General features: G+C 38.3%; 6 protein-coding genes across 20 annotated transcripts; 3 read left to right on the top strand and 3 right to left on the bottom strand.

The window, feature by feature from the left end:
- Positions 1-6331: 6331 nt before the first annotated feature.
- galnt16 (UDP-N-acetyl-alpha-D-galactosamine:polypeptide N-acetylgalactosaminyltransferase 16) lies at positions 6332-83751 on the top strand. The gene is made up of 15 exons (XM_067367351.1): positions 6332-6559; positions 19576-19757; positions 22288-22386; positions 25166-25233; positions 40329-40394; positions 41516-41637; positions 57012-57099; positions 58047-58131; positions 59795-59898; positions 72355-72481; positions 72569-72661; positions 73340-73423; positions 73550-73673; positions 74055-74171; positions 82539-83751. The coding sequence occupies exons 1-15, from the start codon at positions 6368-6370 to the stop codon at positions 82680-82682; spliced, it is 1695 nt and encodes a 564-aa protein (XP_067223452.1). The 5' UTR covers positions 6332-6367; the 3' UTR covers positions 82683-83751.
- Positions 83752-88187: 4436 nt separating this feature from the next.
- Positions 88188-161532, top strand: numb (NUMB endocytic adaptor protein). Of its 8 annotated transcripts, none has more exons than XM_067367745.1 (11): positions 88188-88390; positions 122744-122883; positions 130934-131008; positions 143391-143423; positions 146191-146265; positions 150340-150480; positions 151465-151669; positions 152600-152905; positions 153888-154031; positions 155497-155643; positions 159192-161528. In XM_067367745.1, the coding sequence occupies exons 2-11, from the start codon at positions 122758-122760 to the stop codon at positions 159968-159970; spliced, it is 2031 nt and encodes a 676-aa protein (XP_067223846.1). In that variant the 5' UTR covers positions 88188-88390; positions 122744-122757; the 3' UTR covers positions 159971-161528. The 8 variants fall into 8 exon arrangements, with proteins under 8 accessions (XP_067223846.1, XP_067223850.1, XP_067223852.1 ...); XM_067367747.1 differs by lacking the exon at positions 88188-88390 and adding an exon at positions 121540-121665 and having other exon boundaries at positions 159192-161532; XM_067367746.1 differs by lacking the exon at positions 88188-88390 and adding an exon at positions 121540-121651 and having other exon boundaries at positions 159192-161532.
- A 395-nt stretch (positions 161533-161927) lies between these two features.
- On the top strand, positions 161928-176872 carry exd2 (exonuclease 3'-5' domain containing 2). 5 transcript variants are annotated; one of them, XM_067367754.1, is made up of 9 exons: positions 161928-162430; positions 166680-167057; positions 167145-167401; positions 169346-169472; positions 171652-171950; positions 172191-172297; positions 174299-174434; positions 174515-174880; positions 175493-176872. In XM_067367754.1, exons 2-9 carry the CDS (start codon positions 166710-166712, stop codon positions 175707-175709), a joined length of 1857 nt encoding a protein of 618 aa, XP_067223855.1. In that variant the 5' UTR covers positions 161928-162430; positions 166680-166709; the 3' UTR covers positions 175710-176872. The 5 variants fall into 5 exon arrangements, with proteins under 5 accessions (XP_067223855.1, XP_067223858.1, XP_067223857.1 ...); XM_067367757.1 differs by having other exon boundaries at positions 166680-167042; XM_067367756.1 differs by having other exon boundaries at positions 166686-167057.
- Positions 176873-176989: 117 nt separating this feature from the next.
- si:ch211-168d23.3 (BRD4-interacting chromatin-remodeling complex-associated protein) lies at positions 176990-195381 on the bottom strand. 3 transcript variants are annotated; one of them, XM_067367572.1, is made up of 15 exons: positions 194351-195381; positions 188878-189044; positions 187167-187304; positions 186819-186864; positions 186625-186667; positions 186285-186350; positions 184636-186084; positions 184205-184441; positions 183720-184065; positions 182889-183022; positions 182698-182756; positions 180183-180331; positions 179979-180073; positions 179786-179885; positions 176990-179454 (listed from the first exon to the last, which is right to left on the bottom strand). In XM_067367572.1, the coding sequence occupies exons 4-15, from the start codon at positions 186857-186859 to the stop codon at positions 178742-178744; spliced, it is 3432 nt and encodes a 1143-aa protein (XP_067223673.1). In that variant the 5' UTR covers positions 186860-186864; positions 187167-187304; positions 188878-189044; positions 194351-195381; the 3' UTR covers positions 176990-178741. The 3 variants fall into 3 exon arrangements, with proteins under 3 accessions (XP_067223673.1, XP_067223672.1, XP_067223671.1); XM_067367571.1 differs by having other exon boundaries at positions 176990-179451; positions 179786-179888; XM_067367570.1 differs by having other exon boundaries at positions 179786-179888.
- A 2360-nt stretch (positions 195382-197741) lies between these two features.
- odc1 (ornithine decarboxylase 1) lies at positions 197742-203798 on the bottom strand. Its single transcript, XM_067367227.1, has 11 exons — positions 203670-203798; positions 202684-202818; positions 201727-201860; positions 200794-200967; positions 200465-200637; positions 199966-200182; positions 199788-199871; positions 199530-199692; positions 199135-199250; positions 198834-199048; positions 197742-198614 (listed from the first exon to the last, which is right to left on the bottom strand). Exons 3-11 carry the CDS (start codon positions 201826-201828, stop codon positions 198476-198478), a joined length of 1383 nt encoding a protein of 460 aa, XP_067223328.1. The 5' UTR covers positions 201829-201860; positions 202684-202818; positions 203670-203798; the 3' UTR covers positions 197742-198475.
- Positions 203799-245055: 41257 nt separating this feature from the next.
- LOC137006238 (nucleolar protein 10-like) lies at positions 245056-256772 on the bottom strand. 2 transcript variants are annotated; one of them, XM_067366863.1, is made up of 4 exons: positions 256641-256772; positions 250900-250988; positions 245888-245986; positions 245056-245535 (listed from the first exon to the last, which is right to left on the bottom strand). In XM_067366863.1, exons 1-3 carry the CDS (start codon positions 256717-256719, stop codon positions 245927-245929), a joined length of 228 nt encoding a protein of 75 aa, XP_067222964.1. In that variant the 5' UTR covers positions 256720-256772; the 3' UTR covers positions 245056-245535; positions 245888-245926. The 2 variants fall into 2 exon arrangements, with proteins under 2 accessions (XP_067222964.1, XP_067222963.1); XM_067366862.1 differs by having other exon boundaries at positions 245418-245435.
- Between the last annotated feature and the right edge of the window lie 31586 nt (positions 256773-288358).

Raw genomic sequence — 288358 nt, forward strand, 5'->3', positions numbered from 1 at the left:
TCTTTGGGTTCTTCTTTACCTCTCTCACCAAGGCTCTTCTCCCCCGATAGCTCAGTTTGGCCGGACGGCCAGCTCTAGGAAGGGTTCTGGTCGTCCCAAACATCTTCCATTTAAGGTTAATTGAGGCAACTGTGTTCTTAGGAACCTTAAGTGCAGCAGAATTTTTTTTGTAACCTTGGCCAGATCTGTGCCTTGCCACAATTCTGTCTCTGAGCTCTTCAGGCAGTTCCTTTGACCTCATGATTCTCATTTGCTCTGACATGCACTGTGAGCTGTAAGGTCTTATATAGACAGGTGTGTGGCTTTCCTAATCAAGTCCAATCAGTATAATCAAACACAGCTGGACTCAAATGAAGGTGTAGAACCATCTCAAGGATGATCAGAAGAAATGGACAGCACCTGTCTGAATACTTAATCAGTTTTTCTTTTTTAATAAATCTGCAAAAATGTCAACAATTCTGTGTTTTTCTGTCAATATGGGGTGCTGTGTGTACATTAAAGAGGAAAAAAAATGAACATAAATGATTTTAGCAAATGGCTGCAATATAACAAAGAGTGAAAAAAGGGGGTCTGAATACTTTCCGTACCCACTGTACAATAGGCTACTCTTGATACTGAAAAAAAGTGTACAAAGCCAGTACAAATACTAGAAATCACTTTTCATTCATCTATTAGAACTTCTATGTCATTTTGCATGCTTGGCTATTTACTTTTTTTAATTAGGCTATATGATGTCATTACATTGCTGTCTTGATGCTGGCCAATCGCTGCATTGCTGATCATGGTTTTGAGTATTGATATATCTGCCCTTTCCAATGAACACAACACAAGAACAACTTAACTTAATTCAGATATTTTAATCAAACCTGGAAATTAGTTATAAGAACCAAATTATGTTGGCCACGCACACTTGAAGATATTAAGCCAGATTTTGGGCCCGATTTGCAACCCCCCCCCCTCAAAATTTGTTTCATATCAGTGGTTCAGAGCAAGTATGAAACTGCTAAAGTTGCATGATTTCAGTAGACGAGGCTTCATTACGTCATGTGTTTCGACCACTGGGGGGACCACTACTCCAAACCACTGATTTGAAACAAAAGATTCGAAAAGCTTCAAAGCTTCATGAAGCAGTGTTTTGAAATCACTAGACATTGTTGAATAAAGTTATTTTGTTTGTTTTGCTACACAAAAAGTATTCATCGCTTCATAACATTAAGGTTGAACCACTGTAATGAATGTTTTAAATATGTCTTTAGTAGCTTTCTGGACATTGAAAGTGTTAATTATCTTGCTGACAATGGAGGCCTCACTGTGCCATCAGATTTCATCAAAAAAATCTTAATTTGTGTTCCAAAGATGAACGAAGGTCTTTCAGGTGTGGAACGAATAGAGATTGATAATGGCAGTCAGAAAAGAGAAAGATGTCCATTTTACATCCTCTCCCACAGCTGATGTATTAGAAACACCCTAACAGCAGTATTAAGTGTTTTGTAATTTGATGCAAATGTAGTATAATACTAAGTATAGTGTTATAAATGTACATATATTTATTAAAAAATGAAAATATAAAAAAACCTTGCAGGATTTACAAATCTGATGACCGTTAAAACACATCATCACAGTCAGTGAAAAGGGTCCATCGGTTGAAGCTGTCCTTATGTCTGTGGTATCCCATGGTTTTAAAATCGGTTAAGATTTGAAAATCATCTTGTGTGTCCCAGGCATTAGCCAGAGATCAATTCTCATGATTAGTAGAAGATCTGGCATCTGTTAAATCATCTCAGATGTATTAAGTGATCTAAGAAAAACAGACACTCTAAGCCAACAAGCTAATGAAACAAAACGTCAGCTTGAGCAGCAGAACCAGCACGTGCTACAAAATGTCTCTGGTGCTTCAAAGATCCCTCTAAACCCACAACATTCTGCTACATTATGAGTCACGCTGAGGAGGAGCCAATGATCTCAGGCCAAACCTCTTAAATTCAACCTCTGCAGTTGCTTATTTAAACTACTAAAAGTGAATTCCAACAAATTCTCACTGTTTATTGTGTTTGGAAGCTACAAGTGCAGAGCAGCATCAAGAGAGTCCATTGCCAGCAGGTATAATAATACTGCTAGTTAGCTTTATTCCAAAACTGTAAATGCACTGTAGACAGTCAAAGGCGACTTTTTGTTCATCACAGTGCTGAAGTACTCCAGGATAAATGTTGTTTCTTTGTGTTCTCTGTATGGTGATTTAAAGGAGACCTATTGTACCCTTTTACAAAGTCTTGATTTTGTTTTTTGGGCTCTACTAGAATAGGTTTTCATGCTTGAATGTTCAAATAATACCTTATTTTCCCATATTTATCACTGTTGCAGCTCCTCTCTTCCCAGTCTGTCAGTAACGCTCTGTTTAGTTACCGTCTCTATGAAGCCCCTCCTTCTGAAAACACAATGTGCTCTGATTGGTCAACTGGACCAGTGTGTTGTGATTGGTCAAGTGCTTCGATCGTGTTAGGGAAATGTCCCGCCCCTTACCATAACCAAGAGTTTCAACACACTACTAACTAACTCAAGCAGGCCCCACCTCTTTATTCTGCGGATGCCTTGGGCAGGAATTATTTAAATGAGGAATATTGTGACGTGTTCGTTCTTAGAAGAAAACGCAAGACATTTCAGGGAGTTCAGAAACAGTGACGCTGATATAGAGAATAACTCCCACTGGAGGACTTTGTGCTTTGGAACTTTGCAGAGATTTTTCATACTCAAACAGCAACATTACACACTACAGAAAGTTAAAAATGTACAAAAAGCATAACAGGTCTTCTTTAAAGCTGCAGTCTGCAAGTTTTGCCTCTTTGTCACCATCTTTGGTTATTTAATCTAATGTAATATTAGTTTACATTATTTAATATCACGTTAAATCATTTTTTACACACTAAGTGTAAATAAGAAAGTAAGTGGTGCTTGCCTTGCAAATTTCATTGTCTTGATGCTAAGTTCTTCTGAGTTGTTTTCAGCACATTGCTATGTGGTTGCTAGGTGATCGCTTGGCTGACTTCTTCTCAAAAAAAAAAAAAAAAAAACTAAACAAAACAAAACAAAAAAAAAAACACATGAATTTTCAGCAAGAGAAACCAAGAAAGAAATGGAGATCTTTGTGGGCTGAAACAAGGACTTTGGCAGCAGGGTTGTAAATGCCAGCTGTGGCACTGAGAGGATTAGGAGGTTCACGTGGTTCATTTTGGAGCCTGTTCCAGAATCAGGTGGGTGTTGTTGATCCTTTTAGAGAAAATCACAGATGTTACACTCGTCAATACATTTCAAATGCCTTTCTGCACAGACCTAATCTATAGAGCTGAGCGACATCACATAAATAATCACAATAATAATCTGCTCTGAAATAATATTACGTCTCATTCAGCAAATACTAAAACATTTAAAAGGGATAATTCACCCACAACTGAAAATTTGATGTTTATCTGCTTGCATCCAGGATGTAGGTGACTTTGTTTCTTCAGTAGAACACAAATGATGATTTTTAACTCCAACCATTGCGGTCTGTCAGTCGTATAATGCACGTCAATGGGAACTCCATCTATAAAAGTAAAAAAAACATGCACAGACAAATCCAAATTAAACCCTGTGGCTCGTGACGGCACATTGATGTCCTAAGACACGAAACGATCAATTTGTGTGAGAAACCAAACCATATTTATTTCATTTTTTACCTCTAATTCACCACTATGTCCAACTGCCTTGAGCATCCGGTCTGAACGCGCTCTTCCGTATAGTTTAAATGATTAGTCCACTTTCAGATAAAATTCTCCTGATAATTTACTCACCCCCATGTCATCCAAGATGTTCATCTCTTTCTTTCTTCAGTCGAAAAGAAATGAAGGTTTTTGATGAAAACATTCCAGGATTATTCTCCTTTATAGTGGACTTCAATGGAGCCCAAACTGTTGAAGGTCAAAATGACAGTTTCAGTGCAGCTTCAAATGGCTTTAAACGATACCAGATGAGGAATAAGCGTCTTATCTAGCAAAACAATCGGTCATTTTCTAAAAAAATACAACTGTATATGCGCATCTGAGCTGAACGAGTGTAAAGCTCAAGAAAGTGCCTCCATCCATCATAAAAATAATCCATATGGCTCCAGGTGATTAATAAAGGCCAAAAATTATGTCGATACAATTTGGCGTTTTTCATTGCGTTAATACAAATAAAACAATTGACTCCATCTATGCAATATGCTTACAAAATCTTAAGCAAATTTATATTCAAATTTTGAATAAATTGAATAAAGATTGAATAATAAAGGTTGAAAGTTTTCAATTTTCCTATAGGCCAGACATCACTTTTGCCATTACTGTCTGTATCTATAAAAGGCAGTTTTCTCTCAGATATCACTGAATTAGATTAGGCAATTTTAGTGCGCATCAGCTATTCTTTTGTATTATACAATGTTAATTTAACAGTCTGGAAAACATTGATGCTGTGATTTGAACAGCTGTGGCTCATTATTAGAGCTGTTGATGGGCTGGAATGATCTCATATGAGAACAAGCCGAACAGAACAGCAGAAGAAACCCCTCTCTGACTGCCAGAGCAGCTGTTTGGAGGTTCTGCTGATGTGCAACAGCCTGTAACCTGCACTGCCACCCTGCAGAGGTGAAACCATCAGGATTTTAGAGGACCGACTGCTGCGTTCTGTCTGGAGGAAAAATACTAATGAGCTGATGGTGGAAAGAACTTTGAAATATGTTCAGTTGGAATAGAATAGAATAGAATAGAATAGAATACCTGTATTGTCACATGATGGAAGTAGTGGATTTAGTTGTAAACATAAGAAGGGATTATTTGCTTTTAGCAGTTTCAGTTCAATGAAGTTTAGTCTGCAAACTGTCCAATACAAGAAAACATCTTGTTAACATTTTAGAAGAACTGTAACTAACGTTCTCTTAAAGGATTAGATCACTTCAGAATTCAAATTTCCTGATAATTTACTCACCCCCGTGTCATCCAAGATGTCTTTCTTTCTTCAGTCGAAAAGAAATGAAGGTTTTTGAGGAAAACATTCCAGGATTATTTTCCATATAGTGGACTTCACTGGGGTTCAACAGGTTGAAGGTCCAAATGTCAGTTTCAGTCCAGCTTCAGAGTGCGCTACAAGATCCCAGACGAGGAATAAGGGTCTTGTCTAGTGAAACAATCAGTCATTTTCTTAAAAAAAAATTAAAATGTATATACTTTTTAACCACAAATGCTCATCTTGCACTGCTCTGTGATGCGCCACACATTACGTAATCACGTTGGAAAGGAAAACTCCTTCTCATTTTCTTCTCCAGCTTCAAAATCGTCCGGCATCGTTGTTTTACATTTTTTTGTAAAGGACGTTTGACGTAGTCTTTGCACGTTCACTTTGTAAACACTTGCTCGGTACTTCCGCCTACGTCATGTGTGACCTTTCCGACGTGATTACGTAATGTGTGGAAGACCTATATTTATATATTTAGACCAACATTCATTTTTTTTTTTTTTTTAAGAAATGACTTATTTTATTTAGAAAGAATGTGTTAAATTGATCAAAACTTTCTATTCATCAAAGAATCCTGAAACAAATCAGTTTCACTTTCCACAAATATATAGATTTTTCAGCATTGATACAAATCATAAATGTTTATTGAGCAGCAAATCAGCATATTAGAATGATTTCTGAAGGATCATGTGACACTGAAGACTGCAGTAATGATGCTGAAAATTCAAAGCTCTTTAAAATTGTCAAATATATTTCACTATATTACTGTTTTTCTGTATTTGTTATCAAATAAAGCTTTGGTCAGCAGAAGAGACTTCTTTCAAAAACATTACAAATTTTACAGACACCAAACGTTTGAACAGTATTGCTATATCTGAATGAACGTAAACAGTTGATCTACTGAGCTTTATATAGTTTCTTCTTGTCATTAATATGCATTTGTACAGAAGGGATCACATATTCATATTATTAAGTTAGCTGTTCTTGCATTACAAAACACTACATTTTCACTACATTTCATTTTACTGTTTAAAAGTTTAAATGATGGCCACTTTATTATAAGTCTATACTTACATATTACAAAAAACTTTTTTTTTTTTTAAATAAATGATTTTAAATAACTATGATCTATAGAATCATGTGAAAGTCGCTGCATATTTGGCCCACGTGATGAGATGTGTGAGGCGAGGCGGGCTCTAGGACCTGCGCGAAAGAGATCCGCTCGATCAGCGCAGCTCTAGTCTGGAGAGGCTGTTCACTGCGCACGGCTTCATCATCATCCTCATCATCACCGACAGCACATCACACACACACGGAGCGGGTCGCCAAGCGCTCGGAGCCGCTCATGATGCGCAGGATTCGGGCCAATGCCATTCTCATCCTCACCGTGGCCTGGATCCTCGGCACCTTCTATTACCTGTGGCAGGACAGCAAACCATCCTCTTCGTCCTCCTCCTCCTCCTCGGGATCCCAGCTGAAGAACCACGGGCAGAAATCCTCCTCCGGGAGGCTGGAGGAGCGCACTCTTCCTCTGATCGTGAGTAATGATGATGATGATGATGATGTGGGCTGTATGCTGATCACTGCTGCTCGTGACTGATGATGTTTACTGCACATTTCACATCTCTGCTGTAATGCACGCGCTTATGTATGTTGACATGCAGCCAGTGTGTGTGTGTGTGTGTGTGTGGATCTCAGCGTGATGTCAGGTGCATGTAAGAGGCTTTTCCTTAAGCCAGTTGCAGGTGTGTATGTGTGTGTGTGTTTTGCAGATCCATGTGCTGCCTTTGTTAGGATTTAACCTACTATGCAGGCTATCAATAACACCGTGTAATTTCTCAGTAATCCAATAGGAATGTAATTAGACATTTGTTCTGGATTCATATTTGGATTTGGATTATAATTTGGAACTAGCTCTAGCCCTAATTAGAATTTTATTATACGCTCTTAAAAATAAAGGTTCTTTATGGGCATCGATGGTTCCATGAAGAACCTTTAAGATCCATGGAAACTCTCAAATGCACAAATGGTTCTTTATAATGGAAAAGGTTATTAAAATGTTCCTCGCACTAAGGGATCCTCTTTTAAGGGATTAGTTCACTTTCAAATTAAAATTTCCTGATAATTTACTCACCCCCATGTCATCCAAGATGTTCATGTCTTTCTTTCTTCAGTCGAAAAGAAATGAAGGTTTTTGATGAAAATATTCCAGGATTATTCTCCATATATTGGACTTCAATTGAGCCCAAATGGTTGAAGGTCAAAATTACAGTTTACAGCGATCCCAGGCGACAAATAATGGTCTTATCTAGAGAAACCATCGCTCATTTTCTAAAAAAAAACAATAAAATTTTTTATACGTTTTAACCATAAATGCTTGTCTTGCAGTAGCTCTCTTCTTCTTCTTCTTCTTCTTCTTCTCTATTTGAATTCCAGCAGTGTAGACACTGCTAAGTGTATTACTGCCCTCTACAGGTCAAAGTTTGAACTAAATTGTCATATACAATATGCTAGTGCAAGTATATAACAATTAGTTCAAACTTTGACATTTATGGTTAAAACTTATGTAATTTTTTTTTTTTTTTTAGAAAATGAGCGATGGTTTCTCTAGATAAGACCCTTATTTCTCGTCTGGGATCGTGTAGAACACTTTGAAGCTGCATTGAAACTGTAATTTTGACCTTCAACCGTTTGGGCTTCATTAAAGTCCACTATAAGGAGAATAATCCTGGAATGTTTTCATCAAAAACCTTAATTACTTTTCGACTGAAGAAAGAAAGACATGAACATCTTGGATGGCATGGGTGAGTAAATTATCAGGAACATTTAATTTGAAAGTGAACTAATCCTTTAAGAAGTGTTCTCTGAAAGGTTCTTCTATGGCAACTTTTTGGAACTTTTATTTTTAAAGCGTGATTCCGACATTCCAAATATGTGATATTTTAGAATAGATAATAGCACTGTAATAGTAGTCCCAATAATATTGGGGGGAAATGTTAAAACTTTGTTAAATGTTACAGTTTTATAGAAAATATAGGATTTTAAAACATGTTTTTTTTTATACTACTAAACCTGACTGATCAAACAAGCGGCGACGATATTGTTGTGAAAGCTTCTGCTTCTGATATATTCATTTTCAATCTCAGATTCATACTGACATGAAGTGAGAATGACAAAACAGTGATGATTCAGTCAAATGATGTGGGGTTTTAGATATTGACAGGCGATCTGAGTCATCTGTACTCCAGGACAGCTGTTTGCTGTTTGTTTTGCTCTTCTCACAGTTTGATGCCACATTCATCAGCTCGAGGGCAAATGCTCACATTTGACTCCTCAGTATCTGCTGTCTTCCAGAAAGAATGCTTGATTTGATTAGAATGATCACTGAATCAAGGATTTAATCACATCTTATGTTTAAATTGTTTAATGAACAATCATTTGCATGCATGTGAAAAATGCAGATGCTTTAAACAAGATCAGAGAATCCTGCATCCGTGAACTGTGTCCTGTAGCTCCATGGCAACAGAGCATCACATGTGTGACGCCGGCCATGAATGTTGAGTGTCATGAAAAACAGATATATATGTGTTTACCTGCACAAATACCTGGAAATGCTGATGGAAAAATGAGTTCTGAATGATCTCTGTTAAAACCTTTCATCCGGGGCCTTGGCGATTATGATCTTCTGTGGAAAATATGATACATTTATCTTAACATTTATAATAGTTACAGATAATTCTTCCATAATATTCAGTTTAATTGCTCTATGCTCTCTATATATTAAAGATCATTATAGAAAACTATTCAGCGGGTGGGATGGCCAATATAGTGCTGATATACAGTAATTACAGCAAATTGTCTGAATAATTTTTGGTTCCAGATTGTTATCAGTTTAACTGGTAGTCCACTGTATGAAGAATTTTTGGGTATAATTTGTCTCAGTTTACTTTATTTTACTATCCTCACTTACATAAATGAACTATAGTGTCCTGCACCCACTAAAAATATATCAAAAATATCCGAATAATTTCTGGTTTGTCTAATATATATATATATATATATATATATATATATATATATATATATATATATATATATATATATATATATATTAGGGGTGTAACGGTACAAGTATTTGTACCGAACCGTTTCGGTACAGGGCTTTCGGTACGGTGCACGTGTGTACCGAAGCATTACATTGCAACCAATATTCACCACCAATAACCGCAATAAGCTCTGCATTTTGTTACTTTCGATAAGAAACAAAGTGTCATCCTTCAAATTCTGTCCATGAAATCAGTTTAAACAGAAAATGCCATTTTGACGTGCTTTGATGTGGGGTGACAGATCACTGTACAGGCGCCTCAGTTCAACCGGCAGCGCGAGCGCGGAGCGCAAGTGAATGTGTTCATCTCTTCCTCCTTAATACTGGTTACAGAATAAACATGAAAGAACATCTGAAGGTATGTTGCAAGACTCAGTACAACTTACTGAAACGGTCATATCTCATGTAATCGCTCATTCAGTGTTTCAACGGTGGAAAGACATCAATGAAAGCGTCCGTATTCAACAATATGTCATGATGCATTTACCTCAGAAAAGCCATTCAGTGTTCACAGCTTGTTAGTTCGCTAGAGAAATGAACTCTTTCGCTTAATATATGCACTGTATTAGCCAATATATTCATTATTTTACTTAACCTTTCAGTGATATCCTGATTAGGCTATTTAATGTATGTTTAAATAAATCTGATGTTAAAATAACAGCCACTGTGTAGAAATGATTATATTTCAACAACGAATTGGAGTAAAAACATTTAGAAGTTAATGCAAAAACTGCCTTAGGTGCAGCTTACAGGTTTGCATACAATTTTTTATTTGAGTGTTGATTATTTTATCTAAAAATAAAAAGCAATTGAATTTAGGCTAATAGTTTGGGCTTCTTTCAAGTTAGGGCTCCCTACATAGTTTATAGCATTAGCAGAGATCATTTTCTTTATCCTTAAGAAACTTTTAGTTTTAATTTTAATTTAATATATTTAAAGACAAAAACACAATTTGTTCAGTAAACCTCTGTTTAATAATAAAAAAAAAGCAATTTTATGTTTAGTTTTCTCTCCACCTGCTGTACCGAAAACTGTACCGAACCGTGACTTCAAAACCGAGGTACGTACCGAACCGTGAGTTTTGTGTACCGTTACACCCCTATATATATATATATATATATATATATATATATATATATATATATATATATATATATATATATATATATATAAACTATTCACTTATCACAAGTGAATTAGAGAAAAACATTTATTTCATAATGAGCTTTCCCACCCATTTTCAGTTATTTTACTTCAATGAAAGGTTAGAATTTTGTGAATTTTTTTGAATGAAAGGGTAAACAATGCAGATTTATTTTCACAGCCGCCTTTGCCCACATTTACTAAGGGTACCAATATTTGTGGAGGGCCTTTTCGATACATAACGATAATGAAATATCTGAAACACAGAATAGACACATGATACCAGCTGCTCTTTCTCTCTCTCTCATCTCTCCGACAGTGAGTTGACACACAAACCCGCCTCCCCTCACTCACTCGTTTCATTATGCAGATGAATGTTGTTGGTGTTACAGGGCTTGAATTTCAGCTGGCTTTGCATGGATTGCGTATTATTTTTCTCATTCCCGCAGATTTTGTGTGCGCAGTGCACACCCAAAATGCGTGCACATAAAGTCGCCTCTCAGTACTAAATTGAGTTGAGTTATTGCACTTAAACAGTCAAACACATACAAATGAATGTCAAAATGCCTGTCCTGGGCAGCGTTTCCCAAAAGCATCGTAAGCCTAAGTTGATCGTAAAAACGATCGTACGAGTGATCTTAATATTAAGGTCTGTTTCCCAAAAGCATCGTAACTTAAGTTGCACTTGAAAATTATCGTAGATCTACGAGTGCTCAGGAGTAATCGTTAAGCCCTAAGTGCATCGTAAGAAGATAGAGTTATGAGGTCACCTACAGGACAACCGGCAGATTACACCTTTATTCAAGTGCAATGTGTATAACATAGCTAAGGTTTTGACTGTATTCCTCTTAAATCCTCTTTGTTGTTTAATATGAAAAGAAAACGGAAGAAAATAAAAAAATAAAAATACACATGATGTCATAAATAGTGCTGATAAAACATGTCTGCAATAAAAAAATTGTCTGTACACCTGTAGAAATTGGCTAGATGAAGTACATAATTTGTACTACTGTCACCCTATATACCCTTTATATAGGCTTTATATAGGCCTACCACCCATGGCCTAAAGCTCTATGAAATACTATAGGAGTTCTTCCAAGTGTTTCTGAAGTGACTGACTTTTTTCAACTATAAACTAAATTTTAAAACATAAACAAGTTTAGATATTAACTTCAAAAACACTGAATCACAGTTTGATTGATTTCACACACACACACACACACACACACACACACACACACACACACACACACACACACACACACACACACACACACACACACACACACACACACAAAAAAATATATATATATATATATATATATATATATATATATATATATATATATATATATATATATATATATATATATATAAACTATAATTAATTTAAGTTAAATATAGACACTATAGTTAATTTATGTAAGTGAGAATGACAAAATAAAGTAAACTGTGACATATTATGCCCAAAAATTCTTCATACAGTGGACTACCAGTAAAATTGATACAAATTTGGAACCAAAAATTATTCAGACACTTTGACCTGACCATGTTTTGCTAAAGTGTTATTTGAGATCTTGTCATATTTTACTACCATTAAAAAAAAAAAACTATAGTGAATAATCTGTAATAATGAATGAAATGTTCAAGGTGTCTGAATAAATTGTGGTTTGACTGTGTGTGTGTATATATATGAAGACTTCAGATGCAAAAGCCTCTAAGTGCCATCTGAAATTTTCTTATAAAATGAACAGTTTTATCAAGCTTGTAGGCCTATGTTTATTTTCAGTTATTTCACATTAATGGAAAATAAAATGACCTATTAATTGCCATTAAAGTGAAATTACTGAACCTAAACATACAAGCTTGATAAAAATGCTAATTTTAGAAGAACATTTCAGACGGCACTTATAGGCTTTTGCATCTGAAGTCTTCACATATTATATATATATATATATATATATATATATATATATATATATATATATATATATATATATATATATAGCTTAAAGAAATGGTCTGAAAATTACATCTTTGTTTAGCTCTACCTCCTCCAGAAGAACATTAATTTAATCTTTTTGAAAGGTATCTTTATTTATTTATTTATTTTAAACCACATCAGGTGACGATTATTAGGTTAAACGTTAAAGGATACGATTTTATAAGGTAATATTCAGCACTTGAGAAACGGACAGCGACTCTTAAGTAGCACGTAGAGCGCGTTCTCACGCGTTCATGTTAAGGGCATTTTTGGGAAACGCACGTGGAATTGCAGCGAGCGTTCGTAACCTCGCACTTAGAAAGCGCTCTTAAGAGCTAAGATACATCGTTATTGGGAAACCCAGCCCTGGCCAGTATTCATGTAAACACAGTCAGTTATGTTTTAAGTGAACATAAAGAGTTGAGAATGAAAATGCATGTGTAACAGTATAATGGATGTTCTTAAAGTGACAGCAGCCTAATAAACCTGCTGACAAAGATAATAGATAATATTAAAAATATCTATATGGCAGTTTGGATACATATAATCGACATTTTTAAATGAGTAATTTTATTTTTCTCCATCGTTTTTAATTCAACTATGCTGTTCCCAGTGCTTCGTGGGATTGTAGTTCTTTCCCTCACTAAAGCCGTTAAGCGCACAGTCTTGTGCCTTTGCCTTTTTGTCTGATTTTTTGCTTAAAATCAAAGTTTGTAATGTTGTGATTTTCCTCATAGTTTGGTTCATGGCTTATAACACCTTAACAAAGACTTTTCTGAAATCCCTATGGGAGAAATTAATGAAAAACAAACTTCTGGAACCAGCGGCGCTAATGCACTCTATATAGTGTGTTCTTTGTAATTGTCTGTGGAATTCACTAGCAATTATTTCTACACCAATTATTTTTTCAGTCTATACTGTTAGTATATTTTATAAACAGACTCTAGTGCAGATCATTTTAAAAAGATTTATCAGCCTGGCTATTATTACTCGACTCATAATACAGATATGAGTCCGTTACTAATAACAATTCACCAGCAGTGGCCTTGTCCTCATAATACCCCATTAGCTGAGCGCTATGAAGTGACAGTAATTCTCTACTTTACCTAGAGTAATCCCGCTCTCCATTAGCCTGCTTTGATATCTGATCTACCCTATTTTTGTGCCTCTGCCTATAAAATAAGATGAAATGATTCTGCCTTTTCACTCTATTAATGACAGAAGTGCATTCACAAGTCCTGAAAGTAAAGGATAGCCTATATGCGTGGAGATCAATTTATCACAGTTATAAGCAGTAATTCAAGCTGATTTTATATGGACAGTGTCTCCAGAGCATTGTTGCACAATGCATTTATTTATTTGTCCTGAGCCAATAGCAGATCCTCCCTTTGCTGAGGCCTTTTTGCAGTGCATCAGTCTCAGCTGATATTTCTTTATGAGGGGAACAAATACTGAAGTATCAGTGCTGGCATCTGTCTCATGTTCACTTTAGGAAGAGTAACAGATGCACTTCCCATTCCACAGTCAATTTATTAGATGTGCCTTTTATGCAAAGCGGATCATTTGTTGCAGTGAGCAATATTTGCTTTTGCAAACTTTTCCCAGCATCATTTGCATGTTACTCCCAAGCACAAACTGATTATATTAGTGCAGTTCTGCTAATAGCCTGGTTTGATTTTGTTGTACTTGTCCATTTGATGCATCATGTAAACAGCCAAACAGCTTGGACACGCACAACACAAACCAGATGTCTCATATCAGGGCTGTTACTCGACTAAAGGGGTTGATCAGTGATGCAATAAAGCAAATTAGGGAGCATATTAACTCCTCTGTACAAAAGACCTACAAAGTTAAGCTTTCAGTAACACCGCTAGATGCTCTTTTGGACAGTTCTAAAAAGAAAAAACAAAAAGCTGAAAAACAAAAGCAAATATTATATAATAAATATTATAATATTTATTTATATTTATATTTATAATAATAATAATACATTGTGCATTTAAAAGTTTCACTCAAATGTTATAATAATATAATTTGTCATTTAAAAAAACGTAATGAATAGATATCACCATACTTCCCCTGTTGATTACATTAAGAGTTGCATTTGTTTAAACGTTTTCTGAAATGTAATGTTTAAATATGCAAAAGATACATTATCTAATTAAATATGCACCAGTTTGCACAAATTTCCAGAGCATTGGATAAAGCCAGGTTCAGAATTCTTGTTTCATATTGTTGACATATTAAAGTTTGAGGGAATTTTTGGATATCTCTATTTACCACTTCATAAATGTTCATGTTTTTAGGAATAAAATGTGTATGCAAGTGCTACTTAAAAGAGATTTCTGACTGAAAAAAAAAATCATTTTGTGAAAACAGCCTTTGAACATAAGTATTGTAACTGAAATCTACATATGTAAATAGATAAAGTGCGATAAAATAAACACTTAAAGGGGACCTATCATGCTCCTTTTCACAAGATCTAATAGAAGTCTCTGGTGTCACCAGAATGTGTCTGTGAAGTTTCAGCTCAAAATACCCCACAGATCATTTATTATAGCTTGACAAATTTCCCACTATTTAGGTGTGAGCAAAAACTGTTTTTGTGTCCCTTTAAATGCAAATGAGCTGCTGCTCCCTGCCGCTTTCCATAAGAGGGCGGAGCTTTAACAGCTCTTGCTTCGGTTGCTCAACAACAACAAAGCTGGAGAATCTCACGCAGCCAAAATGAGGATTGTCAGTAACGGTGTTGAGCCTTACATTGTTCAGAGTCAGACACTGATGAAGAGACTCAGGAAGAAGTTACAACTTTTAGAGTGAAACTGGACATTTCTAAATGGTTAGTGGATAAATTTCTTCGAACAGAAACACACCTTTTTTAGCAATCAAGCTTGCCAGGGACAACTTGCAGGCTATCCAAGCTAACGAGACTTTAAATATAGCACTTAAATGCGGAAACAACACATTATAAAAAGCCCAAATAGCTCAAAAAGTCCAGAATCTCCAAATTGACCAGGGCATGAAAAACAAGAATTTTGCCTGTAGTGTCTTGGCTGTTTTTACTAGTGATCTTGGACCCTTTTAATTATTATGTTACTGAATGATTACCATGGTATTTAAACTATACTTCAAGGTACTTCAAAGAAAGTTATTTATCTGATATATCACCTCTGAACTCCACGCACAAAAAACAGACTGTCAGGGGTTTATCTGTGTTTTCTTTGGTTTTGTTCATGTTTTAGTTTAGTTTCCTTGGTTTTCATGTTTCTATGGTTATTCATTGTGTGTTAATTGGTTTGGTTCTGAGTATTTAAGCCCTGTGTTTTGTTCTGTTCATGTTCTTTGCCTAGAGTGTTTTGTTTTGAGTTTTGTTAAAGGTGACCTAGAACCCTTTTTCACAAACTATTATAAGTCTAAGGTATCCCCTGAATGTGTCTGTGAAGTTTCAGCTCAAAATACCCCATAGATTTTTTTTTAATTCATTTTTGTAACTGCCTATTTTGGGACATCATTAAATATGCGCCGATTCAGGCTGCTTCCCCTTTAAATGCTCGCGCTCCCCGCCTCCCGAGCTCGCAACTCTATAATACATTTGCATAAACAAAGTTCACACAGCTAATATAACCCTCAAAATTGATCTTTACAAAGTGTTCGTCATGCGGCTTACCCGATTATGTAAGTATGGTATTTATTTGGATGTTTACATTTGGTTCTGAATGAGTTTCATAGTGCTCTGTGGCTAACGGGGCTAAAGCTAACATTACACACTGTTGGAGAGATTTATAAAGAATGAAGTTGTGTTTATGAATTATACAGACTGCACGTGTTTAAAAATGAAAATAGCGACGGCTCTTGTCTCCGTGAATACAGTAAGAAACGATGGTAACTTTAATCACATTTAACAGTACATTAGCAACATGCTAACGAAACATTTAGAAAGACAATTTACAAATATCACTAAAAATATCATGATATCATGGATCATGTCAGTTATTATTGCCCCATCTGCCATTTTTTTGCTATTGTCCTTGCTTGCTTACCTGCATAACTTCTGTTGACTCGGCTGTGCTGCTCCAGATGTTAATACTGGCTTGTCTAATGCCTTGAACATGGGCTGGCATATGCAAATATTGGGGGCGTACATATTAATGATCCCGACTGTCTAACACAGTCAGTGTTATGTTGAGATTTGCCTGTTCTTCAGAGGTCTTTTGCACAAATCAAATTTACATAAGAAGGAGGAAACAATGGTGTTTGAGATTCACTGTATGTCATTTCCATGTACAGAACTCTAATTATTTAACTATGCTGAGGTAAATTCAATTTTCAATTCTAGGGCACCTTTAAATTAATCTTTGCACTTTAATTCCATTCTCATCACCGACTGTGACACAGTAGACCAAATGTTCCAGTAAAATGTTCTGCTGTAGTTCCTGTGAATCTTACCTGAATAACAGTGAAGGTGCCTTCCTTCAAGCTGTGGTGATATGGCTGTTACACTGCAGATGCGTTCTGTCATAGCCAGTGGCATATGCATCTCATTAGCTCTGATCAGGCCTTCTGATGAGAATGAGGACACATTTACAGCAACCTGCAGTTTTATAGCAGAGGATATCTGTAAGATGATGTTGTTTCACTTGACTTTCACACCTGAGGCCTATGAACAACTTCAGTAAAGGAAAACAAGCACACGTGACCCAACAAAAATGAAATTCTACACAATAACATCGTATGTCTGCAGCATGTATGGCTCATCGGCATGTGACTTCATTGTATCTGTTGTTGGGATGCATGATTTAGGGGAAAAAATCTAATTAGTATTTTTTCTGATACAAATTATGATTGCATTGTAAAATGTGATTAAAAGTTTGCTGTTCCAATATTTTGTGATTATATATCATTATTGATATTGTACAAATATAGTATTAATAATAAAATGATTATTATTTATTGCTAAATAAAAAAAAAACTAAATAAAAAATAATATAACAATAATAATAATTCTATTTAATATTACTTCATATTACAATACTAATATTTATTAATTTCCTAATTTTCAAACATTAAACCATCAAAACTTATATTTGGATGGAAGACCACAGATAGGCCAAAATCCTGCAATTATATATCAATATGGCTATAAAATAATAATAATTAATCTGTGGTAAAAAATAAATAAAATTGCATCTTAAGTGGAAACACTATTAAAGACAAAACTGTCGCTTCTACCTAGACAAATTATGCAACAGCCAGTGCCAAATCTCACACAACACACACACACATGATCCATCCATCAAACTGCAATAAATACTGTCTAAAGTCTGCAATAAATCTGTGCAAGATGCTAAAATATGATACAAAATGTGATTCTGTATAGAGGACATTTGGCAGATCTAAGCTAACAGTGCCTGTTCAAGGTGATTACAGTAGAGTCACAGCAGATTTATGAACAGGTTTGAACAAATCAGGTCTTTGGATGTCTGAGTGCATCCGTAAGTGTCTGCTGCTCTTTCTGAAAGTGTTTATGGAACGTAGATAAAGGGATTGTCACCTCTATTTTCACTTTCTTCAGAAATAGAAGGTGAGGTCGCTCTGGGCTAAGCCTCTCTCGACAGCGCATGAACGCTTCCACACCATATCTCAGTCTCACAGCTTGATTCTGTTCTTCTTTTAGCTCCATTTTTCTGCATTTCTAAGTGTCAAACATGGTTGATCTTAAGGCAAGTCACTAAAGGCAAACACATTGGTTTTCATGCACTGGTCAATTTTGAGCTATTTTGCTTCCATATCTTGTCTTCTTTCAGGCTAGTGGAAAAAAATACTTTTTTTTTTCCAGCACTAGTTACTTGATCTAAGATTTTTTTTTTTACAGTGCACTGAAAAAATGGTTTTGTGGTTAAGGTTCATTTCGCCTCTTCCCTGCATGAATAATGAATATGGTTGCATGTTTGGCAGTTTTCTAGTTTTATTTACATTTTTTGCTCTTGATTTTGTTGTCACATTCAGTAACTTATTGTGCTGTAATGTCTTGATGTGTTCGCTCCTCTACTCAAAATAATCTGTTCTTCTGCTCAGTTGATTGTTACCCTTGTCATGTTTCACGTATCCAGTGTTGAGGTCTGTGTGTGGAATTTTAATCTATTTTGTTTTGTCTCATGAGTATCATGTGATGAATACCCATGTGATTTGCCTCTTTAGTTTAAACAGCAAGCATAAATCATAGAACATAAGTTATGTAAGCACTATTAGACTGAGAAAATATTGAACTGTGAAACTCGTTTTTCAGGAAAAATACCCTAACCTTCCTTAATCAAGATAGATTTACTAGAGATTACATTAGATATTTGTTACTTTGGTTTAGGCAGACAGAGATGAAGGAGCAGGGAAAAGTAGATCTTCATATCAGCTGTTTAACTTTATTAATAAATAAAATAAAGAAGATAATACAAAAAACAGGAATCACAGAAGAACAAAAACACAAACAGAACTAAACTCAGGGCTTAAATACACAAAACAACAACAAACTCAACCAGAAACAGGTGTGCAACATAATTGGTAACCATGGCAACAAATGAAGAGCAGGAACATGGGGAACAAAACAGGCACCGAGCACAGAAAAACAAGATGATACAAAGTGATACAAATTGTACATTTACATGACAATAATGTATTAAAAAGTTTTTCCTTTTGCGTTTTTCACGAACAGACAACAATGTTGTCAAAACGATCCCCATTTACACGGAAAACAACAAAGAATGCTGCATTATCATGCCAGGCCAGTAGTTGGTGATGTCACTTTGTAAAGAATCACTACGCTTCTTTAGACTGATTTTTTTTTTTTTTTACAGTGCACTGTAGTTAAGGTCCATTTTGCCTCTTCCCTGCATGAATAATGAATATGGTTGCATGTTTGGCAATTTTCTAGTTTTATTTATATTTTGCTCTTGATTTTGTTCTCACATTCAGTAACTTATTGTGCTGTAATGTCATGATGTAACATTACACACAATAGTGTCAAGTGAGGAAATATTTGTGTTTTTTTTTTTTGTTCTCCATGTAAATGTTTTTACTTGGTCAAAATAGGCCATTGTTACCATGATGGCAACCTGAGATTTTCAATTCAGTCAAGACATTTACTTACAATAATTCAACTCAAAAAAGCCTTGTAAACCGTTGACTTCATTTTTACAGTGTAGGGTTTTTTGGGGTTGGTTCAAATCCCTAACACTAAGTTTGAGCTATGGCAACAGTGATGCTTGCCTAATAAAACACTAATAACACTAAGCTAGCATGTGTAATTGTCTGTCTGTCTGTCTGTCAGGTGACTCATGTACCAAAGGTCGAGCAGCAGGGTCAGCTCTTGGGCTTGTTTGATGAAAAGGCTTTTCTATCCAGTAAGCAGCTGAAAGCAGGTGAGGATCCTTACAGAGAGCATGCGTTCAACCTGCAGGAGAGCGACCGACTGGGGAGCGAACGCGCCATCAGAGACACACGCCACTATCGGTAATATGTTCTTTTGTTAAATATTTTGGCTATTTTAACCCTTTTGTTATATTCAAAGACTGGGTAAAACTTTTGTGATGGTCAAATAGACCCACTTTTGTTTTTATGTTTTTATGTGCTAAAAATCGACACTATGAAAAACACTAAATATTCATGTAAAAACAGAAAAACTCTGCTGTAGCTTGTCAGAGACTAAAAATATAAGATGTGTAGGAAATGTAATAATTCCCACCAATTTCTATTGTTTTATTTCTATTGTTTAGTGGTCTATATATATATTTATAGTGCCCTCCACTAATATTGGCACCCTTGTTAAATATGAGCAAAGGTGGCTATGAAAATAAATCTGCATTGTTTATCCTTTTAATCTTTTATAAAATAAAAAAAATCACAAAATTCTAACCTTTCATTGAAGTAAAACAATTGAAAATGGGTGGGAAAGCTCATTATGAAATAAATGTTTTTCTCTAATTCACGTTGGCCACAATTATTGGCACCCAATTATGCAACCTCCTTTTGCCAAGATAACAGCTCTGAGTCTTCTTCTATAATGCCTGATGAGTTTGAAGAACACCTGAGAAGAGATCAGAGACCATTCCTTCATACAGAATCTCTCCAGATCCTTCAGATTCCAGCTCCATGTTGGTGCTTCTTCTCTTCAGTTCACTTCACTCATTTTCGTTAGGGTTCAGGTCAGGGGACTGAGATGGCCATGGCAGAAGCTTCATTTTGTGCTCAGTGACACATTTTTGTGTTGGTTTTGATCAAATCACGGCCCAGATTTTTAGCAGTAGCAGTTTTTTTTATCTGTTGGTATTTGATAGAATCCATGATACCATGTATCTGAACAAGATGTCCAGGACCTCCAGCAGAAAAATAGGCCCACAACATTAAAGATCAAGCTGTTTTAACCATGGGCATGGGGTGCTTTTTATCCATGTGTGCACCAAACCCATCTGGTGAGTTTGCTGCCAAAAAGCTCTTTTTTTAGTTTCATCTGACCATAGAAGCCCGTCCCGTTTGAAGTTCCATTAATGTCTGACAACTGAATATGCTGGAGATCTCTGGATGAGAGCAGAGGATTTTTCTTGAAACCCTCCTAAACAACTTGTGGGGATGTAGCTGCTGTTTGATCATTTTTTTTAGGCTTTCTGAGACTCAAGACTCAACTAATCTCTGCAGTTTTCCAGCTGCGATCCTTGGAGAGTCTTTGGCCACTCAAACTTTCCTCCTCACCGTGCATAAGGATGATTTAGACACATGTCCTCTTCCAGGCAGATTTGTAACATCTTTAGTTGATTGGAACTTCTTAATTATTGCCCTGATGGTGGAAATGGGGATTTTCAATGCTTAAGATTTTTTCTTACAGCCACTTTCTATTTTGTGAAGCTCAACAATCTTTTGCTGCACATCAGAACTATATACTTTGGTTTTTCTCATTTATACTCCTGTAGAATAGTCATGGCTGGACAATTTCATGTTCATGATCACCCTGGTGTGCTAAAAAAAATTGTAAATATGAATGGGAATATACTTCAGAGATATTTTATTCATAAGAATTTCTAGGGGTGCCAATAATTGTGGCCAACATGTTTTGGAGAAAAACATTTATTTCATAATGTGAATTTCCCCCACTTTCAATCCTTTTCCGTCCATGAAAGGTTAGAATTTTGTGAATTTTTTGTATGAAAGATCAAAAGTACAAACAATGCAGATTTATTTTCACAGCCACCTTTGCTCATATTTACTAAGGGTGGCAATATTTGATATATTCAATAATCACATCACTAAAACTGTTTTATGGAGTTTTTGTGTACTGTACTTTTTTTTTTCTTCTGGAAAGATGTTTCATCAGCTGAACAACACTAAATCGACAGCCTTGTTTTCATTCCAGTCAAAAATTAAATATGGCGCTACCCTAAGGCAAAGTCTGTTCACTCGGCGGCCATATTTGCCTCCAGCCAGGCAGCTATTTCAGGCATCTAAGACCAAGTTCTATCTATTTGATTGAGGTAATCCTGAAATCTCAATAACTGCTTGGTGAACTCTCAATTAAATAACATATTTCAAATCAGCAACAAAATCTGACATGACCTATCCCATGAATGTTGTTTCTTATGCTCAAATAGTGTTAAAAAAGCGTATTTTTCAGGCTAGATGAGCCTCAGTTTTCTATTGGAACCCGAGCTTCTAACGGCAGCTGCAGTGACGCAATGACTTTACCAATCAGCGATTGGCTCTTTTACTTAGAAGGCAGGATGTATTCCCCCATATTGTGTGTTGCAGTTTCTCCCATTCATAAGTAATAGGAATGAACAGTCTTTCTATATCTATAGTCTTTGTCTAAGGTCTATAGGAGTGCAGTACTCTCAGCTGTTTAACATATTTGACCATGTTTAAATCCATTCCTTATGGCAATGCAATTTTCTTTGTGGTGATCTATTACATTTGGCATTGTTCTAACATAGTGCGCACAGCCGTGACAATGAAACCCTGATCCTCCCCCTGTGTGTGTTTTCTGCATTCACAGATGTGCCTCTATGACCTTTGACCCTGACCTGCCGCCCACCAGCATCATCATCACTTTTCACAATGAGGCGCGCTCCACCCTGCTGCGCACTATTAAAAGGTAACAGCCTACACTGCATTGAACACACACAGAGTTTCTAGAGCTGTACCAGACAGCTTTACAGCAGCGCTTCCATACACGAAGAGAAAAATCCAGCGTTAATCCTTCTGTTACCACTGAAGAACCTGCACTTGTTACCTTAAAGAGCTAGTTCTACCCAATTTAACCCAGTTTTTGTTGGTATGAATTAATGTATTTAGGTACATTCAGTGATGTTAAATAATATCTTTAACTTAAATTAAACCAGTTAACATAGATGTTACTATTTTTAAGTTGACATTTTTTTCAGTGTGGCTCAAAATGACTATACGGTACATCAGAAATCACAGTTCTGTTTGTGAGTGTGGTGAGAGTGAAAGTTCGGTAAATCTGTTTAATTCTAAAACAGGTCAAGCAAAGGTATAGAAGGGTTAAATCATTTTCTGTAGAAAATTGCCACAGTGCTGAGGTGTTGTGTAGAGGATGGTTTGCTATGCGAAGTGCACTAAATTGTATTGAATGTGCACCTGTAGTGTACTTAAAATCTTAAAAGTATATTTAAAAAAATGTACTTGCATATAATATAATAATGAAATAAAAAGGCCACTTAAGTGTACTTAAAGAGAGCACACTTTAATGACTTTCTTAACTTTTAAAAAGTGCTCTTTGTAATAATGTCAAGTCAAAAGTTTTACTTTAAAGTTAACTTAATTTGATGTACTGACTAATATACTAAAGTACATTTAAAGTACTTGACTATAATTTTAAATGCAGTATGTTATTTGATATTACATTTTAAGTTAAAGAGGACCTATTATGCTTTTTTACATGTTCATACATTTAGTGTGTAATGTTGCTGTTTGAGTATGAAAAATCTCTGCAGTCACAAAGCACAAAGTCCCTCCAGCGAGAGTTATTCTCTATATCAGTGTCACTGCTTCTGAACTCCCTGAACGCCTCCATTGTAGCATTGACATTCCTCACATATGCAAAATAAAGGGGCGGGGCCTGCTTGAGTTAGTTAGTAGTGTGTTAAACTCGCAGTTTAAGGTAAGAGGTGGGACATTTCTTAAACACGCTCGAAACGGTTGACCAATCACAACACACCAGCTGGGTCCAGCTGACCAATCAGAGCACATTGTGTTTTCAGAAGGAGGGGCTTCATAGAGACCGGAACTAAACAGAGCATTACTGACAGACTGGGAAGAGAGGAGCTGCAACAGTGATAAATATGGGAAAATAAGGTGTTTTTGAACATTCTAGCATGAAAACCTATTCTAGTAGAAGCCAAAACCAAAATCAAGACTTTGTAAAAGGGCACAATAGGTTTTTTATACAACTTAAATGTTTTATATAAATTAAAGTTTTATATAACTTTAATATAACTTAAATGTACCATATTAAAATGTATTCATTACAAATGTATAATTATGAATATATTTGAATACATGACATACACGTTTCAATAGAAATGGCATTAAAGTCTTCTAGATTACAACAAATGCTTGTCCTATATTCGGCAGTAAACTTGAACCATATTTTAAAGATAATAGAAGTAATTATGAAAGTACTTATAAAGATGTACTACTTAAGTGGGTCAAAAAAACACACTCTATAGTTCAACTGATTGCCTTTGAAATAAATTTAAACTATAATACATTTTCATTTAATCGCAATTAACATGCAGTTAATTGCCTGAAAACATTACATTCAGTTCACACTTAAGTATATTCTAGCAAGTAGTCTTTTTAAAATATATGCTAAAGTGCACTTTTTCTTCACAAGTGGTGGTCTAAGGCATGTTGCTATGCGATCACCATGGTTTTATAGGCAGCTGTTAGGGTGTTTAGGGCAGTTACTAGGTGGCTGCTTTTTGGCTCAAGTAAAAAGTGTAATTTAGTTGCTTTAAGAATGAAGGGTTACTTCACCCAAAAATGAAAATTATCCCATAATTTACTCACCCTCAAGACATCCTAGGTGTACTGTATATGACTTTCTTCTTTTAGCCAAATACATTCAGAGTTATATTAAAAAATATCCTGGCTCTTCCAAGCTTTATAATGGGAGTGAATAGTAACTGAGATTTTAAAGCCCAAAAAGCGCATTAAACCATCCAGGGGGTTAATAAAGACCTTCTGAAGTGAAGCGATGCATTTTTATTTGAAAAATATCCATATTTATAACTTTATAAACTATAATCACTGGCTTTTCTTGTAACTTTGACCCGACACACAACATATTGACGAATGAGGAAGCACAGAGGATAGAGCAAAACAAAACAAAACACTGGTCACAAGTTAGATGTCTGAAAGGAGATGTTTTAAAGAGAAATGCCAGAGGAGCTTGAGTCTTCTGCCAGAACTCGACTCGCGTACAGCCGGGAAGCCAGTGATTATAGTTTATAAAATTATAAATATGGATATTTTTCTTTAAAAAAACGTTATTAAGCCCCTGAAGCCGTATGGATTACTTCTATGATGGATGGATGCCCTTTTTTGGGTTTCAAAATCTTGGGTACCATTCACTCCCATTATAAAGCTTGGAAGAGCCAGGATATTTTTAAATATAACTAAACTATTTGTGTTTGACTGAAAGAAGATCATATACACCCAGGATGAGTAAATGATGGGATTATTTTCATTTTTGGGTGAACTATCCCTTTAAGGAATCATTAATGTCTGTAGAAACCATGCAGGCAATTTACACACTGAAGTTTAATATTTAGGATTAGGTACAACACATTATCCTTTTTATATGGTATTTATCTTGTGCATTTATTATATTGTTTCTTTTGTTTCAGTGTACTAACGAGAAGCCCACCTCATTTGATACAGGAGATTATTCTCGTGGACGACTTTAGCTCCGACCGTAAGTAGAGCTTCATTTCATTGCAACACAATCACACACACACACACACACACACAAGCACATATGAAAGCTCTGAATAATGACAAAGTGTTTCCTGTGTTTGTGTGTGCTCATATTTGACCTTTGAGGACACATTAGCTGTGGATTTCTTTATAAATATTGCTCATTCTCTATACATCAGTGAGCCAAGACTGAACCCTGCCCTGCTGTTGTCATGGTGAGGAAACAAACGGCACAATCAGAATTGTGGCTCTGCTGTGATTAATGTTGTGGAGCGTTAAAGAGAGACATGATTTTGGCAAATGTGATTTTTCCCTTTACAGAGATCATGTGTTGAGCTTATGCAGTGCTTTATGCTCTCTTGTCCTTGGCACGGGAACTGCATGCACCTCACACAACACACACACACACATGTAGACTTGCAAGCTGATCAGATAAGACTGCACTACTGATTGCTTCAAGAGTTCATGTCTGATGAATTACAGGTTAAATTCTGCTTAGATTTGCCTATCTAGAGCAGTCTTTACACTGCGAATGCAGCCGCATCTAAAGTTGAATGTAGTGAAGAGGTGGGCTTTAGGAATATGGACAAGTAAAGTCCCAATAAGGCAGAATCCATTCATGATTGTAATAAATCTAATCATATACAGTAAATACACTGCAAAAAATTACTGGTCATACTTTATATTACATATAAGTATATAAGTATTATAATAAGTACAGTGTACTTAGTGTACAATGTAATTCAATGTACTAGAAGTTGTGTGTTTATTTCAAAGCATGTTAAACTAACACTGGAAATTTGTTTAGAAGTTCATGGCATTGTATCTATTTTTTTTGAGTTTTGCAAGAACCACATGTAGTCAGGCTCAAATATGGTCAAGTATCTAGAATTGTATATTTGACTTTTTGTTATCAGAGTCTGTGAAATATTTGGTGCTCCGTACATCTGGATGGACAAGCGCAGCTCTGAGTTTGTCAGGGGTTGTTGGCAGAACAGAAAGCTCCGCAATAATTTAAATGAGCTTTCAGTTTGTTGCTGAATAAACTACAATATACACCAGGATTTATGAGTGATAATTTTTAATTTTCAGACCAGATTGTAGATCTGAATGATTTAGTTACTGATGAAAAAAATTACCTGGAACAAAAGAAAAGGTCATAAAAACATGTGAATTACCCTTGTTCATTTTTGTCATAAAACATTGTTTGTTGTTTTATACAACTTGAAATTTTAACATTGGTAGTTTATGATATTTAATGGGATTTTTTTGTCAGCTGAACCCCTTTGATCTTAAATAAATACTTGAAGTACCTATTAAGATTAAATAATTGAAGTAAATATTTCAATAATTTACACAATCACATATTCACTTTACTATACACTCTAAATTTTGGGTCATTTTGACAACCCAGTGCTGGATCAAAAAAGGACGAATGTTGGTTTGGGTTAAATATTTGACCTAACATGCTGGGCTGTTTTATTTAACTCAGTTATTGTTTAAAAATGACCATACTGCTGGGTTCGAATTAACCCAAAATGGGTTGGAAATTAAAATAACAAACAGAATGACTACAGTAACAACACAGGCAACAGTAATAATCAAAAGGTGAAAATTTATTAAGCAAGAACACCCAGAAATTGACAAACACAGGCAAACATGAAATCATAAATGTGTATGAGAAAAAGTTCAGAAAAGAATGGCAACTCAATAGTTATACAGCTTGGACTGTTCAATAATATTGCTCAATTTCATTAAACTAATGTTTAAGAACAAATTTGACCAGTTATTTTGTTTTTCTCCTGCCAGTGAACACACTACTAACTACGTGCGTTTCTCAGGTTGAGTGCTGCCAAGAAACACAGACAAACTCAAAGCCTATAATAAATATTGAAAGTAGGGAATAAACTCAGTTTTATAGTGAATCAACAGGATTTTACCCTCTCCATTTAAAGCATTTTTATTCACTCCTCTCAAGCACCATTCCTTCTTGTTCAGTTCTCGGTCACTGCTCGAGTGAGCTGGTTGTGAGAGAAAACACTCAAAACCTCCAGTTTTAAAAGAACAAGCTCCTCACTGCAGGGATATCCTTTTTGCTTAAAGGTGCTCTAAGCGATGTCACGCGTTTTAAGGGCCAAAACATTTTTTGTCACATACAGCAAACATCTCCTCACTATCCGCTAGCTGCCTGTCCCCTGAACACACTGTAAAAACGAGGTCTCTGTAGTCGCCACAAGCTCCGAAAACAGCAATAAAAACAAACTGGTGCAGCCTGGACCACGAATCATAATAAACACGCTCCAGCCAATAACCAACAAGAATGATTTTAAATGCGCGTTCATGACTGTTTCAGGAAGCACGGAGGGGAGGGGAGGAGGAGGAGGAGGGAGGGTCTAGCTAGCCTCTGTTTTGTTTGACAACACTTTGAACGTCAACAGAAAGTTACTCCACCCAGGATCTCTTAGAGCACCTTTAACTTTGTTTTCTTCTATTTTCCACAAAATATTCCTGTAATAAGTGCTGCGAGCACAGATAAACAAAGCGATATCAGCAGACAGAGAACAGTTGCTGATTGAACTTGTGACGTGCAATGCTCTCTCTTTGACGCATTCCCAACCCTGCACTATTGGGTTACTGATTATGAATGATTATCAACTGAAATTGGGTCAAATTAACCCAGCTTCCTTACCCAACAGTCTCAACACATTTTAAGTTTGATAAAATTCCAAACCGTCAGGCTGCTTGTCAGTATATTTAGCAGTACACTTTAACCATTTTTATTTCTGGTTGAACTATCCCTTTAAGTCCTATTTAAGTGGGTCAAAAAACACTCTTAAGTTCAACTAATTAAACTATAATACATTTTCATTTAGTTGCTATTAACATAAGTGTCCGAAAACATTACGTTCGGTTTGCACTTAAGTCTATTCTTTTCACAGTTCTCTGTTATAGATTAATAGTCACATTTCAAGTAGCTAAACAAATAAAATATTTAATCTTTTTTAACAGTGTTTTATTTTGATTATTTTTGATGAGTTTGTTTTTAAAAAGTGTAATTTTAATTTTGCATTTTTATAATTTAATTATCTACACGCTACATCGACTCACAAACCAGTTCCTGGTGTTCTCTCACAAACCTCAGTTTAGGAAACACTGCATTAACTAATAATAAAGTATAAAGTGTTGTCAAAATACTTGTGATGTACATGAAAGAAATGTACATGCAAAGGCCACTGATGAATAAAGTTTTTAAAAACATTATAGAGAGATAATTAATTTTGAAGTTTTATTAAGTGTTAACAATGAGATTATGTGGTTTTTATAATCAATTAACACTGCTTTTGTCATTTTTTACAAGATGGACAAAATTTGTCACTAAAAAAGTAATTTGGTTTAACCAAAAATTTCGGTTTTACTGAATGACACTTTTGGTTATACCGAATGACGATATTTTCAAACAGTGCTAACAGACTGATATCTAGCTAGCTAGCTAACAAAGGGACAATCAAACATTTTATATTTAGTACAAGTTTTTAAAATATTACAACATTTTCTGTGTTTTATATCAGTCACCGAATGACCTGATGTTTCAGGAAATGCGTATGAGCAAGTGAAAACATTAATTTTTCAAATAGTTAAAAAAGAGTTAGTTACTTTGCTTGTCTGAATGATGTCACATCCTGTCACATGATATTGACTGCATGTCTTGATCCAAAATGGTCTTTTTTTATTGGTTACTCCAAATGACATAAAAAAAAATGACTTCTACATATAATTTTAATACCATTTTGCACTATGTTGATATATGATGTTGTAAAATCATGCCAGAATAAAAAAATGTACATTTATTACATTTTAAGATATTATAATCACAAATGAAATGGCTGTATTGGCCTTAAGACGGTTAAACCGAATGAGCTTTTGACACTTCAAGATCTTTAAAATACCTTTATATGTAGCAAAATATAATTAAAAGCTTTTGGATTCAATAAAAGAGATCTAGTTGCACTACCTTACATACTTTTGATGTCATATCTTTGTTTTTTATTATTATTAAGGCCGAAAAATATATATATTATTATTTTTTTTTTAATTATTATTAAGGGACAAAAAATGACCCGTCAAGTCATTGACCCACAAAGCAACTTTTGATTGCTATCAATAGAGTAAGATGCTCTTTCCCCACATAATATCGTTACAGCATCTACCAAATGAAGCTACTCAGCCAAACCATGACTGCCCTGCCAATAACAGATCCATGTACATGTAGATGGGAGGTGTTAATAATGGTGGCGAGAAGCTTGGAGGTTTAGTTTTAGCCAGCCATTCTGGTCAGGTTATTATGTGTATTTGCAAATGGCCATGTTTATTCATTGTAATTACCTCTAACAAATTAGCCTCAGATGTGCCAGCTCGCAGCTGTCCTGACAGGGTTCAATGCACCAGTTTGAAATGCTGCCAGGCTGCATGCTGTAGCAGCAACGTTTCCTGACAGCTTCCATTCTGTCCGCGCTGCCGGCTGGAGAATCTGCTTGCACAGTCAGACATGTAAACCTTCAAATGAACTTCAGTGTTCTGAAGGGTAAAGCAGGATTTTCACAGCACCTTTAAATCCTGTTAACGCTATAGTCTTAATACGCCTGATCTCTGCTTTCATCAGAAGGACCATGTGACAGGCAGATCTTCACATCTCAGTGTTTGGACACATGCAGATAATCACAATCACTTAGCAGATTTCTTGTTTTATCACTCTGTATATCTCATTGCCTTTTAGTGCTGTTTGTTAAAGCAAGTATTACTATTGCTGCTGTTTATACCTAGGGTTAGTGATTTAAATGTCTAAATTTAAGAGTATTAAACTCAGGCGTGCAACTCATTCAGGGTAGCCAAGTCAGTGGGCTACAATTGAGCTACATTTATTAAACTATTGCCACAGTTTGACATATTATGGCATAAATTGTATTTGACTGAAATGCTTGCATTGAAATATTTTATATTCTACCATTGATTAAACTGTGCTGCGAAGGAGGGCCACTGGTAGGGAGCCTTTGAGCTGTGTTAATGATCACAATGATATAGTACTTTCCAATTTGCGTAACAGTGACTGTAAAATATGTATTTTAGGTATGGAAAGGGCATATTTTGAGTTTTGATGTTTGGAATATGATTATTGGACTATTTTTGATTACCCTAAACTCTTTTCTCACTGCTGGGTCAGTCCATCTCAAGCAGTTCAATGAGGATTACTTGACCATTTTACATTTTTTTTTGCATGATCACCTCTGTGTATTGCTATTGTAAAACCACCATTTTATTTTGTTTTTATTGGACTTGTTTTAACCACAACAGCCATCTTTGTGCAATGGCACACATCATTTTGTTTAAGCTGGCATTTTGGTTAAGCGGACAATTATGAAAACCTCAAAAACTTGGATGGACTGAGCTCCTTAAAATTACCCAGGACTGGTCATTTTTAAGTATTCTTTTGAGTATATCATCATATCATATATACACAGATTCAAAGGTCTTCACTACAACCCATCAAAATAAATGTTCCCTTTCGAGTGGAACTCAACGCTAAATTCCATCCAGATAATATGACGGTAGCTGCTCATATCTTGGCCTTCCTGACAAACATTTCTTGTTGGATGAAGGACCACCACCTTCAACTAAACCTTGCGTAAACAGAGCTTCTTGTGATCCCGTCCAACCCAACATTCCATCACAACTTCTCCGTTCAGCTTGGTTTGTCAACCACAACTCCATTCAGGACAGCCAGGAACCTTGGAGGTGTGATTGATGATCAGTTGAACTTCACAGGCCACATTGCTACTACTGCCAGGACCTGATTTGCCTTATACAACATTAGGAGGATTAAGCCCTTTCTATCAGAGCATGCTACACAACTCCTTGTCCAAGATCTTGTTTTATCCAGACTGGACTATTGTAATGCTTTCTTGGCAGGCCTTCTAGCATGCACTGTCAAACCTCTGCAACTGATCCATAATGCTGCAGCAGGAGTGGTCTTTAACGAGCTGAAGAGAGCGAACGTCACACCTCTCCTCATAAAATTGTATTGGTTGCCAATTACCGCTCAAATTGAATTCAAAGCACTGATGTTTGCCTACAGAACAACCACTGGCTTGGCACCCCTATACCTGAACTCATTACTTCAGACCTACATGCCATCCAGATGCTTGCATTCTGCTGCCTTGTGGTGCCATCACAACGAGGCACAAAATCACTTACACAGACGTGGACTGTTTCCTGCTGGTGGAATGACCTGCCTAACTAAATCAGAGCTGCTGAGTCTTTAGCCATTTTCAAGAAACTGCAACACCCATTAATATTAACAGTTACTATTCTATCCCCCTGTTTCAAAGACAAGGCTGAAGCTAGTCCTAGACTAAAATGCATGTTTGAACTGTTTTATCTGAAAGCAACTTGTACTGACATATCTTAAAATATGTCAGTGTCATTGTTTTGTCTCAAGATGCACACCAGTATTGATTTTTTCTAGTGTACATTTATAAAAGATACTTAAATATCTTAATTGAACTAAGGACTAATCCTGGCTTAGGCTAAGCCCTGTCTGTGAAACCGGGCCAATATCTTTTTTAAAAAACCTTGCTACGTGTACTGTGCTGGACTGACTGGGACTGGTCACAGCAAATTGTGGACCTATTGTTACTTTGATTGCTTCTATTGCTTTCCTCATTTGTAAGTTGCTTTGGATAAAAGCGTCTGCTAAATTACTAAATGTAAATGTAAAGCATGTGTCTATTCACCAATTTGGAATTGGCCGAATTGGCCGAATGTATGGACTGCTACGCTACATCAGGAAGTCCATAAATAGATGCCAACTTGCCAACAGCTTCTTCAAAAGTTCAAAAGCTGTTGAGTCAAATCAGTCAGGAGTAAGTCTATACAATGGCAGGGTTGAGTTACTGGAAATGTGTGACACCATGCTGACTTGAGCCTTACGATCATTTTACATGCCACAAGCTCTGATCTTGGTTGCAGAAAGAGCATTCTCACTCATCTCAAACTCAGCCTGTGCAAACTGCCTCAGCAACAGTGGGACTCATGGGCTTGACCCTCTTCCCTCGAAAAAAGTGGCAAGCCCATGAGTCCCACTGTTGCTGAGGCAGTTTGCACAGGCTGAGTTTGAGATGAGTGAGAATGCTCTTTCTCTCACGCTCTGCTTACTCAAAGGTCCCCCATTTTGGATCTCAGGCTGAAACTAGGAACCCACGCTTTCTACATCTGATCCTGAGGGATTGGATGTAGAAAAGGAGGCGAGTGCTTTGGTAGAGCAGCTTCCTCAGTCTGCCACTTTCGAGGAGCTGCTTGAGGTTATTACTCGCTCGGTGGCTAAATTAAATCTGGGATGGCCAGATGGGAGTACAGACTCCTTGTCGCCATCTCCCATTCTTTCCCTTGCTCAACACTTGAGGTGTCGAGATCGTGGAAGAATCCATACTCTGTCTTGTTGATACACAGGCATCATCAACATATTCTTGGTATATGAGAGCAGGGGCATGGGACGATGCCGAAGATGGCAGGGATGGTTGTGGGCTATCTCTCCCCTTCATCAGTGTCGTCGTGGTGGAGGAAACCTACTTTGCCCACTAAGCCGTGTAGAGTGACATCTGCATATGCGACAGCAGGTCAGGCTGGTACTTCCCTGCACACCATGGCGGTTCTGCAGGTGTACCAGGCAGACCTGCTAAGAATTTTGGATCATGGTAAGGGATTAGGGCCTGACAAGGTTCAAGAACTCTGCCAAAATTTAACTGGCATCAAGCAAAAGGACAAGGCCTTTTCCTCTACGCTCCAATTTCACCTTCTGGTCTGTTCGGTGACACAGTTAACACCATCGTCAACAGATACCAGGAGGCCAAATGACAGTCAGCAGCATTCAAGGAGATCCCTCACTATGTCCCAGAGCCGGCTGCCTCTACCAACCATGCTCGACTGGCGCAGCTCTCTTAGAGAAGAGCAGAAGATGAGCGTGGCCTCTCAAGCCGAGGGGACAGAGGGCAGGGAGATCCACTCAGTCCAGAATGCCTAAGGGGAGATCCGACCTAAAAGAAGTTAACTCTGTGAGTACTGACGCCTTCAGGCCTCAGTCCCTGAGGGGCCCCCCTCGAGGGAGGTCAGTGTACACCACGATATCATGTGCCCAACTTTCCCCTGGGCTTTCAGCGGGCGCTTCTACTTCTACCACCGGTGATTTGAGAGGTGGGGTATCCAACAGGTCATTTGCCCCACGAAGGGATTCTTCCCTTCAGTCAGTTTGGGTGTTTCCTGCCAGTACACTGCTTCAGGGCACTAAACAGATCAATTCTATCGATAAAATGATTCCTCTGTCTGACTTTGTGTCAGTGTGGCAACTTCTGTCCGATGTCTCTCAGTGGGCTTTGAATACTGTAATAAAACCTTGTCCACCTTGTTTCCAAAGCATGGTGGTAACAAAAGTCCGTCAAGTAGGAGACAAAGTATTTCTCAAACACAAACTGTTCCACAGAATTAGTGGAAAATAACGGATTTCATAGGGCCCTATGTAAGCAATCACCTAGCAATGTCCTAGCAACCACCCAGAAGATGCTTGCAACCTTAAAAGCAACATGCTAAAATGCTCAGAACACCTTAGCAATCACATAGCAAAATCTTGGCATCTACCACAGTGCCTAGCATTATAACGAATTGGAACAATTTAAGCACAAAATCTATTGTGATGCTGTACATTCCTCACACTGAATATAAATTCCAAACATCCCATTTCCTCCTCGGAAACAAATAACGACAGTAATCCACACACATGTTTCTGAGACACATGCTATCTTACAACCACAGTGTGAATGTGGCTGTGAGATCATGATGACATCTGGTGTTAGAGTGAATGTGACTTGACTTTTGTCCTCACAGTAATCTGTGATTTATCCTCCCCCATCACCATCTGCCACTCTTCCTCTTCACCTTCTTTCTCTAACACATGCAACACACACACACACACACACACACACACACACACACACACACACACACACACACACACACACACACACACACACACACACACACACACACACACACACACACACACACACACACACACACAGACACACACACAAACACACACACACACACAGACACACACACACACACACACACACACACACACACACACACACACACACACACACACACACACACACACAAAAACACTGTCAGTAGGGATGCAGTTCTAATTGAGTAGGGTTTTCTGGTTCTGATTCCTCTTAAAAATTATTTCCTTATTGATACACTAAATGTCATTTTGCACCACCACAACCCCTTGAATTGGTCCTGTACTAGAGCTTACTAAAACAAAAAACAAAAAAATGCTACCACCATAAAATATATTACAGTTTTTTCCAATTGCTAACACACAATTTTTCAAACTAGTCTGGTTTTATCAAAACACTTAACACAATTCACAAAACCACACACCCAAACTGCAAAATACCTCATATATCCTGCAAAATGAAGCACTGCAACCGAAACTACACAGAGCATTATCAAAATCAAACTTTTGCATGAAATGGCACACACTTCATTCATATTACCAGATTTTTGCCTAACCACCTACACACTGTTGGGCATAATGAAAAGCACCCCCATCTTTAGTATGCTTTGCCATAATACTACAGTTTTTTCCAATTGCTAACACACAATTTTTCAAACTAGTCTGGTTTTATCAAAACACTTAACACAATTCACAAAACCACACACCCAAACTGCAAAATACCTCATATATCCTGCAAAATGAAGCACTGCAACCGAAACTACACAGAGCATTATCAAAATCAAACTTTTGCATGAAATGGCACACACTTCATTCATATTACCAGATTTTTGCCTAACCACCTACACACTGTTGGGCATAATGAAAAGCACCCCCATCTTTAGTATGCTTTGCCATAATACTAAAATATGTATCAGATTGTTCACATGCACAGAAATATTTGCAGATACACACACATGCTGTTGCAACATTTTTATTTTTTTTCCTTCACTACAGTAAACAAGTCAGTACAACATAAGCACAGCAGATATATTTACATAGGACTGAACAAAAATATTCTTACAAAAAAAGTAAACTGAAAAAGAAAATTTCTGAAAAAAATATATTACAGTAAAAAAAACAAAACAAAAAAAAAGGCAAGAAAAATAATTAGGCAGCATCTTGCCGCACAGCCGGGTCTGGCCACAACGCCTCGTCAACATCACAGGCAATATCTTCCCTTGCCAGACATCGAGGGAAGAAGCGCCTTGAGTGCCTTATCCATCCCTGAATTGCACCCACATCAATCTCATCACATGCCTCTTCCATGGCCTGCACAAGAGGCATGCGCACAAAGGGCTGCCGGTCGTATACCTTCCACCGCCATGCCGAAAAAAATTCTTCTATGGGGTTCAGAAATGGTGAGTATGGTGGTAGGTATTGCACAAGAAATGTTGGGTGGTCAGCAAACCAGTTTTGGACTGGGGCTGCACGATGAAAGCTCACATTGTCCCATACTACAACGTACCGGTTTCTTTGATGGTCTGCATCATTCATACGCTCTGGTGGTATGAGAATGTTGTGAAGTCTGTCCAGAAATGTGAGAATATGGGCTGTGTTGTATGGTCCAAGTTTGGCATGACGGTGGAGGACACCATGCATATTGGAGATGGCAGCGCACATTGTGATGTTCCCACCACGTTGGCCAGGAACATCTATAATGGCTCTGTGGCCAATGAGGTTTCTCCCTCTTATTCTGGTCTTTGCTAGGTTGAACCCAGCCTCATCTATAAAGATGAACTCATGTGGGATTGCATGAGCATCCATTTCCAGTACTCCCTGAAAACAAAGAACAAAAATCACTCAATATGGTGTTATCCAGTACACTGGGAAACAATGTTGTGTGTAGTGTACTGCAGTCAATATAGTACTTACATCCACATATGCTCGTCTGAACTCTTTGTTTCTTTGAGAGTTTCTCTCAAACGGCACCTTATAAAGTTGTTTCATTCTGATTTGGTTTCGCTTGAGAATGCGAGCCAATGTGGACAGACTAACTCGTTGAATGTTGTTGAATAAGGTGTTGTCTTGGATGATGTGGCTTTGAATTTCTCGTAATCTGATTTCATTATTTTCCAAAACCAAGTTTACAATGGCAGCTTCCTGTACCCCGGTGAACATTTGGCCCCCTCCTCCACCATGGTGTCGTCTCTCAGTCCTTTAGAAAAAATAAAATAAAAATATATATAGGGCTTGGACAATGCAGCCTAAATATTTTCCCCCACAGTAGAGTACATTGTACAGGAAACTTGTACAGTTCATGAATGGCTGATGTCATACACTAAGTAAACAGGTGTCACCCAACTGATACACTATGACATGGGGTATACTACATGTGTACTACATGAAATTTTGGTTACATACCTGTTCTCCAGTCTAAAGGTCCGGATGACAGAGGCGACAGTAAAACGGCTCAAGTTTGGCTGCACTCTCTGTCCAGCCTCACGCATTGTCAACCCATGGTTGATGACATGATCTACTAAGGTTGCTCTGATTTCATTTGAAAGTGTTTGTCTTCTTTGGCCATGAACTCCTCTACCTGCTCTACCCCTACCTCTCACTCTTCCTCCCCCTCTTATTCTCAACCTCCCTCTTCCTCTTCCTCTTCCTCTTCCTCTCTCTGCAATGTCTTCCATTGTTGTTGTAAAAAAAAAAAAGTTTCTCACCTGTGGTCTTTTCATAGTGCTTACATCCTGATTGAAGTGTTAACAATTAACCACTGAGGTGTTTGGCCAGGTGGCACATGTAATTGGCCAATTAGCTCATGTAGTGTCATTTTGAATGGCAGTGTTTTGAAATGGCAAACATGTGACTTTATGTCAGATTGTTGTGTCTTATGCAGAGAACTGTATTTAGTGAATTTAAAAAGTGCTATTTTGAAATGCAAAATGTGTGTAAAACAGAAAAGGTGTTTAGACTTTTGGAGACTTGAGAAGAAGTTTTGCTCTCTGTGTGTCAGTTTAAATAATTGTGCTGTGCATGTCATTTTAGTGTGTTAGCAATTGGAAAAAACTGTAAAATATGTATCAGATTGTTCACATGCACAGAAATATTTGCAGATGCACACACATGCTGTTGCAACATTTTTATTTTTTTTCCTTCACTACAGTAAACAAGTCAGTACAACATAAGCACAGCAGATATATTTACATGGGACTGAACAAAAATATTCTTACAAAAAAAGTAAACTGAAAAAGAAAATTTCTGAAAAAAAAAAATATTACAGTAAAAAAAACAAAACAAAAAAAAAAGAAAAATAATTAGGCAGCATCTTGCCGCACAGCCGGGTCTGGCCACAACGCCTCGTCAACATCACAGGCAATATCTTCCCTTGCCAGACATCGAGGGAAGAAGCGCCTTGAGTGCCTTATCCATCCCTGAATTGCACCCACATCAATCTCATCACATGCCTCTTCCATGGCCTGCACAAGAGGCATGCGCACAAAGGGCTGCCGGTCGTATACCTTCCACCGCCATGCCGAAAAGAATTCTTCTATGGGGTTCAGAAATGGTGAGTATGGTGGGAGGTATTGCACGAGAAATGTTGGGTGGTCAGCAAACCAGTTTTGGACTGGGGCTGCACGATGAAAGCTCACGTTGTCCCATACTACAACGTACCGGTTTCTTTGATGGTCTGCATCATTCATACGCTCTGGTGGTATGAGAATGTTGTGAAGTCTGTCCAGAAATATGAGTTGTGTTGTATGGTCCAAGTTTGGCATGACGGTGGAGGACACCATGCATATTGGAGATGGCAGCGCACATTGTGATGTTCCCACCACGTTGGCCAGGAACATCTATAATGGCTCTGTGGCCAATGAGGTTTCTCCCCCTTCTTCTGGTCTTTGCTAGGTTGAACCCAGCCTCATCTATAAAGATGAACTCATGTGGGATTGCATGAGCATCCATTTCCAGTACTCCCTGAAAACAAAGAACAAAAATCACTCAATATGGTGTTATCCAGTACACTGGGAAACAATGTTGTGTGTAGTGTACTGCAGTCAATATAGTACTTACATCCACATATGCTCGTCTGAACTCTTTGTTTCTTTGAGAGTTTCTCTCAAACGGCACCTTATAAAGTTGTTTCATTCTGATTTGGTTTCGCTTGAGAATGCGAGCCAATGTGGACAGACTAACTCGTTGAATGTTGTTGAATAAGGTGTTGTCTTGGATGATGTGGCTTTGAATTTCTCGTAATCTGATTTCATTATTTTCCAAAACCAAGTTTACAATGGCAGCTTCCTGTACCCCGGTGAACATTTGGCCCCTTCCTCCACCATGGTGTCGTCTCTCAGTCCTTTAGAAAAAATAAAATAAAAATATATATAGGGCTTGGACAATGCAGCCTAAATATTTTCCCCCACAGTAGAGTACATTGTACAGGAAACTTGTACAGTTCATGAATGGCTGATGTCATACACTAAGTAAACAGGTGTCACCCAACTGATACACTATGACATGGGGTATACTACATGTGTACTACATGAAATTTTGGTTACATACCTGTTCTCCAGTCTAAAGGTCCGGATGACAGAGGCTACAGTAAAACGGCTCAAGTTTGGCTGCACTCTCTGTCCAGCCTCACGCATTGTCAACCCATGGTTGATGACATGATCTACTAAGGTTGCTCTGATTTCATTTGAAAGTGTTTGTCTTCTTTGGCCATGAACTCCTCTACCTGCTCTACCATTACCTTTCACTCTTCCTCCCCCTCTTATTCTCAACCTCCCTCTTCCTCTTCCTCTTCCTCTCTCTGCAATGTCTTCCATTGTTGTTGTAAAAAAAAAAGGTTCTCACCTGTGGTCTTTCCATAGTGCTTACATCCTGATTGAAGTGTTAACAATTAACCACTGAAGTGTTTGGCCAGGTGGCACATGTAATTGGCCAATTAGCTCATGTAGTGTCATTTTGAATGGCAGTGTTTTGAAATGGCAAACATGTGACTTTATGTCAGATTGTTGTGTCTTATGCAGAGAACTGTATTTAGTGAATTTAAAAAGTGCTATTTTAAAATGCAAAATGTGTGTAAAACAGAAAAGGTGTTTAGACTTTTGGAGACTTGAGAAGAAGTTTTGCTCTCTGTGTGTCAGTTTAAATAATTGTGCTGTGCATGTCATTTTAGTGTGTTAACAATTGGAAAAAACTGTAAGCAGCACATCGGTTTGTATATTGTTTACATTACATTTTTATTTGTATTTTTGATCAAATAATCGCAGCTTTGATGAATATACAAGACTTCTTTCAAAAATATCTTACTTACCCCTACCTTCTGAATAGCAGTGTATCACAGTTTCCTGAAAAATATAAAGCAGAACAACTGTGTTACAACATTCATAATAAGAAATGTTTCATGATTGAATGATTTCTAAAGGATCATGTGACACTGAAGATTGGAGTAATGATGCTGAATATTCAGCTTTGACGTCACAGAAATGAGTTCATTCTTACAACGGTTATTTTCAACTGTAAAAAAAATTCACAATATTAATATTTTTACTGTATTTTATACACAAAATATATCACTGCAAACTCAGCAAAAACATAATTCATTGTGCCCTGCTGTACATTTTCTAGGTATTTTTATCACTGTGTTTTGTCCATATCAGTAAAGGAATGCAGATGTTCAATAACCATTAACACACCGAACACAATGAAAATCATTTAATTAACATTGAATCAGTTCAGCTTCTCGGTTCCTGGATCTCACTGCAGTTCCTCTAGAGGTCTAGATTTACCTGATTTGTGATCAAGCTGTAATTAATCCTTCCTCTCCAAAGTCAGCCGCGGACACGGCTTAGGTTGTGTTTGTGTGTGTGTACGTTTATGTACATTGTTTACGTGTATCTTGTCTGCTACATTCTTAACTGTCCATTAAAATGATCATGTTGAAATGTTAATATGCACGTGTGCTGCACACTCCCTTGGGATGTTTGCTGGTGCATTCTGGGAAATCTGATGTCCCTCTTTCTCTCTCTCTGTAGCTGAAGACTGCCGACTGCTCTCTCAAATCCCAAAGGTGCGCTGCCTGAGAAATGAACGCCGGGAAGGTACATGTGAAATGAGTGGAATGGAGATATGCTCATATACTGAGATAAAACATGTTGAATGTTATGTCATAAATGCATAAATCCTGTACAATTATTGAAGAGATATTTAATTAATTCAGGATTCAGATCTCTTTTGCACATATTTATTTTTTATTCATATACTGTAAAAGGTTATCTGCAATTGTTACCTTAAAGTACTATTTCTACCTGATTTCACCATAAAAATTTGTTTTGTTCGTACAAATTAAAAGAAATATATAACAATATTTTTCACTAGAATAAAACCAGTTCATTTTACCATTTTTTTTTTTCAGTGTATAGTGCTTAACTAACAAACATAAAAATTACAGCTTTCAACAGGAATAATTCACATAAAAATGTAAAAATAAATAAATAATAATAATAAAATCCAGTACCTTTAGTTTAGGAAAAAAACTGCATGTTTTGCTAAATTGTATATGCACATTTGAAGAAAACATACACTACTGTTCAAAAGCCGGGGTCATTTTATAAAAACAAATTAATTCTTTTATTCAGCAAGGATGCATTAAATTGATCAAAAGTGACAATAAAGATTTTTACAAAAATTGTCTATTTCAAATAAATGCAGTTGCTTTGAACTTTTTATTAATCAAAGAATCATTAAAACATATATCACAGTTTCCAAAAAATATATGATAATGATAATTAAATGTATTAAATATATAAAAAAATAGAAAACATTTACTTTGAATTGAAATAATATTTCACAATATTACTGTATTTTTTTATCAAATAAGTACAACCTTGGTGAGCAGAAGAGACTTCTTTTAAAATCATTAAAAGATCTCACCGACCTCAGACTTTTGAACTGTAGTGTATATCTGCTTAATGTTTAAGCTTAATCAGCTTTAAGGAGTACATATAGATGAGCTTAAAGTTGACAGACATGGACTAAATGCCACAAATCTCCCATTTAGATTTCACGTGATCTTTAACATGGGAAACAGCCCAGTAATTTACTGAGTGAACTGATGAGCTTCATTCGCGCACTTGTTTGTTATGGGAAAATTGTGATGTTGCTATGAATGTGTTATAAATTGGGCCATTGCCTATAATGAAAATGTGTTGGTGTTGATCAGGTCTGATCAGGTCTCGTGTCAGAGGGGCGTCTGCAGCTTCGGCCTCCATCCTCACCTTCCTGGACAGTCACTGTGAGGTCAACACAGATTGGCTGCAGCCCATGATCCAGAGAGTCAAAGAGGTGTGTTTGCTTGCATCTCTGCTATACACGCTTACATAACACATGGTATCACTAATAATGCCTCTGTTTTTTGTTTTTGATGTGAAAAACCTATTGCTATCGGTCAGTCCACTCAGCCACCTGAGCACAACCACCCCAAAGAACGTCACTGTGCCGTTATTTACAAAGAAATTCTATATAAAGGAAATTCTGCATTTTCTAATGCATAACAGTTTATTTCTTTATAAGGTCAAATATGATAAATGCCTTCCCTTATTTATGTACAATAACTCAAACCACGCAAATACATATAAAATTACAAAGTATTTAAAAAATATGATACTATAACTGTTCCAGAGTGATAGTTATTTAATAAAAATGGCGGGTAGCAACCCAGTTTCGAGTCACAGATATGTTACACTGATTGTGTAAACAGGGATAAAACAGTGCTAAATAACAATTAAATGTTAGGATCTTTTAAAAAGGAGAAAACACTTCCCATATACACTACTGGACAAAAAGCTGGATTACGTAGGCCTACTATTTTTAAATGTTAACATTTCTTATTGTCACAAACTGCCTGTTTTAGTTTCGTTTTCATGGACTTTCTATTTGTTTCTATCAGTTTTCATTTGTCCCAGTTTCCTGCTCCTCGTTTGTTATCATGGTTTTTGATTAATGAGTTTGATCACCTTGTGTATTTAAGTTCCTCCTTTACATTCAGTTGGTTTCTGGTATTGATCTCTGTAACACACATTTTTTCACATTGCAGCAAAACAGACTTAAAATACTCCGTCATTTTTTGTCATAGAGACATAAGTAATATATCAATTGAAACTATAGAATGTCTTCTTTTATTTGTGTACACTCAGAGTAAAAACAAAATGTTGTGCTTTTTGTAAAATAAAGAAAACTAACATGATGCGTGATCTCTCATCTCCTTCTGAACGAAGTCCAATCTGATAGTTCTCAGAAAATCAACTGTAACTTAGTGAATACTAATCATAAAAAAATTATACTTGTGTCTGAAAAAACGTTGAAATGTCAGGTTTTAAATCGTGTAAGTCAAATCGAAAACAAACATTCTGTGTTTATGTAATCTGTATGAAAAGAGAGCTATGTCAGAAGTCTGTGATTCAGCTCATTATCTGCTAATGCGGCCACGCCCACGGAGGGAGAGCTATTCAGACGCAAATTCAGTCAATACATGCATTCATCGTCTCAATCGTGTATTTATTGTCTTGAAAAGTGTTTTGAATAGCCATAGTTAGCGATCTCTGGCCTCTGTTAGTCCAGTCAGTTCCTAGATTGCCTATTCTTCTTTAACAGGCTTCTCATGTGAGAAAATGTCATTTCATGATTATAGTGACCAAAACAGAATCCTGTTCAAAAAGTCAATTCACCAAGTTTCATGTGGAAAACCAGCAAATAACAAATAAAATTAGCATCAATATGTACTTTTTCTTTACATAAACATTAAAATAATAACATTAAAAATGATGGGCAGATTTTAAAGGAGTGTCTTACAACAATCTACAATGCACAAGTTCAAATAGAGTTTTGACAAAAAAAGTCACATATTTCAGCCCTCTAAATCATTTTTATAAAAGTCAAAAAAGATCAATTACTGACATTTATAATGCACATTAACCTTTATTATTAATAGTATGCGGTCCGTGCAGCTTTACAGGGGGTATGGCTTATCTAAATGAGATGTAAATGAGCCCTATTGTCACTCCCAGCAGGTGAGAACAGGTGAGAACTGCAACTTTTGATGCGTTTTTCTCCCTATAGAGCTTTCTTGAGTGACTACCTTCAAATGGCCACAACTTCTCCAAACATTATCAGATTTCCATGTGTCACACATCGTTGGAAAGCTTGGAGACTACACTTTCAGAATCTGTGAATAACTCAAAATGCCCCAGAACCGACTTGTGTCCCTACTTTCCGTGACTGGTCACATATAGGCGCATCCACTACTGTGGAGATGACGAGTCAGCATCATCAACTTAATCATTGCAGCCGTAAATACAGAAAACACTAGTTTATCAATTAATTATTAAAATGTTAAATGAATTGCAGTTTATATAATAAACTTTTTGACCGGCAGTGTAGATTATTGTTGACATAAAACATGTCAAAGTTACTCCATTTAGTGGCAGATGTTTGATTTTTTACCATGAACTGGTGAAATCTCTAGCTATTTTCCAGACATCTTAAAGTCTGTGTTTTGTGCATAGGGGGAACATCAGAAGTGCACAGATGTGTATGCAGCTTATGAGGAGCTCTGATCAGGTCTGATATAGAGCAGTGCTTGCTTCAGGACTCTTATTTTACATTGAACATCAAGTGGTAACGCAAACTGTAATACCGTTGTTTATTGTACAAAATTCAACACAAACGTCCTAAATCTGAAACACTGGAACAGGCAATAAACTATGCAAAATGAAATTTGACTATAAATGTCATTTAAATTTTGATGGTCTCAGCACAAAACAGTCTAGATCAAAATGTTTTTTAATCTTCTTTAGTTTTGTGGATGATTTTTTAGTGGACAATGTCATGCAACCTGTCCATGTCGCATCGACCTAATTTGTCTAGCTTCTACCTAGTGACACGTGAGTTTGCACCAAATTACTGTAGTATAATCAGATTTTTTACTTGGGTCCGTGACCATTTCGTAAACGGAGAGCATTAAAGGGCTTGGGAAAAAAAATAGTGTTGGTTGTGGATAGTTGTGTGTCATGTTACGTTTTAATGTCTGCGTGACCTCTGCAGCAAATGACGGTGCTTCAACATTGTGAGTGCTGAGAGGCAGTAGTGAGTCATAAATGGCCTGAATCCAGTCTGGTTCTTCAGAGGGACATTTTCCCAGAATAAGAGCGAGAGAAAGGCAGTTTGTCTTCTCACAGCTGCACCATGTAGCCTCTCTTGTCCTAAATCATCAAGAGTGATTATCATCATCATCATCATCATCATCTACTCAGCTGCTTTTCTCCAGCATAAGAGCTGTAACTGATCTTACACTGTTTGTGCTACAGCGATACAGAATGATTCTTCAGATGTAAATATAAACATTTTGTCATATCAAAATATTTTAATATATTTTATTCGACTAGAATCTGTTTAATACAGTCAATGAATGCTCCTATTTATTTTCCATTTTTGACTCGAGCGTCATTATTTTTTATACAAATTGATCTCTTCATTAAGCAGCCAAACATCTTTGTGGTTTTCCCATTCAAACATTATGAGCTGGCAATGGCATACTGACACTTGTCTGAATAATTGGAGTGCTGTAAGATGAACAACCAGAGAACTAATGATACGTACTGAAAGAAACACACACTGTCTGTTCTCTTCAAACAACACTTTGAAAAAGAATCAGTGTCTGAAGCCTTGAGCGGCACTGTCAGACTGTTCAGCTTTAAACACATAAACAGCTTGAAATATATGGAGCTAGAAAAATGGCAAAACAATTTGCATTTGAATTTTAGAATATTTTTTGTGGCATATATTTATTGAGCTGTATTTATAAACAACAGATTTGGTTAAATTAGTTAGCAAGTATTCAGATTATAAATCTATTGAATATGCCTCAAAAACAATTTAGAATACAATACAATATAGAAACTTTAATTCTATATAGTTCAGATTTTATGTCCCCTTGAAATCAAAATTTAAGTTCCCTTTCATGGGAACTGTCGACGCTGCGTGGTAACGCATTGGGAACCTTCGGCGTGATGTCGTCACTGAAGTACTCATGTATCTAACCGATCGCGTAGCGAGACGTCACAGACGGGTGACGTCACGGACCAGGAAACTATAAAGCATACCCGGATGCAGAGCATGCTAGCTTCTGTGTCTTCAACAAAGCGCTCTATGTTATCTTGTCTGTCTTATTTGGTGTTGTCTGTCTCCTTATTACTGACAAAATATCTCTTCGTCTGAGGACAAGAGTTGCACTACACCACATATATATATATATATATATATATATATATATATATATATATATATATATATATATATATAAAAGACAGCTATAATGGCGGAAGAGAAACGATTCAGGAAGTGTGTACATCCCTGTCCCAGATATATTCATGATGGGGACACAAACAATATGTGTGTCGTTTGTCTGGGGGTTGAGCATGCCCGGGCAGCTCTCGAGGGAGCTGTCTGCATGCATTGCGAGAAACTAACCCTCAGAGTGTTGAGATCTCGCCGGGCACTCTTCGAGGAGGGTGCCTTGGCGAGGCGCAGCGCCGGCTGTCGTTGTGGGGTTCGCAGATGGACCTGGCGGAGGGGGTTGAGATGGGCCCAGCCTTATCTCGCCCTTTACCCGCCAGCCCCAGTGTCTCTTCTCAGGCGGTGGAAGCACGCGTTGCGGTTTCTTCCCCCCGGAGAGAGGCACCGGCGCTTCACCTCTCTTCCTCCGAGGAGGTTGATGTGGTGAGCGTCGAGACTGGGGAAGAGGACCCGCCATCCTCTTCCCCAGCATGTGAGGAGCTCCTGGAGGTAGTGACCAGGGCTGTTGCCAAGTTAAAAATCGATTGGCCAGCAGAGCGGCTCGGTCGCTACCCCAGCGTCGGGGTTTGCCGTTTTTCACTGACCTCCATACTGAGGTGTCGAGGTCGTGGAAAAGGCCCGTGCAACATCGCGTGTTCAGCCCCAAACATCTGTATATAGCAATATAGTGGGGTTGAAATGGCACGGTTATGCGGCGATGCCCCGGGTTGAAGAGACGCTCGCCGGCTATCTCTCGTCCGAGTCGGCATCGTCGCTAAAAGCCCCGACGTTGCCCACCAAGCCCTTAACAACTACATCAAGCTTGGTGGGCAAAGCATATACGGCAGCAGGTCAGGCAGCGACATGTCTACATACCATGTCGCTGCTTCAAGCCTATCAAGCAGACCTGCTGGGGGAGATCGATGAGAGCGGGGAGGCCACATATGATTGCATCTAAGAGATCAGGATGGCAACTGATCTCGCTCTCCGTGCCACCAAAGAGACGGCCAAAGAAATCGGCCGGTCTACGGCAGCCTTGGTGGCCACGGAGAAACATTTGTGGCTGAACCTCTCGGACATAAGGGAGCGAGACAAAGCTGCCCTTATGGACGCGCCGCTGTCCCCTGCGGGCCTCTTCAGCGAAGCTGTAAATACAGTCGTCGAGAGGTTCCAGGAGGCGAAAAAACAGTCAGCGGCATTCCAGAGGTTCATCTGAGCGGGAGCAGCCTCAGCCGTCCACGAGCTCCTCAGCGCACCACAGAGCGCAACAGAAAGTGAGCGTGGCCACTCGAGTTCCCCCGCAAACAGCTTGGGGATCGGGTCGGTCCGCTCACAAGAAGCCTTCCAAGGGCAAAACCTGACCTGCGGGCCATTATTATCGCCAGGAAGGCTTCGAAGCGGTCCTGACATCTGTGGGTCAGGACCCAATGAGGGTGGTCCCCTCCGGAGGAAGCCGGGAAAAAGTACATCTAATCCCCTCTCCCCTTCGGCACCCTCAGGGGATCAGTCGTCAACCCTGCCACCCAGTGTGCGTCAGGGCACGGCGGTCCCCGCCGGTCCTTCGAGGAGGGCCGGCCACTTGATTCGGATGTCATCTGCCGGCGCACCACGTCAGAGCACCGAGCCAAGTGCTCAAAAAACACCAGAGACCAGTCTCGAGAGACTGGTTCCCTTAGTAGATTTTTTGGCAGAGTGGAAACTACTTCCAAATATATCAAATTGGGTGCTGCTCATGATAGAAAAGGGTTACAGAATACAGTTCGGGTCTCACCCGCCCATATTCAACGGGGTCCTTCCCACAGTGGTGACCCCCGAGCAGTCTCTGGTGATGGAACAAGAGGTTATGGCACTCTTGCAAAAAGGAGCTATAGAAAGGTTCCCTCCTCCCAGCAAGCTGTCAGGCTTTTACAGCCGTTATTTCATTGTTCCGAAGAAGGATGGAGGACTACGTTCTATCATAGATTTACGCGTGTTAAATCGCTCAATCCAGAAACTCAAGTTCAAGATGCTCAAACAGATTATCCCACAGATCAGGTCCGAGGACTGGTTTGTGGCGATAGACCTGAAAGATGCATACTTTCATGTGTCCATCCATCCTTCTCACAGGAAGTTCCTCAGGTTTGCTTTCGGGGGCAAAGCTTACCAGTACAAGGTTCTTCCGTTTGGCCTATCGTTATCACCCCACACATTCACGAAGTGCGTGGATGCGGCTCTGGCCCTGCTGAGGCTTCAGGGCATCCGCGTACTGAATTACATCGATGATTGGTTGATTCTAGCTCAGTCAGAGCAACTGGCAGTCCAGCATCGAGATGTTGTTCTGCGTCACATGGAGAGGCTTGGGTTGAGGCTCAACGCCAAAAAGAGTGTGCTAGTTCCGGTTCAAACTATCACTTATCTGGGTGTAGTTTGGGACTCCACCACGATGCAGGCACATCTGTCTCCCGCTTGTGTGCGTGCCATTTTAGCAGCCGTGAAAGGGGTGAAACTAGGTCAGTCACTCACTGTAAAACATTTCCAGAGACGGTTGGGTCTGATGGCAGCTGCGTCCAACGTGATACCTTTTGGCCTTCTGCACATGAGACCCTTACAGTGGTGGCTCAGGACCAGGGGATTTTCCCCGAGGGGAAATCCTTTTCGCATGATCAAAGTCTCACGACGATGCCTTCGTGCTCTGGTCATGTGGAAAGATCCCTGGTTCCTGCCCCAGGGACCCGTGCTGGGGACTTCTGGTCGTCGCGTAATGCTTACAACAGATGTTTCCCTCACGGGCTGGGGGGCGATCATGAGTGGCTGTCCAGCTCAGGGCTCATGGGAGGTCCATCAGCTCTCCTGGCACATAAATCGGCTGGAGATGATGGCGGTGTTTCTGGCATTAAAACACTTTCTCCCAGACCTGAGAGGCCATCATGTATTGGTCCGCACAGACAACACTGCTGTGGTCGCCTATATAAATCATCAGGGGGGTTTGCGGTCTCGCCAACTTTATTACTTGGCCCGTCAGATCCTCCTGTGGGCCCAAGGGAAGCTGCTCTCCCTGAGAGCAGTTTACATCCCGTTCTGGAGAAAGTACGCCGGGAGGGGGTCAGCCTAATAATGGTGGCCCCCTTTTGGCCAACCAGAATATGGTTCTCGGACCTAGTTGTCCCTATTAGACGGCTCCCCAATGGAGCTTCCCCTCAGACAGGACTTCCTGTCACAAGCGGGCGGCCTGATAATACATCCCCGCCCAGAATTATGGAAACTATGGGCCTGGCCTCTGAGGGGGCCAGGTTCGTAGATGCTGGTCTCGCAACCAAGGTTGTGGAAACCATATTAAACTCCAGAGCTCCCGCCACGAGGAAGCTTTATTCATACAAGTGGAATCTGTTTTCTGCCTGGTGCGGACGCATTAATGTGGACCCTGTCCACGCCTCTGTTAGCCACGTGCTTACATTTCTCCAAGAAAAGTTCTCGGAGGGCTTATCACCTTCAACATTGAAGGTTTACGTTGCGGCTATATCTGCCTTTCATATTCCCCTTGTAGGTGGCCTGTCGGTGGGTCGAGACCCCCTGGTCACTCGCTTCCTCCGTGGCACACTGAGGTTGAGGCCTCCAGTGCGCACAAGGGTTCCGGCCTGGGACCTGGCCGTGGTTTTACAAGGGTTGGCTGAGGCGCCCTTTGAACCACTAGAGGAGGTCCCTGAGAGGTTCCTCACTCTAAAGACTATCTTTTTACTTGCTATCACTTCTTTGAAAAGGATAGAAGATTTACAAGCACTGTCAGTTGCTCCTTCATACCTCGAATTTGCCCCAGGAATGGTGAAAGCATTCCTGCATCCTAGACCGGGCTATGTCCCTAAGGTCCCTACCCACGTTCCAGGTCCCATTGTGCTCCAGGCTTTCTATCCTCCTCCCTTTAAATCCTTGGATCAGGAAAGACTGAATCTGCTCTGCCCTGTAAGGGCTTTGGATACTTACGTCCACAGAGCTGCCCTGTGGCGTAAGTCTGATCCGCTTTTTGTCTGTTATGGGTACCCTAAGAAAGGGGGCCCTGCATCTAAGTAGAGGATGAACAAGTGGGTGGTCAAGGCCATCACACTTGCATATAATGTGGCCGGACAGCCTTCTCCTTTAAATGTTTGTGCCCATTCTACGCGGGGTATGGCGGCATCAAAAGCTCTGATGTCAGGTGTCTCCATCGGTGACATCTGTGACGTGGCTGGCTGGTCATGCCAGCACACGTTTGTAAGGTTTTATAACCTTGATGTCGGCTCCACTCCGGGGTCATCAGTTCTGTCAAGATAACTTGGCAAGTATTTGCCGCTACGGCACAGTTAGGATAGCGTTCCCAATGCGTTACCACTTAACGTCGACAGTTCCCACGAAAGGGAACATCTCAGGTTACAGATGTAACCCTGGTTCCCTGAGTAGGGAACGAGACGCTGCGTCTCCTGCCGTACCCCCTGCATACTTGCGAGCATTTGTCTCAGACTTACCCAGAAGCTAGCGTGCTCTGCATCCGGGTATGCTTTATAGTTTCCTGGTCCATGACCTCACCCGTCTCTGATGTCTCGCTACGCGATTGGTTAGATGCATGAGTGCTTCAGTGATGACATCACGCAGAAGGTTCCCAATGCGTTACCACGCAGCGTCTCATTCCCTACTCAGGGAACCAGGGTTACATCTGTAACCTGAGACGTTTTTTAGCTTTTAGTATGAATATGTTAGCCTTAAGGTTATGAATAAGCTGGTGTGTTCCAAAACAATGACAAAATTCACATTTAGGAGATATACAGTGGCATGAAAAAGTATGTGAACCCCTTGCAGAATCTGTGAAAATGAGAATTATTTTAATAAAATAAGAAGGATAATAAAAAATGCATGTTACTTTTTATTTAGTACTGTCTTGAGTAAGATATTTTACATAAAAGATGTTTGCATTTAGTTCACAAGACAAAACAATAGCTGAATTTATTAAAATAACCACATTCATAAGTATGTGAACCATTGATTCTCAATACTGTGTGTGGTTACCTGATGATCCACGACTGTTTTTATGTTTTGTGATGGTTGTTCATGAGTCTCTTGTTTGTCTTGAGCAGTTAAACTGAATGGGGTTATTTTAATAAATTCAGCTATTGTTTTGTCTTGTGAACTAAATGCAAACATCTTTTATGTAAAATATCTTATTCAGGACAGTACTAAACAAAAAATAACATGCATGTTTTATTATCCCTCTTATTTTATTAAAATAATTTTCATTTTCATAGATTCTGCAAGGGGTTCACATACTTTTTCATGCCACTGTAAGCATTCTAAACTTACAGTCTCTTACTTCCGCTAAAATGGATAACGGATTTTCATGATATCACATTGCACTTCAGTTTCTCATCAAATCTTCTGTCCAATCAAATGCTCTCTAGAATCTGAAGTCCCGCCTCCTCCTGCACTATCAACCGATACTGAAGCTGGCTGAAATCAGTCATTTGTTCACACATTTACTAGTTTCTGTATGGTGAATAGTGCACTATGTAGAGACTAGGGAACGGTTCAGACAGTGTAAATATGCTTTCCATTGACGCAAATGAAGTCCATTTTCGCGTTAGTATAATGTGAATCACCGCAGCGCGAGCACAGTCTGCTCTGGCCCAGGGACACGAGAGCACCGCGAGTCGGCTCAGACCACGAAAGGTATCGGACACATTTAAATTCTGCATAGAATGCTATATTTTAAAGTGATATAGAGGAGATTAGGAGGATAAACCGTTAGATATTAGAAGGAAACACAGGTTTTACTGAGTTTAATGGCTCTGGCCGAGATGTAATGTAAACGAAACGCTATTGGCTATTTTAAAAAAGGTTCGATATATCGCATTGTCTTCCTGTTTCAGTTGAAATTACGAAATTACGTGTTCCAAGACACTTCAATGGGCCTTTAAGAACAAATTCAGTTATTTTTGCCTTTTTTCTGTCTCCATGAGGTTAAGGACAGTAAATGGCCATTTGATATTGAAAGGGGAAAAATATTATCATTATTATTGAGTAAAACATCATTTAAACATACTTTTAATGAGATTCACTCACCTTGTTTGGACACTGTACCATGGTAATACCATGTTTTTTATATGCATTATGATATTCTCTGAAGTACCATGTAAACACTAAAGTTCAAGAACAGAGTAGTCATTCAGTACCGGTACCATTTCATGCCATTACAGTAACATGGTAACCCCACAATACACTCAAGGTATACAATTTCAATCCATTTGGATTACATAGTTTTAATAAACTAATAAACTTAACGTGATGCATATTTGTCAGTCTTGCATGAACGAAACAGCTCAGATTTCTGTAATAGTACTAATAAACTGAATGGGTTTTAAATACACAATAACCAGTTATCTGTTTATTATCAAGAAATCCAATGTTTGAATCTCATATGTTGAAACTAATTGAACATGTTCCACAGCTAGCTACATTTTAACCATGTTCATATTTTTTAACTAAATACATGTAATTTTTTATCTACGAACAGATTTAAGCTAATTCTAATCTAAACCTTTTGAATAATTGCATTTTAAAAAATTATTTAAATAAAATCAAAAAGATGCATAAAAACACCATGATTTTTATTTTTTATTTTTTTTTGGAGCATAGAATTCTTGCCCGACAAATATGCATTAAGTTTATTATTTTGTTTATGTTAAAACTGTGCAATCCAAATGGATGGAAAAATTGACAAGCCATGGACGACTTCTAAGTGGAGTGTCCTGATGTTCTTTATGATTGTCGAATGCTGTATGAATCTATGAAACTACTGTACATGGGATGTTGCAGATGGATTTCTGGGGTTCCCCCCGCACATACTGAAGCTCTGAGCACCACAGCTTAGAGCGCCAGCTCTAATTGAAAACACTTGATTTTCTTATGCAGTTGTAATATGAACTTCCCAGCACAAGTTTTTTTTATGTGACACACGCTTACATGCTCGTAAATAGTGTTATGTATGCACGAGTGTACTCGCACAGCAGCAAGCAACGTTTCAAAGAAGCAAGCCTTGCAAATAACACACATTAATGCAATAATTAGCATTGTAAATCTAGCAACATTTTATATATTTTTTCATTTTGAAAAAATTGTATGTGCATTTATAAAACTTACGTCATATATGTGTTATTTACTAGTTCACACTGCTGTGAGGGGGTTTCTAATACAGCTGCTGAAGGAGGGAGTGACTATAAATTTGACATCTTTCTCTCCGCTGACTGCCACGATCCATCTCTCTATATTTTTTTCCTCTTTTGGACAGTTGTGAAAAACACAATAGAAAGTTGCTGTTGGAGAAAATGGAGAAATAATATTTGCTATGGTCTCCTGTTTAAGTTTACCCTGCTATACTCTAAAAAGTGTGCATTGTTTCCAATGGGAGTGGTGCAGCTCCAACCAGCCTTAAAGGGTTCACCCAAAAATGAAAATTCTGTCATTAATTACTCACCCTCATGTCGTTCCACACCCGTAAGACCTTCGTTCATCTTCGCAAATTAAGATATTTTTTGATGAAATCTGAGAGGTATATGACTCCTCCATAGACAGCAATTTAACCACCACTTTCGAGTTCCAGAAAGGTTCTTGTCACAATCCCTCTGGTGGCAATTACAGGCACTCCACCCCGGACTGTAGAGGGTATGCATAGACGTCACTTTTCCGCCATAGACGTCACTTTTCCAGCTGGACTGAGTGGCAAAAGAACCTGCTGCATGACTGGATTTAATGGGAGAAACTGTGAAAACATGTGTAAAACAAACAAACGTTGGACTTGAAAGTGTTCCTTATAACATGTCAAAGAAACCCATGGATACTGACATGCAGCCAGGAATCGTGTTTCCTGACATTTATATGTGCCTGATTTCGACGCCAGGGAAATACATAAAGCAAATCGGCCTGTGTATACTATAATAAACAGTGGCATGAAAAAGTATGTGAACCCCTTGCAGAATTTGTGAAAATGAAAATTATTTTAATAAAATAAGAGGGATAATAAAAAAATGCATGTTATTTTTGTTTAGTACTGTCCTGAGTAAGATATTTTACATAAAAGATGTTTACATTTAGTTCATAAGACAAAACAATAGCTGAATTTATTAAAATAACCCCATTCATAAGTATGTGAAGCACTGATTCTCAATACCGTGTGTGGTTACCTGATGATCCACGACTGTTTTTATGTTTTGTGATGGTTGTTCTTGAGTTTCTTGTTTGTTCTGAACAGTTAAACTGAGCTCTGTTCTTCAGAAAAATCCTCCAGCTCCTGCAGATTCATCAGTTTTCAAGCATTTTTGCATATTTAAACCCTTTCCAGCAGTGACTGAATGATTTTGAGATTCATCTTTTCACACTGAGGACAACTGAGGGACTCAAACTCAACTATTAAAAAAGGTTCAAACATTCACTGATGCTCCAGAAGGAAACACGATGCATTAAGAGCCGAGGGGTGAAAACATTTGAATTTAAATATCAAGGTAAATTGTACTTAATTTTTCTGCCGGGAAACATGCAAGTATCTTCTGTTGCTTGTACTAAATGAAAAACAATGATATTAAAACAAAATAAGAAAAATTGTGACATCCTGTTCAAAAGTTTTCACCCCTCGGCTCTTAATGCATCGTGTTTCCTTCTGGAGCATCAGTGAATGTTTGAACCTTTTTTAATAGTTGAGTTTGAGTCCCTCAATTGTCCTCAGTGTGAAAAGATGAATCTCAAAATCCTACAGTCACTGCTGGAAAGAGTTCAAATATGCAAAAATGCTTGAAAACTGATGAATCTGCAGGAGCTGGAGGATTTTTCTGAAGAACAGAGCTCAGTTTAACTGCTCAGAACAAACAAGAGACTCATGAACAACCATCACAAAACATAAAAACAGTCGTGGATCATCAGGTAACCACACACAGTATTGAGAATCAGTGCTTCACATACTTATGAATGGGGTTATTTTAATAAATTCAGCTATTGTTTTGTCTTGTGAACTAAATGCAAACATCTTTTATGTAAAATATCTTACTCAGGACAGTACTAAACAAAAAATAACATGCATTTTTTATTATCCCTCTTATTTTATTAAAATAATTTTCATTTTCACAGATTCTGCAAGGGGTTCACATACTTTTTCATGCCACTGTAGGTAGGTCTAAATCGCTTATATCAAAGTTATATATGCTGTCATATCGTCCAGCCCTAAAACTTGTGTAGTTTTTGTCAGTGTGTATTTTAAAACACCCAATTATGCAGAATATGAGATGGAAAATATTTAATTGATGAGTTGTCAACACAATATATAACAGTACAATATATAGGGTATGATTTTACCCCAAAATCCAACATTTTGACACAAAATGATAACTGCAAAACATTTTTCTTTGCCTGGAGTCCAGCTCTTTCTGTGAATTGCAGCAACCTATTTGCTTCTTTTTTCTGTAGCTTTCAGCAGTCTGTAAAAATATACCTCAGGTTTTGTGTCAAAGCTATTTGTACAGTCAATCTCAAAACTCTTTCCCATTTTGGATGTGTTTTGAGTGTTTTTTGCAGCATTCACTTTGAAAACCACTTTTGCCACTCTGTGGGTGTAACCGCAGTGATAACGGTGATGTAATGTGCATCCCCTCTATTGCCACACCATCAAGGACTTCATTTCCCATAGGTCATTGCTCGGTCTAATCATCATGATTGTTTACAGCTGTATCTCGTTAGCTCATTACCTCACCCTATATAATCCTGGTTCACTCACTTTTTCAGTGTGAAGTCATCTACGTGTAACACTGCATTTCTGAGCGCTCATTGTTTATCTGTTTTATAGTCTTGACCCTCTTGCCTGTTTTTTTGATTATCCCCATTCGCTTGTCTCTTGGATTACCCTGTCTGTTCCTGTGCCCTGTTATTGGTTGGATAGTTTAACTGGTGTATGACCTTTTGCCTGTTTTTGACTACGATTGTAGATTACCCTTTCAATAAAACTGCATTTGGATCCTCAGCCTTTGAGTCTTGGAGCAGTATGTTACAGTACTAAAGACATTGTTAAATGTCTTTAAGCCTTAATTTTATGAAGTGTCGAGAATACTTTTTGTTCACAAAAACAAAACACAAATGAGCAAACGTAGACCCTTGAAGCACTAAATGTAAACAGCATTTGAGAATGACACAGAAGAGAAGGTATCGTTGAATAAAGTCGTTATTTTTGTTTTGTTTTTGCGCACAAAATATATTCTTGTCACTTCATAAAATTAAGGTTTAACCACTGCAGTCACGTCGACTGTTTTAATGATGTCTTTGGTACCTTTCTGAACCTTTGCTGTCTATGGATGAGTCATATACCGCTCGGATTTCATCAAAAATATCTTAATTAGTTTTCTGAAAATGAACAAAGGTCTTACAGGTTTGGATCAGCATGAGAGTAATTAATGATAGAATTTTCATTTTTGGGTGAACTTACCCTTTAAGGTGGCAGTTGGTCTCCTAGTCTGGCCATACTGGTTAGGCTGGTCTGTTTTGATGATTTTAGTGGGGGTTTAATCTACTTCTCAGTTGGTCAGGCTAGAAGACTAGCAAATTGAGTATCGACAGATCTTTTCTTCCATATTGTTGTGACATGAGTGTGACAGATTATCAGAAAAGAAAAAATGTAGGGTGGAGACTCGGTTCTATGCATTGGGTGTTGATTGGATGTTAATATGTGGGCGTGGTTGGCAAAAATGAAGGCAGATTAAGGTAAGATTGCAGGGGTGGAGTTTAAGTGCACTAAATGATATGTCATACGTCACCACAGAGGAGTCTGTCATTTTCACTGGAAGATCCAAGTATGACATTTTGATTAAAAATCGATAAAAAGTCAAACATTAAAAAAAACTAACAATATATACATGGAAAAAATCAATCATTATAAGATCTATAACATGCATTTAGAAAATAGATTATTTTTCATTTCATGCACTGTAAAAAAAAAAAAATCACCTGATTCAACTTAAAAACTTCAACTTAAAAGCTCGGTTTTGCTGTGTTAAATCTTTAAGAATAATCAAATGTCATTTCAATGTCATTGTCAGTGCAAGTCATTTTAAAATCTTGGTTAGTTGAATCTCATATAACTTAAAAAATAAAGTTGAAATTGGTTCAATTATTTTAAGTTCAAGTAATGGAAAAAACATATGGTGCCATGACTTATTGATCATATCACTTTTACAGTGTGCTGACTTTAAACTGGGTATCATGGAGTCACACATTGCACACAAATGGCTTGCATCCTTTATGTTGTATTTAGCTGGCCTGAAATGAAACGATGACTGAATAAATTCTTTAACAATAACGCTTGGAAAGATGTTTACGCATTAATGAAATGAGTCATTTGTGTTCTCTTGTAGGATCACTCCCGTGTGGTCAGTCCCATCATTGATGTTATCAGTCTGGATAACTTTGCCTATCTGGCCGCCTCTGCAGACCTGAGAGGAGGTGAGAGAACCGTACACCATGTATGTGTGTAATGTGTTCATCAGAGCTTTACCACAGAAAACATCTCTTTAATATGTCAATTAATTCTCTTTAATATTTGTTTCTGCCAGAAAGCAATGAGAGTAAATGGAGAGGTTCCTAGATGTTTCTCCTGAGAATAATCCCAATAATCTCACATGTGTCTCCTCTATAGAGTCATAGAAATCTGTGCTCAGATTTGCCAATATACCAAAGTCTGCAATCAAAAGTCAAAGATCTCAGTATGAACCTGTTATTATTGGTATTATTTATTTACTATTATAGCATTTATGAATATTTTGCATTAGCTTTTTTTTTATATTTTCAGTTTTCATTGTAATCTTTATATGTTATTTGATTTACTTTAAGTTTGATTTTTTAACAGTTTTAATTTTAAGTTAACAGTAACAACACCCAAACATTTCACCAAATTCTTCTAAAATCAAATGATCCGAGCTTCTATCCACATTCATTTTATAGCTCTATAATCTATTTTATGATTATACTATTTTTTATTTTTTTTTGTCAGAATTTGATTTGTCTATTTTTATTTTTCTCAAGGAATATTAGGAGACAAACGTTTGAGACAGAGGTGATACTTAAAGCATAAGTGAGAACATTAAGTCTCCTGAGCTGTGAAAGAGCAACCTCTGAGAAATGCAGAGCTCTGAATAATCTGCTTAACTCAAAAATATCAGTACATGTCTGATTTAGTGGTGGACAGATATATCTCAAAGGCCAATATAGGCCCCATTTTACTGCCCAAAAGCATAAAATTTTGCCCCAGCATGGTGCCACCCTTCATCGGCCACCAGAAAATATATATTGGTCAATCACTGGTCGGATTGCTGACAGATTAAAAATACTTGCATATGTTTATTCAAGTGATTCAAAAATAACTGCCTTACTTTTTCCCCCTCTGACATCAGGTTTCGACTGGAGTTTACACTTCAAATGGGAGCAGATTCCTATTGAACAGAAAATGGCAAGAAATGACCCCACACAACCAATCAGGTCTCTCTCTATCTCTCTCTCTCTAGAATATTTTTTTTCACCTGAGAAATAAACAAAGTTTTAGAAATTTGAAGATTTGACATTATAAAAATATGATGTGTAAAACACTAAGTTACTAATCAAATTGGAAGCAAATTTGTAACAAAAGATCTACAAGCTTTTGAAAAACTAGAAGCTTTTTTTATTACTGTAGTAGTCTCAGACCTTTCAACCCCACTTTGTGTGTAAATAGTATGTACAGTATATATACCAACCAAGGGCATAGGTTTGATTTTGACATTGGTGGGGACATAAAAGCAGCAAAAAAAAAAAAACTTTATTCAGGAATTTGTCAGATGAAAATGATGAGAAGGAAGCAGCTTAATTTTACTTTAACTCTATCCATTGTACATTTGTCAACGTCTCTCATAAGCATCAGAGTACATATAGTGTATATGTAATACTTTATATAATACATAGAGCACTTACTGTGAATTACAGTGTTTTGGTGTGTCAGAGCATTCTTGATGACTCTGCACATCAGTTTATTTTAATAAAAAAAGAACTGAACCAATGTTGATTTGAACTTTCTTTTTTCTTTTTTTTTCTTTTTTTCAACTTTTATGTGCTTCTGATTGACAGACAAAACACACGCTCTTATTTCACTGTTGTTGTTTTGTGGATATTTGAGCTAACAGTGAGCTAACATACATTCAGTTTAACAACATTAAGTTAAAGAGGGTAAACTTTATCATTGCACACATAGACTTTGATTCAAACTTTTACCTCACTCTGTCCTCTTAATGCACATCCTTGAAAGAGTGCAGTTTTCTTACTTATTTACTTTGGATTCTCAGTTAAAGGGTTAGTTCACCCAAAGATGAAAATAATGTCATTTATTAATCACCCTCATGTCGTTCTACACCCGTAAGACCTTCATTCATCTTCGCAACACAAATTAAGATATTTTGATTAATTCTGATGACTCAGTGAGGCCTGCATCGCCAGTAATGACATTTCCTCTCTCAAGGTCCAGAAAGCAACTAAAAATATATTTAAAACAGTTCATGTGAATACAGTGATTTTATGTTAATATTATAAAGCGACGAGAATTCAGAGCTTTACGAATCGAATCAGTGATTCGGATCTCCTATCAAACGGCTAAACTACTGAAATCACGTGACTTTGGCGCTCCGAGTCACTGATTCGATTCGTAAAGCTCCAAAGCAGTGTTTTGAAATCGCCCATCACTATATTATTTTTTTTTTTTTGGCACACAAAAAGTATTCTCGTTGCTTTATAATATTAATATTGAACCACTGTACTCATGAACTGTTTTAAATATGTTTTTAGTTGCTTTCTGGATCTTGAGAGAAGAAATGTCATTACTGGCTATGCAGGCCTCACTGAGTCATCGGATTTAATCAAAATATCTTAATTTGTGTTCTGAAGATGGGTGAACTAACCCTTTAATGTCAGTGGTATGACCCATTTGAGATACGTCCAAAATTAAAACAACAGTTGCTACACACACATATATATATATATATACTTTTTTTTATTATTAAAATTATTTTTTAAATTATTGCTAGTGGCAATTCAGTATCACTGAATATCGGTAAGGATATGTCCCTAGCATCCCTACTAAATTCTATGCCCTTGATACCAACTGCTGTTCATGCAGGACCCCTGTAATTGCTGGAGGAATCTTCGTAATGGATAAAGGCTGGTTTAATCACCTGGGCCAGTATGACACTCACATGGATATTTGGGGTGGTGAGAACTTTGGTAAGTAATGATCAAATGTATGACATTATCCTGAAAAAATGTTTCACTCCTCTGCTGTGTCAAACATCCTGTGAACAGTTTAGCAAGACAAACTGCAAGGATGAAATGAAAAGTGTGTGGTAAAGATGTCCTCACTAATATAGTCAAACAAACCTCAGGGATATTATTGTTAACAGTTAAATGAAACAAAATAAAATATAAAAAACTTAAACTTATTTTATTTCAGCTAGTAGCTAAGGCAACATTTTAAATTTTTTAGATGTACTAAAAAAACTAAAACTGAAATAAAATAATAAAACTATATAGACATAATAAAACTATATAGACACATTAAAATAAGATAATAATAATAATGACAAAAGCACAAAAAAAACTTTAACTTTAATTAAATTTATTTTAAATTAAAAATATTAAAATAACTAATTCAAAATATGAATAAATCAATATGTGTGTATGTGTGTGTTTGTGTGTGGGTGTGTGTGTGTGTGTGTGTGTGTGTGTGTGTGTGTGTGTGTGTGTGTGTGTGTGTGTGTGTGTGTGTGTGTGTGTGTGTGTGTGTGTGTGTGTGTGTGGTTCGGCTATACCCTACTATGTTATGGAGGGATGGCAATACCAGAAATCTTTGACATTTTTTGGTCCCCATGAGGAAAACATAAAGGATTATTTCACTTTCAAATTAAAATTTCCTGATAATTTACTCACCACCATGTCATCCAAGATGTTCATGTCTTTCTTTCTTCAATCGAGAAAAAATTAGGGTTCCCTTTCGTGGGAACTATCGACGCTACGTCAGTGACGTGATGGGAATCCTCTGCATTTTTGTGTTCGTGAAGCACTATTGTATCTAACCAATGAGAGAACGCGACGTCAGAGGCGGGTGACGTCACGAACCGGAACCTATAAAGCATGCCCGGAAACAAAGAACGCTAGCTTCTGTTGTCTTCAGTAAGCGCTATTTGTATCTTGTCTGTCTTATTTACTGTTGTCTGTCTACCATCTCGCCAGAAAGTGATCTCTTTGTCTGAGGACAAGAGTTTCTAAACAAGTGAAATAAGACACATAATAGACATATATATATATATATATATATATATATATATATATATATATATATATAAAATGACGGAGAAAAGCCAGCGTTTCACTAAGTGTGCACCTCCTTGCCCGCGATTCATCGTGGAGGGAGATACACATGAGATGTGTGTGAAATGCCTGGGAGTTGAGCACGCACAGGCAGCTCTTGAGGGGGCTGTCTGTGTGCACTGTGAGCGGCTCACTCTCAGGGCGCTGCGCTCACGCCGGGCGCTCTTGAGGAGGGCGCCGCGGCGAGTGTTCCCCGCGGGTCTGGTCCCGCTGCTGCCGAGGCACAGCGAAGGCTGCACTCGTGGGGTTCACAAATGGATCTAGCAGAGGGGGGAGAGACGGGCTCTGCCTTATCGCTTCCCTTACCTGCTAGATCTAGTGTCTCTCCTTTGGTGGTGGAAGCACGCGCTGCGGTTTCTTCCCCGCAAAGGGAGGCACCGACACTGAATATATCTTCCTCCGAGGAGGTTGATGTTGAAGGTGTCGAGGGTGGTGATGAGGGACCGTCATCCTCATCTCCAGCCCATGAGGAAGTATGCACTAGCGGGAGTTTTGTAGCTCCACTCCTGTTGGCTTTATTCTCAAGGGAATAAAAGTCTAAGCTCGGATCTCGCGCTTGCCGAGGCAGCGCGTGGATTGGGTTTTCATTAAAGAATATATGGCTCGGATCTCGCATTGCCGAGGCAGCGCGTAGATTAAGTCTGCAAGAATGAATATACGGCTCGGGTCTTGCGTTTGCCGAGGCTGCGCATGTATCACGTGTCCGTAATTATGCATGTGTGTGTATGTATATGTGTATATATATTTATATATTAAGGGATCTGAGCAGACGGGAGTTTCCCTTTCTCTCTTTCCCTAAATACCTTGCGAATTATTACGAGCTATAATTCTTTTTTGTATTCTAAATATATTCAGTCTGTTCAAAAATATATATATTTATATAAGAACTGGCTGCATTTAATTTGAGGATTAAATGAAATATTGAATACATTAAATTCTGAGGAATTTAAAAGAAAGTGTCGCCACCCTTGGTCCCCCGCAGAAAGCTTGGGGACAGGGACAGGCGACACAGCCGAAGTCTTTGTGGGGTAACACAGATCTGCGGACTGTAATTACTTCCAAGAAGGCTTCGAAGAAGTCCTGATGCCAGTGGCGCGGGACATTGGAGGGCAGTCCCCTCCAGAGAGGGTTGGGTATTAAAATACTTGGTACTCATCCCTCTTTGGCGCCCTCAGGGGGCCGTTCTGCTAACCCTGCCACCCAGTGTGTTTCAGGGCGCAGCGGTCTCCACCGATCCTCCGAGGAGGGCCGGTCATCATTTGATTCGGCTGTTCCTTGCCGGTTCGCCGCTTCAGGGTGCCGAGTCAAGTGTTAAAAAAACACCAGAGGCCAGTCTCGAGAGACTGGTTCCCTTTGTAAATAAGGCAGAATGAAAACTTCTCCCAAATATTTCAAAATGGGTGCTGCTCACAATAGAAAAGGGTTACAAATTCGGGTCTCGCCCGCCCCAGTTTAATGGGGTCCTTCCCACAGTGGTGGCCCCGAGCAGTCTCTGGTAATGGAACAGGAGGTTATGACGCTCTTGCAAAAAGGAGCTATAGAAGGGGTTCTCCTCCCAGCAAGCTGTCAGGGTTTCACAACCTATACTTCATTGTTCCAAAGAAGGGACAGATCAGGTCCGAGGAGCTGGTTTGTTGTGATAGACCTGAAAGATGCTAACTTTCATGTATCCATCCATCCTTCTCATAGGAAGTTCCTCAGGTTTGCTTTCGGGGACAAAGCTTACCAATACAGGGTTCTTCCTTTCAGCCTATCATTATCACCCTGCACGTTCATGAAGTGCGTGGATGCAGCGCTGGCTCCATTGAGACTCCAGGGCATCTGCGTGCTGAACTATATCGACGATTGGTTGATATTAGCTCAAACAGAACAGTTGGCAGTTCAACATCGAGATGTTGTTCTGTCGCACATGAAAAAGCTTGGGCTGAGGCTCAATGCCAAAAAGAGTGTGCTGGTTCCGAGTCAGATTGCAAACTATCTAGGAGTAATCTGGGATTCTACCACGATGCAGGCGCAGCTGTCTCCTGCTCGTGTGAATTCCATTCTCGGAGCCGTGAATGTGGTGAAGTTAGGCCAGTCACTCACTGTAAAACAGTTTCAGAGACTGTTGGGTCTGATGGCAGCTGCGTCCAACGTTATTACTATTGGCCTTCTGCACATGATACCCTTACAGTGGTGGCTCAGGACCAAGGGGTTTTCCCTGAGGGGAGATCCTTTTCACATGATCAAAGTCACGCGGCGATGCCTTCGTGCTCTGGTCATGTGGAAAAAGCCTTGGTTCCTGTCCCAGGGACCCATGCTGGGAACTCCTCGTCGTCGCGTAATGCTTACGACAGATGCTTCCCTCACGGTCTGGGGGGGCGATCATGAGTGGTCGCTCGGCTCAGGGTCTAAGGGAGGACCATCAGCTCTCCTGGCACATAAATCGGCTGGAGATGATGGCGGTGTCTCTAGAACTGAAACACTTCCTCCCAGACCTGAGGGGCCACCACGTGTTGGTCCGTACGGACAACACGACGGTGGTCTCTCTTGACCAGTCATTCACTGTAAAAGTTTCAGAGACTGTTGGGTCTTATGGCGGCTGCGTCCAACGTGATAACTTTTGGCCTTCTGCACATGAGACTCTTACAGTGGTGGCTCAGGACCAAGGGGTTTTCTCCGAGGGGAAATCCTTTTCGCAAGATCAAAAGTCACGCGGCGATGCCTTCGTGCTCTGGTCATGTGGAAAAAGCCTTGGTTCCTGTCCCAGAACCCATGTGAGGGACTTCTCGTCGTCGCGTAATGCTTACGACGGATGTTTCTCTCATGGGCTGGGGGGCGATCAGGAGTGGTCGCTCAGCTCAGGGTCTCTGGGAGGACCATCAGTTCCTGGCACTTAAATCGGCTGGAAATGATGGCGGTATTTCTTGCAGTAAAATACTTCTTCCCAGACCTGAGGGCATTAAAATGTGGGAGCAGACGCCCTGTCGAGGCAGGGGCCGAGGCCCGGGGAATGGAGTCTCCATACTGAGGTGTGGAGCTCACTTTGGAAAACTTTGGTCGAGCTGAAATCGACCTATTTGCTTCAGGGGAATCGACCCAGTGTCCACTGTGGTTCTCCCTATCTCATTCAGCACCACTGGGTCTGGATGCCATGGTACAGACGTGGCCGAGGCTGCGTCTGTATGCATTTCCCCGTTCGCTCTGCTCCCGGGAGTTCTGGAGTAAATACGCCAGGAAGGGGTCAGTCTAATATTGATAGCCCTGTACTGGCCAACCAAAATATGGTTCTCAGACCTAGTGCCACTTCTAGATGGCTCCCTGATGGAGCTTCCTCTCAGGCAGGACCTCCTGTCTCAAGCGGGCAGCATGATAATTCATCCATGCCCAGAGCTATGGAGACTGTGGGCCTGGCCTCTGAGGGGGCCAGGCTCATACATGCTGCTCTCCCAACTGAGGTTGTGGAGACCATACTCCACTCCAGGGACAGGCGACACAGCCGAAGTCTTTGTGGGGTAACACAGATCTGCGGACTGTAATTACTTCCAAGAAGGCTTCGAAGAAGTCCTGATGCCAGTGGCGCGGGACATTGGAGGGCAGTCCCCTCCAGAGAGGGTTGGGTATTAAAATACTTGGTACTCATCCCTCTTTGGCGCCCTCAGGGGGCCGTTCTGCTAACCCTGCCACCCAGTGTGTTTCAGGGCGCAGCGGTCTCCACCGATCCTCCGAGGAGGGCCGGTCATCATTTGATTCGGCTGTTCCTTGCCGGTTCGCCGCTTCAGGGTGCCGAGTCAAGTGTTAAAAAAACACCAGAGGCCAGTCTCGAGAGACTGGTTCCCTTTGTAAATAAGGCAGAATGAAAACTTCTCCCAAATATTTCAAAATGGGTGCTGCTCACAATAGAAAAGGGTTACAAATTCGGGTCTCGCCCGCCCCAGTTTAATGGGGTCCTTCCCACAGTGGTGGCCCCGAGCAGTCTCTGGTAATGGAACAGGAGGTTATGACGCTCTTGCAAAAAGGAGCTATAGAAGGGGTTCTCCTCCCAGCAAGCTGTCAGGGTTTCACAACCTATACTTCATTGTTCCAAAGAAGGGACAGATCAGGTCCGAGGAGCTGGTTTGTTGTGATAGACCTGAAAGATGCTAACTTTCATGTATCCATCCATCCTTCTCATAGGAAGTTCCTCAGGTTTGCTTTCGGGGACAAAGCTTACCAATACAGGGTTCTTCCTTTCAGCCTATCATTATCACCCTGCACGTTCATGAAGTGCGTGGATGCAGCGCTGGCTCCATTGAGACTCCAGGGCATCTGCGTGCTGAACTATATCGACGATTGGTTGATATAGTTGGGAGAGCTCCCTCCACGAGGAAGTGTATGCGGCCATTTTTGGCCATAGTCCTCTGGGGGATTCCTCGGTAGGTCGAGACCCCCTTTTTTATACGCTTCCTCCGTGGTACTCTGAGGCTGGGGCCTTCAGTACCTACAAGGACGTTGGCCTGGGACTCGGCCGTGGTATTAGAAGGGTTAGCCGAGGCTCCCTTCGAACCACTAGAGGAAGTTTCAGAGAAATTCCTCACCTTTAAAGACCATATTTCTACTGGCTATTTCATCTCTTAAAAGAATAGGAGATCTTCAAGCACTTTCAGCTGCTTCTTTGTGTTTGGAATTTGCACCTGGAATGGTCAAAGCGTTCCTGCACACTAGACCAGGCTATATGTCTAAGGTCCCCACCAAAGTCCCAGGTTCCATCGTACTTTAGGCCTTCCATCTTCCTCCATTTACAACTTCGGATCAGGAGAAACTCAATCTGCTCTGTCCAGTGAGGGCTTTAGATGCATATGTCCACAGAGCTGCCCTGTGGGGAAAAACAGATAAATTGTTTGTGTGTTTTATGGGTCTCATTAGAAAGGAGGTCCAGCATCTAAGCAGAGAATGAGCAAGTGGGTGGTCGAGGCTATCACACTTGCTTATGAGGGGGCCGGACAGCCATCTCCATTAGCTGTCCGTGTTCACCCGACTAGGGGTATGGCGGCCTCAAAGGCCTTAATGTCAGGAGTATCCATTAATGACATATGTGGTTCTGCTGGATGGTCATCCCAGCACACCTTCATCAGATTTTATAATCTTAATGTGAGTAGAACTCCGGGTGCTTTGGTTTTACAAGATAGTAGCCAGGCACTCGGAGGCACGGCGTAGTTGGGACAGCGTTCCCATCACGTCACTGACGTAGCGTCGATAGTTCCCACGAAAGGGAACGTCTTGGGTTACGAGTGTAACCCTTGTTCCCTGAGTAAGGGAACGAAACGCTACGTCATTTTGCCGTACCTCCAGCATGCCTGGAGCGCTTACTTCAGACATGTCACAGAAGCTAGCGTTCTTTGTTTCCGGGCATGCTTTATAGGTTCCGGTTCGTGACGTCACCCGCCTCTGACGTCGCGTTCTCTCATTGGTTAGATACAATAGTGCTTCACGAACACAAAAATGCAGAGGATTCCCATCACGTCACTGACGTAGCGTCTCGTTCCCTTACTCAGGGAACAAGGGTTACACTCGTAACCCAAGACGTTTTTGATGAAAACATTCCAGGATTTTTCTCCATATATTGGACTTCAATGGACATCAAAGCTCCGCGAGAACAATCCAAAAGCAGAAGGAGTCGTATGCTCTACAAATGGGAATCGGTCCGCGCTGCTCCGATGCATCTCAAACAAGCCTTCTATCAACAATCGCAGATGTTTCACTACTGTTGATGCTCATGGCTTTGCGAACCTACATCGGCATCCAAACACGGCTCGCTGTAATTTGTATATAGACGGAAATTACAATCGAGCTGCTATTAGCTCGATTAGCTGCTATTTCAAAAATGGCGGTCACAAGTTTCTTGTTGGTCACGGTAACCCAGCCCCTCACGCAAACGGTTCTTACTTCTAGCCCAGCAATGTTTTGGTGCTACTTACGAACCACTTTTCCTGGTTCGGAGCTGGTGCTTTGTGTGTCGAAAGACAAAGAACTGATTTGAAACTAGGCTCTGGCTCCGAACCAGCACTCAAACGGCCTTGGTGGAAAAGGGGTATATATGAAAACATCAAAAACCTTAATTTCTTTTCGACTGAAGAAAGAAAGACATGAACATCTTGGATGACATGGGGGTGAGTAAATTATCAGGAAATTTTAATTTCAAAGTGAACTAATCCTTTAATCTGGTTCCCTGAGAGGGAACGAGACACTGCTTCATGACGCTATGGGAACACCCCTGCGTGAACCGGGGTCTGAAGCATGTGTGGAAAAACGGAAATCTTTGATTGGCTGACAGCGTGGTCAGGTGACGTAATGAAATATACACAAGAACAAACCCTTTGGTCTATGGAACAGATTAACCCATAGGAGTCAAAGCCTGGGGTCAATCCAATTCAACAATAAACATCCATGAATGTTTGTAGAAAGGGCCAGACTGCCACAGCACAAACATATAAAGGTGTATTTAATCAGAAAAAGCCCCAAGACACATACACTCCAAGTGGAGTGGGCCCTGTTACCCAAGGATGAAGTCTACCACGCATCCCACAGGTACCTGAAATTGTCAAGACTGACAGGGTACAATCTTATACTTCTCAAAGAAGGTAGCCCACCCAGTGCATGGAGGTGAAGCATACTGAACACCTCATAGGCCTAAAAAGGAACTTATCCTAATGTAAAACTTAAACTTCTCTACAGAGAATGCCTTTTAAATCATGAAGGCTAGAATATATTAAGGCAGTTAGGTTGTGAAGTACGGATTTGCACAGACCTGTTAGCCTCCACTAGATTCCTGAGAATCATTCCTGTTTTAAGTTCAATATAAAAGAAATCCATGAATGTGCACGGAAAGGGACAGCTGCCACAGCACCTCTGCCAAATCAACTCTATCGTCTCCAATCCCCAGGCCTCTGTCACTGCCTTGACAGGGTGTCTGGATCTGTTGCGCCAACCTGAATAGGGGCACGAACAAAGCCCACCCGGGAGACCACCGATGTGTCATTCATTACCTGAACAACACCTAATAGACCCTCAGATATGGGTGAAAGTATTTCCATCTCAGACCACACCCCAGCACATGAAGGAGGCATCTGTCATTATAGTCCTGCGACGGCAACCTCCCCCAAGAATGGGACCCTAGGCAATGCCGGAGTCTTCCACAGAGAAAGGGTATGAATGCATCTGCACGTAACCCTTATGTCTTGCCGAGGGTAACATAGTTGATACCCTGCTCCTGAACCACCATTAAAACGGTCTCATATATGAAATCAAGAATATACAGGAGATAGGGATGTGCAACAGCGATCGAGTACTCGACTGTGACAGCGACGATCGATCATGTAAACAGGTTTTTTTTCTTCTCCTGATTGGTTAGCAGCACTTTGGGCGGCGCCCTGAGCTCTGATTTAGCTGTTTAGCTTGCCACAGTATGCGTCAAAAGACGTGAGAGAGAATGGCCTCAAGAAGTCACGTAGTGATGTCTGGCTTCACTTTGACAAGATAGATGAAAATACAGTTCAATGCAAGATGTGCAGTGCCAAGCTTTTATCTTGTGCTGAAAATATCCTTCATATTCTATTCATAATTAATTAAGCAATAATCATCAGTGATTTGCATACTGTAAAATAAAATTTTGGTTGATCAGAAAGTGCAAATTGAATCTAAAATATTAGAATAAATAAAAAAATTACAATAGTGACAGTAATGTAGCCTAATAGATAGTGAATTTGTTGTGCTCTCATTTCATTGGCTGTTTTTTTAAATCAAAATCGGAGTTACACTTTCGTCAAGCTCACGTTTGCATTCGCGAACTTTTTGCAGATGAAAGTTGTAATAGCTTGATCTGATTAATCTAATACAGGATGCGTTAGGATATCAACATTTATTAACATGCTGAATGCGCTACATATCCGTGTTTAGTTTCATGCTCAAATGCAATGCCCGATATCGGAGTTATTTGAGATGTTCATATTGCTTTTAGATGTTTCTTTAAAATAAAATAAATACATAAATAAAAATAATGATTTTATAATAATGCAGCCGTGCTTTTTTCGTCATATTTACAATGGCACAGGCTAATTTGTATAATTCATATGGCTTTGGAAGCGCTCAGGTGATTTATGGAATCACCTAATAATGTAGATGAAAATATAGCACAAATCTGCCATAAACATAGAGTTATAATGAGAACTTTATAGAAATCTATAGTAAATTCAGCACGTTTCAGCAAACTGTCATGAAAGCACATCACGGCGGGAGCTTTCTCACTCTTAAATTTCACTGGCATTTGCATCCTTTTGTGCAGATACCAGTTGTAATGTTACGTCTAAGTTATGTATCCAACTTATCTTATTAATATCATATGAGGTGTCATAGAATGGGCTTCAGTTTATTGGCATAAAGTCACTCTTCATCACAGGCAGCTATTCCTCTTAGATAGTTCTTTATTAATAACATTGCTGCATCATAATCATAATCTAACAGTGTTCTAATCACGTGTTCATGATTTCATAGACAAGCTTTCATGTCATATTTTATTTTTAACATTCATTTTCATAACAATCTTCAGATATTTTTATTATCTGCATGACAGCCGTGCCCCACCCCCCGCCCCCTGCACACGCCCCGCCCCCCGAGTACTTGACTACTCGTTTTTGAAACCTCTCGATGATTGAAATGAAAAAATGCCCATCTCTAACAGGAGACCATCCCAGCCTTGGACCAACACGTGGTTGCCTCTTGGCAGCTATGAGTTAGACGGCCATTTAAGATCGCACCCCAGCCCATGAAGGACGGTCAGTCATGGTAATCTTGTGACGGCAACACGCCCCAAGAGTGGGACCCTAGGCAAATCCGGGGTCTTCCACAGAGAAAGGGTATGAATGTATCCATGCGTAACCCTTATGACTCGCTGAGAGTTGTCCAAAGGGAAGCCTCTGCTCTTGAGTCACCAAAGAAATGGCTGCATATGTCCTGGCCTAGCCTGGTAGAAGCAAGGATTGATTGACATGAGCAGGAAGTAACACGCCTGCATTGTGATTGAGTCCTCATACTACTCCCAGAAAAGTTTTCTCTTAATTGGAGAAAGGATACTTTCTGAAGTTTTAATGTTCAACCTAAACACCCCAATTGAGCAAGAATGGCATCTTGATGTTGACTCACAAACTGTTTGAAGGTGCAAGGTGATATGGTCAGGCTGAAAGGACTACTCCATACTGTATGCTTTGCCCCCAAAGCAAACCCACAGAAGTAAGTCCTGTAACCATTAACTACCGGGGGACTAGTTTCAAGGGGAGTGGCCAACACTATCTAATGGAGACGACTGCCTTGACAAACTATAATGTCCCAGTACCCCCCTGTAAGAGGGGGTGGGTGCCACACTCTGGCAGCATTGCTGAGACAGGGTGAAAACCTGCTGGAGACTACTGCTCTCCGAAACACAGAAATGGTGGAGTTGACAAGACAGTCCCCTAAGGGCATCAGGAGGAAATGGATACATGACTTGTGGTGTAAAACATTCCTGCTGAGAGGGCACGGCCTCAATGCCCTGATCCCAGTGGCATCAATGCTCTTGCAAATAACTCTTACAGGTTAACCACTAAAGCTTCTCCCCAGTGACTATATTAACATAAAACAGCCAAAAACACAGGCAATCTGCTTGGTGGCACGGAGGGGTTGCGAAATTTTTAATCTGAACCTCCCAGAGTTAAATATCATCCATATTCATATATTGAACATTAACTCCTCAAAGATAAATGCAGCCAGTAAATCAACTAGACAAGATATTCAGCCTATCATCCAGACCGTGTTATATATGCTTATTCTGGGCAAGCAATAATCAGACACACAAATTGTAAAACAATCTGGGTGACAGGCTGAATATCCCATTAAAATAATCAAACATCTAAAACTACTCCAAGCCAGATGCCTGTTTCACCATATAATTACTGTACACAGAATTAAATGCAGCCAATAAATCAACCAGATAAGTTATACCACGATATGGAAGATGGCTAGAAGTGTAGCAGTATATATAACTATTTTATTTTTTCGGATCTAGATACAGGCAGAAAAATGTCCCATGTAAAAGAATGATGAGATCACTGCATGAAAACACATAATTCGTTTGCTGTCTCGGCAAACATGAGACACAAGCTGTGCAATCTAGTGCGCCTTCTACACGTCGTGACATTTCGAACACAGATCACTCCTTTGCATTGTCTTGTAGTTGCCTTTGCATTATATTGCAGTGTTTCTTGTTTCGCATTGTGAGCATCATCCCTAATTTTCAGATGACGAGGACATGGCAACACACATCTTAATTTTTTTCCATTTATGGATGGTAGACAAACTTATCTCCTGCCTATTTTCTTCTAACTCCTAATGAACGCACAAGACTTTCCACACAAACACAAACAAACAGCTTCCTGAAAACAAAGAAGCTGGTGACATGCATTTTAGGTTTAGGGCATAGAATATACAGTTTGTACATCATGTCTATGGAATTATTCAAAATTCTCCCTTCTGGCTAATGTAATCAATCTCTCTATATTTCTCCCACTTTTGGAAAGTCGTGGAAACATTATCATGGAGTTTGTCTTTTGCTATTGGAGCAAATAGGAATACAAAAATTATATATGCTGTCATATTCCATACCGTGTTTAATATACAGTTATAAGGAGAGGAATTTTGGACAAATACAGAGTTCTGTCATGAAACTCTAGATGGCGTAGGCTGATACTCAGTCTGCTTACAATCACATCATTCTCTATAGGGCACAGCTGATTAATTCCTGCTGTATCAGTAGCCAATGAGCTTGCTGCTCAGCCTTCAAATACTTGGTCAGTATTTGCTGTAGCTGTTGCAGCGCGCTTTCAGAAACCCTCCACCTTCCCCAGCTCCACCTGCATAGATCTGCTTTGGGTTATTAATGTATGCTATATTGTGCAGCAGCAGCATTTCTTACTTGCTCACAGCAGTGTGTTGTGTATGTATAAGTAGTAGCAAGTGCCATACAGTGTAGCAGATCTATTCTGCCAAGACTAAATATATCAACACTGTCATGCCCATTACCATGTCAAACACTCCTGGAGTTGTCATGACAGAAATGAGATTTCACTGTGTGTGCGATGCTACAGAAATGACAAAATGTACTGTTGTTTGTAGATTTTAAGGGAAGCCTGTATTGCTTTTGATCACTCTATTGCATTGTTTTTCCTATTTCAAAATACTTACAACCATATTTTTGATGTTTCATTCTTGCATAAATTTAATTATTTCTATTTCCATAATCTTCCATTTCTTTTTCTGATGTTATAGAGCTCTCATTCAGAGTGTGGATGTGTGGTGGCAGTCTTGAGATCCTGCCCTGCAGTCGCGTGGGCCACGTCTTCAGGAAACGCCATCCCTATGAGTTCCCAGAGGGCAATGCACTCACCTACATCAAGTAAATTGGCCTTTATAAGCTGTAATCATATGCTTTACAATGAAGTGTATGAATGGAGTGCCATTACATTTTCTGTGTGTGTTGTAGGAACACGCGGAGAGCTGCTGAGGTCTGGATGGATGAATATAAACAGTATTACTATGCTGCAAGACCTTCTGCGCAAGGCAAGGCCTTTGGGAGGTCAGACATTTCTGATAACGTTTATACACTGTGTTTTTATATAGATCTTGTTATGGTGACCTGGTGAAAGGTCTTTTTATGAGATTGTCATTATTATATTTACCTCTGATTCTAAAGTAATAGTTACATTGCTTACTCACTCTCATGTCAGTCAGCCAAACCTATATCAATTTCTTTCCTCTGTGTAACACAGATGGTAACATCTTAATTAACTGGTTTTATTCAAGTGAAAAATTTTATTTAACATCACTGAATCAATACTGTTACGTAACAGTCGGGATCATTAATATGTACGCCCCAATATTTGCATATGCCAGCTCATGTTAAAACATTAGACAAGGGCAGGATGTCTGGATGTGCACAGCTGAATCATCAGACTAGGTAAGCAAGCAAGGACAATAGCGAAAAATGGCAGATGGAGCAATAATAATTGCTAATGTACTGTTAAATGTGGTTAAAGTTACCATCGTTTATTACTGTATTCACAGAGACAAGACTGAATAAATCATGGGATAATTTTCATTTTTGGGTGAACTAACCCTTTAAGTATATTATTTCCCTAATAATTACTCTTTTTAAAAGTATGCTTAAGTGTACTTCTTTTTCACAACTTTCTGGAGCAACATGAGGGTGAGTTAGATGACTATTCCTTTAACCCGCTTCTGTCTCTCTACACAGTATTGCAGATCGGCTTGCACTAAGACGGAAGTTGAACTGTAACTCTTTCCGCTGGTATCTTGAGAATGTGTACCCTGAACTCAAGTGAGTCGCGTTCACTGGACTGTGTCTGGGCTCTGATGGGCTCATTGTATTTGGAGTGAAATGCCATTTAACTCTCTCAGATCTCTATTCTGAGTATATTTTGTCTCTATTGCTTGTGTTTGTCAGAATCCCAGAGCAGGAAGTGGTGTACAGTCTTCTGAAACAGGATGGATTGTGTCTGGAAAGTCACGGCACAGACAGTCTGGGTTTGGCTGAGTGTAAGACCACACCGAGCATTCCTGCCTCACAGGTGAAGCTTTAACAGTGTGTAAAAGTAGCATTTACTAAACATTTTCAGTAACTAAACCACATCAGTAGCATGTCATTTTTTAGTTTTCAAAATGGTCTTCCTGTAACAATTTTAAGTGTTTTTCCAGCAAGTAAGAGTGTGAAGTGACAAAACTAAGGTTAGGCATTGGCACTGATATCCTGATTTAATTCTGATTCCCAAGATCTTTGTTTTCTTTGTTAGAATGTCAACAGACCTGTTTCATTTCTTACATAATTGCCTCATTGATATGTGCATAATGTGCATTGTAATTGCCACATGCTCCATGTTCACATTATTTTCCATTTTATAATATGTACACTTTACCTGCATTACTCAATCATTTGTCTGTCTCTTTTTTAGAAGTGGACCCTGATTGAACCACAGATCCGTCAGCATGACCAGTGTTTGGCCATCACAGCCTTCACTGCAGGGTCGAAGGTCAGACTGGAGCCCTGCAATGCCAAAGAGTCCAGACAGGTGGGTGTATGTGTAACTGACAAATGGGCAGTTAGAGTTTTGATGACCCTCTGAGAATGAATCGCATGTATGTTTGATGTCTGCGTGTTTTTCATGACTATTATGCTCTATTCCGACAGCACTCGTGTTCTCTCTGGAAGTTATGTAAATTTAAGTGATTTTCTGTTGCCATTTCAGGTTGAATGTTCAGCACTATTCATCTTTGTCATAGTATCTTCCTCTCTCATTCTCTGAGTCAAAATAGCTGCATTTTTTCTTTTGCTCTTTGTATATAAATCTTCTGCCGTCAATCTGAAACACAACAGACAGGCTTAGAGCCACAAGCAAATAACTTCCCATAAGCCCACGGCATATGGTTCCACTAAAAGCTTAGCTGGCTTAGCTGGTTTGGCTTTTATCTTTTTTCTTTTCCATCTTTCATCAGCCTGACCTCCGCTCCTGTCCACTCATTCATGCTCGGCTCATATGTGATGTCTCCTGAAGTCAGAACATCCCTCACAAACAGATCAAATTCCATATAGAGAAGATTTGCTGCTGTACTCTTTGCCTTTACTACTAGAAATATTTATGGAGATACAATATAAAAACCACCCTGTACAGCTATGATCAGCTGTTCGGCTGAGAATTTGATGTTTTGCTACAGAAAGGCCATAGCTGATTGGTTGGTTTTTGTCACAATATCTCAATGAACACAAAAACAATTTCCAAAATGTTGACAAGACCAAGTTTTATGTAACATCTGTTCAACTTATAACATGAAAGTAAAGTTAATAATATAACTTAGAGAACAAAATGTTCAGTTTTTTCTCAAATTAGGGTGATGCAAAAATGAGTACACCCCACTGAAAGTCTCTGGAGCAAAGCTAAATTTTAGACTACAAATGTCTAATTTAACAAGAATTCAACCACAGGTGAGTCTAATTATTCATTACACAGGTGTCCAGCAGACAGCTGACTATAAAAGGATGTTAAAACCCCATTTCATGCTGTCAGCAATGGCACCACATGGAAGAGAAATGTCACAAGAAAATAATTTCTTTACACCAGAAAGGTGAAGGCTACAAGAAGATTGGCAAAGATTTACTTATCAGTCAGAATACTGTAGCAAAAGTGGGATGAAAAATGAAAAAAGATGGAACTGCAACCATCTCACAGAGACGTCCAGGTGGTCCATGCTGACAAAGATAAAGACTACTGGGACTCTATACTCTGGAGTGATGAGACCAAGATAAATGTTTTTGGAACTGATGGCTTCAAAACTGTATGGCGTCGCAAAGGTGAGGAATACAAAGAAAAAAGCATGGTGCCTACAGTGAAACATGATGGTGTCAGTGTCCTTATGTGGGGCTGCATGAGTGCTGCTGGTGTCTGGAGCTGCATTTCATTGATGGCATCATGAATTCACACATGTTCTGCTCTATACTGAAAGAGAAGATGCTACCATCATTCTGTGCCCTTGGTCGTCATGCACTTTTCCAACATGACAATGATCCTAAACACACATCTAAGGCCACTGTTGGATTTCTGAAGAAGAACAGGGTGAAAGTGATTCAGTGGCTCCTGATCTGAACCCAATCGAACACCTATGGGGAATTCTGAAGAGACAAGTTGAGCATCACTCTCCATCCAGCATCCAGTCTCTAAAAGAGCTCATTCTTGAAGAATGGAAAAAGATAGATGTTGCAAAACTTGTTCATTCTATGCCTAGAAGACTTGGTGCTGTCATTACAAATCATGGAGGCCATACAAAGTACTAGATGTAGTAGTTTTTGTTGTGAGGTGTACTCATTTTTGCATCACCCTAATTTGAGTAAAACTGAAAAATGTGTAATCTAAGTTATATTATTAACCTTACTTTCATGTTCTAAGTTAAACAGATGTTACAGTATATTAAACTTAGTCTTGTCAACATTTTGGAAATTGAGATTAAAATGAGATTAAAATGTTACTTTTCAAAGGGGGTGTACTCATTTACGCTGAGTACTTTAAGTTTGCGACTGTTGATAGGAACTATGGTTTTGGGAAATGCTAACAACAGAACGTGCGACCATATTTGGCTAAAGATGCTTTTGGAAAGTGCACCTCAGGGCGTTACTGACAGACTAGGAAGAGAGGAGCTGCAACATTGTCAAATGTGTGAAAAAATAAGGTGTTTTTTGAAAATTCAAGCATGAAAAGCTATTCTAGTTGAGCCTAAAACAAAATCAAGACTTTGTAAAAAGGCATAATATGTCCTCTTTAATGTAATACAAAAAGGATTATACACAATGTTGCTAATGCCATAGTCTCATGTGTACTGAGTAAAGCAGGGATATTATTAACTAAATCACTATCAATATATATCAATATCAGTAGTATATCAATGATTCCAAAGTAACACTGACTCACAGTAGTGAGGACAATTGTTTATGTGGCTTGAAGTGGCTGAATATGTAGAGAGTCTACAATCAGCTATAGGACCCTATCATGCAGCCGGTGCAATGCGACGGCAAAGTGTTTTTTGCTAGTTTCAGCCAGACGCAGTTATCATTTTCATGTCCAGCGCCCACATTGTTTAAATAGCAAATGCACTCTCACCCATCTGCTTATTATACCCACAGGGACGTGCAGCAGCAAAATGCCTAAGTCATAATGGATATTCATTGCATGTATCAGAATTACCTATTTACAGTAATGATGAATGAAATTGTCTAATTATTTGACCAATCGTGGTAATACACACATGTATTTAAACCGACTCTTTAGGTTGAGGGTGTCTATATTCCTCCAGGTAAATACAAACCCGATTCCAAAAAAGTTGGGACACTGTACAAATTGTGAATAAAAAAGTAATGCAATAATTTACAAATCTCATAAACTTATATTTTATTCACAATAGAATATAGATAACATATCAAATGTTGAAAGTGAGACATTTTGAAATGTCATGCTAAATATTGGTGCATTTTGGATTTCATGAGAGCTACACATTCCAAAAAAGTTGGGACAGGTAGCAATAAGAGGCCGGAAAAGTTAAATGTACATATAAGGAACAGCTGGAGGACCAATTTGCAACTTATTAGGTCAATTGGCAACATGATTGAGTATAAAAAGAGCCTCTCAGAGTGGCAGTGTCTCTCAGAATTCAAGATGGGCAGAGGATCACCAATTCCCCCAATGCTGTGGCAAAAAAATAGTGGAGCAATATCAGAAGAGTTTTTTCTCAGAGAAAAATTGCAAAGAGTTTGAAGTTATCATCATCTACATGCATAATTTCATCCAAAGATTCAGAGAATCTGGAATAATCTCTGTGCATAAGGGTCAAGGCCGGAAAACCATACTGGAAGCCCTGTGATCTTCAGGCCCTTAGACGGCACTGCATCACATACAGGAATGCTACTGTAATGGAAATCACAACATGGGCTCAGGAATACTTCCAGTGAACACAATCCACCGTGCCGTTCGCCGTTGCCGGCTAAAACTCTATAGGTCAAAAAAGAAGCCATATCTAAACATGATCCAGAAGCGCAGGCGTTTTCTCTGTGCCAAGGCTCATTTAAAATGGACTGTGGCAAAATGGAAAACTGTTCTGTGGTCAGACGAATAAAAATGTGAAGTTCTTTTTGGAAAACTGGGACACCATGTCATCCGGACTAAAGAGGACAAGGACAACCCAAGTTGTTATCAGCGTTCAGTTCAGAAGCCTGCATCTCTGATGGTATGGGGTTGCATGAGTGCGAGTGACATGGGCAGATTACACATCTGGAAAGGCACCATCAATGCTGAAAGGTATATCCAAGTTCTAGAACAAGAAAACCATAGAAAACATTTGGCACATCATAAAGAGGAAGATGCAACAAAGAAGACTTAAGACAGTTGAGCAACTAGAAGCCTGTATTAGACAAGAATGGGACAACATTCCTATTCCTAAACTTGAGCAACTTGTCTCCTCAGTCCCCAGATGTTTGCAGACTGTTATAAAAAGAAGGGGGGATGCCACACAGTGATAAACATGGCCTTGTCCCAACTTTTTTGAGATGTGTTGATGCCATGAAATTTAAAATCAACTTATTATTCCCTTAAAATGGTACATTTTCTCAGTTTAAACATTTGATATGTCATCTATGTTGTATTCTGAATAAAATATTGAAATTTGAAACTTCCACATCATTGCATTCTGTTTTTATTCACAATTTGTACAGTGTCCCAACTTTTTTGGAATCGGGTTTGTAGCAAATTCGCCATGGCACGAGCACAACTGAATTTTAAGGGGAATGGGAGATGACACTCTGATTGGTTTATTGCATGTTACGCCCAAAACACACCCATGATTCATTAAGAGAATAGGGACAACCCTTTTGGACCATGCGCCTGGCACACCAACCATGTTTTTCGTCGTTAAACTAGCAAAAGTGGATTCGGACACGCCCTAACCTAACGCCACCTGTGCCATGCGCTTCAGACCATGTGCTTAGATCGTTAAAATAGGGCCCATAAAGTTAATTTCAGCGAGGATGCAGCCTATATAGGCAGTAGTCAGAAAGCTGGATCACTAGGGTTTGGAACAGAGCTACTCTGCACTAAGATCATTGCTCTCCTGAATGAAACCTGCCATGCTGCTAGCAAACACATACACACACAGGATATTACAGTATGCCTTCTGAATTCAAACTCTGACCTCACTCTAAACCAGTGACACGTAATGTGACATGCCCTTGGCTAAAACATTTTGCTGCTTTCATTTCATTGTAAGGTTGCTTTGCAGCATTGTTAGAAATATGTTTCATATTGTGTTTCTCTGTGTTTAGTTAAATGTGATATTTCACAGTCATGCTATTTCCTGTATTTTTTGTCACAGTTCAGACTGTAACATTTCTGCATATAATATACAGTATACCACGTAGTATTATATGAAAATAATATGTGAAATATTACACAAGGAGAATAATTTCAAACTGCTAAATTTATGTCATGTGGCCTGACTACAGACTTAATTTCTGAAAGAAATATAGTTATTTTGCATTTTCATGTGCTTTTTGATAAATATGGTAGGTTTTCCAGGTTATATCCTAAAAATCCACATAATGCTCAAAGCTTTGGAGCAAACCAAAATATGGTCCCAAAGTAGTTCACTTTGATGTTTGTCCAACGTTTAAAAATCACACAAATTAGGGTTTTAAACTCTATTCAGACATGTCACAAATTTTGGTAGCAGAGTTGCAAAAATTAGTTTGACCTTCTGAGGTAACAGTCAACCATTTCTGAAGAAATCTCCTTTCACTGATTATTTCATGAACAAGAAGAAAAAAATTATTCTTAGACGTTCAAAATGATTTATGATTTGTTGGAATCAGGCAAAAAATCACTGAGCTACACCTGTTTGAAGTCGATAAAGTCAATTTTGAGAAAAAATTTCAAAACAAAATCACCTAGCAACCATACCTTAAAATCCTGGTAATACCTACCAAATTTGGCACAAACTAAGTCAAAACCATACTGCTCAAAAAAATTAAAGGAACACTTTAAAAACACATCATATCTCAATGGGGAAAATTATCATGCTGGACATCTATACTGATATAGTCTGGATAATGTGTAAGGAATGAAAGGATGCCACATTGTTTGATGGAAATGAAAATTATCAACCTACAGAGGACTGAATTTAAAGACACCCCGAAAATCAAAGTGAAAAACTGATGCAGCAGGCTAGTCCATCTTGCTGAAATTTCATTGCAGCAACTCAAAATGGTACTCAGTAGTTTGTATGGCCCCCACGTGCTTGTATACATGGCTGACAATGTCGGGGCATGCTCTTAATGAGACGACGGATGGTGTCCTGGGGTATTTCCTCCCAGATCTGGACCAGGGTAGGGTTGCACCAGCCGTTCGTAAATTCTTTCTTAAATTGGAACGTAAAGTCCTCACTAGTTGCTTAGTAACTACTAGCTAGTTTGTAACTAAATCTGAACTTTATTCGGTTGCACCATTTGTTTTTAAGGCAGAACGTAGCTAATAGCTCGTAAGGTCTCCGTAAAGTAATGCGTAGTCGCATTATATGACGTTTATCCTCAGTGATCCTTCAAATACAGGAGCAGAAGTTGTTGAAATTATGTGAATTTTAGCTTATCCTTCATTCTGACTTATTTTGCCTCACGTAGCTAACAGTAAAAATAAGTTTCCATTAAATATAATAGCCTATTACTTAATCATAAACGTTTTTATATGTAAATAACATTGTATCAAAATGTATTTGAAACGAAATTAATAAGGATCAATAAACAAATACTCATACAAAAAAAAGATTGATTCTGACTGATTTTATTTGACATGCACAACACGGAGTGATAGGACCGATGCACACATCGCGGCGCGCTTAACGGGTTCGTATTGACGAGTGGCTAACAAAGTATTTTTTCACACAATGTTCTCTTTCTTAAAATGTAAGAGCGTGTAAATATCAGCAGCATCATATATGTGTAAGGAATGAAGTCTGTCAGGTAAAACAAGAGCTTATTGATGCAGTTCAGTTAGTCTACTATTTTATTTCAATCGTTACTCCTAATAGGAGGCTTCCGTAAATATTTAGTGTATACGTAGAGTTACGCTTCAACTAAGTTTAATGGTGCAATACAAATATATTTAGTAGTGCGTAAGTTGTAACTTAGTGCCCATTTACGTGAAAACTAGTCTACATTGTAATTTGCGCACAGTTGGTGCAACCGGCCCCAGGGCATCAGTGAGCTCCTGGACAGTCTGAGGTGCAACCTGGCGGCATCAGATGGACCGAAACATAATGTCTCAGAGGTGTTTTATTGGATTTAGGTCAGGTGAGTGTGGAGGCCATTCAATGGTATCAATTCCTTCATCCTTTGTTGTGCACCAGAAGGAACCCAGGACCCTCTGTACCAGTGTAGGGTCTGACAATGGATCCAAGGATTTCATCCCGATACCTAATGGCAGTCAGGGTGCCATTGTCTAGCCTGTAGAGGTCTGTGCGTCCCTAATGTTCTCCACGGCTTCTCCAGACCATTTCATGTCTGTCACATGTGCTCAGGGTGAACCTGCTCTCATCTGTGAAAAGCACAGGGTGCCAGTGGCGGACCTGTCCATTCTGGTGTTCATTGGTAAATGCCAATCGAGCTCCACGGTGCCGGGCAGTGAGCACAGGGCACACTAGAGGACGTTGGGCCCTCAGGCCACCCTCATGAAGTCTGTTTCTGATTGTTTGGTCAGAGACATTCACACCAGTGGCCTGCTGGAGGTCATTTTGTAGGGCTCTGGCAGTGCTCATCCTGTTCCTCCTTGCACAAAGGAGCAGATACCGGTCCTGCTGATGGGTTAAGGCCCTTCTACAGCCCTGTCCAGCTCTCCTGGAGTAACTGCCTGTCTCCTGGAATATCCTCCATGCGCTCGAGACTGTGCTGGGAGACACAGCAAACCTTCTGGCGATGGCACTTATTGATGTGCCATCCTGGAGGAGTTGGACTGCCTGTGCAACCTCTGTAGGGTCCAGGTATCACCTGATGCTACCTGTAGTGACACTGACCGTAGCCAAAGGCAGAACTAGTAAAAACAGTCAGAAAAGATGAGCAGGGAAAAATGTCAGTGGCCTCCACCTGTAAAACCATTCCTGTCTCATTGTTGCCCATCTAGTGCACCTGTTGTTAATTTCATTAACACCAAAGCTGCTGAAACTGATCAACAACCCCCTGAACTGAACTGAACCGATCAGATCAATATCCCAGGAGTTTAACTGATGCTATCATATGATTAAAAAGTGTTCCTTTCATTTTTTTGAGCAGTGAATATATATAAATATATGTAACATTTTTTCCATGATTCCACAATTGTCTGAATAACATTAATGAAACAGACAGCCATATTATTATTATACATTACCACATAAACATATGTTTTTCCACAACAGTTGATACTTTTATATGTTTAATTGCTATTTGGAGCATTGGGGTCACTACACAAGGTCTTAATGAACACCTTTTTGTGAAAACCTCAAATTCAACAAAAATTTTTCACTTTTGCCTGTCGCTCAAAATTAGCCTGTGCGCATTCTGACTCATTTTGCCAGCACGGGTCACATATTTTAATGAGCAACGTTTTGGTCAGTTGAACTTCCTCATGCTTACCAGTTCTTAAAAGAACCATTTTTTTCCCCGTTAGTGTGAAGAACATTTTAATAATCTAAAGAAGCTTTTGTGGAATGGAAAGATTCCATGGATGTTAAAGGTTCTTCATGGAACCATTGATGCCAATAATGAACTTTTATTTTTAAGAGTGTGTTCTGTACTTAATTTGTGGAAGGTGTCGTCTGTGGCATGTGTTTGTATGTGTTACTGGTTCAGTATAATAACAACAAACTTTCTTCTCTAGAAATGGAAGCCCCGAGGGCCGGCATTGCAGCATATGATCAGCGGCTTGTGTCTGGATAGCCAGCCCCCTTCAGGCCCACCAGTCATCACACAGTGCCGCCCCCAGGTGGCCAGCCAATCCTGGGAGCCGCAGCTGGTCACCTGACTTGGAGAGCTCACAGGGAAGGCGGGGAGAGGGGAGGAGTTTAGTGAGGTTGCTGAGCTCGAGGTGCTGTAGGAGCCAGAGGAAAACGTTTGCACACTGTTTTAGTTGAAGGTGCTGCTCTCAAACGAATCCAACATGACCATGTCCAAAACATCTGACCTCATATATTCATTGTGGAATAGCTGGAGAGGGAAAAGCAACATTTTGCCTGCCAAATCCAAGCCTGAATGGCTGCGCTCAGAGCTTTCACTGTCCAGTGTTCTGGTTTTCTCAGATACAGTCACTCTTTCAGACATGGCCATGAAGTTCACACAGCATGGTTTTTTGTCATTTGACAGGAGTGCGTGGTGACATCTTGGCTTATTTTTCTGAATGTTTTGTTAAGGTCTCAAACGCGAGAAAATAGATATGTATATAAATGCCTTTTACTACCTTTCAGACCCATGACCTGTATATTCCCTCATTCTCACAAAGACTGTGTTTTTTGCAGCATAGGCTTCAATAGCTGTACTCATGAAGGTCTGAATTGTTTTTCTTTTCCCTTATCACTGTGGAAGGTTATCCGGTTGATTTGTTCAGTATTAGTTTGGGATGAAGTGCAATGCCTTGAGATGAATCTGCATATACCATGGAAACTCGTTCAGTGACAGAAAGGCTTTAAGACTCGGAGAGGTTTATCCTAAACAACAGTCAAAGATTAGCAGTACCGCGCTGGCTTACTAGACCCGCGTTGAAGATGTTGGAAAAATAAAGACAGAAATGGCTCCAGAAAGATACACTAAACCCAAGGCTAACATTACAATGAAATAACCAAATGTTATATCAAACAAGCATCGAGATGTCAACTCAAATGAGGTGTAACGCGCTTTTAATGAGCTATTATTCTGCATGGTACTGTACATCAGCACAATGAAAAGGCATTTGCTAACATCTAAAGCCCAAAGACTGTTTTTCCTCTGTCGCATTTGTTTGCCTTTTGACACTTTGTATTTACTTGAAGCATTTTTCATTTTGAACATGTGCTAGAAAGCAGTTATGTTGTTTGAAAAATAAAGACTACCACCAAAAAACAAACAATCCAAAAAAAAAAAAAAAAAAAAAATCTTGAGTCTGTCTTTGTATGCTACAGTAGAAATAATCACACACACATACAAAACAACACACATACACAACACTGTTATTGCATATTGACATAAGCATAACACAGAGATAGACATTTAAAATGAAACCTCATTTTGTCAAATATACAATATGTAATTAAAATGTAACAAAAGTAGTACATGGATGTCAACAGTCAAGCAGTTTACTGAAGTTATACATACAGATATAGTAGTATTACACAAGATTTACATGTAGTGCTCAGAATATTTGTTGAAAATTATGGGGGATCGAGACCTTTGACCTCCCTAAATAAGCGCCCTGAATTTGCCACGTGGTTAAATGAAACTGGAACTTAATCTGAACCTGCTGAATTTATTACATCTTGTTTGATAACATAATTTATTGTTGTGTTATTTCACATAATATGTGTCTATTTCCTCAAGATCACATGGCTTTCCTTTTTGCTCTTAGATAAAAGAGCACATGAGCAGAATTTACATTTTCTAATTAAAAATATTTGTCATATTTGTTACACTATATCGCCAAAAGTATTGGGACACCCCTCTAAATCATTGAATTCAGGTGTTCCAATCACTTCCATGGCCACAGGTGCATAAAATCGAGCAGCTAGGCATTCAGACTGCTTCTACAAACATTTGTGAAAGAATGGGTCGCTCTCAGGAGCTCAGTGAATTCAAGTGTGGTACTGTGATAGGTTCCACCTGTGCAATAAGTCCATTCATGAAATTTCCTCACTACTAAATATTCCACGCTCAACTGTTAGTGGTATCATAACAAAGTGGAAGCAATTGGGAACAACAGCAACTCAGCCATGAAGTGGTAGGCCACGTAAAATCACCGAGCGGGGTCAGCGCATGCTGAAGTTGTCAACTTTCTGCAGTCAATATCTACAGACCTCCAAATTTTGTGTGGCCTTCAGATTAGCTCAAGAACAGTGTGTAGAGAGCTTCATGGAATGGGTTTCCATGGCCGAGCAGCTGCATCCAAGCCTTACATCACCATGTGCAATGCAAAGCATCGGATGCAGTGGTGTAAAGCACACCGTCACTGGACTCTAGAGCAGTGGAGACGTGTTCTCTGGAGTGACGAATCACGCTTTTCTGTCTGGCAATCCGATGGATGAGTCTGGGTTTGGCGGTTGCCAGGAGTACTTGCCTGACTGCATTGTGCCAAGTGTAAAGTTTGGTGGAGGGGGATTATGGTGTGGGGTTGCTTTTCAGGAATTGGGATTGACCCCTTAGTGCCAGTGAAAGGAACTCTTAATGCTTCAGCATACCAAGACAGTTTGGACAATTTCATGCTCCCAACTTTGTGGGAACAGTTTGGGGATGTTCCTGTTCCAACATGACTGTGCACTAGTGCACAAAGCAAGAACCATAAAGACATGGATGAGTGAGTTTGGTGTGGAGGAACTTGACTTGAGTCCTGAACTCAACCCGACAGAACACTTTTGGAATGAATTAGAGCGGAGACTGTGAGCCAGGCCTTCTCGCCAACATCAGTGCCTGACCTCACAAATGCACTTCTAGAAGAATGGTCAAAAATTCCCATTAACACACTCCTAAACCTTATGGAAAGCCTTCCCAGAAGAGTTGAGGCTGTTATAGCTGCAAAAGGTGTGCTAACTCTATATTGAACCCAACGGATAAAGAATGGGATGTCATTAAAGTTCATGTGCATGTAAAGGCAGGCGTCCCAAAACTTTTGGCAATGTAGTGTATTAAACTATGATTGAAAAACTCCTGGACATACTGTAAGATTAACAGCAATACTGGCATTTAAAATAAACCTTTTGCTAGGACCAAAATTTATGAAACACTCAAAACGACTTCTCTAAACAGAACTAAAATGAATGCATACATTTGCTTCACTTTGATTATATTACGATGTGAGATCGGAATGGGCGGGGTCTATATCCAACTCCTCCCACTTTACATATCCCTAAACCTACCTGTCTCCGCCCCTTGGATCTCGTGTGATCTGCAGTGAGTGAGGGGCTGCTGAAATAATTCAACTATTCTAATATGCTTCCCATTTTACTTGCCTGGCGCTAAATAGATTAACAAAAGTATGTTTTCAACAGCAGCATGTTCTGTTGACAAACTGCAGCTTAGGCCTATTTATTTAATACTAAAATACTAAAAATACTACTACTGTTAAGAAGGCAGTAGTGAACGTATTTTCGTAATATAGTTAAAAGATATAGGCTAAGTATGCGACCAAGTGATAGGCATCATAGGCTACCATGGTACACTTTCTGAACTTACAGGGTAGTCTGCGGTTCACTAAGCTGCCACAAGGTGTCAGGCCATCATCACAGATACGCATTTCACTTCGTCTCAAAGTCAAAACAGGCGTTAAATAAACAGATTCAACTTTCGTGTTCAGACATTTATAGAATAAATGACAAACACTTTAGGAAACCATTCTAAAAAAACAGACAGGAAACATTTTTAAAATATGAATAATCTTTAATAGTTGTACAAACCTGTTCTATTTCAAGGTAAACAGGCCTAGCAGCTAGCATGTTCACAAATATGTGAAAGGAATTTTTTTTCTAAAATACCAAAAACTTAACAACATCACTGTCAAAAAAATGTTTCATTCTCTCTTTGTATTAGTATATCTATGCTACTTATAGTCCAGTAAACAAACGGTAACCTTCCCAACAGTTATTCCAGTCAGTGACTCTTGGTTGTTGTTGGTTTGGTATTTAAAGGTCAACACTAAGGGCATGTGACCCATATGGATCAAATGTGCCTCACCAGCAGCTCATTTTTATGTAACTGAATGTATGTGCACACTTGCAAGATGTCATGGACAAATTAGCATTGTGTTCCTTCTACCTCGTCTTTTCATGAAAGATTCAAGGCAGTGAATGACCTCAGAACACACAATCAGGGCCTCGGGTGAGAGACAGGTGAGTGAAGTGAGATAACCGGGCCTAGACGGCACAACAGGCTTGACAACTCTGTCGAGCATTCCACACATTCCTCCGGGAGCTCCGGTGAATCCCATTCCTCACTCACAGCTATGCCTGCTGTCGGGTTGGTTGGGTTATGTTGCCACATTTTTTTTAAGAGCTTTGTCCAATCATTGTAATGGATTTTGGAAAACTTTGCATTATTGTTTTCACTAGACTCTACTTGAAAGTCCAGATGACTTGATTTGAATGCAGCTACTCATTTTCTATACCAGGATACCAAAGTATAAACTATCTGCCTGAACTCCTGTATATTGTTGTGTTGTGCTTGAGTTCAGAATATAATATTATAATAGAGTGGAGGGAAAAACAGAAAAAATATAGATTTATAATGTTAGCCAACATGTTAGCTATAGACCATACCAAAATACAATGAATGTTTCAAAATAAGTAAACAGTTTTAAAACCGAAAGAAGTGATAGTTGTGAAAAAAGACAAGTAATATTAATATATTAAAATAATATAAGTCTAATTTAAATTAAAATGCTAAAAAAGACACTAGATGTAAACCAAAATCATATTTTATTTTTCCTCAGTTATTGAAAAGCATTGGGTTCTGGAATACAGAACATAACTCTTGAAATAGCAAAATAAATAGTAAATTAATCTAATATATTAAATTAATTAACTATATGAATTAATTCAATCAGATGGTGATTTCGATTTAATTTATCCACTTTTTGCAATTTATCCCTATCAGTCAGTCAGTCTCTCTCTCTCTCTCTCTCTCTCTCTCTCTCTCTATATATATATATATATTGGAAAGCATATTATGAAGTATCGTATATAGAGTGAGACAATATTATATGTTTGATAGTGTGTTAGTTGTGTGTGTGTGTGTGTACATATATATATACACACACACAAACACACACACACACACACACACACACACACACACACACACACACACACACACACACACACATAACTTCTGAAATAGCAAAATAAATGGTAAATTAATCTAATATATTAAATTAATTAACCATATTAATTCAAAATATGAACAAAAAAGTTTGAAAACAAGCAACTTTATCATAATTATAGCAGAAACAGGGTATTGTAAATATACAGTATTGGTGGGGTTGTTGTTTGTTTTGTATGCGTGTGTATAGAGAAAGAGATGGTGATTTCGATTTAATTTAATTTTAATTTAACTTTCTGCCATTCTCTCTCTCTCTCTCTCTCTCTCTCTCTCTCTCTCTCTCTCTCTGTGTGTATATATATATATATATATATATATATATATATATATATATATATATATATATATATATATATATACTTCAGTGGTGTCATGAATGCTCCTCCCAGGCTGATTGTTTATGTTGTGAATAATTAATGAGCGCTCGTGTCAGACTGAGACCCCGCCCAGCACAGATCGGCGGCTGACGGCTGCCTGAACCCGGCGAACAGTCAGTCAGGGTCGAGAGAGAGAGAGAGAGGCAGACAGATAGGCAGGTGAAGACATACAGTAGGAACGATCCATAATTTGGGGAATATAATATTTTATTTCACTGGTCGTGTAAATCTCTAAATCCCTCTGATCGGGTTCACATACATCTGTGGATAGGAGCAGTTCATCTGACCCGCCGCTGAACAGGTGAGTCGATTCACCTTTACCTATTCATCTGAACTGAGACGCTGATGATCGGGTTTTATAATAATAATACTAATGGTTGTAATAACGGTTGATGATGTTGTTGTTAGCCAGCTAACGAGCTAACTGACTGTTTGTCTTTGAGTTCATAAGGTAGCATCCGGCTAAGTCAGCTGCTAACAAACCACTAGCGAGATAAAATGACTCAAACTGATTGTTTCTGTGTAAAAACAATGCGCTGACTGCCTTGTGTGTTTCGTGTCGAGGGTTTGGCTTTGGGTTAACCGGGTTATGGGTTTGGGCTGTGTGCTGAAGAGTTGCTAGCTCAGCTAGCCGGTTAGCAGCTCACCTGCCAATGATTCACAACACTTAAACACTAAATACACCATTACCGTGATCCCCTGTCATGTACTCCGTTATTATGAACACCAGAGTAGAGGAATATCTTATGTTAGGAGTTATTATTAGGCTATTGACCTGTACTAAACTGTAATTCATGACTGTAATTCCTTCACTGGTTGGACATGATTAGTACTGGTCATGTTAATGCTGGAGTTATTCGACATAGTTTGACATAAGTCAGGAACTTGACGTCTTTTTATCACTTTTTAATCATCAGTCTGCTGTTACTTCTAGTGACTCAAAACAACCTTTGTTTGTAGCTGTCACCCTGCAGAATGATGGTTTGGTGTAAGAGTGACTGGCCAGTAATGATTATATCCTAGGTCACATAACAATTAATAAGTATGAGTCACATATAATACAAAATGACATAATGGGTCTGTCAACTTGACTATGACATATGAAACATATCAGAAAAGTGGAACAGTTTGATCCTTTTGAAATATATTTGAAAATATATATAAAATATTTGAGTATCATATTTGATTGATCAGACTTGTATGGCTCATATAGTATGATATAGTGAGAATATGGAGGAAAAAACATCTCTGTTTATCCAGAGGCCCAAAACTGAGCAAAAATATGCAATTTGTGCAGAAGCTGATATTTATATGGCCTAAATGTAAGATGAAATTCTGATGCTTGTAATGTAAATCAATGAGATCTTTATAACTGCATAGCAGATACTAACATAAAATGCATATAAATATTAGCTATCACTCTATATCTGCCAATAATATGTCTTAGTAAGATGATATTTAAATGCTTAGTTTTATGATCAAAGCTCTGTAGTTTTAAAACAATGCAATACATTGATGATTGTGAGTTGAACAAATAAACCTTCCTCAAAAGCCTGCGATGAAAGGGCCCTCGCACCTGTGCTCACCGCCACCCTTTGGACTTAGGAAAACAGTGAACAGTGGGTGAAATGCATGTAGGCAAGTAAATACCAGAGAATTATGGCAAAGTCATTTCGAAGTGCCACACAGGTGGCACTATGACTAACTAAATATTAGCATATAGATGGCTTTAGACCAGGACTCTTATCACACATGTGAAGTTTGGGGCAGATTGGACACTGTATGCCTGAGTTACAACAGCTTCATCGTTCATGGAGAAACATCAGATTTTATCAGGCCGCCACAGACACGCCCTTCAACAAAAACTCAAGATCTTTGATATTTATCATGGCTGTGGTCTTAAGATTAGACTGACAACATATATTGTTGATCTGGTTAAATCTCTAGGAGAAGTTCGTTAAAGTACAACGTGTGGAAATGGCAAAAATTGCACAAATTTTGCAGAGAAAATTCGGAATATCTCGATTCCTGTTGGTTTTCAGATTTTTCTCCACTTTTTTGTAGGTATTGGGCTGTTACATGTGTGTACCGAATTTCATAGGAGGAGTTAATCACAGTCTAAAACATGACATTTCCTCTTTCCTATAGGTGGCACTATGACTGTAATTGAATATTGCCATGTAGATGTCTTCAGGCCAGGACTCTAATAAAACGTGAAGTTTGGGGCAGATACGATTGTATGCCTGAGTTACAAAAACATCCTGTTTCATGGTGAAACATCGAATTTGTCAGGCCGCCACGGACACGCCCTTCATCAAAAACTCTAGATCTTCACAATTTAACATCACTAAGGCCTTTAGATTAGACTGACCAAATATGACATTGATCTGATTAAAGCTCTAGGAGGAGTTCGTTAAAGTACACCGTGTGGAAATTGCATAAATTTTGCAGAGAAAATTCCAAATATCTCACTTCCTGTCGGTTTTCAAATTTTCCTCCACTTTTTGTAGGTATTGGGCTGTTACCTGTGTGTACCGAATTTCATAGGAGGAGTTAATCACAGTCTAAAACATGACATTTCCTCTTGCCTATAGGTGGCGCTATGACTGTAATTGAATATTGCCATGTAGATGTCTTCAGGCTAGGACTCTAATAAAACGTGAAGTATGGGGCAGATATGACATTGTATGCCTGAGTTACAAAAACATCCTGTTCATGGTGAAACATCGAACTTTGGCAGGCCGCCACGGACACGCCCTTCAGTGAAAGCTCTAGATCTTCACAATTTAATGTAACAAAGGCCTTTAGATTAGACTGACCAAATATGACCTTGATCTGATTAAAGCTCTAGGAGGAGTTTGTTAAAGTACAACGTGTGGAAATTGCAAAAATCTCAAAATTTTGCAGAGAAAATTCAAAATATCTCACTTGCTGTTGGTTTTCAGATTTTGCTCCACTTTTTTGTAGGTATTGGGCTGTTACATGTGTGTACCGAATTTCATACTTGTATGTAAAACAGAGCGCGAGGGGCACTTCATTGAAATTTTGTAGGTGGCGCTATCGAGCCATTTTCCCACACCTAATTCTGAAACCCATAACATACGTCAATTTTCACCACTTCTGATGCATGTGCAAAGAAAGCTTCATGAGTTTTTGAGCGTTTAGGCCCTCAAAAATGCGATTAATTTGCCAGAAGCGGAAGAATAAGAATAAGAAACTGCGCAATTCCAATAGGGACCTTACACAGATTTAACAACAAAAAGACACATGAACTACAAGCTGAAGGGGGACGTTTTTACAATTATACTAAAAGACCTTTTGCTAAAAAAGCCTAAACAATCAATCGGATGACAGAAGGACTGTAGTAGATTGTGTGCGAGGGGGTTTTCAGAACATTTTTAATCACGTTGATAATTTAGAGGCCTTCGAATTTCACGTATCAAATATGGTACAGTTACAGTAGGCTTTAGTGTAAAGCTCTGGTTTTAGCAATGCCCTCGTCTGCTTGTAGAATATCAAGGCACTTTCTGATCTGATAATTACACAAGGCTTAGTCAGTGACATATTGACACATCAGAATTCTTCTATATAATTTATAGAGAAATCTACAGAAATGCCAACCAAACATTGTTGGATTTCCATTGAAAACGAACAGGTTACATGTTCACCTAGACTGGTATGAGGGTTTGGCTTTTCTCAGAAGTTTGATGACATCAGGAAACGAGTGCATCCAGTTGATGAGTCATCAGAATGGGAGTTGCTGTCAAACTACACACTTATGATGGGTTTTCTTGTGGGTGAAGTCATTTCTCATTTCCTTATAGAGGCTAGGCTTTGCCAAGATACAAATCGAGAGGCTGCCCTTATCTGTTTACTCAGCTACCTTTGGTTCCAGCTGTCCTGCGTTGCTCAGCGGTTAATCATTATCGCATCCAAAACTCTGTACTCTGACCAGTATGGTTCATTTGGACAATGTTTTGATAGGATTGTGCTCAAGGTTGTACAGTTTTGCATGTGTAAGCCCATTAAAATGTGACTATACAAATAGTTTACTCCGTTATAAAGATTTCGAAGTAGACCGTACTTCCTTCCATTCTCGTAATTTATCAGGGCCGCGTCTGCTCCGTTTCACATTCTCTGTTTTATAGGCACGTGTAAAGAGAGGTCACGGCGCAGGATGAATGGCTGTGATGTGAGCCGTGAGTTGCACTGAGATATTACTGCTGTTTTTGCACATGGACTTTGGCCTGGTAGGTGTCCAGTTCTCTGACTTTAGTGCTGACATCACATTCAATGACAGCACATTCATGAAATGTTATCTGGGAATCTAGCCATACCCCTTTTTCACCAAAATGGAGCTGGTGTTTGGCCAGGGATCCTCGAATCTCTTTCAGAACCAGCACGCTTTTTGCGATCTCTTGCATCAACTTTTGAGAACAAAAGTAATTTAATTCAGTGTGTTTGACGTAAGTCGGAAGTTATTTAAAGTTGCGATAAAACGGAAGTAGCGTTTTCTACCATCTTCTGCAAGTGAAACTGACTATTGATTGATTGGATGGAGGCAGATCTGAATGTGAGCTTGCAGTCGATTTTTAGAAAGTGAAGGGGTTTTTGTGGACTAAATGACTGGAGAAGTCCAGCTTACGTCAACAGAGAGAAGACCGGCGTTTCACTGGAAGATCCAGTTATGACATTTTGATTAAAAATATTGAAAAAAATCAAAGAGTCATGTTATTGATGGTATCGTAAGCGATTCATCCATGCATTTAGAAAATAGAAAGGGTTAATTGTCATTTAATGATGACTTTAAATTAGGGATGGGCATTTTTGGCAATTTTTCATTTCGATCATTGATAGGTTTCAAAAAAGTAATCGAGTACTCGGGGGGGGTGTGGCGTGGCCGTCATGGAAATAATGAAAATATCTGAAGATTGTTATGAAAATGAATGTTAAAAATAAAAAAATATGACGTGAAAACTTGTCTATGAAAACATGAACACTGTTGGATTATGATTATGATGCAGCAATGTTATTAATAAAGAAGCATCTAAGAGGAATAGCTGCCTGAGATGAAGAGTGACTTTATGCCAATAAACTGAAGCCCGTTCTATGACACCTCATATGATATTAATCAGATAACTTGGATACATAACATTGAGGTAACATTACAACTGGTATCTTGCACAAAAGGATGCAAATGCCAGTGAACTTTAATTTAGGCGCTATAGCGAGAGTGAGATAGCTCCCGCCGTGATGCGCTTTCATGACAGTGCTATGAAACACGGGCCAGGACAGAATTTACTATAGATTTCTATAAAGTTCTCATTATAATGCTATGTTTATGGCAGATTTGTGCTATATTTTCATCTACATTATTAAGTGATTTCATTAATCGCCTGCGCATTTTCGAAGCCATATGAATTAGATTATGCCGTTGAACAAATATGACGAAAAAAGCTCTGCTGCATTATTATAACAAAAGTGTTGTTATTTATTCAGTTATTTTTAAAAGAAACATCTAAAAGCAATATGATTGTCTCAAATAACTCCGATATCGGGCATTGCAGTTGAGCATGAAACTAAACACGGATATGTAGCGCATTCAGCATGTTAATAAATGTTGAACGCATCCTGTATTAGATTAATCAGATGTAGCTATTACAACTTTCATCTGCAAAAAGTTTGCGAAGTATCCAATTGTGCTTTAAAAACACAGCCAACGAAAAGCAAGCACAACAAATTCACAATCTATTTGGCTACATCTACATTAGGCTACTGTCACTATTGTATTTTTTTTTATTTATTCTAATATTTCAGCAATATTTTGGATTCAATTTGCACTTTCTGAACAATCAAAATGATATTTTACCGTATAAAAATCACTGATGACTATTGCTTAATTAATTATGAATAGAATTTAATAAGGATATTTTCAGCGCAAGATAAAAGCTTGGCACTGCACAGCTTGCACTGAACTGTATTTTCATCTATCTTGTCAAAGTGAAGCCAGACATCACTACATGACTTTGAGGCCATTCTCTCTCATGTCTTTTGACGCATGCTGTGGCAAGCTAAAAAATCAGAACTAAAGTGCTGCTAACCAATCAGGGGGAAAAAAAAATCGATCATCGTTTACATGATCGATCATCGCTGCTACGGTCGAGTACTTGAGTACTCGATCACTGTTGCACATCCCTTATTTAAATATATATCTCATACACTAAAAACAAATATTTTGCCCTAAAAAAACACAACAGTTTGCATCAATCTTTTTGAGTTATGACAACTTGTGAACTTAATCATTTGTAGCATAAACACAATTTTTTTAAGTTGATTACTCAATAAAATTGAGGGGCCGACACTGATTTTAACTAAAAACTGAAAGCTTTTTATGCATTTGGCTCATCGGATATGTCTGTGATTGGCTTCAATGATCAACGCTGTAAAAATGTTGTAAATAGTCATCAATGAAGCTCTTCACCAAGCGCTTTTAAATTCAAACACTTCCGAAACTGCTTTTAAACACTGCTGTGCTTTGATAATTTTAGCCAATCAAAGACATATCTGATAATCGCTTCAACACAATGGCCAATAAGAAGTGTTTACAGATCCGCTCAAAGCATCACATTTTTAAAATTTCAGTACCAATAGGTACCGAAGTTGGTACTTTTGACAACTCTAAAATCTAATTTTAGCATTTAATGAACAAGTGAAATATTACGCTGACCCTATCAATGCCATGTAGCCACTGACAAACTACTTTCAGCACAGTGGTAAGTAACCACAAACTTCAGCATAGCAGAAATGGACCGACACTGTGTTGTTGAAAAAGAGATACCAACATTGATTTATCTATAACTTTAAAACAAAATTCTTCAAGCTGTTTTAGTCCTCTGATTGGAGTTTTTCCCTAGTTGCATGACTGTGAAGTTCCGTTCAAAAGGACTTATGATCTAGCTTTAAAATGTACCATCACTACTGCGTGTGGAGAACCTTATGAACATGAATAATAATGCTAATCATAATTAAGTCTCAAGCATCATTAATGCATATGCTAATAGAGACATTTGTATCTTAAGGAATTATGCAGACCATCTGCACTCAGACCCTGGATCTTTAATAGTGTGTTGAAACCTGCCAGAAGCTTCACCCATCAGCATGTCGTAAGAGGAAGAATGAACCACTCGGGACATTGTGACATTCCTGTGAAGCTCGTCATTGCTGGCATCATTACTAACTTGTTAATGTCACTAAAACTGTGCCTGAAGTCTAAAACTTCAGCAATCCTGCTGCTTTACATTGAGCTCTTGACGTTACACATCTGCAGATATTTTCACAGTGTTTCCCACTGGATTTTGTGAGACTCTGGGGGTGAACATCAGTCCGTCTAGGGGTTACGGGGGAATGCACCTGGAAGAAAATTTTGTACATTTTAAAGTTAAATGCACCAATCTGGTGCATTTTGAGAGTTCAAAATTAAGAACTCCATGCAACCTCTTTTCAGTGAACAATTTGAACAGATTAAAAAGTCTTTGACTTGACTTGTACTTGGACTTTAAAGCAGACTCAAACTTCTTTTTAGTTGTGATAGTGTCTCAGTCCACATTACTGTACATCCACACTGTTTTTAGGATGCCAAACAAGTTGAATAAAGTAGTAATAATAATAGCCTAATAGTTTTTGTTTATTATTATTATTATTATTATTACCTAAGGCAATAATATACTGTATTACTATTGCAATACAACAACACTGTAAAATAAATGTAAATGAAAAACGAAGGTCACACTTTAGTATAGGGAACACATATTCACTATTAACTACGACTTTTCCCACAATAAACTCTTAATTTACTGCTTATTAATAGTTAGTAAGGTAGTTTAAGTTTAGGTATTGGGTAGGATTAAGAATGTAGAATAAGGAATTAATATGTGCTTAATAAGTACTAATAAACAGCCAGTATTCTAGTAATATGCATGCTAATAAGCAACTAGTTAAAGGATTAGTAAAAGAAATTAAGGTTTTTGATGAAAACATTCCAGGGTTATTCTCCTTATAGTGGACTTCAATGGAACGAACGCAGTGCCAGTTCCGTTTTTTCCATAAGTAGAAACGGGAAGGTGTAGGACATACAGCGTAAGCTTTTTGAAGAATATGAAAGTGCGGTTTTGGCAGAACCACTTGGAAGGCGATCATTTGTTTATATAAAGCATATACATTTACATTTTTTTCGAAAATGACCAATTGTTTCGCTAGATAAGATCCTTGTTCCTCATCTGGTATCATTTAAAGCCCTTTGAAGCTGCACTGAAACTGTAATTTTGACCTTCAACCATCTGGAGTCCATTGAAGTCCACTATATGGAGAATAATCCTGGAATGTTTTCATCAAAAACCTTCATTTCTTTTCGACTGAAGAAAGAAAGACATGAACATCTTGGATGACATGGAGGCGAGTAAATTATCAGGAAAATTGTATTTGAAAGTGAACTAATCCTTTAAAAGACCCTAAAATAAAGTGTTACCGAAATGAATATTTCATAATAAGTACATTAATTATTTTATTTTACACAGTATATGCACTAAAATTACAATTACAGAAAGGACAGACTGTCAAATATTTAGTGACCAGCTCCAAAATAGACAAAAATCACCCTAAAATTCTTCTTTCTTATAGAAAAGAGCAGTGTGAACATTCTACCAAACACCTCCTTTTATGTTTTGCAGAAACACTGACAATTTTTGGGTGAACCCTCCCTTTAATGTGAAGTTCTCGTACAAGAGGCCTTTGTGAAAGTGTCAAATGTGAAATGGATGATTCAGTGCTGTAAGCTTCTTGATAGCAAAGCTAATTATCAGGATAAGGCTGTAATCAGCAGTTAACACAGCCTCTGCAGTTATAAGAACGCAGGACCTGTAGATCAGCGGCAGTGATTGAGCGCAGTGCTTTGTTCTCTGTTGGGTTATCGTCACCCTCACGCTCAAGGACAGCCGCATGCTAATCTGCAACCTGTGGCACTCCGTGATATCTTCTCAATAACCTGCACACGTAACATCCTGTGGCAAGGCTCTGCGCACGTTACCGCAAGAATAGCAGTGGCTTTGATGCTGGTTTCCTGGTAACAGCAGCAGTTGCAGGATATGACTGCACGGATGCGCACAGCGGTAGAGAGGGTCTCCTCTTCGGGCCGAGCATGCGCTCAAATTTTGGCTTGGTGTCAGAAACAGGCTTGATCGTGGCAGAGCCAGAGAGCTTACTAAAGGCTCCTCGCTGACACAAAATCTGTTCTGTTTGCTGCATCATGGTTTGCATGGAATTTTAACGCCGGATGGGTTGTGTAACACAAGTCCTGTCGTGCTATGCTGCGTTCGCTACTGTTGCTGTTGACGTTAATGCTTTTGTGACTGAGGTGAAGTCAGGATGTTTCCTGTGGTTTATTTGTGGGCAGAGCATTTCTATTTAAAGACCTCCTAAAATTGGTTTTGTCATATGTCACTTCAGCTTAATTTGGACATGTTTTTTGGCCTTTAGTCATTTCTACACTGGGAAAAAAATTGGTGTAGGATTTATTTTGAAACTGCAGAAATTGGTAGTCAACTCCTCAAATAATGACAAAGAAACGGCAAGTAGCACATTGAATTAGAGATACATTAAATTTTGAAGTATTTTCTTGAAAACATGCTCTTAATAAACTTTAATTTACAAAGTAAAAAAAAAAAATTACATAACATTTCTCTATTCTCTGCAATTTCTCAGCATTTCTCCTCTTCTCTAGCTGGGGTGTTACGAGACAAGACACAAGATTGATTTCACGAGAATTAGATGAGATTTTTACACAGTATTATTAAGAAATCCTCAATGACGAAATACATGACTAGAAAAATAGTCTGCGGGTGTATTTGAAATGTTTTAACTGATCAACTTGTAATGAATGTCATTTCAGTTCATTTCAGAGTATGAATTATTGTGCAGTGAAGACAACAATACTGAAGCACTGCAAAAGGTTTTGCTACAAACTCAACTGATTGGCTTCTTTCCTGATGATAACTTGCATCTCGGCAATTGAAAGACGGCTTATACGCACACCATCATTCATCTGGAAATCATATGATTCGATTCGCGTCTTCGGATTGGTTCTTCTGTGGAGTTAGAGGCTTTTTCTGACAAAGGGAAGTGGCGTTCAGCTGTTTCTGCCAATGAACTGGTATTTCTGAATGGGCTGACGGCTGACGCTGGGATTTAGTGGATTTGAAGTGAAAGTATTTGATGAACACATACTGTGTGTGGAGAGCATTCACTCAATATCATTTTTGATGAAGGTGGCGTTTAACCGGCTTTTGTATCTGAACTCTTCATATATAGTTTTAAGATTCACAGTATAGCAGTTTTTTTTAATTTCTAAAGTCTTTATCAACAGAGAGTGCAAAATCCAATCCATGACTGCATGACTGAGAGGAAAGCGTGCTTTACATATTTACATATTCTATCGAAATGCAGTCAATAGAGTGCCCCAGGGATGATGCGTTTTTGTAGGCCAACCCGGAAGTTAGTGCCGCACGGGTTCCCTCGATTGAAAGCCTATGCATTTTTCCCATAGACTTTTGGAAAATCGCAGAAAATAAGCTCTGTGTTTAACAAAGGGTTATGACACTTAAATTTTTTGTCTATCAAGATAATCTTTACAAGTTAACACAACATTTATAGATTTTGAAGCCAAGTGGTCAGATATAAAAGGCTAACAGTAGGCTATAAACGGACTACAGCACACCATGGTCGCGGATCAACATCACCACCACCAAGCTTCCTCAAACTTTATTTAGGCAACAACTTTATTTAAAAACATGCTCGCTGATTATGATCTGTGCTGTTATGAATACTTATCCACTTTTTCATGAGAAATGCGGTCCAAATGTCCCATTTTTAATGATGACGTCTAAAGTCCCCGCCAAAAGGAAGTAGTCCCTTTTAGCAATTTGTTAGCAACCACCGATTTTAAGACACAGTAAAGGTTTAAAAAATCACAAGCGGGTTATAACTGGTGTGTTTTATGTCATAGATCAAAACATTAAAGTATTTAGAGGCTTTGTTAACCACAGACCTTATTTCAGGTGATTTAGCAAAATCCTATTCAAAAAACCCATAGACTTGACGCCGTTGGAACCGGAAGTCCTAAAATGCTAACTCGCTTCCGGGTTTTGCCTACAAAAATGCGTCATCCCTGAGGCACTCTATTTATATCGAACACAAAGCCACTGACCATAATCTTGGATGTTAACAAATAAATAGATACATTTTGAGACATTGTTTTTGAGAATCAATATAGTATTACCAAATATAATATCGCAATATTCACATGTATCGATATTTTCTTACACCGCTAACAATAGGTGCAACTCTAATCCTTTATTTAAACTAGCCTGACATGCACCTCTTCAAAAATGTAACAATGTGTCAATTCTACGTGGACCACAAGAGCTGTTATTGGTCTGCTAGAACCCCTCCCTCGGGTCAAAAAACTGGCGTGGAGCAATAGGAGAAGAGAGAGCGCTTTCAACTTCCATAGGAATGAAAAATGCTCTGTTTCAGAGGACACATGCAGTCATACTGCAACAAAAATCGTTACCTATTTGCTGCTTCTCTGCCGCTTCTATTTGTATGCTTCTGTGACAACGTACATGACAAAACAACACTGAAGGCGGTGGCAATATTCTATCCTAACTTCACCCTCACATTCTGTCATGGCAATATCACGAGACAGCTTTTCACTTCACATTTTAATCTCGCGAGAGCTCCTCACACCCTTGGTTCTTAGTTGTCTAATAAACCTGGCATTGTATATTATAAATATTGTTGGCTCTTTAACAGATTTGCTTTTGTTCCTCTTTTATAAATTCTTTTGGATAAAAGAATCTGCTAAATGCAAATGTAAACATGAATAAATCTGCAGCCCTATGTTGTCAGCTGAAGATTGCTGATGCAGACGTTTGATTCAACACTGATGATTCAAATGTGAATGCGCACATAAGCACAAACACAAGCACATATTGTGCTTTCCAAGAGCTCCATCCCTCAGATAAGACGAGGGTAACGTGGGAAGAATGTGCATTCCTTTCCTGAGGAGGAGGAGGAGGTGGAGGGGATGGCGGACTGAAGGGGAGTGCGTTTCCTCTGTCTTGCATCAGTGGACGGCCCTCAGCCGTTCAGGCTTTAATCAGAGATCCAGGCCTGTGAGATGAGTCACATCATACAGTCTGTGTCTGTGTGTCTGTATGCATCTCTCACACCCTTTTCCATTGAAAAGGTAATGGTGCAAAGCTTTCTCAGGAACATTTACACTAACTTAAAATTGTTACTATATAAACTGACCGTAACTGATCCAAAGTAACTTAATTCAGTGTGTTTATGATGTCAAGCGCTGGCTGTTATCATGAGCAGTAGTTTAAATGTACCTGGTCAGTAGGATTTTTTTTTAATGTTTTTGAAATGAGTGTATTTTGCTCACCAAAGCTGAATTTATTTGATCAAAAATACAGTTAAAGCAGAAATATTGTGAAATATTTTTTTACATATTTTTACAATTAATTTTTTTTTTTATTTTAATAATTTTTAAAATGTAATTTATTCCTGTGATGTCAAAGCTGAATTTTCAGCATCATTACTCCAGTTTTCAGTGTCACATGATCCTTCAGAAATCATTCTGATATGCTGATTTGATGGTCAAGAAGCATTTCTGATTATCAATGTTGAAAACAGTGTAATATTTTGGTAACGCTTTACATTGAGGTCTGATTTGTTAATATTAGTTAAAAGATTAGTTCACTTTCAAATGAAAATTAGCCCAAGCTTTACTCACCCTCAATCCATCCTAGGTGTATGACTTCTTTCTGATGAACACAAGTTATGAAGTTAAATATCTAGCTTCCGCCATGTATTCTTCAAAAAGCTTACGCTGACACGGCGCAAGTTCCGTTTTTTCCATAATTTGAATAGGGAAGGTGGCGGAAGCTAGATATTTTACTTCATAACTTGTTAAATATGGATTTTTTTTTTCTTCAAAAGGCCTTTATTAATTTTATTACTTCAACAAACTTATTTTAGTTCACTTAGTTCAATTCTAATGTTTACATTTTTTGGGTTACATTTTTAAGCTTTTAGCGATTTCATTAAGGAAAGTATCCTTTCTCCTTATTTAGTACAAATGGGCCAGATTGGGCACCCTTTTGGGAGAAAAGCAGTAACACAGGGTGTACTGGATCTGATAGAGGCTTCGTGAGCTTGTTGCATTCTTCAGTCGACTGGAGAGTTGACTTGCTGTGCTTCAGTGGCAATCGCCTGCCCTCAGTAAGTGATCGGTGTCAGGCTGCAGCTCTGCTCCCCTTGAGATGTCAGTGAGACTGATTTGAGCTTCATTCAGCAGCTGAGGTCCCGGCCCGTACGCTGATGGAGCTGCTATTTGCAGAGCGTATTGCTTCAAAGCAATCAAAGCACCTCTGTGCAACGGGGTAATTTTCCATTATTTGGACTTCTTTTGCTCCACTGCGCGCATTTGTCCATGGAACAGCGATCTCTCCATGCAATACAGTCTCCATTGTCTTGGGCGAAAGACAATGAGTTCTTTCAGTTTGTTCAATTGAAGTTGTGGGCCTAGAGGGAGAGAGATGGATGATTGGTCACTTCAGGTGTCATTCAGGTTCGGTCACAGTCACTCAGAAGGAGAATGTAAAATACTACAGGCCTCTTTGAGTCTCCTTGAGTTGTCGGACTGGTCGGACCGGGTGTGATGAAATTCCCTGCTCTGGTTTGAGCCAGCATGCTATGAGTCACATCGGCTCCTGTTACCTGTTCGTTCAGTGTTTTCTTTCACACAGAGCACCAGACCATTTCTTATCTGCTTTGGTGGAGTTTGATTCATCCACTAAGCCCTTGTGGAACTCAATGAAGTTTTTATAAACAATTGTTGTTTGTACCAAACATGATTAAAAGATTAAAAGTCAGGCCACTCAATTTTAAAATTATCAAACCAAATTAATTTCTGAAAATCGAAATTCTAAGTCTCTATTAAACCGAAACACAAAGTAAGCTCCATGCAAAACAGAGTATTTATTCAGTCAAGTCATACATATTAATTTTTCAGCAATCAAATGAACAGATTATTATAAGGCCCTTTTACTTCCTTTATCATATATGTACATTTTCTGATTCATCGACATCCTATAATAGTCATGCCCACCTGGTGTGCGTAAATATTTTTAATTGGAAACATCTTATCTAAACTCTTTAAAACTCTACCAGGCCCAACTGACCTTGACTGCAGAAAGAAATCATTGTTTCCAAGTTGCCTCTCACAACATTTGTAGATTAGATTGAGAGTGAGAGAGAGAGAGAGAGAGAGAGAGAGAAAGACATAAAATAAAATATTCACCAAGTGCATGACAAAGAGAGTGGCCAGTGCTTAGTAGTTATCTGAGGCCATTAACACAATTGATCATGTATAAGCAGTAGCATTGATTGAATACACATAAGAAAATAATATTTTTTTATTTTCTCTTTTTCCATTTTAATTTTTCGACATTTCATTTTAACAGTTAAGTAAAATTTGAGACAAACAAAGGAATTGCTAACCGCACACTGAATTAGATCCAGACTGGAGAAAGTCTAGCAAAAATATTTTATTTTATAAACTGCATAGTGCAAAAAAGTGCAAAATGCAAGTGAATTAAGAGCTAGACAAGCACGGGCAAACATTACTTCTGGTGTAAATTAAATTTTAGTTATTAAAAAGCATATCTAATTAAATAAAATCATATATATACACATGCTAGTGGTACAAATATATACTTTATTTCCTTACATTTATTTGGAGAAATATGATCATTTTTGTGACATTCACCCATGTACAATTAGAATATTAGGCTTTTCAATCTGCTAAATGGTCTTTTGTCATTTGGAAGGATTAGGAGCAAGAATGGCTTGTTTATGTGATTTTAGTCACAGGTTTCAGATGTATTTGTTGCTGGACTGGCAGAGCCTGAATAAAACATGAGTACAGCCATCAGAGAGGCTCTGGTTTCAGTAGGGCATTTAACAAACCTGCAGTTTACTCTGACAAGACCTGCTTGAGCTCCCTTAAGATAATCAACAACCTGTGGGTGAAGGGCCAGACGTCCCACCTCTGACTTTCTCAGCTATTTTAATAGGAGACATGGGGCTCGTATGTTACTATTAGAAGTAAGACCATTGATATCTTCGAACAAGCATGCGCCCACTCTATACCTTCAAATATCTAGAGAGTTTGCTGCTTTCGCTGTCAGAGTAGTGAGGGTATTGGGTATTATATACAGTATAATAGACTTTATGGCATTTGAGGTTTTTAATGTTTTAATGAGGTTTTAAACGCAGCATGTATGCGAGTGGCATCACAAAATGTAAACTTCATCTTCATCATATTGGTGCCACTTAAAAGCATTGAAATTCCCTTGGATTTTTTTTTTACTTTTCATTGTCCACATGGAATCATCTGACTTTTTTCAACTAGGGCATATATATATATATATATATATATATATATATATATATATATATATATATATATATATATATATATATATATATATATATATAGATATATATATATATATATATATATATATATATATCATACACACTGTGTTGATATGTATGTTTTGTGTATAGCCTCAGTTGTGACCTAAATATATCTTGAATTATGACTTGTATCTTGCTGTGTGTTGTATAATGTTGTAGCTGGTGATACATGTGTGAATGGCAGCGATATGATTCAGTAATATCAAATCTCAGCTGCTGTTGCCCCAGAGTCATGTGAGATACTCATCATTAATTTGAAGGAAGATTCCATCATCTGATAAGACCAAGAAACTTTAATGCCTCCGTTGACACTTGAGTTTGTGTTTAAGCCGTGATTGTGGAAAGCTGATTCCTGAGTTCTTTTTTTGGCACTTAGATTCCGTTTCAGCTTTTTAAAGTATTGAGAGTGAGGAAACTGGGTCATTGTGCATAATTTAGCAGTGATTAATTTCTTTTCCACGTATCTCCCTGAAGGAATAGGGATCCACCAAAGCATTTTTTTGAGAATACTTATTCAGAATTTGTCTCTAATAGAGCTGCACGATTAATCGTTAAAAGATCGCAATCTTGATTCAAACACCCACTTGATCTTATTCCAAAGTGACAACGATTCTCCTGTGTCTATTAAAACTTTGACAACACAGCAAACACTCAGTTCTGCGTTGCTGTTGCCGCTGAGCCAGAGAGAGCAGCTGTCATGTATAGGTATGAAACCGCTTCACAAACAGTCTTATCAACCACACATATCATTTCTGTGTTACAAATATTCAGATTGTCACAGAGGTACTGGAATAAAAGTTTTATAGTTCTGATAAAAACACTCATGTTGATTTCATATGAGTCTCTTCAGAACTTGGAACTGTACATGATTTATGAGCTTCTACAACTTTTGACCTCATAACTGAGCTCCTTTCCACAAATTGAACACCGTAATAAAAACAGTATAAATAAAAATGAATAACATAGTTTTTTCTTAGTCATGTTAAGTGTAAACAGTAAGTGCAACCATAATCAAAGTACTCTCTCAATATTCAAAGTGCAAATAGAGACCCAATTTTTCTGCAAGCATGATGCAGAGCTAGACATGGTTACACAGCCCAGCCTAAGATACTGGAGCTTTCATAAAATTAATGATAGTCCAAGGCTCACAAATCTTATTGAAAAAGTTTTAAAGCGGAACTCAGTTAGATTTGCGAAGCTCCCCCTACAGGTTCCTTCAGTGAATCACACTGTCATAAATACTCCAAGTGCAGCTCTGGACTACGACGACTACAACGCTCACCAGCGCAGTAGTTTTGCAAATACAGTACAAGAAATATCAATGGAGGTGGGTAATTTTCGAAATTGTCTTATCCATGGGTTTCAAAGACGTCACTTCCGCTATGCCTGCCGCCATATTTGTGACCGGTCACAGCTGCGCGCTCTGTTTAAGTCTATGGTGACAGCAGCTACAACTAGCAGAGGAAGGCCAACGAAACACTCTCAGAAGGTTCACAACAAATTTACAATATGTCTGGGATATGTGGTGCTGTTAGCCGTTTCAACAGTCGTCAGAACTACACATTTATTTGATCCCAAAGGAGTTAGATCGGCAGAATTATTGGCTTCATTCAGAAAGGACCACACCACTGGCAGCCAAACAGCAATGCACAACATTAATAACTGCTGGGACTGTCATTTACATAAGATTATAATTGTATAAAATATTGTATTAAAATATTGTGAATTCTAGTTGCTGTGTTTCGGCGTGTTATTACAGGATTAACAAATTCACGACACAAGCTGCCTACATTACTTAGTTCAAGTACATGCGTGCATGATTTTGTGCAAATATAAGTTGTAATTTTATGTCTATCTTTTTATGTCTATCTTTATCTTTTTATGCCTTTATTTCATCATGGCTATAAGTTAAAAACAGGTGACATATGCACACCTACGCGTTGCGGCTATTTTGCCTTCATCAGGGTGTGAGATTGGGAGATATTTGCATGCATCAGGGAGCCGTTTTCAAAATGCGGGCTATTGAAATTGCATTCGAATGTGCGCTCGCGTTTTACTTTCGCTATTGCACATACTCTGTGAAAAGGGGAGGGGCGGTGCTGAGCACGAATTCTACAAGATAAGACATTTGTCAGACGCTTAAGGTCTTTGCACACTGAGTCCGAAATTCGCGTCTGAAACTTTCGCACGTTAAAAAATAAATACGTTGTGTCAATCACGTTTACACACTGCCTCCGAAGTCTTCGTCAGGACTCAGTGTGCAAAGGCCTTTAGGCTCTGTTGTCCAACGAATCCTCCACCACTGTCTTGTCAGTCATCTCGTCGCTTACTCTTGTCACGTGATTCGCAAACTCTGATTCCTGCTGTACTACGTACGGCTCCGCAGCTCGTGTTGGATGGGATTGAAGCGACCGTTAACCAACTGCATTAAAAGGCTTTTATTTCTATAAAAAGCAAAACGACACTGGAGGCGTTATGTAAACGTAGTGGTGGCATATTCTTTCCTAATTTAAACCTCACACTCCGTCATGGCAATATCACGAGACGGCTTTTCACCTCGACGTGAAATGTTGTCACGTTTTAATCTCACAGCACGAGATCTCTTCACACCCCTTGTGCTTAATAATAGCACATTTATCTAGATTAATGTTTGAGCGAATTGCAGCTAAAGTTGGGCTACTAATTAGGCTACTAAAGTTAGGCTACTTCTACTACTTGCATGTAACTGAAAAATTTAAATTTGATTAAGCCTCCTCTCATCCACTAGGGGGAAGCCCTAATATCTTGAAACATATACGAAGTAAGACAGTTTGGTAAAACTTTACAATGTGTACATTGAGGGATGGGGTTGGTTAGGGCCCCCAAAATGCTTGGCCTAAGCCTGGATGGTGTACATGGTTGACCTTTGAAAGAAACCCTTACACTAGTTTGTGTGACAGTCTAATTTCTATGACTCATGTCTTTCTGACAGCAGACGGAGATATGTCTCTTTTCCGGGGAAGTGTGCATGAATGAGTGTACTAGCTCAGACTCCATTACCTTCCTGAGATCGCTACAGGCTGTCTGCTTTCCATCCCAAATGCTTCCTCTTCCCGTTTCCTTTTTTCTGCCTTTCTTCATGAACGTCTTTCCTGATGGCATTGAGGAACTGTTGGATACAGGAGGCTTGTGCATGTTTGAGATAAAGTTCAGTGTACTCTTTTCATCATACATACACTTTAGGTCGGCCGCTCCAATACATTACTTATTATTAACTGCATTGTTTTGCTTCTTGGAGCAGGAATGTCCTGCAGCCTTGTTCTTCAAACTTTGCATTTGTTAACTAAGCATTTACAATCTCCAGCGGAATTTGCATATATGTGATTTTAATAATATTGTACATATCCTGTGTTTTGAGCTGAATCTAAGCAAAAAACAAGATATTATTATTCAAATAGAGATGTAGAACAGAAACTGCAAATCCTTTGAGTCAATTCCCTATTATTTTACATCTTGAGGAATCGTCGTGTCTGTCCGATGGTTTTGTCAAGTGAAGGTATGCAGGCCTTCCCTTCACAGATAACACTGAACCCAGTCACGGCCATAAACATGTGCTTACTTTCATTTAGACATGCAAATGATTGTGCCTTTGTGTGCTTTTCTGCTCTGGTCTCATAAATGGCTTATCTGTGGAACCGTATATTTTACAGTGGTCATTGATGGTGGACACACAGTGGTCAAGCGTCTGGACTGCCAGCCCAAAGGACTCGAATCCTGTTAGAGGTGTGATCTGTGAAGCACAGAGATATTTACTGAGATACTTTCCGCCATTGTGCCGTTCATCTGCACTTTTCTGTATATTTAACTTAAGACTTTAAATTAATCAATACCGTATCAAAGTGAATCAAAATCTCAATCACGCAAATGACACTCAATTGTCACTCAGTTTCTTTGCATTTTATATTATTAGAGGTTATATTAGAGGTTAGATTTATATTATTAATACCAAAATGTTAACTTCGATACGATACCCAACTTAAATATCACGATACCGATACTTAAATGATACTATGGCAAAAACCTAAAACAGCAGAAAAAGTAAATAAATAACATGACAGAACTTCTTTCAGTGTGCAGGCTGATAAATCTGGATTTGAGCTAGATTTAATATAATTTTTAATGTTTATTATTTTCATACTCAAAATTGTAAATTATTTGCTGTTATGCTTTTTTTTATACATTTAGGTGTTTTTGACAGTAAGATTATTGTAAAAAATTATATTACTGTAAATAATTAGAGCAATCTTATTAAAGCATAAATTGGTTTAAAATAACTATACCCTTCACATATTTATGTATTTTTAAATTAATTTTATTTTTGCAACCAGATATCACTTATTAAACTCAAGACTCAATAATACACGTCTTTTCGGTGGTCTGCTTGCACGAGTAAAATAAATAAATAACACTAATTTAATATTTGAGAGCATAAACATAATGCTGGTATCACATTCACTAACCTGTCGCTCTTTAAATTCTTTGTACAAATCGGGATGTTTGACGGCAAGATGATTTTGACTCCCTTCGCTTGCGTTATGTTGTAACATCTTTTGCAGTCGGGCTTTGTGGTGTCCGTGGGCTTGCCCTGGCTGTTGACAATGTAAGCAAAATAATGCCATATTTCGCTTCATGCACCTGTATATGTAACCATACCTCTCGTTTCGTCACCATAAAAGCCGTTGTGCAGTTGAGAGGAATAAACACACTCAATGTGCCTTAGAAGCAGCGCGCTGCACGCACACTGCCCCCTGCTGTCGCACATTAGGAAATACAGCTGGCACTCAAAGTACCGGTACTAATAAAAATAAAGAACCGGACCGTTTTTAAAAGCAGGGTATCGCGATACCTTTCTTACCGGTATATCGTGCAACAGTAGTTCAGAGCGCAGTGATTCTTTTTCTCTCTTGCATTTTCTGTTTCTCTCCTTTTTTTATTCATCCCTCTTGCTCTTTCATTTGCTCCTTTTCTTTCTCTGGTATGAAGTTTTTCAGGGTGAAAACGTTGCGTCAGAGGCATTACTGAACTCTAGGAATTATTCAGGTGATCAGATTATTGTGTATATTATGACCCCAGTGAGTAAAAGCAAAGACTGAATAACACAAGACGTGTCACTCGCATTGATTTGAATGGGAGAAAGTGCAACGCGCAATATGGCGGAGTAAGTCCCGCCTTCTAAATAAGAGCCAATCGCCGATTGGTAAAGTCATCGTGTCACTGCAGTGGCTGTTAAAAGCTCTGGTTTCTATAGAAACAGTCAGACATGCGCCTCCGAAATGAGGCACAAGAGACGCACATTTAGGACTGCGCATGCGCATTAGGTCGATCCAGCCTGAAAAATAACGTTTTTTGTCATGATTCGAGCGTTTAAAAACAAAATTTATGAAACAGTTGTTGTCAGATTTCACTGGTGATTTCAAATATGAAATATAATCGAAAGCTTGGTGAACAGCTTTAGAGAATGTGATGTTTCCCCATTCAGAGAGATAGGAGCTGCACTTGGATGCCCAAGAGGTGTTTCAAAGATGGCCGCCGAGTGAAATGACTTGTCTTAAAGAGACTTTGGTAAAAGCCAAGCCAGACTGTACAACATCAACAGTGTTGTATCTCAGACTGTTGTATGATATAGATCTTGGCTAAGACTTTGCTCATGACTGACAACATTTCTTTGCTGGGTGGTCTGTGTCACTTCTGACAGCTTCAGGCTGCGTCTGCATTAATCCAGATATATTTAACATTCATCATTTTCTCTAAATTTTGGCCTTCTGTCTGCATGGAGACAGTTTTCATCCATCGAAATGTGGGCTTTTTGAAGATGCTTTATCAAGTGGATCAATTTGAAATTTTTGAAATCGTTTTCATGTTTTAGTGTGGACTGTGAAAACAGGTATTTAAAAATTATGACTCACATTTGGTCATGTAATGCACCCATAGATATCTATGGTTATACCCTGTGGTCAAATCAAAATCAAAAATTTTAGCCAGATACCTCTGCTTGATTTGACATGTTATTTCAATATGTAAAAAGCATTCACATGTTCGTGAAATTCGTACTTAAAATTTCTAAGCTGGGAATTTTTACTTGTACTACTTGACCGCTGTACCACCTGATGCTGCAGATTAATTTAGGTGTTGATAATGTTGCCATAGAAATGCATAATTCCCAGTCCTAGAATGTGAACGGCTCCAAGGAGAATGTCACATGTTGTCATCTTGAAATTAAGGTAATTACATGGCGTGAACGCAACATATATATTATCCTCTACAACTGGCATTCAGATATTCCTCTGTTTACTTAGCAACGGCCAACTTCCTACGATCCAATCAATTCCCGAAGGATGAAATCAGAGCCCGCCCTACATTTTTCTCATTCCAGAAGCCGTTTCACTCGGATATACATCACAATAGGGAAGAAAAGACTATCACAACTTCCGTCTCATGCCGAATTTAAGTAGTGGGATATTTTGCTAGTAATATGATTGTGCCAGAACAATAGCATGAGAGCTTTATTATGTCTGGTCTCTCAGTATCATCTTAGTGAGCTTTCATTATGTTCTACGCATGGCGCAGTAAGATGATTTTAGCATTTTCTGATGTTTCAGTGTAGAAACTTTTTGGAAAATACATGTTAATACTGGTATGGACTTTCAAATGTATCCAGATTAATGTAGATGCAATCACAATTTCACAAGAAATTTAAATAGTGGCAAAGTGACACAAATTTGAATGCAGAGTCACAGTGTGTCAGATGAAAATAAAATGAAACTAACCCTAAAATGTAACCTGCTCTTGAGTAATTAAAAAATTAAGTTGCTATGGCTATGCTATTGCATACCATAAAAAGCTACCTCAATTTTTGTAACTGAAAGTTGAGGTTACCTGTTTACCTATCTATATAAACCTTTTTGGAATACCCCCAGGTGTAAAAGGAGGTAAAACTGTTTGGTTATAAATGATACTGACAACCACATTTTAATTTGAGGCGCTTCAGATTTTTGTGATTCACACCTGCATTTTGAGAGTGAGTTTGGTACACCTGAATGAATGAATGAATGAATGAATGAATTAATGCATTTTGACATTATTTCATGTATTTGACTGTTTAAGCACACTAAGCGGGGAAAAATAACTCAATTTAGGACTGAGAGGCGGCTTTGGGTACACACTTTGGGTGTGAGCAAAATATGCTGGAATGGGTAAAATCTTGTGCAATATGCGCAATCCCACGCCAAAATTCAAGCCCTGTAAAACCAACAATATTCATCGAAAACAAATGAAACGAGTGAGTGAGGGGAGGTGGGTTTGTCACAGCTCGTATCGTGTATCTTTATTGGAGTATTGAGTATTGGAAGCAGTTTAGATATTTCAGTATTATGTATCAAAATTAGGGCTGCACGATATATCGCATGAGATTGTCACGCGCATTTCGTCAGTAAAGCCCGTTCCTTGATTACCGCTAAATCGCCATCACCTGCTTTCAAATGGAGTGGCATTTAATAGACAGAGCCGTAGTTCACTGAAAAGCCACGCGATATCGCGTTCATTATCGAAGGCGATTCATCTGCGATATGAACGCGATATTGCGTGGCTTTTCAGTGATCTACGGTTCTGTCTATTAAATGCCGCTGCATTTGAAAGCAGGTGATGGCGATTTAGCGGTAATCAGGGAACCGGCTTTATTGATGAAATGCGCGTGACAATCTCATGCGATATGTCATGCAGCCCTAATCAAAATAGTTATATTTTTGACAACACTACATTGTACTTAGTTTATTATTTCAGATGCCTTTTTAAAAGACTACAATTGAAAAATCTATATATTAGGGCTGCACGATTTATTGCACAATACGAAAAATAACATTTAAATCATGCTTAAACACGATTCTTAGTGCGATTATTAATTTATTTATTTTTATACGCAGCTTGTCAATAAAGTATGTCTCCAAATGCTTATCCATCTGAAAGCACTGCCAGTTTGAGTCGCTTATAATGTACATTTGAAAAAGCAATGCGCGTCAAACATCTTTCCAGACATGAGAAGGATTTATTAACATCGTGTCCAACAAGAGACAACATTTAATAACATGTTTTTACTCCAAACTCACTTCATAATGATAGTTGAGCATCCTTCTGTGAGATGATGTGGCTTCTTACACAGAATAAGGCAGTCGTGTGTTTTATTAGCCATGTTGAATCAATAAAAGCTTTTCATTCTTCTGTTTATTCAGCTACAGTGATAGTATGATGCCCATAGGGATTTCCTGGTGTTTTCCACTTCTGTGGCAGGGCATATTTGGTGTTTCTGCTCGAGCGCCCTCTGGCTTTCAGATGGAAAATCATTTACTACTGATCACAGAGCCGTACAGCACTGACAAGCTGCGCATAAAATAATCGCAGTCTTTGTCAAATCGTGTGCAATACAATTTGTGATAAATTGCGATATATCGTTCAGCCCTAGCATATATTATATATAAATTTCAGCCCGCCAAAGTGGCTATTAGGAGTGACTGCGTTACATGCCACAGCATCCACCTGCATGGATGCTGCACAGAAACCCACCTGCATTTGGCGGGTTGGCGGGTGTTAAAGTCAAGCCCTGCATGTCAGGTTCAGAATGGGTAAGAAGTCATTCAGGTCAGTTTAGGTCAGGTACAGATCTTTGGACTCAAGAAGAAGACCTCTTGTGTGCCCTGGGCTATTCAAGCACTCAGACTGTAAGTTCTTTGTTCAGTTTAATTACTTGGATGGAAAATGTATTTTAATATGGTTTTCAGCCTTTTCTGCAAATATGCTATGTGAAGTCTTGTCCATGTCATTCTGTGTGATCAGTATGTGATAAGAAGTAAAAATCTGATCAAATATTACCAGTAATATCATTTGAATCAAGGACATTAGGGCTGTGTATACCAAATTGAATTTCCTTCTGTTATTTGTTTTGTAAATGGTGTGATATTTTTAGTGAAGGTTATCATACTGTGACACCCCTTTTGTCCACTCTGTTGGCCGCTCCTCTGTGATATGCTTTGTGTGTTTCAATAGATTTGCTTTGCTTGGCTGTAATCGGGTGTTTCAGTCAGGGTTTCTAAAACTGGCTGTTTGTCAAGGCTGGGGAAGAGTCGGACCAGCACTTACACAACATTCTAGATCCAGAAGAGGGTTCCCTTCCTTCCCAGCCCTCTTTTCACTTCCTGTTTAACTGCTTCCTGTTACGTAATATCATTGACTCACTACAGTAGGCGTTATGCAGCAATAAGCATCACAACCTCATTACATTGCTCTTTTTGTCAGTGAGTGGCGTCCAGTTATCATTTAAAAAAAAAAAAAAAAAATCAAAAGATACTTTACGTTTTAGTTTGCGTTGTAGTATTTGGTAATGCTGTAATTTACTGTGCCCTTGTTTAGGGCCGTGTGTGTCCTTGTTTTTTTGGGATTATTTTTTTTATCAAAAATGATGGGTAATCAGATAAAAAAAAAAACATGTAATCAAATGAAAAATTAACAGTTAATTTTGGTAAACAAAGTGCTGCACAACAGAGGTTTACTATACTTACTATACTATACTATACTATACTATACTATACTATACTATACTATACTATTCTTAAAACATGGAAGAAAAACTGTCACACCATTGTTTCAGTCAGTGTTAAAGGATTAGTTCACTTTCAAATAAAATTTTCCTGATAATTTACTCAGCCCCATGTCATCCAAGATGAACATGAAAAGAGTCGAAAAGAAATGAAGGATTTTGATGAAAATATTCCAGGATTATTCTCCTCATAGTGGACTTCAATGATCTCCAAATCAATGATCTCCAAAATTACAGTTTCAGTGCAGCTTCAAATGAAGGGCTTTAAATAATACCAGACGAGGAATAAGCGTCTTATCTAGCGAAACGATCGGTCATTTACGAAAACAATGTAAATGTATATGCTTTATATAAACAAATGATCGCCTTCCAAATTCTTCCGCCAAAACTGCACTTTCGTATTCTTCAAAAAACTTACGCTGTATGTCCTAAACCTTCCCTATTCTACTTACGGAAAAAATGGAACTGGTGCTGTGTTCGTTCTGTAAGTTGAATAGGGAAGCCGTAGGACTTTTTGAAGAATACAAAAGGGCAGTTTTGGTGGAACCACTTGGAAGGCGATCATTTGTTTATATAAAGCATGTACATTTACATTTTTTTTTTAAAATGACCGATCGTTTCGCTAGATAAGACCCTTATCCCTCGTCCAACATGGACATCTTGGATGACATAGGGGTGAGTAAATTATCAGGAACATTTTTATTTAAAAGTGAACTAATCCTTCAATATCAAGCTGGTTGGGATGCTCAAATAAACAAAGCAATGTTTTGCTACAGAGACACGGTGTTACTCTTGTTGGAGGAATCAGCCTTACTTATAGTTGTCTCTAATCAGTACTGATTGATTTTGCTTTCTCAGTATTTCAAGCTTTATGTAATGATTTTTCCATCATTACATAAGCTGCAAGTGATGCCTGAAATAGCTTTTTTACCATCCAAACTGCATATTTTAGGTTTCATTCATAAGATGTCTGACATGGAGCAGAGCCACGTGTTTGTTGCATTGAATGAGAGCTTTTTTTTTTTGTTTCTTTGCTGGCGCTCTCTCTCTCTGTCCGTCTGAAAGGTCTTTTGTCTTCCTCTCCAGGTTCTATTTGCAGGAATTAATAAGTGTTTTCCGTTCCTGGAGAGATGATTTTAAATAGCTTCTCTCTCAGCCCAGCACTCCTCCTCAGCTCATTCCGCTTTTTACCTCGTCTCCTCTCGCTCCTCCTGCTTTCATGCCTCGTCTCTGAGCCGCGTGACTGAGGCAGCGAGTGGCTTGTGTCTGGCCAGCGCTCAACTTAATGCTCTTCTAGTGCACTAATGGCCTCATTAACGCAACAGAGAGAGACAACAGGCTAAGAGAGGCCCCTCTGAATCAAAGTGTTCATTCAATCACTGACTCATTTAGTCTATTCACTTATTTGCTCATTTGTTTTCATTCACTCACTCACTATTTTATTCATTTATTCAGTTCATGGGCATTTTCATTTATCTTTTGACATTTAATTTAACTCAGTTTTTCTGTTTAAAATCTTGTGGGCCAGTGAGAGCAATGATTAAATAGGGCCTATGAAATCATTTTTATTTTTCTCCCCAAATTCTGCATACCATTATTGCAATATCAACAATCAAAAGAATGTCTAATCAATTATAAAACTTTAACAGTTTAATCATTTTTACAGTTCCTTTAAAACATTTTTATTTTATTTTTTAATGAAAAAAATGTGTAGTAGACGAAACTGCACCGCACATTCACTCATGTAAATATGTAATGTAGTGCATATATTTATCAAAATGCTCCTCTCTACAGTTCCTTTGTCTAGCTAACTAACAAATTATGGTCATTGAACAGCTCACCTGAGGTAAATGTAATAAGTGGCATTGTTTAATTTAAAAAATTTAAAAGCTTTATTTGTTTTACTTTTATAAGTTTTATTGATGTCTTTCCATGGTTGAAACACTGACAGACATTTCAATAAGTTGTACTGTATCTTTCAACATACCTTCTGATGTTCATTCATGTTTATTTAGTACTATAACTGAGAGTTGAACTGAGGCGCTACAGCGATCTGTCATGACATATTAAACAGTGCCAAAGTGGCATTTATTGTTTGAATTTCGTTATAAAATTGACAAAATTTGAAAGCTATATAGTGCACTATGTGCCGTCACCATGTATAAAATACTAACAAGTGACCAATTACAGCTTCAGCGTCTACTGATAATGTCAGGGGCAGGACTCTTTAGATTCTAGAGAGCATTTGATTGGACAGAAAATATGATAAGATGCTGAAATGCAGGGTGATGTTATCAAAATCATTGATCCATTTTGGTGGAAGTGAGAGTAAGTTTTGAATGCTTATATCTTCTAAATGCAAATATAAATAACAGTAAGGCTAACATACTAAAAGCCAATAATCATTTGATTGCAGGGGGACTTTAAATTATTAAATTAATGTTTGGTGGGACAAAGACTAATGTTGGTGGCCGCTAAAATATTTTCAAATGCAGGAAAAACCCTGGCCTACTATATATCCAGGGCAGATGCTGAAACGTTATTTCTAGTAAAAAGAGTTTTAATAGCATATTGATGGTGGTGTATGAATGGCAGCAGCTTATGAAAAACACTGTTGCTTGTGAATAACAGATGTAGCTTTTAAATAAATAAATAAATCCATCCATCAATTTAACGGCAATTAAACATGAAATGTGTGAAAGTGGTTAGTGGCTGTACTGTGCAGCTAAGCCTGCTCACATGACTTGGTCTACCATGAGTTTCTGTTTCCCATCATCTCTCTACTACTTTTCACATGCACTTACATATTCTCTTTTATTTTATTCGCTTTTATTTCACCCCCTTGACATCAGTCTCACCCTCCCACACACTGAGGCAGAAAGACATAGACAGGAAGAGAAACAGTCATGAAGCGAGTAAATAGTATAAAGCCTGTTCACGCTGACAGCCACTTTGCAGTGGCAAAGCAACCGGAAGACTTTGTCACGAGCCAGAGAGATTGAAGTAACTTCAATCATCATCCAATTATGATATTGTGAGCTTGTCTACTGTGAGTAAAATCAACTGACCAAAAAATGTAAAACTATTAAATTGAGCACCTGATAATAATAATTTAATAATAAATAAATTACGATGAACTGTTAGAAATTTGTCAACAAGTAGATATCGCAGTCTATTGTGGTTATGCTAACGTAGCGTTTGCAGTGCTGTGGCGTCATGAAAGTTTCTCATTTGCATGCATTTTAAGCTTTGCCAGTTTAAACATTAAAGCAATTTTAAACTGCTCAAATGTAATAAGCTGTGGAAAAGCGGTTTCTGAATGAATGAATCAAAATTAGGGCTGTACAGTTATACAATAATATGTGAGGAACATGTATGTACATGTTTGTATTTTTGAAGGAATAATGTTTATGCGTGGTTATTGAAAAAACAAAAAACTTAAGTCACTGAAATAAGGCCAAACAAAGTGTATTAACAAGACGTCTGTGTATTGGAGGTTGTAGAGTTTTTTGCTTCAGAATTATGTAAAAATTATGCTGCCCACTCCTTCATATAAAACAATATATTCATTTAGTTTTTGTAAGACACTTTTTGTCAAGAAACACAGTATGCGTGGAGGCGTGAATGATCATGAATAATGGGCAATTTACACCTGAGAAGACAAAAGAATTACATAATAATGACCTGAAATGACTTGCATATTAATGAGGCCTTTCAGTCAGGTAGGCTGTGAAAAAAAACCTCTGTAATCATGTCTCAGCTCATCATAAACAGCAATACTGTGAAATATTATTACAATTTAAAATAATGGTATTCTGTTATATTCTTTAAAATATAATGTATTTCTGTGATGCAAAGTGTCTGAACAATTATGTTACCTCTATGGCCTTTCATATAGGCTTTTAGCTTAAAAGCATGCACATTTGGAGAAATATTGCTGGATTCTTATATATTTATGTCAATTTTCTATACTGAGAAGTAATATTGTCATTACTATGAGTGCTGGATACTGTGTTTTCAATTCATACTTGCAGCCGGAGGGCGCTCTGTACACCTTTAGGCCACAAATTCATATAAAGAAGAAAAGGAACTAGGAACTAACGGCATGTCCTCTAGAGATCGCTAACCATGGCTTTAACATCCAAATAAACACTTTTCAAGACAATAAATACACGATTGAGACGATGCATATAAGTATTGCCTCTGAATTAGCGTCTGAATAGCGCTGGCTCCGTGGCCACGCCGCATTAGCGGATAATGAGCTGAATCACAGACTTCTGACATGGCTCTCTTTTCATACAGATTACATAAACACAGAATGTTTGTTTTCGATTTGACTTGCATGATTTAAAACATGACATTTCAACGTTTCTTTAGACATAAGTGTCATTTTTTTTGTCATTACTATTCATAAGTTACAGTTCATTTTCTGAGAACTATCAGATTGGACTTCGTTCAGAGGGAGAGGAGAGATCACGCATCATGTTAGTTTTCTTTATTTTACAAAAAGCACAACATTGTGTTTTTACTCTGAGTGTACACAAATAAAAGAAGACATTCTATAGTTTCAATTGATATACTACTTATGTCTCTATGACAAGAAATGACTGAGTATTTTAAGTCTGTTTTGCTGCAATGTGAAAAAAATCCTGCAAAACGTGCCGGCGCGCTTTCGGACCTCAGGGAGTTAAAAAAAAAACGTGCAGATGGTAAACTTTCGTAATAATGCAGCACAGGCCATTGACAATTCCTTCCCAAGTGTGTCCTGAGTGTTTTTCATGCTGGCCCCAGGCCATTGGCCAGTTCTTTTTGGCCCTGGCAAAAAATGGCACACTTCATGTGCATTTTGCGGACTAGGCTTGCTACAATAGAGTGCAGAGGCATTGGTGTGTAAGGGCCTTTACATTTTTCCAAAAATACAACTTTTTTTGTTGTTATAAAAACAAACAAACAGACAGCCCAGCCTATATGAGAAAGAGTAACACAAAAGTAAAGTAACACATTACTTTCTATAAAAAGTAACTAAGTAATGCAATTAGTTACTTTTTTAGCGAGTGATTACTTTTAAAAGTAACTTTCCCCAACACTGCTTGCAAATATCTTGTAAAATGTGCAGTCAGAGCTGCTCCCTACACAGAGTACACGTGCGCATTCAAAAAAGAGAAACTTCCCCCACAAAAATGGAATTTAAGAAAAAAATAAAACTGATTCTCCTATGCTCTATTTGATTTGTCTCTGCCAACATACAGGGATAATGTAAAGTTAGTCACTCATTACCATTGGGCTGACTGCACATTAAGCCTTATGTAATGCATGGAAACCGTATCAAAAATGGTCTACATTCTGAAGGCGTTTGATTTATTCATTGATCTTTCATTCCATCCATTTCCAAACCTCCATTTATATGACTCATTGTGCGTTACTTCTGCTGCTTTCCCCTGCAGAATGCTTTTTAGCAACAAGGAAGCTGATTCCTTATCTGGATAGATTGACTTAAACTGGCAGTACAGCCCATCTGTGATCAAGTTTTCATTACGCAGCCCACCAATAACATCAGGAACACCTCCTATGACCAACAGCACAGCGACCTTGCGACCTCCAGAGAAAAAATCACTGTCAGTGTGAATGGAGCTTAAGACTGGAACAGAACGGACGGAGATCACAAGGGAGAGTGATGTCAGTGGAGAGGAGGCTTTAGGTGATGAGTAGTGGCAGAAATCTGTAGAGTGGTGTTTTTCATCATGTCTCCTCCGCAGCATCCTTTCTTCTACAGCGACAGAGCTTCGCCCGCGGCCTGCAGTGAATGCACAAACCATCTGACCCAAATACAGACGAGCAGAGAAAAGCTGCTGAAGTTGAGCCAGCGTTATGTAGGATTCTCTCTCCCTCTCTTCCTCTGTGCTGCTTTCTGCTGTTTTTCTCACAGTTTCTGTCCTCTGACAGTAGATGAACTCATTGGCACCAGCCTGGGCGTTTGATGTCACACACGCACACAGACACACACAGACACACACAGACACACACAGACACACACAGACACACACAGACACACACACACACACACACACACACACACACACACACACACACACACACACACACACACACACACACACACACACACACACACACACACACACACACTCTCTAATCTCTTCTGCTTATTAACATTTTTTTCTCTTCGTTTTCTTCTGCTACTCTATACACATTGGGAAAGAATATTTGTCTGATGACAGAAGGACGTTCTTTATCTAGTGATAAAATTTCACTGACCAATAAGATGCCTCTGCTAAGAAGCATCTTTTTTTTCAATCAAAAGCGGCTCTACACACACTAGCGTTCAAAAGTTCAGGGTCTGTAAGATTTCTTTGAAAGAAGTCTCTTCTGCACACCAAGGCTGCATTTATTTAAAGGATTGGTCCACTTTCAAATAAAATTTTCCTGATAATTTACTCACCCCCATGTCATCCAAGATGTTCATGTCTTTCTTTCTTCATTTGAAAAGAAATTAAGGTTTTTGATGAAAACATTACAGGATTATTCTCCTTATAGTGGACTTCAATGGCCTCCAGACGGTTGAAGGTCAAAATTACAGTTTCAGTGCAGCTTCAAAGGGCTTTAAATGATACCAGACGAGGAATAAGGGTCTTATCTAGCGAAACAATGGGTCATTTTCTAAAAAAATACAACTGTATATACTTTAAAAATACAAATGATTGCCTTGCACGTGCTTCCACTTTCTGTATTCTTCAAAAAGCTTACGCCATATGTCCTACGCCTTCCATTTTCAAATTACGGAACGAACGCGGTGCCAGTTCCATCTTTTTCCTTAAGTAGAATAAATTACACTTTAATATATTGTAAATTGTAATTTATTCCTGTGATCAAAGCTGAATTTTCAGCATCAGTCTTGAGTGTCACATGATCCTTCAGAAATCATTTTAATGTGCTGAATCGCTGAATCGTGTGCTCCCTGCTCCCTGCCCCCTGAGCTCTCGACTATAATACAGTGCATTTACAAAGTTCACACAGCTAATATAACCCTTAAATGGATCTTTACAAAATGTTCATCATGCATACTGCATGCATGCGTCGGATCATGTGAGTATAATATTTATTTGGATGTTTACATTTGATTCCGAATAGTGCTCCTTGGCTAACGGGCTAAAGCTAACATTTTAAATTTTAAATTTTCTGCTCAAGAAACATTTATTATTATCAACGTTGAAAACAGTTGTGCTGCTTCATATATTTGTGGAAACCTTGATACTGGGTTTTTTTTTTAGTTTTTTGATTAATAGAAAGTGTCAGCAGTTATTTGGGGAAAAAAAATACTTTGGAACATCTTTGTGACTTTATTGCAATGTTTATCAATTTATTGCATTCTTGCTGAATAAAAGAATTAATCCTACTAACCAGGAATCGACAATGCCAGCGTTTCACTTGCATTTGCAATGGTGTATTTCAGGCTTATTTATAATTAATTAATTATTATTTTTTCTCCTGGTAGTTATTGGTATTTTAGTTACACAGTAAACTGTATCTAGCATTTAATTCAACAAACTTTTCTGTCTGGGCTTTGCTGTCACAGGGCGGAAAGACTAACGAACATAATTTGAATGATTCAGTATTCAATTTTACTAGTATCAGCACAACAATCTGTTTATTACATGCATATATTTGCACATGGTTTAAAGAAGGCCTATAAATATTTACATAATATTTAAATACAGTTTGAAGCAGAAATATTTAAAAACTCAGTGTACTTTTTGTATTCTAATAAATGTAATCTTTTTTTGTATCTATTATTTGATACATTTTCATTGCACCTCTAAAGTTTTTTTTTTTTTTTTTTTTATATTCTCCAAAACTGTTCAACTTGGGAGCATGTATGTGTTTCTTGTGGAAAAAGAAAGTGTCAAGTCCCACTTAACCTCTTTACCAACGCACACAAAATAAAGAATAATGCTTACAGTTGCGAACCTGTGTGTTTTTTTCTATTGCTCACACATCACAGGCAAGCGGGGCTTGGCACTGGTCTCTTATGCTAATGTGCTATTGTGTTTTCCTCCTTGCAAGACAAGCTGATTCTTACTGCCTGAACGTGTGTGTGTGTGTGTTCACATCTCTCCTGGCTCATTCAAATGAGTGTCACGTTATGCTGTTGAAATCTGAACTTCTGTGAAGTGTAAAGTGAAATGTTTCTCTGTTGCTCTTTATAGAAGTTTCAGAGGCATTGAATCTTCTGTGTGAGTGAGTCTGTCTGCCGTCTGGCTCTGCAGGTGACTGATCCACAGCAGCTCTGATGTGACTCAGCACTGCGTGACTCTTCCCGTATGTGTGTGCTGGTACATTCAGGGGTGACATCGCTCAGATCTTGTTCAGTTTTGTGTTAGTGAGAGAGAAATATTATGTGTGTGATGTAGGCAAAGCAGTTGAAAATTCCTTGCGGTTACAATAGCCATGTTTCCATCCACTTATTTTTATGCACATTTTGGGATATCATACATGGATTTCCTAAATTCTAAAACTGCTTATTAAAATCTTAAAGGATTAGTTCACTTTAAAATGAAAATTAGCCCATGATTTACTCACCCTCAAGCCATCCTAGGTGTATATGACTTTCTTCTTTCTGATGAACACAATCAGAGATATATTAATAAATATCTTGATGCATCTGAGCTTTATAATGGCAGTGAACGGGACCAACCAGTATCATAAATGTAGTCCACACGGCTCCGGGAGGTTAATAAAGGCTTTCTGAAGTGAAGCGATGTGTTTGTGTAAGAAAAATATCCATATTTAACAAGTTAAAGCAAAATATCTAACTTCTGCCTGACGTCACGTAGAACGTAGCGTATGCACTTTCTTTATAGGTTGAATAAGGAAGGCGGTCTGGCGGAAGCAAGATATTTTACTTAGAAATTATTCACTATTTTAGGTTTTCGTGTAAAACTAAATCTTAAAGATCAAGCACTAATGCACAAGTGGCAAACCCATTCGCTTGCAGAAAATCAGTCTGAGTGAACGCTTGATTAATATTCATGAGATATCGGCATCGAAATATACATATCAGTACCACAATTTAGTACCAAGTGGATGCTGAAACTTTAATGTAACAATGTCTTTCTACTGTATATCACTAATAATGACTCGGTGTCAGTGTCATCACTGTACTTTCAATGGTACTTTTATTGACTGCTGAAGTTTTGGTACTATGACAACCATTATATTTATAGCAAGTAAAAGGAATTTCTCTCTTTGTTTTGTTTTGCATGCTTTTCCCATTAATTTTGGAATTTTCAGTGATTAATGGACCAGATGTGAAGTTGATAATCAGAAGTCTGGCTCTGTGAGACTAGTCTTCGTGCTGGTTTCAGTCTTCTGTTGACATCTGTCTGAAATGTCTTTCTGTACCGTCTGCAGGAGGAGGTTAAGCGATGAATAAGCTACGGCAGAGCTTCCGGCGAAAGAAAGACGTTTATGTGCCAGAGTCCAGCCGGCCGCACCAGTGGCAGACAGACGAGGAGGCCGTACGCGGGGGCAAATGCAGCTTTGCTGTGAAGGTAATAGACATACACACCTGTGTTGAACCACCTGGAGCTGTCAATCATTTTCATTGTGTTTATGCTATAGATTCCTAGAGTTTTGAGGCACTTGTTGTCTGCTATTGTTGTGCTTGTCTGAACACTAGCCTCTGACCTGGTTTTGGAAAATAATATGCTGTATTTCACAATATTTTTTTATTTGTTAACCAGGCATTAAGACACAAATAGCTCAACAAATGCAATGAAGGCAAAGCATTTTTCAAAGTAAGTTTTCTTCTGTGCACCTTAAGCCGGGGACACACTTAACAATTGAAAGGCCGGTTATGAATGTAAATTGATACAGTCGGCATTTACAGTCGGTGTTCAAATCCAGTGTGTAAGTATTTAAAGGTGCCCTAGAACCAGTTTTTACAAGATGTAATATAAGTCTAAGGTGTCCCCTGAACGTGTCTGTGAAGTTGCAGCTCAAAATATCCCACAGATTTTTTTAAATTAATTTTTTTAACTGCCTATTTTGGGGCATCATTAACTATGCACTGATTCATAAAAGGGGCTGTGGCCCCTTTAAATCGCATGCTCCCTGCCCCCTGAGCTCTCGACTATATTACAGTGCATTTACAAAGTTCACACAGCTAATATAATCCTTAAATGGATCTTTACAAAATGTTCATCATGCATACTGCATGCATGCGTCGGATCATGTGAGTATAGTATTTATGTGGATGTTTACGTTTGATTCCGAATAGTGCTCCTTGGCTAACGGGCTAAAGCTAACATTACACACTGTTGGAGAGATTTATAAAGAATGAAGTTGTTTATGAATTATACAGACTGCAAGTGTTTAAAAATGAAAATAGCGATGGCTCTCTTGTCTCCGTGAATACAGTAAGAAATGATGGTAACTTTAACCACATTTAACAGTACATTAGCAACATGCTAACGAAACATTTAGAAAGACCATTTACAAATATCACTAAAAATATCATGATATCAATGATCATGTCAGTTATTATTGCTCCATCTGCCATTTTTCGCTATTGTCTTTGCTTGCTTACCTAGTCTGATGATTCAGCTGTGCACAGATCCAGACGTTAATACTGCCTGCCCTTGTATAATGCCTTGAACATGGGCTGGCTTATGCAAATATTGGGGACGTACATATTATGTTGAGATTCGCCTGTTCTTCTGAGGTCTTTTAAACAAATGAGATTTATATAAGAAGGAGGAAACAATGGAGTTTGAGACTCACTGTATGTCATTTCCATGTACTGAACTCTTGTTATTTAACTATGCCAAGGTAAATTCAATTTTTGATTCTAGGGCACCTTTAAATCTTCAGTCGAAGGAAACAATCGCTGTGTGTTGAGCTCAGTCTTAGAATGTTTTAGCTAGTCGTTAAATGTGTGCCCGGCTTTACAGGTCACATATGACCTGTTTTTGACGAATTTTAGCTTTAAATGTTTTTATATAAAAACATTTGACATTTACTAAGACATTTTTTGACATTCTGTAAAAATAATAAGTAAAATAATATGCATGATTTATTTTGAGATTGTTTGGGTTTGTTATCTATGCACATATTATATAATTGATATGCAGCTTCTCTGTAGGGCTGCCCTTGGCTAAAGATTTTTCTGGTCGACTAGTAGTCATTCATTTTAAGCAATTATTCAACTAATCGCAGGTTTATTAATAAACAATATAAATCATAATAAAGAGTCTTTAATGCATATGGCCTAATCAGCATTCAAGCGCACGCATACAGCTTGCCACAGCGCACTGGCAGAAGTAATGATAATGAATGCGTCGGGGAAAAACAGCAAGGAGATTGCTTTAACATTTTTAAAAAATGAATGATAAACTAGAGTTTTCTGTGTTTCCGGCTGCAGTGATGAAGTTGATGATGCTGACTCATACGGATTACAGAATCTGAGAATATTTGTTTTCCATTTGAATGGGTTCATTTAAAAGTAGACATTTTGCTTTCTATATATATTTTCATGTTTATTTCATGTTATTTCATGTCTGTGAGGCAAGTTTACATGGAGTTTTTTAAAAAAAATGTTTTTGCCGTGCTCAAGTTCACAGATTGAGACGGCAGAAAGCGCAGCCTGATTGCTTTCAGTATTCTACAAAAGCAAAAGGTTTTGTTGTTATTGTAAGTGCACACAAATAAAAGTAGACTCTTCACAGATTATCTTATCTGTATAACCAGAAATTACAAAGTATTTTAAATGCAAGTGATGCACCGGTGCCTCCATGTTAACTGTCATGCAGTAAGCATGCTACTATTCAGCTTTCACACTCTGCACAAACACTTGAAAGCCCACATTTTTCTAGGTTAACGTTAAAGCGAGTGGCCATGTAAGGTTGCTACTACTTACTTGTTTCATATGATAAACCATATTTGAGGTCAATGAATGAGTATTTGGGTGTCCTGCCCTATGTACTGTAATTATCACATAGACCACTTTTTAATGATCTGTCCGTCACAGACTGTGTGACCACTGGGGTTTTTTTCTGCAAGCGACTTATAAAATTTTGGTCAACTAACCCTCTCTTCTCGTCAACTATTAGGGGGCAGCCCTACTTCTCTGAGAGCTTTTATTTGTTTTTGGACCTACAGCTTTGTGATTGGCTGTGATCTTTAGAGGTACTGCGCAGCCCATGTTTGGGACACTTTTCTCTGATGGGATGGAGAGAAAGAGTGTGTCTGTTGTTTTCTGCAACTAGAATATCTGTCCTCAACCTGCTTTTGATGGGTCTCTGATTTACCACATTTACCCACAATCCCACAGAGAGAGCAGACTGAAATCAAAAACGAGTGCATGTCTCCACACTCTGACCATCAGCACCTCTTTTTTTTTTTTTTTTTTCCTTCTCCTGTAGATGTGCTTTTTCACCTCTGTTTTAGTCTGGTTTATCATTGTACCGTAAGGTCACAGTAAATCAGGCCTCTGGCGAAATAGTGTGTGTGTGCTGGTGTTGTCGTGTCCTAGATTCAGTATCATCATCTGAGCTCTTATTTCTCCACCTGCTGATCATAAATATACTCCATACAGCTCAGTATGTGAAGTGTGTATGTGTGTGTGTGTGTGTGTGTGTGTGTGTGTGTGTGTGTGTGTGTGTGTGTGTGTGTGTGTGTGTGTGTGTGTGTGTGTGTGTGTGTGTATGAAGCAGTGAGTGAGTGTTTTTATGGCTTGTTTGCGCTTTTGTTCACATGAGGTCCTTTTTCAGGAGAATGACATCCAGTGAATCGGTTGTTTTGGTGCATAAAATAACTTTCTAAAAATTCTCTTCTCTCTTCTTCTTTTGTCTGTTTTGGAGTCATTCTTAAAGTGGTAGTTCACACAAAAATGAAATTTCTGTCAATAATTACTCACCCTCATGTCGTTCCAAACCCGTAAGACCTTCATTCATCTTCAGAACACAAATTAAGGGTTTCTGAACCACACATAGGCAAGGTTCAGAAAGGTATTAAAGACATTGTTAAAATAGTTCACATGACTACAGTGGTTCAACCTTAATGTTATGAAGTAATGAGAATAATTTTTGTACACAAAAACAAAACAATAATGAGTTTTTTCAACAATTTCTGCTCTTCCCTGTCAATCTCCTGCGCTGTTTATGTTGTAAACACAGTGCAGTACTTCTAGGTTCTATGTCTGGATGCCAACTCATTATTGGCCAACGCTGTTCACATGAGCAGCATGACGCATGCGTGTGATGCTGACGCAAGAGCCAGCCAATAATGAGCCGGCGATCTGATGTTGAACCTGGAAGCACTGCGCTGTTAGATGCCTCTCGGAAATATCTTAAAAAATATCTTAATTTGTGTTCTGAAGATGAACAAAGGTCTTTTAATGACATGAGGGCGTGTAATTAATGACAGAAATTTTATTTTTGGGTGAACTAACCCTTTAAAGGAGTAGTTCACCCAAAAATGCAAATGTCATGATTATTTACTATCTTTCTTTAGCTGAAGAGAAAATTAGGTTTTGGAGGAAAACAAAAGATTTTTTCCATCTAATGCAAGTGAACGGTGCTCAACATCTACAGGACTTTCTTTGTAATTCACGGATTAGCTTATTATGAAAATGTGTCGTTTTGCACATCCTTAGCATTAATCAGTTCATATTTTAACACTTGTCACAAACAGTTGGAGGCAAAGTTGAAGAAAAACAGTCATACAGCTCTGAGCACATATTTGTGACGCATTTTTCTCAGTTTTACAAGCCACTAAAAATGTCATTGGAAATCAAATAAACGGTAAACAACCCCAGGATACGTGTTGTAAAGCATTGAAAAGAATTCCATTAATTTAAAGTATAAAATGTAATTCTAAAATTCTAATATTTAATGTATATATTGAATATTATTTATAATATTATAATTTGCAAATGGAAAATAAAGCATACTCATTCACAATACTGTAATGCAGTTGCTGTTTACAAATAAACTGTACAATTTAAATAATATATAATTATGTTTTTATTTGAAAAATATTTTCTTTTCATTTCTGTGTGATGTATGACATGGATATCTTTTAAATGTTTTTGTAAGCTTCACACTGACTCTGTGTTGGCCATTCAGGTCTAAACCTGAATTATTCAACATTTTAAGAACTAAAATAATCTTAACTCTGAAGTGGAGTGGACTGGATCAAGTTTTTGATACCTGGCTATTAACATAAGTTTTTGAAAGTGTCTGATGACCAGTTCACATAAAGGTTCAGATTTGTTGAGGACACACTTATGTAACCAGTTCTGACTGTTCGAGAAGAGTAGCTCTATGAATAACTCTGTGCCCATTTCCCAGCTAAATAACTGCTCTGTTCTTTTACAGGCAATGGAAAAACGGCTGCTCTCATGGTTATAGGCAGCTGGTTTTCTCATTCATGCTCAATAACTGGTTCAGAGTCAGGTTATAAGCCATGTCAAATGAAGACTAGACCTTAAAACATCATTTGCCATCTTTCTGAAAGCATGTCTCACTCCAGAGCATCAAAGAATAATCTGACCCATAAAGACTGAATCAAACTCTCTCCACACTCCCAAATCTAAACTATTTTCTGATCTATTCCAATAGTCAGTTTTTTTAAAGTGACCATACATGTTTAAGCAGTCCGTGTGAAGTAATGTCTAACAATATTTTTTATGTTATTTTCTTTTGACATGGAAAAACACCCAGATCTGGAAAATATCTCCACATAAAAAAAAAAAGTTGGTTGCACTTTATTTTGAATTTTTTTTTTTTTGTTCACAACAAAATGTACATTTGGAGACAATACACCATCAATCTTTCTTCCAAAACATGTTTTTGTCTTACCCTAATTCATTATGGTAAGCCCATTGTAAGTGTTTTTATTTTAGACAGAGAAGGATGCTTTTCATGCAAAATTGCGTACATATGTCACTCATCCGTGTGTGTCTTGTCATATCCATAAATAGTGAAAAGTTGTTCTGGCTATGGTGTGGGAGTGGCATAGGTTATTTGTCACAATGATATTTTATTGAACAGATAAATTGCAATATAGCTCTCTAACAGAGTTCATTGTAAAGCATTATCTAATGTGAAGGCTCATTTCATTTAATTTCCGCACACTCACGCAGAGCTGAAGCACAACCAAAGCAATGTTCTTCCACAAAATAGTTCCAGTTTGTTTTCAACCACTAGAGGGCCATTAAACGGATGTTTTTTTCTGCTGGTACTACAAAATTTTGTTGGAGGTCGCGCTGGTGCCACCACCATGTTGGCCAACTGATAAGAGCTGCCATTTCTGTTGCATATGAGAAACTTCAATGGCAAGTGAAACGAAAGTGTGACGAAACCGTGCTATTCATTTGAGCTACGTGGACCATTTATCAAGAGCAATAATAGACAGTGCAGCAGTAGCTCAGAACAGGTTTACTCGGGGGCCGATCTTTGATCACACAACAACGTTACACAGCGCTGGGAGATCCAGTGAGAAATCATTTGAATTCCCCACAGTATTAATAACATTGCTGAGAGAACTAGTGGGAAGCATTCAAATTCAGTGCAGATTTCTGTTATAAACCATATATATAATTAAACAGTGCTGACGTGGAAACCAGGAGAAACATTGTGCCATGAAAGAACAAGTTATAGAAGACTTTTCAGTCTACAAATCACCAGCATTCATCATGAATTTAATGTAGTAATGCTAACTGTAATAGTCAAATTTTTATTCATCTCAGTGTTCGTACAACATTTTGAGAGTGAAATTCAAGCACTTTTCAAGGGTTTTCACACTTTTTCCAGCACTTCAAAGCTCTAAATATTATCCAATTTTAATGTTATCTTTAATGTCATGATTTGTAAAAGTAAAATTTTAAAAGGGACCTTGATTATGATTTCACTTTTTTAACTTTAGTTAGTGTGTAATGTTGCTGTCTGAGCATAAACAACATCTGCAAAAGTTACAACGCTCAAAGTTCAATGCAAAGGGAGATATTTTCTTTTTACAGAAATTTCTTTTTAAGGACTACAACAGACAGCTGGTAAGGACTACAACAAGCTTGTTCCTGGGTTTGTGACATCACAAACCCAACATTTACATAAACCCCACCCTCGGGAACACGTAACAAAGGAAGTGAGGCCATGTTGGGCTGCTTTAGAGAAGAGGAAGAGTTGTTGTAGTAGAGTGGTGTTATCATGCCATCATTTTATGATGAACTGCTTCACAAATGAGGGTAAATTCAACATTGAATTTGCACAAAAGATTAACATGACAGCACATGCTTGTCGATGAGTTGAATCAGCTCCACAGCAACTACATAAATTTATCCATTCAGAAATATCCAGTTGCATTCTAAAAGTTGTAACTTTGAAACAGTTTAACCAACTGATATGCTTTTCATCCTAGCCAATAAACTACAAAGCAAGGTCCCAAGGTCTGGGACACTGACCTTTCAAAGGGAAAGAGACTGTTGTGGTGTATATTGAAATATGATGTATGCCACGTTTTTCTGTTTAAGAATTTGTTGTTTTGATTTCTTTAATTTGATGTTTCTTCTTAATTATGCTAAGAATAGAACTTGTTTGGTTACCCTCTCTCATTGTTTCTGTGTCCTTACTGAATACATTGGTAAGCATTACAACTTCTTCCTGAGTCTGAGTCCTCCATCAGTTTCGACTCCGGTTTGAACAATGTAAGGCTGAACGCCGTTACTGACAATCCTCATTTTGGCTGCGTGAGATTCTCCAGCTTTGTTGTTGTTTGAGTTTTTGCTCCCTAATATATGGAAAAAAGTTTGTTCATCTCTCAATCATTATTGTATTGCATTGCATTATATGCTTTAAAACTACAAAGCTTTGATCATAAAACTAAGCATTTAAATATCATCTTACTAAGACAAATTATTGGCAGATAGATATGATTAATATACATTTTATGTAAGGATTTGCTATATTGTTATAAAGATCTCATTGACATTACAAGCTATTAAAATTTCATCTTACTTTTTGGTCAGCAGCTGCACTAAATTGCATATTTATGCTCAGTTTGGGTCTTTGAATAAAGCTGAGGTGTTTTTTCCTCCCAGATATGAGCTCCATATTCTCCATATTCATGCATCACACTACATGAAATGCCTGATGTATCAAATAATGATACTCCCCAAAAAAAGGTTCAATAAACTGTTGTATTACTATTTTTTCATATGCCAGGCTTTGCAGAGTTAATAAGCAGGTGCACACATCTAGCTGCTCTTATATATGCCTGATGTCACAAGCTGACAATAGCCAAACAGCTCCTGTGTGTTTTACTAGGGGAAGGGGAAGGACTTCCTCTCAGTACAATAGCTGTCCGCCTCTTGGCCTGACCCCAGGAGGCTTTTGGGCGAGACACAGTGATGTCTTCTACGAGAGAGGTCTGTCGTGGGTAGGGGAGGGCGCCACTGTTTCCTCACATTGAGTGTCAGTAGCCACCGGTCCGGTAGTTCCAACAGGAATAGATGGGCCTGCGTGACCTCTTCCTGTTGGAACAGGAAAGACTGAGTGACACAGTTTCAACGCTAAACTACTGTTTCTCTTTGTGTCTCTGTAGTATCTGGGGCATGTGGAGGTCGAGGAGTCTCGTGGCATGCACATCTGTGAAGAAGCCGTCAAGAGATTGAAGACGGTAGGTGTACAAACACACACAGATCTTCAGTCAGAAACACAAGACTTCCTTCATTTGTCATATCTCCTGTTCATCACCTTAACAGTCTCCTTGGTCCATGTCTGTCTTCCTCCAATCACATCACATCTCTTTTTCTGCAGTTGACACCAAGTGATCTATTTAAAGAGTGTCTGTCTTGTTCTGCTGTTCTCTCTCCCATCCGTTGGTCTCGCTCATGTGTCAAATGTTCCAGGTTTGATACAAGTTGAGCTTAGTTGGCTGCGTTTGTGGTTTAATATCGATTATGTGGAAAATAATTTTCAACTCAAATGCTACCTATACAATAGGCACTTTTAATGAAAGTACTGTACTGTACATAGGAGCAGATAATAAACAATATTAATTTAAGACACAAGTATATCTGAAATAATTAAATATCATTCATGTTAAAGGCACACTATGTAGTTTTTTGCCACTAGAGGTCACCTTTTCAAAACAAAGGCATAGCTGGATGACGCCGAGATTGAGCGTGGATTCGTGGGAGCTGTCGTTTTCACCTCAAAGCCGGTGGAATAGAATCAGGATGGGACTCAGGCAGAAATCATGTTCATGGATGATATTATTAACGTTACTGTAGTCGGAAGCGAGTGTTCTGGAAGCAGAAACGAGGCCGCTGAGGCGATTGCTAATGAGATACAGATGCGACACCCGTCTCGAGAGCAGCGCAAATTTATTATGCCACAGTTGCTGTTTCTGCTTCTTCCAGTCAAGAGTATGTGGGGTAAAGCAGCACTGTTTATCATATTAGATACCTTTGAGTATATTAATACATTTGAATTATGTTATAACATTACTCTGTGCGTTCGCTCAGTGGCTGCTATGAGAGACTTGTTGCACACTGCAGTATGCTACAGTAGATCGATATTAGACATGGTAAAACATGGTACACGCTGTAAATCTGGATTCAAACAATAAGACTAAACAGGCCACGCCCTTTACCATTCGTTGTTACGTGCTTCAGTGGAAATGTAAAAAATGGCGTCTATAATGCTGTATCAAATTAAGCCCGAATCAGACCCAGATGAAGAGGGTCAAGCAGAACCCCTGCAATCACGACTTTTAAAAGACGTTTATGAATGGTACTTCATTTTTTTTATTTGTGTCAAAGAGTTTAGATGCTGTTACTGCTGTTTGATAGCTTTCAATATACAGTTTTATCCTGATTAAAGCTTTACTGTAGCCGAATACATCACTGAGTAGTAGCATTTTTGTAAAGGTAGCGTTTAATTTATAGCAAGAACAACTGTTTGTCTATGAACATAGGTGTTTGTTGGAGAAGTATGCACTAGACTTTAGCTAACTGGATAGCGAAGCAAAAACAAGTTGCTCTTTGTATATGTCCTCAATGCAACCAAAAATAGCAACAAAACTATACATTTAAAAGATATGTACAAACAACAAAATGTACTTAGTTTGAAGTCAATAAACAGCAGCTTCTGCTTTTAAAGTGGGAATTGCTTCATCTTTTAGTAAAAGCCTTTGTGCAAATCCAGCATTAAACTTGTATAGATTCTGGAAGGTGTCTTCAGCGCCGCCTCCAGTGTAGACAATATCACAGATTATAATGGTTTCTATTATCTTTTGACGCGTCGCGCCGCTCGCGTCCGGTTTACACAACTTTTCCGCTTCCATATGCCATGCGACATGGTTTCGCCCACTTTGTTGCGTGTTACCGGGGGCATTAAACTTCCATAAATTTAAAAGACAGTATCTCCGTTTGCATTGAACTTTCAGCGCTATAACTTTGCAGATACTGTTTATGCTCAAGCAGCAACATTACACACTAACTAAAGTTAAAAAAGTGAAATCGCAATGAACCACCACTTTAAACATTCTTGGAATCTTTGGGATAATGTAAGTACACAAGTCCACAAAATATATAATACTGTTCTAGTGGTTTTTGGATATTTTATTCCAAAAATCTTACATATTGTGCCTTTAACATACTAGTGTGAAACAATTGCTTACTTTTAAGCTTTTAAATTATTCAAAAGTTTTCAGTAAGGATGCATTAAATATATCAAAAGTGACAGTAAAGACTTTTACATAATTAAATAAAAAGTATAAAGTATATTCCCATAGAAAACAGTTATTTTAAATTGTAATAATATTTCACAATGTTCCTGTTTTTACTGTATTTTTTAATCAAATAAATGCAGCCTTTGTGAGCAGAAGAGACTTTAAAACATAAAACATCTTACTGACTTTTGTGTATATACAAGTTATTGGTTAATAATCTCAATATTCCTTTAACCACCTCTGAGCTGTAGAGCCCTGTGTTGCTCTCCCAAACCATCTTCTGCGTTGCCACCTGATTTCCATTTTAATGGTTCTGGTTCTTGTGCAAGAGCCGGATCTCAGCTAGTGCTCGGCATGAGGATCGGTGAACCTCTCTCAGAATCATCTGCTTTTCCACTGGCTCGACTGCTGAGCGAGGGTGTTACGTTACTACATAACCTGCCTACAAACAAATGTGTCACAACAGTCTTTGTTTATGGGTTTTTCTAGTTTTAATAACATAATTAACATTTCAGTTTATCATTAGTGTCATCATGAGTCATCATGAGTCAAATTTTGCAAATAAAATAATTTAATTTCAGACTATCTGGAAAAATAAAAAATAAAAAATGGGCTGAAGTAACTTGCCAGCACAACAAAAATAGGAAGTCCCTTCCAGTGTACACTACAGCATTGTTGATTAGAGTGGCAGTGATGTAGTTTTGTGACTGTTGTGGTTGTTTTGAAAACTTGCCATAGTGAACACATTATCCCCGAATGCACCGGGTTAGCAGAACAGGTACCTTATGATTTGCCCAAACCGCAGCATGTAAGCACGCAATCCACGAGGAGAAGGACAGGCGTGAGTTTCCTGTCTCGGCAGCGACCAGCCGAAGACATTCCATTCTTCAGGGAAAAGGAAATCCACTGTGCTGTCTATTTCCCGCATTGACAAGGCCTCCGACTCCTCCACCCAGGTTAAGCTCAGGGGAAAATAGAGGCGTGATGTTTGTCACTTTACACCTGACGGCTTGCTCTGAGTTATTGCGTATCTTCTCAGTCTGACCTTCTGTTGGAAAAGAATACTCTGTTTAATCACATTAGTGCTTCAGGCCGGAGGATAAGGCCTGCTTGTATAAGGCCATCCTTTTTTGTGAGGTTTAATTGAGGAAGTGGCTATGGATCCAGTGTCTCTCTCACCCTTAATATGTAATTTTTTCTTACATTCAATTCCACACAAAAAATCAAATCAAAAGTTTATTTCTCAGTTTGGTCAATAGAAATGAAAGGTTCAGAGTTCACAGATGTCTGCATTATGTGAATAAACTCCCACTCGTCTGGGAATGCTGGTGTAGTCTCTCGTACGGCTGCTTTCACAGGGAGTAATAAAAGAAGAGTTCACTTATGAATGAAAATTGTGTCATCATTTACTCTACTCTTTTTTTTTTTTCAGTTAATAAAGACTTGAAGTCTTGGAATATAGTGCAAAGGAGCAGCTTAAACATTCTTAAAGTTTGTTTTTTAGTAGGGCTGGGTATTGACACAATGTTTATGATTCGATTTGATTTCTATTCACATGCTTTCGATTAGATTAGATTAGATTAGATTAGATTAGATTAGATTAGATTAGATTAGATTAGATTAGATTATTATTTCGATTTGATTCGATTCGATATCGATTATTTTGGATGTAGGATATCAGATACAGTACATGGCAAATTTTCTAGAGGAAAAAATCTCTCAACTAATTCTGCAAACTACACATGGGAGTCAGTTGGTACTACTATAATAATATTGAAGGTTAAATTAACTTATTTATATACAAACACTTTACACTGAATGATGTTTTTATTATAAATAAAGTTTAGAATTACATAATCATATTTCTACTCCAATTCGTAGAAATATAAACATTTAAATTGCAGATATAATGAGTAATGTTATTTATTCAAACATGCATTAAATACTGAAGAACATTAAAAATTATAATGACTATTTAACGGTGCATAGCTATATTTATCGTTGCTTTCTAGAGTACACTTTTCTAGCTGACTAATGAGTTTATGGTCACTGAATATGTTTTTCTGAGTTAAATGTGACGTTACGTGAGTGTTTCTGAGGTTGAAACACTGATTAAGCTATTACATGAGACATGATACGGATTTCGGTAAGTTGTACTGTATCTTTTAACATACCTTCAGATGTTTATACATGTTCATTTCACGCTGTAACTGGTATTAAAGTGGAGGAGAGGATGTTCGCATGCGCTCCGTGCTGCCGCTTCTCTTTAACTGAGGCGCTAAAGCGATCTGTCATGCCACATTAAACAGCGCCAAAACGGTATTTATTTTTTGAATTTCATAATAAGATGGACGTCATTTGAAATGAGACTTTGCTTCATATCAAAAGTAACAAAGCACAAAGATTATTGCTATTTATTGGATGGGAGGCGCTACATATTCTGCTCATTCATCAACTGAAAACAGACTAGACTTAATCGATTCTTGGGATTTAAGAATCAATATCGTTTTGTAAAAGTGAGAATCGATTAAAGTCGAGAAATCAATATTTTTTTTATCCAGCCCTATTTTTTTAGTGTGCTTTAATTGTCTTTTAATTGTCTTTTTTTTTTAACACATTGTAGATTTATAATATTGATCATTTATAAGTAATTGGCCATAGCATGAAAATTGTTATCGGCTTATGTTACCAGAATTTCATCAGTTGATAGCTCGTTATCAGTTTCATCCCTAGTTGTTACATCCAAACTTAATTCTGTCTTAATTAGTTCTGACTAAAATTGCAAAATTAAAGGTGCAGTAAGCGATTTCAGTGCTTCCCACAGGTTTGAAATATACTTGCAGTGCTAGCCGGGCGAAAAATCCTCCTATTACTCAAGGCACAAAAATGGTCTACTACATGTGACAAACAAATAATGTGTGATTTTTAACAGTATTTTTATTTATTGAAATTAATTTTAATCATATAGCATATTACATTTAATTACATACTAATATTATGCATTGTAAATTATGCAAAATTACAGCATTTAAATGGTTCACCTTTTCCTATGTTCTCCTTGTTGTCATATAGTGTCTCTCTCAGTGAACGGGACACAGATTTTACTAGTAAAATTTATAAAATGAATAATATATGTGTCAAATAATGTTCTTAGTTTTTTTTCTTTCTGTAAATACAATTTATTGTGTAACCAAAATACCAATAATGCCCAAAAGAAAAAGAAAAAAAATTAGCGTGTGACTTTTAATTATAAACAAGCCCGAAATACAGGGACTCTTATTTTGAAATGTCTGTACTATTGCAGGCTGATCCTTCAGATTCTTACAATCGTCTAAAACATTTTATATAAAGGCCATGAAGTAGACTTTGTAATAATTCATCAATTTGAGTTCATTAGCAATTGCTTGGCATAAATCTGCGCTTTTCACTGATTGAGAATCACTTTGAAGCAGACTGAAGCGCTGTTGCACGAGCTTGTAGAACACGCAACAGCGCCCCCTTGTGACTTTGCAAAATGCAGCGCCTATGGGAATGTTAGCGGGAGTAAACAGTTCTGACGCACACATAACGAGCAGGTACGAAACGACTAGTTAATCGATCGCGGATGGTTTCATTATTTTGCGCGGATATAAAAGTATAAGAGGATAAAAATAATAAAAGTAAAAATGTGTCTTCAAATATACTTGGGCGGCCGTTATTATACGTGGTCGGCCCGCCCAAGTAAAGTCTATGTGTGGGAAGCACTGGATTTCTGAAAAATGCTGTTAAAAAGTGGAACGAACAGAGCACCACAACACACTTATAGCCAATCAGCAGTAGAGGGCGTGTCCACTCATGATGGTGAAGGAGTGAGAGTGAGCAAAAGGGACATTTGAAGAAAGTGTAGAAAGATATGGCTGAGAGACATTACAAAAGAGAAAAGTTAAAAGGAATATCACTGGATAAAGAAGTGTAAATAAGTGCTTCACACTGCATGTATGTGACAATATTTGGTTCACATTTTTGTTCTTAAATGCATGATAAAAATACTCAAACTCAGAGCAGATACAGAGATTGAGTTAGTGTGGAACCGAGCTGCTCTGAAACATTGAAAACACTGGTGGATCATGAGCTGCTCATGTGTAAATGAACACAGTGCACCCTTCGCCGTGACACACGCAACTCATATATTTATATAATTTAAATCACAGCCTTTGCGGGCACCATATTGCCTTTTTGGTTTCATTTCAAATAATCTTACAGCCCTAGTCTGAGTGTTATTGCAGGAAGACACAAACACTGAACGTAAGAGGCAGCTTTAACATATTAATAATCTCTCATGACCTTTTAACCTACTCAAACCCTCGCTTAGATAGTCCAAATCTTATTATTTCCAGAACTAATCAACAGTAATTAAGTTACCATCACTGTAACCCGGAGCACGTAATCAAGTGGCTTTAGAAGGAGAAGTGGCAGGATGAGGATGTGAGGACTGTTCTGTAACCTGTAATGAGATTTCCTCTCTCTGGACGCCTGCCACCCGTGTCCAGGAAGTTCATGTCTCTCTGCAGAGGCTCATCTTTATTAATGTCATCCACTTGTGATATTGTTTATCGTTAATGTGTTATCTGCACCCAACTTCCTCCAGGTGGCGCACTGATTCAAAATGATAAACGTGCTTCACATTCAGATGTGGAAAAAATAGTTGGTACCCTTGATGAACATGAACAAAAAACCTGTGAAAATAAATCTGCATTGTTAATCCTTTAGAACCTTTCATTGAAGTATAAGAATTTAAACATAAACTCATTATAAAAAAAAAAAAAATGTTATTCTGTAATACATGTTGAACACAATTAATGATACCCTTTTATTCAATACTTTTTGCAACCTCCTTTTGCCAAGACAATGGTTCTGAGTCTTCACCTTTAAAGCTTGATGAGTTTGGAGAACACCTGACAAGAGATCAGAGACCATTCCTTCATGCAGAATCTCTTCAGATCCTTCAGATTCCCAGCTCCATGCTGGTGCTTCTTCTCTTCAGTTCACTCCACTCATTTTCTTTAGAGTTCAGGTCAGGGGACTGGGATGGCCATGGCAGAAGCTTCATTTTGTGCTCAGTGACACAATTTTGTGTTGAAATTTTGTTTGTTTTTGGATCATCATCTTGTTGCAAGATCCATCCAGCAACCACGGCCCATTATTGGATTTCTAGCAGAAGCGGTCAGGTTTTGATTTTTTTATCTGTTGGTATTTGATAGAATCCATGATACCATGTATCAGAACAAGATTTCCAGGACCTCCAGCAGAAAAATAGGCCCACAACATTAAAGATTCAGCAGTATATTTAACCGTGGGCATGGGGTACTTTTTTATCCATGTGTGCACCAAACCCATCTGGTGAGTTTGCTGCCAAAAAGCTCTTTTTTTTTTTTTAGTTTCATCTGACCATAGAAGCCAGTCCCGTTTGAAGTTCCCGTCGTGTCTGACAACTGAATGAGCTGGAGATTGTTTGTTTTTGAATGAGCGAGGATTTTTCTTCAAACCCTCCCAAACATCTTGTGGTGATGTAGGGGTTATTTTATTTTTTTTTATTTTTTTTTTAGGATTTCTGACCCCAATACTCAACTAATCTCTGCAATTCTCCATCTTTGATCCTTGGAGAGTCTTATATAGTCTACTTCCTTATTAGATGCCTTATTAGGCAGCATACTAAACAGAATGGAATCTCAAAAGTGTGTGATTTTTAAGAGCCCCACATTGGCAGCAGGTCTGTTTTTATAACATTTCTCTCGACTCCTATCACCATATTGAGTAAATTCTCTTACTGTGTTCATCACAATACATATTGGGATGGCGTATCCATGAAGATATAAGCGATTAAGTCCTTTAATTTTTTCTTTCGTGCTAGAAGCGGGTTGATGATGGCTTGTCGTGAGGCTCCATCTTGCTAGGCTTTGTACAGAGCTCTTATCTCAAGTTTATCCTTCAGGTTTTAGAAGAATGATAGCAAGCACACACTTCCGCACTGTTTCTAGTCACCCTGTTTGTGTTTGCTCATGATCTTTGACCTCTGAAAGTTGGACCTCTTTCTGATCAATGATTAAGCCATTCATGTTGGTGCTCATTTTCTTTTGTAAGCAAACTACCCTACTTCCTGTTTCCTGCAGACAGGGTGCCAATGATAATCTAGAAAATGTAGAATCTTTTACTTCTCAACATCAGACAAGCTCCAAGCATTCGCATTTTTAAAAAGCAAGTGAACTTTTTAAGTTAAAGGCACAATATGTAATTTTTGCCACTAGATGTTGCTTATTTAAAACAAAGGTGTAGTTTAATGACACCTTGATTTCGTGGAATCATGGGAGTTGTTGTCTTCGGGTTCGGCTCGGGCAGAAATCCTATTCATTGATGAGCTAATGTAGTAAAGATTTATTAACATTACTGTAGTATGAAGCAGGGTGTGGCTGAAAACCACTGGAGTGAAACGAGGCGGCTGGAGCGATTGCTGATGAGAGACGAGTGCGACACAAGCCTCGAGAGCAGCGGAGCTTTTATTATGCTTTTATTAGACCACTTTTGTTTCTAATGGTCAAGCGTGTGTGGGGTAAATCAGCGCTGTTTATCATATTAGATACATTTGTGTGTGTTGAAAGTTGTTTTAGTGCTACTCTGCGTTCGCTCAGGGCTGCTATAAGACACTTCTTGCACACTGCAGTAAGCTAGATTGATATTAGTCATGGTAAATCACGGTACTCGTGGTAATCAAAAAAACGATATTTAAACAATAAGATTTACTGTGTTGAGCTGTATAACAATGATTCGTTTTCTGTTGATGAATTTAACCAAACAGTTGCTCACCTGTCTAACAAAACACATCATATATTAAAGCGTCTTTGGTGTTTCCATGGTTTCTTCAAAATAAAACAAATCAAAGTTAACGCAGGTATTTTATCATTGATAGGTGACGCACGGACAGACACAGTCTGTGTCCTGGTTAATATTGCTTATTTCTCTGTATTTAAACGATCTTGGAAATAATTTGGGATAATGTAAGTACACAAATCAGCAAAATATATAACATTGTTCTAGTGGTTTTTGGATATTTTAATCCAAAAATCATCTTACATATTGTGACTTTAAGGATCATCAGTTTTCAAAATGGAAAAAAAAAAAAAAAACGAGGCTTAGACAAAAAATTCATAATAAATCTGTCTATACTTCAAATGCTAAATTCAGTGCTGGCAATGACATGCATTCAGTTTACGTACACAGCTTTATTTTATCATGCTGCATGGCTACTTTAACCATTTTATTCTCCCCATTCTTCTAAAAAAATATTTTACAAATCGTTTGTGAATTGTTTATTTGTTATTAATTTCTGAATGTTCCTTCACAGCCAGCTCGTGATGGCATGAATAAATTATTAAATTATTTGGAAAGTTACAATATATTCCCAGAACAAACAAATACTGTTAAACAGACCACAATGCACTGTGATTATGTAGTAACTGTTAAGACAACTGCGGAAATGCAGGCCGATTCTGAGAGAGGACATTTTAATTTTTCTTTCCTTTAGTGTTTCCTGTTTCTATTTATTTACAGATCTTGTATTTATGTCTGTCTATACGGTCCTTCAGTTACTGCATGTTCTCTGCTCAATATCTCTAGCGTCAGTGGCAGTTATTATCCATGAAACTCCAGCCCTCCTCCATCTGTTTGCATATGTTCTGATGTGAATGCATTATGATGTTCTCTTTTTCTAAGCAGGTTTGTTCATATGAGCCATTAAGAGCATCTTGATCCTCACTCACACCCCTTAAACCTCTTTTCTAACCCAATGAATATTGCTTTCCTTCTATGGCTGTGTATGATCTTGTGAAATGCAGTTACAATAACTTAAACTTGGATCTTTCTGTAACATATAACCTCCACCTCTTTCTGTGAAACTCATTGTGCCCTTAACTGAAGATGTGGGTCAGTATATAATGGTTATGGTGGTCATGATTATTTGAACTGAAACCCAAACCTCAGTTAAGGGACATGAGGCCAGTGTAGATGAGGAAGTGAGTCTTAGGCTTGGCGATTGGTGCACTTCTTGTTTTACAAAGGCCACATACACACGGCAAAGTTTAGTGAATGACGAATGCATTGATGCAGTTACTGTTCCACATGTATATACAAAACACGGCAGTCAGTCCTACTTCCCCACACTCACGATGATAACCACTGCAACGTTTTGGAGTCACGTATCTGTAAACAAGAAACATGATGTGAGCAGTTTGTGAATTCAGTTGTAGATGCTGTCGTCATACCCATAAATAACCAAACTCTGTTTCTACAGAACAGGAATTTAGCTGCAGTGTGTATCAGTGTTATTTGGCCTGCTATTACAGTTTGAGTTTTTAATATTATAAAATTAAAATTCAGTTAAAGTTTTACTAATTTTGTTTTTTAAGTATTAATTAGTTATTATTTGTTAATGTAAGTTAATTTTGTTAATAAACTAAATGACATTTCTTTCATTCAGTTTATTTTATTTCAAGTAGAGATTAAATGGTATGAAAATTTGGCATTATAGCAACCAAAATGATTTTTAGGAGTAACATGTTAAATAAAGTAAAATAAAGTTTTGACTAAAGTTTTATAAAATGATAAATCTCATATTTCAGCCTTTAAACCATTTTTATCAAAATAATAAATGATTATAGGTATTTTAGCTGCTCTGTAAATATTTTTAGATAACTTATTATATGAATTGTTTAGATTTTAGAATGCATGTTATATTATTTTCCATCACCTGGTTAAAATATACAAATTTGCATAAAAAAAAAAAAAAAAGTTGTCAGGGGCTGAATAAAAAATGCCCACTCTCTGACAGTAGGTGGCGCTTGTGCAGAAATAGAGCTGTTTCCCTGGTAAGAAAATGTCTGAAGACAGTCAGTTCCCTTCAGAAATGCATTCATGTGATTCATTCATATAATTTCCGTTTGCGCATGGTTGTAAAAATTGTAAAAGTTTGTAGAGGCTGTAAAACTTCACTGCCTTCCATCATGTTTTTACACAAAACGAAACCTACACTGTATACTGTCGCTTTACTTTGTTTAATGCTGGACATGGTTTACCATAAGGTTTCAAATAGCAGTTTTAATGATTCTTAAAACATGAAATTATAATACTAACCATCAGAAATGTTATCGTCAAAACAGTAACCGTTTCATCCCTATTATATATGTTTTTTTATCTTAATTTAACGGTTATAACTCTGGTGTGTATGTGGCCAAAGAGTGATATTGAAACCTTCTCACTCATCCTCCCATAGCTGGGATGTGTGTATGGGATTAGTGAACACCGGAGCCAAGATAATTTCTCTCCCTGTGGCACTTCTGATTACCTCAAACAGCTTCCTTAAAGCTGAGGCATCAGAAGCAATCCTAATGAACTACTGCTCAAAGCTGCTGCCATCACTAACATCATAACATGATTTCTTTTAGAGAATTAGTTCACCTGAAAAAATGAAAATTCTGTCATGATTTACTCACTCTCACTCAAACCTGCTTTTTTCTAATGTGAAACACAAAAGGAGATATTTACTAGAGTGTTTACGCTGCTCTTTTCCGTACAAAGAAATTGAATGGAAACAAAAGCTGTTGAACTCCAGAAAATGGAAGCAACACCATAAAAGTAATCAACGTGACTCGTAAGGGCTGCACAATAATGGTTAAACTAATCATTATTATTTTGCTCATATATTATAATTGTGATTTATTTTTACATTTCATCAGAATTATTGCACTTATAATTACTAATAAAGGTTAGATTATTCGCTAATTATTAGATTAATCAACTAATTAAAAAAAAACTATAGCTGAATCGAAATCTGTCGCAGCCCTTATGATATTTCGATAGCCTTTTATGATATCTTATTTTTGTAGCTCAACAGCATCCGTCCACATTCACTTTCATTGTATGGAAAAGAGTGTAAATATTTTGCCTAACATCTGAGGGTGAGTAAATTTTCGTTGTGTGTCTACTATTCCTTCAAGAATACTGAAATAATCCAACTCACATAGTGGTGTAATAATACTAGAACTGTAACAGCACCAATAACATCGACCTTAAACATCACACGTGGTGAGTCTGATGCCTGATTTGATGAGCTAGAGGTGTGATCTCCCCCTCCTCTCCTCTCCATACTTCACAACTTTGTCATTCTTAACCATCGAAAGCCCTTAAACCAAAGTCTGCCCTGACACGCACTCACAGGACATTGTGTCTCAGTTCATTTGTAACACTCTCCTGCCTTTTCCTCCCACAACATCCCCTTACCAACCCTCCATTCCAGGACAGAAAGTTCTTCAAGGGCTTCTTTGCAAAAGTAAGTTCTGCTGTGTGCATTTACGTACCGTCCCAAATATACTCTACGCAAGTACGTCAATGCAATCTTGATTTCATATGTTGTTGCTTCAGCAATGTTTGAGATTTCAGGTACATGCTGCAAGGCTGCTATAGCGGCCATTATATTAAGATTTATTTCTTTCAGTTTACTTATACAGGCATGATGGGAAAAAAGGGATAGAAATAAAATCAACTTGTGTTTTCGAATAGCATTGTATATCTTACATGTGTACTCCCATGAACGTTATACCATGCTCTCATTTTAGATGTATATATTTTACCTTGCTCTTCCTTGTTTTTTTGCACATAACTACTTCATAAAGTTAATTTTGTGAGAACATAGCTATGTTTAGAAACCTATAAAACAGAAAACTGGCTACTGAAGCAATCAATCAGATGGTCAAAACCAAAAACCGCACACTTATATGCAAGTATGATTACCTTAACAACTTAATTTTACAACAAATCTTCTTCAGAGCGCTCACATTTGTTTATATCCTTATTGTAATCAATTGGATCGCCCTCAACCCCGAAAATATAAACGTACTGGATCTGCATGAATCATGTCTTTTTTTTTTTCAAAATGGAGAATTAAGATAAAAGGTATGCAATGATTAACTTGCAACCATTTAAATGGTTATTGTCTAACCTTGTCTGCAAACATACCATTCTTTAAAGCAGCTATTAGTTATTAAAAAAAATGTATATAGTGCTGCAGGGATGCCATATTTTTGTAGGCCAACCCGCATGTTCGCATCACCCTGGCTCCCCCCACAAAAACTGGTAATCTTCACAAATGAACACAACTTTTATGAATTTTGAAGCCTGAATACAGTCACCAGAAATAAAAAGCTAAACGTAGGCTATAAACGAACTATACCATGGTCAAATGCCTTCAACAACTCTTTCAGTCTTTATTTAAAAACAATTTGACTGAAAGTTTGAGAATAGTTAAAATAGTTTGCACAATGAGGCTGTGAAAGCGACTAGTGAGTAGATGAGTTTACCTGTTTGGTGTGATGATGATTAATGTCACCGACAACCTCTCTAGTCCCATTTAGACACTTGTTAGCAAGTAAAAGCTTTAAAAAAAAACAAAAAAAAAACAATAGGGCATTAATGATGTATTTTATATTGTAGAATAAAATGTGAAAATATCTTGAGCTTGTGTTCACCACAGACCTTATTTCAGGCATTTAACCAAAAACCCATTAAAAAAAATTGACTTAAGGACGTTGGAACTGGAAGTGCTAAAAAGCTTGTTTGCGGGTTTTGGCCTATAAAAATGTCATCCCTTCTGCACTCTATTATCAAATTAATTGTCTTAAATGGTTGATTTATTGTACCATGACTATGTCATGATAACACGTACTGTATACATTCCTTGGTTTTTCTCTGCTGCGTTTTGAATCCACTTCTTTATGTACAAAGCATGGTAACGTGTCACAACAAACGCCACATGGAGTCCGCAACTGGTTTATTTCACCTCTAGTGGGCACTGTTATATTGTACAATCTAAAAAATGCTGTGTTAAAAACAACCCAACTTGGGTTGAAAATGGACATTCCCAGCAATTGGGTTGGTTTAACCCAATAGCTGGGTTAAATGTTTGCCCAACCTGCTGGGTAGTTTTATTTAACCCAACTATTGTTTAAAAATTATTGTATTGCTTGCTTAAATTGAACCCAAAGTATGTTGGAAATTAACATTTATTAATAAATATAATGAATAATAATTAAACAATAAACATTTATTAAATTGCTTATTAATAAATGTTCACCTTTTGATTATTATTATTATATAGTTCCTTTTAAGCCAGCCATATGGTATTTTTTAAACAATAGTTGGGTTGAATAAAACTGCCCAGCATGTTGGGCAAACATTTAACCCAACTGCTGGGTTAAAACAACTGGGTTTGTCCATTTTCAAACTAACTTGGGTTGTTTTTAATCCAGCATTTTTAGTGTACAACCAAAGACTTGCAACTAAAAACTATCACTGTTGATTTGAACCAATAACCAATATGTCCAAAAAGCAACTATGGGTGTTGATTAATCTGTAAAACAGTACAGTATATGTCGGTTGACTTCTACCCGTGAGTACTGAGGTCTTTTACTGCTACAGCAACAAAGAAACACGTTAAGCATGTGCAAGCATTGCAAGATTGCAATGCATTGCCCAAGCATTCAGGTCTGCGTTTGTGTACTTGCAAATAGAGTATGTTTGTGGCTCAAACGTGTGTGAATGTGTGTACACTTTTTTTCCCCACTGATAGATTAGTTTGCTCCTAAAACATGCCTGGAGCAATAGAAGAGTATGCAAAGGGGCAAACTGAGTTACAAAACTCATTTTGTTTCCTTTCTATAATGAAAATGTGTGTGTGTGCGTGTGTGTGAGAGAGAGAAAGAGCTAATTTCTGCACTTAGGTAAGTGTGAACACTCAAGCTCCCCGAATCAGGATGTTTGTTTGTTTGTTTGAGTAGTTCAATTCTGTTCTTTCTTTCTTTCTTTCTTTCGTTATACAACATGCCTGCTCCTAACACTCCTGTAACCTTCTCAAAACTCAATGTTTTTAACTTTTCTCTATTTTCAGGTGTTATTGGTTGATGAAAGTACATTTGTATGAAAGTCGAGGAGGGTGAAGGGCCTCAACAGGGGAAACTTGTGGGGAAAAACAACTCTCTTCTCTTTTTGTGTCTCTTTTCCCTCCATCTCTCACTGTTTGTGTGTTATGTGTGTCCACACAGGCGGGTAAGAAGGCGGTGCGCGCGGTGCTCTGGGTGTCTGCAGATGGCCTGAGGGTCGTAGATGACAAGACAAAGGTACTGAAGGACTCCAAACTGACCTGAGATGATCCACCAGATAACCACAGTACAGATGATCACTTGCTGAGTTTGTTCAGCAGAGTTGCTTACTGCAGTCAGATGTTTACTTTTTTAGTGATTGTGAACATGGTTCATCAGACCAGCCGATTAAATGAAAAGATACTATTCAAAAGAATGATTTTAACTCGTGTGAACTTAACAAGGAGAGCTAGAGCAGATCAGGGTTACTGTAGTTAACCCAAGGCTGGAATACACTATACGACTTTTAAAATCTGAACGGATTTTAAAACACCAGGCATCATACACTTGCCGATTTTGCAAATGGTTACAGTGAAAAACTGGATACACTAAACAACTGAAGATCATACAATACCAGACTTTTAAATCGTTCCAAACACAACAAACGCACACATAAACACGCTTCTATTTTGAAATTCTCCGACTGGATGGAATCAGATTCTGAAACTGTACCCATAATACACTACGTAATTTTAAGTGATTTTTCTCAGCTCCGAATGACCAAAATCCGCAGACTGGTGAAGACTTTAGGCAACTTTTGTCGACTCAGGGCAAAACTATGAGTAAAAGTCTTGTAGTTTATTCCAACCTTAAGTTGACTTTTTTTTTACTTAAAAAAAAAATATATATATTTCAGCTAGTAAATTTCTCATTTTCATGTAGTTTAACTTGCTGTGCTAAAATACTAAAAACTTTTAACTAAAATGAAAATGGAAAATATAAAGATGAAAAATTAATTAAAGGTCCCGTTTTTCGTGGTTTTTTTGAAGCTTTGATTGTGTTTATAGTGTTCAATATATCATGTGTTCATGTTTCGCGTGTAAAAAAACAGTATTTTTCACATAATTTACTTATCTGTATACCGCTGTTTCCACTGTCATAAAAACGGGCTGATGACTTCCTTGTTCTATGAAGTCCCTCCTTCAGAAATACGTAACGAGTTCTGATTGTGCCAGCGGTTCCTGTGTTGTGATTCGACAGCAGCTTAGCGCTCCTTGCCCGGAAAGGTCACGCCTCTTACCATAACGTGTGCTGCACATAGTTTTACATGTGGATTATTGTGGTGTTGTGCCGAATGAACACAAAAGACAATAATTCCCGAGAGACTGAACTCTTTAATCTCCACAAGCAGCGACAGAAAATGCACAACGTTAGCACTCACTCAGAAGAGTACCTCATACGGAAAACAGCCATATACATAAACATAGTCCCCTCTTGTGGCCATTATGTGCACTGCAGTCCAACATTAACTATTGCAGTAAGGATACCACAATTATAATTTTCGGGATCCGAGTTAAACATAAATTGTAACCATTGATTTCTAAGTACAGCGTCCCTGGGAAGGCCAAACAAAGGTGATTGGACTGCGGGATGAAAATAACAGAGTTTCGACGACATGGCGACAAACACACTCTACAAACGCAACTCCGAGGGAGCGCAACAAGACCACGCCCCCTTTTTTTGTGTATTCCTGTGGGCAGAGGTTAGTCAAAAAACTGTTTAAGTGACGTCATTAAAGAAGGAAGTAGAGGGATGTAGTCCAAACTGCCCGTTCGATGTAGGCGACTTCTGTTTAATAAAATATCTCGCTTGGCATTGAACTTTGAGCTTTAAAATTTTACAGATTTGATTTATACTCTAACAACAACATTACACACTAGAACGGGACCTTTAAAAATATAAAAAGACAACTATAATAGTATCTCAATAATACTAAAAAAGAATGGGGGCAGATGTCAAGATCTTTTATAAATGACGACACAAAGCTATTGTACTGTATATGGCTTTAGAAGACTTTAAATATAGTGTGTGAATCATACACTGAGCAGTAATGATACTTTTATTAATGATCTTGCATCCTTGAATGCTTTGATCCCATTCATTGAAAATGCACAAAAAAAGAGCATCTCTTCTTCTGTGTGTGTGTTCCATGGAAGAGATTTGGATCAACACAAGGACTAGGTTAATGAGAGTACTCCTAGGCCCTGTCCCAAATGACACCCTAAACACTCGTGGTCTTCTTATGAGTCTGCACTTTTGTGATGTTGCTTTGACTGTCGGGAAGAAGTCTGATGCGGAGCTTGCTTCAGTACAGGCTTGGCAAACGTATGCATCAAGGGCGCATATCGACTGCCCACAAGCACCTTTCTGAAACCTAAAATGACTAATTGGACTCCCTACGGTCTCATGGACTTCATGGACACGCACATGGCAGCCATTAAGTCCACAAGACCATAAGTGCATATGTAGTGTGCCATTTGGGACCGGGCCCTAGATTCTTGTACACTTACCATATTCATGTTTTTCTGCCACCTGCTGGTGAGAGCCAGTCATTGCTCATCAGTGCATGAAGGCCTGCTGGATTTTGGACTTCTGGCTTAAAGTCTGGTCCATATTTCTGCATTTGAGGCCATCTGACAAACATGTAAAGTGGAGAACCACAGTTCAGTTAGTTTTTATGTGATATTTATGCATTGTAATAATAATACAGCAGTCTCCACAAGCAGTTATACTGACCAAAGAAATTAGCAAAAAATGTGTGACTTTTTTGATCAGAATTTCTGTCCATCCAAAGCAAGCAGTGGTCACTGCTGAATGAAGAAAATAAAGACACAAACTGACTTTTTAAATGTACAGTCTTTTACTGATGCAAATGCCTACGAAAGGAGACATTTAATAGTCAAAGTTTTGTAATGATAATTGTTTGTAAATCTCTTTTCAACAAAAGAGAAGCTCTTCCTGCTATTTTACAGTACAGTAGTAAGTAGTCTTCTTCTTTCCCCTGATGTATTTGCATCCCTGATCCTGATTGATATATATAAATGGATATATGGCTATAAACTGAGGGCGTTTTCAGACCTGTAGATCATTTGCTTTGTTCCAAAACAGTGGCTTAATTTGTTACAATGTTGCATTTTCTTCTTGGTTCGGTTCGTTTTCAAAAGGCAACATTTCATAGTGTACCAAAATGTGTTTTTCTAGTCACATGTGAGTAACAGTTCACCAGATGGATTGACATTTTCGCTCTGTGGCTTATTGTGGCTTCATCTGTAGCTGTCGTGACACTGACAAACACTTACTTGATTCCCACTCTGACTGATAAAAAAAAAAAAAATATATATATATATATATATATATATATATATATATATATATATATATATATATATATATATATATATATACAATAAAATGCAGTCAGATGAAGAGGTGCTCTTTGGATTTCATCCACAAAAACTCACAGAATCAGACACTGCTGCTTTTTATATAACACATTTCCTGTTATGAATTATGATAGCACTTGGTTTGTTGTTCTGTTGGGTCAGATTGCTTTCTCACCTCAACCGAACCGCTCCAGAGTTTGTTTTCAGTTGGGCCGAGACCACCTCATTTTATTATGTGAGTGAGCACATTAGTTACTGCAGTTGAAAATTAAAGAGCGCCACTTCATCTTAAAACATTGTGTAATCGTGCTTCTGCGTGCAAGAATGCTGCCGATGAAGCCTTGATTCCTGCTCTAGCTGCATTATAACATTCATATATGGTCTCGACACAGTTCGCTTACTAGTGCTGGGAGATCCAGAGAGAGCACGCTTGAATTTACCGCAGCATTAATACAAAGGTAGTATATTATTTAACATCAGGAAAGACTGCTACATTTGTATAGTGTTTGCGTGTCTCGACAGTTGCAGATAAAGCCACAATAAGCTCATGGAGCGAACTTGTCAGTCTTCTTGACGGATGACGCAGGGGAAACTCTGGCCAATAAGAGGACAATTTTCCTCGCATGAGATTTGCATGAAACATTTTGGTACGCTTTGAAGTGTTGCCTTGTGAAAGCAAAGAAACCAAGAAGGAAATGCAACATTATAACAAATGAAGTCCCTGTTTCAGAACAAAGCAAACAATCCATAGGTGTGAAAACACCCTGAGGGAGAAAACGCTCCAGGTTCTGAAACAAATGCTCCAAACGAGTCAGGTGTGAAAACGCTCTGTTCTTTTGTGAAAAAATGTAATTTGTAATGACATGCATTTTGCCTGTTTTGTTCTCAGGATCTCATTCTAGACCAGACAATAGAGAAGGTTTCCTTCTGTGCGCCGGACCGTAACTTTGAGCACGCCTTCTCCTACATCTGCAGAGATGGGACCACGCGCCGCTGGATCTGCCACTGTTTCATGGCCGTCAAAGACTCGGTGAGCACTCTCATACCTGTCAACACTCTCTAGTGATCGAATCTCATGGACAGATTATGGTCCTGCGAAGTCCCAGACTTGTGATCTTATTTTTTGCTTAATTGCCTCTTCATGTAAAATTGTGCCTTGAATACTAAGAACGGTAGCTTCCATGTCTGAATCTTGCAAATGCAACTTGTCTACTAGCAAGTAAAAATATAAATGTTCTCACATAATCTTGTTGTTTGTTGCATATAATCTTACTTCATGAGAATCGTAAACTATTGGTCTTTGTGTTGTCATTTTTTAGAAAGATTACATTGTGCCAAAACGGCTACGTATAATATCAGAATTTTATGAATATCATAAATGCAAAGTACAAATAAAATGAAATTAAATGTAAATACTAAATAAATAAGTCACAATTACAAGAATAAACACACCATGTGTGTAATAAATTGCAGTGACAACAATATAGACTAGAATACAACATTAAAACTGGAATAAAATGATCAGATCTCATTACTTAATTTATATCACGTAGTCACTTCTGCTCACAAAGGATGCAATTATTTGATCAAAAATACAGTAAAACTGCAATATTGTGAAATATTATTACAATTTAAAATAACTGTTATATTATTTTATAAATTACGCCTGTTATGCAAAGCTGAATTTTCAGTAGTTTCTTATTACTAATCTTATTATCATTTATTATTAATATCAGTAGTGCTGATTAATATTTTTGGGGAACATTTTTCAAGATTCTTTGATTAATAGAGAGTTCTAAAGAATAGCATTTACTTGAAAAAGAAATATTTTCTAACAATATAAATGTCTTTACTCTTTGTATAATTAATTAATTATGATTAATAATATTAAAATATAATATAAAACAATAAATCTAATCTAAGATAATGTTGTTTGATTAAACCCACAAACCTTTGTTTCATATGAAGAAAGACATTTGTGTGGTTTGCTTCTGATGACTGGTGTTGTTATCAGGGGGAGCGTCTGAGCCATGCGGTGGGCTGTGCGTTTGCCGCGTGTCTGGAGCGCAAACAGAAGAGGGAGAAAGAGTGCGGGGTCACGGCCACTTTCGATGCCAACCGTACCACTTTCACACGGGAGGGCTCCTTCCGCGTAACCACGGCAACAGAGCAGGCAGAGCGAGAGGAGGTGATGCGACAACTGCAGGATGCAAAGAAAGGTGTGTATGAGAGGGTTCAGAGATGGGATGGACATATGTTTAAGAATTTTTTTATACACTACCATACCCTCTGGGCCTCTTCCGTCAGAACTGACCAAAAACATTTTATTTTTTTTTATTTTTTTTCTTCATCGGAATGGAATGACACTTGGTGACTTTTGTCACATTTGCTATGTGAACACACAAAAATCATGGACATGATTCGGATATGTTAAAGGCCTTCACTCTATTTGAATCTAAAATATTGCATTTATTGAAAAATGATTTAAAAACTTTTAACGAAAAAACAAAGCTCATAAAAATGTTTAAATATTGCATAGTATCATAAAATCCCCTCAAATTTCTAAATAATAATCAAAAAATGTTTTTGAACAAAAAATATATTACAGTAATTGCAGTTACCAAAAAATGAAGGGGCTCAGAGGGTTAAAAGATTTTATTTTTGTTTTGGATAGAAGGCTTTATCTGCTTACCAAGGCTGCATTTATGTAATTAAAATTACAGTAAAAATTGAGAATTATTTTTGCTATTTAAAATGAACTGTTTTCTATTGTATTATATTTTAAAATGTAATTTAAAATATAATACAATGGAAAATTGTTTTATATTTTGTATTACATTTCTTGAGCAGCAAATCATCATATTAGAATGATTTCTGAAGGATCATGTGTCACTGAAGACTGGAGCAATGATGCTGAAAATTCAGCTTTGATCACAGGAATAAATTACATTTCACAATATTTTCAAGTAGAAAACAGTTATATTGTAATATGTCACAATATTCCTGTTTTTATTGTACTGAAAAAAATGTATGCAGCCTTGGTGAGCAGAAGACGTCTCTCAGAAAGATTGAAAAAATCTTAGTGACCCCAAAGTTTTGAACAGTAGTATAGCGGTGTCATCGGCACCTAACCCTTCCTCTCTCATCAGACTCTGAGGGTGTGTTGGGCAGCTCTTCTGTCAGCGCATCCAACCCTGTGGTCACCCTCGCTGGACCTAATGGCTCGTCGTCCTCCCCTCCTCTGCCCATGGCCACACTGGCCCCTCAGGAAGCCAATCCTCACGCCATCCCTCGACGCCACGCCCCCGTGGAGGCACTGGCTCGTCAGGGCTCGTTCCGGGGCTTCCCAGCGCTCAGTCAGAAAACCTCTCCCTTCAAACGACAGATGTCACTGCGCATGAACGAGCTGCCGTCCACCATGCAGCGCAAGTCTGACTTCCCCATCAAAAACACTGGTGAGGCTCTTGTTTCACCTTCCAGATTTGCAAATTGAATCGATTGGTTTTCTCTTTCTTGTATCTCTATATATCTATATTGTAAAGCTGGGCAAAAATTCTCTCTTAACTACTGATGTAAACTATACAGGGAACCCTGTCAGTTGGTACATTACTATAATATTAAAGGTGCCCTAGAATAAAAAATTTAATTTACCTCATCATAGTTGAATAACAAGAGTTCAGTACATGGAAAAGACATACGTTGAGTTTCAAACTCCATTGTTTCCTCCTTATATAAATCTCATTTGTTTAAAAGACCTCCGAAGAACAGGCGAATCTCAACATAACACTGACTGTTACGTAACAGTCGGGATCATTAATATGTATGACCCCAATATTTGCATATGCCAGCTCATGTTCAAGGCATTAGAGAAGCCAGTATTAACGTCTGGATCTGTGCACAGCTGAATCATCAGACTAGGTAAGCAAGCAAGAACAATAGCGAAAAATGGCAAATGGAGCAATAATAACTGACATGATCATTGATATCATGATATTTTTAGTGATATTTGTAAATTGTCTTTCTAAATGTTTCGTTAGCATGTTGCTAATGTACTGTTAAATGTGCTACTGAGCTACTGCGATCTGTCATGACACATGAAACAGCACCAAAATGGTGTTTGATTTTCATAATAAAATTGACAGAATTTGAAAGCTGAGACTTTGTTTCATATCAAAAGTAACAGAGCAGAGCATAATTGCGATTATTGGATGGGAGGCGCAAATAATGTTTAGTGAAGATTTGTCCATTCATCAACTGGAGCAAGCGTAGACAAAATGAGAATTGATTCAAATTGACAAATCAATATTTTAAGTTCAATATTGGACGTCCTTCTCTCATTCTTTCTAAAACCCTAACAATATAGTTTTGTTGCCTTCAAGGCAGTGGAGTTCCTTTCAGGACTTGTAGATAGTGAATGTAATCCTGTGTGTTTTTCAGTGCCGGAGGTGGAGGGTGAGGGCGACAGCATCAGCTCTCTGTGCACACAGATTACATCCACCTTCAGTGGGCCTCCAGAGGACCCGTTCTCCTCAGCACCGATGCCCAAACCCACCTCCTCACCGCAGTCGCCCTCTGCTCCAGGTCAGCTCCACTCTCACTGTAGAAACGTGTGTATGTTTGTGTTACGGCTTCCCAGTTATTACAATTAACCAGTCAGCTGGTCAGTGTTTACCTTATGTAAATGACTGTGTAGCATCTATCTGCCTGTTTAAAGCCCGGGATACATTGCACGATTTTTGGCTGTCCCAGATGAAATATTGGCATCGTGGCGATTTCTGTGATTGTGGCTCTTAATTGATGGTCCTATGTCATACAGTGAGAGAGAAATTCAACATGATCAACGCAGAGTGTGTTTGCTGCTACAACCTACGTCTACTGACCATCCAATAAAATTGCGACATGAAATCAACACGACATGGCGCTAAAACTTAAAACTGCTTGCCTCAAGCTCTTTTCCCTTCTTCTTTTGCCACTTCCTTTTTTTCAGCACACATAAAAACTTCAACTGCCAAAGTGTGATTCAACATGGTCTTTTTGCTAACCACTAGCGCATTCTGATGACGTTTTATTCTTCTACAGAAACAAGTCAACGGATGTCATCATCGTACAGTCTACATGCATGTCATACCCAAGTTTAATAGATCCATGTCGCAGTGTGTGATAAAGTAGGCTAATGATCTTATAGGATTACTAAAATCGTGCAGTGTATCCGGGGCATAAAGGAAATAAATTTAAACATGCAACTTGTACTTTAAAAAAAAGAGCTTCTTGATAATAATACACAACAATATAGATATATTATTACTTTTTAAAATAACTGTTTTCATTTTAAATATATTTTTAAAATGTAATTTATTCCACTGATCAAAGCTGAATTTTCAGCATCATTACTCCAGTCTTCAGTGTCACATGATCCTTCAGAAATCATTCTAATATGCTGATGTGCTGCTTAATGTTGAAAACAGTTTAATATTTTTGTGGAAACCATGATACAGTTTTTCAGGATCCTTTGATGAATAGAACATTTGTTACAAAATCTTTTATACCATTAGAAATGTCTGTAGTGTCACGTTTTAAGTGTTCTTTCTGAATAAATGTACCCTTGTTGTGTGTGTGCGCTCTTTTATATTTATATATATATATATATATAAGGTTTAGGTGTAGGGATAGTGTAAGGGGATAGAATATGCTGTTTGTACAGTATGAAATCCATTATTCCTGTAAATAGTCCTCGTTAACCACATAAACGTGTGTGTGTGTGTGTAGAAAAACTCACCTTACTAATACAATACATTACTAATACAAAGCTTATGTTGCACAGTTTGAGGACAGACGAATTGTTTCCCAATATATACAACAAGCTCATGTAATCCAAGGCTAGTCAATACAGACCCAACACTTTGACTAGTGGCAGAACTAATCTAGTCTTTTCAACCCCTAGTGTGTGTGTGTGTGTGTGTGTGCGTGTGTGTGTCTGACTGACTGTTAGCACTCTTGCTTCTGTCCGGCTCTGTCTCTAATCTACACGTCCTGTCTGCTGCTGTAGTCAACGGTGCAGTTCCTGCCTTCCCGCCGCCTAGTGTCACTGTAACTGCTGCAGCTAACTCCCCCGTGCTGCCACCCCCGCTGCCTGTCCGAGAGACTAACCCCTGGGCCAAGACCCCAAACACAGCCCCCACCACAGCACATATAGGTAAGACAATTGGGCTTCCTGTGCTGACCATGTGGAATTGGTGCTGAGAAACTCATTTTAGTTGATAATGTAAGGTTGTACTGTGATTTGCTGTTACTTACTTTCATTTCAAAATTGCATGAGATGAAATTCTGAGATTTTCCGAATGCATCGCGATTCTCTCTCTAATCGATTTTGGGCTTAGTTTTTAACAGCATATGGCACTGTGTGCTTTATAAAATAAAATAAAAATAAAAGCATTCTGAGGTGCATGTACAATCTCAGACTCAGCCGAATGCACGAGCGCTCTTCTTCATGAGCATTTGAGCATGCGGTTAAAAACTAAGCTCAGAATCGAATCAAGAGAGAATCTCGATGCATACGGAAAATCTCAGAATCGATCCAAGAATCGAGAAGCATCAATTTATTGTTGCAGCCCTAATTTTAGCTGCTAACTGTAGTTGCAATTGAGCAGTCTGTCATGGTCACAGTCTGATATTTAAAATGTGTGATTGATTATATCAGAATATAGGGTGAAATATATAGTTTTATGTAGCGTTGACATCATATTGGAATTGTAATTCAGAGATGACAACACAGAGATTCTACTCTATTTTACTGAACTGCACAGTTTTAAATGTAAATAGTGTTTAAAAAAGTACCACCTAAATGTATTTTAGACTTTTTGACTTGAATCAGTCTTAAAGGGTTAGTTCACCCAAAAATGAAATTTCTGTCATTAATTATTCACCCTCATGTTGTTTCAAACCCTCAAGACCTTCATTCATCATTGGAACACAAGTTAAGATATTTTTGATGAAATCCAAGAGGTTTTTTTTTATCTCCCACAGAAAGCAAAGAAAGGTCCAGAGAAGTAGTAAAGACAATGTTAAAATAGTCAACGTGACTACAGTGGTTCAACCTAAATGTTATGAAGCGACGAGAAAACTTTTTGTGTGCAAAAACAAAACAAAAATAACAACTTTATTCAACAATTCCTTCTCTTTCCTGTCAGTCTCACTAAGCTGCCAGTGGGCAGGGCCAAAGACATGATGATGTAGAAGTAGGTGTTGATTTGATTCTGCAGAGGCAGTCTTTCGTTGCACCATTACATAATACTGAATTCCGCGTTTGCGTGAAACAAGCGAGAGCGTGTCCACAGTTTGAATGAGAGGCATGAAAGATTCAAGATTCAGGCTTGACCTGGATTGGCGACTGAACAGTCAGAATCAAGTATTCCAGAGACCCGTGATATAATAAACAATAATATCCTTAACTAAGCAAATAACAGTCAAGTTACTACAGAATTGTTGAAAAAATAAGATTTTTATGCTATGATACCATAAATATATGTGCTTGGTTGCTTGGTCCAACCCTGCTCTTGGATGGCTAACATTTAGTTCAGAGTTTAGCTCCAACACATCTGGAAATGTTTAGTGATCCTGAAAACCTTGATTAGCTAGTTCAGGTTAGCTGATTAGCTGGTGTTTAATTAGGGCTGGAGCTAAACTCTGCTGGAAGGTTGCCCTCCGGGAGCAGGATTGGAAATAAATAAAGAAAGGATGAGTACATTTACAGCGAAAAACATCTGAACTTTATTTGACAATCATGCTTAAAATGAAACAATATTAAGCCCATCACAGTGACTAGAGAGTGGAAATTTCATCCCACACAGGACAAAAGCAGACCACAAAGAGGAAGAGTAGTTCCCAATCACACAACAATCAGCCAATCACCTGTGGAAAACAGACACACATAAAACAAATAACGGCCGACACACCTTGCTGTAAGTTAAATAAGGCAAGAATAATGTCTTTTTTTCAGGTTTTCAAATCACAAACTTATTTGGCTAGTTAACACCAGAGTCAGACTACATAGAGTGAACTGACTTACCAGGCTAAAGGCTGCACATTTTGAATAAATCCTTTCTGACACACCCATTGCAGTCTTGGAGTCTATACTAAATGGAATTGGAATTAGGTGTGTTGGAAAAGGGAGACAAACCCTGCATCTGAAATCAGATACTTCCCTACTGTATAGTATGCAAAAAAAAAAAAAAAAAAGAGTAGTATGTCCGAATACAAAGTATTCGAAAAAAAGTCCCAGATGACCTACTACTTCAGCCGGGATTCTGAAGTGTGCATACATAGGACACTTTACTATCCCATGAGGCCACAGAAGAGGATTTATGAAAGGCAGTGAAGCACTGTCGCTGGTAGGTCACGTGACAGTAACAACATGGCAGATATAAACATACTACCTATATTCATACTATATAGACAACTTTTTAAGGGTCGCAAAGTAAATTCAAATGTAGTACCTATTCAGACAGTATTAAATTTTGGATGCAGTGATACAAAATGTGCAGTGTTGCATTCTTCTGGGCCAGGGTTGATAAACAACAGTAGCCAGAAGTCCACTTCGCAAAGCACTTATGATCAAATAGAACATGCATCAGTTCCAAAACTGCTCCAACACACCTTGTTGTTATTTTTAAGTAATCCTGAACCTGTTAATTGACCCTTCACTGGGAGTTTGATTGACAATCAATCTAACCAATCATAATGCCGAATCCGCCATTTTGTCCGACTAAGCAGCCAAGAGTTAGAAGATAGAACTTGAAAAATGGTGTGTACGGACGTCTTTCCGCGTTTGAAACAAAATTCATTCTGATGTTCTTTCATGTTCATTTCATGCTATAAATTAACTACTAGGAAGAGATGATCGGTTCATGAGCCGCTTGAGCTGAGGTGCAATCTGTCACGACACATTAAAGAGCCACAAAACGTTTTTTATTGTTCGAATTTCTTTAAAAAAATTACACAATTTGAAAGCTTGGACTTTGTTTAATTCCATAAATATCCTGCTCTGTCTTGTCTGTCAACGTGTTGTCAGTGTCCTCTTTGCTCCACAATGTATTTTTCACTGTGAAAGCGCCATGGCTTGTCAGACAAAGCAAACAGTAACTAAGGGAGGGCGGGTCTTTGCAAAGGGTCAATTGGCTGGTTCAGGTTAGGGATGTGCACCACAAACTAATTTCATTAACATTTAATTTAAGTCAGATCCCATACTGAATGCCATTAAATATAGGTCTTATACATGCACTGTGCTTGCATTATGATAAATGTACATTAAACTTAAGCATTCAGTTAATGAATGTTAGCCAATGTAGACATATTCATTTAAATCGGTTAGCATTGCAGGACCAGTAAGTACAAACTCAATATTATAAACAATTCCTCAAATAAAAATTAGTAAATAAGTCACATGTCAAGGTATTTTTGTTCAGTATCACGGCTACAAGCTATTTACTTGTGTGTCCATGTTTGAATGTGCTTCTTAAGTTTTGCTTTGTTAGCTGCCGTTGCATTGAGCAAAGCTCTTTTGAGGACTTGATTCCCTGGAAGGGAATTGACTCCAATCTTTGGAATCAGCTCTTGATTCCAAATGCCTAGGAACTGAAGAATTTATTATTTCTGGAATTGAGTGGAACCCTAGTGAGAAAACCTTTTAAACTGTAAAAACCTAACAGCATGCTTAACAAAAATTCTTCTTGTTTTTTCCTGTAGGGAGCGAGTGGCCAAATTCCGCACATGCCGTGGGAGCCCTACCTGCAGTCAGCGCAACTCTTTCTTCACCTGCCTCCTCTCACAAACGTACGCCATCAGAAGCCGATCGCTGGCTGGAGGAGGTTTCCAAATCTGTCCGTGCCCACCAACCCGCCGCCAGCGTGAGAACCAACACGCCTCCCGCTCAGCAGCCCTTCCCTGCCCCGGTGCCCATCCCTATGGCACCCGCCCCTTCTGCACCCTTCATCCCTCCACCTGTGGTCCCTGCCGTACCCCCACGCCAGCCGGCATTCCACGCTCAGGCACCAGCATCTTTCCCAGTGTCCAACGGGATCCCGTTCGTGCAACCAGGCTTTCCGGTGGTCGGCATCACACCTTCACAGATGGTGGCCAACGTGTTCGGTTCCGCCACGCAAACTCAGCCCATCCCGGTACCTGTTCCGGTTCCCCAGACGCAGCTTCAGTCTTCACCGTTCTCCACACCGCCAGCAGGCCAGTTTGACACCCAGGCCGTGTGCAGCCCCTTCGGCAAACCATTCCTACCTCCGGTGTCAAACGCCACAGCATTGCAGCCACCCAAAGGCAATGCTGCTTTTAACGGGGCTAACAACTGGGCTGCTGTGTCGTCACCTGCACAGCCTATGGCAGTGCAGCATCAGCCTGATGCCTTCGAGGCCCAGTGGGCTGCTCTGGAGAGCCGCTCGCAGCAACGCACAGCTCCTTCGCCCACAAACCCCTTCTCCAGCGAGCTCCATAAGACATTTGAGATCCAACTCTAAAGACACACGGTGTGGTCAAGAGTCACAAAGCGACGTTGAAGGGCAACACGATGGACATTAATGGAGAGACAACTATAGAGTGAACGACCCTGAAAACCACTTCAGCTCCATATCTCTGTCTTTCAATTTCTTTGTCTGTTCATCCATGTTTGGTTTTTGCTTGTGACATGAACAAATGGAGACTAGGGGGTTGATGAAGGTGCCCCCAAAAACACAGCGAGTACAATGTCAGGCGTTCATGCTGCATTTGTGTCCAAAATGAATTAGAGTGGCAAGATGATGGTCAAAGGATTCTTTAGATGCTCTAATGTGACCCCATATTATTCAGTACTCCTTCTACCCAGACTAACCCGTCTCACAGCGCCCCCTAGCAGGCTGGATGACTGCTCCCTACCAGAAGGACGAGGCACTTCACAGACCTTCCGGGTTCACGAGGTTCTTGAAGAACTTCGCAATCAGAAGAGGAAGAAGCAAGAGAATGCCAAAATCTTTATTTTTATGCATTAAGTATATTTTAAATAGCTTTGAAATTTAACTGAAGAGCTGTAAATAATCTTTCCAAAGGTGCAGGCTTATTTTGTGTGCATACAGGAAAAGAGCATATATATATATATATATAGGCGTGAAGGGATGGTTTTCATCTCTTTCTTTATTCGGTTTTAGTCTTCTGGCCACCATGCAGATTGGATGTTGTAGATAATCGAAATGGACCCAGGCTGGGTTTGAGGACCTTTAAATCAAACAGGTCCCAGACAATGTTATCTGTCTTTCATGCTGTCATTTTAACCTTATTTTTTTGTACTATAGTATCAATACTTTGATTTCTATTGCCTACATATCATTATAATTTTTTTAGCACATTTTTAATGAATTTTAACACTATTGAAAGTGTCATCTTTTATTATTTTTTTCAATAAGAAGAGATATCATTAATTTTAGCACAAGCACTGTACTAATCGATCATTTGGCCACCTGTGGTCGATGTGACATCGGTCTGTGGCATTAGTGAGCTATGATGTTCACTGTCTTGAAATGACCTGTGGTTCCAACTCTAAAATGATTGCAGTGAATTTTTTTGTTCTCTGCTTTTCACGCAGTCCCATCAACCCTTTTATTTTATCAGACATGAAGATGATTGGTCCTGTTTTTAGGTTTTGATTCCATTTTGTAAGTATTGCATTGTATTATTCCAATTCTTTACGAAAAATTTAATCTAAAAGATTGAATAAAATGTTGGTGGTAGAGGAAAGCGGTTTTGTGTGCTTCTGTTCCACAAGTTTCATGATTTGCTGTGTATTCTTGTATCTGTGAACATTGTTTTGCAACTGAGATTTCTAAATAAACATCATCGTAAGATGCTTGGCACATGACCTGCATGCTCTTGCTCAAGGGAGGCAAAAGAGATACTGCTACTTTCTGAAACTTCATCCGAAAGTTGGACAGTGTCCCCTTTAAAAAAATACTGATTTATGAATTATTCTATGCTATGAATTAATATATTTCATCTGCACACACACACAGTGACATCAAGTGCGTCATTTGGGAAAGGGACTGTTAGTCAAGTCCCTCCCATTTCCAATTTATATGAAATGGGTAAAGGGTGTGACTTAATGGCATGATTTTCTCGAATTGGTCAAGTATGACGAGTCTGAATAATTCTCTTATTTTCTATTGTGTATCACTGTATTTTCAGTTCAATGACTATTAAATTCTTATCATATTATTCAGGTGTAAATTATTGTCCAAGCAGACATGCTCATGTGGTATCTGGTACTTTAAAATAATGTTTAAATCACTTTAAAGAGATTGCTGGGTAAATATCTACTGCTACTAATCTATTTTGTACAACAATACTGTCTAGTATTCAAACATCTTCAATAAGACAAAAAAAAAAAAAGTCATTCTATTTGAATTTGGCTTAACTGGTATTGGCCTTTCTGGAGGACAAATACTTTGAATGTCTAATTTTTTTCAGGTGTTTGAATAATAAGTGAGATGTTCAACACATGATCTTTTCCGAACCCCTTTTTGAGAGCTTTCACAGAAGATGCCTCAGGAAATCATTGCATTTGTCTTGAATGTTTCACCTCATGTAAGGCAAAATACACAAAAGTTATTTAAATGAAAATGCATGCAAATAAAACATTTAGACACATTACAGTAATGCCTAATATTCTGCAAATGCCAAAAAAAAAAAATTATGAAACGGCATTAATTTCTTTTATGCAAAATTTAACTTTATTTATTGTTTAATTTTCGTTTGAGATGACATTGGCATTTTACTTTATACTGGTGCAGTTGCGCTTCTCCTGCATTGATGGCGCTGTGGCGCTTATGATGTCTGCAAGCGCTGATTGAATAAAACCGCCGAAGAAGAAGCGCTGCAGCTGTTCATCATAAGAGTGTTTGACAGTGTATGGTAGTTTTCTCTCTTTAAGCTGACATCTATTCACTTTTCAGGTACGTAAATCCTCAGCAACATTTACACGAGAATGACATGTTATATAGCGGGTTATTTAGATGTTGAGCCCTAACAATCCGCTAGAATAAAGTACTACATCTTTGACATAAACACAAACACACTGAGACTAAAGTCATTAATTCGTTGTCTGAACGCACCGTGAACTCTTCATCAAATCGGTGTTGTTTCAGTTGTGGTGGAAATGCATCTGCTTTTACTAATACTAATACTAGTCGTAAAGGTTTTCACAAACGCACAATAGGTTTTTAAAGAGTGATATATTTATTTCAACTCAACAATTATACAAGTATCTTTAATGAGGAGGTCCTTTGTCATAGTTGTTTGGATAAGGATGGTTGTTTTTACACAAAATAACAGCGTTGTCAATTTGTGTTCTGGACAATTTACCTCAGTAGCCATGAATAATATCAATTATTCATTACAACAAAACTGCTGTAACTTTGTTAACCAGTGCTGTTAACAACAACAAAAGAAAGAAAGAAAGAAAACGAAAGATAGATAGTAAAAGACAAAGATTTTGAGTTAATGCTTTATCAGTAGAGACTTACTGTAGTAAATAATGGTAGACTAATATATCGCTTAGGTTCATTCACTGGCCCATATTAAGCCACTTCGCCATTCTTCGCATCAAATGATAAATGCTACCGAAATTCAAGATATGTGGAGGAAAAAATTCCCCACTTTGAGTTCCTGTTTTTATATTCATGATTAAGACACAAGTAAAAGTGTTTTCCTTAATATCAGCACAGTTGCAAATTTTATTTAACGTGTATAAATTCAATATCGCAAAAAGTTGATATTGAGTGAGTTAAATTTTAGACACAATATTGTCTGTTTTTTTGTTCAAGTTCACGAATGAAAATAGTTCCAAGCAACAAACTGTGGTGTTTCATTACAAAATAAAAAAAAAACATGGAAACACCAAAGACACTTTAATGTAATACACGTTTTAATAGACAAGGGAACAACTGTTTTGATATTATAGACAGAAAACTAATTATTGTTATATAACTAAACGCGTTTAGTCTTATTGTTTAAATCTAATTTTCTTGTTTTTTTTTTGTTGTTTTTTTTTGCGAGTACCATGCTTTACCATGCCTCAGAGAAAAACACTATTTTGTCAAATAGCTAACATAGCATAATCAGATGCAGCTTTATTTTTAGTAACAGTAATACAGAATTGTCTCCATCATACAATACGTTTTAAAATGAGTTGCATGCTATTTATCAACACAAGCCATCCAGCATTTAATATGATATTCTAAAATCGATCATCTTACTGCAGTGTCTCAAACAAGTGTCTCGCAGCAGCCACCGAGCGAACGTACAGAGTAACGTTATAACATCATTTTCAACACTTTCAAATGTATCTAATATAATAAACAGAGCTGTTACCTCATTCTCATGACCGGAAAAGCGGAAGCGGCGCCGGCGACTGTGGCATAATAAAAGTTCAGCTGTTCGTGAGGCGTGTGTTGTGCAATCGCTCCAGCGGCCTCGTTCAGCTCCCACAACTATCGGCCCTGCTCTGCTTCAGACTACAGTAGCTTTAATAATCGCATCCATGAACATGATTTCTTCCTGAGTCCTATCCTGATTATTTTGCACCATCCGTTGAGGTGAAGACCACATGTCCCAAGATTCCGCTCTCAAACTTGGCGTCATCAAGCTATGCCTTTGTTTTGAATAGGCCTCTAGCAGACAGAATTCTTACATACTGCACCTTTAAGGGGACAAATGAATGGACAAGTTAATTTGTCACAGTGTTTTTGAATGTGACTTGCTTATTACATGTATTAAAGGTGTTCTAAGCGATGTCACGCGTTTTTAGGCCAAAACATTTTTTGTCACATACAGCAAACATCTCCTCACTATCCGCTAGCTGCCTGTCCCCTGAACACACTGTAAAAAAAACGAGGTCTCTGTAGTCGCCACAAACTCTAAAAACGGCAATAAAAACAAACTGGTTCAGTCTGGACCCAGAATCATAATAAACACGCTCCAACCAATAACCGACAAGAATGATTTCAAATGCGCGTTCATGATTGTTTCAGGAAGCACAGAGGGGGAGGAGGAGGGAGGGTCTAGCTAGCCTCTGTTTTGTTTGACAACACTTCGAACATCAACAGAAAGTTACTCCACCCAGGATCGCTTGGAGCACCTTTAATGTTCAGGGTTAGACTTTATTTCGGTAGTACTCTTTAGACATTCTTACTATTAGTAACTTTTGCAACTACATGTTAAAGGTGCCCTTGAATGAAAAATTTATCTTATAAAACTTATATTTGAAAGAATTTATCTTGGCATAGTTAAATAACAAGAGTTCAGTACATGGAAAAGACATACGCAGAGTTTCAAACTCCATTGTTTCCTCCTTCGTATATAAATCTCATTTGTTTAAAAGACCTCCGAAGAACAGGCAAATCTCAACATGCGTAACAGTCGGGGTGTACGCCCCCAATATTTGCATATGCCAGCCCAGTTCGCAATATTATGAAAGGCATTAGACAAGGGCAAAATGTCTGGATCTGTGCACAGCTGAATAATCAGACTAGGTAATCAAGCAAGGAAAACAGCGAAAAATGGCAGATGGATCAATAATAACTGACATGATTCATGATATCATGATATTTTCAGTGATATTTGTAAATTGTCTTTCTAAATATTTTGTTAGCATGTTGCTAATGTACTGTTAAATGTGGTTAAAGTTACCATCGTTTCTTACTGTATTCGGAGACAAGAGCCGTTGCTATTTTCATTTTTTTAAACACTTGCAGTCTGTATAATGAATAAACACAACTTCATTCTTTATAAATCTCTCCAACAGTGTAGCATTAGACGTTAGCCACAGAGCACTGCCTCAAATTAATTCAGAATCAAATGTAAACAATATAACAGTACAATACTCACATAATCCGCCGCACGCATGCCGCATGCATGACGAACACTTTGTAAAGATCATTTTGAGGGTTATATTAGCTGTGTAAACTTTGTTTAGGCACTGTTCAAGGCAAGCACGAGCTCTGTTGGCGGAGAGCACGAGAATTAAAGGGGCCGCAGCATAAATCGGCGCGTTTATAATGATGCCCCAAAATTGGCAGTTAAAAAAAATTATAAAAAATCTATGGGGTATTTTGAGCTGAAACTTCAGATACATTCAGGGGACACCTTAGACCTATATTACATCTTTTAAAAACATGTTCTAGGGCACCTTTAACTAAAGGCCCGTTCACACCAAGAATAACTATAAAGATAACGATAAAGATATAGTTCTAAAAATCATTCTAAATTTAAAAGAATAGCACTGTCCATATCAGCGATAATGATATGAAACTATATTGATTGGATCAGTTTCAGAATGATTTTTTTTTTTTTTTTCAGCTGTTGAACGATAAAACACTGACAGCCAATTAGAATCCATTCTAATTTAAGGGCTTGTACATTTAAAGTAGCAGATGACATTGCGGCAAGTTAATTGCCGTGGTCCAGAAAAAGCCACCACTGTTTGACAAGTCAAACCTCCTTTTCAAGGACACTTTAAAGAAAACTGATATATGGAAAACTGATATATCAGTCATAGCCTCAGAATAAATGGTGAGAAGTATTAACGATGAGATCATTATGCCAGGCTAGCAATTTAGTAAACCGTGTAACATAAAATTACCTCAGGTATCCAGCGCTAGTTTCAATAACATTGTCTTGCTTCCTTTGTTGCAGTGAAAAAGACTAGACGTTGTTTTTATTCCACTATATTGACTACTTCTGTTAAATTCATTGTTAGATCACACTAGCTACTCACTCGAAACACAGCAAGCTGAGGACATCTGCTGGTTAAAGCCATGTAAATGCAACAAGAACAGCAAAAACATGTTGTACACACTTTGAAACTGCAGCACGTGAGCTAAGAAATAAACAGACCGTTATAGTTCATTTGTGTGGAGACAAATATAGTTATCATTATAGTTATCGTTCTTGGAGTGAACGGGCCTTAACTCTCGTTATTAGTAGTATTAGTAGACTGTTAGGTTAGGGTTAGTAGAATAAGTTGACATGTACTTGCAAAGTTATTTATAGTCAGTAGAATGTTTGTTGAGAGCATCAAAATACAGTGTTAGCAGATATTAAGCAGTCTACTGATGACTGCTAGTTGACATGTAGTTGCAAACTTACTTATAGTTAGTAGAAAGTCTAAAGTGGACTATCAAAATAAAGTGTTGCCATTTTCAGTTTTAGTGGGGAGTTGGTGCAGCTGCAACGATGTCCAAGCAGAGCACATTGACCGCAGCTGTGGCCACTATGTTAGGAGCCACTCTCGGTGGTCTTTTCCTCTGGCGCAGCATCCGCACTCAGAAGAGAAAGGCCCTGAAGGGCCCCGCTTTGGCTGAGCCTGTACAAGCCCAGCTAGTAGCGGAAATCGCCCCCTCACCAGAGCCGTCAGCAACCCCACAAACCCAGAAACTTCTACGCACACAAACAATGTTGGAGGTGCCGCCTGTGATCGTGAGTTCTCTAGAGGAGTGGGAAGCGCTTTGGCCTGCATTTCAAAAGGACCTTTCGGTGTATCCAGTTTTGGGATTGGATTGTGAATGGGTAAAAAGCATGCGTGTAAGCATGGCTCTGTATCTGACCAAATGTTAATGTTGTTTTGTAGCATCAGTGAGTTCCTTCACAAGATGTTGTCTGCTTCCACAGGTGTCTGCCAAAGGCAAGGCCTCTGCGGTTTCCTTACTCCAGTTGGCGACGTTCTCCGGCCGCTGTATGCTGGTCAGACTGCTGATGTTTCGTAATGCGCAGCTTCCTCTACCTAAGGGTCTCGTGGGGGTCCTGTCTGACCCCCGTGTGCTGAAGGTCGGGGTGGGATGTTATGAGGATGGGAAACGCCTGACCCATGATCATGGTCTGACTCTGAGTTGCACCGTGGACCTGCGTTACCTGGCCCTCAGACAGAGGTAATGCCTCAATTTGATCTGAGACTTTACAATCATTTTTTCATTTTAATGTCATAGTCTATCTATCAGTTTATTTATGGAGCACTAATTAAAACAACACTAGCTGACCATTGTTCTGTATATCATTATCAAACATGCATTAATAAAAACATAAAACCAGAGCTGCATGATTGATAATTAAAAGATTGCAATCGCAATCTCGATTCAAACACCCATGTGATCTCATTTCTAAATGACAGCGATACGACTGTCTATTAAACCTTTGACAAATACGATCACACAGAATATTCAGATCTGCATTGGCGTTGCCGCTGAACCAGATGTCATGTATAGGTATGAAACTTCCACCACACAGTATCATTATTTCTGTCTTGCAATAATTCAGATAATCACAGAAGTACTGGGATAAATTTATAGTTCGGATATAAACACTGATGAGTAAATCACCTTTGAAAGTAAATTGACCCTTCAAAGATTGTATCAGTTATGTCGTTACACCAGTAGGTGGCGACAAGTGACTGTTAAATTTGTCACTGAATCATTCATTTCAAGAAAATCATTCAAAAATGTTGATTCATCCAGTAATGAAACAAGTGAAGTCTTTACAATGAGTCATTGAATCATTAATTCAAACACATTTTTTTCTCAATTACTTGCTTAATTTTTTTTTTTTTTTTTTTTAATTCGACTGCAATTAACTTTTTGTCAGAACCTCTATTAAATTGTGGGAGAATCATGATCTCTATTTTAAACAAAAAACCAGAACCGTGCAGCTTTACATATATACATATAATGTATAGATCATATTTTAATAATCAAGACTAAAAAAAATTGCCATTTATTAGCCAATTCAAATGTTTTAAGTTTAGATTTGAACTCTGCCTCTGTATTTATCTATTAGAAAAGACAAAAAAAAAAAGCGATTATGGCTTAGTGCAGTTATTAAAGGGTCACTTCACACAAAAATTAAAATTTTGTCATTAAGTGCTCACCTTCATGTTGTTCCACACCCGACTTTTGTTCATCTTCAGAACACAAATTAAGATCTTTTTGATGAAATCTGAGAGATTTGTCCCTCCAGAGACTGCCTTCACAACTGGAACTTTGACACTTCAAAAAGTGATTGACGCTTTCATCAGCGAACATACACAGTAGCTCACCCGAACCTGAATGACGTGCAAGAACAAACCTCTTCTGAAAGCTCAAATATGATGCGTAACGCACGAGAATGAACCTCATTGGCTACGCAGCACATTTGAGCTTCCAGAAGAGGTTTGTTCATTCAGGTTCGGTCCGGATGAGCATCTGTATATGTACGCTTTTCAAGGTTTATAAATCCTAAATTAAATCTGTTCATCATAAAAAGTGATCGAGTCTGTTCAAAAAATTTGGACTAAACCTCTCAATTCATATGGATTTGTTTTACAATCTCTTTATGATCTTTTTGAAGCATCACAGTTCCAGTTGTGAAGGCAATCTATGAAGTGACAAAATCACAGCCTTTGTCATTTAAAGTGTTCGTTTTCTAATTTAATGTATGCAATGCATGTTTCAGAGTGAAGCACAGCACTGTTTTTTCCTTTACATGCATGCAGTTTGATTCAGTGTTTCCAAAATTATTTAATACTTATTTTCCACAAATAACAACGTGAAATAACAAATGAACAGTGTTAATTCATCAGCTATAGAATTCATCAGTTAAGAAACATATTGAATCCAGCTATAAGCAGGTATACAGAAGACAATACTGTCATTTTTCAGCTCAGTTTAGTTCAGTCACTCAACTCAGTTCAATAACAGTGTTGCAGAGTTAGTGTTATCTCAGTTCAGTTCAAATGCTTAAGCTGAGTGTTGGCAGGTGTCTGTAAAAGTCATAATTTCATAACTCCGTAACCCTTGAAACTGCTTACGGAGTGACATGATGTGATGTTGACTGTGTTGAAGGCAAGCTGTGCTGAATAACGGCTTGAGTCTGAAGTCTCTGGCTGCAGACCTGCTGAATGTCACACTGGACAAATCTCTGGAGCTGCGCTGCAGTGACTGGGAGGCTGACGTTTTGACCCAGGAACAGGTGAGGAATAGAGTCTAGATCTTCAACCCTTCTCCTGCAACGCTTGTTTCCAACCTGCTTTAGCTCACCTGACCTGTGATTTTAAGCGATCCTGAAGTGCTTGATTATCTGGTTCAAGTGTGTGTGATTAGTGTTGGAACCATGGACTGTAAAAAAAAATGTGGACGTAGTGTCCGTGACGTCACCCATAGAGTTCTGAACAGCAGTTTTGCCATCTTAGCTGCGCGTCACCGAACGTCACTCCCGGATAACTGAAAATGGGCAAAGAGGCGGGGAGGTGGTTTGAGCTGATGTGATTGGTTGCTGAAACCATGCCCGGCTAGCTCGACATGACCATGTTAGCAAGCAAAGGAGCTATCTATTTAGATACTATCTAAATTATTAATAAAGATAAGTTTTATCAGAAAGTTCTAAAGGTTTACTGTCAATCTACAGTGTTTTTTTTTTAAGATATAACGTTAAATGCTCCAACACCAGTAATTTGTGTTGGGTGTGCAAATAACATGGAAAATTAAAATGGGACTTCATACCTTTATAATAGAGATCGCGAGATGAATCCAATCTGTGGCACTTGGGTAAAATATAAATGTCCATTGCAAAACAAAAACAGTACTTTTTGTCCATGAAATATTGATATATTATCCATTGTTTGCATAACATTTCTTCTTAATGATCTGCTCTCTGTCATCGTTCTTCAAGAAAGGATGCAATCTGAGCAGCGTTTATTACAGACAGCAGCGGCATCTACCTGTCACTCAAGTGACCACGCCCTTAATTATGCAGAAATGTAAGGCTTAATATAATTTAAAAGAATGAGTTAGAAAAAAATTCACCCCCCTCAGAGTTGTCATGAAGGGCAAAATTAGCAGTATAGACCAAAACCACAATTTGAACCAACTTGTAAACGTTTTTTTCTGCTATAAACTTGGCTAATTTAACATGGGACTCTATGAGATTCTGCTCTCTTTTGGAGCCTGTCCCTAGCGGCCAGTCGATGAATCGCAGTTTAAGTTACTTCCGTATTGGCTTCACGAGAGACTGGGGGAGGTTGCCGCTTGGTTGGAACTAAAGGTCTGCGTCAGATGGATTTTTCAATCCTCCTCCCGCCAAAAATATGTTAGACTTTCACGTTTTGTCCCTTTCCTGCCCACAAAAGGCTGTAGAAAGAGGTCTAAGATGATTTTTTTAGTCCTGGTCCATTTAGATTCTGTCTCGTTCCAGAGTCTATAGGCTATTTTTTCCAATTTCCACTCCCAGAATGCTTCAGATCTCCAATGACATACTTCTGCACGCTGTTATTATTAGATAATGAGGGTAACAATATACAGACCAAACCGAAAAACCGCAATACACCACCCACGGTATGTACCCAGGTACTCTCTTCTTCTTTAATACTAGTTAGAGAATGATCATCTGAAGATATGTTGAAAGCCCACTTATTGAATCGTATCATATCTCATGTAATCGATCTGTGTTTAAACGGCAGAAAGACATCTATTAAACAGCTTGTAAACAATGTCACGTAGCATAACATTTACCTCAGAAAAGTCATTGTGTCCACACAAATGAACTTTGACTAAATATATGCACTATATTTGCCTATATATTCATTATATTTTACTTAACCTGCTAGTAATGTCTTGATGATTTAATGTATGTTTAAATAAATCTGTCATGAAAATGACAGCCACTGTGTAAATGATTTTCAATGATTTGGTCTAAAAACATAATTTTTAGTTAGATTTAGAAGTTAATGCAAAAACTGCCTTATGTGCAGTTTGCATACAATTTGTTACTTTAATAAATAGTTTAGGCTATTAGTTTGGGCTCTGTTAACCTTTAATATTATAGTAACGTATAAGTACCCTATATAGTTTACAGCATTAGCAGAGATGGTTATTTCTATGCATAAGAAAATGGGAGAATTTGGGACAGATTGCAGTTGAATTTGACCTGACATGTTATGATTATTATTTCTTTTTTCATGTTATGACAATCACAGCCAGTAGATGGCAGCTGCTTGATGTGTAAGAAATCTCAATGTTGTGCCTAGAAGTAATACATTTATTATTTAGACATTATCCAACTGATATTAGTTTAAACTTATATTATTTATTTGAACTTATTTATATTAGTTATTTTTATTACACTAAGCATACTGTCATACTGTATCCACCAGATGACCTACGCAGCACGTGATGCCCAGATCTCTATTGCCCTTTTCCTCCACCTGCTGGGGATGAACAAAGAGCCCCGTCTGCCCGCTGAGGGTGAAGTTGCATTTGTCCAGCTGGCATCATATTGCCAGGGGCTGGTGGATGTGCCCTTTAGGGGACGCTATGGCGGAGAGGGGGAAGAAGGGGAGAGAAGGCGGAGAAGCCGAAAGTCTACTGTGGATAGTCCTGAGTCTGGAGACCAGCAAGTTCCAGACCCGCGGCGGAACAAACGCAAACCACTAGGAGTTGGTTACTCAGCCAGGTAATGAAGGAATTGCTAGATTTTCCTGAAATTGGTAATTTGCCACAATGGAAATTCATCTGACTAAACATAATGAAATGTACAATTAATTTTTCAAAATGGTGTTGAAGTTGACAATACAATTTAGAACAAACCTCTAGCTAAAATTATTAATTTTCTTTTTTTTCTTTTTTTTTTTTTCTTCCTATATTTGGATCATTTTAGGGCATGACTGTTGATGTGCTTTTTGTCTTCATTCAGGAAATCACCCCTTTATGATAACTGCTTCCTTCATGCTCCTGATGGTCAGCCACTCTGCACATGTGACAAGAAGAAAGCAAAATGGTACCTGGAAAAGGGTATAGGAGGTACACAATGTTATAAATGTGGAAATTATAAATGCATAGTAGAAATGGCATGAAATGGCATTTTTGCCCTCGCCTTGTGGCACAATAATAAAGTAGGCTATATGAGTGTTAATAATGCAGTATGTGAGTTTACTTATGATAATTAAGGTAACATTTTTATTTTACAGTGCAGTTGTTACATATGTTACATGTACTTACTGTAGTAGTAATGGCATACATGCATAGTTTCATGCAGCCAAACCAAACCTTAACCCTATAGTATGATTTTAATTAATATTACTCAGTACTTAAATGTATAATTACACTATAACAGGGAGACCTTTAAATAAAGTGTAACTGTTTATTATATTTATGATGGTAATATATTGTGGGCCAGGATTCAAAAAAGGGTTACACTTTATTTTAGTGTCATTGTTACATGTAGTTACTGTATTAATAACTATAAATTATGCATAATTACACGCAACTAACCCTAAGCCAACCCCTAAACCTAACCTAACCTAAGTACATGTAGTTAATTATTATTACTCATTACTTGAATGTATAATTACACTAACACGGACACCTTAAAATAAAGTGTAACCCTTTACTTTGAGGTGTCTTTGTTACACTGTAATTATCCATTTAAGTACTGAATAATATTAAGTAATGAACTTACTATAGGGTTAGGAATAGGGTTTGGTTTGGGGGTGCATGTAATTACGCATAATTTATAGTTATTACTATAGTAATTGCATGTAACGTATGTAACAATGACACTGTAAAATAAAGTGTTACCCTTTATTTTAAGGTGGTGTCCTTGTTACAATGTAATTATACTATTAAGTACCGAGTAATATTAATTAACTACATGTACCAGCTTATTACACGGTACTGGCCACATAAGTAAATTATTAGACATGAAATATTGATCCGAGTCAAAATATTTTATTAGCTCTTTAAACACAAAGCTTCCGCAGAGAGAGCAGTTGCTAGCAAGCGGCATAATACAGCTGTATTGTGCGATTGGAATCAAGTATCCAACAGAGCTGTGTAAAAACTAAATCTGAAACATAAATAACATTTTCATTACTTGAAATAAACATTGAAATAAAAAAAAAATTTAAAAAAGCTAGTTATTTTTAGCTAGTTACCAAGGCTACTTATTTTCATTTAATTTAAAATAACTAAATAAACTAAATGTAAGAACTAAAACTTAATATGACCTATATAGACATTTAAAACAAAAACGAATAAAATGACACACATAAAATTAAACTAAAATTACAACCAAATATAGTTTTGTTATTTTTTTTTTTTTTTTTTATCAATACTAAAATAACACTATTACAGTGTTTATTATTTATTAAGAAAGTTTACAAGAAATTGTAGATTTGTTTCCAGTTTCATAAGATTTTATGATGGTTACTATGTAATAAAAAATACTGAGGAAAAAATTGTTGAAATTATCATTGAAGTGTGTTATCCTTGCACCAAAAAATATAGTCCCTGACATGTAATCTTACTAATTGCTAAGAAGAATAGTTGGCCGCTGCCACTTTTGACATACAGTTGTCGCAATTTACCCCCTAGTAGCAGTCAAACAAAACTTTAAAATTGGTCGTGAAGCAGCCATCTTACTCACCATGGTAAAATTAATAAATGAATATATCCACACAAAACAAATGAAGAAAAGCATAGTAGGTTTTCCAGGACTAATCACCCTAAATAGTTATAAAAACAATTTTCAGATATAATTATTCATAGCTGTAAATTTTACAGAAAGTGTTTACGTTTAAGTGCAAAAATATTGGTAATTCCCACCTTGTTCTCTTAGTCAGGTCAGAAAGTCCAAATTGGTCTCAAATGTAAGACTTCCGGCCTGTTGTTTGTCAGAGAGAGTGAGAAGATGGCTGTATTAGAATGGTGTATTGACCATTCGGCATTCAGGTTCAAAAATATCCTTTGTATAATGTCTAATATAATTGGGCAAAATGTGATCTGTACATAATTTATTCTCAGAATTGGTCAGTGAAGATCCCTTCATTGTCCGGCTGCTGTTTGAGCCGTCAGGCCGTCCAGACTCCCAGAAAGACTACTACCTCACAGCGAAGGAAAATCTCTGTGTGGTGTGCGGAAAAGCAGAGTCTTACATCAGGTTTGTCCTCTGTTTCCTGCGATTTCTTTTCTTGTTTTGAAAGTTGGACTTCTGTTTCTCAACTTCTGTTTTTACACTAGGAAGAACATTGTCCCACACGAGTACAGGCGCCACTTCCCAGCTGAGATGAAGGACCACAACTCGCACGACATCCTGTTGCTGTGCACGTCCTGTCACGCGGCTTCAAACGTCCATGACGGGATCCTGAAGCAGCAGCTGGCAGAGGAACACTCGGCCCCACAGGGCTGTGAGGAGGGCATTCGGCTGCTCGAGGACGCAGACCGGCGACGGGTGCGCTCGGCCGCACGGGCTCTCCTCAGCGCCAGCAACGGGATGCCCGAATCCAGAAAGGAGGAGCTCCTGTCAGTCATCCAGAGCTTCTTCTGCAACGGACAGCAGGAGGTCACGCAAGAGATGCTTCAGAATGCTGCAGCATTGGAAACCAGGTTAGATTTGTTTGCAAGTCTCTACTTAATGTAGCTTATTTTGACCAAAAACCACCCACATAAAAGGCAGGAATTGGCCATCTGACAGACAAAACTAAAACAAACAGCTAAAATTATTTTGAAATTATGCTAGCTTCCTAATGTTGTTTTGGAGTCTCCTACAATAGGTTTACATGCATTCATTTTCTCATAATATACATTTGCAGCTTCACCTCTTTTCTCGCAGTGTCTGAAACTGTTCTATCAAGGATAAGTCTCTCTGAATCCCTCTTTTCCATGAGCCTGCTCTGCTTTGATTGACCAGACTGCAACAAACACCCATTACCTTATGCTCCGCGATTGTACACACTATAAAGACTGTAACGGTGGCGTCGATTTTACCATATGAATCTGAGTTCAAAAGTAATTGCATAAACATTAAGCAGTTGTTAAAATAGTACACTTGGGTTTGGGGGTTTTCTCGGATCCCCTGAGGTGGTGGAAATGGAATAGATACAACTAGTTGGGCCAAGTTGCTGAACACCAGATCTTTGTGTTGTCATTCATAATTTAATGTACTTATGAATGTGAAGATTGAGTTCTGAAAGTTGACGTCTTTTTCTACCTTCGCAGGATCTTCAATGAGAGTTATGTGCCACATGGACTGAAGGTAGTGCAGGCGTATGCCGAGCACGGTCTCCGTGGCCTAATGGAACTGGAGCGCTGTTGGCGACAACACTTCCTGACCAGCATGCAGCCCCGCCATTTGCCCCCTCTCTGGTCCGTCAACCACAACCATGACAAATATCTGCGCAAGTACGGTGAGGACCTTCAAATCCAGCTCAACTGAGCTCCTCGCCACCCAAACAAAAAGAGACTTTGTGCTACAACTGCTGGAATAGGAAGGTTCCAACTGCGTGTTTAACACCTTGGTGTCCTTGTCCTATGTTGTTTGAGTGTGTACCAGAGATGGACTCTCCCTGGCCACAGGAAAGCCCTGGTGTTGACTTCCAAATGAGAAAAGAAAAAAGAAAAAAACAACCCAAGACTAGACTGTGGCCCCAGTTTGACCGGGCTCTAAGGGACCAGATGGAGATTGGGTAACAGACTCTTTGGGGATCGGAAGCCACTGTGGTGAACGGCAGAATCTTAAACTCAAGGATGGTGCAAGAAAAGAAATGGTGATAGGTAAAATAACTGCATAATGTGCACACTTTTTAATGTTTAAAATGTTAAAGCATTCTCATTTCCCTGTGAAAAGTAGATTCTACTGTATTTTAACCAGCCTAAACCTGCTCTTCTTAATTCTTAATCATGAATTCAATACAAGATTCATAGGCAGGTTTGAGGCCATATTAAATGTTTTGTTAAATGTTAAATCCGTTTGTCTTGAGGCTATACAAAATGGCCATTTTTACTTAAATGCCCATAATGGAGCTTTATCATTTTTGTTTAGTGGGTTTTGAAGAAAACTCCATTTATCTTTGAAAGACTGGACCAAATTAAGCACAGCTTGGCACATCATCTCGGTACAATAATCCATCTCAGAGTCAGGACACCTCCAAAACATACCAGAACATCTTTTGATGTGTGTGTGTAATATACGTATATATATGTACACATACATACCCCTGACACATTGAAGATTGGCTAAAATGATGCTGGAAGAAATTAATTCTCACAAATCAAGATTTCATAGTGCCAGTTTGTGTTGTATTTGCAGTTACAGCCAGAGAGATTGAGCTCCATGGATGGTGTAACATATAAATGGCCAAATCAAGGACGTCTGAGCCTAACATTCGTAATTTAACTTAAGAAACACTACAGCTTTCCTTTTTATTTACATTTGTCCAGATGTAACCTATTAAAAGCTGCTGTTTCCTTAATGTCAATAAAAAGATTAAATTTCATATCTTAAGACTGGATGAGTTGGTAGTGGTTGTCAGTTGTTTTTTTGTTTGTTTGTTTTTTTTGTTTTTTTTTTGTAGATGTATAATATACTTCTGTTTCACATTGTGAATGATTGCAATTCATAAAAAAATCCAACACTCATACAGTTTTACTGCTTAGAAAACAAGATTTAATAAATAGTCTGTAGAAATGTAAAAAAAAAAAAAAAAAAAAAACTTTGTTTTGGTCACTTCAGTGATATTGGGTCTAAAATTGGGGGTTTAAAATCAGTAGTCTAGTGATTCTGATACAGCAGCTTTAAGGCCTCTTCGATTGTGGCATTAGAGCAATCTGTCAAATGACAGTTTTGGATCAGTGTCAAATATGCTAGGTTTCACAGTAATAGTACACAAAAGTTCAAATCAAACAAAATGGGGTGTGTTACAAAAATCTTGTCACATTTAGGGCCAGTCACAGTATTTAGTTTGGTGGCCAAGTGTTCTGTAAGAGTACTGCATAGTGTTTGTCAGGGAAGCAAAATACATAAACATTTAAAGACGTTCTTGTCTCATAAGACATGAAGATACAACTTGAGGACAATATTTGACATGTATATCAAGTGGCACAACTAACATGACAATCAAACACTTATTTTAAAATGCTTCACTATACTACTCTGTTATCCAATTATGAAGTATTCATCAATGCTGTAATGTGAGCAGGACATTGTAAGTAGATTGTCCAAAAAAAAAAAAGTAACAATAATGTAATTCAATAATATAACAATATTTGTCACTGCTTGGAGTATATAGTTACTGCTTTTGGCTTTGGTGAACTGCAGTTAAAACAATTATACAAGGTCTGTATTCCAACTAAATTGAGTGCATGTTGTTGAACTTCAGTAGTGATCTGAATTTTCAAACAATTGAATGATCGACAACAATAAAATTCAAAAGGATTTAGTATTTTGATTGAGGCACAACCACATTTTAACAACCATATGCTACTTATTGCTTTTGCATCTATATATCTTCTTGACTTAAACCACAATAGGAATAGTACAGTTCATTGCAGTGACAGAATAAGGCAGGGAGTCCAATCCTGCACCTGGAGGGCCAACGTCACTTGTGGCAGGACAGTGGCCCTCCAGAAACAGGTTTGCACACCACTGGAATAAGGCATACATTATATCTGCCATTTGCTCAGTGTAGGTCCTGTTATGCTTTACATTTTCAGTCTGCATTAGGATAATGCATTTCTTAAATCTCACCATTGTTTTAATTAGTTTTGCTGGTGATTTCAGAATAAATAAGGTATATTTTCTTTGGGGGTAAACAGGCTGGAACAGACATCACTCTGTGTACTGTCTGAGCATAAAAAACATGGACTGCTTTCACGCTAGAGTTCATGGTGCGCTGAACTCTAGTGTGAAAGTCTACATGACATCAGTACATTAGGCTGGTGTTTTCTGGACTTCAGTTCGGACCAAGCATTTTGCTTTGATACATTCTCACATTTGCTGTATAATGCAGTTTTCATAGGTTAAGGCCAGTTTAATTCTACATGAACTGTAAACCAAGCTGCCGTTTACAAGTGTACTCTGTTTTGGTTCCTTGGGAGCCCCAGAGTTTGGTAAGGAGCTATCAAAATAACCAAACCACATCATACAGATCTAAGTCCCCATCAAAAGAGAAATAGTCTTATTACAGACACATTCACATCAAAATGGCATATACATACAGCCAAACTGCACTTTTGTTTTAATCTTGTCTTAAACTGATAAAGACTATAAATTACTGTAATGTGTCTCCACAAAAAGGTTCCAAAAACTTCTATGCACTCTATTTACACAATAAATAATAATAAATAGGACTTTCTTCCTCAGGAAAAATGAATAAAATTAGTCTCTGCTGGATGTGTATTGCAGGATGTATAAGCTATATTTCTAGCAAAAGACTTCTCTGTTCATCTTGCACTTCTTTCTTCTCCATCTCAAAGTTGTCCTTCTAGCATGCTGCTGACTGCCTGATCCAGTGCGTGAGGCTGTTGAATATTGGGTTTGACTCCTACTGTAGAACCCTGCAACCTTTGCAACTCCAGAATGCTGTCTATAGCACTTTGCAGGTGTTCACTCAGTTCCCCATCCTCTACTAGTGTAGGCAAACTTGGAGACTCCGCTGCCGAAGCAACCAGCCTGTTCCTTTTAAGCACTGGAGTGCATTGCTCTGGAAGTAAGCCTTGCACCCTTGAAGCTACATAGTCCGGCATGGCCACATAATCAGAATGGTTCTGAGAATCGATACCTGTCTTAATTGTTTTCATGTCAGGGTGCAATTTCAGCTTGTTTAGTTCATTTTTGTTCTCTTCGACATTTGACAAAGGAGGCTGGAGGGAGTCATCTTTCCCCTGCATGGCTCCTCCCATAGTTAACTGCCCGCTGTAGTTTCGTTTATACCCAGAGATGGCATTCGAGGCATCACATGCAGAGTTGTGGATGATTTTGCGGGATCCTGACTCGTGTTTGATAGTGAGGCGTAGTGCTCCTCTGCTGCTAGAGCGATATGTCTTGAGGCCAGGAGGTCTGTCAGATTGCAAGGTCCACGATGGTGGAGATGGAGGACAACCAGAAAGGCCAGTCTGGACAGATGACACTTGACTGTGCTGTGATGAGTTCTTAGGCTGTGACATCAGGAATCTGGAATCTGCTGAACCACCAAAATAATGTTCACATTTCACCGTTTTTGGTCAGAGTGCAGGTAATCTGTAGCTGTAATTGTAATACTTCTGTACACTTTATAGCAGAGTTCCTCGAATCCGATCCTAGAGGGCCACTGCCCTGCAGAGTTTAGCTCCAATTCTAATCAAAAAAACCTGAGCAAGCTAATCAAGGTTTTCAGAATTACAGGTAAGTGAGTTTGATCAGCGAAACTCTTCAGGGCCAGATTTTAGGAACCCTGCTTTATAGAATTGCATGAGCATTTCAATGAAATAAACTAGTGAGAAACAGGCACACAAAAAAAAATTGTGCCTTTATACCTGGATCTCTTCTGGCTCGCCGTCTCTCCTCCCCCAGTGAGAGTCTCTCTGACTGGAGAAACAAACGCTCTAGCATCACCATCTCTGCTGATGGACTCTCCTGCTGAAGAAAGCAATAACAACTCAGACCTGCCACCTCTTATATTCCAAAGAACCAAAATGATGTTCTGAGTTTCAAAAAGCCATCTGCTACCTGGGATTCAGCCAGAAGTAGTTGCCTGTACTTGTTTATCATGTCTTTGGTTCGTTTCAACAGAACAACTGAAAAACACTCAAACTCCTTGTCCACTGCACAAAGAATGACATATACATAAGGTTTCCTTTACAATGGAGTCCATTACAGGACAACAATTTTGTAAAATCTTCTCAAATTCAAACTTCTTTATAGGAGTCAAACCTGAGATAAAGTCAGCCTGGCTGGGTAGAGCTCTAGCACAAGTATGGTAGGGTAACAAATGTCTGACAGCATCCTCCACTGAAACAAATGGAGCCGAAGTGTTTGGACTGAGAACGGCACTGTGGTCCAAAAATAGCTGCTGTTTGACCCTGAAAATAACAAAATGCCCACACAAAATATTTCTATGTTAACAAGTATTGTTACTATTGTAACAATTAGTTATTGTGACTTTGTGGATGATTTGCATTATTATTCTTTTTGTCTTTCAAACATTTGTTGGGTATCTCACTATGGGGTCTTGGACAAGGCAAAAGAATGCCAATTGAATGCCAATCTCACTCCACTCTTAGTGAATTCTCACCGTTTTAAAAGTTTAGTTGGGAACTCATTGGTCGTCATAACATTACTGATGTAGAATCCTCTGACTTATCAGTGCTATTTAAACATCTGCTTACTGACATCAGTGAAGTGGAAGCTGAACAATAGAAGGTTTAGATGCTTGCACTCCTCCTCTGCAGCATGCCCAATAAGGATGATGATGCTATCTTTCCCAAATAGCGTTCAAACTGGTGACCTCCCTCTAATCCGGTGTTTCTCAATCCTGTTCTCATAGGTACACCATCCGAACACACTGAACTCTTCCAAATCAAATGCATCTGATTCAACTCATCAGCTCATTATTAGAGATTTCAATGCCTAAAATGAATGGGTCAGAAAAGTTATACAAAATGTGTACTGTTGGAGTGCATCCAAGAACACAGTTGGGAAACATTGCTCTAATCTGCCTCCTTGCAAGTAGATTCTAACCTCACTGTCTGCATGTGTAGTAAAAATCAGGTTCTTCTGGCCATCAAGGGCTAATCCATGTTGTAAGGATTGCAACGTCAACCTTCTGGTTTTCAGCCCTGAGCTTTAACCACTTTACTCCAATCTCCAAATCTTTTTTTTTATTTTTTATTTTATAGCATTTATGTTGTTCATAGTCAATATCTCCTACCCTGCTTCAACAGACATACCTGTAGTTTTCAAGTAATCCTAAAAGATATTGATTAGTCATCTCAAGTGTGCTTAATATGGGTTGAAGCTAAAATCTGCAGGACTGTGGCCCTCCAGGAGCTGAATTTGGCACCCTTGCTCTAGGGGAAACAATCTGTATAGGGATTGGAGACTCAAACAAGGCAAGTCAGATTTGGGGGAGGTAAAACTGGGGTGTCTAATCCTGCTCCTGGAGGGCCACTGTCTTGCAGAGTTTGTCTAACCTCAATTAAACACCTGGACCAAAGTAAAGTCCTTCAGAATTACTAGAAACTTCCAGGCAGGTATTTTCATCTTGAAGCTAAACTTTGCAGGGCATTGGCCCTTCAGTACCAGGATTGGACTCCCCTGTCCAAACATGCATTGTTCACTGCTCACCTACCCGGCAGAAATCAATGTGCCTTTGTCTTTTGATGCATTTTCTTTGCTGTGGCCAATAAGTGGGCAAACCTACCTGTGGTTCACCAGCTATGACTGGGTGCAAAAGGTTTACATTGAAATCAAAACCTGATTTTGTACCTAAGGCTTTACTCCTATTTCTAAAGATCTCCAGTTAAGTAAGATCTTCAGGAACAATTGATAATTACTCAAATGTGTATTGGAGCAGGGTTGGAATAGAACACTGCAGGAAGGTAGGGTTACACTTTATTTTAAGGTGATGTAGTTACACTGTAGTACTCAAGTAAGTACTGTGTAATATTAATATTAACTACATGTACTTACTACAGAGTTACAGTTAGGGTTTGGTTTAGGTTAGTTACTTGTAATTATGCATAATTTACTGTTATTACTAGCAAGTACATGTAGTAACATGTAACTATGTCACATTAAAATAAAGTGTTACCGAAGGTAGCTCTCCGGGAACAGAATTCGGCATCCCTGACCTAAGGTAAGTGTGCTGCCTTGAAACCTACTGTCTTTTATTCCCCAATCAGAGTTCCAGAGATTCCATATCTAGTCCCCATAGAACTCTTTCCACCACAGGAAAAACTGATTGGTTATCTTTGGGTGTTTCAGTACATGATGTTCTTGCACTTTGAACAGCATGGGAACTTATTTGCCACAGTCAACCATGGTATGTAATTACCTTCCACTGGCACACGGTTCTCTTTATCAGTTCCTTAAGAGGTTATTTCTGTTGTTTCACTGTGTCTGGTCAGACACAATGACAGTGACACTACAGCTTCAAACACTATAGCTTCAGTAAGCATGCAGTATCTGTATCTTTACATTGTGAGATACCAAATGAATGTTTAAAAGACAACTTTACATAGTCTTCTGATAACAGAGTAAGGTATATGTTTTCTTGCATTTGACATAGGGAAGAGCACATAGGGCTCCTGTGATTGCCGAGATTGGTCTGTCCTCTGACAGGCATGCCTTTGGTGACACACTTGGGTCTTTCACACCCAAGGCATCATATCTATACTGATGTCTACATAGAATTAGATTGCCTCTGAGCTAGTGTATTTTTACTTACATATGTTGCCTCTTTGCTAGTGTCAGTTTCTCCTCTTTTGAACTGCATGCATTTGGTGTCTGTGACACACAAAAGGGATATTAGTAAGAGATTACTTCTCAAATTACTTTAAAATATATCACATCTCCCAGAAATCTAGAATGATCTCTTGAAGACTTCACATGCTTTATTTATTATATATGCACCTTCACCTTCTTCTGAAGTGCTGAGTAGGTCTCTTTGTCCTGGGAATGCAGCCTGGGTACCAGGTGTACTATCTCCTGTAAGTCATGCCGGTCCAAAGAGATTATCCCACTGTTGTTCCTTTCATAAGGGACTGTGAGCACTAATCAGGAAGAGGTATCAATTTGAAGCCAAAAAGAAGGATAGGATGATTATAACAAAAATGTTTCTAACAATGGCTGTTTATTTCTTCTTTCACAGCTACAGTAATAGTATTCATTGTAATATGTTCAATATTCATGTACTGTACGGGACAAGCCATGCTGTTACTTTCAACCTGAGCGAGAGGACACTCCAGATAACAACAGATTCAGACTAACATTGCTGAAGTTCATCATTTTTTACTCAACCCAGAAGAACCTGATTGCAACTTCACCACCATCGAACGATTGAACCATCAAGACTTTCATCCGAACTGCATCCAGACACTCGTTCAATGGCTAATGCAAAATATTTAACTATATAAACAGAGGTTTAAGTATAAGCTGTAGACCCCTTGTTGACAATTAAAAAACTGATGGTTTTGTTCAGGTGGTTAACTGACACTTACGTTTCCATAGCTTCATCCCCCTGTTTCGGTTTCATTCATTCACTTTCCATTTTACCAGTGTATGCGTGAGTGTGTGTATGTGTTCGTGATTTAATTAAACATTTGTGAACATTAACGGGACTGTTGATTCTGTGGTCATCGCTTGCAAAACAAAGACTCTGGGGTTCCTCTGCAGCATTTTAACCAATTCAGGTGTTACCTGAGCTCAGATACATAAACAACTTTTTTGAGGAAAAGGAATATCTCTTACTCTTTACAAGCCCCTCCTGGCACTTGGGTTCAGCACCAAGAGCAATCGACATTGAGGAATCCACCTCATCTGAGGCTGGGGGTATTGAGCCCATCATGGAGCCTGTGCTTGTGGTCTTTACAGAGCACTGGCCAATGGGAGATTGCAGTAGATTGTCACTGTGTTCTGAGCCATGGTACGCTGGCATAGGAATCTCTTCACTCTCACACGATACAGAGAAAGCCTCAGATGCAGTGAAAGGTGTAAGTGAATCCTCAGTTTCACCTGTGGCAGTAGAGATGTTGTCCATTTGCCCAAGCAGATTTTCAGCTAAGGTATCTTGGGTAGTTGACAGTTTAAGTGGATGCTGCAGGGAAAGAGGTGTATTGTGTATTTACTGAAAAGGTATGAAATACTTTCCTAATATGGTGTTGCATTTTCATTTCTGTCCTTGAATGAAACCACAAAATACTTGAGAACCTATAACAGAGCACAATTTAATTTACCTGTTGGGGCAGATGTATTAATGCCTGATTGTGATGCAATGGATTACGCTCTCCTTCAGTAAATTGTTGCTCTTCTGTTTGGGTGATCAGTTTTGGGGATAATGACAAAACTGGCTTAGGGTTACAACTATCATCTGGTGGTAAAGACTGTAGTAGAGTTGATACTGGAGAAGGCTGAAAGTGAATCTCCACCATGGGTGCTTCCGCTGAAGCTTGAGGAAGAAGCAATCTCCTCTCCTGCCAAATCAAGTTCAATAAAAACAGTCAACAAATGTATTGAGCACCAAATCGTAATCTTTGTAACAAAGAACCATGATTTCAAAATGTAATTATAACATTTAAATGGTTATTATATTATAATATTTACTGTTCAACAACATAAAGACCATTCTTAACATTGTTACAACAGAAAGTGACACAAAAGAACTCACTTGAAGTGGTTCATTGACTTTCTCCTCATCTTCTGTTGTTGAATTCTGGGCAAGACTCACCTTTCCCTCAGGTCCCCCAACCAGAGCTCTTTGTGCTGGAGGCGCCATAGGCAGACTTTGTTTCACTGACTGACCATTCACTATTGGTATGGCGGTCATATCAGGAATGAGCATATTAGCATTATTAATCAATCTTATCTGGTTTCCAATAGGATTTTGAACAACAGTATCATTCTGCCCCTGCACTTGAGGTGCATAGGTCCCAGGTAGCTGTGTTGGCATCTGGAAGACTGTCGGAGGTGTTGTACGAATTGGTAAAGACCCTGATAGAAAAGTCCCATGTCTGAGGGTGAGTTGTCTGGTTGGGGAGGTGAAAATAGGGCTTATGTTAATTTGTCTTGGCTGTATAGTCACAATATGAGAACTGTCAACATTGGGTTTGTTAGACACCTGATTGCTTGGTGTACTAAGAAGACATCTTGAAATGCTGGTAGACTGGGTCATAGTTGCAGGTGTTTGGCTGGGCAGAAAGAATTGTCTCTGACCCTGAAAAGTATCTTGGGGTTGAATGACAATGGGGCTTCCCTGACCAACCAAATTAAAGCTAACAGGTTTGTTAACATTTGGTGTGGACTGTGCTTGCAAGGACTGCTTTGAGCCAACAGAAGGGGATAGCAAGACACTCTGTGTTGTATTTGCTGAGATGAAGGCAAATCCTGGCAATGTTTTCTGTCCTGATGGCCTGGGACTGATTTGTACAAGCCTGGGCTGGATGTTGACAGGTAACTTAGGCTGAATGGGTAGAGGCGTTTTTTGTAACATGACCACTGATGGAGTAATTGTTCTAACGGTGGAGGCCAACATCTGGCAGCTTGTGAGGCTTGCCAGGGTTTTTTGGGTAATCATGCTGGTGCTTTGTGCTGAATTAATAGAAAAGGATGTCTCGAGTGGAGGTGTGGGGAAGACATTCCCAGGAAGTAGACTCATTAACTGGGTTCCTGGTGGCTTGAGCGAGGGGCAGCCTGGGCCGACAGCTAACAAAGATGGCTGAGGAGGCTCCACTGCTGTTTGTGTGTACTTTGGTAAAGAGATCAAGCCAGGCATGGTCAATGGTTTGGAGAAATACGGTGTTGCAGGCAAAGGAAGGGTTGCATCTGATAAACTAAGCTGGAGAGTTTCTGCTGTCTGGACAAGTCCTGCCTCTAATGCAAGAGTGTCCTCAGTGATATCTGCCTCTTGTAGACTCTTCTGGAGAATGTCACATATCTCTTCTGACTCTTTCTGCTGTTCCACTAATTGGACATTTTCTTGTGCCTCCTCTGGACCTCCACTTCCTAATGATGATACCGGTGATGCCAACAGCGCCTCCTCCAGAAAGGACAGATCGACACAGCCAGAGACAGGAGTGTCCTGAGAACTTGCATCATCTGCTAACAGAGATGCAGGGCTCTGCAGAACAAAAGGTCACAACAATTATGTTAAAAGTTTGTTATGAACCCAAATTTTAAGCTTATATTCACATATCCATTCTTTTGATGATAAAAAATGTTTTTTTAGACAGACAGACATGTAAAACGGAGTTCTGGCAGGTCCCAGCTGAAACAAATCTATATGCTCCCTCTTCCATAGGGAGAAAAGTCTAGACTTACTGGAGAGTCTGTAAAGAGTGATGGCTCTCCAGAGGATGAATTAATGAGTAAGTCTCCACTTGGCAGCTGTTTGAACAGAAGGGGGAGGGACAGTTAATTGCATGAGGTAATTTTTAGACCTTGTATTTGCTCACAAAAATGTATACAAAAACACAAGAGTTTCTCCTGTTAAGGTCCTTATAAGTCCTTCATGTAAGATCTCCCGACATACAACCTTATAAATGTGGAAAGGTTCCACAATTACAACAACTGAAACAAGTTTTGGAGAAAGTACTGTAACAGGTAGTCACAACTGTTACTAACTTTACAGCCACACAATAATTTTACAATCCTTTCATACCTCATTTGTCCCATGAAGAAAATCATTCAGGGCTTGAGGGTCACTGTTTCAAAGTAAAAGATTTAATAGTTAACATGAGCAAAATATCTTGCAAATCTTCCAATGCGAATGGTATTTTTTATGTGATGTGAATGCTTTGAATAAAATACATACAAACTGAGAAAATGCAAATTGCTGGATGTAAAAACACTTACCACAAAACATCAAGTAAACAAGTACCATTTTCATCCTCCATTTCAACTAAACAAAAAGAAAGGAAAGATTGGAATTACAAAATTATAAGAAAATGTCAAATAAATTCAATATTGTATGGATATAATATGCATGCATCCCTTGATATTAAATCATCAGTATTGTGTACATATAGTACTTAATGTACTATATAAATGAACTCAAATAAATTAAATTAAATAATGTATACACTATTTTAGATTTTCTAAGAATGGTGTCAAATCTTTAGAAAAGTTTGACTTTTATAATACATTAAATAAGATAAAACCACATGATTATGTAATAATCTGGGTTTTGTGAAGCAACCTAACCTTTTATTAGAATGGCTCCATTCAGAGCAGGGAGAGAGAGTTTGTGGAGACTTCATTGACTGGATTTCAGAGACTGGCTGTGAGAAAACCAGACATTTGGACATATGCTTTTCAGCAGGGACATTCAGTCATTGGGATCTGAGAAAGTAAACGTGGTGTACAGAATGCTATTAAATATTCTTTGCAAGTCATGCTTTACAAATGAAATCTTACAATTTCGCTGTACTCTAATTTTTTGGTCAAATAGCCTACATTCTAAAAAATGCTGGGTTAAAAACAACCCAAGTTGGGTTGAAAATGGACAAACCCAGCAATTGGGTTGTTTTAACCGAGCGGTAGGGTTAAATGTTTGCCCAACCTGCTGGGTTGTTTTATTTAACTCAACTATTGTTTAAAAATTACTGTATTGCTTAATTAAAATTAACCCAAAGTATGTTGGAAATTAACATTTATTAATGTTCAATGAATAATTATTAAACAATAAACATTTATTAAACTGCTTATTAATAAATGTATATTAATAAACTATTATACTATTAAATTTATATTAATAAAATATTAAAGCTTATTAATAAACATTCACCTTTTGTCTATTATTGTTGTCTCTAATTGCATCTGGTTTTTAATTTCCCAACTATTTTGGGTTCATTTTAAGCTAGCCATATAGCAATTATTAAATAATAGTTGGTTTAAATAAAACTACCCAGCAGGTTGGGCAAACATTTAACCCAACCGCTGGGTTTGTCCATTTTCAACCCAACTTGGGTTGTTTTTAACCTAGCATTTTTTAGAGTGTACAAAATGTAGTGTGACACACACACACACACACACACATATATATATATATAGCCTATAAGCTCAGATCAGATCAGTTTTCAATAATATCTCTTGATTGATGAAGAAAAAAAATAAAATAAATAAATAAATACAAATTATAAAATGAATAAATAAATAAATAAATACAAATTTCTTTATGTGTTTCAAAGGAAATGGGATTTGTAGAAATGACAGGTTGGAAGGATGGACTGTAGAAATGATCAAACTCTGTTTACAGTAGGCTATAACAATTTCTTTATAACCATTCAATGTTATAAGATATGACAAACTAGGCTGCAATAATATAACTTCACATTTAAAAATTGCTATTACACATAATGTAATGTCAGTTATGTAATGTTTAAAATAAAATGTCAGAAGAATTAATATACATGTCGCATAGATTCTGGTCACTTGCACATCATGATGCCTTCGCATGTTCAGTATCCGTTCATTTGCTCATCTCCAGTTACAAATTTCCCTATGTCTCTCTCTCTCTCTCTCTCTCTCTCGACTTTCAGCGGAGGTCCAGGCACCTAGATCTCCTCCAAAGACACTTCTGTCTTATATTATTTACCTACATCCTCATTTCATTACCGCACCACACACTGGACATTTAACATGATAGAAATTACAGCCTTATTGCCTGCTTTAGCAATGACTCCAATATTATCCATTAATACCCCAAATCAGAGCAATTATTTGCGTTTGCGTCTCAGAGTAAGGACACACTTGAGGTTTAAAGGGATGCTGCTCAGGACGCGGTGCGCAGGAGGTAATGCGGACACAAAAGCTCCTCATCGGAACACACAGCTGCACATTTAACCCATCACATCTCTTGTAACGCGCGTATTCTAATGCGGCATTTCGTAGAGGAAGAAGGAGAAGAACTCACCAGCGTCTTTGTGCTTTATTGTCCTTTCAGACGGGCCTGTGCGCCATCCATCCCTACCCACATTCTCAGGGAGGAGGGGGAGACGGGCTCGTGCGGGTGGGTGACAAACAGAGGTAGAAGACACAGAAGGCGCGTGTGCATGTGTTGCTCTTCAGTCTGTAACGACACTGGAGCCGATTAATGAACTTCACAGAGGCGCGCATCATTTTAGACACATGCTTTGAGGCATTTTGAGATTTGCTTCAGAGACTAATGGATATAATGTCATAGTGACAGCAATGTGCAAGGACTGAATGTTTATTTAAAAAAAAAAAAGTCAGAAGTCAGAAGTCCAGTTAAACAAATGCTTGTTTTCCGTAGTTTTGTATGTTTAGTGTCAAAGACTTCTTTAAATTCAAAACGTTCAAAACGTCTTTAAATATTTTTCATAAAGGCATAGCTGCAAAACGGCCAGTAATGTTTTATGTGTACAGTGTTTAAAAGGAAGGAATCCCATTTGTTGCATGATCTCTTTAAAATGTAACGAATAAAATAGTATTACAAAATATAATTTTAAATATACAGTGGTGGTCAGAATTATTGGCACCCTTGGTAAATATGATCAAAGATGACTGTAAAAATAAAACTGCATTGTTATCCTTTTGATCTTTAATTCATAAAAATCTAACTTTTTATTGAAGGAAAAGAATTGAAAGTGAGGGAGAAATCACATTATGAAATGTTATGTTAATGTAAATGTTTTTCTCCAAAACATGTTGGCCACAGTTATTGGCACCCCTAGAATTTTTTATGAGTAAAATATCTCTGAAGTATATTCCCATTCATATTCACATTTTTTAACACACCAGGGTGATCATGAACATGAAATTGTCCAGCCAATTGTCCAGCCATGACTTCCTGTTCCACAGGAGTATAAACATGAGGAAACACAAAGGCCAAATTCCCGTAATCATTCGTCACAATGAGTAAAACCAAAGAAATAGTTCTGATGTGCAGGAAAAGATTGTTGAGCTTCACAAAATAGAAAGTGGCTGTAAGAAAAAAGCTAAAGCATTGGAAAAACCCTATTTCCAGCATCAGGGCAATAATTAAGAAGTCCCAATTAACTAAAGATGTTACTGTTATGCCTGGTAGAGGACATGTGTCTAAATTATCCTACTCACGGTGAGGAGGAGAGTTTGAGTGGCCAAAGACTCTCCAAGGATCACAGCTGGAGAATTGCAGAGATTAGTTGAGTCTTGAGTCTCAGAAAGCTGCTCTCATCCAGAAACAATCTCCAGCATATTTAGTTGTCAGACATTAATGGAACTTCAAACGGGACCGGCTTCTATGGTCAGATGAAACTAAAAATAGAGCTTTTTGGCAGCAAACCCACCAGATGGGTTTGGTGCACACATGGATAAAAAGTACCCCATGCCTACGCTTAAATATGCTGCTGGATCTTTAATGTTGTGGGCCTATTTTTCTGCTGGAGGTCCTGGACATCTTGTTCAGATACATTCAGATATCATGGATTGTACCAAATATCAACAGATAAAAAATCAAAACCTGACCGCTTCTGCTAGAAATCCAATAATGGGCCGTGGTTGGATCTTCCATCAGGACAATGATTTAAAACAAATATCAAAACCAACACAAAAATGTGTCTCTGAGCACAAAATGAAGCTTCTGCCATGGCCATCTCAGTCCCCTGACCTGAACCCTAAAGAAAGTGAGTGAGTGAACTGAAGAGAAGAAGCACCAACATGGAGCTGGAATCTGAAGGATCTGGAGAGATTCTGCTTGAAGGAATGATCTCTGATCTCTTGTCAAGTGTTTTCCAAACTCATCAAGCATTATAGAAGAAGAGTCAGAGCTGTTATCTTGGCAAAAGGAGGTTGCAAAAACTATTGAATAAAAGGGTGCCAATATGTGGCCAACGTGTTTTGGATATAAACATTTATTTCATAATGTGACTTTTCCCCCGCTTTCAATTATTTTTCTTCAATGAAAGGTTAGATTTTTGCTAATTTTATGAATTAAAGATAAAAAGGATAAACAATGCAGATTTATTTTTACAGTCATCTTTGATCATATTTACCAAGGGTGCCTTATTTGTTACTTATTTGACAATGTACTGACAGCTCTCCTATCCCCATGTTGAGAGAAATCAGGGGGTGTTGTGTGCGCTGTGTGAACATGATGTTTATTGTATAGCTCTAGACTAAATGTGAACATGCATTTACTCATCTCACTTACACAAAAACAAATTCATTACTACTCAAAATAAATAAAAATTGTGAAATGCAAACTCAGAATATTACACGAACCTGCAATAATTAAATGTTAAATAATAAAAATTGTATGTATTTAATCTCTTTATAACAAATGTCTTTGCTGCTGACCGATGATCCAGTTCCCCCATATAAATAAGCAAAAATTAATATAGATGAACATCACATTTGTATTTCTTTTGCTTTTCTTTTTTTTTTTCTTTTTTTATTGGTAAAGTTGAGTATTGAACTTTCTTTTCTTGCACAGACTGTAAAAAAAAGAAAAAAAAGATCCTGTCTCCAGTTCCTTCCACTGTAATAAAATGAAGCCAAAATATCCCAGAAAAAGTCATTGCCAATTATGTCATCTGGAGCCCCAGTAGTGATCCTGAGGTGGGGCCACGGATTCACACTCCCACTCCAGCAGACTCACTTGCAAGCACAGCTGTCAATCATGATGTTATACCTTTTTTATAGCATCAACCAACCAACTAAATTCAAACTTAATGGAAAAATCGAACACTTGAACATACGTCTGTGTGATATGAACTACCTAAAATGACAGAAACCATCTTTGGAAAACAAATTATTTGAAGTGTAATTTTTTTTTTTTGTTTAGTTCGCATCCCATTCGATTACATGAGAGGGCGGGGTTTATGAGCTATACTGCAGTCAGCCACTACGAGGCGATCAGGACGTGTGGCACACTTGCTCCTGCGTCCTATTCTTCTGCAAACCAGAATGGCAGCACAGCTGAAAAGTTTACTACTTTTCTGGACCTTGAATGTGGTAATTACGTTGCTTTCAATTGGGGATAAAAAAAAAAAAAAACCCACTTGGGTCAAAAATATATTAATCTGTGTTCGGAAGATGAACTAAGGTCTTACGGGTTTGGAACAACACGAGGGTCAGTAATTAATGACAGAAATTTCATTTGTTTTGGGTGAACTAACCCTTTAAAATCTTCTTTTTTATTAGGTACTGAAGGTTAAACATATGCAGTATCTTACAGAAGTGAGTACACCCGTCACATTTTTGTAAATATTTTATTATATCTTTTCATGTGACGACACTGAAGAAATTACACTTTGCTACAGTGTAAAGTAGTGTGTGTACAGCTTGTATAACAGTGCAAATTTGCTGTCCCCTCAAAATAACTCAACACACAGCCATTAATATCTAAACTGCTGCCACAAAAGTGAGTGCATCCCTAAGTGAAAATGTCCAAATTATACCCAATTAGCAATTTTCTCTCCCTGGTGAGAGGCTCATGTGGCTCATTAGTGTTACAAGGTCTCAGGTGTGAATGGGGAACAGGTGTCTTAAATTTGGTGTTATCGCTCTCACTCTCTCATACTGTTCAATGGAACATGGCACCTCATGGCAAAAACCTCACTGAGGATCTGAAAAAAGAATTGTTGCTCTACATAAAGATGGCGTAGGCTATAAGAAGATTGCCAAGACCCTGAAACTGAGCTGCAGCACGGTGGCCAAGACCATACAGCGGTTTAACGGGACAGTTTCCACTCAGAACAGGCCTCGCTATGGTCGACCAAAGAAGATGAGTGCACGTGCTCAGCGTTATATCCAGAGGTTGTGTTTGGGAAACAGATGTATGAGTGCTGCCAGCATTGCTACAGAGGTTGAAGGGGTGGGGGTCAGCCTGTCAGTGCTCAGACCATACGCCCCACACTACATCAAATTGGTCTGCATGGCTGTCGTCCCATAAGGAAGCCTCTTCTAAAGATGGTGCACAAGAAAGCCCGCAAACAGTTTGCTGAAGACAAGCAAACTAAGGACATGGATTACTGGAACCATGTCCTGTTGTCTGATAAACTTATTTGGTTCAGATGGTGTCAAGTGTGTGTGGCGGCAACCAGGTGAGGATTACAAAGACAAGTGTGTCTTGCTTTCAGTCAAGCATGGTGGTGGGAGTGTCATGGTCTGGGGCAGCATGAGTGCTGCCGACAGTGGGGAGTTACAGTTCATTGAGGGAACCATGAATGCCAACATGTACTGTGACATACTGAAGCAGAGCATGATCCCCTCCCTTTGGAGACTGGGCCGCAGGGCAGTATTCCAACAAGATAACAACCCCAAACACACCTCCAAGACGACCACTGCTAAAGAAGCTGAGGGTAAAGACCTAAACCCTATTGAGCATCTCTGGGACATCCTCAAACGGAAGGTGGAGGAGCGCAAGGTCTCTAACATCCACCAGCTCCGTGATGTCGTCATGGAGGAGTGGAAGAGGACTCCAGTGGCAACCTGTGAAGCTCTGGTGAACTCTGTGCCCAAGAGGGTTAAGGCAGTGCGAGGAAATAATGGTGGCTACACAAAATATTGACACTTTGGGCCCAATTTGGACATTTTCACTTAGGGGTGTATTCACTTTTGTGGCCAGCGGTTTATACATTAATGGCTGTGTGTTGAGTTATTTTGAGGGTACAGCAAATTTACACTGATATACAAGCTGTACACTCACTACTTTACATTGTAGCAAAGTGTCATTCAGCGTTGTCACATGAAATTATATAATATTTACAAAAATGTGAGGGGTGTACTCACTTCTGTGAGATACTGTAACTAAATGACCATTTAGCAATGATGCCTGATGTGTGCCTGTGTACATATAGTCATAAACTCCTAATTCAGCAATACACAAAATACAAAGTTCTGTCATGAAACCCTAGATGGCGCCGGCTAATAGGTCCTTAACTCAACCTGCTTGCAATCACATCATTCGCTATAGGGCACAGCTGATTCCTACTGTATCAGCTGGTTCCTAATGTATCGGTAGCAAATGAACTCACTGCTCAACCTTCAAATACTTGGTTAGTATTTGCCTTAGCTTTCAGAAACCCTCCACCTTCCCCAAAAATCACTCTTTAATGGCATCACTGCGAACCCTGCCCTCGCTTTTTACACTTCATAATGGTTATGACCTAATTCAATTCAGGGTTGTGAAGGTTACTTTGTAGTGAAATACATTTACATAAATTTTTTGAATTGCATGAACAGGGTGGAATTGTAATTATTTTGTCTTCTGGGAAACATGGAGGTATTAGCTTCTGAAGGGCACACTAAATGAAAAAATGTGATCTTTGAACAAAATATTAAACAAAATTTACACATCATCATCTTCATCATCATCCTGTTCAAGGTTTACACCCACTGCTCTTAATGCATTGTTTCCTTCTTGAGCATCAGTAAATGTTCACCTTTCATGATAGCTGTGTATGAGTCACTGCTGGAAAGGTGTGAAATACGCAAAAGATGCTGGAAAACCTGAGAATCTGCAGGACCTGGAGTTTTTTTCTGAAGAACAGCGGACAGTTTAACTGCTCAGGACAAACAAGAGACTCACAAACTATCACAAAACAGACAAGCATGATAAAACATGAAAACAGTCGTGGATCATTCAGGTAACGACAGACAGTTAAGATTCAATGGTAGGCCTTTGGAAATTTTTTTGAATGGGGCAATTTTTATAAATTCAGTTATTTTGTCTTGTGGAGTATATGTAAACATCTGTGAAAATAGCTTATTCAGGATAGTGCTAAATAAAAAGAACATGGATTTTTTTATGACCCCCTTATTTTGTTAAAATTATTAAAATTGTGTATGTTCTGTAAGGGGTATGGATATGAGCAGAACTGTAGCTTAGGATGCTTTTGCAGTGTCAGAGTCAAAAGAATCACCAGTTGCTGTTTACATTCATTGCCCTTCACAGTTTACACTGAATTTTAATGTCATTTATTTCATTTAAATATTAAAGTAATCACTTTGGAAATCTAAAATACTTTTCAGATGTAACTGTAATTTGATTACCACCCATTAAAATAGAATGAAATAGTTACTCATATTTTGTATTTTAACTAACTGTAAGGAAATACAGTTGGGCCATTAAACAAATGGTTGACATTTGCTTGATGTAACGCTTTAAAATTAAACTTTTTTCAACACTCAATCTAATACTGGTCAATCTCAGGTAACTTTTTTTTTTTAGGTTTCTAAGCAGAAAGATGCATGTTTTCTCAGTCCTGTTACCAAAACGCATGTGCCATTTAAACGACATGTTTAAAAGCGTGTCAATTAATTCCTTTGTTTTACCCTCAAGAAAGTGTTTATTTTAAAGACATTGTTGGTTATATGTTCAAATAATTGATATTTGTGACTAAAAAAAATCATATATTAAGGCAAGGTTTATTTTAATAAAAAACACAAAGCCATTTTTTCATTTTAAAGAAGACTGAAGCTTCAAGTTTATATATATTTTTTTAATAATTTAATTTATCAAGCAATTGTATAAATGATGGACCAAATAAAAACTGATAAAAACAGTGGTTTTTTTTTTTTTTTTTAGTAACAGGAATAAACACTGGGTAACAGGAATGAGTGTCCATATGTGTGTGAGAAAGAGAGTGTGTACATGGCCGTGTGTGCATGTGAATGTACTATGAATGTACTATGTGCTACTTTACAGCAAAGGAGGAGGAAAGAGAAAGAAGGAGAGAGAAAAGAGGAGAAAAGGAGGGAGAGAGAGGGAAGGAGAGTGAAAAAGGGGGAAAAAGAGAGGGTTGTGGGTGTGTTTCACTCCTTCCCTTGCAGCATGCCATGGGTAAGTGTTTCTGGCACTTGAATAGTTTGGGTTCTCTCCATCTTCTACAAACGATAAGACAAAGACAAAAAAGTTTGTCACTTCGTGGTAGACTGGTTCCCTTATGGTTTAAGTATGGTATTCACATCGTAAAACTAATCCTAAATGTTTAAGTAATTTCAACTGTAAAACTCATAAAACAGGTGAATAATATTATATCAACAGAGGACTCTACTCACTCCTGTTATTTTTTTATATGAGTAACAGGAATGAAAGTAACAGGATTGAGTTTTTAAGCAAAAAATTATCAAGTACATGACAAATTGCAACATGGAGTACATGCTAATAGCACGAGGACACTGGGCAGATTAAAATGAGAAGACTTACTTTTGGTCTTCTCACGGCCTTCAGAAGATCCTGATGATGCAACTTCCTGTTGAAAATGTGTCTTGTGGGATGTTCCGAGTTTTTTATAGGGGCAAATGTGTGAGGGTAACAGGACTGAGTGAAATTTTAATGATAATATTTCATGATAAAGTTTAGGTTAATATGGCAGGGAATGTAACAATTATTATTATCATTATTATTATTATTTTTTGTATTCTCAGTATTTTTTATTTATTTATTTTTTTTTTTTTTTGATGTTTTAAAGTATATACTTTAAATTTGTAGTTTATACATACAATGTCCTGGGGACAGAAATGTCACCCATTCGGTGGAATGGCTCACACATATTTTGTATTTTAAACATGTAATTAAGTTACATTTAGGTCTATTCCGTTACTCCCCAACCCTGATTTAATTAATGTGCCTCTTAGCTTATTGTAGAACGGCTTAGCTCACGTGCTTTCCATTAAAACCGTGAGTTTGCTTAAGTCAGACCCGTGATGTTGCCGGATGTTACCTCATGTTCTTTCACTGGGTGTTCCGCCCATGGTTCCGCCAGTTTGCGAAATACAGTCGTCATCAAGCACCATGTGTTCCCGGAAGCTGCTATTTGGCAACGAGCTTGACAACTTGTGCAAATAATTTAAAGAACGCGTCACTTTTTATTTATTTATTTACAGTTGTCAACATTTGAAAACCTTTCATCAAAGTTGTCCTAAAAGCTTCTTAGGACAACTTAGTTCTTAAGAAAACTTTGAACTTTTTTGATCCATTTCAAATATTGACAACTGTATTTATTTTTTACTGAGATCAGTTGCCGCTCCCAAAATGATACAGCCTACTGACTGAATCAGGACATTCGGTTATCTCTCACCAGAATCGCACATTTCATAAATTATAAAATGATCAAACTGATGTCGATGCCTTCCATTAGGCGATAGAAAAAAAAATTAAAACATAATTTTACATATAGGCCTATTTTGTTTTTACGTTGTATTTCACGCCAGTGGCATCAGTGCATTACTCCAAAAGGATTAAGAATACCCTTTATATTTAATTTGTATTTATTTAGAATATATTTTATTGAAGTACGAACATTCCCAAAGCTATTCGGTCATATGTGCGTATAAAATATTCAGTTACTCAAAACCTTAATGTGGGTCACTTTGTATTAGGAGTAAAATATGAAGAACAAATTTTCCTCGGCCAAAATTACTATTTCTATTTATATAAATAACTGGACACTCTTTGCATCATGAGGTGTTGTGTTTAAATGTCTTTAATTGAGACAAACTAAATTATCCGTTCAAAAGAATGTAGTAAAATGAAGCAAACCTAAAACTTGCCATTACGCGTAACGGTATGAAATACTCAAACCTCACCACTAGACGGCGCTAAACTCATGTTAAGTGTAATTCCACTTGTCAATTAGATAAGCTTCCCGGATGTTCTAAGATTATTCATGGTGCATGTGTGCAAAATTGTCAAGCTTTTCCCATTGTGCTCCATAAATAGTTATTCCTGGTTTGTTTTAGTGTCTGTAACTCTGAATCTTTGTGCACATTCACATTTGTAAAATACTGAAAGGTTATTGGGCATGTAAATCAAAAGCAAAACAAATCAGCATTTTTACAGCTACCTTTATTTATATAAAAATACAAAACTTAAAAAAAAAAAAAGTTTCCATAGGAAAGCAATATAAATGCAATCCCATCTCTTTCATTCCCAATTCAAATGCATCAGTGGCATACATTTCAGGTCAATAATACATATTTCTGGTCAATAATATTAAGTTACTAATCAAGTAAAAAAGTGAAATGGTCACTGAGGAGGAGGAAATCTGTATGCGTCTTTGTGAAGGGTGAGATCTCAGTTTCAAATTAGACTGAACAGCAGTCATTTCATGAAGTGTTCTCCCAACAATATCAACGCTCCGCCATGGAAAGTAGCATGTCTTCCATTTGGAAGTTTAAGAGGGGGAATCAGTTCAGGAATAGACCTTCCTCCAACACAGGAAATGGTACATACATTTAAACCTCCTTTGTATCCTCCACTCAAGTATCTGGCCTCAAATTACAAGTGTGTGTATATTCAAATAAGAGAAAAAGTAGTAAAAAAAAAAGAAAGAAAAAAGACAGCCACAGGACTGTCAGACAAACTGCGCGTCTTTCAGATCTGAGCGTTTGCAAATTTTACAAACAAGAGGCAAAAAGAGCTGCATTTACAATAGTTATTTGAAGTTATTGGATTGCACAGATTTGGATTTGATGGACCAAGACAGGGTTTGTGTGTAAATTACATGATAAACTCTGTCTGAATGAGAACTGGTTCTAGCTGTGGTAGTCGGCATCGAAGAGCGTTACAACACTTGAGTAGGGCATGGCTTGGCTGGCACGTCCAAGGTGCTCTCGCGTCCGCAGTGCGATGGCATGTTTCCAATGCATTGCTCCTCAGCAGGAAGTGGAATCCCCTGGGCACGGATCTGCTGCATGCACTGCCTGCAATGAAAGTTCAGTTGGTCAAAAACAGCCTTTTCCATTAACGATTCTTATAGTACAAGAATCATACTTTTGTTTGGATGGGAGTGTTTGTAAAATATAATGTATAAAATATTCAAGAAAGTCAGTGTTATTTTGCATAATACTGAGCATTTAGTATGGCGTTTAGTGTTTAACAAAGCTGAACATCATGAAAATGGGTTCCCAAATCCTACTTACCAGGCTGTTCGGGACATGATGTAATAAATATCTGGTTTCTGGAAGCCGTTGAAGGTGGAGGACGCAGCTACAGTGTAGGCACCCATGTTCTCGAAAAGCAGCCATTCGCCCACCTGCATGTCAGGCAGGCTGCATTGCTCCACAATGCGGTCGAGCCCATCACAGGTTGGGCCCCAAATGCTGCATGGGTACATGCGCTCATCAGGCTTGGGTTTCTACAAGAGATTGTGGGTTACAGGTTAGTCTTAGTGAATAAAAACCAGTAAAGAAAAATATGGCGGACTAAAACTCATTTCCACACCTTGTGCAGAGTGGGCAAGACATGCGCATGGTCGTACAGGATGCAGTTGAAGGAACCATAAACGCCATCATTCACATAGTACATCAAGGTTCTGTCATTGGTCCCATCCTCTTCTTCTGAAGTCGAGAAAAATTCAATCAAGTCAGTCAAGTCACATTTATTCATACAGCGCTTCAATGTTAATTCAATTCAGTTCAATAACAGTGTTGATGCTGCAAATTAGTGTCATAACCCATCTCAAATCAGTTCAAATTTCTCATCCGATAGCGTCAGTGCAGGTAAATTGATAATATTTCTGAATATTAAGTTTTTTTTTTAATCAATTAAAGTCTGAGAATAAACAATTTAAGAGCAAAGAGGAAACAATCATGGATGTTTTTGGATGTTTGCCTTACCATCAGAGGCAGATTGCTCCTTCATGATGACCTTTTTGGCAATGATGTTGACCGCCAGCGTGTATGCAGACGCCACGTAATAGCGGCCAGGTTCAGCAATTATCCTCACTCCAGAGTCAGCAGGGAAGTATTTATCCAGTGCAGGGTTAATCACAGCAGCGATCTGCCAACCAAAAACAAACAAGTGTTTATCTACAGGTCTTCAATCACCCAAAGTGAAGATTCTGATTTATATTAAATAAATAAATTAAAAAATACCTCTTCAAATTTCAGTTTGGTGTCATCCGAGCCTGGAAAGCCTCCACCAATATCAAGCAGGGTCATGTTATATCCCAGCTCCGCCTGGTGGACAAAGCATTTTTCAGATTGAGTATATACTAAATGAGTGTACTTTAATTTTTTTTCTTTTTCTCTCTCTCAGTAAAAGGCTACTCACCCCCATGTCAAAAACATAGCGTGCATCTGAGATTGCCTGGCTGTACGTCTCAGGATCAGTGCAACCGCTGCCCACATGGAAACTGACTCCAATCACATCCAGCCCAAGATCCTTCGCTCTCTCCAGCAAAAGACGGCTGCTCTTTAACGTGGCACCAAACTTCACACTTAACCTGCACACGGCCTTGGAGTCGTCAGTGGCGATACGGAGAACCAGTCTGTAGACACAGAAAATGCGCTTAATTGTCATGAGCATCTTGTTACGATGCACAAAATCTTCCATTTTCTTTTCCATTATCTTCTTATTTCGTAGTGTTCAACCAATATATGGGATGTTTTTTAAATTATCGGCACAAGTCTTTCTGTTTGGGAGATCAATGTCAAGACTATTTTAGTAAATATTATGTAAAATAAACAAATTGCAGTAATTGTTATGCTTGTGTTGTTTACTATTGATAAATTAAATAAGTGAGACCTGGTTTTCTAGTGAAGTTACTCACTTGGCACTATCATGGCATCGGGCCACCTTCATGAGCTCCACTTCACTGTCAAATGTCATCATCTGCACTCCATGAGCAGAGGCGTATTTGATCTGAGACACCTGCTTGCAGGGGTTGGCATAGATGATCCTGCTGGAATCCACACCCACAGACTGCACAATCTGGATCTCAGTCTAGCAGAGGAGAGGAGGATTAGAGGTCAGGTTAATACAGGATTAAAGATGTTAAACATACTAAGCAGTTTGCTGCTGATGCCATGTGCTCATTGAGACACATGGAGAAGTCACATTTGCGATTTAAGGAACCTGAATGAACAATCTTCCACATACCTTGCTCGCACAGTCGAATCCAGCTCCCAGAGACGCCAGCGTCGTGACGACAGCCCTGCTGTCGTTGCACTTCACTGCATAGAACGGTGTGATGCGGGGTAAAACGCGCAACCAACGGAGGTGCTTCTTCAGGACGTCACCCAGGTCAGCCACGTAGAAGGCATCTTTGTCATCCTGAAGGAAGAAGAGATGTGATCAGAATGGTTGAGTGTATAAGCATATGTATAATTATATTAAAATGAATACATAAATCTCATAAAAACATGACTGTGTCACATTTTATCACAAAATAAAAAACCTTTTGGATAAAGAAAAGGAAGCATATTTTTGTATTTACTTTTTTTTTTTTTATTACAAAAATTAAATCAGGACACCACAGGTGAAAAATACTTAACTAATCACCATACTTCCCGGTTGACTGATTACATTAAGAATTGCAAACATTCTTTGCATTACAAGTTTTCTGAAATATTTTTAAATATGCAAATGATTAATTAAAAATGCACTAATTTGCATACAGTTCCAGAACAGGAATCTGAACATTAGTTAAAGCAAGTTTCAAAAATCTTTTTTTTTTTTTGACAAAATCACTCCATAAATCAGACAACGCTGTCAACAGCCAGAAAAAAAATAAACAAACACCATGTTTTTAGGAATAAAATGTTGTATAAAATCAGGTAAATCATATGAAAAAATATGAAAGATCTGATAAGATGTAAGATGTGCAACGCCAAAAACCTTCAGAATATATATATTATATAAAAAAAATTTGGTGTACATAAGTTCTACTGAAGAAAAAACTCATTTTGATAAAATGGCATGTATTGTAATATAAATATATAAAGTGCAACAAAAACTCTTAAGAGTGTACTTTGTACGTTTTCTTTTAAGCGGACCGGTAGGTATGCAGGTATAAACAAAGGGTTAACTTACTGATAAGGATGACTCGTTGATCTTCTGTTCCACGATATCACGTGCACAGAATCCCTCCTCCAGGAAGGTGAAGTCAAAGTCTGATCCAGTCAAAGTGGTCATCGTGTTTATTCAAGAGTTGATTGCAAAAGAAACTTAAAAAAAAGATAAAAAAATAACCGGGTGTTATAAAATGTGACCTCTAAGATAACGGACTTTACCCAGCGGCTGCTGAACACAAGGAAAGACTGTCAGTGCACTCAATGAAGCACCTTATCTTTGCTCCAATGACAGCTTAGACGCTGTACAAGGGCAGCGCTCTGACAGCTATCACAGGAAACCACAGCTACTGTGCAGTTACAGCCTCCACTAATCAGAAGTATTTTAATATCATTGAGATACCATTCGAGTTATCAATAGTATGAGTTAGTTTTTATTTTAACATTTTCCATTGTCGTTTTAATTTTAAAATCTCTGTAAATTTTATTGTGTCACATTTTTCTTTTCTTGGCAACTAGCATTAATTTTATTAGCATTTAAATTTATTTTGAAAATTATAAATGGTTTTAGTTACTATAATAACCACAAGTTTAAGGAAAGCACTCATGAGACATTTTTGAAGCTTTTAGGATGTTCACATTTCAAATGTAACACTTTTTTCCCAACTGAATTAAAATGTGAAAATTAGTTTAAATATAGAGAAAAACATTACAGCAACTAATTTTTATTAATTTAGAGCTAAACATTACTAAAAGTATTCACATTCAAAAACATCCATGACTTAAAGGAGCACTCCACTTTTTTTGAAGATATGCTCAAAAATGGTGAAACTCAACTGTTGAGTTTATGTTGAGTCAAATGAGCCTATTTTCAAAAAAAGTGGAATGTTCCATTAAAAACGTCCATGACTTACGATTCTATTAATTTCCTTTTTCTTTAGTTTTTGAGTCATTGCTCCCTAAAGTCATAATGACTTACCAGATGAATGGAAGAGATGGGATTATAGGGTGGCTAACAGATGTCGGACAGCCACGGAGGTTCACCAGTGAAGTTGAATCCTTTCAGATAAGCCTCAAGGCCAGGGCCAGTGTGTACTTCTCTCAAGCAAGAATTCTGAAAGGATTAAAAATGACAAGAAAACTATTACACCCAACCATGTCTCTTAAAGCATAAAGTGCATGTAACCAAATCAGTCCAATATACTCTGAAGTTTCTGCCAAGTCAAATTGTGTGTGAAACTTCCATTGTATGTATTAAAGTTACGAAAAAAACCACGAAATTTGTGGTTTATCATGAGATTGGGAAATTGTTTCTCAATGTAACTGGAAGCTGCACACATTTTTGGACACATACGATGCCGGGCATTTACGCAAAGACGGGTAAAAAAAAATTAGTCCCTCCCTTTCCAAGAGCGCGACTACACCAGTTACCCAATAAGGAAAAGCTCTGTTTGGACAAACTATAACAGGCATTCCATTCAGCCAATCACTGATCAAATCCAGCCGGCTTCCGATTTCAGCTCAACCAATAGAATGCACTCATACAGGCTAGTGAGGCTCTGCAGCGTGATACTCCTGACGGACTTCATTCATTGATCTTGATCTTGAGAATAACCGTTAGCGTTTACCAAATTATTAGAGTATTTTAGCAACTTCGCGCTTGATAACACAGTTGGTTCCGACAATAAAGATATTTTTTAAATCATTTATTAAAACAGAAGTTTAAGTACGCAGGAAAGCGTGACACACCGGCCACGTTGACTCACACTACACAAGGCCATAATGTCATAACATCATACGACACAAGTCACAATCATTGAAATTAAACTGGTCCGGGAAACATTTTAACGATGTAACCGGAGACAGGTCGAACAGTTTCTTAATTTATGATTAGACTGTATCATACTGAAAGTTTACACGGTTATAACGACGCTTAATTTTACTCAGTAATATCATATAACTCACCTTAAAACGCATTTACAAAGAGTTTTCCCATTAGTTCAGACAGCTGGAAATAAAAACGTTGTTCTCCTGGCACACTAACGGATGAGGTGATGTTCTCGCGCACTGTCGGAGTAAAAGCCGGCGCTCGCGCTCAGCCCTATATATAGTGACGTGGTTACCAAGGTGACGCACTAGCTGAAACCGGCTTCCTCCGAAAGAGCGAACCGGTTTGTTCTTGTTAGCGGCTTCAAGCGTGAGTTTATGGAGGAACTGAATAAAGAGCTGCTTACAGACTTCCCGCGTCCGAATGAAACCAAGTTACTTTCTCATTTGGTAAATGATTCATAATTATAAAACTGAAACCTGTTAGTGATACAGAATCCCTTAAAATAAAAAACAAAGGTCTAAATATATTATATAACACCTGAAATCTTTTTTTTTTTGAAAGTTCTTGTGGTTTCCTAAACACAAACTCGAGTTGGGATCCCAATTGAACTGTTTTTGGAAAGGTTTATATTTGTAGAGAAGTTTGAATATTCACACAAAGCCATTTTAGTATTCTCTCTGTGGGCAAAGAAAAGTTTGCATAGTAAAACAAGAATGATTTATATCAGTGTTGTTAATGATAACTAAAATTATAACTATTAAAAATGTTCTGTGACTGATATGAAGATGAAAGTAAAATATGAAGTTGTGAATATGAAATATTACATGAACGACTTAAAAGCACATAAAATTACTAAAACTTAAAGTATAAAGGTAAAAGCCAATATATTCTTTTAAACTATTTGGCTTAAGTCACTTTGGTTAAATAGGCTACCTCTGTTAACTTTAAAGGGTTAGTTCACCCAGAAATGAAAATTCTGTCATTAATTATTCACCTTCATGTCGTTCCAAGAACGTCTTTCATCTTCAAAACACAAATTAAGATATGTTTTGATGAAATCTGATGGCTCTGTGAGGCCTCCATTGACAGCAAGATAATTAACACTTTCAAATGTCCAGTAAGCTACTAAAGACATATTTAAAACAGTTCATGTAACTACAGTGGTTCAACCTTAATGTTATGAAGTGATGAGAATATTTATTTGTGCGGCAAACCCCCCAAAATAACGATTTTTCAACAATATCTATTCAAAACACTGCTTCATGAAGCTTCGAAGCTTGACACTTTATAATATTAAGCTTGAACCACTGTAGTCACATGAACTGTTTTAAATATGTCTTTAGTAGCTTTCTGGCCATCTGAAAGTGTTAATTATCTCGCAATGCAGGCCTCACTGAGCCATTGGATTTCATCAAAAAGATCTTAATTTGTGTTCTGAAGATTAACGAAGGTCTTACGGGTGTGGAACGACATGAGGGTGAGTAATTAATGACAGAAATTTAAGTTTTGGATGAACTAAACCTCTAAATATAAATGCAGTTCTTTTTCTGAATTGGAGTGTCAGGATTGGGCCGGTGCAGATGATGTCATGTGGAAGAGAGTTTCTGTGCCTTTGTAACTTTTCCTTCCTCGTAACTGTGCCATCTGGTTCCAGTTAAACCTCACTTTCATGACAGCAGCTTTCAGTCAACATGCTGCAAGACCTTGCAGAAGATGCCAAAATGGATGTTTCCTCACCTTTTGCACAAACACCTCCTTCCGTCTTTTATCTTTGTTCTGCAGATTTTGTTGTCATCCTGCCAGATGTGGTGAAATTAGGAGTGGACACTAAATTTATCAATCTTAAATCTTCCCATAATCAAAGGAGTAGACTAATCATGGTTATATCCTGTGCACCTGGTACCAGAAAAGCACTGCAAAAACAAAATTTCCCTTCTTCTTTTTAAAATACACAATACTTAAGAAGATAATTAGATCCATTAAGGCTCAGGAGCATCTTAACATAGATATGACTGCATTACAAGTGCAGTATTTCATACAGTGTTCACCATATTGGCCCTTGTAGGTAAGCTACTTGTCATGTCTGTTGCCATCACATTCTAACTTTATAACAGAGAAGCTGAATGATTTGATCTTAACAGCCAGTTATCAGACAACTGTTATCTTTGAATCGGTCCTTCAATTGTCTTCAGACCACTGGAATTATCTTTACTACTGCATATCACTGCAATTACCGTGTAGTAAAACAACTTTGCAGTGACAATAACATTGGCAATTACCTGAACATATGCAAAAGCAAGTCTCATATGAATCTTTTGAAAGTTCACATGAAACAAAATGTAAATTCATGTAAATAAATTTAAATGCATTTATATTTTTGTATTTGTTGCAAACACTGATCAACCTGAATTACTGTCAGTCACTTTGATTAATTAATAATAAAAATTTAAGCTGCAAACAGTGATGAAAGGCCCTCGCACAATTGCCACCACCACCCGGTGGCTTTAGGAAAACAGAGCATTGTGGGCAAAATGCATTTAATTAGGTAAATATAGAAGGACTATGTCAAAGTCATTTGTATTTGCCACTGCTACCAGCTGATGGCACTATGCCTATAACTAAATTTTGGCATGTAGATGTCTTCAGGCCAGGAATCTTATCATAAGGTCTTATGATTACACTCACCAAATTTGAAGATGATCAGATTAAAACTGTAGGAGGAGTTTGCTAAATTACGAGGCTTGAAAATGGCAAAAACTGCACAAAAATCACAGAGGAATTTCAAAATGGCTGACTTCCTGTTGCGTTTAGGGCTTTGCTCTAAGAGACTTTTTGGTAGGCATTGGGACATTACATATATCTACCAAATTTCATGCTTTGTTGAAATTTTATAGGTGGCACTATAGAGCGATTTTGCCCCACCCAATTCTGAAACCCATATCAGATGTAAATGTTTGCCAGTTCTGACACTTGTGCAAAGTTTTGTGAGTTTTCAAGCATGTTTAGGCCCTTAAAAATGCGATTCATTTTGGAAAAGAATAATAATACTACAAAACGGAGCAATTCCAAGAAGGTCCTCACACCTTTTGGTGCTCAGGCCCTAAAAATACACTGATTTGCGAATCAGACAGAATTGCAGCTAAATTTATTTACAAATGCTTCAAAAATCATTACTACTGTTAAAAGCCATACGCCTCTGTATTTCCATCTGTACCCTCACATCCTTGCTGTGGCTTTTGCACTGCTCCTTTCAACTTGAGAAACTCTATGATCCATGAAGACTACATTTCTGTGGTCAGAAATACGTTTTCCAGATGCAAATGAGCCCAGACCTTTTGTAATTCATCGTCTTGCCGTCAGTCGGTGTGTTTCCAGAATCCAGACAGAACCGTGATTTTTCCTTCAGAGGTCAACTAGAACATGAGGTCATTGTTTATTACTATCATCAAACACCACAAACCACATCACTTTTTCATGAACACAATAATACTGTATTTAATGGGAAAGAAGCTTCTTATGTCAGTTTTTCCCCGAGGCAGGAAACAATTTTCATGTGGCAACATTTTCCACCCTTATCAAGATGTTGAGCTCTAAATCAGTTTTCTTAATCTGTCAATCATGCATTTTCCCTGGAAGTTAATGAAGAGACATCATGGAAAGAATAAGGTTTTAATATGGTTCTTTCCTTCTATATACATCTGCCTGTGGCCTTAGTGAAAGTTTAAAGTATTCATATTGGGTTTATGTTGGATGTGCAGTTGATAATTCTTGTAATACGCTGATGTTTACAGCTGTGTATTCATTTGGACAGAGAAAAAATGGCACGTGCACAATATCATTGTTTCTGAAATAGGATAACACGACACACTGGCTGTTCTGTGTACGGTAAACACAGTCTTGAACTAACAACCTCAAAAGCTTTATTTCTAGCAACATGGGAAGTTTTGAGTCAAAGCAGTTTGAAGGATGTGCCTTATTTCAGCAAACCCAAACACTTGACATAAACACTGAGAACATGCTGGGTAAATAACTGGTATGAGTTTTTGTTTCACTTATCGAAATAATCACAGATAGAAAGTGTCCCAAGGGAGCTAAAAAAAACAAAACAAAACAAACAAACAAAACAATTACAGTAGTAATATAAGATACTACCGTAAGGTACAAAGATGTTTCCATCCACATATTTTAATGCAATTTTTGGGATATCGCATGAAAAAGGTTACACTTCATTTTACAATGCTGTATTTACATTGTAATTGCTCAAATAAGTATGACTACTATTAATTAACTACATGTACTTACTATAGAGTTACAGTTAGGGTTAGGGTTTGTTTTAGGGTTATTGTAATTATGCATAATTGTACAAAATAATCGAAAAATAAAGTGTTACCAAAAAAAAACAAAAAAAAAACTAGATGACCACAAAATCTTAAAATGTGCATATAAAACGGATGTGTTCAGTTGACGAGGATATTTTTATATGAGAAGAAGATGTGCATAAATTATGATGGAAACACATATAATACATACCAAATATATTCTTGGTTGTGTAACAAAAAAACTCACGTGACTTTGCCTCAGAAGATCATGTGATTGAATCTCAAATGTTGTTTTAGTCTTTCTGAAATGCATGAGTAATTTGGTATATAAGCCATTTGTTATTATGTCATTTCAGTTATTACATAAAAAAGTCACAGGCTTCCCTGGTGGCTGCAACGTTTTATTATTTTATTACTGATATATTGTTCCAAGTTCCGAGGAAGTGAATATTTTGTTCTCTTGAACACATGAGCTGGAAATGGGTCTCAAAATGTTTATTTTGCAACTTTAGAAGGAAACATGGCTAGAGACAAGCTATTGCGCCCCTAAAGGTTCTATTTTTTGTACATTTTCTCTGAGAGCTAGTGTATAATGTATAATGACAGTAAGACAGTGATTAGAGGAAGGAGGTTTCTATGTCACATATAAGCCTGCTGTATTTACCAAGACTGACCAGGTGACTGTTTTTCAGGGGCAGCATCTGTGATGGAAACAAACCTAAGAGCATTAAGACACTTTATGTGTGTCACACACATACACACACACACACATATAGGTTTGTTTTTGTGAATTGTGGGGACTTTCCATAGGCAATGGTTTTTATACTGTACAAACTGTATTTTCTATCCCCCTACACTACCCCATACCCCTAAACCTAACCATCACAGGAAACTGTACACATTTTAACTTTCTCCAGAAGACTCATTCTGTATGATTTATAACCCTTTTGAAGAATGGGGACATGGGGTAATGTCATCATAAGTCACTAGTCTTGTAATACCTATGTCATACCCATGTCATTATACAAATTTGTGTCCAGATATGTCACAAAAACACACGCGCACACACACTGATAGAGGAGCAGGGTTTATTATCGTTAACTAAAACTAAAACTATTACAAGCATCTCTGTTCATTAAAATAAAGCTAAAATAAAATATAAATATTAGTTGAAAAACTTAAACTAAACGAAAATTAGAAATGTTGCCTTGGCAATAAACTGAAATAATTTTAAGTTGAAGTATTTAAATTATTAACTGGAAATAAATGAAAACTAAAACTAAAAAAGTAAAGTGAAAAATAAATTAAACCTAAATTGAAATATTTAAAATAATAATAATAATAATAATAAAATGAAAAAGCACATACCAAAACTAAAAAATAAAAGATAATTAAAAATATTAATAAAACTAAAATAACACTGTCCAGGAGAGACCTTTAAAAGGTTAGTTCCCAAAAATGAAATTTCTGTCATTAATTTCTCACCCTCATGTCGTTCCAAACCCGTATGATCTTCCTTCATCTTCGGAACACAAATTAAGATATTTCTGAGAGGTTTCAGAACCACACATAGGCAGCAACGTCATTACTACCTTTCTGGGCCTTGAAAAGTGCAAAGACATCGTTAAAACAGTGAATGTGACTGCAGTGGTTCAACCTTAATGTTATGCAAAGACAAGAATAATTTTGTGTGCAAAAACAAAACAAAAATAACGACTTTATTTAACAGTTTCTTCTCTTTCATGTCAGTCTCCATTAAAAAAGAGATGCGTATGACACCACTCTAATGTGTGGATATCCAGCTCCACCCAGTCAAGATCTCCAACTCCAGCCAGATTCCATCACTCCACCTTGGCCCATTGTTGGCTCTGTCTTGGCTCCTTCCTCCTTTGGCTCCACCTGGGACCATTTTCCTTATGACTCCACCAGGCTCCCTCATGCCTCCAGCTCCACCCTGGTCAGAAGTCACGGACTTACAGGACTTCAGTTACGCTTCGTCCCTCCACCCCTTCGGCTCTGCCTTTCTCCCGGAACCCCCATTGATTCTCAGTCACACCGGCTGTCCTCTGGCTCCATCTGGGTGGTCACATGCAGCTCGACCTCGGCCTCCAGGACCATTGGTGTCGCCTGGTCTTGCTGGCTCCTCATCTGCGCCTAGGGCTCCACTTCCATCAGCCTCGTCTCCATAGGTCTTCCCCTTGAAAGTGGTCTCCCCGCCTGGCTCCTCCTGCTCTTGGCTCCTTCCACCATCATAATAATTTAATATAACATGTTCTGTTTTATTGTCATCGAGTTTCGGGTTTCCCTGCCTGCCTGCCCATCTGTGTTCCTTGTTAGTCCCCTTGGTTTCAGCTCGACACTTGTACTGTTTTACCTTGATTTCTCTGTATTTTAGTCCTTAGTTTCCTCAGTTCTGTGTTCCACATCCTTAATGTTTTGTTGTGAGTTATACTGTGGTTTTCTCCTGCATGGTTCATTTTTGGATTATAATTAAAGACTGTTTTTGTTCTATTCCTTGATATTGTGCACTTTATTGCATCAGCGTAAAAAAATCGTACCTGTTTTATTTATGTTTTACCTGTTTATTTTATGTACTGACAAATATGCTTCACATTGACTTTGTTAAAACTGTGTAATTCAAACGGATGGACATTTTATGTGTAATTCGAATACATAAATCCTAAATTTAGGCCTAAATATAGTGTCAGCACAGGTCATGATGTAGTTTAAACAGCAGTCTTTTAATCCTCACAATGTGTAAACATTGGTAATTTCCTCTTTAAGCCAGCAGAGTCTGGATTAAACTTGTTCTTCATCCTGTCACAACTCACTCACATACTTACACACACTTAAACAATGTGCAATGGGCATACTCACTTCAGGCATGAGATGCCTGTTAGCCAAAACATTTACATGATTTATCAGTCAAACAAGTTTTTTTCACGTTTTTACAGTATATTCAAACTATACACTTTATCAACAGATGCGTTCCCAGGAAACTGAACCCTTGATCTCTGCTTTGCTACAGCTTATACCCATCTAACCCATAACTTTCATTAATCTTCTGAAACATTTATACTATGGGAAAATGTGTTTTAACACAGTTTTTGGTACTTAATTTTTTTTTGTTAATTTAAAATCCATACCCGTGGCTGTAAGAAATTAAAAGCTTATGTTTTGGATAGGCTCCTGTAACCTCATGAGTCATGAGTTCCTCTAACATTCACATAAACCAAGAAAAAACGTATTTAAAAACGGAACATTTAAAAAACATTCAGAAATAAAGTTTTTATAACAATGGTAATGTTCGCAAATCATTCTAAGAACATATTTTGTTAGCTGGGTCATGCTAGTTGAGCTGCAAGAACATGCATGACCATGTTTCCAGGTAGGCTATAAGAAAACATCTAATCATTACACACTTATATGTAAATAAAAGTCACAAAGATTGTAGCACAGCACTGAAGAGCCACAATATTTCCTTTATCAAGATGAAAACATGCTTTTAAATGACCTGAAAGGAATATGGTGAAATACAAATGGTTTTTAATCATTAAATATGACTCAAACAAAAGCAAAATAAAAGTGTGCATTGTGAAATGCAATTTCTTTATATGACAAAATAAATACAGCCACAGGTCACAAATTCAGCCAAGCACATAAAATCACTTGGAAAATTACAGGGAACTTGATATTAGATGCTGGAGTTCAATTTTATCTTTCCATCACATGGGAGAGTGTATCACTGTATCAATTCAGAGGCTGCATCCTTCGAAGGTTGCAGTCAGAGGCCAATTTGAAGGCTCCTTCGAATCCAGACTACAAATGCGGGCCATGAAGGGTAAAACGGGTAGATCCTTTATAGCCCAGCCTATCCCAAGATTTACTGAGCACCGGTGACGACAGGATTTTTTAAATGTAAGTTTTGGGTTTCAAATTACTCAAATATTTAATGATACAAACAACAACAACAACAACAACAACTTTAAAGCTTCAAGTTAAAAATTCAAATGTTGACATCTTACTAAGATGCAATTTTAATACCAAAGACTATAGAATAATACAAGACGTGTCACTCATATTGTTTTGAATGGGAGAAAGTGTAAAGTGCAATATGGCGGAATAAGTCCCGCCTTCTAAATAAGAGCCAATCACTGACTGGTAAAGTCATCACGTCACTGCAGCGGCTGTTAGAAGCACCGGTTTCTATAGAAACAGTCAGACACGCGCCTCCGAAATGAGGCACAAGAGACGCGCATTTAGGTCTGAGCATGCGCATTAGCTTGATCCAGTGTAAAAATACAAGTTTTTTAGTCATGATTCGAGCGTTTGGAAAAAAAAAAAAATGAGACTGTTGTCAGATTTCATTGCTGATTTCAAATATGAAATTTAATCGAAAGCTTAGCAAACAGCTTTGGAGCTGCATGATGCCCAGGATGCCCGAGAGGCGTTTCAAAAATGGCCGCCGATTGAAATGACTTGTCTTAAAGGGACTTTGTTTATACTCTTTATCATGTACATAAATGGACCAAAGTGAACATATTTAGTAGGGGTGGGACAGTTCAGTTTTCTCACGGTTTGGTTTGTAACACGGTTTCGGTACAGTTCGGTATGTGCTATGTTCAGTAAAAAAATAGGACAATCGTCAAATAAAGATTAAACACAGATAGCACCCGGGTGATGACAGTAAATGACTGTTCATAGAGCTTTCTGCACATCATTGAACATTTGTTTACAACAAGTGACTGCTTTGTCCATGTTCTTTTTTTAGATCATCGCTGTTGAAACGTATCGGGAAACTAGAATGCATATCCATCGACTGAAACATACATTAGCCGAATCCGTCTGTATGTTTTGCACGTTGTTTTCAACAAACCATATTATAGATGCGTTGTCAGATTTGGGATGAACTGCGAACCGTGAGTGGAGAACCGAATGGTTCGATTTTTTACAGCAAACCGTCCCACCCCTAATACTTAGATAAGTTGTGAACCCTCTTTGTTTTCAGACAGTTGAATATAACTTAAAAAAAAGCTTGACAACAACAGCTGTAACAGTTGCTTGGCGACAAGAGCAATCCTCCATAGGCTGGACTGTCCCATTTAACAACAATCGGTTCAACCTTCGCAGACTTGGAAGGTGAGACCATTGATATCTGCGTCCTTCGAATGATGCAGCCTCTGAATTGGAATGCAGCTTGAGAGTGTAGAATTACTCTAGACTTACAATGTATTATTTTTAGTTTTTATTTTAGTTTATTAATATTTAATATTAATCTTATTTTGAATTAGCTTTTATTTTTATATTTTTAGTTTTCATGTTAATTTATAGGATATTTTCAGTAATTTTTTCAGTAATTTTATGTGCTTTTGTCATTATTATTTATTTATTTTTTAAATATTGCTATCTAGGTTTAATTTTTATTTTATTTTAGTTTTAGTTAGTTTTATTATTATTATTTTTTTTTCCAGTTAATCATTTTAGTGCTTCAACCTAAACTGCCAAGGCAACATTTCTAATTCTAGCATATTTTATGTTTTTCTACTAATATTTATATTTTTATTTTATTTTAGCTTTATTTCAATTAACAGAAATGCTTTTAATAGTTTTAGTTTTAATTAATAATAAACATAAACATATTTACAACAAACACAAAATTCATATACGTGTGCTGTTATTTCTCATAAAATACACGTTTCCTGTTAAGAACACACGTTCTTAACAGGAAACTTTCTAGGCATCAGCGTCACAAGTTTACATAACAGGCGTACATGAATGTGTGCAAACACGTATGGCGTAGGCTGGGTAATATTGCCTTACAGACAGATATGAGTCAATACTCACTCAATGCTGAAATTAAGAAAAGTTCTCAGTGACATGAATCCACTTATAGCCTTCCTCAAAACAATCAAACAAACAAAAAAAATCTTTTGGCACACTTACCGTTCAAAAGTTTGGGGTTGCTATGAAAGAAGTCTCCCATGATCTTCATTTGATCAAAAATACAGTAACATCGCAATATTATTAGAGTTTAAAATGAACTGTTTTCTATGTGAATATATTGTAAAATGTAATTTATTCCTGTGATCAAAGCTGAATTTTCAGCATCATTACTCCAGTCTTTATTGTCACATGATCCTTCATAAATCATTCTAATATGATGATTTGCTTCATAAGAAACATTTATGGTTATCGATGTTGATAAAAGCTGTGCTGCTTCATATTTTTTTTGTGGAAACTGATAATTTTTTTCAGGATTCTTTCTTGAATAGAAAGTAAAAAAAAAAAACAATACTTATTCGAAACAAATCTTTTGTAACAAAAAACAAACAAACAAACAATCCATTAATAATAATAATAATTATAATATTTTTACATTATCACATGCTGCCAGTAAAGTAGAGATGATATAATCAGTCACAGTTTGCTTTGGAATGAATCTGGACAATGTTGTTTAGGAAACAAGCTCTTCCACAAACCTCTTCTTACTGGCCTAAGGCTGTTCAGACCTCAGCTGATGACATCATTGCAGGGTCTCTGTGATTTTGCCAAGTTAGACATGTTCTTGGATCAACATATTTTGGAACAACATTCCTGTCCAAAAATGTTATCCTAACCCATCCCTACCCCTAAACCTAACCCTATGCATAACTTATCCCTAAAATCAGAGGGAAATGATAAATGGGAAATGGTGAATAACACTGATGTAGAAGCACCTAACCCTGGATGAAAGCCAAAACTTGACAAACTGTAAACTTGTCCTTCAAATCTGATTGGTTGAATGGAATGTTGTTCCAGGATCAACAAAGGTTGATTGTACTTGTTGAAATCACGTTCACCATCACGCATCTTCCTCACAGACTTCTTTCTTTCTTTTTCTTTTGTTGACTGTGGAAATGTGAACCTGTAAAATACTTCAAGGTCATGTTAGGACATGTGAAGGAGGAAGTTGTTATTTGGCTTGATGTTGCCATCACGTTGTTCTAAAAGTTGCCCTAAATGGATCAGGGCAAATACATTTTGAACTTCATTTGTAGTGCTCATGTATTAAAACGAAAGTCACAAACTGGGATTTCTGTCATCAAAACCCAGTTAGTTTTGATTATCTTTTTAGTGAGCATGAGTACTGAATGTTTACCTGATAAAAATACATTTGATGTGTTTTAAAACTGTTCTGGAGTTTTGGTAGTTGGTGTTTATATAAACTATTAATAAGTACAATAACGTCTACTGTTTAACTTTTCAAGTAGAAGCATATAATTTAACACTGGCTATTCTAAAATAATTCCATCTTTGATGACTAGCCTGCTCTGTTTTGGCAACTTGTTTAATGAGTTAAAAGCGTAATGACTTTAACAATCAGCTTTTTAAGTTAAAGAGAACCAAAGTGGAGGGATTTGCATGGCTTTTCTCTCTGTTACATCATGTCTCAAGAGGTTTGTGACCACACTCTTCTGCTGTCGTATTTAAGCCCCAGTTCTAGACAAAATGCATAAAAGATATATTTCTCTGCTTTTGGACTATCTGGGCTATGGCTTTAGCAGGTGAGCACTGACCCCAAAGTAGGCCATTTATTTCAAAAGCTCCCCGCATGACTTTTGCAACAAATAGATGGCGATGATCTCAATAAATGTCATTTATGACTGTCAGGTGCTCCTACACTAGACCGACAGGACAGGACAGATGCCAAGACCCAGTGTGCTGAGGTCTCTCTCTCTGGCCGCGGCACTCGAGTCAGCACATTTCTCTTTTCAATTCCTCCCGCAGAAAATGAGGGAGACAAAAGAGGGAGATCAGAAGGAAAGCGTAAATGACGGCATGATCAAAAGGGGATAAATGAGGGCAGACAGAGTGCAAAAAAAGAGACGTCAAAGGGAAGCTCACCATGATTGAGACAACTTTTTTTACACACATGGATGGACATTTATAGAGAATGACAAAGTCCCAGCAGAAATGGGCTCATGCCCTTGTGAAAAAGAAGTGTATTTAACTTTATTCAATGTGTATTTGTAGTGTACTTCAGATCTTAAAAGTATTTATTTAATTTTTTTTTTAAATTGAAGATAATATAATATTAAAGAAATAAAACGCCACTTAGTGCACTTTAAATTAAATTTACCCAACATTTAAATGTACTAAATTACAACTTTATTATTACAAATGTGTAATTATAAATATTTTAAAATACAAGTTTCAATAGTACAGAGCTCCTAAATGGATTTGCGTTCTCTCGCAAATGTTTTACTCTCCTCTGAGAAACTTTGCGCTCGCTCCCACAGAACACAAAAGTTTCGTGAGCAAACGCAAAAGCATTGAAATATATTTTTTCTTCCCATCTCATATTTTTTCATCACCATGTCCATTTAGGCAAAGTGATTGGATCAATAACTATAAGGTCAAATATATCATATTCGATACACATAATTCCAAGTCCTCTAAATTAACAACATGATCAAAACTTTGCTGAAAAACCTGTCGCACACAATTTACTCCATCTGTCGTCTGATGATAGTTAAGACTTTTTTAGCATGTAAAAGGCCTTCTAGTATAAATTTACAAAGTCCTCCTTCAGCTCCTTCAGCTTCATGTGTCTTTTTGCTGTGAAATCATTAATGATTTTTATTTACATTTACATTTAGTCATTTAGCAGACGCTTTTCTCCAAAGCGACTTACAAATGAGAAGAGTAGAAGCAATCAAATCAGCATGAGTACAAGAGTATGTAAGTGCTGTGTCAAGTCACAGTTTAATCAGTAAAGTTCTTGTAGCAAGGAATTTTTTTTTTAATTTACACATAGATGGAAAAAGAGTAGAAAGAGTAGAAATCGAAGAAAAGAAAGATAAATAAAAAGTAAGTGCTACTTTTACTGGGTCAAGTGTTGACGAAAAAGATATGTCTTTAGCAGTTTTTTGAAAATGGCTAAGGACTCAGCTGTTCAGATAGAGCGTGGCAGGTCATTCCACCAGCCAGGAACAGACCCGGAGAAGGTCCGTGAGAGTGATTTTGTGCCCCTTTGGGATGGCACCACAAGTTGCAGAACGCAAGCTTTTGGAGGGCGTATAAGTCTGAAGTAGTGAGTGTAGGTATAGTGGTGCAGAGCCAGTGGTTGTTCTGTAGGCAAACATCAGAGCCTTGAATTGGATGTGAGCAGCTATTGGAAGCCAATGCAAACTGATGAAGAGAGGTGTGACATGCGCATATTTTTATAAAGTAAACATAGAATAACTTTAATATTGTTAGTAATATTTCAAGATGAAGACTTACTGGACTGAAGCAACTTAGGTTTACTTGATTATCTGTCAATTTTTTTAGATGTTGATCAATCAAAAGCCAAATGTATCAAATATGATCTTCAGGCTTTTGAGGAATGTTTATTTGTTCATCTCTCAGACCTGCTGCCATATTCACTTTACTCACCAAAGCTGAAGTTGTTCTACATGACGTGGTGGTTAGTGTCGGGGCCTTCAGGGATGATGCCATGTCATTTCCCCATATCCATGTTCTTTCAATTTGATGAATAGTTGGTTGACTTGTGGATTGAAGAGATGGGTGGAAAACCTTTTCTTCCACAGTAGAAAAACGGCCTCTGACGTGGAGGCTGTACTATGGTGGGCAAAAAAAAGCTTGTCGAGTTTGCTTTAAGGATGAGCATCCTGCCTCTCTGCCAGATAGTCAATGTTTAATTTGACCATGGCGCGAATGACAACCTCCAACAGCTCCTCATAAGCAGGAGAGTGAGGTGGCGAGTTCTCAATCTCTCCTGCCTCGATGTTGAGCATGTCCACCTCTACAGAGTGGCGGGCCCTAACTCGGGCCAGAAGAAACAACAGAGCGTGCTTCTGACACCTGAGAGAAGGCACTGGATCTAGCGAATGAGGGCAGAAAAAAGGCAGTGCCTGTCTCTAACACCTTCACTAAATTCAACTGCGATCCCCACAATCCCCTCGGAAGCAGTGGGATCCCAACCGCGAGGAATGCGTGCCTGAGCGCCCCCCTCAAAGAGCGTCAGGTGGGAGCTGAGTGTCCACTGTGGCAGATGTTCACAATGAGCACAGTCATCCCCTTCGAGAGATGACCGCGCGTGCTCCGCTCCCATACAAACAGCACATAAACTGTGTGTATCCCCACCCGTGATGTAGTGTGGGCAGCGAGGAACACACGATCTAAATTGCTGTTTACTCGCCATGAACTAAGTGTTTCTTTGTAACTACGGGACAAACGAACAATGAATAAGACAGACAGTTCACAGAGAGTGCTTACTGATGGCACAGAAGCTGACATTGTTTGGTCTGGGTGTGCTATAACTTCCTGGTCGTGACGTTACATGCCATGGGCTGACGTCCCGCCATGCCATTGGACAGATTTCACTTGCAGAGATATCATGCAGAGGCGTTCCCATAGCTTCACTACTTCCAGTGCAGCTCGAGTTGTAAACTAGTTGTGTTCTCAAAGTTTACACTTTAAAGTTTACTTATACTCGCACAATAAGACCATGAGTGTGCATTAAGAAAGTAAATAGGGTCAGCTTTGATTGTATGTAGACTTTAGTAGGTGCTACTGCTCTCTGGCATTGTTTGATTTGTCAGCACACAACCTGTGACAAATATGAAATTGTGAATAAGTGAAGAGAAGTGCACCTCCTTTTCCTAGAAATTCCTAACTTCCCTCTGGTCTCTCTAGCATTCAGCCTGTAAATCCCAGACTGTCCCGGGCTCAGACAGTGACGTGTACAGGGGCGGCTTTTTGACCTGGACCGCTGAGGGGGGGATTACTTTGAATAAGCACACCCTCTTTTATCTGGCTGTGTGAAACCTAACCAAATCTCCTTTCTTCTTCCATCTCATCCATCCTCTGTACACAAAAGAAAACTCACACTGAAGTAAAACATTTAAAGGGATAGTTCACCAAAAATGAAAATTTGCTGCTAATTTACTCACCCTCAGGCAATCCATTATGGTGTTTTTTTTTTTCAGTAGAACAGTAAAGAAGATTTTTAACAATAAAGGCACAATATGTAAGATTTTTATATTAAAATATCCAAAAACCACTTGCAGAGTTACATATTTCGTTCAGCTGTGTACTTACATTATCCTAAATGTTTCCAAGAATTTGTAAATTCAGAGAAATTCACAAATTTAAATAGTGCCCGTCCCTCCCGTGTTACTTGTCGCCTGTCAGTGATGTAATAACCGCTTTATCCCTGGTTTCCTTGTACTGCATAGTAACCTTGGCAACAGGTACAGACAGCTGGGTAAGGATAGACACTAACAAGAAGCGACAGTCAATAGAACGTTCCTTTGCAACACCGACGCCCAGCAGCGGCCCTGCGTTCCCGCCATTTTGTGGTGAAAGCAACTCGTTGGTCCACTAGTTTCTATGGCAATATCAGCTGCTTTGCTAAAAAATGTACATTAAAGCTAAAATCCAACCTGAATGATGACAACACAGAATAAAATATTATCACTAGTGATCATCAAATCCTTTTAACAGTTTATTTTACAGACTTTGTGTTTAAGTCTTCCGCTTTTTTCACAAAATCTTTGCTCTCTATAAACCCAGTCAGTTTGGGTTAAAATTCTTTAAAAGATCTAGTATTAGCATTATAAACACTGAATTTATACCAACATATGATATTAAATTAAGGACATGCATCAGAAAAATTGGGAATGTTGGACAATATATGAATATAACAGCTTGATTTTGCAGTGTTGTCTAATGTCCGTTAAAGCAAAAGTGTCCAAAAGTGGGAATTATGTGATAACGGACACAGAAATGCATAATGTATGATAAGATCATTATGTTTGTAGTGTGATCCATTTCAATTCAGACCTAGATAATATTATTGCTATTACTCCACTAGGTCTGAAATATATTGTTCGCTGCAAACATGATGATCTTACATTTGTTAATTTACTATTAATAAATGTGTAAAGTTGCATAAAATGGAAATACTCAATTAAGTTGGCTAACTACGTTACCTCAGATGGTTGAATGGTTGGATTCAACAACTGGTAAAATAAAACATATAAGACAATACAACATTTACTGTAGGAGCCATACAATTTACTGGTGACTTTGCACGTCCTGATATTGCTGAGTTAGATGTGTTCCTGGGTCAACATATTTTGTTGATCCTGGAACAACATTCTAGTCTGAAAATTTAGTCTTAACCCTATTCCTACCCCTAAACCTAACCCTAAACATAAGTTATCCCAAAAATCAGAGGGAAATGATAGATGAATAACACTGATGTAGAAGCATCAATTCATGATTTTAAGCCTAAACTTGACATAATCTGTAAACTTGTCCCTCAAATCTGATTGGTTGATTTGAATGTTGTTCCAGGATCAACAAAAATGTTGACCCAGGAGAAACATGTTGAAATCAGCAATATCAGGTTATGCACTTACTTTAAAAAATTGTTCTATTGCGCTTCTGATTTGACAGTGAAATTCACCGATATTGGGTGTGTAAAATGTGAAGGATTCTATGGTCCAGTTAATATTTTCACCCCAAAATGGCGGCCGCGCTACCGGAGCGCCATCTAGTGGCTGTTACCCAAAAAGTATCAGAGTGTCGCCTCTTGGGTTCTAAGCTCTTTGGTAACGTCTAGCGAAATGCTGTTGTTTTTTCATTCAATCATTATGCACCATGGCAAGAAAACTTTGGGACAAAAGGAGAAATAAAATGAAGATCAATATCGGCGTGGCGTTCCAAGCTTTAGAGCGCTTTGCGACAACTTTGACTTGACAAAGAAAATATAAAAAACTTTGCAGGATTTATAATTTAGAATGCTAATGACCGTTAACACGTCAGCACAGACTGTGTGAAAAGGGTACATGTTTTTCATGCTTGTTCGGTGAACCATAAACAATTATTGCACACCTGTGGAACATCCCTTAAAGGGATAGTTCACCCAAAAATGAAAATTTTATGTTTTTCTTCAGTCGAACGCAAATTATGATTTTTAACTGCAACCGCTGCCGTCTGTCAGTCAAATAATAGCAGTGATTGGGAACTTGAACAATAAGAGTCGAAAAAACTTCCATAGACAAATCAAAATTAAAACCTGCGGCTCGTGACGACACATTGATGTCCTAAGACACGAAACGATCGGTTTGTGAGAGAAACCGAAAAGTATTTATATAATTTTTTTACCTCTAATACACCACCATGTCCAACTCCGTTCAGCTTCCGGTTAGTGAGGTCTGATCGCGCTCTGACAACGGAAGTGATGTCTCGCGCTCATTGAAGTATATGGGCGAAACATCACTTCCGTCATCACAACGCGTTTTTTGACCTCACTAACAGGAAGCTGAACGAAGTTGGACATAGTGGTGTATTAGAGGTAAAAATTATATAAATAATGTTCGGTTTCTTGCAAAAACCGATCGTTTCATGTCTTAGGACATTAATGTGTCGTCACGAGCCGCAGGGTTTAATTTGGATTTGTCTAAGCAAGTTTTATTTACTGTTATAGTTGAAGTTCCCATCCACTGCTATTATTTGACTGACAGACGGCAGCGGTTGCAGTTAAAAATCATAATTTGCGTTCGACTGAAGAAAAAAAAGTCACCTACATCTTGGATGCACTGGGGGTAAGCAGATAAACATCAAATTTTCATTTTTGGGTGAACTATCCCTTTAAGCAGACTTTTTACATGGAATAGAAGAACAATGCAAATGAAAAAATTCTAAATAGATGTAAAATATAAACATAAAATATATTTAAAACACTATTAAAGTCAAGTAAACAGTTTTTAACAGTAGTTAAATAGAAATTAGGCAGATTATGTACAGAAATTAAATAGAGTAATCAAATGTACATTAACACTGCATAGTCTTCAATCTATAAATTAAATATAGATGAATCCTTATTAAAGTTACAAAAGTTATTTAGTCAAGAACATTGAGTTTTTTTTTTTTTGTTGGTTTTTTTTGCAGTGAGTGTTGTTGGATTTACATTAAAAACAGACTGCAACAGGAATATTAAGCTGCTGTCACTTTAGGATATAATGCACGGATCCAATGTACTGATACTGTACACAAGCATTTTTTTTCTTGACTGTTTACATTCACTTAACACATAACTGATTATGTTTACTAGCATACTCATCAAGACAGGCATTCTGACATAATTTTGTATGAAATTGAAAAAGAAGAGGTGAAAGAGCTCAATTCAGCATTAGCGTGCTGTCAGACGCACACACAAAACTTCTTACATGGCGTGCGCAAGTTATCTCTCGCATCTTCTTGTGTATGAATGTTTAAATTGGCAATGCTTAAAAACGTGTGCAAATGATAAACTTTCATGATGATGCAGCACTGGTCCGATCGCGATAGTGACAGTTCTGTCAATGAGCCCTGCATGTGCTCTCTGTTTATCTCTCTCGTTTAGTGTGCGTGTGTGAGAGTAAGACTAAGCAAAGGTGGATAAAGCTCAGCAGGCAATGAAATTATATCTGCGTTTTTCCTGTTTTTGTTTTTTTGCCTCTAACTCTATTACAGGCAACTGATTTTGTACAATTTACTAGCCATTGGCTAATTAATGCCATTTTTTAGTCACCTCTCATGAAATTTGGTCGCATATGGGAGTGAATTATTGGCATCATAGAGGTTTGTTAAGACACTAACAGTTTACAGGCGGTAGACAATTAAGGTCACAGTTATAACGATCGGCCCTATTGGTCGATTTTACATGAATTAAAATGGGGTCAGATTACACTGTGTGAGCTTTTGGAGTGTTTAAAAAGATGAGACAGACAACAGAAATAAAGTGAATAAATAAAGTGTATTTACAATTTCCACATGGAACTTAAAACAACACAATAAAACTAGAAAAACTTAGGCCGTTTAAAAGCAGGGAGTCCATTTGCACCATACCATAAAACAGTCCTTAAGAGTCCTAGTAACGTGCTGAAAGTCCCAATGTGAAAGTGTCCACCGGTGTATATACAAAGTCCACAGAAGTGTTAATCCAAGTGAAGTTGATATGAAGTTAATGTGAAGCACTGGAAAGGTAAGTCCAAGAAATAACTCCTCAATCCAGCTTGTGGGTGATCACGTTTGTAATGAGTGGGGTGATTGTTTGCCATGCTGTCTCCTTTATACTGGCTTACTTCCTTATTCCTGTCATGTGATCAGTCACATGACAGGCAGACCCAGACTCATTTAAAGACATACACACATTAAAATAGGTAAGAGGAATAAAATGGACTAAAACACATGTAAACCAATTAAAACTCTATTATACATAAAATCATTGTAATAAATAGAGCGGTAAAACATGTATTTTATGGGACAGTGTCACATAGTCCCCCCCCCTTAGCCTTCGACACCCCAGGGAAGAAACTAGTCCTTAAAAGGAACTGTCAGCCATTGTCCATATAATGGGTGTCCTCTAAAATGTGTGTCTTAAAATGTCTTTGTAATAAATTAGATAAAACTAGGCCCTCCCACAGAGGCATCTACCAACCCAGAAAACGTGAAAAAGGACAACACAGTAACTTTGTTTTGGCAAGACTTTCTCTGCAAGCATGTGAATAAATGAGATTTCACTCACCTTATAATGTAGGAAGGGGATCTTATTACAATATTACCACCCCTTGATCTGCAAGTTTCCTCCCACGGTGCCGTCATTTTGTTTTTGCAAACGAAAATGGTGTACCAGTTCTAACACCATGGCAAAAGTTTGAGCAAAGCATGCTAACTGTTCTGTTGTTGGCTGCACTGATGAGCACTGAGAACTATTTAGAGTCTCGTTAGCTTGGATAGCCTGCAAGTTGACTCTGCCAAGCTCGATTGCTAAAAAAGGAGCGTTTCTGTGATATTTTGGAAAAGATATTAGACCATTCACAGCATTTGATAGCAATCATAAACATTATCCTGTTGTGTATGGCTCTGTTTGGCAAACAGGTACGCTATTTATAGTGGGCGCCCATACAGGTTTTGCATAAAAGGTTAACATGACGGCACGTGCTACATGATGAGTTGAATCAACTCCACAGCAACTACACAAATTCATCCACTAACTATTCAGAAATGTCCAGTTTCACTCTAAAAGTTGTAACTTCTTCCTGAGTCTCTTCATCAGTGTCTGACTCTGAACAATGTAAGGCTGAACACCGTTACTGACAATCCTCATTTTGGCTGCGTGAGATTCTCCAGCTTTGTTGTTGTTGAGCAACCGAAGCAAGAGCTGTTAAAGCTCCGCCCTCTTATGGAAAGTGGCCAGGAGCAGCAGCTCATTTGCATTTAAAGGGACACAAACAAAAACGTTGTGTCTTTGCTCACACCCAAATAGGGGCAAATTTGACAAGCTATAATAAATGATCTGTGGGGTATTTTTAGCTGAAACTTCACAGACACATTCTAGGGACACCAGAGACTTACATCTTGTGAAAAGGGGGTCCAATTTAAGATGGAAATAAAAGCAGTTGAAAGTGAAATTATTTTTTTGCTAAGTTTATATGAACATACTAATGCTTTACAAACACAGTCACACAATATGGACTTTTTCTTCCATGTCAAACCTAACAATCTTTTGTAATGTTTTGTTTTTCGCCACTTTTTAATTCAGTGATATTGGTACATTTTAAAACGTCCAACTGGGCATCTTGGATATACTTTTGCACGAGGGAAGAGGTCTTACTAGGAAGAAAATCTGAGCGCATCAGTGTCATTCTATGATTGCATTAGCTCTTTATAAGGGTCATAAAACTCTATTGATTACCTAAGCAGCAAAACCTGAAATGATTGCTGAATCGACCATTTTCACATTTCCGTGTTTCTCAGAAGTGAAAGTCATCATAGTTGGGTAAACTATAGCGGTGAATGAGAGACTACAATAAATTATATGTATATATATAAATATATATATATGCATTGTGTGTTCCCATTTGCTAAAATAGCAAAAAGAAGGAAAAAATGGAGCGAGATTGATAATGGCAGTTGGAAGAGAGAAATAGCCAATGTCAATTTTATGGATACTCCCTCAGCCGCTGTATTATAAACAACCTCACAGCAGCGTTAAGTGTTTTGTAGTTTGATGCAAAGGTAATATAATACAAAGTATAGTGTTATAAACGTACATATATATTTAAAAAAAAAGAAAATATAAAAAACTTTACAGGATTTACGATTCTGATGACCGTTAAAAGTCATTACAGTCTGTGAAAAGGGTCCATTGCCTGCTGCCCTTTGCGTTTTATGATCCCTGTACACAAGCCTCTTATCAGTCGCAATTACTGTAAAAGCATCTTCTCATGGAAGAGCTCCAGCTGTAAAGTGCTCTGTCGCTGCAGATAAATGGGAAATATGTCATAATTGCAACATTTAAGCCCAGAATTTCTGCTCAGCACTTGGTGAGGTCAGTAAAACGGCTACTCAGCAACTACTATGTATGTAACTGCATGGCTCCCAGATAGAGACCTAACCTTAGTTTAAACTGTAACAAATTTAATTATTTTAAGTTTCTTTTCTTTGTATTTATTTGCAAATTAGTTATTTCAAAGTGAAAATTGTAATTCCTACACCATTTTCCCCCCAGTGTAGTTTGATTAATAAAACAATGATTTAAATAAACTTTGTGTCCTTAATATTTTTAAGTTAACAGGCATTCAAGGATGTAGTTCCTAATAATAGCTTTAGCTGTAATTATACTCAGAATGTATATATAGAATGATTTCATGTTAAAATGTATTAAAACAAACATTTGCTGGGCGAGAATGTTTTGGCAAATGCAGCATGTGGTTTGTGCAGTGATGTCACGCTGCTTCTAAAACAGACATGCTGAAGCATTTTCCTAAGAGAAAGTAGAACCAGAGCACATTTCTAAAGCTCTTCTAATTATTGCTTTACAGGATTAAAGAGCCCAAACCAACTAAAACCTCATGTGGCTTGTTTTATAAGGAACTGATGAGGAAAAGAGGATCTGAATCAGTGTTTTTTTTTTTTTTATTATTATATTGAGATACTATCATAGTTTTAATTAATATTTTGAAATAGTTTTTATTTTTATATTTTATATATTATATTCCGTTTTTATTTTAAATGTAGTTAAAGGTGCCCTAGATTCAAAAATTGAATTTACCTCGGCATAGTTAAATAACAAGAGTTCAGTACATGGAAATGACATACAGTGAGTCTCAAACTCCATTGTTTCCTCCTTCTTATATAAATCTCATTTGTTTAAAAGACCTCCGAAGAACAGGCGAATCTCAACATAACACAGACTGTTACATAACAGTCGGGATCATTAATATGTACGCCCCCAATATTTGCATATGCCAGCCCATGATCGAGGCATTACACAAGGGCAGCCAGTATTAAAATCTGGATCTGTGCACAGCTGAATCATCAGACTAGGTAAGCAAGCAAGAACAATAGCAAAAAATGGCAAATGGAGCAATAATAACTGACATGATCCATGATATCATGATATTTTTAGTGATATTTGTAAATTTTCTTTCTAAATGTTTCGTTAGCATGTTGCTAATGTACTGTTAAATGTGGTTAAAGTTACCATCGTTTCTTACTGTAATCACGGAGACAAGAGCCGTCGCTATTTTCATTTTTAAACACTTGCAGTCTGTATAATTCATAAACACAACTTAATTCTTTATAAATCTCTCCAACAGTGTAGCATTAGCCGTTAGCCACGGAGCACAGCCTCAAACTCATTCAGAATCAAATGTAAACATCAAAATAAACACTGTACTTGTGCGATTAGACATGCTGCATGATGAACACTTTGTAAAGATCCATTTTGAGGGTTATATTAGCTGTGTGAACTTTGTTTATGTTGTTTAAGGCAAGCGTGAGCTCTTGGGGCGTGGAGCACGAGAATTAAAGGGCCACACACCCTGAATCGGCTCATTTCTAATTATGCCCCAAAATAGGCAGTTAAAGATCTAAAAAATCTATGGGGTATTTTGAGCTGAAACTTCATAGACACATTCAGGGGACACCTTAGACTTATATTACATCTTTTAAAAAAAAGTTCTAGGGCACCTTTAAAGCTTTAGTCTTTCTGTGTTTTTGTCATTTTTATTAAATAGGTCTAGTTTTATTTATTTATTTTTAATATGGTTTAAGTTATTTTAGTACATCAAGTTAAACTAAATAAAAAAAATAATAAATTAAAAAATGTCTATCTATCTATCTATCTATATATATATATATATATATATATATATATATATATATATATATATATATATATATATATATATATATATATATATATATATGAGTGGTAAGATGCTTAAGTGATCTAGTATCATAGTTAACAGAATACATTGTTTCTAAATGCAAGAAGTCAAAGGAAATCTGACACTGAGGCCAGGAAGAAGTAACTAATAGCAAATCTCACATCAGATGGGCACTCTGGTACTTTCACTTCTCTATATTAGTCTCAATATTCAAATATTAGCAACTGGTAGTTTCATGCTCCATTAAAGTCCATAGTGTGTTAAAAAAAAAAAAAAAGAGCAGAAATCTTATTTGTTTAGAAAACCTTGTGAACGTTCTTCAAACAAACTAAAAAGGCTCAGTGATGGCTAAATATAGTTTTTACCGAGGGTGCTAGTTTATTTAATGTGAGGTTCAAGAGAATGATCAAGAGAATGGACACATCAGAGGACGGAGCGTATTTGCTTGGACTGTTACATGTTTGCAAGTCTGTGATGCTCTGTCTTGAATGTCTGTGTCCCAATTTGCATCTGGCCTAAATATCAAGCAATATTAGGACTGTGTCTCCAAAATCATAGTACATTAGCAAAAATATAACAAAGGTCATTTGTCATTATATTTACAGCACCATATAATTACAATGTACACTGACCAAACTAAATACAAAGATAAAACAAAGTTCAAATTCTCTAAAAAAAAAAAAAAAAAAAAAAAAATATTTAAAAGCAAGAAAGAGTAAATGACTTAAAAATAGAGAGAGTAGGTGCTGATCTAATGTGTAGTGGTAAACTATCCAAAGATTGGGAATGTCTGCCTCAAATGCTCTATCACCTCTAAGTTTCAGTCTGGTTCTTGGCAACTTTAGGTGAATTTGATTCCCTGAGCTAATTGATCTAGGGGGCTGATGAACTGAAATGAGGTCAGAGAGATATGAGGGAGCAAGCTTACTAGTGTGAGTACCATGTAATCAATTCTATATTTTACAGGCAACCAGTAAAGGGAAGCAAGTATATGCGTAATATGCTCCAGCTTACATGTACACGTCAACATCCTAGCAGCAGAATTCTGTACTAATTGTAGCTGTGCAAGAATGGAGTGACTAAGGCCAAAATAGATCGAATTGCAGTAGTCCAAAAGGGATCAAATAAAGGCATGAATGACCTTTTGTGTATTCTTAAAATTGAGAAAAGGCTTAATTTTAGAGATTTGGCAAAGATGGATAAAACTGGACCTGACAATTGAATTGACTTGCTTGTCCATTTTGAGGTCACTATTAATGATAAAACCCACATTTTTAACATATGGTTTAATGTTGGGTTCGAGATAAGTGAGCTTGGCTTTTTAAATAGCTGAAGTGGATGTTGCAAAAACAATAATCTCAGTCTTTGATTCATTAAGATGCAGGAAATTTAGAGACATCCAATTCGTTAGGTCTTTCAAACTGGCTTGCCAATGTCTCAAAAGTCTTTTTTTTAATGATAAGTACATTTGGATATCGTCTGTAAAACAATGGAATGAAGCTCCATGTTTTCTGAAAATATTACCCAGCAGGAGCATATAGAGGGAATATAAAATGGGAGCAGGAATGGAGCCTTGTGGGACACCACAGGTAAGCTTGGCTACGGATGAGTTACAGTTTACAATATTAACTGTATAGCATCTGTTAGACAAATAGGATTTAAAACAATTAAAAACATTACCTTGTAGGCCCACATAGTGCTATAAACGAGAAATAAGTGTGGAGTGATTAACTGTATCGAAAGCTGCTGTTAGGTCCAAAACCACAGAGGTTCCAGAATCTGTAGAAACCAACACTGTACTTTAAGAGCCATTTTCGAACTGTGTGCTCTAAAGCCTGATTGAAATGCATCCAAAATAGACTGGGGTGTTTAGGGGGTGTTGGAGTGCCAAAATCGTACGTACGTTTAATTTTTGACTTTAAGTTAAATATTCACATTCTTCATGGTATCGCTTGCAAGGAAGACAATCTATTTTATCGCACTGCATGATCATATGATGTTTTCACTGAAGTTTGTTGATCTGACACGTGCTGGTCGCTCGCTGCTGCTTCAGCCATCATATGGTAGAAGTGTCCAAATAAAAAAATGTATTCAACCAGTTGACAGAAGTTGATCCATTTCTTTGTTGGAAACGTGTAAATGTAACTGAAGCTTTATTGTTGTAATTGTAAATATTCGCTTTCCCATATGGCCACAGAGGGTCACATTTAGCGGGCAGACACCGACACTGTATTTTTTTGTATTTATTTCAACAAATGACAAGCAAAATCAAATACAGTTTTGCAGTGGCTGTAATGCAAGTTCTGCTAATTCAAAAGCCGAGTGAGAGTCATACTCGCAAATGTAATGTTAATTAAAGCTGCAAGCAGCATTTATCAGGGTTTAAGCATTTAAGGCCTTTAAGCACAAAAAGGTATATTTTATTTAGCAAGCCTGTAAGCACTTAGATCATAGATGGAAAAGACCATTTACAGCCAATACAAGCAATTTAGTAAGGCAAAATATGGTTTTTAAAGGTTTTTTGACAGTATTAGTGCCACCTATTGCCCAATCTCCACCACTTTTTTGGGCAAGGTGTGCCCATACATATTTGTGTTAATTTTGGTGAAAATATCTAATTTCGTTTTGAGCATAAAAAATGACCCATGAGTGACTTTGATTGGATTTTTTTGCCACTTTCTATCAAAATTTTCACATTTGGGCTAATACATCTAGTTAAACAACTTAGGTTCCGTGTTTCTTTTTTAAGCACTAAATCACAATGTTGCACAAACCATAAGCCGAAACCTGGCATGTCTGGTATTGTTGGAATCGGCAAGGTTTCAGGAGTCCCCGGTGAAATAAGTCAACCACACCCAAAGTTATATACATTTTCAGCCAAAACCATTAAAAACATGTTTTTAAAGCTTTTTAACAGTTATAGAGCCACCTATGGTCCGATCTCCATAAAAGTTGTCATGCATCTTTAGTTGCATGTGCTCACTTTCTTTTTTTTTATTATGCAAACAGACAATTACAATATTTACAGAAGAGAAATTAAATGCAAAATACAAAGACCAACAAAACATAGATACATAACAGTTAGTACGATTTGGGTATGTGTGTGAATGTGAGTGTGTAACTGTAAGTGTAACTGGGTGTGGGAGTGGAAATATATGAATAAAGGAACATGTAGGGAAGTACAACAGACATAACCAGAGTTGGAAAATGGAAAATGGGGGATGAGGAAGGTGATAGTAGTGATAGTAATAGCGATATTAAAGGTACAATTTGTGATATTTTTTTCCGCTAGAGGTCGCTAGAAGCCTATTCAAAACAAAGGCGTAGTTTGATGACGCCAAGTTTTAGAGCGGAAACTTGGGACATGTGGTCTCCATCTCAATGGACGGTGCAAAAGAATAGGGATTGGAGTCTGGAAGAACTCATGTTCGTGGATGCGATTATTAACGTTACTGTAGTATGAAGCAGAGCAGGAGCGAGTGTTGCGGGAGCTGAACGAGGAGCTGGAGCGATTGATCAACACACGCCTCACAAGCAGCGGGACTTTTATTATGACACAGCCGCCGGCGCCGCTTCCGCTTTTCCGGTCATGAGTTTACGGGAGCTGTCCTTGTCGACAGAACCAGCGGCAGATGGTAAACAGTAATTATGTTCCATAAATAAGTAACACAATCCACCATAAAACGTGCAAGAAGTAAATAAGGAACTGCTTGAAGCAAGCTAGTGGTTTGCTGGACGCTAGACACTACTTCCGCATTTGTCCAAGGCACTGTTGTCATGTGGTTTCTACTTCAGTAAAGGCGGTAACAAAGGTAACTGACGTTATTGACAGGCGACTGCACTGCCCCGTGTCACTGTTTAGAATGGGAATTTTCTCATTATTTACAAGTAGTTGAAAACATTAAAGATATTGTTAGTAATCAGCTGGACAAAATATATAACACTAGCCTAGTGGTTTTTGGATATTTTACTGCAAAAATTTTACATATTGTACCTTTAACTAGAATGTACATTTCCTGAAGAAAATGTGAATGGTGCTTGCAGTGGCAAAATTCGCCACTCGGTTGCTAGAGTGTTTCTAGGCAATTGCTAAGGTGCTCTGGGTGGTTGCTAGACGGTTGCTATGGTAACATGTGTGGTTGCTAGGGTGTTGCTATGCAGTTGCTAAGGTACTTGGGGTGGTTACTAAGGTGTTGCTATGTGGTTGTTAGGGTGTTCTGGGTGGTTGCTAGGCGTTGCTAAGGTACTCGGGGTGGTTGCTAAGGTACTTGGAGTAGTTGCTAAGGTGGTTGCTAGGGTGTTCTGGGTGGTTGCTAGGCGGTTGCTATGGTAACCTGGGTGGTTGCTAGGGGGTTGCTAGGCAGTTGCTAAGATACTCAGGGTGGTTGCTAAGGTGTTGCTAGGCGTTTGTTAGGGTGTTTGGGGTGGTTGCTAAGGTGTTGCTATGCGGTTGCTAGGGTGTTATGGGTGGTTGCTAGGCGGTTGCTATGGTAACCTGGGTGGTTGCTAGGGTGTTGCTAGGCGTTGCTAAGGCACTTGTGGTGGTTGATAATGTGTTGCTATGTGGTTGCTAGGGTGTTCTGGGTGGTTGCTAGGCAGTTGCTATGGTAACCTGGGTGGTTGCTATGATGTTACTAGGTGGTTGGTAGTTGTCATAGATGGTTACTATGGAATTTTTAGAGTTCTTAGCATGTTCTCAGCCCACTTTAGCACATAGCTAATTAGTATTAGCATGTAGCTATTCAATGCTAGCATGTGTAGCATTTTGGAAGTCCAGTTTGCTAGCATGAGTCAAAAGAGCCAACCCCCATGTCTCTATGATGCGCTGATACAGATGTAATTTAACCTTAGGGTCATTTATTAGCTCAATTTAATTGTTAAAGGGAATAAGAATTGAATCAACTGTAAATGATTCACTGTAAATGATTCAGAATTAATATTTAAAACTTCATCAATTATTCGTCCAGCGAAAATTGAGGTTAGAGTATTTTACCAATTCTGGATAAAATATTATTCCGTGGTCAACAGTAACAATATTTTATTATGATTATTGTTATTATAATTATTATATTATTATAAGCAAGAGGTAACTTGATCTTAAGTTTAAGGCAGTAATTTGACACACAGCACAAGAAACACTATATGTGAAAATCAAAACAAGATTTATTGACTACTTCTAATGATTACAGGAAACTAAGGCTAAACACACACACACACACACACATACACATACACACATACATACATGCACACACATTCGCGGAGTTGATGAGTTATGAAAAGTCCCAAGTTCAGTGCTAACTTAAATTATAACCTGAGGAAAATCACAAAAGCAGAGCTTTGGCTTGATTCTTTAGGTTTAAAGGAGTTTCACCAGTTTCCAGCAAGAGAGAGAGAAGTTTGCTTGTACCTGCGTTTGCTCTGACAGCTGAGGTAATCGGGTTGTTCCGTGACTCGTGTACAGCGGAATCCCGTTCTGGATTGGCTATCTTTCAGGTGACGTCTTCTTGGGAAAACCCTTCGTGGGTTGCGCGGAAGCTTTGAAGGATGCTGCTGGCTGGTGAAGCTGTTCTGATCTGAGCGTCTGGCTTGAGCGGCTCTCTTCTTGGGAGACTTTGGTCAGATATTTCACCGAGGGTTGTGGAGTCTGAATGTGACGGCTGTTGATCAGCGGCGTGGCTCGTAGTTGAAATCGGCGGCTGTTAGATGGAAAATCAGCCCCGATAAAGGATCTTCTCAACTTCTTCTGTTCAGCATGACCCAAGCAACTTTTCAGCCGTGGTCAAAGTATTTCTGACCGACTTCTGACTTCCAGCTTCTGACTCTGACTCTACTTCATATTTCTGACTGACTTTAGCTTGTTCGGACAGCATAGTTTTAAAGGAGCAATTCTGGCTCCATCCTTCGGATGCGATCCTCCAATGAGACGTTGCTACGGAGATTAGACACGCCTCGTCTATTGTCTATTGATCACATCGCGTGATATTTGCAGAACATTCTCCTGTTTTATTAACAACAATATAAAGTTTCTTAATATTTTCCTGATACTGAATTTCAATGTTTCATTCACACAGAATTACAGAGAATTATAAATTCTGCATTTAGAGCTCAAACATGACACACTTCTTACACACATATTACTAGACTGACCTAATTAAAAAAAATGATTACAAGAGAAAGAAAATGCATACGGGAATACAATAATACATATATAATGCATATAATGCATTGACTCCAACATATTAGTAATCACATCATAGCAAATGTTATTCTGGATATAGTTAATACTTTAAGTAATCGACAATTGTCCCTTTTGAGATTCAAGATTGAGTCCTTAAGCATAGTTTAAACTTTGACCGGAGTCATGGGTGACCGGATCACGATGGACGGTCACACAAGGGAGGTATTGATAGGACAGATTTGTCTTTAAATCCGTTGATGGGTGTTTTCCTGTTCCGTCCGATAATACAAGAGGGTTTTGTGAGAGAATCAATAGATTTAATGTGATCAGACCAACGTGATGGGTTCTGATTAGTTTATTGCTGATGAGCAAAGAAGTCCTTTAGACAGAGTCCTTTGTTAAAAGAAGTCACGTCATCACTTCTGCTAAGGCTAGGTGTTTCCTGTCAGGAAATGGATCTTTTGGACCAAATGAAGCTTTGTTCAATCATGCCTCTGGCTGATAAAGCCATTTGGTAACGTCTGTCGAACGGGTCCCTACACAGAGATATAGGTCTTGCTAAATGGTTGCTAAGGTACTCTGTTTGGTTGCTAGGGAGTGGCTTGGGTTCGTGTTGAAGAGTGGCTAACAAAGTAATCTTTTCACATAATGTTCTCTTAAAATGTAAGAGAGTGTAAATGTCAGCAGCATCTTATATGTATAAAGAATGAAGTCTGTCATGTAAAACAAGAGCTTATTGATGCAGTTCAGTCATTCTGCTATTTTATTCCAACCGTTACTCCTGATAGGAGGCTTCCGTAGATATTTAGTGTATACGCAGAGTTACGCTTCAACTAAGTTTAATGGTGCAACACAAAAATATTTAGTAGCGCGTAAGTTGTAACTTTGTGCCCATTTACGTCAAATCTAGGCTACATTGTAACTTAAGCGTGGTGCAACCGGCCCCAGGGGTACAACTTACACCCAATTTTGAGGTATGGTTTTACAGAGCCTGCCAGCCTCTTCAAACATGATAATCCACATGTTTCTACGAAATCCTCGTTAGGAGCTTTGACTCATCAAAATTTGTCGCAATGTTAAGTCTACGGGAACATCGTACACCCAACTGCTTACAAAAGTCATAGCACATCATTCCTCAATAATCTGCACGATTTGATGCCTCATTCATGGGTCTAGGACAAAAGCTGCGGGACGAGTTACACGCCGAAATTTTGTCCAGAAGAATAATAATAAGTATGCAAGATAACAATTATGATGCTTCGCCTTTGGCAAGCACCATTAATAAGAATGCAGGAGAACAATATTGATGCTTTGCCAGAGGCAAGCACCATTAATAATACCTGCATAATAATGCATATCTGTGTCCTTCTTTGCTCTGTGTTTGCATGGGGCCGGTCAAATTTGTGTGAATTAGCTCTAAGGGTTTCTTTGCCTTTCTGTCTGGCTCCGTTTCTTGTCTGAGGGAATTTTCCCTGTGTACACACTTCACATAACTGATTTTGTTTGACTGATGTGCTTCCTCTTATCTCCATGCCTCTGACTACACCTTCTAACTTTTGTACATCTCCATAGCTACAATGTTCCACTGAATGAGTCTCTGGTTGAAATGAGCTGTCGAAGCTTTATCACTTACAATGTGAGATGTCGCTCCAGCGTCTACCTTGATGCCTTTCTTCTTTATGTCCGAAAAATCCCATAGACTTAACATTGCGACAAACTTTGACGAGTCATAGCTCCTAACAAGAATTTCGTAGAAACATGTGGGTTACCACGTTTGAAGAGGCTGGCAGGCTCTGTCAGACCATACTTAAAAATGTGGTATAAGTTGTACCCCTGGGGCGCAAGACCTGCCCAAGGTTGCTCCATATACCTACTATGGTGAAGCTGTGCCCATGAACCAGGAAGTGACTGTGTTTTTCCTACTATGGTAAATTACATAGCGATTTTGTATTGAACATAACTCTGGATCAAAATGTCACAGATCACGTTCACACAAAGCAGTAGAATACAGTTGTCAGTCCTGTATTTGAGTCATTAATGCGGTTACGACAAGCGCATTCTGTAACCAAATTCACACCCGGAAATGCATTTTTTCCACAATGTATTCAGACACACCTATTCAGTGGAAGTTCAGTGGAATTCAAAGATACCTGTTTTGCATATAAAATGTTTTTTTTTATTTTTTTTTATAACTCTCATACATTTGGCATGAGGCACAAGCTTTGTCTCACGATACACAACAAAATTTCCCGGCCAATAACAAGCAATCTGCTCATAGGATTTTCTGAACAACTTTTTCTGACTTGTTTAGTCTAACACAGATAGACTTTTCTTAATTTTAAAATACTGCTCCACCATTAATGAATGACTACAGGAACAAATGCGTAATACAATATCAACATTATGGTAATTATTAATAACTAACAAGACACTCCGATTAATGAATTAGTAAGTAATAGTGCTCAGGTGAATGAAGTACTTTACTATTAGCTAATCATTAACTACTATTTTTCTTACCTCTTAGAGAACTATTAAGAACTGCTGTATACAGGTTCATAATTAATGTGAATTTATTCTGAAGTGAAGATCATGGTAACCTGCAAGCAATTGAGGTTATTGTGAGGTTTTGGATTGTAATGATTCAAGCGTTACTACATCATTCAGTAGGAATTACTATCCAAAACCTTTAAAAATCCTCAAATGCTTCCAGTGATTTCAGTCATTATTAGGGAGCTGTCATGGTTTTCACTTTAGAATACTGATACAAATTATTGGTAATGTCATTACTAGTGTGTTTACCATGATCTTTACTTTGTAATTAATTATTCATTGTGCATTATTAATTTTAATTATAACCCTGCATACAGTAGTCCTTGGTAGTCCTCTGGGAGGTTATAGAAAATAGTAAAGAAATAGATAATTGTGAACTACTTCATTAAACTGAGCGCTATTACTTATTCGCTAATCACAGTTTCTTGTTAGTTATAAGATATATAATTTTAGTACTACATTACACAATTGTTTGTGTGTAGCTATTCATTAATGATGGAAAGTAAAAACATTTTTTTCTGATCTGCATTCTTGAAAAAACAAACAAACAAACAAAAAAAAAAACACTTCCTCATTTCATCATATTTGAGTCAGTATAAATCAATCACCATGTTAGTTCAGGCAGCCCACTTCAGTCAGGCTTACAGTCAGCTGTAGTCAGCTAGGGTACTTTGTTTTGTTGCTAGGGAGTAGCTTGGCATCTGCCAGTGATGATACACCAAAGGCTGCTTGCCAATATAAGCCAATCGCCATGTCTCTACGATATTCTGATGCAGAGATATAGGTCTTGCAAAACGGTTGCTAGGGTACTCTGTTTGGTTGCTAGGGAGTGGCTTGGCAGCTGTCAATGATGGTACTCCAAAGGCTGCTTGCCAGTATGACTGAAATAAACCAACCAACCCCCATGCCTCTATGCTTTGGGTTGCTAGGGTGCTTTTAATGGTTGCTAGGGCATGGCTATGAAGTCTTGAAGGTGATTTGTGATTATCAGTTTGCTGCCCCGAGTCAAATGAGCCCACCCACGTTTCTATGACACTTCTATCCAAAGATATTAATTTGATCTTTCTTGTTGCTATGGTGCTCTATATGGTTGCTAGGGCGTGGCTTGATAGCTTCACAATGATCCTGAGAGACTGATTGGCCATCTGAGTAAAATGAGCCCACCCCCTTGTCTCTATTGGTGTGTTCAAGTCATGTCGGAAAGATCATATTTACGAGAACCGACATGAATGCCACCACAATGTCTTAAATACCAGTGGGAAGCTCGTAATTTTCTTTAAGCTCCAATCTGTACAAGTTGGGGGCGTGTCAGTCAGAAACATAGTGAAATACCACAATACTTACAGGTATTTAGCAGTGACATTGTCAGGCTTTTCTATTTACAACGAAGTAAGCTGATTACCAGCAAAAAATACCATAGCATCACAATATAAAAATGTAATATGTAACAATAAAGTTTACAATGGCTTCATAAATTAATTAAAAAACATAAAAAAGCAACATACAACTAATGCACATTCTTCGCTCTACATTTTCTAGAAGCAGAAGTGTTGTTATTTTGTGTAATTAATTTAGAGAAGGCACACCGCCATCATTTTCCAACGAAAGTGACTTGAACGCACCGTCAAACACACCGTCGTACACACGACTTCCCAGCTTGTAAATACGAACATCCCAAGAGGACTTGAATGCACCATATGACATTGTGATCAATACAAAATCCTTATGTAATTTCCCATAGTAGGAAAAACACACTGTTTCATGGGCACCATAGTATGTCTATGGGGAAATTTGGGCAGGTCTTGCGCCCCAGGGGTACAACTTACACCCCATTTTGAGGTATGGTCTGACAGAGCCTGCAAGCCTCTTCAAATGTGGTAACCCACGTTTCTACGAAATTCTCGTTAGGAGCTATGACTCGTCAAAGTTTGTCGCAATGCAAAGTCTATGGGATTTTTTCAGCTACTTTTTCGCCCGCCGGGCGAACATCGTACACCCAATCACTTATAAAAGTCATAGCACACCATTCCTCAATAATCCGCACGATTTGACACCTCATTCGTTCGGGACGAGTTACGCGCCAAAGTTTTGTCTGGAAGAAGAATAATAATAAGTATGCAGCATTACAATAATGATTCTTCGCCTTTGGCAAGCACCATTAATGTGCAGGAGAACTATAATGAACTATAATAATAAGTATGCAGGAGAACTATAATGATGCTTTGCAAGCACCATTAATAATAAGGATTTAGGATAACAATATTGATGCTTCGCCTTTGGCAAGCACCAATAATAATAAGTATGCAGGAGAACTATAATGATGCTTTGCCTTTGGCAAGCACCAATAACAATAACAATAGTAATAATATTAATAATGGTAATATTGATACAGCTATTAATAATAAGGTATTATAAAGCTGCCTCTGGTACCCCTTATGGCCACGGCATAGGATAGACCCCCATCAGCATCATGTTAGAACGGGCTATCAAGGTGAGGTGCTGCGGGGCCCAGGGTCCCAAAATCCACACCCATCTCCAGCCACAGTCACACATGCCATGATTACCCTGTCTTTGTCTTTGTGTTTTTTTTTGTTTTTTTTTATAAATATGGCTGCTTTCATTGTTATACTCATAATATGTCAATAAATAAATAGTTTAATTTAGGGAGTATAGTATAGTCATTTTAATGGAGTAAAGTTGAGTCCAAACAGCTCTGACAGCCTGGGGGAAACCTTAACGCCCAAGTATGTGATATATTTAGTGTACAAAGGAATAGGTGGTGTCTGGGATGTCACATCCAAGCTGTTGGAATGTAATGAAAGTATGGCTGATTTACTCCAGTTGATCGAGTATTCAGAGATATTTGAGAATGAATCAATGAGTTTAATTGTTTCTTGTAATGATGATGGGGGTCTTGTAAATATAGTAATATATCATCAGCATAAAGACTAATTTTGTGGTGCATGTTTAGTGTTTGAATTCCTTTAATGTAGCTGTTTTGATGGATAGCTGCTGCTAATGGCTCAATGAAAATGGTGAATAATGAAGGGGAGAGTGGGCATCCTTGTCTAGTCCCCCGTTGCAGTGTGAAGATATGTGATGTTAGTCCATTGGTGATGACAGTGGCTGAAGGTGATGCATACAGAATTTTGATCCAATTAATGAATGACTCCCCAAAACCAAACCTCTCTAATGTGGAAAACAGGAATTTCCAATTGACCCTATCAAAAGCTTTTTCTGCATCGAGAGTAACTATGATGGTTTTGGTTTTTTGAGTTGATGAATAATGCATCAAGTTAAAAAGTCTGCATGTGTTGTTGGATGAAAGTCTACCTTTGATGAAACCGGTTTGATCTGGATGGATTATTGATGGTGTGAGTTTTTCTGTTCTATGTGCTAGTGCTTTGGTGATAATTTTAATATCTACATTGATTAGGTAAATCGGACGATAACTTGATGGTAATGTTGGGTCTTTATTTGGTTTAAGAAGGAGTGAAATTGTGGCTGATAATTATTGATCTAGAGAGTCAAGACAATTGTCCTGGTTTTGTTCCGATCGGGTAAAAAACCTAGGACTAGTTCACAAAAGTAGGTTTTACACATATTCGCGAATAATTAATGAACGATTTGATTGACAGCATTGGTTCTTGTGGGAAAATTTTTTAGAATGTGGAGATCTATCCAATGATATGCATATTGTGTGGATCTGTGAAACACCATGTGATTACTGAGGCGTAAAACTTGTTAGTGCCAACTAGTGGCCGATTTCTTTCAAAATTCTTACAGACCTCTACTAAATTCTTACATGCCCCCTTGGACCAAGACACTGCATGCCAAATTTCAAGTCGATCGGACTAACGATTGCATAATTAGAGCTGTTTTCTTATTTTTTATTAAGTTATAGCGCCACCTAGTGTCCAATTGACGCAATATTTTTATCCAAAGTTTGAGCCCCTACACATGTGTACTGAGTTTGGTGCAAATATCTCATTATTATCATTATTATGATAATTGTTGATATTCAGACTCCAGAGAACATTTCTGCACTAGTTTGGTTCCGATTAGGCGAAAAACCTAGGACTAGTTCACAAAAGTAGGTTGAAATGAAATCGTATTAAATGATATAAGACACATAAGTCTGCGACAAACGGTCTATGAGTTATGAGCGATTTTGGACTTTTGATCGCTGTAGCGTCACCTATTAGCCGATTGAGGTCATCTCTTGTGAGGTTTTCCCCAAATTGAGGACTATCATCTGGCCAAGTGTCAAGTCTCTAGGCCTTACGGTTTGGTCTGCACGATTCGTTTTACAGCACAAGAAAAATAATAAAAATCCTTACAATTACAATAGGGTTTTAGCACTACGTGCTTGAACCCTTAATTATTAAACCAAACAAAATACAAAACTTTCAAAAATACTCAGCAATGTGATTACTGAGAGATAGGCAGTGGGTTTTAATCAGTGACATTATTAAAGATTTGCTATGCGACGTCTTCCCGTCACCTCCTCAACCTGCTGCCTTGGTGTTTTTAGACGTAGGATAGGCGAAAAAACGTATTCCATTGTCCAGATTTCTCCTTGAACAATGATGTGAGTTATTACGGCAATTCTTGATGCAGCATGAACCTACAACGGTGACATTTTCCACAGTCATGACAGAAAATCAAAATACTGCCCTGAACTTACTAGAAGAAAGCAATCTTCCCAGTATGGCAGTTACCCAGAACTCAACATGGCGTGAGGTCAGCTTCACATTCTATATAAAAGACCACATCCCATAATAAAGTGCATACATTTAGTACACACTACACAGTAGAAGTACGTGAAACAGCACAAAGCCATGTTCAGTTCTGGGGTCTCATTTATAAAGCGTGCATACGCACAAAACGGGGCTGGAAGCGTGCGTACGCCAGTTCCCGCGCAAAGGTTGTGATCTATAAAAACAAACTTGACGGGAGAATGTGCGCACCTTTAAGCAAACTTTGAGCCGTGCGTACGCACATTCTGGAGACAAAGTGATATGAATTGAGATAGTAGATGTGCTACTTTCGATCACTTTTCCAGTGACACGCTGTTTTATGACAGCGAGGAGCGCTGGGAGCACAATAATTCCTCTTTAAACTAAACTGCAGATGTTATGACAAAATATTTTTTCGAGAATGACGATCAGTGATGCACACTTAACTTAGATATTATGGAAGACACTGCTGGATTCGGTGGTCGAACGGTCCGTTGTCCAGTTTGAATAGGTCAAAAGATAATATCTTACTGTACAGCCACAGCTGCATGTCATCTTCAAACAATTACCATTTGAAGGATATATTTTGAGGAAAACGGTAAGATTTGCATGTTTTCTTTTTAAAATACTTTGTCAGTGACGCGCCGAGTCAGACAATTGTATTTACACTGCAATAAATAAGTAGTCCGATCTGTTTCCACTAAAAATAGCCTATAATCTTGCTAAAAGACATGTTCACCTCATCAGCAAAACTGCATAAATTTGATTTGAATTGTTTAAAACTATTAAAATACTATCTGGCCAGTGGAAATGAATGAATCAACTATCCTAAAACCTTTATCTGAAGTATTTTATACAATTTTGTTTTTATGGATATTTTGATATATTTATTTTAAAACAAAAAGAGGATATTGGATGATCTTTATCAATATAATGTGTGGCACAAATGGCATTTATAGTCCATATCTAATATTTTCCAATGTCTTGTACCTTTGACGGTGTTAACCATGGTGTCACGTGGTTGGGAACGTGTATGGAAATGATATGCAGATGAGGTTATGCATAGTAAAACTAGGCGTCGTAAGCTCCATTTATGGTTATTTCGGGGAGGAGAAAGGGTGGAGATGCACGTACGCACAATCTTCCGCTGACTGGGATTTATAAAGGGATTTATGCGCCGGTTCTGGCGTACGCATGGTTTTATAAATCTGATTTGTTTTGTGCGTACGCAGAATCTAGCTTTTGCGCGTACGTACACTTTTAGTAGGGATCCTATGCACAGTTTTATAAATGAGACCCCTGGTCTGCCGCTCTGTGCATTGGTTAGTTTTGTGGAGTAAAACCATGACTTAGTTGTAAAATAGTATAAAGATTCAAAAGCATTTCACTTTTACAATGATCTGCAGTAAAAGTGAATTGATGCTGAATGGGAATTAATTTGTGTATAACTGTAAGAGAACAGAACAGGAAAGAGGAGATGTTGATAAAAATGTTTTATGGTTCTTCACAAAACACAAGGTTCTGTTTAGACTGTACTGAGAGATGTTGTGGAAAAAGACAGGACTGACATACAAACACACACACACACACACACAGATATAGTCTCTTAATGTGAGTCAGTGATAGCATAATGGAACTGTCCCTTGAACACAAACGTGATTTCTGCAGATGTCTGATCAGACACATTTTTAGGCAGTATCAAAAGTCCTGTTTGTCAACAACTAGTGACCACAATTATTCCTGAGTTTAAAACGGTCTCCTTCCTCTTCATCTCCCACTACCTCTTCTTCCCCTGTGAGAATGCAAGTGTCCAGCAGCCCATCAGATCTTCCTTCTGTCCCTGTGATGGTCGTGTTCAGCCTGCTATTGAAATTGCTGCTTCTCTGTCTGTACAAGTATGGATAGATTTAGTGGTGAAACCAAAATGGTCCACAACATGTCAGATGGATTTATTATAATTTGCTCCAAAAGGTTACTCCTCTGATGAATCTTAGCAGCGTTGGGTTGTGATGAACTATAGCTGTGACACAGTAAATTTAACTCCAGTGTTCAGTAGCACAACAATAACCTCGGCTATTTTAAAAATAGTTTTTTTTCCCCCATGCGACCTTTTCAAAAAAGATCAGTGACAAAACTCAATCGACTGTAATCAGATGCGCTTGTTCGTTCTGTCTCTCTTAAGAGGCACAGGGAAGCTTGAATTATTTTAGTGATTCATCAGCTTTCTTTAGTCATTTATTGGTTTGTTCAGACTGTTCATGGAAAGAAATAGTTCAAAGAAAGGTCCCTGTGTGGCATTTTACATTATTTATAGTAAAATACAGTCTTTAAAGGTGCCTTAGATTCAAAAATTGAATTTATCTTGGCATAGTTAAATAACAAGAGTTCAGTACATGGAAATGACATACACTGAGTCTCAAACACCATTGTTTCCTCCTCCTTATATAAATCTCATTTGTTTAAAAGACCTCCAAAGAACAGGTGAATCTCAACATAACACCGACTGTTACGTAACAGTCGGGATCATTAATATGTACGCCCCAAATATTTGCATATGCCAGCCCATGTTCAAGCATTAGACAAGGGCAGGACCTCTGGATGTGTACAGCTGAATCATCAGACTAGGTAAGCAAGCCAGGAAAACAGCCAAAAAATGGCAGATGGAGCAATAATAACTGACATGATCCATGATAACATGATATTTTTAGTGATATTTGTAAACTGTCTTTCTAAATGTTTCGTTAGCATGTTGCTAATGTACTGTTAAATGTGGTTAAAGTTACCATCGTTTCTTACTGTATTCACGGAGACAAGAGCCGTAGCTATTTTCATTATTAAACACTTGCAGTCTGTATAATGCATAAACACAACTTCATTCTTTATAAATCTCTCCAACAGTGTAGCATTAGCCGTTAGCCATGGAGCACAGCCTCAAATTCATTCAGAATCAAATGTAAACATAACAGTATACAATACTCAAATAAATAGGACACATGCATGCCGCATGCATGACGAACACTTTGTAAAGATCCATTTTGAGGGTTATATTAGCTGTGTGAACTTTGTTTATGCACTTTTTAAGGCACGAGCTCCGGGGGCAGAGAGTGCGCGATTTAAAGGGGCCACAACCTGAATCGGCGCATTTCTAATTATGACCCAAAATAGGCAGTTAAAAAAATGTATAAAAAAAAAATCTATGGGGTATTTTGAGCTGAAACTTCACAGACACATTCAAGGGACACCTTGAACTTATATTACATCTTGTAAAAAACATTCGATGGCACCTTTAAATAAGTGCTGCTGTCAATCTGTATAATTTTACTCTTTTTCTAGTTATGTAAGCTGTATTTAGTGTCATTTATCTATTCAAGTTTATTAAAGGTAAACCTAATTAAAATTGACAGAAGAACAACTAACTGCTTAAACTTGTCATAGGAGGTGAAACTAGAGTCCAGACAAATCACAACAGTCTGCTTTAACTCTTCTTTACTGTCGTTTGGTTGAGATGGTCAAGAACAGATGATGTTTTATACCATGTGAATATATTGTAAAATGTAATTTATTCCTGTGATCAAAGCTGAATTTTCAGCATCATTATTCCAGTCTTCAGTGTCACATGATCCTTCAGAAATCATTCTATCATTCCCAAGAAACACTTCTCATAATCAATGTTGAAAACAGCTGTGTTTCAATGTTTTTGCAGAAACCATGATATATTTTTCTCAAGATTCTTTGAAGAATAGGAAGTTCAAAAGAAATCTTTTCTAAAAAAATTTTTTTTTTTTTTTTTTTTTTTTTTTTTTATGGTCGCTTTTGATCAATTTAAAGCTTCTTTGCTGGATGAAAGTATATATTTCTTTAAAATAAATCTCTGTGATCCCAAACTTTGAACGGTAATGTATAACTGTGTGCTACAGCAGGAGGTGTAGATAATCACTGAACAATTACAGAAAGCTATTACATGACTTCAGAAGACTTGGATTATAGTGCATGAGTCAAATTTTAAATGGTGCTTGACAGGCTGTGCTCACTATAACTGTCCTTCTATGGAAAAGATCTGTGTGAAGATACTTTTTTAGGGGTTCCATTGGAAAATCTATTGGTCTGTGAGTAAAGAGTTACATAATTTTCATTTATTCATTCCTTTAATGCAAATAACATTCGTGTATATGTTTAGATTTTGGAAGGATTATACAACCTCAAACTATCCAGTTACTAAAATATTTCTAGGACCATCCAACATACCAGCAAAGTGACTTCACTGAATGAAGTGTACAACAGACAGAAGGAGTATGGGAATTAAATAGGCGTGCGAGAGGTCAAAGGACAGAAAACAAAGGTGAGAATTTCAGGGCATTCTGAAGCCATTCTTCAGTCTTTGGTGTGAGTCAGCAGAAATCTGACCTGGTAATGTGTCTGACCCAGTTTTACCACACTTTCGTCTTCATTTAACCAAAGAGGGAGAGGTGAAGATGGGGAAAAAGTGAGAAACAAACATGACTAGGGACAGGTTAAATGAAAAGTTTTTTAGCAAACCTGTAAGTGATGGCTTATGTAATTGTTTGAATAAATCAGTCATAATCATCATCTGTTTTTACTCATTCAGAAATTTCTAGGATTACAACATCACAATTGCAAGCTCATTAAAGAACATTCAATGTATATGATCATACACATTTACATATTAACACCCATTCAGTAGCTGCATTTACATGGACCCTAATAATCCGATTGTAATTGGAATACTTGCACAGTAGGAATAAAAAAAGTCACACGTAACCACATCAAACGGAATGAATTGGTGAAATCCGATTAAAATTTCATTTGGCACATGTGCAATGAGTAAGAAATGGCGTAATGATGTATGAAACATGGAACAAGTTCTCCTTCCACTCATCGTCTGTGAAGAGGAAACGGACAACGTCCCTTCAGTCCTTGTTGACAGATAGCTTTTTTTGTGTGCAAGAAGGGACGTTTTTATGATAAATATCTAGTCTGCACTTTAAAACAAAAGAAAAGAAGCAATTTAAGAGAATAGTATGCACAAACCGGAGTGGAAAACTCTGTATATTCGTGCAGTGCGCACATGTCAAAAATCTATTCCGATCTGAAGCTTGTGACATAAACGTGCACATCAACCCGGTCACTTTATTTAGTGTTCATGTAAACCCTATGTTCAGATTCATCAATTCTAATGAATTCATTCCTACTGAAACAAAAGGTGTTCATGTACACGTAGCTAGTATTCTGCAAATTGGCTGATCTGGATGAAACAGTAGAGTTCAAATGAGTGTAATAAAGCTTCAGTCTGCACAGGTGGCAAATGGGATAGGTTTCCATCATCATGCTTACCTTCTTGAGAGTGAAAGTGAGCTGTTTCCAACTGCTGTGTCACTGAGGTTTAGCATCCCTGATCTCTCCTCCCGTTGGAGTCGCTCCTCCAGAGATGTCCTGTGACGTCAAACATGATGTTCAAGTTTCATCTAACTTGTCTAAATGCACAGTGTTTGAGCAAAACACATACACTCAAAGAAAATGATACTTTAATCTAACTCAATTCAATTATGGAAAGTGCTTCCACATAACCAACTTAGTTTTTATTAACATTAAAAGTTCATTTTTAATCTATGCAAAATCCTTGTGTTGTGACAACACAACTCAATGTAAAATAGTTATGTCCAACCAACTCAATTCAATCATGGACAGTGGTTTCACATGATTGAAACAAGCAAAACCCAATAGAATCAACCATGTTCAACTAACTAGAATCAATGGTGTTCATTTAACTCAAATGCACGGTTTTAGTTTAACAGTGCCCTAGAACCCTATTTCGCAAGATGTAATATAAGCCTAAGGTGTCCCCAGAATGTGTCTGTGAAGTTTCAGGTCAAAATACCCCATAGATTTTTTTATTATACAATGTTTTAACTGCCTATTTTGGGGTGTAATTAAAAATGCGCTGATTCAGTGCGTGTGCCCTTTAAATGCTCGCGCTCCCCACCCCCGAGCTCGCAACTCGGTAATACATTGCATAAACAAAGTTCACACAGCTAATACTACCTTCAAAATGGGTCTTTACAAAGTGTTTGTGATGCAGCATATCAGATCATTTAAGCATGGTATTTATTTTGCGGATGTTTACATTTGATTCTGAATGAGTTTAATAGTAGCCTATGTTGCGGCTAATGGGGCTAAAGCTAACATTACACACTGTTGGAGAGATTTATAAAGAATGAAGATGCATTTATGAATTTATGAAAATAACGACATGGCTTTGGTCTCCGTGAATACAGTAAGAAACAATTGTAAATTTAACCACATTTAATAGTACATTAGCAACATGCCAATGAAACATTTAGAAAGACAATTTACAAATATCACTAAAAATATCATGATATCATGGATCATGTCAGTTATTATTGCTCCATCTGCCATTTACGCTATTTTCCTTGTTTGTTTTACAATACCTGCAGAACGTCTAATAATTTAGCTGTGCTGCTCCAGATGTTAATACTGGCTTGTCTAATGCCTTGAACATGATGCAAAAGTTGGGGCCGTACATATTAATGATCCCGACTGTTGCGTCACAGTCGGTGTTATGTTGAGATTCGCCTGTTCTTCAGTGGTCTTTTGCACAAATCAAATTTACATAAGAAAGAGGAAACAATGGTGTTTGAGACTCACTGTATGTGATTTCCATGTACAGAACTCTAATTATTTAACTATGCCGAGGTAAATTCAATTTTCAATTCTAGGGCACCTTTAAATAAATGTTTTCATTTAAATTGAATTTTTCAAATAATCTTACAATTAATGCTTCTTGTTTTGTCCTGTGATTTACATAACTTTTGTAATGTGATGTTCTGCGTTGGCAGTCAAGAAGTGATACTGGTCTCATCCAGAGAACTACCATAGTGATTGCTTTATTAATAAAATGATTTGAATTCTTGTTAGCAGGTCCTCAACCCAAGCACAACCTCAACACTTCACCACAATGGTAACCGAAAACCATTAACATAACAGAAACTTTTAAATACCAACATAATAGAACAGTAAACATTAAAAAGTCTCTCCATTTTCTCATCTTGGTAAAAAATGCTTAAAATAACACTTTATTTCAACATTTACTCTCCCAGTCCAGCCCATTTGCAAAGCATGATGGGAAGTGAAAGTCCTGTTTAATTGAGTTCTGGTTGGGTTACTTGAAACATGTAAGTTAAGTCAAAGAGTAATCGTTTCAAGTAAATTTAACATGAAGCAATCACATTTAAACCAGAAACCTGATACAGTGGTGTTGAATCAAAATAAATTGTTTAAAATAAGGTCAACAGCATAAAAAAAAATGTGAGTGTAGAAATGATTAACAAATAAAGAACGACTCAAATAATAGGGCACAATGGGGCTAAAGGTGTAAGAGGCACATTTGATTTTGTTCTGTTCTAAACCACTAGACGGCATAAAAACTCACCGCAGCACAGCAACACATAGTTGATTTTGCACTAAAAATGTTCTTTTTTAATGTTATTGATTTATGTAGCAAATATATTTTGAGACAAATGTCTTGTTAATTATTTTCAGTCGAGTTCAATGTCAACTCAACAGTTTTTCAATAACTGAAGAATAGGTGAAAGGATTAATGTTAACATGAGGCTAAACAGCCTAGATGAGGTCAAATGGAAAGTTATTACATTCTGTTTTCTGTCAAGTTCTGTCAAGATAATCTACTCTTTTTCTTTATAAAAATGTGTATTTAAGAATTATTCACAAAAAGACCACAAACGAAAGAAAAAAGATTGCATTTTGATTTTAATATGTCAAAACCCAACTATTAAGTGTAAATGGTTAACCACTTAAAACCAAGTCTGGGAGCATTGTCTAGCACTTTAAAACCCATTAAGAGGTTCAGAAGGACATGCTCACTTTATTTGGCACGCTCATTTATATGTGGCCCAGAGACAACATGTGTTACCTGTCAATAAACCACCCACTGGGTGTAAAATGAGGTTAGGATTACTGACTGACACTGAGTGCTAGTATAGTTCTTCCAAGTTTCATTACAGCATGTACACATTTCTTAGAAGTAATAACTAAAAGAAAATCTTACTATTTCAACTCTGTTTTGGCTTTGTTTAAAGTATTGTGACAGTATTGTATTGTGAGATCTGTATTGTGAATTGAAACATGACATTAGTGTATTGTTGTTACATCCCTAATAAATAAAAACTTTCAAAATTCAGAATTGATATGCATCGAACAATTGATATTCTTGACAACAATAGCCCCTCAAATTTGAGCAATCCATCTTTGAAGGCGAGCTATTATGCCCTTTTACAAAATCTTGATTTTATTTTTGGAATCTACTAGAATAGGTTTTCATGCTTGAAATGTTCAAAAAACACATTATCTATTCATTTTTCCCCATATTTGACATTGTTGCAGCTCCTCTCTTCCCAGTCTGTTAGTAATGCTCTACCCCTCCTCCTGAAAACATAATGTGCTCTGATTGGTCAGTTGGCCCAGTGTGTTGTGTTGGTCAAGCGCTTAGAGCATGTTTGGGAAATGTCCCATTCCTTACCATAACCAGAAGAAAACTCAAGACTACAATGGAAGGGTTTCAGGGAGTTCAGAAACAGTGACTCTGTTATAGAGAAAAACTCCGCTGGAGGGACTTTGTGCTCAATAACTTTTTTATGCTCAAACAGCAACATTACACACTAAAGAAAGATGAACATGAAAAAAAGCATAATAAGTCCACTTATAAGCCCAAGGTGCACTCAATTTTCCAAAGTTTGGTGCTATAAATGGTTTTAAAATGTATCCATGAGAACAGGTAAGTTATAATAAGGTAAATAATCATTGCTTTTTGTGAAATACAGCATAAAAAAAAAAAAAAAAAAAAAAAAAAAAAAGCACTGCCAAGTGATTTTTAAAGTTTGTTTGAACATTTTATAACCTGGATGTTTTAGAAAGTGATGAATCTACATAGACAAATTTAAAAGGAATCGTTAAATTTTTATTTGAATAAAAAAATATTAAACTGATAATTTTATGCCTCAATTTGATTACCACTTTTTTAACTAATAAATTTGAAAAACAAAGAATTTCTGAAAATATAAAACATTTCATACAGCTTTATTGTATAGCCCTATTATTATAAAAATGTCAAAAAAAAAAAAAACATTCTTAAATTTTAATTAGGCAATATTTCTGATTACTAACATTATTTTAACCACTAAAATGGAATCCAGAAAAATGAAAATGGGAAACAATTTGCAAAAAATAAAATGAATTTCATAACCCCAGCTAACTAAACATGTCTAAAAATTTGACATGAAAATGTGTACTTTTTCAAAAGAAAAAGTGTTTAGTTTAGTGATACATTTTCTGTTTTACTTCTTATTTTAAGGTGGTGTCATTGTTACAGTATAATTATAAAGTTAAAGCTGCAGTCCGTAACTTTTTTTTGGTTAAAAAAAATCAAAAATCAATTTGAGCAAGTACATAACCAGCCAGTGTTCAAAAATATGTCATTATCTTATGTATTTGCTGTATCTCATGATCCACAACGGTACGATTGTAATAATGTTTTATAATAAGAGCGACGTGGTGAATTTCTGCAGGAAATTCAAGCATGCAGCAGTTCGTCTGTGCGTCATTACGTCACATCCGTAAACAGAAAGGAAGAGTCCTTGTTAATGTTGTTAACATTAACAATTTGAGAACAATATAACAGTAATAATAATTTGCACGGTTTGGCATGATCCGTTAGATTTAATCATCATTGGCAGCACGATTTATTGTGGGACTAATGCTTTTTTCCTCAGTTGGTCAGAACAAAAGTGGCAGACATGTTACTTACTTGTTCAGATGATATTTTCCAGTGAAAATTCTTATATTGGTCATACTTTCAAGACGTAGAATCTGTGATTCTGAAGTTCAGTATCCACACCGGTGCGGTGACTGACAGCAAACATTAGATTCATCCGCGCTGACGTGCGATGCTGAGGCACAACGCACGTACAGATAACTGTTCCGTATATGACTGCAATTGCAGGTTTCAAACAGAGATGGCGACAAAGAGGAAAAAAAAAAATCGCAGACTGCAGCTTTAAGTACTGAGTAATATTAATTAACTACTTTAGTACTTGGCTTAGGGTTAGCTGCATGTAATTATGCATAATTTAGTTATCTCTATAGTAATTATGTGTAATGTGTAACAAGGACACTATAAAATAAAGTGTTACCTTTTCTGTAACAAGATTTCTTTCTTTCCAAACCTTCTGTCATTCTTGATCTGCCATGTTTTCTCATAGCAAGCACACAGTCAAACATGCACACAAGGCGAATGCGGCAACAAGTGTTACCTTGAGCTGGTCTCTCTGAGCTCTCAACTCCTTGATTTTCTGGCGGATTTGCCTCTTCATAGGCAAACGGGGTTCGCCATGGTCTTTACCTACAGAAATGCGCAGCGATAAAAAAATGGATCATCATTTAACAATTTAAAAGACATCAAACAAAAACAAGCAAAATGCCAGGAATTCATGAATTACAAGTATGGTGAAAGTTTAGCACAAATATAACCTGCTCATGGACACTTAAGCCAGATTTAATGCACAAATCTTAAAGTATTATTTAAGCTATCAGAAGAAGTGGACAAAAGATATATTGTTCAAAATGAATAAAGTATTGTGCCACTTTGCATTGGTTTGTGGTTAGTGGAATATTAATTGTTAATGTGATGAACTCTGCTTTCTGTGTAAAGTTCAGCAGAACTGACTTCATACCTCCCCTCAAAATCACCTGGACATCAGTTAATTAAAGGTGCCCTCGAATGAAAAACTGAATTTATCTTGGCATAGTTGAATAACAAGAGTTCAGTACATGGAAAAGACATACAGTGAGTCTCAAACATCATTGTTTCCTCCTTCTTATATAAATCTCATTTGTTTAAAAGACTTCCGGAAAACACTCGGATCTCAACATAACACCGACTGTTACGTAACAGTCGGGGTCATTAATATGTATGACCCCAATATTTGCATAATGCCAGCCCATTCGAAGCATTAGACAAGGAAAGGCAGTATTAACGGCTGGATCTGTGCACAGACAAGGTAAGCAAGCAAGAACAACAGCGAAAAATGGCAGATGGAGCAATAATAACTGACATGATCCATGATAGCATGATATTTTTAGTGATATTTGTAAATTGTCTTTCTAAATGTTTTGTTAGCATGTTGCTAATGTACTGTTAAATGTGGTTAAAGTTACCATCGTTTCTAACTGTATTCACGGAGACGAGAGTCGTTGCTATTTTCATTTTTAAACACTTGCAGTCTGTATAATTCATAAACACAACTTCATTCTTTATAAATCTCTCCAACAGTGTAGCATTAGCCGTTAGCCACAGAGCATAGCCTCAAACTCACACAAAATCAAACGTAACCATCTAAATAAATACTTTACTCACATAATTTGAAGCATGCATACAGCATGCATGACGAACATCTTGTAAAGATCCATTTGAGGGTTATATTAGCTGTGTAAACTTTGTTCATGCGATGTATATAGTCGAGAGCTGGTGGGGCAGAGGGAACGCATCTCTTAAAGGGGCCGTGCTGAAAAAATCAGTGCATAGTTAATGATGCCCCAAAATAGGCAGCTAAAAAAAAATTAATAAAAAAAAAATCTATGGGGTATTTTGAGCTGAAACTTCACAGACACATTCAGGGGATAGCTAGGACTTTTATTACATCTTGTAAAAAAACAATAGGGCACCTTTAAAGATCATTTAGCAAAAATTGTGAAGTTGAGAAAAACTTGAGCAAAATTGATTTGATATTTGGATGCGCTGACATTCAGACAATTACAATTTTCATTCAATAATGTCAGTTCAATAAAATTGACCACATTACTGAATATTAAGTAGGCCTACAGTTACTTACTGTACTGTACTGTCACGCGTCTGTGAAATATCCTGTCTATGTGACACACACACACACACAAAGTATGCCAAAATGTCCGAAATCTGAAATGACCGTAAAGAGTTGTGAGGACATCAGAAGTGTGTCAGATCCGTGTCATGTGCGTCAGATCTTAAAGTGACAGCAGCCTAATAAATTGTTAATCAAAGAACAAAAGACAACGAGAAAATCTCTCACTGCTCTTGACTGAACTTTTGTAGCATTAATAAGGATTAATCTATATTTAATTTATAATTCAGTGAAGACTGAAGTGTTTGATAAATGTAGCCTATTCAATTTCTGTATATGTCCTACCTTAGATAAAATATTTAAAATATGCTGTCTTTATGCTGTTTCTACATCAATTTGGAGATTAAATGTGAAATAATTACAATAAAATATATATGTATAAAAAATGTAAAAATGTATATTAAAAAAATGTATATAAAAATTGTGATTAATTACAGAAAAAAGTGTGTGATTAATTAGTTTGTTTTATTTTTTTATTGACTGACAGCACTTGAATAATATTTTGTTGCTTTGCTTGTTTTTGATGTGCGCAATGCCTCTGAATTGCCACTGAAAGCTTTAGGCTACAACCTGTAGTTGCCACCATGGCAAGTGATAAAATATGTTCCAAAGCTGGAAATTTAAAAATCATTTAATCCAGAAATCTGTATTTAACCTCAGAACAATCTCAAAGCAAAAAAAAAAAAAAAAAAAAAGAGGTGCTGTGCTTTAAAATTCAATTATTAAATTATTTTTAATTAAAGTGATTTTGAAAATCTGACAGTAATCCGTGTTCAGTACTAAGGTTAACACTGCTTGATTAACAGTTGAAAATATTCGTTAGAAATTTAGAAATGTGATCAAAAACCAATGAAATGTAATCAGTTACATTACTTTAAAAAAGTAATTGAAATAGTTACTTATTACATTCCGGTAACTTGTAATCTGTAACCTATTACATTTCCAAAGTAACCTTCCCAACACTGTTTAAACCCGAACTAAGCAAAGCCAAAAGGCAACAGTGGCAGGGGACGGGAAGGAAAAAAGGCAATTTAAGTGTGCAAATACAATTTGGAGCCACTGTAGTCCATAAGAATGCACATAAGTTTATATGCAGTATAATCTCCTGCACCACTGCCACCATCTAAACCCTCAGAGACACTCTTGAACTTTGAGCACCCTGAACCCACTGTCATATACAACAGTCTGCAGGACAAAGTTTTTGCGGCTTATATTGTATTTTCATTGATTTTAAAATTGCAAGGTTCAATGACGACATTTTAAAGCATTTCAAGAATTCAGCTGAGCTTTGTCTGTATTGAGCAGGGATGAGCTATTCCATAGATTACACTTTAAAAACAATTACTGATATCAGCAAAGAGGCGGATGCTCACCAATTACTACTGATAAAATACACATCAGTTAATCACAAAACACATGTAGTGTCTGAACAAATCCTGACCCATAGCACCTCTCCAGCAAATACGTCTCTCTGATGAATTCTAACCAGGAAGCAAAGTTTCCATCATGGTCTATTTTATCTCCATTTCATGTCAAATTTCACCCACTTTTGATGAGCTACTTTTTCCCCATTCAGCGAAAGAGATAACCTCGATGTCAAGCGTAAAAATCACCATAAAAATGTAAATACTCGTGCACTATTTGAATCCTCTGAAGCCATAGCTTTGTGTGAGAAACAAACCAAAATTGAAGACCCTTTTCCAATAAAAATCTTGCATTCCATTCAATCCCTCAAAATATCTTGTAAAATATATATTTTGTATAGAATAATAAAAAAAGTTTAGTTCAGTATATTTGCTTTAAAGTAAACTTAAACTTCTATAACTTTTTTTTTACACTTTCATTTTGAAGGTACTTCTGCTGAGTGTCTTCTTTAAAAGGAAACCAACCTTAGATCTGTATTATAGAGTAATAGAAACATTAAAGCAACAATTCAGCCAAAAATGATGATCCTGTCATCATTTAGTAACCCTCATTTAGTCCCAAACCCATAAGACTTTCGTTCATCTTCAGAACTCAAAATAAGATCTCATCATTCTTGTCCATCCATTAATGCTTTCCCCACCAGTGTTTTTTTTTTTTTTTTTAATTGCCCCAAGAATATTTTGTTCATGGCCTTACTTAATGATAATTTCAACATTTACAAATACATTATTATATGTTAGTTAATGCATTACTAACGTTAACTAATGGGACCCTATTGAACAGTGTTACCTAAAACTAAGCTTTTAACATGATTAATTAATAACTACTATTGCATTATCTAATGCCAATGTATACATCCTTATCAATTACCATATTATTTGTTCAGGAGGAGGTGCAACCAACTTTGTTGGATCTCATGTGCATCTTGATGTGTTAGATTCTTGTCATTTTATCTGTCAAAATGTCAAACAGCATTTGAATTTCTTCATCAATGTTTTCTAAATTTGGTAAATGAGGGAAACTTTCAGTTTCCACAAATATTGCCTGTGATGGTGCACGAGATATTGTGGTGTCATGGCCAGAAAATTGCTCACTAGACTTACTCTCCTGTTATATAATCCTGCTATTCTGCAAGCATGCTGAAGTGGCTGCCCCTCCACATCACACACCCCCACCGCATCATATGATCCGCTTTTTGCTGATGGTAGCATTCCTGAGCTGTTTTCCCATCTTCGACCCACTGAACTGGATCTTATCACTGCTGTAGGCCTGACTCTATCCAGTGTAGCGACTAACATATCTGCCATATTTGTTTCTGTTAGAGTTTTTTAGCAGATCGAAGTTTTTGAGTGTCAGAGCCTTTAATCACAACTGTGACTGACTTTCGCAACTACTGGAATATTCTCATAGTAAATACCCAAACTTTTCATATAACGTGTCATAACGTGCTCCTCGGTGATAAAACTATAACCAGGTCTGGACTGAATCTGAAGCTGCAGAATTCCAGATTACCTCTTCGTCTGAAGACACACAGGCTACCACTCACTTGCATGAAATGAGTGCATGTGGTCATATGCAAAAGGAGTTATGTTAAAATGAAAACATTTATAAAACTAGGGATGTGCAATATTGACAAAAACTATCATATTGATATTTTCTGGGATTTTGTTTTCATGCTGGTATATTGGCTGGTTTAGGCCTCTTTTTTTTTTTTACAGCTAACTCCTTAAAATGTTCATACTCTTCATATTACAGTATGTACAGTGGTTAGTTCATTGACAAAAAAAAAATGTATTATTTGCCACCTTAAATTAATTTTTTTTTTTAACCTTTTTTACCTTTTATAAGGGCAAATTTTCTAAACATAGATGTAGGCATCATCTTATGTCAAATTCCTCCATTTGATCATATTCAATTTGAATAAAAAGCATTCAAATGTATTTACCCTGCAATTACAACTCCATAAATAATGCTACAAGATTAATGTTTTAAAAATAATATTTTGAAATTTAAAATGATTTTTTTTTAAATGAAATGATACTCTAAATATTAAAAACCAAAACCGCCAGTAGGTGGTGGCAAATCACTATATTAATGAATAAGTCACTGAGTCATTCACTCAACTGATTTGTTCAAATAGCTGATTCATTAAGAAATTAAGAAAATGTCTATTTTTATGAATAGATCACTGAATCATTGATAAATTCAAAATCCATTCAGGAAAAAAACATAATGTTGCTCGGAGATGCACAAAGATTCTGCTTTGGCTTTTGGAACTATTTTCGTTGGTGAAACAGAGCAAAAACACACAATATTGACAATATTCGTAACTCAAAATATTAACTTCTTGTTTGTTGAACTGTTGTAAAATCTAAATCACATTTGTAATTGTGTACACTTGCTTGTGTGATACTGCCTAACAATATCATATAGAAATAAGATAAAAACACCACACAATGAACACATGCACTCGGAAGATGTGTTTTTGAAAAGTGAGTGACATATTGTAATGTTAGCATTGTTAAAACAACAATTATATTGATACTATCATAGACGATACACAATCGCACACCACTACATAAAACACATATTTATAATACTAATGTTTGAAAAAACATGAAAAACTGAGCAGAACCCAGGACAAAATCAAGTATCTTATTGGTAATCTTAGGACAGATTCTCCAGCTTACCCAGGTTCACTAGGGTTTTGCGAGTGACAAACTTGTAGTCATCATAGATGGTGCTCTCCAGGTTCTCCTCAAGCTCCATGGTGAGGTTATCCAGGACCAGCACCAGTGTGGAACCAGACTAAGAGCCTGAAAGACAGCAACACACAACAGAGAAAATGTGAGTGAATGGCAAGAAAGGATCCTTTTGAGGTAGATCATGAATAGCTTGACAAAACATGGTACAGGCATTATGGAGATGACCTTGAACAATTAAAGATCAATCTAATGAAAACAGTTGATCAATTGGTCAGATTTCACAGCAAAATAAAATAAGTTGCCTGAATTAAGGCAATTTTATGTGGCAGTTTACATTGTACTTAATTAAAAACTTGACAACCCTCTGCTCTTAAATCACCAGATAAGATTTTGGTTTCACTTGAAGGTGCAGGTTTGGAACACAACGCAGTTTCTCAGAAATGTTTCGGTTGCCCTTAACTACCACTGCCCTGTTAACTATAAACACTATAAACCCCCTGGGAGGGCATGCTTTTACTTAGAAAGTGTAAGGCGTACACAAACGTGCCATGACTAATCAAGGTACGAGGAAAAAATGTGCTCAAGGCATTGACTCATTTTTACATCATACTTCATAGAACGGCATCTGGTACTTACAGGAATGCTAGGTGTTCATTTTGGGATCTTAATTGGCAGTGAAGAGTGTACCTGTAAACTGGGTCACAAAGAAGCAATTAGAATACAAAAACAGCACTCATGAGATATGAAACCCCTATATGCGAGTCAACTTCAACATCACATGTCAGTCGATGGTCTGATGGTCACAGATATGACAATGTCAACCATCTCCTGATGTGTGTATGCAGGTCTAATCATTCTAGCTGTGTAAATATAATGCACACCCAATAAGGCAAGCACAATGAACCATCAGTACCGTTGAAAGGTCTGGGATAAGTCTCTTATGCACACCATATATTTTTTTATCAAATACATCGACGCATTTGTTTTGTCAAAAATACAGTAAAAAGTCACATTGTGAAACATTATTATAATTATTATAATGAAAGAATTTATATAGAAGTTTTTGTAACGTTGTTGGATGTTTATAAATGAAATGTGTTATATTTTATATATATTTTAGTTATTTTTGCCACATAAAATGGCAATAAAAAATATAAATGATTAATAGAATTTGCAGTTGTTCAAATGTTAAGGCTGGCAAGAGCAAGGCTACATTTATTCGATCAAAAAAACAGTTGAATCAATGTTAATATGTAATTTATCAGAGCTGAATTTTCAGACAAACAGAGACATTCTTATTATAGAAAACATCTGATTGAACAAAAAAAAAAAAAGTTTGTACACACCCCTGTGAGCAAGTTAAGATCAATCATTTTGGTCTTCTTCCCAGTAAGAGAAAAACTGTAACTTTTAAATATATATTTCCTCTACAAAGTTTATGTTGGCAGCCTCCAGCAGTGTATAAATGACCTTAAAGCTTACACACAAGGACGAAATGCCACAAAACTCCAATTTTGGTTTTATGGGGTCAGTTAGAAATGAACTAGTATCTTATTGTGGTTAAACTTCAGTTCTATTTGTGATAACTAACCAGAGCCGGGGTAGAGACACACATCATTGATGTTGGCCTGCGGTTAGATGGAGGAAAATACTCTTCCCTGAAATCAAGACAAAAAAAAAAAAAAAAAAAAAAGTTATGCATTTGATGTTTTTTTCCAATGAAGGATCATTGCTGGACATCTGGATAAAAAAAAAAAAAAAAAAAAAAAAAAAAAACAGCAAATCCGACCTTACATTGTCTCTGTGCCACATATTGATGAATTTGGAGTTGGCAGACAGCACCAGGTCCAGCGGTTTTCAGAAGTGAAGGGATTTGATTTGCAGACCATAGTAATGATTTTGAACTAGCAAAGGATGTGAAGAATGAAGATGATACACGAGAAACTGAGAACGCATCACAACTCCAAGTAAAAGTGAGCACTGCTCGCCATTCAGCACTAGAATCTAAAGAGAGTTTACTGTTGCACTCTATTTTGAACTGACATATCTCCATTTCACCAGGACACACTTTAAATTGTGAGGGTTAAAACATTAATGACCTATCTGATGCTGGTGCCCACCGCCATGCCCAGAGAGCCATCAAACTTCAGAATGCTGGCGGACGGCAGACCTTCCACCCTTAAAACATAGAACATCAGATAATGATAAGGATATTATCATAAATTCCATCTTAAAAATCTATTAAAATAGAATACATTTTTATTAAATTGCAAAAATATTTTATAATATTACTGTTTTTACTGACACACGTGGTGAGCTCAAAAACATTAAAAAAAATAATAAAATGATTTAAAAGTTTATAATACAGATATTATAAGTGTGGATATTTAACAATACATTCTTCTTCCACCACTGGTCAAAAGTTTGGAATATGGAAGATTTTTAATGCTTTTGAAAGAAGTCTCTTAGGCTGCATGTATTGGTAATGTCACGGGAAACAGGACCCAGAGGCTAGAGAGTGGAATGAACAATGCTTTAATAGTTCTTCCGAAAAATTAACACAGGCAGCCTGCCAAGTGCGGAATCACACACACACACTTGCAGCTGGAATAGTAAATAAATAGGCAAAAACAACAGACAAGGGGAGCCGCAGAGCCGTCACTGGTCAGGGTTACTTCAGGCTGGAGATGGGAAACCCACGGCCGGCAGATGGAGAAACCAGGCAGAGGGAACCAGAAGAAGGATGGAGAAATCCAGAGGAGGCGTCTGTGACAGAGACAAAGACTGTGGCACACACAATGATAGAGATCAGCAAAGTTTCGTCAAGGAAGCGAGGTGCAAACGCCAGGGTGAGAAAACAATAATCCGACACTGAAGCGTGGCTAGCAGCAGAGCAAAGAAGGGGAAGCAATCAGAGAAGAAACGCAACAGGTCCGTGATCAATCAGCGCGAGCGCTGGAAGAAAAGAGCTGCAGGTGAAAACTACTAAGGAAACGATAGGAAGAAAGAGGAAAGAATAAGGAGCAATTAGACCTGATTCATGAAAGTACCCCTCCCCCGAGGAGCGCCCCCTGGTGCTCCAAAGGTAGAGGACTGGCGAGAGCGGAGGAAGTCCTCGATGAGCGAGCGATCCAAGACGTCCCGGGCAGGAATCCAGCTTCTCTCCTCAGGACCATAATCCTCCCAATCGACCAGGTACTGATGTCTGCGCCCATGGCGACGCACGTCCAGCAACCTCCTCACCCTATAAAGGGGGGAACCCTCAACAAGGACAGGACAACAGGAGGGCTGGGCGGGAGAGCGAATAACTGGTTTAATACAGGACACATGAAAGACGCAGTGTACGCGCCGTAAATTGGGCGGCAATTTGAGTTTGACAGCAACGGGACTAAGAATCTTGGAAATGCAAAAAGGACCAATGAAACGCGGAGCCAGTTTACGAGAGGAGTGTTGTAATGGCAAGTCACGTGTGGAAAGCCGCACCTTCTGCCCACAGACATACTTAGGAGCTTTGACGCAACAACGATTGGCAGAGCGGCGAGTAAGTTCTCTGTTACGACACAAAGCGGCTCTGACAGTTTTCCAAGTACGTTGGCAGCGACGAACAAAAGACTCCTCTGACTCCTGGGAAGAGAAGAGAGGCGTTTGGTACCCCAGGCAAGACTGAAAAGGAGAGAAACCTGTGGCAGAAGGAAGAGAGTTGTGTGCATACTCCACTCATGGCAATTGTTCACACCACGAAGCGGGATTACGGAAGGCCAGGGTACGGAGCATACGTCCTAAAATCTGATTGGTGCTCTCGGCCTGCCCATTAGTTTGGGGGTGAAAGCCAGATGACAAACTGGCCATGGCCCCAATCTGACGACAGAACTCCTTCCAGAACATAGATGCAAATTGAGGACCCCTATCGGAAAAAATATCAGTAGGGAGACCATGCAAGCGAAAAATGTGTCCGATCATCAATTGGGCCGTCTCCTTCGCGGAGGGTAATTTGGGTAGCGGAACAAAGTGAGCAGCCTTAGAAAATCGGTCAACAATAGTCAAAATGACAGTATTCTCGGCCGAAGGAGGAAGGCCCGTCACAAAATCAATTGCAATGTGAGACCAAGGTCGGGACGGAATAGGAAGTGGGCGGAGTAAATTTACGAACATCGAGAATCACTGATTAATGGCTGCGAGCGTACCCCTAATCCCAAGAGGAATCATTAACTTAGACGAGTGGCCCCACCGTAGCACTGCGGGATGAACGGAGACAGGGACGAAGAGCATGTTGCGGGGGCAATTGGGAGGAACAGTAACATTAGTTAACGCAGATTTGACCAGTCTCTCTATTCCCCAGACCGCACCTCCAACCACGCAACCCTCAGGCAAAATGGTCTCGGGAGTGGCGGTGCTGTCTGAGGTACCGAAATGGCGAGAGAGAGCGTCGGGCTTGGTATTCTTTTCGCCGGGGTGAAAGGAGATGGTAAAATCAAGTCCAACGAGCCTGACGCGCGTTAAGTCTCTTAGCCATCCGAATGTACTCTAAATTCTTGTGGTCTGTCCAAACAACAAATGGAATTGAGGTACCCTCAAGCCAATGACGCCACTCCTCGAGAGCCAACCGAACCGCAAGGAGCTCACGATTTCCTATATCATATTATGCTCCGCAGGCGAAAGCTGACGGGAGAAATATGCACAAGGATGAACCCTCTCGTCCTGCGGTGAACGTTGCGAGAGAACGGCTCCAACGGCCACATCAGAGGCATCCACCTCGACGATAAATTGTCGTTCGGGGTTAGGGGTGACCAAAATTGGAGCCGTGGTAAAAAGCTTCTTTAATCTGTTAAATGCGGACTGTGCAGGCTCAGACCAAACAAAGTGATTCTTTGACGACGTAAGGGCTGTGAACGGAGCCGCCACTCGTCTGAAATTGGAAATAAAACGACGGTAAAAGTTTGCAAATCCGAGGAAACGCTGTAGCGCAATACGAGAGTCAGGAATGGGCCACTCAACCACTGCACGCACCTTGGTTGGGTCCATGCTGATGCCATCGGCAGACACCACAGAGCCCAGGAACGTTACGGAGGAAACATGAAAAGCGCACTTCTCAGCCTTCACGAAGAGGCGGTTCTCCAGAAGGCGCTGTAATACACGACGGACGTGCTGGACGTGCACCTGCAGTGAGGGCGAGAAAATCAAAATATCATCGAGGTAAACAAAGACGAAGATGTTGAGCATGTCTCGTAGGACATCATTGACTAGAGCTTGGAACACAGCCGGAGCATTGACAAGGCCGAACGGTAAAACCCGATATTCAAAGTGTCCAAGAGGAGTATTAAACACGGTCTTCCACTCATCTCCCTCTTTAATACGGACCAAGTGGTAGGCGTTACGGAGGTCAAGCTTAGTAAAGATCTTGGCCCCTTGCAAGATTTCAAACGCCGACGACATAAGGGGCAAAGGATAACAGTTCTTAACAGTTATGTCGTTAAGGCCTCAATCTATGCAAGGTCGAAGCGACCCGTCCTTTTTCTTTACAAAAAAAAACCCCGCACCGGCGGGCGAGGTAGAGAGGAGGGGTAGTACCGGGAAGGAGGTTGATGCTACAATTGTAAGGGCGGTGAGGAGGGAGAGAGGCAGCCCGGGAACAGCTGAACACAGCTCGCAAATCGAGATACTCCTCCGGGACTCCAGACTAATCAGCACGTTCCTCCTGAAAAACAGAAACAAGAGAGAGAAGGAACAGCAGAGACAAGACAATGGGTATGACACGATACTTCCCTCTGCCCAGTCAATCTGCGGGTTATGTTGGACTAGCCAGGGGTGGCCCAACACTATAGGGGCGATGGAGGAACGAAAAATAAAAAAAGAAATTGTCTCTTGGTGATTTCCCGAGATGGTGAGACTCACCGGAGTACATGGCAGCTGACTTCCATCCAGAGTGAATAGAGGGGTAGGCTTATCAAGATGGTGAAGAGGAATGTTATGCTCCAAAGCCCATGCTTCATCCATGAAATTTCCTTCGCAGCCAGAATCGATAAAGGCTTGACACGAGAACATGACTCCAGACCAGTGAAGTGTGACCGGGAAAATAGTGCGTGTTCTTTCCGAAGGGGATCTCGCAGCTGCGCCCGTCAGTACTCCCTGATCTACTGACGAGCGCATCCTTTTGAAGGACAGGCCGCTACCAGATGACCAGACCCTCCGCAGTACATGCACAGCCGATGCAGGATGCGACGCTGATGCTCGGCAGGAGAGATCCGTATCCTGGAAACCTGCATGGGCTCGGGAATCTGAGCAGCCTCAAACGACACAGGATTGGGAGCAGGTGGTGAAGAGGGTGGCAAAGGGGTCGGCCCTCGGACACGGCGTCGTAGCTCAGCTCGCTTCTCCAATCTGATGGCCAATTCCACCAACTGATCGAAATCAGTGGGGACTTCACATGCATAAATCTCATCTTTAACTTCTGAACACAACCCCTCCAGAAATCGAGCTACCAGGGCAGGCTCGTTCCACTCACTGGTTGCGGAGAGAGTACGAAACTCAATCGAAACTCAATGGAATAGTCGGAAACTGACCTTCTACCCTGGCGAAGCACAGCTAGCTGACGAGACGCCTCGCGTCCACTGACTGAGCGATCGAAGACCTTCGTCATCTCCTCCTTAAACTGGGCAAAAAACTGGCAGCACTCTGCCTCCGCCTCCCAGACCGCCGTGGCCCAGTCCCGCGCTCTTCCCGTTAGTAAGGAAATCACAAAGGTGACCCTGCCGCGGTCAGAAGCGTATGTGGCGGGCTGGAGAGAGAAGACAACCTCGCACTGAGTGAGAAATGCTTTACATTCAGTTGGCTCACACGCGTATCTTGGGGGATTGTTCACTCTAGGCTCCGGAGCTGGGCTGGGAGACAAAGGATCGGACAGCTCGGAGCGGAGATACTGGAAACGGTGATTAATATCAGCAACCTGGCCAGCGAAACTATCTACCGCCTGTCTTGCAGCGGAAAGCTCCTCCTCATGTCTCCCGAGCATGACTCCCTGCATCTCCACCGCCGAACGAATCGGCCCTTCCCCCGCCGGGTCCATGGCTGGTCGGATTATTCTGTCACGGGAAACAGGACCCAGAGGCGAGAGAGTGGAATGAACAATGCTTTAATAGTCCTTCCGAAAAATTAACACAGGCAGTCTGCCAAGTGCGGAATCACACACACACTTGCAGCTGGAATAGTAAATAAATAGGCAAAAACAACAGACAAGGGGAGCCGCAGAGCCGTCACTGGTCAGGGTTACTTCAGGCTGGAGATGGAAAAACCCACGGCCGGCAGATGGAGAAACCAGGCAGAGGGAACCAGAAGAAGGATGGAGAAATCCAGAGGAGGCGTCTGTGACAGAGAATAAGACTGTGGCACACACAATGATAGAGATCAGCAAAGTTTCGTCAAGGAAGCGAGGTGCAAACGCCAGCATGAGAAAATAATAATCCGACACTGAAGCGTGGCTAGCAGCAGAGCAAAGAAGGGGAAGCAATCAGAGAAGAAACACAACAGGTGCGTGATCAATCAGCGTGAGCGCTGGAAGAAAAGAGCTGCAGGTGAAAACTACTAAGGAAATGATAGGAAGAAAGAGGAAAGAATAAGGAGCAATTAAACCTGATTGGTAACAGGTAACACTTTATAATAAGGTTCCATTTGTTAACATTAATTAAAGAACTAACAATGTAAAATACTTCTACAGCATTTATTATTCTTAATCTCAACATTTACTAATACATTATTAAGACCAAAAGTTGATCAGTTAACACTAGTTAATGCAATTTGAACTAACATGAACATTCAACATTTCATCAACCTTTTTTTAGCATTAATAAAGGTTAATAAATGCTGTGAGAATATTGCTCATTGTTAGTTTATGTTAATACCTTAATGTTAACAAATTACACTTTATTATGAAGTGTTACCCATATTTTTGATCAAAATTAAAAACATCAAAAATGGAATTAAATGCATGGAGTTCATGGATCATAAGTGTTTGTGTCCATGGCGTAAGAGTTTGAAGGTGTTGCATGGCTTTCCTCACAATGCTGTCAGGGCTAGAATCTGACTGTGGGCATTTGGTAGGCCATCAACTACCAACACAATCAAATTGTTTGTGTGTAGCAAGCATTTTTCTGAGGAGAGCTATTTTTTTATGAGCCAGCATGGGCCGCTGACAGATGACAGTTGCTTGTCCCCTCTTTCTCCTATGCCCACATAGAGACATAATTTCTTAGAATTACAGTAAAACTCACTGACATAATGAATTGTTTAAAAAAGAGATATTGCACAAATGATGAACATACAATTAAAAAAAAAAAAAAATATATATATATATATATATATATATATATATATATATTTTTTTTTTTTATTTTTTTTTTTTCCTGCTTGAGTTCGACTGCAGGCATGATATGATGTTTTGTGCTCTGTGACACAGACCAAGATCATTATAACATGGTGATTTGAGCTTATGTTGCTGGTTTCTCTTTGATAATAAAGCCTGTTAATCTGAGAGAGTGAAGAGTGTGTCATTGTTCTCTGCAGGTTGAGGAAGTGTGGTGTCGCAGATGTAGATCATACTTGACTTTCACATGAAACTGAGTCACTGTGAATTTTAGAATTTCATTTATTCATAAAGTAACATTAAAAAAAATGGAATAGAGGAGTCAAACTATTATTACATTAATTTAAACAATTGTAAGTCAAAATGATTACCATTCATTAATTTTAATATCACTTCTGTTTAAATGAAGGGGAACAAATAATATTTTTTTCTGTGTTTAAGTGTTCAATCTCTCTTTCTTGAGTTGAGGTGATTGAGTATGAGTCTGGATCTGTCTGGGAATAATCTAGGAGACTCAGGAGTGAAGCTGCCCTCTGCAGGACTGGAGAATCCTCACTGTAAACTGGAGAATTTGAAGTAAAATAATCTCTACCATAAAGATTCAAAATAAATAAGGATTAATATGTAGTGCATGCAAAATGTCCTTTGGCTTAAGCCCCATCCAGTAGTTCATCAACAGATTACTGCTTGATCCTTCAGATCCTGCTGGCAGTAGAAGGCAGGGGTGAGGAGTCTACCTGAAAAAGAACATTTATATCTAAATATAATTTATCATCCCCAAAAAGAAAGTAAAATAGTGAAATAAACCCAACAAACCATTACAGATGCAGGTTACAGTGCAGAGTTTTTTGTGAAGGAAAAACAATAATTAATAAAACATGACTGACATTGAATAAACTCTCAACAAAATAAAATGAACACCTCAGAATGCTGGTAAAACAACACAATCAATCGCTGGTGTGCAGATACCAGTGTCATCATATAATGTGTAAATATAATCACAGAGGAAGAGTAATTTATTGGAGATTTATGAAATGGATGTTGAGTGCAAAACAGAAACTAAATATAAATGCACACTATTCATGGAATCTAAGCCCCCTTATGACCTCATACATTTACTGAAGCTATGAAAATGATAAACAGAACTGCATGGTCTTTAATGACATTAAATATCCTTTGAATTAGAAGGAGCATTTGAAACCTGAGAAAACAACAATAACTGAACCTTAACTGTGTATCAGCAGGAAAGACATGATCAAGGCCTGATGCTAGACTTGAGCTCCATTCACATACACAAAATTAAAGACTAAACTCCAAAACTATAGCAAGGAGAGTCAAAAGGTAGGTATCATCTGATAGAAAACATTTTTACATTTTTAATTTAAAAAGGAAAAAAAAAACAATTATAATAATTATATTATATAATAATAATAATAATTATTATTATTATTATTATTATATACTTCATTATAATTTGGCATATCTTATTTGACATGCAATAACTCAGGAAGGAAATAAGGTAGGAAGAAAATTCTTTTTTGGTGAAGTTCCTCTAGCTAAATGTGAGCTGCATCAGGATCAAATTGTTGTGATAGCATAAAGTAGGGGTGTGACGAGACAGGTATCTCACGAGACGAGATTTGAGATTGAGTTCACGAGACGAGACGAGAAGATTTTTACACTCCATTTTTAAGAAATCCTCAATGGCGAAATACATGACTAGAACAAATAGTCTGCAGGTGTATTTGAAATGTTTTAACTAATCATCTCATAATGAATGTCATTTCAGTTCTACTTTCTTAGTATGAATTATCATATGCAGTAAAAGACAACAATACTCAAGTACTGTAAAAGGTTTTTCCACTAACTCAACTGACTGACTTCTCTTCTGTATGATTTCAGTCTCTTCAGACCTTACTGTACATGATTTATGAGCTTCTACAACTTTTGACCTCGTAACTGAACTCCTTTCCCCAAACTGATCATAAAAACAGTATAAATAAAAATGGTAACACTTTACAATAAGGTCTCATTTATTAACATTAATTAACCAACATCAACTAACAATGAGCAACATATTTGCTACAGTATTTATTAATCTTTGTTTATGTTAGTTCATGATAGTTCACAGTGCATTAACTTATGTTAACAAATGAAACCTTACTGTTTGTGCTTAATAAGATTAAGAGAAAACTGTTATTCATTTTTTATGGTAACACTTTAGAATAAGTGCAACCAAAGTGCAAATAAGACCAAATTTTTCTTTGATACAGAGCTAAGAGATGGTTACAACTACACTGCCTAGCCTAAGATAGCTTTCATATTGAGAGATATTTGCATTCATCAGGGAGCTGCTTTCAAAATGCGGGCTATTGACATCGCGTTTGAATGCGCGCTCGCGTTTACTTTCACTTTTAGCGATCGCGCATAACTCTGTAAATATGGAGCGGTGGCAACCATTATCCAACTAAATTAAATGTTTTTTATTTAAATACAAAGCAAAATGACAGTGGAGGTGTAATGTAAACATAGCGGTGGCTAATCATCCTAACACTGTCATGGCAACAACATCACAAGACTACTTTTCTCTCTGCAATCGCAGGTGAGTGGACAGCGCAAAGGAATAAGTGCAGACCCCATTAAAGTCAATAAACACAACTACACCAGGAAGGATTTCATCTCACATACTGGATAAGAACTTTAAAGCATGTAATCATCCACCCTGATGGCAAACATTTCCAATGAACACAATATATTTTCAACAATCCCCTTGATGCTCAAGTACCACCCACGAAAATGGTTGAGCACCTACGGAAAAACACGAGATATTCTCCATTCATTTTAACCAATAAAAAAAAAAAAAATGATTGCAACATTCAGACATGACTTTCTTCTCACATTAATAGTTAATTTAAGGCAGTTTCTATGGCATTATTATAATGACAAATATCGAGAGCACATTATCAAATGCATGAGCAGGAATCTCTCCGCTGGCGGATTGGAGACAATAATGGAGGGAGTATAGTAAATGTATGTAGAAAAATGTATTTGAGTGATTCTCACATCAGTGTGTTGCTAGAAGAGCTATATAAATTATTTTCAATCACTATTATAAATCTGTAGTAGAATGATGTCTGTAGATGTGCACAAAACAGAGGAGTGTGACAGCTTTATGATTAACCTATTTAATGTGTGACCTCAACAGAATCAGAACACCCGCTCTACCTTTTCTGGTCTCCACCCCCTCACCATGTCCATTTCCAAACATCCAGCTTCCATACATATTTGAATAGGTGCAATACACACACACACACACACACACACACACACACATAACACACACATAACACACAGCATGTGTTCCATTGTGTGCATGTGTTCTATTTTAAACAACCAGTATGCAACCAATATGTGACAAAGTCTTTGAACCTTGAATTAGGCTTGGACACCATTCCTGATTGAGTGACAACAGTGGAGCTGGAACCTCTTGCCTGGAACTGTTAGCATTTTGTTTTGTGGTGACGGCATGTCACATCCATTTTTTGAAGTATCATGTGGCACCACAGCACATGGCCTTGCTTGGGGTACTGGAGAGATCATGGGCATGGACGTGGTAGTGGTAGGACAGTATGATTCAGTTACTTGTAGAAGGTGGTGGCAGTTCCTTACATATATTGTCCAGTCTCATGGTAAGACCTAACTGTCAGGTTGGAGGGCCTTTCCAGAAATCGTGGCCAGTTTGTCAAGCCCACAGGTTGTCTCCATCTGTACCGTCTGCCCAGGTTCCAGAGGCGAAAGGTGTCTGGCAGATTTGTCCTGGCTTATTTTTCTTTTTTGTCTGAGTGCGAACAAAGCCACCTGAACATTAGTCTGAACTCTCAGTGAGAGCTGGGATGGTACAGTAAACATTGCGCTGGAGAAGGCATGCTATCCCTGGGTTTATTGTGCAGGTTGAGCAAGGCTGCATAAATGTCTAAATGTCAGAACCATCACATGCACACTTTTCTAGGAGATGCTCTGCAACCTGAAACCACGCTCTGCCAGACTGTTGGATCTACGGTCTTTAACGGGGTGATGATGCCCCAGGAGAGCCTTATTATGATGTAAAGGATTCATCCAGGCTCATGTGATATATGACTGTAGGCTTACCAACAGTGTCAGTATGAAACAAGTCCTCATAATTACTCATCTCAGGAGCCTGTTGTTGTACAGCATGTACTTCTAGGCTAAGTCGTATGAGATTTAACCTCATGCTGTCTGCAAGGCCTAACAGGCTCTTAACATTTCTATCCACTACGTGGAATAGCAATTTTCCTCCTGAAAGAACTTGGGTGGCAGTACCCAGTGTCTGAATTGTTTGATAAGATTTACTCTGGTTGACTGACAAATTTGGGCATTGGGGTTAACAACATACTGCAATGTGGATAAAGACATAGCATTGCATTTAGCTCCAGTGTCTATTTTCAGCTTGACCTGCTTGTTACAGTTTGTTGAGAGAGTGGTGAATATTTCTCCTTTGTTTGCAAGCAGGTCCACACTTTCACAATGAAAATAATCTTGGTGGACTTCACTTTCATTTACTCTGTGTAGTTTTTTCAGCAGTTCCACTAGATGGCGCCATCTGCCCACCTGTGTTCTGAGGCTTAGATCTACAACACTTGGCATGATGATTCCAACTATTGCATGAGTTACAGCGTTTGTTAAAAGCCGGCATTTGTTGTGCACAATAGCGTGCTCACCCCCGCAATTGTTACATGGCCTTTTGTTCTGCTGCAGTGCACACACTTTTGAGCTCCCTTTCAGAATGCTCAAACAGCATACATAGCCTGATTGCTGTTTTTAATGTCAAGTCTTTTTCCCTTAATAGTTGAGCACCAGCTGCATCATTGTGGATGGCACAGACGATTCGGTCACGTATTAGTTCATCAGTTAGCAAGCCAAAGTCACATTTTTGTAGCCAATAGTCTTAATGTGGCCATGTAAGATTGAATTCCTTTGTCAGGTTTTTGCACCGTGATATTGAATGCATGTCTGTCCATTATCACGTTCCATTCTGGCAAGCATCTCATTTTTTAATTGACATGTCAGGAATCTCTTTGTCCTCACACTCTTGAAAGTGAAGTGACTCATGTTTACCTAGGGAAGGGGTGTCCAAACTCAGTCCTGGAGGGAAACTGTCCTGCAGAGTTTAGCTCCAGCTTGCCTTAACACACCTGCTTGGAAGTTTCTAGCCTATAGTAAGACACTGATTATTTGGTTCAGGTGTGCTTAATTAGGGTTGGAGCTAAACTCTACAGGACAGTGGCCCTCTAGGGGGAGGATTGGACACCCCTGGGAATCCGAACTGGCTAAATTGAGAAGTGTAAGCTTGCTCCTTTTTTGATTTGTCTGACAGCCCTGCTTTGGTATACATGTCCAATTCCCTTTTGTATTTCAGCCTGTTGTTAGCGATGTCATTATGTCATTCTTTAAAACAGAATCAGAAAGGACCTGCGTCTGTAATGCAGGAACGTCCAGATTATAAAACCTGACAAATGTGGACGTCGCCACACGGATTTCGGTGATGGACACGCCACTAGACCATGCTAGGTCATGCCTCTCGTGGTATACGCTCTAACACCTATAGGGCATTATAGGCCTAAAGAGGAGTAAGCGATTGCTATAGCATCGACTATCCATCAGGTGAGCATAATAAGCTCTATATGCTCACCTGACCGAAGACGGCAAGTTGGATGAGCTGAAACAGGTGCTGCAGGCTGACCAGGCTGCTTGAGAGCGGCGTGGAGAACAGAGCAGCTTGAGAGTGGCGAACTGATCTGGCTGCTGATGAAGCGGCGCGTTGATCAGAGGTTGCACAAGAGCAGTGGACTGAGCAGCGAGCTGCAAAGTGGCAAGCTTATCAGAGTTGCTCATGAGAGGCGGGCTGCTTAGAGAGCAGTGAGCTGAACTGAGAGCGGCGAGCAGAGGAGAGGCAAGCTGATCTGACTGTGCAGAGCAGCAAGTTGATCAGTGGCGAATTCCAGCTGCTTGCAGATGAAGGCTGCTTAGAGTCTCGGGATCAAGCGAAGAGATGTGATCTGTGTCACTGAAGGAGAATGAATCAGTCTGCCAAGGTGAGACAGCCGCTTATATAGCCTGAAACCCCGCCCATTTTTGTGGCCTTGAGCGGGCTCGCTCACCATTGGCTTCCACGGCATTGGTTCTTTTACATACAACTCCACAAACCAATGGCCGTGCAGTTTCACTGCGTGATTAAAATAAGACTTCAGAAATCTGGGAAAAAGGAGTTTTCGCCGCTCAAGTATGAGTGTAGTATCGAAAAGGATCTGTTCTCTCAGATGGCAGCCTCGTGAGTTACAATTTTCACTTCAGTTTGGAATGGCACAATTAGTGTCCCCTTCCCACAGGGTGCAAAACACTGTTTGAAATTCATTCCGAGTCCCAGTAAAGCTTGGCTCCAGGACCAGATGGTCAGCAACCATAAACATAACTCCTAGATGGCAGGCAAATTATAGAAATTAAAACACACACACACACACACCTACACCTACAAACACCTACACACACACACACACACACACACACACACACACACACACACACACACACACAGAATTTAAGCATAAAAATAATCTAAAATTCTATTGTGTTCAGGATTTGTTAAGAATCAGAATTAGTAAATTTGTTTCTTAAATGAATCACTCTTTTGAATCGGTTCTTTGTGTGAAAAACAGCTGTTGTTATTCAATTCTCGATTCAATTATTCAAAAGTGTTGTTAGGAAGCATTGTCTCACTAAACCAGTAATGCAGTTCTCAATCCTGATTCAATGCCATGGTAATACTATGAAGTACCTTGAAGTAAATTAATATAGTAATACTCTAGTGCAATTGATCAATATATCCAAGTACCATGCTACTTTGGCACCTTTTGAAAGGAATTTTGTGGTAAATTTGGAAAAATTGAAAAAATATGGTGGGTGCTTGTGCCTTCTGCAGTTAGACAGGACATTGTTGACACCCTAATGATATTAGCAGGCCTAAATGCTTTAACTATACTCAACATACAGTATAATGATGTCACAAGCCTGAATTAGAGATGGACATATGCAGAAAAAGAAATTTTTTTTTGTTTGTTTGTTTGTTTTGTGTTTTTTTTTTCTCCCATTTTTCTTATGAAAATGGAAACCGGTTCAGCCAGTTTATTAAATAAGTGAAACTATTTAATCAGACTATTTTGTAAAAGCATGAAAGTGAACAACCTCAGAAGAGAAAATCTGTTTGAAGAGACAGGATTTAGAAACTGGATGAAGTTTGTGTTTGATGTTCTTTATTGTTGAGACAGAGGTAGGTTTGAACAAACACATTTCTGGTATCATTCTTATGCATCGATTATTAAATAGCATGTGTATATATATATTTGTCATAATCTACTCTAATGTTAGTCTTTTTTGAGATGCTTTATTCTCATAGTTAGTTTCTCTTAATAGCTTTCCATACCAAATACCTGCTGATAAAATATAATTTGTGGGACAGTGGATAGCGCTGTTGCCTCACAGCATGAAGGTACCCCGGCTGAGCCAGGAGGCCTTTCTGTGTGGAGTTTGCATGTTCTCCCCGTGTCAACATGGGTTTCCACCGGTTGCTTTGCGTTCCCCCAAAATCCAAAGACACGCAATATAGGCAAATTGGACCTCCAACTTGTCTTAATTTTTTTTTTTGTGAATTCTTTGGGTTGTTTCAAATCTTAAGCATTACAACGTAACACTGTTTAATACATATTAATACTACTAGTGATGTGCACATGTAATCTGAAGTGAAAAATAGATTGGATGTGATTAAAAACAAGTCAAATTGGGATGATGTTTTTAATTTTATATTTGCTGCAGAAATAAAAAAATATATAAATGTAATATACACTGCGTTCCAAATTATTATGCAAGAGACAAATCAGTAAGATTTCTATACAATAAACATTCAGATTTTAGTTTTTCTAAGAAAATGTTTGTTCGTTTATTTATCCATGTCTTTTTAGATAACTGGTATCAATCTCAGACAAAATAATTTGCCAGATCTATGGAAACCCTACTTAAAGGTTGTTCCACATTATTAAGCAAGTCACAGTTCTCATGCAATATGAGGAGGAAGAAAGATCTTTCTGAAGATGAAAAGCATGAAATGGTGCAATGTTGTGCGAAAGGCATGAAAATAACTAATATTGTGTGAAAACTGAATGGAGATTATTGAATTATCATAAGATTTGTGAGTGATTTAGAGCACAGCAGAACTCGGTCAGATTAAGGCTTATAAATGAAAGTTCCTGTCAAAAAGATTAATTAAAAGGGCAGCTATAAAATAGCCAGTGTTGAGCAGCAAACAGGTATTTGAAGACATGGATAAATAAACAAACATTTTCTTAGAAAAACTAAAATCTGAATGTTTATTGTACAGAAATCTTACAGATACGTCACTTGCATAATTTGGAACGCAGTGTAATAAACAAATGTAATAATAGGAAAATAAATAAAAGAATAAATGACTTGATAAAATAAATACAGATCATTTTTTAATTTAATTAATTTTTGCACTGCACTGCCTGCAGCTACGCAAGGGCTGCCTCCATGCACTCAGAAAATAGGGAGGCGGTCCTTGCGTAGTTGCTGTGCATCACTGGTTGAGAGTAGGGTTGCAATTTGCTTATCTACAGTATTGGGGGGGGGGGGGGGGGGGAAACAGGGTAGAACTTTATTTTATGGTTCAATTGACTATATGCATGGAGCATTCTTTAGAACTTCCACAATAATATAAGCCAGATTGAAAACTTCCGGTGAGATGTCACTTGCTGGTGTGTTGAGCATCAGTAGTGAAATTCTTAGTTTATAATCAGAATATAGTCACTTAAAGGGATAGTTCACCCAAAAATGAAAATGTGATGTTTATTTGCTTACCTCAAGCGCATCCAAGATGTAGATGACTTTGTTTCTTCAGTAGAACACAAATGATGATTTTTAACTCCAACCGCTGCCGTCTGTCAGTCAAATAATGCGAATCAATGGGAACTCGAACAATAAGAGTCGAAAAAACTTGCATTGACAAATCCAAATTAAACCCTGCAGCTCATGACGACACATTGATGTCCTAAGACACAAAACTATCGGTTTGTGTGAGAAACCGAACAGTATTTATTTTATTTTTTACCTTTGAAACACCACTATGTCCAACTGCATTCAGTATTTGCTTAGTGAGGTCTGATTGCGCTCTGACAACAGATGTGATGTCTAGCACTAATTGAAGTATAAGCGCGAGACATCACTGCCATTGTCAGAGCGCGATCAGACCTCACTAAGTGAATACTGAACGCAGTTTGATAGTGCTGTATTAGAGGTGAAAAATGAAATAAATACTGTTTGGTTTCTCACACAAACCGATCATTTCGTGTCTTAGGACATCAATGTGCTGTCATGAGCCACAGGGTTTAATTTGGATTTGTCTATGGAAGTTTTTTTGACTTATTTGTTCAAATTCCCAGTCACCCGCATTATTTGACTGATAGACGGCAGTGGTTGGAGTTAAAAATCATCATTTGTGTTCTACTAAAGAAACAAAGTCACCTACATCTTGGATGCACTTGGGGCAAGCAGATAAACATCACATTTTCAATTTTGGGGGAACTATCCCTTTAAATAGTCAGGCATAGCATTAGTTTAGCTATTCAAATGCAAGACGCCATAAAAAATAAATAAGACGTACCCCATGTTCCTCCTCGGCTAAATTCAATTCGACAATCAGTTCACACTTTCGTGTAAAAAAAAAATAAATAAATATTTGTACACTTTAGTTAGATTAATTGAATAAAATGTGAGTTTTCACAAGTGTGCCAAAATAATTGAGCTTGCTCTGCACTGACAGTTACTGTGAAAGTGTGGTGCTCACTTTCTGTAATTCATTCACAAGAAAAGTTATTGTTTTTCATGAGATTTTTTTGTGAGTACTTCATACTTCACATTGACAAAATGTATTTTTAAACCTAAATATTTTATAATATTTAATATATAGTCAAAAACAAAACAAAAGTGTAAGAGGACATGGCTGATAGGCTATATGTGCAAATAAATGCTACTTTGCCACCACCTGCTGGTTATATTGGTAATTATTGTCTTTTTTTATTTTTTAATAAGTGTTTTCTATCAAATGTTGAATTTCCTACATTTTGAAATGTTCTGTTTTACAATGGGGGCAATCTCAGAAGGATGAACATGTAATGTTTGTGGTCATCGCATTAACAATAACATTTGAAGTGCTGGAAAAAATAACGTGTGTGCGTGTCTAATTACAGACATAAGTTGTAGTTAATAGATAATATGTTTTCCCTATACTGAAGTGTTATCAAATGCCGCAGGACATAGAATCTTACCTCTGTGTGCACATCTCTTTTCCTACTCTACTCTCTCTGTGGGTGTGTGGCATGAAGCAAAGAAAATGTGTGAGACAAGTGAGACTGAATAAAGCATCTCTAAACACAGTCTTTAAATTGTGTCAAAGCTATTGATGGCAGACGTTTCAGCTCATGCTTTCTTCAATGCTCATGGAATAAAACAGCAACAACACTCTTCTCTATATAGGCACAATTACAAATTGTTACCAGCTGAGCTTAATCAATAGGTGGTAAGTGATTACCAAAATTAATATAAAAAAAAGAAAGAAAAATAAAAGAAGGATAAAGAAAAAAGAAAAGAAAATATTACAAAAAAACATGCAAGATCCATCACTTCAATCAATCCAGTAGCGGTTAAAGATTTCAGCACAAAAAAACAAAAAGCCTCTCTTAGTCCAAACACATTTCTCCTCATAGAAAATTTCCATTAATCGGCAATATTTGCCCCCTTAAATTGATTTACAGGGGCATTTTTAAGCTTTATAAGGACTTTTTTTCCCCCTAACCCTAATAAATGCATGTGCCATTTTTTATGTCAAATTCTTAAATTTAACCAATATTTAATATTTAAATATAAGTATTTCAACATTTAATTAGAATAATAAGACACTATAGGGCTGTTACCAATCAAATGAAATCAGTATCAAAATTCTTGCAATGCAGAGGTGGCACAGAATTATATGTTTACACAGACTGTTTAATGCAGTTCAGATGTCCATTTACAATGCAATTACAACTGCATTAATAATTTTATGAGATTCATTTTTAAATATAAAATTTTGAATATAGAAATATGAAATGGAAGAAATGCAATAATGTTTCTCAATATAAAATAAACTGCCAGTAGGTGCTCTCTTAGTCACTGAATAATTCAATCATTCAAGGAATGATTCATCCAGGAACGAAGCAAGTGACTAGCAGTCCCTGCATCCAAATGTGCATACTATCCATCCTAAATAGCTTGTGAGATTAGAATAAATGTGTCATGTGGCACTGCACAGACAATTGGTGAGGGTTTCTGCTTGCAATTGGGACCGGAATTGAAAAAAGGAGTCATCAAGTTGGGCACTTTCTGTTTCCCATAGTGATGCTTGCATTTTGTTTGCGTACTTTATCACAGGTGAAGTGGATGCAATATTTCTCAAATACACAAACATTTCAGATGTTTTCATGAAGCAACAGTTATTTTAAAAAACATTACGATATATCATTATGGTTACATGAAAAGAGTTTTTACTGTTTTTACAGATATATGAGCATTAGCGGAACTTAAGGTGTGTCAGAATAAACACGAAACATGTCATTGTTGTCATCAGAGCTTGGGCAGCCACTCTGGAGAAGCTGCACCGGCTAAATCAGCCATCTGCTCTTGAATTGTTCTTGCGGTATTTTGAAGCCATATGTAAGAGTGACGTGGCGTTGGCACTTTTTCAAATCAGACAAAATTTCAAATGGGCATGCACATGCTTCAAGTCAGACGCCAATCGGTCTGCTCAGCGCCACATGAAGTCGAACACACCTATAGCAGAGATGGTCTTATTATTGGGAGATAAGAGGGTTCAAGGCTGTACCATTTGTGAAAGTGTAACGGCTAACTTGGATCACGTGTGATAAATCACATTACAGCCTTGACGTCATTGAATGTCGCTGCGTGACAGTCAATCACTGTTTGCAGATTCCATAGAAATGAATGAGAAGCGCCGTAAACTGAAACATACCTGTCATGCAATTGCCCATGACTTCACTTATAAAACTGCATTTTTTTTCAGTGTAAACTCTAAAAATAGATCAATCCAAAACTAAAGTTTAGGGGAACATGTATTCATTAAATGATAAGCTATTTCCTCACAAAAGCAGTTTATTATTTGCTTAAAAGGTTAGTTCACCCAGAAATGAAAAAAAAAAAGAAGAAAATTCTTCTGGGACAACATCAGGACCTGGATTCGGTTGAACATTTCCAGAAATCCAAAGCAACAGTACAATTAACGCACTCATTTTTTAAGAATTTAAAAAAATATTTAAAAAATAAGAGAACTACCTAGAGTAACAACAACATTTTCTTGCACAACCATAATTCTGGCAAACCTTGTCAAATGCACAAAACCTAAACAACTAAATAAAGAAAATAGTGGAGTAACACTTGTTATATTTTCTAGTGTGCCCTTTTTCAGGCATATATCAACAGAGCATGTAGAACTTACACGGAATTGTTTTGTTCCATGAAAACCTCCACCACAACTCATCAAAAAGAAAAAAGAAAAAATACAAAATAGGAGGGTGCCATTTTTCACATTCCTAATCTTAACACAATAAACAATCTAAAAATAACCTGTCTGAAACAAAAATAACAAAAACTAATTTCAATTTAAATCCCTGAAAGTGTTTTTTGTTTGTTTTAGAAATTTTAAATGTCTTTAAATAAATATTAGTGAAAAAGTCCAGTATAATCCCAGAAAAATTCACTTGGGTAAAGTTGGTTCCCTTTCGATACTTCACTCGTACTGCGTATGGGGAAAGGTCTCCCTTTTTCCCCGCTGCTGAAGCCTTTTTCAATAACGCAGTGTAACTGCACCGTCATTGGTTCACTCATAGACAAGTTGTTGAACCAATGGCGGCGCGGCATAGCTGCGCGGCCTATGGCGACAAAGCGCGCGAATATTCCCGCCGAAATGGGCGGGGTATAGGGCTATATAAGCAGGCGTTTCGCCATAGGATTTCAGTGTTTTCTCCTTCAGCGACGACATCTACTTCTCTTCGCTGATCTCCGCCTGAAGCCGAAGAAGCTCGCCGCCTTCTGCTCTCGCCGCCGTCTGAAGAGGCTCCCGCAGCGGACTCGCCTGGACTCGCCGGTGGAAGAAAGCGCCGGCGCCCTCGCGGACTGCAGCTTCTAGCGCCGTCGCCGAGCCGCCGCCTCCCGCTTCCCGCTTCCGGCCGCTTCCTGTGCGTCCCCTGCCGCCATCCGGCGCGCCGCCTGAGAGCTTCATCCGCGGCTTAAACGCCGCTCTAAAAGAGCGATTTCCAGCGGTTTTCACCGCTTTAAGAGCTTCCGCGGCCCTCGCCGCTCTAAAAGAGCCACCCAATTGCCGTTTTCACGGCAGCGGCGTCTCACGATGCCCCGCCACTCATGTGGTACTTGCAGGGCCCCCTGCACGACGACGATGGACACAGCGAGTGTGTCGCTTGCCTGGGCAAGCCCCACGCAGACGGCGCGCTCGCTGGAGACTCATGCCCGCACTGCGAGTGTATGAGTCTCGCTTCCCTGCGCTCGCGGGTCGCCTTCTTCACTGAGGGCGATCTCGCCGCTCGCGCCCTCCCGTCTCCTTCCTCCCGCGGTCCGGCGAGGAAAAGACAGCGGGGTAGAGCGACTCAGCGCCAGGAGTTGAGCGAGCTCACGCCGGCCCAGCCCCCGCGTGCCTCGCCCTCTCCTCCCAGGGAACTCTCTCCAGTTCTGTTCTCTCGCCCTGAGCAGCGTCCCTCCGCAGAAGCGAGTGACCTCGTCTCATTCGGGGGAACAGACGACGAACAAGACGACTCCATGTCTCTTGCGGCTTCCGAAGCGGAAGGATGGGCTGGCGAGCCGGAAGACCCCGCTCCACCGCCTCCCTTGGAACCCATCGAGCATGGCCAGGGCATGGATGCCGAGCTCTTCCGCATCCTGTCTAGAGCCGTTGAAGAGCTGGACCTCGAGTGGGCCCCTCCAGAGGAGCCGTCTCGCAGCCGCCTGGACGAATGGTTTCTGCCAGGCCGCCGCCAAGCACCTCGCCAGCGTTCAGCGCCCTTCTTTCCTGAGGTCCACGAAGAGCTGACGAAGTCGTGGCGCGCTCCTTACTCTGCCCGCCTCCACACTACGCACCGCTCCGCCCTCACCGCCGTCGACGGCGCCGAGGAGAAGGGATACGAGCGCTTGCCACCCCTAGATGAAGCGGTGGCTGCTCACCTCTGTCCTCCCGCGGCTGTGGGTTGGAAGACGAAGAGGGCCCTTCCTTCCAAGCCCTGTCGGACCACCTCTACTCTGGCTGGACGGGCTTACACCTCGGCGGGCCAAGCTGCCTCTGCGCTCCACACCATGGCCATATTTCAAGCATTCCAGGCCAAACTCCTCCGCTCTCTGGATGAGTCTGGAATCGACGCGCCAGCCTTCAAAGATCTCCGCAGCGCCACGGATCTTGCCCTGCGAGCTACGAAGGCTACGGCCCAGGCCATCGGTCGTTCCATGGCCAGCCTGGTCGTGTTGGAGCGCCACCTGTGGCTCAACCTAACGGAGATCAAAGACCTAGACAAGACGGCCTTCTTAGACGCCCCGGTCTCGCCTTCTGGTCTCTTCGGGCCTGCAGTGGATGGCTTCACTGAGCGCTTTACTGCCGCGCAGAAATCGTCTCAGGCTATGAGGCATTTCTTGCCTAAGCGCTCCAGCTCCGCTTCTGCGTCTAGCCGCCCCAGGACTGCGCCGGCTCAGCAGAACAAACCAGCCCCACCTGCAACACAGGCAGCGCCGCCCCAGGAGCATCGCCAGCGCTCGCGCCCTGCGAAGCGCCCTCCCTTCCCGAGGCGCCAGGGACCCCGGCCCAGGATTGTGCTGGACCCGGTGCCTCCGAAGTCGTCCTGATTCGTCGGACAGGAAGAGGATGGGGGACCGTCCCGTTACGACCGGACCACCCCAAAAGCTCCCACGGGTAATTTCCCCTCCGCCTCGTTTATTTCCGGGCGTGGGAAACATACTCCAAGTGACAGCTGGGCCCACACCTGTTGCGCCCACTCCAAACGCCGTTTTCACGGCGGACAAATTTTTACCTCATCACAAAAAGAGCAAATTTCCTCTTCCACCCCTCGCGGTGTACGACCCTCTCAACGGCGGTCTGTCACCCAACATTATTCAACCCCTAGCCACTCGGGCCGAGGCCTGGCAGGCCATCCCCGATGTGTCAGAATGGGTCATGGGGATCGTAAACCAGGGCTACTCGCTCCAGTTTGCACGACGGCCCCCCGCTTCGCCGGGGTGCTTCAAACATCGGTCAATCCGGACGACGCTCATGTCCTCCGGGCCGAAGTCATGTCGTTGCTGGAAAAAGGAGCTGTGGAAATGGTTCCTCCGTCAGAGAGCGAGACAGGCTTTTACAGCCGCTACTTTCTGGTCCCCAAAAAGGATGGCGGTCTCAGACCCATCCTAGACCTCAGGCTTTTGAATCACTCCCTCATGAGACGGAAGTTCAAAATGCTGACGCTGAAGCAGATCCTCGCGCACATTTGCCCCGAGGACTGGTTCTGCTCGCTGGACCTGAAGGATGCGTATTTTCACATCCAGATAGCCCCCCGTCACAGACGATTCTTGAGATTCGCATACGAAGGGGTGGCATACCAATATACGGTCCTGCCCTTCGGGCTGTCTCTGGCTCCCCGCACTTTCACCAAGTGCATGGACGCGGCGCTTTCCCCTCTGAGACAGATGGGAATCCGGGTTCTGAATTACCTCGACGACTGGCTCATCTTAGCCCGTTCGCGAGACGAGCTGGAACGCCACAGATCCGTGCTCCTCAGCCATCTACAATGCCTGGGTCTCAGGGTCAACTTAGCCAAGAGCTCGCTATGCCCCACTCAACGAATTTCGTTTCTGGGAGCAGTTTTCGACTCGGTCCGTATGACGGCAGTAGTCTCGCCAGAGCGCGCCCTGGCAATTCAGCAGCTCACGGCATCTGTCACGAACAAAGCCTATCTCCCTCTGAAGTTTTTCCAGAGGCTGCTAGGGCTGATGGCTTCCGCCTCCCCGGTGCTGCAGCTAGGCCTTCTTCGGATGCGGCCTCTTCAGTACTGGTTGAAGTTCCGGGTTCCTCCCAGCGCATGGCGGCACGGCCGCCTATGTCTCAAGGTCAATCGGGCCTGTCTTCTAGCCCTGAAACCTTGGATGGATCCAGTATGGTTCCAACGCGGAGTCCCCTTACAGGCGGTCTCACGGAGGACGGTGCTCTCAACAGACGCCTCCAACTTGGGCTGGGGCGCTGTGTGCGAGGGCAGACCGGCCTTCGGCTCGTGGAGCCACGAGGAAAGCCATCTACACATCAACTGTCTAGAGATGCTAGCAGTGATGAAAGCCCTTCAGTTCTTTCAGGCTTACTTGACGGGACGTCATGTTCTAGTTCGGTCAGACAGTATGACGGTGGTGTCATACCTGAACCACCAAGGCGGTCTTTCGTCCAGCCGCTTATGCGCTCTGGCGAAACGACTGCTGGAATGGGCTCTTCCGAGGCTTCAGTCGCTCAGAGCGACTCATGTTCCTGGCAGGAACAATCTGGGTGCGGATATGTTGTCACGGAGCAACATCCCCTCCGACGAGTGGATGCTCCACCCCCAAGTGGTCCTCACGATCTGGGAGTTCTTCGGGAAGGCAGAGGTAGACCTCTTCGCCTCAGAAGACAACTCTCATTGCCCAACATTTTTCTCGAAGGAAGTAGATGCTCTGGCCCACACATGGCCCAGCACGCTCCTTTATGCTTTCCCTCCGATCGCACTGATCCCCCAGGTCATCAGGCGTATCAGAGAAGACCAGCACAGAGTCCTTCTGGTGGCCCCGCTCTGGAGGAACCAGGTTTGGTCCTCAAAGCTATTCAGGCTCTCTCTAAGAGCCCCGTGGCCGATTCCCCTGAGACGGGACCTCCTCTCTCAGGCAAACAGAACAATCTGGCACCCACAGCCGCAGCTCTGGGCTCTGCACCTCTGGTCCCTCGATGGGAGCCGACTAGCCTCCCCGAGGACGTCCTAAATACCATTTCTCAGGCTAGAGCCCCATCTACGAGGCGCCTCTACGACCAGAAGTGGTCAGTCTTTGTTGATTGGTGTTCAACACGCAACATAGACCCTGTGGAGAGTGACGTATCTTCCATACTGTCTTTCCTCCAAGAACGCTTGGAAATGGGGCGCTCCCCTTCCACGCTTAAGGTTTACGTAGCAGCCATTGCAGCGTTCCACGCTCCTATTGCTGGCCAATCGGTGGGACGAAACGGGCTCGTGATCCGTTTTTTGAGAGGTGCTAGGCGTTTGAATCCTCCTCGCCCTCTCACTATTCCCTCCTGGGACCTCTCGTTGGTCCTCAGGGCCTTGAAAGGAGCCCCATTTGAACCAATGGGTTCAGCCGACCTCAGGCCCCTAACACTAAAAACCGCTCTGCTACTAGCACTAGCATCGGTAAAGCGTGTTGGCGATTTGCAGGCCCTCTCTGTGAACCCTGCATGCCTCGAATTCGGGCCTGGTGACTCTAAGGTCGTTCTGAAACCTAGGCATGGCTACGTCCCTAAAGTGCTCTCAACTCCGTTTAGAGCTCAGGTCATCTCGCTCTCTGCTCTTCCTCCCTCGGCGGACGAACCAGAGCTGCAGCTACTCTGCCCAGTCAGGGCATTGAGGACCTACATAGACCGATCACAGTCTTTCAGACTGTCGGATCAGCTCTTTGTTTGTTTTGGCGGCCGCACCAAAGGGTCTCCGGTCTCGAAACAACGCATTTCCCGTTGGATAGTGGATGCTATTAACCTGTGCTACTCCTCACTGGGCACTAATTGCCCCATAGGAGTCAGGGCCCACTCCACTAGAGGAATGGCTTCCTCGTGGGCTTGGTCCAACGGAGTTTCCATCCAAGACATCTGTGAGGCGGCCGGCTGGTCTTCGCCGTCCACCTTTGTCAGGTTCTATCACCTCGATGTCCCGACCTTACAAGCTCGGGTCCTGTCGGTGTGATTAGCGGCTTCCAACAGGTCCCGCTTCACGCCACCATAGGAAGTATCTTCCTTCAGTGTAACCATGGGTTCGGTTAGGCTTTGCCTCCGCTTGTCCTTTTTGCCCCCCTCTGGGTGGCCAAATGCAAGCTATATCGTTCCCAGCCGTGGCACGGCGTGGTTGAATTCGTTCCCCATACGCAGTACGAGTGAAGTATCGAAAGGGAACGTACTCGGTTACTAACGTAACCTCGGTTCCCTGAGATACGGAACGAGTACTGCGTCACTTGCCGTGCCACGAGGCTGCGGCTCAGGGTCGTCGCTTCAGTCGATTGACACTGAAATCCTATGGCGAAACGCCTGCTTATATAGCCCTATACCCCGCCCATTTCGGCGGGAATATTCGCGCGCTTTGTCGCCATAGGCCGCGCAGCTATGCCGCGCCGCCATTGGTTCAACAACTTGTCTATGAGTGAACCAATGACGGTGCAGTTACACTGCGTTATTGAAAAAGGCTTCAGCAGCGGGGAAAAAGGGAGACCTTTCCCCATACGCAGTACTCGTTCCGTATCTCAGGGAACCGAGGTTACGTTAGTAACCGAGTACGTTTCATATTCGCACATTCGGACTTCTGATCAATTCAGACTTTCCTATAATTGTGCAATAAATTAATGTTTGCAAATTTTAAGCAGCGACATGATATTGACAACCAACGACTGTCAACTTACAACATTTTTCACAGTCGATCAAAATAGGCAAGTATTGTTTTAATGGCATATTTACTTGTGAATGTCCACTGAATGTCCAATGTTGTGTGATTAACACAGCTATTGAATACGGATGTCTGAATGTGCGAATATAAAACCAACTTTACCCAAGTGAAAAACTCTCCTGAACAATTTCAAATGATGATAATGTAATTGTATCTCATGAAATTGCCAGGGTTGAAGACTGTTGATACTGCAAGACAGATAAACCAGTTTCAGAAAACCAACCAAAGCAAATGTCGTCAACTTAGTTAATGCAGAGAACATAGTAAAAAGCACTTTCCTTTATCCAAAGCCAAAATACCTCACATCGTGGATCCAGTGGATCCAATTTTAGTAAAAATATGACATTAAAACGATATTTTGAGCCACTTATCCTACACCTACCCCTAAACCTACCCATAACAATTTCTTAAAACTACATACTGTTAATAAATGAAAAACAGACAGACAAGCGTAACGTTAATCACAATCATTTATTTTTTGCAAATATGTCAAAAGTGGTACCAAAAGTTAAAATGATGATGAGTTCCAGTCGCAGTCCTCTCTGGCGGTAACGTAATAGTTTTTATAGGGTACAGAGCAGAATACAATTTATTAATCCGTGAAATTATGAATCTGTCTTCTCTCCGTCAAGGCGCGCACTCATTTCAAATGTCAATCCACTGAAACACGGCATATCGCAATCTGCGACGAAGCAGGTGAGAACCAATGAGCGTTCGATATCAGTGCCGTAAACCATGTCGTAACGCTTCTCGAGGGTGGCGCAGGTGCACTGGCGCTATTTTTTAAATTTGAATCATAACGTGCGCGGGCTTTGATTGTGACGGTCGCTGTTGCTGAGAATGAAGGTGAAGATCGACAGATAAAGGGCTGAATTTGAATCTGTTCCTCGCAAACATATGGATTCTAAAGATATGGAGTACAGCAAACTAATAAAATGGGTGTGATTTGTTAATTTATGTGTTGATTTGGTGTATCTTATGGTTGTATTGTCAGTCACTGCATAGGAAAAAAATCGCACAGCAAAATATTACAAAACGATTATAGAAATGTTATTCATTTTAAGGTTTCAAAGTGTAGTCTCGTTTATGTAACATTAATCCCCCGAAACGAGTTATGTTATTTGCAATCAGAGTAAACTGCTTTCAAGAAGTTCAACTAAAAACATGTAACTTATTGATATGACAATTGAACACAACATATTTGAATCATTAAAGCCACGATTTTAATATTGATACATGCTAATTCATATTCACACTTTACGTTAGATGATTTACGTTTTTTAAGCTGCTAATACGTAAGTATTTGTACGCTTTATTGCTATAAATACGTCAATGTTGTACGTTTTTGTGGGTATGAAAACGTTAGTAAATGTAACTTACGTGTGGTAGAACCACACTTCACGTAAAAATACACACGTATTCTCATGAGATCACGTTGAACAACCACATGCTCAACAAACACAGCAAAAAGACATGCCACCATCTTGGCTTGTACCACTTTCCAACTTAAACTGTGGTAAATCTTGTATGCTTTGTGTGAATTCTTGTGTGTTATGCAGCACGTTTCAGATTCTGGAAGAGGTTTGTTCTCATGTGTGAATCAGGTTCGGTTGAGCTTTTCTTTATATTCGCTGATCAATGTTTATATGTGAATAAAAATCAAATTCAGTCTGTTCATCATATAACGTGATTGATTCTCTTCAGAAAATTTGGACTAATCCACTCAATTCATACGGATTAGTTTTACAATCTCTTTATGAACTTTTTGAAGCATCAAAATGTTAGTTGTGTAGCTGTCTATGGAGGGACAGAAGATTTCATCAAAAAGAATTTCTCTTGTGCTCCGAAGATGAACAAAAGTCTCTGGGGTTTGGAAGAACATGAGGGTCAGTAATTAATGACAGCATTTTCATTTTTGGGTGAACTAACCCTTTAAATGTATAAAGAGATTAGTATTAATTTTAGTATTAAAAATAATAATATGGATATTACTAATATGAATGTCTGAATAACACTTTACAAAAACTTTAAAATTTGTCAACATTCATTAGAAATCCTGACCTAACAATATTATATCATTTATTAATCTTGTTCAATAATAATTATTAATTAAATATAAATATAATTAAATATATTGATACATTTAGCTTAGCATGTTAACATTACTTGCATTGAACTAAATATGAAACATGAAAGCAACTCCATGTTACATTATCATTCCATTGTGCCAGTTTGCAATTTGTTGATATACAAATTAGTTTGAGCAACACATTTGTAAAAGCAGAATTTCATGCAGTGTTCTTTAAAAAAATGTTTTCAGTAATCTTTTGAGGCTGGTTATTTGTACCCTATGGTATTGATTTATTACTATTGGTTTTGTTTTACACCAAGCTAAACCAGTCACTAGTGTTTGACACATTGCCAGCTGTATCATAAAGCGTTACCTACAACAATTTAAACTTTTTTTACAATCACTTATACTAGCCATTTATTTCTTATAAAATACCGATTTTGTCACAGTCTTCATGAGATAACACCAAAGCCTGTCAGTGTTTCCCTAAGGAAAAAAGAAGACAACATTTTAAGAAAATATTTGAGAACTTATTAAGAATTTTTCAAGAAGTGCACTTAGGAACATTCTTATGTTCTTGGAATGTATCTTAAGAACTTTATCTTTATCTTAAGATGATTTTCATGAATTTGGCTCACCTATTTCTTAAGAAAACAAAACTAATTCAGCCAGTTTATGACATAAGTAAAACTATTTCAGCAGACTGATTTTTTTTCTTTTTCTCGAAATTAAGAACTTCACAGTCTCGAGATCTAATGTTTGTACAAAGATCTCTTTTTAGTGTGTAGTGTTGTTCCTAAATCTTAATTTTCTAACTACCACTAAACTATGGAAATTCCTTAAAAAGGAAATTGTAACTTCATACTTATTTGTGACTTATCTGTGCTACTTATATAAATATTTATGATATATGGTCGCACATATGCACAACACTGGTGAGATAGGTGCAATAATGAGAAATAGTGTTAGATTGTGAGATATAGTCTGAATGTTTGTGTGATCCTGAACTATGATGTTTGTCTTTGTGTGCGTGACATGCAAAAAGGAAGAAAACTTATTTAACTGTGCATTGTTCATAAATGACTAACCATGTTTTTTTCTGCTCCCCTCTTTCTTGAGAAAATAGAAACCAGTTCAATCAAGTTTATAACACAAGTGAAAATGTTTCAGTTTGTAAAAGGAAGCACATGCACTACATCAAAGGAGAAAATTGATAATAATCTGCCTTTTGGAGTCACACAGAAAAATTACTTAAAGAAGCTTAACTATCCTGTAAAACATGTTAAATTGTTTTCATATTCCAGGACTATATATAATAATAAAAAGTGTGATAAGTGATTTCATTTAAATTACAGTGGGTACGGAAAGTATTCAGACCCCCTTTGTCATGATCACTAGTGAGAGTGCCCTAGTCAGCCACTAGAGGGCACTCCATCTTGGACTCTTGTTTTCTCCCCTTGGACTACAATACCCATACTCACTCCTGGACTCATTATCTCATTGTCTTTGCACCCAGCTGTTTTGTGTTTGTTCATTAGTGTCTGTCTATTTAATCCCAGATCTTCAGTCCTGCCGCCGTCAACCAAGCCTTTTGTCCTGCCGCCGTCGTCCAGGCTTCCTGCCCTGCTGCCACTGCCCCGGCCGTTGGAACCGCTGGAACCCGCCTGGTCAGTTCCTCCAGCGCCACCCTGGCAACCAGCCAGGACTCCAGACCCCAGGGAACCCGCCTGGTCAGTTCCTCCAGTGCCGCCCTGGCATTCAGCCAGGACCCCGACCCTCTTAGAGCCCCCGTGGTCTGTTCCACCGGCTCCCCCCTGGCCTTCGGTTGAGGGCTCTGGTCCTGGCCCACCATCCCTCCCCCTGATCCTCCTCCTGTCCACCTCCCTCCTGAGTTTTTGTGTTTTTCATTTTTGTTGTCTGGTGGAGCGTCTGGTAGCCGCTCCTTTGAGGAGGGGTAATGTCATGATCACTAGTGAGAGTGCCATAGTCAGCCACTAGAGGGCACTCCATCTTGGACTACAATACCCATACTCACTCCTGGACTCATTATCTCATTGTCTTTGCACCCAGCTGTTTTGTGTTTGTTCATTAGTGTCTGTCTATTTAATCTCAGTTGTTTCTGTCCTCAGTTGTGGTTTGTTGTATTTGTTACGTGCACTGTTTTGTATCTCTGGCTTGTTGTTTTGTGGACTGATTATATGGATTTTGACCTCTTGCCTGCCTTGGATTTACGTTCCTGGACTCTCCAATAAATACTTATGCTGCACTTGGATCTACCATCTTGTTCTTGTGTGCAACCGTGGCAGAACAAACCACCATAAACAGATCCAGCAGCATGAGCTTCCGGATTCCTCTGCCAGCCACCACGAGG

The sequence above is a fragment of the Chanodichthys erythropterus genome, chromosome 18 (genome assembly GCF_024489055.1).
Source record: "Chanodichthys erythropterus isolate Z2021 chromosome 18, ASM2448905v1, whole genome shotgun sequence".
Taxonomy (NCBI): domain Eukaryota; kingdom Metazoa; phylum Chordata; class Actinopteri; order Cypriniformes; family Xenocyprididae; genus Chanodichthys; species Chanodichthys erythropterus.

What these genes read in the sequence shown, in the direction of transcription:
- LOC137006238 (XM_067366863.1), bottom strand. Translation starts at nt 256,719, where the DNA reads ATGGAGCTTGAGGAGAACCTGGAGAGCACCATCTATGATGACTACAAG. An exon ending in CAAAACCCTAGTGAACCTGG is followed by an intron (nt 250,989 to 256,640) that starts GTAAGCTGGAGA and finishes GCATTTCTGTAG; the next exon opens with GTAAAGACCATGGCGAACCC. An exon ending in CTCAGAGAGACCAGCTCAAG is followed by an intron (nt 245,987 to 250,899) that starts GTAACACTTGTT and finishes TTGACGTCACAG; the next exon opens with GACATCTCTGGAGGAGCGAC.
- si:ch211-168d23.3 (XM_067367570.1), bottom strand. Translation starts at nt 186,859, where the DNA reads ATGGAGGATGAAAATGGTACTTGTTTACTTGATGTTTTGTG. An exon ending in AAGTCAATGAACCACTTCAA is followed by an intron (nt 184,442 to 184,635) that starts GTGAGTTCTTTT and finishes TTGATTTGGCAG; the next exon opens with GAGAGGAGATTGCTTCTTCC. An exon ending in TAATACATCTGCCCCAACAG is followed by an intron (nt 184,066 to 184,204) that starts GTAAATTAAATT and finishes CTTTCCCTGCAG; the next exon opens with CATCCACTTAAACTGTCAAC.
- odc1 (XM_067367227.1), bottom strand. Translation starts at nt 201,828, where the DNA reads ATGACCACTTTGACTGGATCAGACTTTGACTTCACCTTCCTGGAGGAG. An exon ending in GCTATGTTTTTGACATGGGG is followed by an intron (nt 199,872 to 199,965) that starts GTGAGTAGCCTT and finishes TTTGTCCACCAG; the next exon opens with GCGGAGCTGGGATATAACAT. An exon ending in GGAGCAATCTGCCTCTGATG is followed by an intron (nt 199,251 to 199,529) that starts GTAAGGCAAACA and finishes TCTCGACTTCAG; the next exon opens with AAGAAGAGGATGGGACCAAT.
- numb (XM_067367745.1), top strand. Translation starts at nt 122,758, where the DNA reads ATGAATAAGCTACGGCAGAGCTTCCGGCGAAAGAAAGACGTTTATGTG. An exon ending in TCATGGCCGTCAAAGACTCG is followed by an intron (nt 150,481 to 151,464) that starts GTGAGCACTCTC and finishes TGTTGTTATCAG; the next exon opens with GGGGAGCGTCTGAGCCATGC. An exon ending in CTTCCCCATCAAAAACACTG is followed by an intron (nt 152,906 to 153,887) that starts GTGAGGCTCTTG and finishes TGTGTTTTTCAG; the next exon opens with TGCCGGAGGTGGAGGGTGAG.
- galnt16 (XM_067367351.1), top strand. Translation starts at nt 6,368, where the DNA reads ATGATGCGCAGGATTCGGGCCAATGCCATTCTCATCCTCACCGTGGCC. An exon ending in TGATCCAGAGAGTCAAAGAG is followed by an intron (nt 41,638 to 57,011) that starts GTGTGTTTGCTT and finishes GTTCTCTTGTAG; the next exon opens with GATCACTCCCGTGTGGTCAG. An exon ending in GACCCCACACAACCAATCAG is followed by an intron (nt 58,132 to 59,794) that starts GTCTCTCTCTAT and finishes CTGTTCATGCAG; the next exon opens with GACCCCTGTAATTGCTGGAG.
- exd2 (XM_067367754.1), top strand. Translation starts at nt 166,710, where the DNA reads ATGTCCAAGCAGAGCACATTGACCGCAGCTGTGGCCACTATGTTAGGA. An exon ending in CCTGGAAAAGGGTATAGGAG is followed by an intron (nt 172,298 to 174,298) that starts GTACACAATGTT and finishes ATTTATTCTCAG; the next exon opens with AATTGGTCAGTGAAGATCCC. An exon ending in GCTGCAGCATTGGAAACCAG is followed by an intron (nt 174,881 to 175,492) that starts GTTAGATTTGTT and finishes CTACCTTCGCAG; the next exon opens with GATCTTCAATGAGAGTTATG.